We start from the raw sequence: 288,358 nt of genomic DNA on the forward strand, positions 1-288,358 counted from the left end.
CAGTCCTGAACCAGTTACCCGAGCGGGATCTATCCTTCCCCTCCAGAGGGTAGCCACCGGTTCCTGTGGTGGCTGGGCCCCAGCCTGCTCTACTGCGGGCCCTCCCTCCAACCTGCCTCTCCGGAGGCGGTAACGGTGCTGCAACAAACATATTTTATTTACAAGCCACTTAACGTTTGTGGTTGCCCTGCAAGTTCTCGGGCCTGTTCATAGAGAGTTCCCTATGCAACCTTTTGAAGGGTCCTTGCGGGGACAACAATGCCGGCAACGGCCGGTTCCAATCACGGATGACAATCAGCTGAGGCTTCGGTTGATTACTTTCATTTTATCTCAAAACTTTTCAACACTTTCAAACGCACACAGACTTCCTCCCCCCTTTTAAAGAACGGTTTCCCTGTACCTAAGTGGGGGCTTACCTAGGTTGGGACGGGTGGACCTCCGGGGTCCGGTATACGTGGGGCTAGGCAGTGGGGCAGAGGGAACAATCAGTTCCTCCTCCCTGCTATCGTGTGGGGCAGGCGGAGGCATAGGGGAGCTGGGTACAGGTTCATCCCTGGGCACTGGCGCTGACTCACGGTTGACCACCTCCGTTACTTCTTCATCCATGGGTTGTGGGAACAGTATCACTGGAAGAATCACCGCGCCGTTCTGTGTAGGCCAGTCTGCTGGGAAGTCTCCCATCGCAGTGTGGATCACCTCTTTTGCCTTCTCTGCTGGTGGGGGAACCGGTACTTCAGCCGCCGCTCTTAAGGCTGGTGGGCACCTTTTCAGATGGTCCCGGGAAACCGTGGCCAAAATGCCCCCTTGGTCACGACTGATTTGGTAGGCCTTCCCATCTTCCCATCCTGTGGGCTGTATGACGTACGGGGTTTGTTCCCATTGATCATCCAGCTTGTGGGTTCTCCTCTTCCGCTTCAGTACGACATCTCCGGGCTGAAAAGGGCCAGCAGACGCCTTTTGATTGAAGCGCTGCTCCTGCAGTTCCCGACTCCGACTCAAGTTTTTCTTAACATATTCTTGAATCTGCCGGTATTGTACCCTCCGCCGAGTTTCCCATTCAGCTGTCGAAGGGAGTGCTTCTGGGGCCTCCAATCTCATTTCCAGGTCCACCGGCAGTCGGCCGGGGCGAACCCTCATCAGATATGCTGGGGTGCACTTCGTTGAGCTGGACGGGATGTTGTTGTACATATCGACCAAGTCGGGTAGCTTCTCTGGCCACAGGTTCCGCTCTTCCAGCGGTAACGTCTTGAGGAGTCCCAGGACCAAGTGGTTCATTTTCTCACACATGCCGTTGGTCTGGGCATGGTAAGGGGTGGTCCGGATCTTCTTGCAGCCGTACAACTGGCAGAACTCATGGAACACCTCTGCTTCAAAAGCCGGGCCTTGGTCAGTAAGCACTTTCTCTGGGTATCCATGTGGTCGTCATAAATAAGCCTGGAACGCTCTAGTGGCAGTACGACCAGTTAGGTCCTTGACTGGGACAACCACCATGAACCTCGAATAGTGGTCTACTATGGTCAACGCGTAGGCGTACCCACTTCGGCTGGGGGTGAGCTTGACATGGTCCAGAGCGACCAGCTCCAGCGGCTGATGTGTAATGATCGGGTGTAGGGGCGCCTTCTGGCTTGCCTCGTCCTTCCTCCTCAGCGTGCAAGGACCGCACTCTCGACACCAGGCCTCTACAGACTCCCGCATTCCACTCCAATAGAACCGCTCTCTCAACAGCATCTCCAGCTTCTTCCATCCGAAGTGTCCGGCACCATCATGGTATGCCTGCAAAACAGTGGGCACATCAGCTTGGGGAATAACCAACTGGCGGATTTTCTCATGAGTCTTCGGGTTGATCAGCTCACGGTACAGCTTCCCTTGATGTAGATACAGCCGGTTCCGTTCCTTCCACAAACGTTGGGCTTCAGCTGGGGCGGCAGGGTCCATCCCAACAGCGCCTCGTTCCACCAGGGTCTTGACTAGGCGGACAGCAGGCGCCTGGTTTTGAGCTTCCTGCCACTTCTGACTGGGCAGTGGATCCAGGTTCACCCGTTGTTGGTGGACATATACCTTCTCAGTTGGTGGCTGGTGAAATGCAGGCAACTCGATCTCTTCGAGGTCGTCATCCTCGCACCCTTCTTCTGACAAGTGGGGCATCCGAGAGAGTGCATCAGCATTAATGTTGACACGACCAGCCCTGTATTTGATTGTGAAGTCATAGTTGGCTAGCCTGGCCACCCACCGCTGCTCCAACGCGCCCAACTTGGCCGTGTCCAGGTGAGTCAACGGATTGTTATCCGTGAAAGCGGTGAATTTTGCTGCGGCCAAGTAGTGGCGGAACCGCTCGGTGATAGCCCATACCAGTGCCAGGAGCTCGAGCTTGAAGGAGCTGTAGTTCTCAGGGTTCCTTTCAGTTGGCCGGAGCTTTCGGCTAGCATAAGCAATCACTTTTTCCTTCCCGTCCTGGACCTGGGACAGGACTGCCCCCAATCCCACATTGATGGCGTCTGTGTAGAGGATGAATGGGCAGCCGTAGTCAGGGTACGCTAGGACCTCTTCTCCGGTCAAGGCCGCTTTCAGCTGGCGGAAGGATTCCTCATGCCTTTCTTCCCACACCAGTGGGGCTCCGATGGGTCTACCACCTTTGGTCTGTCCCACGAGGAGATCTTGCATGGGGGCAGCCATCTTCGTTTACCCCTTGATAAAGCGCCGGTAGTACCCCACCAGACACAGAAACTGCCTTACTTCCCTCACTGTGGTTGGTCTTGGCCAGCCTTGGATGGCAGTGATCTTCTCAGGGTCGGGGGCGACACCTTCTGCACTCACTACATGCCCCAGGTACTGCACTCTGGGTTTCAGCAGGTGACACTTAGAGGGCTTCAACTTCATCCCGTATTTGGCAAGGGACGCGAACACCGCGGCCAGGTGCTCCAGATGGGCTTCATACGTCTGGGAGTACACAATCATATCATCCAAGTATAACAGGACGGTCTCGAAGTTTAGATGTCCCAGACAGCACTCCATCAGCCGTTGGAAGGTTCCAGGGGCGTTGCACAGACCGAACGGCATACTATTGAATTCACAGAGCCCCATTGGGGTGGTGAAGGCGGTTTTCTCCCGGTCCTCCGGTGCCACTGCCACTTGCCAGTATCCACTGGTGAGGTCAAGGTTAGAGAAGTAATTTGCAGTTCTCAGTGCGGCCAAAGACTCTTCGATACGGGGCAGTGGATAAGCATCTTTATGCGTTATCTGGTTAATCTTCCGGTAGTCCACACACATCCGCATGGTGCCATCCTTCTTTTTGACCAGCACCAACGGGGCGGCCCAGGGACTACAGCTGTCCCGAATAACCCCTGCCTCTTTCATGTTCCTCAACATATCTTTGGCGCATTGGTAATGCACAGGGGGAATAGGCCTGTACCTCTCTTTGATAGGGGGGTGCTCACCAGTGGGGATGTGGTGTTGGACCCCTTTAATCTGCCCAAAGTCTAATGGATGTTTGCTGAAAACTTGCTCATACTCCCGCACCACCTTGTACACCCCTTTTTTGTGATGTGTAGGGGTATCGTCAGTGCCCACGTGTAGCTGTTGGTGCCACTCATTTAACTACCCTTGGGGCGGGTGAGTGCTGGTAGTAGGTGGGGAGACTGGGGGAGCTGCCTCGTGGATAGTGTGGGGATCCAGGGTGAGCAGCTTGGCAAGGGTGGCATACCGGGGAAGCCTGACTTCTTCCTCCCCACAGTTCAGCACCCTCACGAGCACTCTCCCCTTCTTTACATCTACCACCCCTCGGGCGGCCATTACGGTGGGCCAGTGTTCGGAGGGCATGGGCTCTATCATGGCAGGGTAGTCACGCCCCTGAGGCCCTACTGCCACTCTACACCAAATCATCATCTCACTCCTAGGGGGTACAATCAACGGAGCAGCATCCATCACTCTCACTCCACCAATCTCTCCTCCTGTTGAGTTTACATGCTGGCGGTACATAAAGGCTCGGATCTCACGCTGCACAGCTCTCTGTCGGCTCCCCGCTGCCGTGGCGGCCAGCTGCTGCAGTAAGGCCAACACATCACCCATACAGTGCTCCATCACATTGGTTCCTAGCACTATCTTCGGGTTATGGTCACTGGGTTCATTCATGATCACAATCATACACTGGTGTTGCAGTTCAGCTCGCCCCACGGTCATAGCCACTTGTTTATACCCCACTTGGGTCAATGGGAGTCCATCAGCAGCAATCAGTGTTATACTAGTGTGACGCCCTGGGCAAGCCAGGGGTCACAGGTCATTGCACCACCACACCCTACACCCCATTTTGGTACATCAAGGCTAACCAAAAATCCTTGTTGCCTTCCTCCAGAGGCTGATGTTCATACCAGGGGGTGGGCCAGGCGGTTGGCTCCGCCCACCGAGGAGTTCACAGCTCTGGAGGCGGGAGAAACCAGAGAGTCGAGTGAGGGACATGAAGGAGTAAACAGCAGATTAGCCCAGGCAGGGCTTGAGTGAAGTTCAGATAGAGAAAGGAAGTGAAGTGGAAGTGGTAAAGGAGGAGTAGGAGAAGTGGAAGGAAGGTGAAAGGTGACAGAAAAGAAAGCCTGAAGTGAGTCCAGCTGTGTGCAGGACAGAGTCAGCAAGATCAGCAACGGCGGTGACTGTCTGGAGGGGGACCGTTTGGAAGTTCCTGGAAGGACCGCGGACGGGTAGTGGCCCGGCGGTCTGGAGCAGTGTACCAAAGGACAGTCAGCACCAGGGCAGGGGCCTCTCGGACCCCGGCAAGGCTAGGAGTCGCCATAATTTGCCAAATCCGTCAGTGAAGGGGAAGTAGATCCCCCAACAACCAAGTCCCGATTGAAGGCAACAGCCCAACCAGTGTAGCAGAAACACCGCCACCGCCAAGGCACCAGTTTCTCAGGGCCAGCGCCTGCGGGCAAAGAGTAGAGCTCCTCCGGTCCAGCTTGAAGCCGGGGAGCGGGTTACCGGTGGGAACCCATCGCTACCAACACAGAAACAAAGGTGCAAGGAAAAGGGACATCACCGTCACCTACTGGGAGAGCAAGTGCAGCCGTCCGTGGGAACCGTCTTTCCAGCCGTGTGGTTTACCGTAAAACTGTGTCAACGTCTCAGGCTGAGTGAGTACCACAGTGCCGCAAGGCACAGCGCTGCCCCCGCGTCCCTGCACCCAACAGGCCCTGCATCTCCCATCTCATCACCGGGCCCCGGGATCACCAACCCCTACCCACGGAGGGGCAACACAACACCTGGCTGCTCCGCATCACCATCCCCGGGATCCCCATATTGAGCAGCGGTGGTGAAATCACCACAACCGTGGGTGGCGTCACGGACAATAAACAATCCCCACACCCAACAACCCCCTTTCACTCACGGGCGAGGAGTGCCGCTCGAGAAACCCCCGGGATCCGGCCCACAGCTCGAGCCACCACTGAGCAGCAACCGCCGGACCCGAGCAGAAGGGGTGAGCGTAGTGTGCTGACACCCTCCTCCCCGCCCGCGACAACTTGGCGTCACGAACAGGATCTTACCGCTCTGCCGTTTGGTAGAGGTGCGCCTTGTTACCGCCGGAGGTATCCGGCTGGAAAGTTTCAGAAGTCGCCATCTTTGGCGCGAAAAGTTCCCGCTCGAGCATCTTCTCGAGTAGCCGAGGCGCGAAGGCCAAAACCCCGCCCCAAGAGAGGAGTGGCCGGAAAGAGCTAAGGGGGACGCGATGGCGGCTGGCTGCATGTAGCTGCAGCTATAAAAGCAGGGACGCCAGGACTCTGCAGACATACTGGGTTCCTGGAAGGCACGATTGCCAAGATGTACAACCCAACTCCCAATGAGGAAGCCCCCGCGCCCGGCACGGCGACGTGGTTGAGGGACCGGACCGTCCCGCTGAGTAACCGTCTGCAGGCTCATATGCAACTCCTCCTGGAGGAGTGGGAGACCGACATGGCGGACGTGGTGGCTGCTATGTGGAGACGCGAGGCTGAAGAGGAGTTGGAGGAGCGGGTAAGCGACCCACGCCCCTGTATTCCTGAGGGATCGTCCGTTAGAGCTGAGGGGCCCGGCCGGCTTCCGCTCACCCTGCCTCTCTCCCCGCTACCCGTGATAGTTGCTGCCGCCCCGCCATTAGGCCCGCTACCTGCTTAACCGGTAGCTATACCCTGCCCAGCCGCTACGGCGGACCAGCCGGCTGCAGATGTCCAAGACGGTCCTGAAGTGCACCAAGGGGAACCGCTAGAACCGCGGCCCCTTAACAGCGTGGTGCCCGAAGTCCCAGTAGAGACTGTGCCAGACCCTGAGCCCGGGACCGTGGCCTGGATGAGGGCCCGGGTGATTCAGTTCCACCAGCGTCAGCAGGAACAAATCCTCCAGATGATGGAGCAGTGGACCAGCGAAGTGGAGATGCTGACTACGACTGCCCCGAGGTACGGAGGGGGAATGGATGTAGTAGAACCAACTGGTGACCCACGTCCCTATGTCCTGCCTGGACCGGCCGCTGCGGCTGAGGGGCCCGGCCTAGTCTCGGCCTATGCATCACCCTTGCCGTTACTTATGGGGCGCCTCAGTATAAACTCGCCTACTCTGCTGCTCCGTGCTACCGCAGAAGGGGCTGAAGTGTTGGATGCTGGAGACCAGGAGGCTGCGGCAGCTGGCGGCAACCCGCCTGACGCAGGAACAAGAGATGACGACTCCTGCCCCAGCTCCGGGTCCGCTGTTGCAGTTGAAGGAGCAAGTGAGCATTCCCACTATGTAGGAGCCCCAGTGGTCGTCCATGCCCCGTGTACCGGTGGAAATGGGTACCGGGTGCCCCTGTCACCGCAGGCATGTCAGTGCATGTTGGATATGCTGGTGGAGGGGGATGGAGCTGCGTTAGCTGCATATCCGGAGTAGGGCAGCGGATGCCCGCTGCAGCAGTCCCCGTTGGGACCACCATTGTGTTTGAAAGTTTGAAAGTTTGAAAAAGAATGATAAGAAAAATGATTACCGTGTACTTCACCAGATTATCTTTGTGATTGAACCGGCCGGAGCCGGCACCGTTGTCCCTGTGGGGACCGTTTAAAAAGTTTTGCATGGGAACTATCCATGGACAAGCCCGTGAACTTGCAGGGCACCCACAAACGTTAAGTGGCTTGTAAATATGTTGTTTGCCGTTACCGTTTCCGCAATGCCGCCTCCAGAGAGGCAGGTTGGAGGGAGGGCCCTCAGCAGAGCAGGCTGGGGCCCAGCCACCAAAGGAACCGGTGGCTACCCTCTGGAGGGGAAGGACAGATCCCGCTCGGGTACCGTGTGCTGGACTGTGGGTCAAGGGGTGCTGCCTGGGCTTTAGGGGCAGCATCAGGGCCAGGTTGCTTGGGTGGGAGAGAGCGGAAACCGTAACCGTAAACCGTTTGAATCGTTAAAGTAAAAGTGCCTCCCGTTATGGGAAGATTCATTAAAAATGTAAATATGTTACCGTTTTACCATGTTATACCTTTTTATGCTTTTCAGAAAAAAAAAATAAAACCGGTGTTGGACGGGCAGCCCGCGGACGGTCTGCATTTTGCTAAGGGGGAATGTGACGCCCTGGGCAAGCCAGGGGTCACAGGTCATTGCACCACCACACCCTACACCCCATTTAGGTACATCAAGGCTAACCAAAAATCCTTGTTGCCTTCCTCCAGAGGCTGATGTTCACACCAGGGGGTGGGCCAGGCGGTTGGCTCCGCCCACCGAGGAGTTCACAGCTCTGGAGGCGGGAGAAACCAGAGAGTCGAGTGAGGGACATGAAGGAGTAAACAGCAGATTAGCCCAGGCAGGGCTTGAGTGAAGTTCAGATAGAGAAAGGAAGTGAAGTGGAAGTGGTAAAGGAGGAGTAGGAGAAGTGGAAGGAAGGTGAAAGGTGACAGAAAAGAAAGCCTGAAGTGAGTCCAGCTGAGTGCAGGACAGAGTCAGCAAGGTCAGCAACGGCGGTGACTGTCTGGAGGGGGACCGTTTGGAAGTTCCTGGAAGGACCGCGGACGGGTAGTGGCCCGGCGGTCTGGAGCAGTGTACCAAAGGACAGTCAGCACCAGGGCAGGGGCCTCTCGGACCCCGGCAAGGCTAGGAGTCGCCATAATTTGCCAAATCCGTCAGTGAAGGGGACGTAGATCCCCCAACAACCAAGTCCCGATTGAAGGCAACAGCCCAACCAGTGTAGCAGAAACACCGCCACCGCCAAGGCACCAGTTTCTCAGGGCCAGCGCCTGCGGGCAAAGAGTAGAGCTCCTCCGGTCCAGCTTGAAGCCGGGGAGCGGGTTACCGGTGGGAACCCATCGCTACCAACACAGAAACAAAGGTGCAAGGAAAAGGGACATCACCGTCACCTACTGGGAGAGCAAGTGCAGCCGTCCGTGGGAACCGTCTTTCCAGCCGTGTGGTTTACCGTAAAACTGTGTCAACGTCTCAGGCTGAGTGAGTACCACAGTGCCGCAAGGCACAGCGCTGCCCCCGCGTCCCTTTGCCCACCAGGCCCTGCATCTCCCATCTCATCACCGGGCCCCGGGATCACCAACCCCTACCCACGGAGGGGCAACACAACACCTGGCTGCTCCGCATCACCATCCCCGGGATCCCCATATTGAGCAGCGGTGGTGAAATCACCACAACCGTGGGTGGCGTCACGGACAATAAACAATCCCCACACCCAACAACCCCCTTTCACTCACGGGCGAGGAGTGCCGCTCGAGAAACCCCCGGGATCCGCCCCACAGCTTGAGCCACCACTGAGCAGCAACCGCCGGACCCGAGCAGAAGGGGTGAGCGTAGTGTGCTGACACCCTCCTCCCCGCCCGCGACACTAGTATCTGAGGGTGCCAGCTCGTCTGTCCCCCAATACCGCTGGTATAATGTGTATGGTATGGTGGTTACCTGTGATCCAGTGTCCAAGAGAGCCATCATCGGTATGCCGTCCACAGCCACGGGGATGATGGGCCGGGCCCCGATATACCGGTCCCGCCAGTCTGGGGGGCCACGAGGTTCTACTCCTGAGGATTGGCCCGTGGCCCCATGGGTTGCTCGTTTAACGGGCACTGTCGGAAGTAATGGCCAGGCTTGTTGCACTTGTAGCAGGTTGGAGGTCTGTTCCGTGAGTTGTTAGCACTTCTCCGCTGCATCCAGGGAACATCCTCAGGGCTGTCGGCGAGCTGTATCCTGGTTGGAGGCTGGGATCTGGTCAAAGGTTGGAGTGCAGCGAGAATCTTGGCGAGGTCTCCGTCCATGCGGCGGACCTGGGCTGCCAGTTCTTCCATTGTGCTGCTGGGAGCTGTAGGCATTGGAGAGGCTGGTGGGGCAGGGGCCACCACGACGGGGGCCGTCTCAATTGGCCACGGGGCTGGCTCCGAGATTTCTGAAGCTGGGGGTTGCAGTGCTTTAATGGCCCGTTCCTTTAACACAGCAAAGTCCACATCAGGGTGTTCCAGGGCCCACAGCCGGAGCTGTTTGTGATCCTCAGAGGACCTCATCCCCTGCACAAATTGCTCTACTAATATCTTGTTGCTGTCCGCCTCATTGATAGTGTCTACCCACTTAGGGTGCGAAGGGCGGTTTGCAGACGTAAAGCGTAGTCCCGAATGCTATCCACAGACCGTTGCCGGCACTGGTAAAACTGCATCCTCAGCTCAGCTTCGGTACAGGTCTCAAAGGCAGTCTGTAGCTTCTCAAAGATGGTGGCTACAGAGAGCCGGTCCCCCTCAGCCCAGGTCTCCGCTTCCTGCTCAGCCGCGCCGGTTAGCTGGCCCAGCACTACCGCTGCACGTTGCTTATCAGTCAGGGGGTACAATTCCAAAAGCAGATTAAGCTTTTTCCGGAAGACCTGTAAAGCATCAGGTTTCCCGTCATACTGCGGTAGCCAGGTAGCTCCGGGCACATAGGGCAAGGAGAACGGCATCACCTGAGCGAGAGTGGGGGCCGCGGCACCTCCCGCCAGCACGGCCGGGACCTGGGCAGGCCCATTCCCATCCACGGGTGCCACTGCGGCTGCGACCACCGCTCCTCCAGCAGCTCCGTCGGGCGCAGACATCTTGTTTCCATCCCACTTAGCCTCTTTCCGGCCCCTCCTCTATCGGGGCGGGGTTTTGGCCTTCGCGCCTCTGCTACTCGAGAAGACGCTCGAGCGGGAACTCTTCGCGCCAAAGATGGCGGCTTCTGGAATTTTCCGGCCGGACACCTCCGGCGGTCACAAGGCGCACCTCTACCCAACGGCAGAGCGGTAAGATCCTGTTCGTGACGCCAAGTTGTCGCGGGCGGAGGAGGGGACGCAGCGCTCTCCCACTGCTCGGGTCCGGCTGCCGCTGCTGCTGCGGCCTGCTGCTGCTCGGTGGCTCGATGGGCCGGGTCCCGGGGACTCGAGCGGCGCTCCTCGCCCGTGAGTGAAAGGGGTTTGGTTTTTGAAATAGTTTATTGTCCGTGACGCCACCCACGGTTGTGGTGATTGTAGGGACACCACCGCTGCTCTGTATGGGAATCCCGGGAGCGGTGAAAGGGAGCAGCAAAGTTGTTGGTTCTCCCCTCCGTGGGTAGGGGGTGGTCGTCCCGGGGCCCAGTGATGAGTTGGGGGATGAGGGATGGCGGGGCCGGTGCAGGGCTTGGTGGGGTGCAGGGACGCGGGGGCAACGCTGTGCCTCACGGCACTGTGGTACTCACTCAGCCTGAGACGGTGAGACAGTTCTCGGTAAAACACACGGCTGGAAAGACGGTTCCCACGGACGGCTGCTGTTGCTTTTCCCCGGTAGTTGACGGTGACGGTCCCTTTTCCTGCACCTAAGTCTATGTTGGTAGCGATGGGTTCCCACCGGTAACCCGCTCCCCGGCTTGGATATGTGCCGGAGGAGCCCCTCTTTGCCCGCAGGCGCTGGCCCTGAGAAACTGGTGCCTTGGCGGTGGCGGTGTCTCTCTCTAACGGTTGGACTGTTGCCTTCAATCGGGACTTGGTTGTTGGGAGACCCAGAGGTCTCCTTCACTGACGGATTTGGCAAATTCACGGCGACTCCTAGCCTTGCCGGGATCCGAAAGGCCCCTGCCAATGGTGCTGGCTTCTCTTCGTATACCGCTCCGGTACCGCCGGGCCACCACCCGTCCACGGTCCTTTCGGCAATCTCCAAGCAGCCTCTCCTGCAGACGGTCACCGCCGTCTGCTGACCTTGCTGTTCTCAGTCCGGGGCACACACCCGGACCAACTTCAGGCTTTCTCAACTGTCACTTTCTCTGTCACTACTCTCACTGTCCTCCTTCTCCTTCCTCTCTTGCTCCTCTACCACTTCACTGTTTACTCCTTCACTTCCCTAGCTGAACTGCCGGTTTTTCCCGCCTCCAGGGCTGTGAACTCCTCGGTGGGCGGAGCCAACTGCCTGGCCCACCCCCTGGTGTGGACATCAGCCCCTGGAGGAAGGCAACAAGGATTTTTGTGTAGCTTTGGTGTACCTATCCGGGGTGTAGGGTGTGGTGGTGTTTGACCTGTGACCCCTGGCTTGCCCAGGGCGTCACAACAGCACACGTATATATTTTTATGTCACATACCTGTGTAGATAGATTCCTTGGAGCTGGTTGTAGAGATGGTATCAAAAGAAGTTGTATTTGTCTTATTTATTAAAGAAAAAGGACCCATGTATCTTGTGAAAGATACGAAAGATTGATCTTCAATGATGGTGTCTGTGGTTAGGTCATACTGGATAATATTAAAGCCAGCGATGCTAACTCTGAAAACCAGAAGATCATTATAGTAGTTAGTTTGATCCAATAAAAGGGTGACAGAGTGAAGATGTTAATGTTCACATGTATATCTTGAAGTCCTTCACCTCAATGTATCAGCTATAATAACCGTTGTCAACCATTACAAGCCATGTGTGAGGTTTGTTGGCAGCAGGGCCTGGATGCAATTTTAATCTCTGCATCTCTCTAAAATGAATCTATGTATATACAGTATATATATATATATATATATATATATATACATATATATACAGTACAGACTAAAAGTTTGGACACACCTTCTTATCTCTACAACAACTGTTAAGAGGAGACTTTGTGCAGCAGCCTTCATGGTAAAATAGCTGCTAGGAAACTACTGCTAAGGACAGGCAACAAGCAGAAGAGACTTGTTTGGGCTAAAGAACACAAGGAATGGACATTAGACAAGTGGCAATCTGTGCTTTGGTCTGATGAGTCCAAATTTGAGATCTTTGGATCCAACCACCGTGTCTTTGTAGAAAAGGTGAACGGATGGACTTTACATGCCTGGTTCCCACCGTGAAGCATGGAGGAGGAGGTGTGATGGTGTGGGCGTGCTTTGCTGGTGACACTGCTGGGGATTTATTCAAAATTGAAGGCATACTGAATCAGCATGCCTACCACAGCATCTTGCAGCGGCATGCTATTCCATCCGATTTACGTTTAGTTGGACTATCATTTCTTTTTCAACAGGACAATGACTCCAAACACACCTCCAGGCTGTGTAAGGGCTATTTGACTAAGAAGGAGAGTGATGGGGTGCTACGCCAGATGACCTGGCCTCCACAGTCATCAGACCTGAACCCAATCGAGATGGTTTGGGGTGAGCTGGACCACAGGGTGAAGGAAAAAGGGCCAACAAGTGCTAAGCATCTCTGGGAACTCCTTCAAGACTGTTGGAAAACCATTTCCGGTGACTACCTCTTGAAGCTCATCAAGAGAATGCCAAGAGTGTGCAAAGTAGTAATAAAAGCAAAAGGTGGCTACTTTGAAGAACTTTTTTACTTTTTTAAGTATTTCATTCCACATGTTTTAATTCATAGTTTTGATGCCTTCAATGTGAATCTACAATTTTCAGAGTCCTGAAAATAAAGAAAACTCTTTGAATGAGAAGGTGTGTTCAAACTTTTCGTCTGTACTGTATATATATATATATATATATATATATATATATATATATTTATTTATTACTCCAAATATTATTCTTGTTTCTATACCTATAAATATATGTACAATATATTGGTACGTCAAAGAACCAAGTATCAGAATAATTAGAACATAAACAACAGTATCTCTTCCTATGAAAAGATACATTTTGTGAGGGTACCTGTACTGTAACTGGGGATCCAGTGGTCCATTAAAATAAGAATGAGTCTTTGTTCCATCACCCACACGAACACCTATTTTTTTTGCCTGCGCAAAACTCGTGATTGCTTCTTCCCCAAGTATGTAGGTGACATATGTGTTGGTAATTTTATTCTTAAAATCATCATATGTTTTCGATAAAATCCCTTGAGGTGGACGGTCCTCTAAAATGAAAAATTATGTGGTTATATTTTTTTTAAATAACTGGGAACAAAAAGGACAAGACCTCTAATAGTGCAGAAGATAGCAAACTATAATTCTGCATGCCATGTAAATTGTGCTTCATGACTTCCTGGTACATTTGCTAATACACTGCAGAGATCTTATAAAAGCTATGAACAGTTATAATGAGATGTTCCTTATGACCACTCTTCACTGTGGCTTAGATAAGAGAATCCTAAACAAGGGACCCCATTATTAATTAATTATTCCCTAATAGTGTCACAATGTGAAAGTAGGAGTCACGCCGAGTGCAAGAGGACTCCCGATAAGCAGCGCAACACAGAGGGAAAGCCATTAAAGCAATACAAAATAAGGCCGTGGTGCTAGCGAGAGAGGGGAGAGGGGTCACCTCCTAACACTTACTTAAGGCTGATCCCTTCACTTCCTAACGTCCCTAAACGGGTCCTTCCTCCCGTTGCCAATGACATGCTTAGCCCCTCACTGGCTCTGATCAACATAAGAGAAGGTCGAATTGTAGCACACACAGTTGTATAAAAGTCTTTGCTTTATTATAAATGCATAAAAGGTGTGCGAGTCCGAGACCAGATGCTGGCACTCCAGAGGACGATGACCGTTTTGCGCTGCTGCGCTTCTATGGGTCCTGAACTCACCCTGCCTAGTATGAAGGCCACTGTAATAAGACAACATGAGGAAGCTAAGCAAATAGGAAGGGAAAGACATAACAAATAGAACGTCATGGCTTCTTCAGCAGGAAACTTTTCAGCTGCAAAGGAAATGAACACCTAAGCTCTTCCAGAGACAGGCTCTTTCAGAGTGGAAAAATGTGAGACTGAGAAAGCTGCTGAAAGAAAAAGCTAAATTTATGGATGGAGTTCATGGACAAGGCTGAGAGCTGCCCAGAGGTGAACTAAGAGAGGAAAGAGTCCTGAATCAAAGTGTGATAGAAATTCTGGAGGCTGAATGTAGTCTTGATCTGTGTTTGTATACTAAAAGTTCCATTAAATGTAAATATATTAAGTATAAAGACTGCCTATTATAAAGTCAACTCTGTTCAATGACCATCTTGTGAATGCTTTCACACTGTCCGAAGAGGATAGACTCCAAATAGAGCCATACCTCAGTTCTGTTTAAACGGCAGTTATATACCACCCGGCGCTCCCCTTACATACACAGTAGAGTCATCCCTTACCATTCATCTCTGTTGTCACTACGACAGCATACGCCACTATGTCTCCATATGAAGCATGAAAAGGTGAGAACTCAACCAACATTGTGCTACGAAGTACAGATGGATTATTCTGGATATCGGGTAGACCTATGGAAAGATCTGGATAAAACATGTTCATTGCTATGAGAATCTTTAAATTAATATACTATTCATTTTTTATATTATTTGATTTACTTTATCTTTCTAAAGCCTGAGATAATTTTAGCCATATATTGGTTTAAAGTAAAAAAATAATTGATTATCTATTCACAAAATCCTATGTATTCAGTTGACATTAATCTAATAAAAAGTTGCACCTTTAACCATTATAGACAGGTGGCATGTTGTCCATGCTTCTATTGCATGACCGAATTCTCCACTTACAGATAGACTTTATTATATACAAACCAGAAAACTCTTTTAATGAGTGTACTATACAGTATATTTATAAAGTGTCTGCTTTATTAATATATTCACTGCTAAAGCAAAAAATGCCTTCTATAGTGCTGAAAACTAATAAATAACATATATATTTATATGTAACATACCTGTGAAGATTAATTCTTTGGGGCCAGTTGTGGGAATACTAGTAACAGAAGATGTATTTGTCTTAGTTGTTAAAGAGAAAGGACCCATGAATCTTGTGAATGATACCAGAGATTGATCCTCAATGATGGTGTCTGTGGTTAGGTCAAACTGGATGATATTAAAGCCAGCGATGCTAACCCTGAAAATCAGGAGATGATTATCGTAGTTAGTTTAGGGGTGACAAACTAAAAATCTTCTTCTTTACATTCCTAGGTGGAAGTCCTTCAGCTCAGTGTATTATTTGTAATATGTCCTAAACCATTACAGGTCAGATTTGAAGCTTATAGGCAGCAGGGCCTGGATGCAACTCTAATCTCCGCATCTCTCTAAAATTACTTTATTTATACATCTTTATTACATGAAAAATATTATACAAGCTATCAGTACTCACCTTCATGACCTTTGAAGTATACTTACATCAAAGGTTGTGTCTCTGTCTTTGATGCGGGCTCACACACTGAGCCCGCATCTTTCCCGGCCTATGTCGGCTGATAAAGTGCCTCTAACAGGCGCAGATGAATCTGAGATCTGCCCCCGTCTGTTAACCAGTTAAATCCTGCTTACAATCTCTGACAGCAGGATTTAACATGTGCTGGCGGGAAGTGTGTCATTCCTCGCTCCAATCGGCACACCTGTGATGGCATCATGGGGTGCCAATGGGTTGTCATGAAAGCCAGGGATAAGCGGAATGATAATCCCTGTGTCTGTCATGATGATCCTCCTGTGAACGACGGCTCTCGGCCAGAGTTCATAGGAGATCATGAATACAGGTATGCAAAGCAGAGCTGATGCTGTTCACTGCTCTGTATAGCAGAAGCGATCAGATTATCAAAGCTTCAAGTTCCCTAGGGTCTAGTAAATACTAAGTGAAAAAAAAGTTTTAAAAAACATGAGAAAAAATAAAAAAACAAAAAAGTTCAAATCATAACACTTTTACCCAATTGGAAATAAAACAATTAAAATAAAAAATACACTGCGTTCACAAATGTTCGATTTATCAAAATATAAAATGAATAACTCTGATCAGTAAACTGCGTAACAAACAATAAATAAAACCCCTAGAATTACGTTTTTTTGGCCGCCACAATATTGCAATAAAGTATGATAATAGGTGATCACAACATCGTACCTGGCCAAAAATGGTATCAGTAAAACATCAGCTTAGGGCACAAAAAAAAGTCCTCACATAGCCCCAGATCCCGAAAATAAAAATGTTACGGTTCTTGTAAAATGACGCCAGAAGTAAATTTAAAAAAAAAACCAAAAACTCTGAATTTTTTTTCACTACTTAAATTAAAAGAAAAGTTTACACATTTGGTATCTACATATTTGTACTGACCTGGAGAATTATACTGCCAGGTTAGTTTTACTATAGTATGAACCTTGGTACATAAAAAAAAACAAAAACCATTGTGAAATTGCACTTTTTTATTCAATTTCAACTCGCTTAGAATTTATTTTTCCGTTTTCTAGTTCACTATATGGTAAAATGAATAGTTTCATTCACAAATACAACTCATCCAGCAAAAAACAAGTCTTCATACTGGTATATTGATTGAAAAATAAAAAAGTTATGGCTCTTTAAAGAAGGAGATGAAAAATCAAAAATGAAAAATGGCAAGTTCATGAAGGGGTGAAAAGAACCAAGCATCAAAATAATTAGAACAAAAATATCTAGTTCTCGTCCTATGATATTTTTTAAAGCTAAAAATTTGGTTAGGTTACCTGTACTGTAACTGTGGATCCAGTGGTCCATTAAAATAAGAATGAGACTTTGTTCCATCACCCACACGAACACCGATCTTTGTTGAGTGTGCAAAACTCGCGATCTGTTCTTCCCCAAGGATGTAGGTGACATAAGTGTCGGTTAGCTTGTTCTTAAAATCTTCGTATGTTTTCGATAAAATCCCATCAGGTGGGCGCTCGGCTAAAATAAAAAATGAAGAAGTTACGTTTTGGAACATAACTGGGAACAAAAAGGACAAGAGCCCTCATAACATAGAAGGTAGCAAACCATCATAGTGCATGTGATGGTGATATCTTCTAATTTGTGCTCCCCTTCCTCCTGGTACCTTGTCTAACACACTGCAAAAATCATATAAAGGCTATGAGCGGTTATGAAGACATGCTTCTGATAACTTCTTTTCACTTGGGCCTAGAGATGAGAATCTTAAACAGGGCGCCCCAATGTTAATTTAGACTTCTCAAAGAGTCTATATATATATATATATATATATATACACAAAGTGTTTTTAAAACTATACACTTAAATTTGAGGTTCTACATAAAGATTTTGATTACAATTTGTGAGACCATTTGTCTTGATCAGATAATAGCACCGTTTACTAATGTTTTGTATTTCTCCCAGACGTAGGCCCACAAATGTACTCAGTATAGATATGAACCAACCACATTCTGGAAAAATAAATCCATAGGGTAGAGGATGGGTTGTTGCAGTAAATTTGTATGATTACCTCACCATTTTTGATATGTTTAAGAATTTTACAAAACTGATTTTTTTTTTTGGGGGGGAGGACTCAAAGGCTTTTTAATCTTTTTAATTCTGAAAAATATTTTTTATAATTTATACCATATTGAGATTTGAACCTGCAAGTATTTTAGGAGGTTTGTTCTTCCACCATAGGAAATAAAGCAAAGTTGAGTTAAAAAATTAAAACATCACCCGTCAAGGAATTTACATACTGTAGGAGTATACTGAGAATTTAACATACAATTGTGTCCTTGAATTAATATAAATTGGATGTGAAAGTGAATATTAATATTTTTTAATTTATGTTAATTTCTTTAGCTCCTAAATTTTAATCTTCATATGTGTTTTTATACCTGTGTTTTTATCAACCTGTCTAGAAAACAACTTTTTTTAATGTTGCTTCAACACAGCAGTAAATGGCTTGTTTTTTTGTGTGGAATAAGTAGATGAATTCATTGGTTTCCTTTTGTGATAGATATAAATTACATTTAGTTTCTTGTAAGGGAAGGCCAATTCAGCAGGTCTGTATAATTTTCAAATTCTTAAGGCCCCGTTACACGCAACGACATCACTAACGAGATATCGTTGGGGTTACGGAATTCGTGACGCACATCCGGCCTCGTTAGCGACGTCGTGGCGTGTGACACCTACGAGCGACCGCGAACGATCAAAAATACTCACCTAATCGTTGATCGTTGACACGTCGGTCATTTCCCAAATATCGTTGCTGGTGCTGGACGCAGGTTGTTCATCGTTCCTGAGGCAGCACACATCGCTACGTGTGACACCCCGGGAACGACGAACAACAACGTACCTGCGTCCTGCCGGTAACGATAACGGTGTGGGCGTATCATTAATGCAGCTGGTCTCCGCCCCTCTGCTTCTATTGGCGGGCCGCTGTGTGACGTCGCTGTGACGGCGCACGAACCTCCCCCTTAAAAAAGAGGTTGTTCACCGCCCACAGCGACATCTCTAGGAAGGTAAGTATGTGTGACGCACCCTCGCGATATTGTGCGCCATGGGCAGCAATTTGCCCGTGACGCACAAACGACGGGGCGGGTGCTTTCACGAGTAACATCGCTAGCGATGTCGCTGCGTGTTAAGCAGCCTTTAGTGTTTATTGCAAGGAATAAATAATTTGTTAACTGAAAGTTATGATTTGATAGTTTTCCAACAACACCAAATTTGTATAGTTTTTCCATGTTTTACTATTTTGGAACAATAAAGCTATTTTTTTTTTTTTTTGCCTTATTCTTAGAGGTATAAGATTTTTTATATTTTCACCCACAAAACTGTGTGAGGAGTGGGACTTGTTATTTTGCAGATGAGTGTTTGTTTCAATTAGTACTATTTTACATTCAAATGTATTTGGTATGATTATCCAGGTTAAGGAGGTAAGAGTCTCTCTGACTGTGGTGGGTGGAGTAAACCATGCCTGCCTATAAGGAGTGTGGGAAGAGACCACCCTTTGTGAGGAGCTGCCCCTATAGGCCAAAAATGTGAGAGTGTTAAAACTGCTGAAAGAAAAAGCCAGATGTATCATGGAGTGTATGGACAAGTGTGAGAGCCGTCCAGAGGTGATCTAACGGAGGAAAGGGTCCAACTCCTAATGCAGAGTATGCGAGTAACTCTGGAGGCTGAAATGTGGCCTGATATGTGTTTGTATATTCAATGTTCCAATAACTGAAAATATATTAAGTAAAGTTTAAAGATTGTGCCTATTATAGAGTAAAGCTACCACTGTTCAGTGACCATCTTTTGAATGATTTCACACTAGCCACAGAAGATAGTCTCCAATGGTTCTGTTTAAATGTTGGCTATACACCACCCGGCACTCCCTTTACATAGACAGTAGAGAGCCATCCCTTACCATTCATCTCTGTTGTCACTATGACAGCATACGCCACTATGTCTCCATATGAAGCATGAAAAGGTGAGAACTCAACAAACATTGCACTACGGAGTACAGATGGATTATACTGGATGTTTTCCTGTAGACCTATGGAAAGATCTGGATAAAATATGTTCATTGGACTGAGAATCTGTAAATTAACATTATTATTTGTTTTACTTTAATTTCCTTAAAACACACCTGTTTCAAAATAAAGATTGAGTGACTAACTCCTTTAATTCAAAGAGTATTGGGGATTTTTAACATTAGGGACAGGTTACGTGTTGTTCATATTTACATTGCACGACCTAATACTCCACTCACAGAGATTAGGATTTATTTATACACGAACCAGAAACCTCTTTTAATGAATCTACCTTATATATGAAAAGTGCCTGCTCTATCAATACAATATCTACTGCAATATCTCCTAAATCGCAGAAAATTAATAAATTACAGTTATATTTATATGTGATATACCTGAGGAAGAAGATTCCACAGAGCTGATTTTTGAGATTGTTTTAATAGAAGTTACATTTGTCTTAGTTGTTAAAGAGAAAGGACCCATGTATTTTGTGAAAGACACCAGAGATTGATCTTCAATGATGGTGTCTGTGGTTTGATCATACTGGATAATATTAAAGCCAGCGATGCCAACCCTGAAAATCAGATAATTAACATAGTTAGTGTTGTCTGTTAAAGGCATAATAAAATAAAAAAATTTGTGTTCATATCATCACCAGCTATAAATTCTTCACTTCAATGCCTTATCTATATTAGGAGTTCTTAACCATTACAAGACATACTGTATGTGAGACTTGTAGGCAGCAGGGCCTGAATGCAACTCTAACCTCTTCATCTCTATAAAATGACATTACTCATATTATTTATTATTCCAAATATAATTATTGTATCTATATTTATAAATATATACAAAAATATTTAGATGTTGTACTTTGATGTCTTTTTGGGGTTTTTTTAAATCATATTTTATTTGATGTCAACAAGCACATATCATCAACTAGAGAACATATTGTTACATTCAATAAAGTATCTCTGGATCTTACAATGCTTCTGCTATATCATTTTCTTTTTTCATTGTCACAACAATTTTATCTCCATAGAATTATCTTAACAATAATTTCCTTTAACTTAACAAACTATCATATTTGTTCAATTCAGTTGGTCCTTTGGATGCTCGCTATCTTCAGTGTCCCTAGTGTCCCTGCAATGTCTTCCAAACAATACCAAGCTGTGTGTTGAAATGCTTTAATTAATTGGGTGATTTTCGTCTGTGTGAAGCTTTGCTCAATAAATATTCTCCACTTTTTGAAAAATCTTTTAGTTGACTTCTCCTTATGTTTCTCCGAATCCAGTTTGTCATACATCATTATTGCTTTTAGTGTATTGACTATTTCAGTATTTCTCGGAGTCTGTCTTACCAGACAATTCCTGAGTAGGCATTTCTTAACTACAAGCAATACTTTTTGAATTATATCCACAATCAAACATCAGAAAAATTCAAACTGAAATATTTAGATGTTGTACTCTGATGTCTTTTAAAACTAAGAAATTTAGTGAGTATACCTGTATTGTAACTGTGGATCGAGTGGTCCATTAAAATAAGAACGAGTCTTTGTTCCATCTCCCACACGAACACCTATCTTTTTTGACTGCGCAAAACTAGCGATCCCTTCTTCTCCAAGGACATAAGTGACATATGTGTCAGTTAGCTTGTTCTTAAAATCATCGTATGTTTTTGATAAAATTCCTTGAGGTGGCTCGTCGGCTAAAATGAAAAATTAGGAGTTTAAATTTTTTAACATAACTAGGAACAAAAGGAACAAGAGCTCTCATAACATATAAGGTAGCGATGCTGCTCTGATCAGCAAAACTGAACAAGATTGTAAAGCAACTAGTAAAATCAATTAAAAAAAAAGTTTAAAAATATATGAAAAATTAAAATGAAACTAAAAGTTCAAATTACCCCCTTTTTGATATTTGCTATAGCCACATTAAGAAATGCCTGATCTATCAAAATATAACATCAGATAATCTGATAGTCCTAGGGGGACTAATAAAATTAATAAAAAAAGTTAAAAAAAAGTTGTAAAAAATAAAAAAACTTAAAAGTTCAAATTACGCCCCCCCCTTTCGCCCCATTGAAAATAAAATAAAAAATATACACATATTTGGTATCGCCGCATTCAGAAATGCCCGATCTATCAAAATATAAAATCAAATAATCTGATCAGCACATGGTGTGGTGAGATAAAGATTCCAAACGCCAAAATTACGTTTTTTGGTCTCCACAACATTTTTTAAAAATGCAATAACAGGTGATCAAAATGTAGTATCTGCACAAAAATGATACCATTAAAACCATCAGCTCAAGATGCAAAAAAGAAGCTACCATATCACTGAGTCCCAGATCCTGAATAATGATAACGTTTCAAGTCTTGGAAAATGGCGACAAAAGCAAAATTCTTTTTTTGGACAACCTTCTGAATTTTTTTAACCCCTTATATAAAAGTATACATGTTTAGTATCTACGAACTAATACCAACCTGAGGCATAATACTGACAGGTTAGTTTTATTATATAGTGAACAGGGTGAATAAAAGACTCCAAAAACAATCGTGCAATTGCACTCTTTTGCAATTTCACCACACTTGGTAACTTTTGCCCATTTTCCAAAACACTATTTTGTAATACTAATGGTTTTATTCAAAAGTACAACTAATCACTCAAAAAACAAGCCCTCATATGGCAATACTGACAGAAAAATTAAAAAAGTTATAGCTTTTAGAAGAAAGGTAGGAAAAAACGAAAATTAAAAAATCACCAGGGAGTGAAGAGGTTAAAGACTGGGCTTCCTAATGAGAGTCTTCCCTTACCATTCATCTCTGTTGTCACTATGACAGCATATGCCACTATGTCTCCATATGAAGCATGAAAAGGTGAGAACTCAACAAACATTGCACTATGGAGTACAGATGGATTATTCTGGATGTTATCGAGTAGACCTATGGAAAGATCTGGATAAAACATGTTCATCGGACTGAGAATCTGTAAATTAACATTATATTATTTGTTTTACTTTAATTTCCTTAAAAACACACTTGTTTCAAAATTAAGATTGAGTGACTAACCCCTTTAATTCAAAGAGTTTTGGGGCTTTTTAACATTAGGGACAGGTTACGTGTTGTTCATATTTACATTGCACGACCTAATACTTTACTCACAGAGATTAGGATTTATTTATATACGATAAGAAATCCCTTTTAATGAATCTACCTTATATATGAAAAGTGCCTGCTCTATCAATACAATATTTACTGCACAAAAGCAAAAAAAAAACCAATGTCTCCTAAATCGCAGAAAATTAATAAATTACAGTTATATTTATAGGTGATATACCTGAGGAAGAAGATTCCACAGAGCTGATTTTTGAGATTGTTTTAATAGAAGTTGTATTTGTCTTAGTTATTAAAGAGAAAGGACCCATGTATTTTGTGAAAGACACCAGAGATTGCTCCTCAATGATGGTGTCTGTGGTTAGGTCATACTGGATCATATTAAAGCCAGCGATGCCAACCCTGAAAAAAAGATGATTAACATAGTTAGTGTTGACTGTTAAAGCCATGTCAAAGTAAAAATGTTTGCCCTCATAATAAATAATAATAATAAACTCAGAATTTGTGACACACATCGGGCCGCTTTAGCGATGTCGTTGTCTGTGACACCTATGAGCGATTTTGAATCGTCGCAAAAACGTTCAAAACCGCTCATCGGTGACATCACCCCCTCTTTCTAATTATCGTTGCTGCTGCATGGACGATGTAGTTCCTCGTTCCTGCGGCAGCACACATCGCTATGTGTGACACCGCAGGAACGAGGAACCTCACCTTACCTGCAGCCACCGCCAATGAGGAAGGAAGGAGGTGGGCGGAATGTTACGTCCCGCTCATCTCCGCCCCTCCGCTTTGATTGGGCGGCCGCTTAGTGACGTTGCTGTGACGCTGAACGAACCGCCCCCTTAGAAAGGAGGCGGTTCGCCGGTCACAGCGACGTCGCTAGGCAGGTAAGTAGTGTGACGGGTCCACGCGATTTTGTGCACCACGGGCATTGATTTACCCGTGTCGCACAAACGATGGGGGCGGGTACGCACGCTAGCGAGATCGCAGCGTGTAAAGCCCACCTAACCTCTTCAGCTCTATAAAATTACTTTACTTATATTTATTTATTATTCCAAATATAATTATTGTATCTATATTTATAAATATATAGAAAAATATTTAGATGTTGTACTTTGATATCTTTTTGGGTTTTTTTTAAATCATATTTTATTTGATGTCAATAAGCACATATCATCAACAAGAGAACATATTGTTAAATTCAATAAAATATCTCTGGATATTACAATGCTTCTGCTACATCATTTTCTTTTTTCATTGTCACAACAATTTCATCTCCATAGAATTATCTTAACAATAATTTCCTTTAACTTAACAAACTATCATATTTGTTCAATTCAGTTGGTCCTTTGGATGCTCGCTATCTTCAGTGTCCCTAGTGTCCCTGCAGTGTCTTCCAAACAATACCAAGCCGTGTGTTGAAATGCTTTAATTAATTGGGTAATTTCCGTCTGTGTGAAGCTTTGCTCAATAAATATTCTCCACTTTTTGAAAAATCTTTTAGTGGACTTCTCCTTATGTTTCTCCGAATCCAGTTTGTCATACATCATTATTGCTTTTAGTGTATTGATTATTTCAGTATTTCTCGGAGTCTGTCTTACCAGACAATTCCTGAGTAGGCATTTCTTAACTACAAGCAATACTTTGTGAATTATATCGGGAATGTGAGCACTTGCTCCGTCAGTTTCTATAGGGGCTTCTATACAGTGAAACAAACAGGCCTGAGGGGTGACAGGTATAACTACTTTCCAAATTCTTAATATGTATGCCACCGCTTCCTCCCATACTCCCCTCACCTGTGGGCATTCCCATATGCAGTGAAACAGTTTTGCTTTATGGAGTCCGTACTTAGGGCAATAGTCCAAGAAATGCACTGGTGGGCTACTATGTGGTATATTGAAGTCGTATATTGCATTGTGTACTAGCTTGAATTGCATTTCTTTCCATTGTTCGTTTATCATTAATTTCTTAACAGATTCCAACCCGCTCAGAATTTTATCATAGATATCCGGATTGCCCAGAGCCGTCTCCCAGGTTTTAAATATTTGCTCTTTCCAGGGGCCCTGTACTTGGTCTCTCAATCGATGGTATATGATCGAAAGGGATTCATGTCCAGCTCCCTGACCAATCAATATATCAAAATTCCTCTTCTCAGCTTTCCTGACCTCTTTTACCACTGACGTGTAATATCTTGTTGTTTGTAAATATTGTAGGTAATGGTGATTTTCCAAATTAAATTTTCCTGATGCCTCCGCCCAGCTCAGAACTCTCCCCTCCTCTGTTTTCAGTAAATCACCCAACCTCTGTATCCCCCTCTGCCTCCATCCTTGAAATACATTGATGTCTTTTAAAGCTAAGAAATATAGTGAGTATACCTGTACTGTACGAGTGGATCCAGCGGTCCATTAAAATAAGAATGAGTCTTTGTTCCATCACCCACACGAACACCTATCTTTTTTGACTGCGCAAAACTCGCAATCCCTTCTTCCCCAAGGATATAAGTGACATATGTGTCGGTTAGCTTGCTCTTAAAATCTTCATATGTTTTTGATAAAAATCCTTGAGGTGGCTGGTCGGCTAAAATGAAAAATTAGGAATTTCCATATTTTAACATAACTAGAAACAAATGGAACAAAGCTTTAAAAATATAGAAGGTAGCAAAGCATGATGGTGCCTGGGATGGTGATGGCATATATTTTGTGCTCCCCTACCTCCTAGTATCATTTTGAATACACTGCAGACATCTTATAAAGGCTATGCGTGGTTATAAAGAGACGCTTCTTATAACCAGTCTTCCCTCTGCCTTAGAATGAGGAAACTAAGCAGAGCCCCTCCTTCCCCCATTATGAATTCAGAATTCCCAAATAATCTATATGTAAAAGTTATAGAGAGAAAGACGTTTAAATGTGAGGTTCTTAGTGAAGATTTTCATCACAATGTGTGAGCTCATCTACCATGATCAGGCAATCTCATTCAGATAGGACTCGGAGTCGAACCCTACACTGACTTTATAACTGTATAACATGATAATAATCTCTGTAAGTTTCTTTCTGACTGTGTTGGTGAAGAACAACCCTTCCCTATCCATAAGAAGTGTAAGAAAAGACTACTTTTCTAGAGAAGCCATCCCTGTATACCGAGGGTGTGAGAGTGAGAAATCTGCTGTAAGAAAAAGCCAACTGTGCCATTGAGAATATGAGCAAGAGTGAAAGCCGTCCAGAGGAAAACGAAGGGAAGAAAGGGTCCTAATGCACAGTATGAGAGTATGTCTGGAGGCTGAAATGTGGCCTAATTTTTGTGTTTGTTTTTTCCATGTTCCAAACACTGTAAAAGTAATTTTACACGGTACCACAATATTACCCTGTATTGCACATCGTAAAAGTAATTTTGAAAGACTGTTCCTCTTATTAACCCCTTAACGACCCATGACGTACTAGATACGTCATGGATCGTGTGCCGGTAAGCCCCGCCCCCTGCCGCCGGCAGGCGGCGGCGATCCGCGCACATATCAGCTGTTATCAACAGCTGATATGTGTGCCTGCTAGCCGTGGGTGGAATCGCTTCCACCCGCAGCCATTAACCCCTTACATTTCGCTGCCAAAGTCTTGGCAGCGATATGTATATGGGCGCCGCCATGACAGTGACTTACCCCGCCCCCACCGGAAGTCACGTGACATGATCACGTGACTTTCGGCGGTTGCCATGGTAGCAAAGGGTCATGTGATGACGCCTGTAGCTAACATGAGTCACTTCCTCTCAATGCCGGAATACAGCCGGCATTGAAAGTGAAGCAGCAAATCTGCAGTTCTCAGCTCTGTAGCTGAGATCTGCAGATAGTGCAGAGCGATCGGATTGCTGATCGCAATAGCCCCCTAGGGGGACTAGTAAAATAAAAAAACAAAGTAAAAAAAAAGTTTTAAAAAATTTAAAAAAAATAAAAAAAACCTAAAAGTTCAAATCACCCCCCTTTCACCCCATTGAAAATTAAAGGGTTAAAAAAATAAAAAATACACACATATTTGGTATCGCCGCGTTCAGAAATGCCCGATCTATCAAAATATAAAATCAATGAATCTGATCAGTAAACGGCGTAGCGGCAAAAAAATTCCAAACGCCAAAATTACGTTTTTTGGTCGCCGCAAATTTTGCGCAAAATGCAATAACAGGCGATCAAAACGTAGCATCTGCGCAAAAATGGTACTGTTAAGAACGTCAGGTCGAGACGCAAAAAATAAGCCATCACTGAGCCTCAGATCCTGAAAAATGAGAACGCTACGGGTTTTGGAAAATGGCGCAAAACGTGCGCCACGTTTTTTGGACAAGCTTGTGAATTTTTTTTAACCCCTTAGATACAAGTAAACCTATACATGTTTGGTGTCTACAAACTCGCACCGACCTGAGGCATCATACCCACACATTGGTTTTACCATATAGTGAACACGGTGAATAAAATATCCCAAAAACTATTGTACAATCCCACTTTTTTTGCAATTTTTCCGCACTTGGAATTTTTTTGCCGTTTTCCAGTACACTATATGGTAAAACTTATGGTTTCAATTAAAAGTACAACTCGTCCCGCAAAAAACAAGCCCTCATATGGCAAGATTGATGGAAAAATAAAAAAGTTACGCCTCTCGGAAGAAGGGGAGCAAAAAACAAAAACGCAAAAACGGAAAGTGCCCGGGGGCTGAAGGGGTTAAGTAAAGTTACCACTGTTTAATGACTGTCTTGTGAATGCTTTCAAACTGCCCAGAGAAGGTAGTATCCAACCAAGCCCATACAATGGTTCTGTTTACATGCCAGCTATACACCACCCAGCAAACATCCTTTACATAATATGTATACCTATGGAGAGTCATCCCTTACCATTCATCTCTGTTGTCACTATGACAGCATACGCCACTATGTCTCCATATGAAGCATGAAAAGGTGAGAACTCAACCAACATTGCACTATGGAGTGCAGCTGGGTTGTTCTGGATGTTATCGAGTAGACCTATGGAAAGATCTGGAGAAAACATGTTCATTGGACTGAGAATCTGAAAATTAATATTATATATTTGTTTTACTTTAATTTCCTTAAAAACGCACATTTCAAAATAAAGATCGAGTGACTAATCCCTTTAATCCAAGGAGTATTGGGGCTTTTAACATTAGGGACAGGTTACGTGTTGTTCATATATTTACATCGCACGACCTAATACTTCACTCACAGAGATTAGGATTTATTTATATACGAACCAGAAACCTCTTTTAATGAATCTACCTTATATATTAAAAGTGCCTGCTCTGTCAAAACTATATATACTGCACTAAAGCAAAAAAACAATGTCTCCTAAATCACAGAAAATTAATAAATTACAGTTATATTTATATGATATATACCTGAGGAAGGAGATTCCACAGAACCAATTTTTGAGATTGTATTGATAGAAGTTACATTTTTCTTAGTTGTTAAAGAGAAAGGACCCATGTATTTTGTGAAAGACACCAGAGATTGATCCTCAATGATGGTGTCTGTGGTTGGGTCATACTGGATAATATTAAAGCCAGCGATGCCAACCCTGAAGATCAGATGATTAACATAGTTAGTGTTGTCTGTTAAAGGCTTGACAAAATAAAAATGTTTGCATTCATATCATCACCAGCTATAAATTCTTCACTTCAATGTCTTATCATCTATATTAGAGGTTCTTAACCATTGCAAGACATGTGAGACTTGTAGGCAGTAGGGCCTGAATGCAACTCTAATCTCTTCATCTCTATAAAATTACATTACTTATTTTTATTTATTATTCCAAATATAATTATTGTATCTATATTTATACATATATCCACAATCAAACATCAGAAAAAGTCAAACAAAAGTATTTAGATGTTGTACTTTGATGTCTTATAAGGCTACGAAATTTAGTGAGTATACCTGTATTGTAACTGAGGATCCAGTGGTCCATTAAAATAAGAATGAGTCTTTGTTCCATCACCCACACGAACACCTATCTTTTTTGACTGGTCAAAACTGGCGATCGCTTCTTCCCCAAGGATGTAGGTGACATATGTATCGGTTAGCTTGTTCTTAAAATCATCGTATGTTTTTGATAAAATTCCCTGAGGTGGCTCGTCGGCTAAAATGAAAAATTAGGAGTTGACATTTTTTACCATGACAAGGAACAAGAACTCTTATAACATAGAAGGTAGCAAACTATGATGGTGCATGTGGTGGTGATATATAATTTGTGCTCCCCTACCTCCTGGTACCATTCTGAATACACTGCAGAGATCTTATAAAGGCTGTGTTGGTGCAGAACAACTCTTGCCCACTCATAATGAGTCTAAAAAAAGACTGCTCTTCTAGAGAAGCTGTCCCTGAAGGCCGAGGGTGTGAGAATGAGACATCTGCTGTAAGAAAAAGCCAGCTGTGACATGGGGTATATTGGCAAGAGTGAGAGCCGTCCATTGGAAAACAAGGGAAGAAAGAGTTCTAATGTAGAGTATGAGATCAAGTCTGGAGGCTGAAATGTGGCATGATTTTTGTTTGTTTTTTCCATATTCCAAAAACTTTAAGGAGCACTTTGCACACTACGACATTGCAAGCCGATGCTGTGATGCCGTGCGTGATAGTCCCCGCCTCCCGTCGCAGCTGCGATATCATTGTGATAGCTGCCGTAGCGAACATTATCGCTACGGCAGCTTCACATGCACTCACCTGCCCTGCGACGTCGCTCTGGCCGGCGAACCGCCTCCTTATTAAGGGGGCGGGTCATGCGGCGTCATAGTGACGTCACAGGGCAGGCGGCCAATAGAAGCGGAGGGGCGGAGATGAGCGGGACGTAAACATCCTGCCCACCTCCTTCCTTCCGCATAGCCGGCGTGAGCCTCAGGACGCAGGTAGGAGATGTTCCTCTCTCCTGCAGCTTCATACACAGCGATGTGTGCTGCCGCAGGAACGAGGAACAACATCGTAACATCGGTATTTCCCAATTCATGGAAATGACCGAGGCTACACCAATGATGCGATTACGACGCTTTTGCGCTCGTTAATCGTATCATAAAGGATTTACACACTACGATATCACCTGCGATGCCGGATGTGCGTCACTTTCAATTTGACCCCACCGACATCACACCTGTGATGTCGTAGTGTGCAAAGTGCCCCTAAAAGTAATGTTTAAAGGCTGGGCCTCTTATTGAGTAAAATTACCACTGTTCAATGACTGTCTTGTGAATGCTTTCAAACTGCCTGGAGAAGAGTCTACAACCAAGCCCATGCTATGGTTCTGTTTACACTGCAGTTATACCCACCCAGCAAACATCCTTTACATAATTTATATGCCTACAGGAGAGAGTCATCCCTTACCATTCATCTCTGTTGTCACTATGACAGCATACGCCACTATGTCTCCATATGAAGCATGAAAAGGTGAGAACTCAACATACATTGCACTGCGGAGTATGTTCTCACGTAGACCTATGGAAAGATCTGGATAAAACATGTTTATTGGACTGAGACTCTGTAAATTAACATAGTATTATATTATTTGCTTTAATTTAATCTCCTTAAAGACTGATCAAATTTTCGCTTTAGAGGGGTTTACAGTAAAAATACATTGATCATCCATCCACAGAACGCAGTGGATAGTAACATCTACCTTGGGTTCCCAAGGGTCACTAGATTGGGGTTTCTGAGTGCCCCATACGTCCTCCCTGCAGTTGTAATGAGAGAGGCTTCTAGTTGAATGGTGGTCGTACGAGCTGCTATTGCAATTTAAAGTCTATAGGGCCGATGCAAACATCCAAGTACAATGTTTGGTAGTTTATGTCAGTCCCATAGACCCGTGGGTGGTTGAATATCTGCAAATACTCTTGGGAAAAAAAATGCAAAACCTTCTTTTGTGATGCATTGTACAATCAATACAAATAATTCTTCATGAATAAGAAGTATAAATAATTCAGTAAAATGTTGCATGTAAGAATTGTTAAATTCTCACATGTAAGAAATTTGGTTACAAGCTCAAGCACCACAATAATTACCTAATGTCCTGCCATAATAAGAGTTTTGAGTTTATATTATAGGGGTTGGCCACTTTATCTTTATCTTAACAGATTTATGGGAGACATCATTTTTTTGTAAATTTGCTATTATAGACATGTAACAGGTTTGCACTTTTTACTGGAGCTTCCCTCACAAATTGCATAGCCCTCCTGTCCATACAATAGTTGCTGGTGGAGGAGTGTGTTACCAGAACAGTCCAACAGCCTCCTGAAAATGAAATGAAATTTTCCATTGTAAGTGTTCTGCTATAGAACTGGGCTAATGGATTGATCTGGTCACACATTCCTCTATTGTATGGACAGGTGTAATGAAAGCTGCACTAGCAAGTGGAAGAGACAAACCTGCCATACCTACATAATAGTAAATTTAAAACAAAGATAAAGTGGCCAACCCTTTTAATCCAATTAGTAATGGGGTCTTAAAACATTAGGTATAGATTATCAAAGGCTTAGATCGCATGACCCACCTAATACTCTTAACACAGATATTAGAACTTATTTATACATGAACCAGAAAACTCTTTTAATGAGTGTACATTAAATATTAAAAGTGCCTGCTCTATCAATACAATATCTACTGCAGTAAAGCAAAAAAACAATGCATCCTAAATCACAGAAAATGAACAAATTACAGTTATATTCATATGTGATATACCTGAGGAAGAAGATTCCACAGAGCCAATTTTTGAGATTGTATTGATAGAAGTTACATTTGTCTTAGTTGTTAAAGAGAAAGGACCCATGTATTTTGTGAAAGACACTAGAGATTGATCTTCAATGATGATGTCTGTGGTTGGGTCAAACTGGATAATATTAAAACCAGCGATGCCAACCCTGAAAATCGGAAGATAATTATTGTAGTTAATGTGGTCCGCTAAAGGTCTTACAAACTAAAAATGCTCTTCACATTCATAGCTAGAGGTCCTTCACCCCAATGCATCATCTGCAATAGCGGTTATCAAATATTACAAGCCAAGTGTTGCCGTCTTCTAGATCCCCAGGCAGCAGGGCCTGAACTGAACATATGAATCGCTCTACAATTATTATACCTATTTTTTGGTGGGCAATGTAAGGTGTAGTGAAAGTTCCCCAGACTGTGTGGTGCCTATCTCCCCTCTGTTTCCCACCCTCCTCCCTTGCCTGGTATACTATAAGTTCCTGGTCCTGGGTCCCGGTGGCTTGTGGGGGGAAGGGGGCGTCCCTTTTGAGCCTCCTCCCTGGCCCTGTAGCCAATTGGGTGCTGGTTTAGCACCATATACAGTATATAACCTCTTATCCCCTGGGACATCCTCTTCCCCCCATGGTTTTGGGAACCAGTGGCATGATCTACCACCCTCTCCCCCTTGTAAATGTTGGTAAATATATGTGATATGTTATTTAGACTTATTTCTTGTTTGTTATCAGTTACTGCAAGTAAGGAGTTCAAGTCACAGCAGCATTTAAAAAAATGGAAAATGGTGAGAGAGTGGAGATCCATGCCGTCCTCTTGAGCGTTGTAATCCCTTCTTATGATAGTGATCTAGTTTTGTTCACAAGTGTGTTGTTTCAATAAGTTTGAGTAAAGCTGTGACCAATATTGTCACGCTCCCCGGGTCCCCTGCCCTGCTCCCCGGCTCACCTGCCACGCTCCTCGGCTCCCCTGCCTCGCTCCCCGGTTCTTCGGTCCGGTCTCCGCCGCTCCCCGCTCTCCAGCCTCCATTGCCTGCGCTTCCCAGGCGTCCTGGTCCCCGCTCCCGGCGCCCGTCGGCTTCTCAGCCCCAGCCCGGCTCTGCTGCTTCCTCCTCACAGCTTCCTGCTCTGGCTTCTGGCACGCGGGCCGCGCGCATGCGCATTAGGGCGCGCGCGCGGTCATTGACCCTTTCTTAAAGGGCCAGCGTCCACTGACAGGAAATGATGCACACAGGTACAGGGTATAAAGGGGTTTAGTGTCCAAGTGGGCGGGGCCTGTTCTTCGTGTTTCCCAAGCTAGGAGTCAGGTCTCCTTGTGTTCCTGTGAGATACTCACCTCTCTCTCTTCTAGAGCCGATCCTGCCTTGCCATCCGGTCCTGCCGAATCCCGCACCCCGAACGCTGCCTATCTGCCATCCTGACAGTCCGTACCATCTCTGATCCCTGTGGTGACCCGTCATCTCGCTCCAACGGTTCCGGACTCCGCCTGACATCATCTCGGCTTCCGAACCTGAGCTCCGTCACCCGGACTACCATCAGTGACTCCGTGGTCCCAGGGACTTCTCCATTATACTCTTGTGCACGGACTCTCCTGCTACCTGTAGTGCTCCAGCTACCGGACCCCTTACCATCATCAAGGAGTTCGGCCCAGTGGATCCACCTCCTGGGTCTGCCCGTCCACCTGGCCCTAACAGTAAGAACAGGCCATGGATCCCGCTGAAGCACTAGCGGCCTTGCAGGAGGAACTCCAACGCCAGCGTGAGACCCAGACCCGCATGCTGAACTTCATGACTTCGGTGGACGCCCGCCTGAACACGCTACAAGCGTCAATTACATCTTCAGCATCTCGGGCTTCCACTAGCCAATCCACGGCTCCAGCCCCCGTGGCAGCCTCTTCGGATGCTTCCAGACTTCGTTTGGCCTCACCACCCCGGTACGCCGGAGATCCCAAGACCTGCAGGGGTTTCATAAACCAATGCTCCCTCCATTTCACGCAGCTGCCGCATTTGTTTGCCTCCGACCAAGCCAAGGTCGCGTTCATCATGTCCCATCTGGAGGGTGAGGCACTGGCGTGGATGAACCCCTTGTGGGAAAAGGAGGATCCTGTGACCACAAACATCCAGGAGTTCCTGCAGGCATTTCGTGGCACCTTTGACGAGCCCGGACGCGCCTCCGCGTCTGCCTCATCTCTTCTCCGGTTACGTCAGGGGACTCTGACGGTGGGTCAATACGCCATCCGTTTTCGCACCTTGGCTTCGGAACTCGGGTGGAACAACGAGGCTCTAACCGCCGCCTTCTGGGAAGGACTCTCGGGTCGAATTAAAGATGAGCTGGCTGGCCGTGACGTACCGTCCACCCTGGATGCCCTGATTACCCTAGCGACTCGAGTGGACATTCGCTTTCAGGAGCGATCCAAAGAAGTGTCCCGTGAGAGACGTCCGGTACGGCATTCCTCTCCTCCGCAGAAGCCCGCCGTACTTCAGTCAACGGCATCTGGTGTCTCCGTCCACGAGCCCATGCAGATCGACCGTGTGCGGCAGTCTGAACAACGCCGAGCAGAGCGGCTCGCCAAGGGCCTCTGCTTCTACTGCGGAGAGGGCACACACCTGCTACGCTCCTGTCCAGAAAGGCCGGGAAACTCCAAAGCCTAGGGTTGGTAGGAGAGGCCACCCTAGGTGCTGGGACTCTCTCAGACCCGGTTATGTGGACTGTACAAGTGACAACGGGAGAGACGCGGTTCACGGCTGAGGCGTACCTCGATTCTGGGGCAGCAGGCAATTTCATCCAGCAAGCCACGGTGGACAAGTACCAGGTGCCTGTTACTCCACTCGACAAACCCCTCGTGATTGCCTCTGTGGATGGGAGACCCCTCTCTGACACCATCTCATGGATCACCAAGCCGGTCGAACTGCGTATCGGTGCCCTGCACACCGAGACCATCGCTCTCTACGTCCTTCCACACATGTCCCATCAAATCCTGCTGGGACTTCCCTGGTTACGGACACACGAGCCATCAGTCAGCTGGGGCACTGGTGAAATCACCCGATGGGGCTCTTCTTGCCATGAAAACTGTCTGAAGACCATACAACCCATCCGACGACCTCCGGTTCCAGAGTCCCTACCGGGACTGCCCTCGGCCTATTGGTCCTTCGCGGATGTCTTCGATAAAAAGGAATCAGAGGTACTTCCGCCACATCATCCATACGATTGTGCCATTGACCTGCTCCCGGGAACTACACCTCCTCGAGGACGGATATATCCGCTGTCTCCAGCCGAGACAAGGGCCATGTCTACCTACATCACAGAGAGCCTGGCAAGGGGATTCATTCGGAGATCCTCCTCTCCTGCTGGAGCAGGCTTCTTCTTCGTTAAGAAGAAAGAAGGCGACTTACGCCCATGCATAGACTACCGGGGATTGAACCAAATCACCGTGAAAAACAAGTATCCCCTGCCGCTCATCCCCGAATTGTTTGATCGGCTTAGAGGAGCTCGTGTGTTCACCAAGTTGGATCTTCGGGGTGCCTACAACCTGGTCCGCATCCGCTCTGGGGACGAATGGAAGACCGCGTTCAATACTCGCGATGGGCACTATGAATACTGCGTGATGCCCTTCGGCCTGTGTAACGCACCAGCAGTCTTTCAAGAATTGGTGAACGACGTTTTCCGGGACCTTCTCTACGTCTGTGTGGTGGTGTATCTGGATGATATCCTTGTCTTCTCTCCGGACCTCCAGACCCACAGAGAGAACGTGCAGCTGGTTCTACAAAGACTGAGAGAGAATCGTCTGTACGCCAAGTACGAGAAGTGTGTCTTTGAGCAGTCTTCTCTCCCCTTCCTGGGTTACATCATCTCCGATACCGGACTGCAGATGGATCCAAAGAAGGTCTCTTCCATTCTCAACTGGCCTCCTCCTTCTGGACTGAAGGCAATCCAACGTTTTCTGGGATTCGCCAACTACTACCGCCAGTTCATCCCTCACTTCTCTGCTCTGTCTGCTCCTCTCTCCGCCTTGACCAAGAAGGGGGCTAATCCAAAGGACTGGTCACCTGCGGCCGACGCCGCGTTTGGCTCTCTGAAGCGGGCATTTGCCTCCTCTCCTGTACTCCACCGTCCGGAGTTAAACCGCCAGTTCACCTTGGAGGTGGATGCCTCCTCCTCGGGAGCCGGAGCAGTGCTCATGCAGAAGTCTTCCTCCGGGAAGATGGTGACTTGCGGTTTTTTCTCCAAGAGCTTCTCAGCGCCTGAACGCAACTACACCATCGGTGACCGAGAACTATTGGCAGTCAAACTGGCTCTGGAGGAATGGCGCTACCTTCTGGAAGGAGCAGTGTACCCCGTTATTATTTACACGGACCACAAGAACCTGGAATACCTGCGGTCTGCTCAGCGACTGAACCCACGGCAAGCCAAGTGGTCCTTGTTCTTTGCCAGATTCGATTTCCAGCTCCATTTCCGACCCGCGGACAAGAATGTATGCGCTGATGCCTTGTCCAGGTCTTTCATGCCCATGGAGCAGGAGGAGGAGACATCTCAACCCATCATCTGTCCTAGTAAAATCATTCCGGTGGCTCCTGTCACCCTGGCCCAGATACCGCCCGGGAAGACCTATGTCTCTGAGACTGACAGGAAAAAAGTGTTACACTGGGGCCATGCCTCGAAAACAGCCGGTCATGCTGGTCAGAAGAGAACATGGAGTGCGATTGTACGTCATTACTGGTGGCCATCCCTTCGCACGGACGTCGCTTCTTTTGTCTCTGCCTGCTCCTCTTGTGCCAGGAACAAGACGCCCAAACACCTGCCATATGGCCGTCTTCTGCCTCTGCCTATACCCTCAGTTCCGTGGCAACACATTGCGATGGACTTTATTACGGACTTGCCATTGTCCTCCGGACACACAGTCATATGGGTCGTGGTGGATCGATTCTCTAAAATGGCTCATTTCGTCCCTATGACTGGACTGCCCTCTGCCCAAGAACTCGCGGACGCCTATATACAACACATCTTCCGCTTGCATGGCTTTCCATCACACATTGTGTCCGACAGAGGAACTCAGTTCACCTCCCGCTTCTGGAGGGCTCTCTGCAAACATCTGGGAGTGACTCTGGACTTTTCTTCAGCTTACCATCCTCAGTCGAACGGCCAAGTGGAACGGGTCAATCAGATCTTGACCTCCTTCTTACGTCACTACGTCAACGCCCATCATGACGACTGGTCCACGCTTCTTCCTTGGGCTGAATTCTCCCATAACCACCACGTCAGTGAGTCCTCCTCCAGCTCTCCCTTCCATGTCGTTTACGGACTTCAGCCTTCCGTCCCTTTACCTGTATCCTCTTCCTCGGATGTTCCTGCTGCTGATGCTGTAGTCCGTGACTTTTCTACGATTTGGGACTCTGTCAAGACGTCCCTTGAACGTGCTTCCCTGCGGATGAAGAGACACGCGGACAAGAGACGTCTGGACCCTCCGTGTTTCTCTCCTGGAGATCTCATCTGGCTTGCCTCCAAGTACGTCCGATTGAAGCTACCATCCTACAAGCTGGGTCCTCGCTACATCGGGCCGTATAAAGTCCTCAGCAAGATCAATGAGGTCTCCTACAAGCTACAGCTCCCGGCCACGATGAGGATACCCAACTCCTTCCACGTCTCCCTGCTCAAGCCGGTTGGCCTTGGTCCCTTCTCCGCTGCTGCCAGTTCGGCTCCTCCTCCTATTGCCGATGACGACATCTATGCGGTAAGGGATATCGTGGCCATGAAGACCGTACGGGGTCGACAGTTCTTCCTGGTGGACTGGGCAGGGTATGGTCCTGAGGATAGGTCCTGGGAGCCTCGGGAGAATGTGGGCACTCCTCTGATCCGTGCCTTCCTGTCCCGGTTGCGGGGAGGGGGGCGTGGGGGGGGGGTACTGTCACGCTCCACGGGTCCCCTGCCCTGCTCCCCGGCTCACCTGCCACGCTCCTCGGCTCCCCTGCCTCGCTCCCCGGTTCTTCGGTCCGGTCTCCGCCGCTCCCCGCTCTCCAGCCTCCATTGCCTGCGCTTCCCAGGCGTCCTGGTCCCCGCTCCCGGCGCCCGTCGGCTTCTCAGCCCCAGCCCGGCTCTGCTGCTTCCTCCTCACAGCTTCCTGCTCTGGCTTCTGGCACCCGGGCCGCGCGCATGCGCATTAGGGCGCGCGCGCGGTCATTGACCCTTTCTTAAAGGGCCAGCGTCCACTGACAGGAAATGATGCACACAGGTACAGGGTATAAAGGGGTTTAGTGTCCAAGTGGGCGGGGCCTGTTCTTCGTGTTTCCCAAGCTAGGAGTCAGGTCTCCTTGTGTTCCTGTGAGATACTCACCTCTCTCTCTTCTAGAGCCGATCCTGCCTTGCCATCCGGTCCTGCCGAATCCCGCACCCCGAACGCTGCCTATCTGCCATCCTGACAGTCCGTACCATCTCTGATCCCTGTGGTGACCCGTCATCTCGCTCCAACGGTTCCGGACTCCGCCTGACATCATCTCGGCTTCCGAACCTGAGCTCCGTCACCCGGACTACCATCAGTGACTCCGTGGTCCCAGGGACTTCTCCATTATACTCTTGTGCACGGACTCTCCTGCTACCTGTAGTGCTCCAGCTACCGGACCCCTTACCATCATCAAGGAGTTCGGCCCAGTGGATCCACCTCCTGGGTCTGCCCGTCCACCTGGCCCTAACAAATATCCATCCAAGCTATGGTGCGTTTGTCTTGTTTTTGCGTTGTGTGGCAAGGGGTTGGTTGGTGGTCATGTGCGCAGTCTTTTATATATACAGAACTTCATAAAAACCGGTCAACAGAACACTATAGATAAAAATATCTACATCTCATTCCCTGTTATCCTTAATGTTAAATAGTCAGCGTACCTGTACTGTAACTGGGGATCCAGTGGTCCATTTAAATAAGAATGAGTCTTTGTTCCATCACCCACACGAACACCTATCTTTGCTGACTGCACAAAATTCGCGATCTGTTCTTCTCCAAGGATGTAGGTGACATATGTGTTAGTTAACTTGTTCTTAAAATCATCATACGTTTTTGATAAAATTCCCTGAGGTGGCTCGTCAGCTAAAATGAAAAATTAGAAGTTTACAATTTTTAATATAACTAGGAACAAAAGGAACAAGAGCTGTTATAACATAGAAGGTAGCAAACCATGATGGCGCACGTGATAGTTCATGTGACCGGTTATCTTAAAAGATAAATTAATTTTTTATTTTTTTTTAACATTGTGTGTGCTTTATTAATTGTGTTATTTATTGTGTTTCCTTACCATTTTTAATACCTAGCCTACAGAGATCTCTAGAGATGCACTTTACAATTTGTTAAACAATTTCTCATGTATGACTGTACGCCATATGTCAATGTAAACGGATGTTTGCACACAACGTAAGTAAAGTAGGAGGAATTTTGACTCCACCTTGTTTTTCTGAAATGATTGTGCAAAGAAAAAAAAATACATTTTTCAAATACATATCCAATTTTAGTAGCAAATATGCTATACTCAGGTTTTATAACTGGAAAATCAGCTCCTCAATTTTTATGTTTGCTTGTTTTAAAAAGGCGATACATGTAGCTCCTATCAATCTAAAATACTTCTATGGTCAAACCAAGGATAATTGTCTGAGTGTTACAGTGTACGGCTCTGACGAGCAATACTTTTGAATACAAATTTGGAGATGGAAGGATCAAAACTTTTAGCATACACGGCATAATAATGTTTAGTGGTAGGGTTCACTGAAATAATAGCAATTCTGTCATTGATGATTGGTTTCTGTTCTTACCTATATATAGGTATATATATATATATATATATGTATATATATATACAGTTAGGTCCAGAAATATTTGGACAGTGACACAATTTTGGCGAGTTGGGCTCTGCATGCCACCACATTGGATTTGAAATGAAATCTCTACAACAGAATTCAAGTGCAGATTGTAACGTTTAATTTGAAGGTTTGAACAAAAATATCTGATAGAAATTGTAGGAATTGTCACATTTCTTTACAAACACTCCACATTTTAGGAGGTCAAAAGTAATTGGACAAATAAACCAAACCCAAAAAAAAAATTTTTATTTTCAATATTTTGTTGCGAATCATTTGGAGGCAATCACTGCCTTAAGTCTGGAACCCATGGACATCACCAAACGCTGGGTTTCCTCCTTCTTAATGCTTTGCCAGGCCTTTACAGCCGCAGCCTTCAGGTCTTGCTTGTTTGTGGGTCTTTCCGTCTTAAGTCTGGATTTGAGCAAGTGAAATGCATGCTCAATTGGGTTAAGATCTGGTGATTGACTTGGCCATTGCAGAATGTTCCACTTTTTTGCACTCATGAACTCCTGGGTAGCTTTGGCTGTATGCTTGGGGTCATTGTCTATCTGTACTATGAAGCGCCGTCCGATCAACTTTGCGGCATTTGGCTGAATCTGGGCTGAAAGTATATCCCGGTACACTTCAGAATTCATCCGGCTACTCTTGTCTGCTGTTATGTCATCAATAAACACAAGTGACTCAGTGCGATTGAAAGCCATGCATGCCCATGCCATCACGTTGCCTCCACCATGTTTTACAGAGGATGTGGTGTGCCTTGGATCATGTGCCGTTCCCTTTCTTCTCCAAACTTTTTTCTTCCCATCATTCTGGTACAGGTTGATCTTGGTCTCATCTGTCCATAGAATACTTTTCCAGAACTGAGCTGGCTTCATGAGGTGTTTTTCAGCAAATTTAACTCTGGCCTGTCTATTTTTGGAATAGATGAATGGTTTGCATCTAGATGTGAACCCTTTGTATTTAGTTTCATGGCGTCTTCTCTTTACTGTTGACTTAGAGACAGATACACCTACTTCACTGAGAGTGTTCTGGACTTCAGTTGATGTTGTGAATGGGTTCTTCTTCACCAAAGAAAGTATGCGGCGATCATCCACCACTGTTGTCATCCGTGGACGCCCAGGCCTTTTTGAGTTCCCAAGCTCACCAGTCAATTCCTTTTTTCTCAGAATGTACCCGACTGTTGATTTTGCTACTCCAAGCATGTCTGCTATCTCTCTGATGGATTTTTTCTTTTTTTTCAGCCTCAGGATGTTCTGCTTCACCTCAATTGAGAGTTCCTTAGACCGCATGTTGTCTGGTCACAGCAACAGCTTCCAAATGCAAAACCACACACCTGTAATCAACCCCAGACCTTTTAACTACTTCATTGATTACAGGTTAACGGGGGAGACGCCTTCAGAGTTAATTGCAGCCCTTAGAGTCCCTTGTCCAATTACTTTTGGTCCCTTGAAAAAGAGGAGGCTATGCATTACAGAGCTATGATTCCTAAACCCTTTCTCCGATTTGGATGTGAAAAATCTCATATTGCAGCTGGGAGTGTGCACTTTCAGCCCATATTATATATATAATTGTATTTCTGAACATGTTTTTCTAAACAGCTAAAATAACAAAACTTGTGTCACTGTCCAAATATTTCTGGACCTAACTGTATGTAGATACATATATATAGATAGATGTAGATATATAGATATATATATATACATATAGTATATATATATATATATATATATATATATAGTGATTATATTCTTTGAGCTATTACAATTCTGATCACGTTTTAATAAACATATATCAAGTTGTTATAAGGACTTTTTTTGGACAGGATGAGCTGACATTTTCATTCATATCTTTATGGTGTAATAATTAATTTTTGATTGCTTTTATTTGTATTCTTGCTGTTTTGGGAGGGGTGAGCGAAAAGGGTTGTTTTATGCTGGGACAGGCATTAATTCTTAATGGTACCATTTTCACATACGTTTGAATTTGATGTTTATATTCACGTTAACGAGAGAATAGTTCATGTGTGACTATTCTGGGTAGTGGAAGCCATGACCACCCATAAGGGGTGGAGGAAAAGAATTTCCTAGGGAATAAGATGCCCTCTAGTGGGTTAGATCTTGGGAAATGACTAAAGACTTGCTGAGGCTTCTCAGTGAGAGGGAGACAGAGCCGGTTTGAGGGCAAAGAGAGCCATGACCGCAAATGGAGAATGAAGTGGGCGGCACGGTGGCTCAGTGGTTAGCACTGCAGTCTTGTGGCGGCTCAGTGGTTAGCACTGCAGTCTTGCAGCGCTGGGGTCCTGGGATCAAATCCTACCAAGGACACCATCTGCAAGGAGTTTGTATGTTCTCCCCGTGTTTGCGTGGGTTTTCTCTGGTTTCCTCCCACACTCCTAAGACATACAGATAGTGACTCTAGATTGTGAGCCCCAATGGGGACAGTGTTGCCAATGTATGTAAAGCGCTGTGGAATTAATAGCGCTATATAAATGAATAAAATTATTATTATTAAGTGTGTTTCCAAAAATGGGGTTTCATGCTGCCATTGGAGGTGCTGATATAATAAAATTACTGATGTACAGTATATACTACACAGGAGGTCTAAGACTGAGGAAGAATTTCTTTGAGTTAGCGATACTGCCACTGTGACAGCTTAGCCTGGGGGTATGACGGTAAGAAAACTGCTTATAGAAAAAAAGAGCATTTTTTTGAGTACGTGGACAAGGGTAAGAGCCATCTGGAGGTGGACTGAAGGAGGATGGAGTCCTGACACAGCGCTTGAGAGAAATTATGGAGGACAGAATTGTGAGTTTGTATATTGCAGGTTGCACAAACTATAAATATGTCAAGTACCGTTTAAAAGACCGTGCCTCCTATTAAGTAAAATTACAAAAATCTATATTGTAAAATACCCTGGGAACAGGGAAAGATAGAAAGAGACAAACATGGCGCTGAGTGTAGTGAGTTTTTTATATCGAGGTGTTGAAATAGTAGGAACTATAAATCTATATTGTGCATGCTTCCTTTCTGCCTGAAGAGTGGAGTCACCAGCCAGAGCCAAGTTATATGTCTGTGTAAATGGCCACTATTCATCATCCGGTGCACCATTGACGCTAAAGATTCATCTCTTACCATTCATCTCTGTTGTCACTATGACCGCATACGCCACTATGTCTCCATATGAAGCGTGAAAAGGTGAGAACTCGACGTACAGTGTACTACGAAGTACAGATGGACTTTTCTGGATGTTGCTAATGGGCAAACCTATATGTTATGAGCAAAACATGTTAATTAGACTGAGAATCTGAAAATTAACATAGCATTATATTTTTAGATAATTTATTTTATGCAAATTCCTTAACGACAGAGCTACAGTAATTTTGCCCTAAAATAGTTTAGCACCTATCCACAAATGTGCCTTGAGACTGCCATGATCAGTAGATTGAGGGTTCTGAGTGTACTGTGCTCACTCACTGCAATCATCGTATTGAAGGGGGTTTCAAATGGACAGGTGGTTGGTTAAGAACATAGTCACGTAATTCAATTTGATGCTGATGAAACCTCAAACAAGTAGATTGTTTAACTGTTCATTATAATCGGGCACAAAGTTTTACAACCAGGATAACAACCAATCATTTCATAGTTGAATAAAAAAAAAACACAATGTTAGAAAAAATACCGTGAAATCACCCGCAAGGATGGGCATGTAGTCAATTAAATTACTCCTGCATGGATAGAATTGTCTGCCTTGACATTAAGGGCGGCTTTGCACGTTGCGACATCGCACGTGCGATGTCGGTGGGGTCAAATCGAAAGTGACGCATATCCGGCGTCACTTTCGACATCGTACTGTGTAAATGCTAGATGATACGATGAACGAGCGCAAAAACGTCGTTATCGTATCATCGTTGCATTCACCGACATTTCCATAATGCCGGTGCCGCGACAGGTACGATGTTGTTCCTCGTTCCTGCGTCAGCACACATCGCTGTGTATGAAGCCGCAGGAGCGAGGAACATCTCCTTACCTGCCACCGGCGACTATGCGGAAGGACGGAGGTGGGCGGGATGTTTACATCCTGCTCATCTCCGCCCCTCCGCCGCTATTGGCCGCCTGCCGTGTGACGTCGCTATGACGCCGCACGACCCGCCCCCTTAGGAAGGAGGCGGGTCGCCGGCCAGAACGACGGTCGCAGGGCAGGTGAGTGCATGTGAAGCTGGCGTAGCGATAATTTTCGATACGCCAGCTATCACACGATATCGTACCTGCGACGGGGGCGTGGACTATCACGTGCGACATCGCAGCATCGGCTTGCGATGTCGCAACGTTCAAAGCCCGCCTAAGAGAAAGTAAACAAGATATCAGCTAAGGAAGAGAGGGGATGAGAGCAATCCATGCAAGGAAGGTCGGATACTTTAAGCCAAGACATACAGTATATACTCCATTACCGTGCCACTCTCAAATCCAGTTAAAAAGGGGGTTCCTACTAGTATTTAATTTCCCAAACCACTTAAGCCCATGTTAAAAGAATTACATTAAATGGAATTTATCTATGGGTCATCTACAGTCCTTGTCGATCTTATATATTTGCCCGCAGTTCTACTAATTTGTTCCTGTCAGCCCAATAAACAGGTGAGTGGTTGACTATTTGGAAATGCACTAGAAAAACACTAAAACCTCTTTGTACGATGCACATTGTATAGCTTATGATTATAAGTCAGGCTGCTTGTTTGTCTATAAATATAATTCTCAATGATTATGAGAATGAGGAGCTGAAAGCATACAAATGTATAAAAAAACATTATATTTTCTAAGTTTTCTATTAAATCTTTTTAGGTACTAAATCTTTCACCCTAATATACTATTTTTTGTTTGTTTATTTCATCTAGGTGGCTTCATCCTCACCATATTTCACCAGGTATGTGTAATGATATTGAAGTTAGAAGTGATATTGATCTTTTTTGATTTTTCTCTAAATAATTAAAATAATTCAATTAAACGCTCCTTCTCCGCGGATGAGTAGTCTTTCACATTCCAAACTAGGGCTGCACGGTGGCTCAGTGGTTAGCACTGCAGTTTTGCAGCGCTGGGGTCCTGGGTTCAAATCCCACCAAGGACAACATCTACAAAGAGTTTGTATGTTCTCCTCGTATTTGCGTGGGTTTCCTCCTGAGTACTCCGGTTTCCCCCCACACTCCAAAGACATACTGATGGCGAATTTAGATTGTGAGCCCCAATGGGGACAGTGATGCCAATGTATGTAAAGCACTGTGGAACTAATGGCGCTATAAAAATGAATAAATATTATTTTATTATTATTATAAACTAGTAAGAAAACCTCTCACTGTATTGGTCATTTAGAGGTGTCGAGAAAACTCCCTTACAGGTGGTACTTTACCCCATATAAAATCAATTAAATATCCCCCCAAAGCTCCCCCTTGTGCTGGTGATGCTACAGAAAAGTGAGCACACTACTTCATATCTGGTGGACATGCTCGCGTATTCAGGCATACTGGGCTCAGATCCACTCTCTGTTCCAAGTCCTCATACACATAGATGCCCCTTCTTGGCCAGTGACAGCCCTCTTATCTTTGAAGTTGGATAAAATCCCCTTGGATGATGCTCTGATTACCTCTCATGTCCTCTCAATAGCTATATCGGGGATTGCTTCTAATTGGCAGTCCGCCAAGCTGTTTTCTATTAAAAAAAATTTTGGTAACCTTCACAACAATTGTGTTATGGAACACATGATTGCTAGTCGCATGCGTAGACTGGATTCCTTTAAATCTCAGTGTCCCAAATGGTTCCAATATTCTAACTATTTGTGTGATTAGTCTTGATGGGTTAGGTCTTGTAGGATAGAAGTGTAGTACTTTACTTTGCGAACAAATCTTGATGAGGTGATGAAAACAAGTGTATTTTCTTAAGATAAGTTCTTTTAACCTGGTACCTCCTTCTGCCCCTTTTTCTATCCCGTCCCTTTTTATCTCCATGTCTTCCCCATATTCCTACCCCAGTTATTGACATGTTAACGAGTTTCACTTCGTGTATGCTTTGTTTTTGGCTGTATCATTGCTCAGGAACTCATTTATTTCTTTGTATTACTGTTGTCATACTTGGTTTAAAATTCAACTAAATATATATTAAAAAAACTAAATTAAATGAAACTGAAAAATAACTTACTGGTGGTGACTTTGTGGCAGCAGTTGGTTGATTCATCCCCAAAGTGTATTACATACTGATTACCAGATGAAAAGCTCATGAGTGATGTGTTATTCAAGCTGTTATCAGATGCCTGAATGGCATTTCCATCTATATCCGTTATCTTCTTCAGGAAGAATCCCGCCCACAATCCACTAACTGTTATCTGTGAGTTGGAAATCCTGATGCTGATTGATTTGCATTGAAGTTTTTCTGTAATAAATAAGGTGAAAACTAAGCAGATCGCCAACCACAAAAGGAATCTCTAGAGTTTCTAAAATGGGGCTGGTGCAGTTCCCTGTAGCCTAAACTAGCAGGTCCCCAAACAAATGAATTTTACACCTGAACATATGCCTCTATTATTATTATTATTATTATTATATTTATTATTACTATCATTATTATTTTAAGACCCCATTTAAAGGGGTTGGTCATTACTGATCATCTCCTTCTTAACTGCTAAATTGCCCCACAAAAAACTACTGTCGCGGGTCGGGAGGACGCCGCCGCTGCGCGCTCGCTAACGCTTGGGTCCGGCACTGCTGCGGCTGCTGCTCGGTGGCTCGAGCGGTGGGCTGGATCCGGCGACTCGAGCGGCGCTCCTTGTCCGTGAGTGAAAAGGGTGGTTGGTTTGGGGGATTTAGTCCGTGACGCCACCCACGGGTCGTGGTGAAGATGGGCACCACTGCTGCTGGTGACGGGGATGCCGGGAGCGATGGTAGAGAGCAGCTGGGATGTTATTTTCCCCCTCCGTGGGTAGGGGTCGGTGGTCCCGGGGCCCAGTTACGTGACGGGGAGGCTGGGTTGGTGTGGTGCAGGGTTGCAGGGACAGCGCGGCGCGGTGCCGGATGGCACGGGTGTACTCACTCAGTAAGAGATGCACAAAGTCCTCGGTAAACCAAACGGCTGGATGGACGGGTCCCGCAGCCGGCTGCAGTGTCCCTCCCCGGACAGGTGATGGCGGCTGTCTTTCCCTGCACCTTGATGTACTTGATTGACTACTATGGATCCCCAATGGTAGTCTGCTCCCCGGTGTATGGATGCCGGAGGAGTCCGTTTGCCCGCAGGCGCTGACCCTTGCGTCTCTACCCTTAGGCGGTAGCTGTATACCCTCACGGTGTGGGCGGTTGCCTTCTATCAGGTCTTTGGCTGTTAGGAAACCCCTGGGGTTCCGGTCACACTCGGATTTGACTATTGTCGGCGGCTCCAAGCCTGGTCAGGGTCCGATGGCCCTGCCTGTGTATGCTGGCTTCACTTCGCTCCCCGGTCGGTACCGGCGGGCCAATGACCCCGGTCCTACGGTTCCACGTTGCTTCACCACTCCTGCAGACGGCCACCACCGTCTGCCAACCTTGCTGTCAGTGCCTGGGCCACAACCCCGACACCCAAGTGCTTGCTCCTCTCACTTCAACCTCCTAAACTAATCTGCCACTTTTCCCGCCTCCAGGCCTGTGAACTCCTCGGTGGGTGGGGCCAACCGCTTGGCTCTGCCCCACCTGGTGTGGACATCAGACACTGGAGGGAGGCAACAAGGGTTTTGTGTTTGGCTGGTGTCACTGTCTAATGGGGGTGGGGGTGTGTGAGTGTTATCTGTGACGACCTGGCTAGTCCAGGGTGCCACACTACTATACTTACCTTTATGTCACATGACCACTACAGCTAATTGGCCTTGTCATAGGCAGATGGGCTTACACAGTTTTATCGATCTGTGTGTATCTCAATATAATATGTATAGTCTATATAGTGCAGTTTAAAATTCATGTGCTGGACGTTCACATATAGCATAGTGCAGTTGTATTTATTCACACTTTTAGGGTAGCCCAAAAATATACTTGCACATTTTTTTAAGCAAACCAGCATCAAGAAATGGACTCAACATTTAAAATATGTTAAACCAAGATAATTGTACATCGGCTGATACAGTATAATATTAAGATATGTCAAAGCAAGGAAACAGAGATTGTAGTTACAGATGAAAGGACAACAGGTGATGATAAAATTCTCAAACACATTAGAGAATAGTTGACTGAACCTGTGGATGGGTTGTTCCCGATGTCGGGTCTTGCGCTGGTGTTGGGAGAAGCCTGTTTTCAGGTGCCTCGTTCTGGGTGATGGCTCTGCTTCATTAGGGAACCATCTCATCCAGAACACCGCCAGTTGTAGTTCCTGCTCTGCAGTGAGTGTTCTGGCTCCCGTAAGTGCTTCGTTCTGATCTTGTCTTGCTACCCCGGACATTTGTGACCCTTCTCCACCCGGTGCCCTGACTCTGATGTTTTTTCCTGGCTTCTGACCCCCGGCTCTTACCCTGATCTTGGCTCTGCTTTCTTTCCTGTGACTTTCTGGCTCTGGCTCTGACCTCCGGCTTGTTTGACTACACCTCCACTAGTTGCATCTAGTGACACCTAGTGGTTGATCATCACAGAACCTATTAGTTTTGGCGGGACCATCTAAATTTGAATGTTATATCCTTTCATTCAGAAAGGAGATACATTGCCATGAGAGGATTCTGGAGGATTAAAGCATAGCTAGCTGCGGGCTCAATGAGTGTTTGCCCAACGGTTATCTATGGGTATGTACACACTCAGTCTTTTTGTTGAGTTTTTGGAGCAGAAGCTAAGCAGAAACTCCAAATTATGAGAATTTGTAAAGTTTCTGCCCCCAAAACTCCTCAAAAAACTCAGTGCACACATGCTCTTATGAGCAGGGGCTACTTTATTAGTTAAGAGATTTGGAGACAGTGTGAATGAAATGTGAATTGTGTGTCCTAATGGCCGGGGCCACACGGGGACTACTGCGATCCTTGCATGACACTCGGCTCACGCTGGCAGCACAGCGGGAGCCGAGTGTCATGCGAGTTTCACTGCAAAAGAGGTCCGATCCTGCAATCGGACATCAGCTGTGGGGGACGGGCCGGCTCTGAGGAGGAGTGGACCAGCTCTGAGGAGGGTCGGGCTGGCGCTGCGGAGGGGAGGGATTTATCTCCCTCTCTCCTCTGTTGCCGGCTATTGCCATTCCCTGCCGGCTATTGCCATTCTCGCGGTACATCGGTACACGTACACAGCGTACACCGATGTACCGCGAGTGCAGTGAGAATTTTTTCTCGCCCCTTAAGCCAGCTTTACACCTTACAATTAGGTATGCGATCTCGTATGCGATGTGACACGCCCAGGTTGCATATGCGATTGAATGAGATTGCACGTAGGTCGTTCATTTGCTGTCACACGAGCGTTAGTAGTCTATGTTAAATTGATCAATTTTGTGTGCGATCCTTTAGATCATGTGTTCTGTGACGTATGCATTGGGCACCCTTTTTTTTTTTATTTATTGACTTGCCAAGCGTGTGTAATGTGTAGAGATGCGTTTTTACTATGTCATCTGCCATTCAGCTCTGCTACATGGCCGCTGACAGCAGACACAGACAGCCATGTAGCAGAGCTGAATGGCAGATGACAGCAGACACAGACAGAGCTGCACTGTCAGAATGAACTCGGGTGAACCTCACCCGACTTCATTGTCATGCTGCGGCTCTGTCTGTGTCGCGTCCTGATTAGCGGTCACCTGTGAAGGACTCACCGGTGACCGCTAAACTCCTGAGTAAGTGAATTGAGCAGCCCTCTCTCATACTCACCGATCCCCGATCCCCGGCGCTGCACGGCATTCACAGTGCTCCGGTGGCTTTTACTGTTTTGAAAAAGCCGGCCGCCCATTAAACAATCTCGTATTCCCTGCTTTCCCCGCCCACCGGCGCCTATGATTGGTTACAGTGAGACAAGCCCCCACGCTGAGTGACAGGTGTCACACTGCACCCAATCACAGCAGCCGGTGGGCGTGTCTATACTGTGTAGTGAAATAAATAATTAAATAATTTAAAAAAACGGCGTGCGGTCCCCCCCAATTTTAATACCAGCCAGATAAAGCCATACGGCTGAAGGCTGGTATTCTCAGGATGGGGAGCTCCACGTTATGGGGAGCCCCCCAGCCTAACAATATCAGCCAACAGCCGCCCAGAATTGCCGCATACATTAGATGCGACAGTTCTGGGACTGTACCCGGCTCTTCCCGATTTGCCCTGGTGCGTTGGCAAATCGGGGTAATAAGGAGTTATTGGCAGCCCATAGCTGCCAATAAGTCCTAGATTAATCATGTCAGGCGTCTATGAGACACCTTCCATGATTAATCTGTAAATTACAGTAAATAAACACACACGCCCGAAAAAATCCTTTATTATAAATAAAAAACACAAACATATACCCTGGTTAACCACTTTAATCAGCCCCAAAAAGCCCTCCTTGTCCAGCGTACTCCAGGATGATGCAGCGTCGCATCCAGCGCTGCTGCATGGAGGTGACCGGAGCAGCAGAATACACCGCCGCTCCGGTCACCTCCACACAGCAAATGAAGACAGCCGGCGATCAGCTGAGCTGTCACTGAGGTTACCCGCTGTCACTGGATCCAGCGATGGATGCAGCGGTGGCCGCGGGTAACCTCAGTGACAGCTCAGCTGATCGCGCTACTCACCGCCGCTCCTCTCACCTCCACGCAGCAACTGAGGTGAGTAGCGCGATCAGCTGAGCTGTCACTGAGGTTACCAGCGGCCACCGCTGCATCCACCGCTGGATCCAGTGACAGCGGGTAACCTCAGTGACAGCTCAGCTGATCGCACGGCTGTCTTCATTAGCTGTGTGGAGGTGACCGGAGCGGCTGTGTATTCTGCAGCTCCGGTCACCTCCATGCAGCAGCGCTGGAAGCGACGCTGGACCATCCTGGAGTACGCCGGACATGGAGGGCTTTTTGGGGCTGATTAAAGTGGTTAACCAGGGTATATGTTTGTGTTTTTTATTTATAATAAAGGATTTTTTCGGGCGTGTGTGTTTATTTACTGTAATTTACAGATTAATCATGGAAGGTGTCTCATAGACGCCTGACATGATTAATCTAGGACTTATTGGCAGCTATGGGCTGCCAATAACTCCTTATTACCCCGATTTGCCAACGCACCAGGGCAAATCGGGAAGAGCCGGGTACAGTCCCAGAACTGTCGCATCTAATGTATGCGGCAATTCTGGGCGGCTGTTGGCTGATATTGTTAGGCTGGGGGGCTCCCCATAACGTGGAGCTCCCCATCCTGAGAATACCAGCCTTCAGCCGTATGGCTTTATCTGGCTGGTTTTAAAATTGGGGGGGGACCGCACGCCGTTTTTTTTAATTATTTAATTATTTATTTCACTGCACAGTATAGACACGCCCACCGGCTGCTGTGATTGGGTGCAGTGTGACACCTGTCACTCAGCGTGGGGGCGTGTCTCACTGTAACCAATCATAGGCGCCGGTGGGCGGGGAAAGCAGGGAATACGAGATTGTTTAATGGGCGGCCGGCTTTTTCAAAACAGTAAAAGTCGCCGGAGCAGTGTGAATGCCGTGCAGCGCCGCGCCGGGGATCGGGGAACGGTGAGTATGAGAGAGGGGGTAAGAGGGATAGACTGACATGGACAGAGAGAGAGGGACAGAGATAGTGACGGACTGACAGAGATTAGTGAATGACAGACATTGTGAGGCGCTTCAGAACGCAGCTTTTCAGCTGCGCTCTGAAGCAGACCTTTTGTAAGCTGCGGTGCAGAGCGCACACCTGCGCACATAGCCTCAGACATCAAAATCGTATGAGGGATGTCACACGTTACAATTGACTAGGTTCATACAACAAAACGTCCAATGTATGAGGAATAAACGACGTGTATGCGATCACCGTATTTTCGTTCAATCTTGATTGCACGTAGGTGTCACACGCAAATACGTCACGAACGATGCAGGATGTGCGTCACTTACAACTTGACCCCGACGACGGATTGAAAGATTTATTGAAGCGTGTAAAGCAGGCATTAGACTTCAATGGGTGCGAGAGAAACAAGACTCGCATTACAGTCGCAGCATGCTGCGATTGTTTTCTCGGTCTGATTATGGCTGAGCAAATAATCGCTGATGGGTGCTGGCACATAGGATAATATTGGTCTCAGTGGAATGCGATGTTTTATCGCATTCCACTCGCTCCGATTTTCATGCCGTGTGGCTTAGGCCTATCACTTTGGATTGCAGATTTATTTTCTAGCACCCCATTGGCACCAAAATGGCTGCAGTGGCAGCAGGTTGCTGCCATTTTTTTACTCCCTTGAAATCCAGCCATTGGCTGGGATTCATTGGAGAGTGATGTTTCCTCTGTATACCGTACTACAAAGAAAACGATCACAACAATGCTTCTAAGGGCACTAAGAAAGTACTAAAAAAAGAGGAAAATCTAAAAAAAAATATTTTAAAAATATAAACATATTAATCACTTTTTTTTCTGAGTTGGAAAATTTAGAAATAAAAAGAACAAATAGACAATTGTATTGTCATTTCTGTAAAAATCTGATATATGAAAAAATAAAAGTAATTATCCCATGTGATGAAGGATATATAAAATTGATATTGCAGTTTATTGGCCCCTGCACTTCCCTCCAGAAAAGTAATAAAAGGCAATTCAAATGTTATATGTAACTCAAAATGGTATCTATAAAAAGTCAGTTTGTCACACAAAAAAAACAGGACCATGAATTAAAAAAAGAAATTACAATTTATTTTGTAAAGTTTTGAATATTTTATTAAAAGTTTGCATAATTTGTACCGGCCTGAAGAATTATGCTAGCTTGCCAGGCCATTTTTACCACACATGATCACATACAAATATGTTGAAAAAAGAATTTTTCAACAATATGTGTTTTGGGAAGTTGGCAAAGGAAAAATTGAAGCACAAATATAAAAAAAAAATGCCTGGTTAAATCAGTTGTCCTGTAATCTGATTCTGAGAAATGTTTTCCAAAGGGTGTATCCATGTACAGTATAGACTTATAATAGTAGTTTCTATTTAACTTTTCCAATATAGGATCTCTGAGGGGAACTTTGACTTATCTTGTTGTTTTATCAACCAATATACAAATTCCTTGGTGTGACCGTGCCCATATGCCTCAAGCCAGCTTTACACGGTACGATCTATCGTGCAATTTCACGATCGATCGTATCCGCCCCTGTCGTTTGTGCGTCATGGGCAATTAGTTGCCAGTAGCGCACAAACTCGGTAACCTCCGTCACACGTACTTACCTGCTGTGCGATGTCGCTGTGGGCGGCGAACATCCTCTTCCTGAAGGGGGAGGGACGTTTGGGGTCACAGCGACGTCACACAGCGGCCGGCCAATAGAAGCGGAGGGGCGGAGAAGAACGGGACGTAAACATCCCGCCCACATCCTTCCTTCCGCATAGCCGGCGGGTGCTGTGCGATGGAGGTAAGCTGTGTTTATCGTTCCCGGGGTGTCACACGGAGCAGCGTGTGCTACCCCGGGAACGATGAGCAACAAGCGCCATATTAATTAAACGAGATTATGAAACCGAGCGATGAGTACACGACTCATGATTTGTGAGCGATACAGCGTTGCTCAGAGGTGTCACACAGCCCGACGTCGCAAGCGATGCCAGATGTGCGTCACAAAAAACGTGACCCCGACGATCTATCGCACGATAGATCGTCTCGTGTAAAGCACCCTTCAGATAATGCTCATTCAGATAAGCATGCTCAATTTGGCTCAGTGTGCATATTTTTTCAATGGGCAAAGTAGAGAAAGCCGCTGTCAGACATCTTCAGAGTTGGCTAGTCTTCTGTAGAAACAGATTAAGGCTACGTACACACGTGGCTTTTTTTCCCCATTTTTTCATGCATTTTTCCTTGATTATTTTAATCAATAAAAGCAAGGAAAAAGCCTCCCAGCAAAGTCTATCAGAATCCTGACTTGCTGTGCACACGGTGCTTCTTTTTCCTTGCAGATTTTGTTGCTGAAAAATAGAAGAAGCGTGTGAATTGTTTCTGTATTTTTATTTCCTGCATTTCTATAATCCTCTGCAATGCTTTATCACTATAGTGGATTATATCGCAGCACCGCCTCATACACTGTGCATACAGCATGGTGTGTGAGGCTCTCCATAGCTCGGTGACCTGAGCAGTGAGAGCGGGGTCCTGGCTGTTATATCAGCTGGAGACACGGCGGCGATCGCAGGGGTACAGTGCCTGAGCCCCCGCGATCACCATGACTAAAAAAAAAGCACAACAAGAAGCATGAAAAAATGTTCAAATGCAATAAAAAAATGCATGTTTTTTCTGCTACTTTTTTCCTGCCAAAACATGCTTTTTATGTCCAAAATAGAAAGACATGAAAAAGCAACGTGGGCACATAGCCTAAAGGCCCTGTCACACACAGAGATAAATCTGTGGCAGATCTTTGACAGATCTGTGGCAGATCTGTGGTTGCAGTGAAATTGTGGACAATCAGTGCCAGGTTTGTGGCTGTTTACAAATGGAACAATATGTTCATGATTTCACTGCAACCACAGATCTGCCACAGATCTGCCACAGATCTGCCACAGATCTGCCACAGATCTGCCACAGATCTGCCACAGATTTATCTCTGTGTGTGACAGGGCCTTAAAGGCTGCTTTACACCAGACAATCTATCGTGCGATAGATCGTCGGGGTCACGGTTTTTGTGACGCACATCCGGCATCGCTGGCGATGCCGGCCTGTGTGACACCTCCTAGCGACGCAGTATCGCTCACAAATCGTGAGTCGGGTACTGCTCGCTAGGTTCCATAATATCGTTTAATTTAGTTGACCATCGTTTCCGTGGTAGCACACGCCGCTCCGTGTGACACCACGGGAACGATGAGCAGCTCACCTGCCTCCCGCGGCCGCCGCCGGCTCTATGTGGAAGGAAGGAGGTGGGCGGGATGTTTACGTCCCGCTCATCTCCGCCCCTCCGCTTCTATTGGCCGGCGGCCGTGTGACGTCGCTGTGACACCGAACGTCCCTCCCACTCCAGGAAGTGGACGTTCGCCGCCCACAGCGAGGTCGCACGAGAGGTAAGTATGTGTGACGGGGGTTACTGACTTTGTGCGACACGGGCAGCGATTTGCCCGTGACGCAAAAAGGACGGGGGCGGGTACGATCGATTGTGAAATCGCACAATCGGTCGTACCATGTAAAGCAGGCTTAAGTTTTGTAGTTACATAGGGCTGATCATTCTCTACTTTTAATAATCTTGTAGGAAAGAGTCGGGTGCCCCAATACTGTACATATTAGATGGTTGACTGACCCCCTTCAACATTGATGGTATAAATCAACATTAATGTATTTCTAAATCAGTCATTTATTTATTTTTTAAATGGCAATGTCTTTAGCTAATTGGAGGCCACCGGTGATCGGAGCTATGGAAATAGCAACAACATTTTTTAATATAGCTTGTTCTAGATGGCACCGAAGATTATAAACTGCTAAATTATCTCCAAAAGGATACATTATTTTGTAATTAATTTTTGCAATACCATAATGCTCTCGGCTTTCGATAAAAGTTAATAAATACAGGACTTACCATCACAGCTTTGGAGCTGAAACCAAAAAGAAACAGCAGTCAAACATAATGAAAAGATTGTAGTAGTAAACTAACAAGTAAGCAGCAAATCCAACTAAATATAAGCAGGAGAGTCCACCACCACAAAATCTAAAGTTGTGCTAAATTTGTTGTGGACTTTCTGTGAAGGATTTTAAAAAATGATCTGGGAAAAAACAAAACAATGTACCACACAACACTTTATTCAAAGAGGAAAAATTTAGTAAACCAGGTCTTGTGGGGGGATCGGGAAGCCTCACCACAGGGTTGGCAGAAGATGAAAAATGAGAGTGTGAGTGTTTTTATTTTTTACAATTTTCTGTGTCTATGGAGGCAAAGTCCAACTAGCAACTCAAACATTTGATTGCAGATTTTTCCCTACAAACAAGTTAATAGGGAAAAGCCACCAAAAATCGTTGCTCTAATTGACATGCTACTAATTAAAAAAAATGCAGGAAGGAAAACTCCTGCAACATATCTATGAATTTTTTTACATCTCATCCAATTTGCTGCTTCTGTATTCCACTGGGGATGTTCAATCTGCAGATTTGAACCTTACAGAAACCAAATTATTTTAGGGAGTTGTAACAGCTCAAAGGGGTTCTTAGAGAAATGTTTTAAAATAAATGAAATGTGTTTAAATATTAAACATTTTTCTAAATACTTTATTTAGCTAAAAGGTATGCGGCCTCTTTCACACGTCAGTGATTCTGGTACGTATGTGCTAGTTTTTATACGTACCAGAATCACGGTCATACACAGACCCATTAAAATCAATGGGTCTGCTCACACATCAGTGATTTCTCACTGACCTTGTCTCCGTGCGGCGTACATGCGTGTCTGGGTTCTCCACATGGAGACATGTCCATTTTTTTCTGGCATCACTGATGTCCCACGGACCACACTATGGTGTGATCCATGAAACACATACCAGAAAAACACAGACATTGAAAATAAAATGATTTTTATACTCATCTTCTCCAGCGACGCTGTCTTTGGCCGCTGCGCTCTGCTGCTTCCTGGCCAGCTAATTACTGTCATGAATATTCATTTATGCACGGCACAGTCGACCTGAAAGTAGATGCAGAGGGGAAACAGCGGCTGCCGGAGAGATCAGCACCATGGACAGCAGGAGCGAGGACAGATGAGTTTATCTCCATGTGCAATCACTGATTACATAGCACGGATCATGGATTGCACATGGATAACCCACGTGTACCGTGAACCGAGGGACATATGTGTTTTTAACACGTCAGTGAAAAATGTCTGTGTTTTTCACTGATGTGTGAAACAGGCCTTAGCTAGTGCACTCTGTCTGGACTTTAAAGATGGCACTTTCCATAAGGAAGAATACAGCATATCCTAGGACAGGCTCTGCAAGCCAGAGTTACTCCCTACAGTGCACTAAAACTGTCAGGCTGACACTGCACTAAATAAAGAATACCTTTTTGCTAAATTAAGGTATTTAGAAAAAAAATGTAATATTTAAATGTGCATTATTTTAACTATTTATTTTAGAATAATTCTCGAGGAACACCTTTAAAGGGTTCAACAAAAGTGATCACATGTATCTCTGATATATTATATTATATATTAGAAATGTATTTTGAATTGTCGCATTTCATTTACCTGTTGGGGTTTTTTTAGCAGAAATGAAAACTTTCCCTACAATAATTGACACATACCCAACTAAATAATTCGATTGGTGCATTTTACACCCTCACTACTACATTACTTAAGAAGGACAATTGCCAGCCTCCAGGTACTTACGTCTCCAAAATGCAAATAAAGAAAGAGCAGCAGACAAATCCAGAGCATCTTCCTGGGATCCATTCTCAGTGAAGCAATACAGATTATCTGCTGATCTCCTGATCTCTTCTTTACTGGAGATATTTAGCATCCACCACCATTAACAGCATAGAAACTATCCATGTAAACGAAACAGCACCGGACACTTCTTCACTTCAACTAAACCAAAAATCAATAGATATTGGTGCTTTTGTGTCAAACTTCCTCATTCTATTGTATAAGGTATTTATAAGTGTCAATTTTCAGCTACGTACAATTCTTGCCCTGCAGTTATCATTTTGATTTTTTTTCACCATTGGTAGCCAATATATATTCTAGGTTTTCATCACAGATAAAGAATTGAAGTTGAAAAAAAAAATAATCTTGTAGATAAGACAGGACCTTCAGAAGGGAGTGGAGAAAAACAGAAACAGTAGCAGTTAGATAACATAAATATAGAGGTTATAGCCATGTTCTTACCTTTAAGATACTCTAAAAAAAACGACAAAAATGTCATAAAATATAATTAATTTTAAATGATAAAAAAGAAAATATGGCAAAAAATAGTCTCACAAAATGTATAATAAAAATAGTATTTTCTCTTTGTTTGTTTTTAAAAATTCAATAAAATATTCAGTTATAAAAAAAAAATGGGCGGTTATGTGCTCAATATTAGTTTGCACCATAATTTACAACAAAATCCAATTACAAAAAATACAAAATAAATTACAAAAAAATTGCAAAAAAATACATATGTTCTCTCATTAAATAATATACATAGTCATGTAGCAATTTGTCCAGCTGACAACAATAAATAAATTTAAGACAGCGAAAAAAAGTGGTACAATTCCATAATTCAATAAAAATATTCTTTATTAAATGTCATTAATTCATTAAAATTCAAGAAGGAGTCCGATTTAGGAGACCTCAACCACATACAGTAGTGTAACAAGAAACCACATGTACAATAATAGACTGATATAGCCTGATGTAAATTTTTTATATGCTTAGTAATAACAATTGTGGGCACAATTACATACTATTTATCCAATTAGGATCATAGAAAAAAGTTTTTTAAGCAATACGTTTTTTGGCACCAATACTGTTATAAAATAGGTTAGATTAGAGAAGCTGTCATAATGATGACCACATACATACAATAAATCAGTATGGCCAGATATAGATACTTTTGTGCACAATAATATTCCTTATAGGTATTATTAAACAGTGTTCACCCCAATTCAGTCATAGAAAAAAGTTTTTTTGCACCACAATTAATGTATATTGCATAGGCTAAACTATCTCTATATTATATATAGATACGTGGTAACTGATTCACATCGGCAGTAGAGGGGGACGGGGACAGGGCTGAGACCCGTTGCTCAGATGACAATAAGGCAATAACAGTAACTCTGGTAATTATAAGTTAATTTATATATGTCCAAAGATAAATCCCTTACAAAAGTCATGGGATATAATGGTTAACCGGAGTGACCTGTGCCCCTCAATTGTTCAAAGTATAAGTACTAACCCGTGATTGTAGTGGCATCTGTCTCCCAGCAATCCCTACGCGCGTTTCACCTCTTCATCAGGGGACGTATAATGTACAATCCCAGATATATGACTGAGCAGCCACAGGTGGACCTTTAGCAAATTGGGGGCCTTGTATTAAGCATGGGATTTGTTGGTATATACAACAGTTGAAGGACTTTGTGCTGATCTAACAGTAGATGGCGATGTTGTTTCCTTAATCACTGTACTGTAAAAAGTATTTTGTTTTCTTCTTGGTTTCACTTTCCTTTCTGATACAATGCTGTATGACTGTATATATTTTTATCTTATGTTCCAGAAGTAAAGAGTTTGTTATCCCATCTAATCTGCTCTGTGAACTTTCTTCTGCAACTGAGAAGCTAGAAGCTGTGCTGTGCAACAGGATTAATAAAACAAAAGTACAAGCATTACAGCCTACTCCATTACTGGAGCACAGATGTGTTAATATCACACCCAATATTATACCAGGACAAGTTTTGTATAACATAGATTTTTTTCTTATTTTGACAGTGCATAGTGCCCACCCCAATATGACGCCAGTTATAACCACTTGTAGAAAATTAGACCATGTCAGTGCCAACGCATACATCTTCAAAAAGCACATACCCAAAGATAGGCTATTTTTAAGGAAAGTAATGGTACCTTCCCAGTGCCTGCCAAAAAGGGGGCAAGGTATGGCATTAAAATGTTTAAGCTGTGATAGAGGACTTCAGGGTTTACCAACAGGTTTAGGACATATAAAGGGAAAGACAACAGTTTTCACCCCATAGAATGCCTTCCCTTTGTGGGAGTTACTGGAAAAATAGTGTGAGATTTGGTACATACTGAACCATGGCTATTAATTGGATAATTTTTACAGCAGCATACCCCTAATCAAGTGTTTCGGTTCCTGACATAATGTGTCATGCGGCACCAGGAAAAAATAAAATAGATAAACCTCCGTAGATCAATTCTTGGGGAAACATTCAGTAGTGGTGTGAGCAGGGCATTAATCAGCAGCAACATGTTATGTCTTAGGTTTACAGATAACAAGTATATCCTTATATTGACCACAATACATGGCCATAATGTGGCGCCCGTGACCTGGTCAGGCACCACTGAGTACTGCACACATGCTGGGACAGTACTTCCAGGTAATCCTAAAGGCTGGAATAGGGTGTGTACACACAGACACATAGCAACCAGGTCTCCCACACCTTGAGAGGGGACCCTTGGGCAGACCCAAGAGGGGGCTTGCCTCCACATCTCAGCAAGGGGTGTAGGGGAGGGGCTGGAAGCTAGGTTGCAGCGGCTGTCAGGAAAGTAGGAGGAGAGCCAGTCTGGGAGCGAAGCGCAGCAGTTGCCTAGAGAGGGATGCGCGTTGACACTCGAGTCAGACCCTGCACGTGAAGTAGCCATTAGCAGGGGAGAAATGTCACCAGCAAGTCAGTTAGGAAGACGCTGAGGGAGTCAGGCGGTTGAGTACGGGGGCTCCTGGTGACTAGGCACGCACGGGGAACAGGTCCCTAGAGTAGACGTCCATTTATTTGATCTGCTAAACCTGTTGGTGAGGGGAACTACAAGTCCCTCACCAACCATCTAGAGTCCGAGCCTCAGCAGAAACGAGGGGGCCCATAGGGAGGATCAAGCCTGGAGCCATCTTCCTTGGTCCACGCTGCTGGCAAACGGGCCAAAAAGGGGAGAAAAGGCAGTAGCGACTTCCCTGGATGAATCCCACGGTACTTCAAGTCAGGGGTTATCCGAAACAAGAAGTGCTAGGAAGGCGAGTTAACAGTTACTCTTAGACCGGCCTAAAGGATACTTGGTTTCTCCTGGTTTAATCTCAGTATCGCCCGGGTACCTCACAAAACATCCAAAAGTGAGTAAAAACAAGTTGAAAGACTTTCCAGAGTGAGACTGAGTTATTCTGGGACCTGTTGTTCTACACACATACACCCGAGCATCTGGGGCCAGCCTCACTCACGGGAGGCCACACCATCCGACTGCAGACTCCATCAGCCCCAGACGCTCGTTAAACCTGTAGTGGCGGTCACCCATAACCCCGACCGCAAACCGTGAGTGGCGTCACGACTCCTATATAAATAAACCTGACATACCTGTGGCCAGAGATACCATAGTGAAGACCCTGTGGCATCCCCGAAGGTTGAGTGATGTCCCTGGGGCGACCGCTACAGGTGGGCAACACATCGGCAGCACTCCCAACCAATATTAACTATGAGTACAGATATTTCCAAGCTAGACTCCATACTAGTCTGCAATAGTTACATAGAAAGGTTCGACTTATCAGATCATGTACCGAGGCTGTAGACCACCTAATGGAAATGGAGGTAAAAATAAAAATGTCTGTGGACATCATCCAAATGGTATTGTACTATAAAAGAAATATGATGTCTACGTATTTACATACAGCATGTATGTTATTGCCTGCATAAAGGGAAATATATAATTTATTCATGGAACAAACCATCATTTTGCTCATTAATTAGCAAATCAGCAGCATAATTCATGTGCCAATGATCAGAAACAAGTGTTTTTTTTATTGTTTAAAGTGTTATTCCCATTTCCAAGATCCTATACCAATATATAGTAGGTGTAGTAATAATAATATTAGCAAATACCTCCAATAAGAAATGTAGTACAGTTCTCCTGATATAGCCATGTCTCTAACCTCATGTGCAGGGCATTGCAGCTTAGGTATCCATGGTTACGACCATGAGCAACTAACTAACTGTCACTATATGACTGGACAGCTCAGGAGTTCAGTGCATGTAACCGCGGCCAGGCCTGGTATTACTGGAGATTCCTCCATTAGCCAGTCTGACGCGGTATGCAAGTGTCAAGGATCCGTGTGACATGCGTATGCCATCTGTATGACATGCGCATGCCACCCGGATTCTGATTTTTTTCTCGCTCCCATACGATTGCATGGAGGTGCGAGAGCTGAGACTCGGCGAAATCGCAGCATGCTGCGATTTCAGCGAGAGCACGAGACGTGCCGTAAAACATTTAGCAAGAGGACACGGCCTCATTGATTAACATTGGTGCGAGTGCGATTCGATTTTCTATCAGATCGTACTCGCACATAGAAATCGCAAGTGGAGAAGAGCCCATATCAGGAGAATTATACTACTGTTGTCAAAGTTGGGGAAACCACATATGGGGTCTCTCAGGGTCACAGAGGCAGATTTCAAATTGATCTGCGCAGATGTATGTATGAGGAAAAATGACCACACGGAGACATGTCTCAATCCGGGAGAAGCTCAATGCTCTTCTAACCCGTAGATTGTAAAACAATCACAGTTATACAATTCAACATTGTCCTTGATTAGTTAGAGATAAACGACAAGGCCTATATAGTACATCATCAGCCTGCTACTGGCTTTCTAATACCAATTTGAACCAGCTACTGAATACTTGTGTGGCGCCCTGGGCAAGCCAGGTCGTCACAGAACTCCACCAACACACCCCACACCCCGGTTAGGCACACCTAAGTCAAACACAAAATTCTTGTTGCCTTCCTCCAGGGGCTGATGTCCACACCAGGGGGTGGGCCAGGCGGTTGGTCCCGCACACCGAGGAGTTCACAGTCCTGGAGGCGGGAAAAAGAGCAGATTAGTTTTGGAGTTGGAGAAGTGAGGAGTGAAGTGGTAGCGGAGCAACTGACTGACCGTGTCCGGGTGTGTGGCCCGGACGGTACAGCAAGGTTGGCAGACGGTGGTGACCGTCTGCAGGAGAGGCTAATTGGAGCGAACCGTAAGGACCGTGGACGGGCGGTGGCCCGACGGTACCGGACCGGCGAGCAAAGAGAAGCCAGCACCATCCGGCAGGGCTTACGGACCCCGACAAGGCTAGGAGTCGCCGTCAAAGTTGTCAAATCCGTTAGCAAAGGGAACCTCCGGGGTTTCCCAGCAGTCAAGTCCCGATTGAAGGCAACAGCTCAAACCGTGAAGGGAAACAGTCACCGCCAAGGCTACAGTTCCCAGGGCCAGAGCCTGCGGGCAAAAGGGGCTCCCTCAGCATCCATCTAAGCTGGGGAGCGGGTTACCGGTGGGAAGCCATCAGTACCAAATGTTCTACAGGTGCAGGGAAAGGCAGTCACCATCAACCTACCGGGAGCAGAAACCACGCAGCCGTCAGTGGGCCCCATCCATCCAGCCGTGTGTTTTACCAAGGACTTTGCATTCGTCATTGGCTGAGTGAGTACCACCGTGCCGTGCGGCACCGCGCTGCCCCCGCGACCCTGCACCTCACCAGGCCCTGTAACCTGCCTGCCATCCCTAACCCTCACCGGTCCCCGGGACAACCAAACCCCCTACCCACGGAGGGAAGAACCAACATCCAAGCTGCTCCCAGTCATCGCTCCCGGGATCCCCTTCCAGAGCAGCGGTGGTGTCACAACCTCACCACAACCGTGGGTGGCGTCACGGACAATCAAACCCCCAAAACCAACCATTCCCCTTTTTCACTCATGGGCGAGGAGCGCCGCTCGAGGCCCCGGATCCGGCCCGCCACTCGAGCCACTGAGCAGCGAACAAGGAGGCCGCAGCAGAGCCGGACCTGAGCAGTGGGTGAGCACTGCGCCCTCCCCGCCTGCGACAACTTGGCGTCACGAACAAGATCTTACCGCTCTGCCGTCTGGTGGAGGTGCGCCTTGTGACCGCCGGAGGTGTCCGGCCAGAAATTTTGAGAAGCCGCCATTTTAAGCGCGAAAAGTTCCCGCTCGAGCGTCTTCCCGAGTAGCGGAGGCGCGAAACCCTAAACCCTGCCCCTGTAGAGGAGGAGCCGGAAAGAGACTAAGGGGGACGGATGGCGGCCGGCCGCATGTAGCTGAGGCTGCGGAGGAACGGGATGGAAGATGTCGGCTCCCGAGCGTGGTGCTAACCCCAAACCGCCTGATGGAGCGGCGGCGCCCGCGGGAGCAGAGGATGATGAGATGGCTGCAGCCCCTGCTCCGGTTGCAGGAGCAGCGGGCCCAGAGAATGTGGCAGTAATTCCCCGCGCGACAGCTGACAGCGGCCTGCCTGCCGCGGGGAGGATGTCTGCCCTGGCAATCCGCCCGACTGTGACAGGAATGGCGGGCGGCGCAGAAGACCCAGGGGGAGCCAGCTCGGGACAGGAGACGACAGATGGAAGTAGCTCAGGGGAAGATATGGAGTACCTGTCGGAAGATGAGGCCCCGCTCGTCATTCGCGCCTTCGGAGACACGTGGATGGTGCGCTGCAGGTACTGCCGGCAGTGGGGGCATTTTGCAGGTCAGTGCCCTGCAAATGGACGGCCTTGAAGTAAGAAAAGTTAAAGCATGGTAGCAGTTCCCGGTTACCTTGCTGTCGGTCCCCATTGGGACTCTACTGACGTTGCAGACAGCCCTCAAGGCTAAGGAGTCCGGTTGGAGAAGCAGTCATACCCGCATCATCGGCAGCTGAAAATGGAGTCCTGTGGGACAGTGTCACCCCTGTGTGAGGGTGGCGTTGGGGGCTCGTGCTGTTCGGTGGTGGACTGTGGGAAAGCTGCAGGAGGAAGCTGTACCGGAGCCAAGTGTTGTGGGTGGCCCCTGGGACCCAGCTGACAGTCCCCGTCGGGACCCTACGGCAAGTCTCCGTTGGGACCCTACAGTTTTGTTTGTGGTAGCCTGTTGGCTACGAAGCACTGTTGTCCCCGGAGGGACCTCTTGTAAGCATTGCGTAGAAACTGCTACGGACAAGCCCGAGAACTAGCAGGGCAACCACAAACTTGTGGTATGTAAATAAATATTTGTTGGCCAAAACTGTGACCGCCTCCGGAGAGGCAGATTGGAGGAAGGGCCCGCAGTGGAGTAGGCTGGGGCCCAGCCACCACCGGAACCGGTGACGATCCTCCGGGGGGTTCAGGGGTCCCCAAGGACGCGGGTCCCCTGAAAGAGACAGAACCCGCCTGGGCAATCTGGTGCTGGACTGGGGTCAAGGGGTGCTGCCCATTTGCTTAGGGGCAGCATCAGGGCCAGGTTGTTTGGGTGGGAGAGAGCGGAAGCCATACTGTTTTAATAAAAGTGTACCGTTTTGCAACGTTTAAGAGATGCACCTCCCGATGTGGGAAGATTTGAAAATGCTTATGTTTACCGTTTTATCTTTTGCAGTTAACAAAAAAATAAAACCAGTGATGGACGGGCAGCCCGCGGACGGTCTGCATTTTACTAAGGGGGAATGTGGCGCCCTGGGCAAGCCAGGTCATCACAGAACTCCACCAACACACCCCACACCCCGGTTAGGCACACCTAAGTCAAACACAAAATCCTTGTTGCCTTCCTCCAGGGGCTGATGTCCACACCAGGGGGTGGGCCAGGCAGTTGGTCCCGCCCACCGAGGAGTTCACAGTCCTGGAGGCGGGAAAAAGAGCAGATTAGTTTTGGAGTTGGAGAAGTGAGGAGTGAAGTGGTAGCGGAGCAACTGACTGACCGTGTCCGGGTGTGTGGCCCGGACGGTACAGCAAGGTTGGCAGACGGTGATGACCGTCTGCAGGAGAGGCTAAAAGGAGCGAACCGTAAGGACCTTGAACGACGGTGGCCCGACGGTACCGGACCGGCGAGCAAAGAGAAGCCAGCACCATCCAGCAGGGCTTACGGACCCCGACAAGGCTAGGAGTCGCCGTCAAATCCGTTAGCGAAGGGAACCTCCGGGGTTTCCCAGCAGTCAAGTCCCGATTGAAGGCGACAGCTCAAACCGTGAAGGGAAACACAGTCACCGCCAAGGCTACAGTTCCCAGGGCCAGAGCCTGCGGGCAAAAGGGGCTCCCTCAGCATCCATCTAAGCTGGGGAGCGGGTTACCGGTGGGAAGCCATCAGTACCAAACGTTCTACAGGTGCAGGGAAAGGCAGTCACCATCAACCTACCGGGAGCAGAAACCACCGCAGCCGTCAGTGGGCCCCGTCCATCCAGCCGTGTGTTTTACCAAGGACTTTGCATTCGTCATTGGCTGAGTGAGTACCACCGTGCCGTGCGGCACCGCGCTGCCCCCACGACCCTGCACCTCACCAGGCCCCGTAACCCGCCTGCCATCCCTAACCCTCACCGGGCCCTGGGACAACCAAACCCCCTACCCATGGAGGGGAGAACCAACATCCAAGCTGCTCCCAGTCATCGCTCCCGGAATCCCCGTCCAGAGCAGCGGTGGTGTCACAACCTCACCACAACCGTGGGTGGCGTCACGGACAATCAAACCCCCAAAACCAACCATTCCCCTTTTTCAGAGAAAATACCATAGCAAAAAAACACGATCACTTACTTTAGGCAGCTTATAATGCTTCAAATGGCATCAACACCTTATGCAGGCAAAATTTGGATCCCTGGGAAATGTAGTAATTCTTAAGCATTAAGAACTAATTAATACTCATTAAAGGTATAGTGGCATGAGCACCTTCTGAAAAAAGTGAAATAAGTTGGCCGAACCCACCAATATCACCGAGACCCACTGGCTTTACTACAGTGTATATAGGGCCTCTCGACTAGCCCAGCATATGTTGAGGGAGAGCAGGATTCGGCTTGCTAAATTTCAGCGGCTGATTTAATTAATTAATTCTCCCTTTTGTAAATTGCTCCCACTGAAGTCTAGCAACTGCACTTTGAGAACACAGGAGCATTTTGCCAAACATTCGGCCAACAGGTATCTAAAGCACTCTAGTTTGTATGAGGGCCTTTAGACTTTAGATATGGAAGCAGATTGATCAGTGTTCCCCAACTCCAGTCCTCAAGAGCCACCAACAATGCATGTTTTCAGGATTTCCTTAGTATTGCAAAGGTGATAATTTATTCACCTGCACAGATAATTATTCCAACACCAGTCCACGCTAAGAAAATCCAAAAAACATGCACTGTTGGTGGGCCTTGGGGAGTGGACTTGGGGAACACTCACGTAGATAATAGAAATGCCATTGGGGAAGTCTGAACCTTTTTTTCTTTTCAAATGAAAAAAGCTGTCCTCACTCGATTGCCTATCAAGCCAAATAGATTTAAAAAAGTGTGCTGTCTATGTTTATTTCAATTTACGAGAAATGAATATTGTGAGAGACTGAAATAAAGCAATTGTTGCATTACATACAGTACATACATATTTAAAAAAAAAAACAACAACATTTTTAAGACATACATTTTTAAGCGTTTGTTAGGGCATAAAACAAATGCAGTGTACGTGATTTTACATTTTAAGAATCTATATCTTATAGCTGTAATTTGTGGTTAAGGGGGTTGTCTACTTCTTGGACAACCCCTTCTCATTGCTTTTGATCCCCCTTTGGTGAGGCCGCGGTTCCAGCAATGTCTGAATTTGCGTTCCCAGGGCCCAAGTGACATTGTTATGACACGCGGGCCCCACAACTAAGCAGCACCGGCCTCCTTCTCTTTGTCTTCAAAAATTTGAGCAGGAAGTCAGCGCATCCTGCTCAAATGTCCGAAGGCGGGGAGACAGACGCTGGGCGCTGTTTGGACTCTGGGCCCTGGGAATGCAGCTTCAGACATCATTGGAACCGCGGCCACATCGGAGGTGAGTATAGGTTATTTATTTTTATGGGGTGAACAACGGAAGTGAGTAGGGGTTGTCCAAGTAGTGAACAACCCCTTTAAGTTCAAAACATTTGAAAAAAATCCCCACCCCTATCTCTTCCCTCATCCCTTTCTTCCTCTTTCAGGATGTCTCATAAAAATTGTGATAAGACCATAGACCCCTCCTATTCGATTATCACCAATCTTGGTTCAGAGCTATGTACTGTAACTAGATACTATAGAATTTATTCGGTGAATAAGCAATGAAATATAAAAGCCCTTCCATTTTTTTAAGAACGCCTTTGCCTTTTTGCTTTTCCCTTTTTGGTTCTTTGATCCATGTACAAAATAAATTGAGGATGTTACCTGCTCTCTGAATCAGGCAAACCTTTGATTCCCTTTGTTGCCCACTCGATACTGCCTTACACACTTGCCAGTATTGCCTCAGGAATATCTTCACCAATAAATACCCCAGCACATTCTCTACATAGTCAGCTTCTCCGTGTCTTACGTCATACATCTCTCAGGGAAATATAAATTTGTGACAAAGACAATCTTCTTGGTTCATTGCCAATTATGTCAGCCATGTGATTACTCTTTGATTTACACTACCACTTGGAAAGTCTCATTACACAAAAATGTTTGAATTGAATGTATTGAAGGAATTGGGATCGTGGAAGCTCAAGTTTGTAACAAAATTTATCAGAAGTTAATAGTTATAACGAAAATGAAACAATTGAATTGTTTGGTGGCAACCAACCCCAAAGACCTTGGTATTCTACAACCTGCATGTTCGAACTATACACCAGTCAAACCCTATCTAACATTCTAAGATTGAGTCAATCCTGTCCCATCCCCTTGTGGGCTAGTCCCACGCGTAACTCTCTCTGCCCCTGCAGTCACTTTGTTGCCATGCAAATCCTATCCTATAAACAGCCTACAAAACATTTCTACATCCTACACATGAATTCCATACTTAACAGTCCTAATCTAATTACAGTTAGGTCCAGAAATATTTGGACAGTGACACAATTTTCGCGAGTTGGGCTCTGCATGCCACCACATTGGATTTGAAATGAAACCTCTACAACAGAATTCAAGTGCAGATTGTAACGTTTAATTTGAGGGTTTGAACAAAAATATCTGATAGAAATTGTAGGAATTGTACACATTTCTTTACAAACACTCCACATTTTAGGAGGTCAAAAGTAATTGGACAAATAAACCAAACCCAAACAAAATATTTTTATTTTCAATATTTTGTTGCGAATCCTTTGGAGGCAATCACTGCCTTAAGTCTGGAACCCATGGACATCACCAAACGCTGGGTTTCCTCCTTCTTAATGCTTTGCCAGGCCTTTACAGCCGCAGCCTTCAGGCCTTGCTTGTTTGTGGGTCTTTCCGTCTTAAGTCTGGATTTGAGCAAGTGAAATGCATGCTCAATTGGGTTAAGATCTGGTGATTGACTTGGCCATTGCAGAATGTTCCACTTTTTTGCACTCATGAACTCCTGGGTAGCTTTGGCTGTATGCTTGGGGTCATTGTCCATCTGTACTATGAAGCGCCATCCGATCAACTTTGCGGCATTTGGCTGAATCTGGGCTGAAAGTATATCCCGGTACACTTCAGAATTCATCCGGCTACTCTTGTCTGCTGTTATGTCATCAATAAACACAAGTGACCCAGTGCCATTGAAAGCCATGCATGCCCATGCCATCACGTTGCCTCCACCATGTTTTACAGAGGATGTGGTGTGCCTTGGATCATGTGCCGTTCCATTTCTTCTCCAAACTTTTTTCTTCCCATCATTCTGGTACAGGTTGATCTTTGTCTCATCTGTCCATAGAATACTTTTCCAGAACTGAGCTGGCTTCATGAGGTGTTTTTCAGCAAATTTAACTCTGGCCTGTCTATTTTTGGAATTGATGAATGGTTTGCATCTAGATGTGAACCCTTTGTATTTACTTTCATGGAGTCTTCTCTTTACTGTTGACTTAGAGACAGATACACCTACTTCACTGAGAGTGTTCTGGACTGCAGTTGATGTTGTGAACGGGTTCTTCTTCACCAAAGAAAGTATGTGGTGATCATCCACCACTGTTGTCATCCGTGGACGCCCAGGCCTTTTTGAGTTCCCAAGCTCACCAGTCAATTCCTTTTTTCTCAGAATGTACCCGACTGTTGATTTTGCTACTCCAAGCATGTCTGCTATCTCTCTGATGGATTTTTTCTTTTATTTCAGCCTCAGGATGTTCTGTTTCACCTCAATTGAGAGTTCCTTAGACCGCATGTTGTCTGGTCACAGCAACAGCTTCCAAATGCAAAACCCCACACCTGTAATCAACCCCAGACCTTTTAACTACTTCATTGATTACAGGTTAAGGAGGGAGACGCCTTCAGAGTTAATTGCAACCCTTAGAGTCCCTTGTCCAATTACTTTTGGTCCCTTGAAAAAGAGGAGGCTATGCATTACAGAGCTATGATTCCTAAACCCTTTCTCCGATTTGGATGTGAAAACTCTCATATTGCAGCTGGGAGTGTGCACTTTCAGCCCATATTATATATATAATTGTATTTCTGAATATGTTTTTGTAAACAGCTAAAATAACAAAACTTGTGTCACTGTCCAAATATTTCTGGACCTAACTGTACTTATCACGCTATACATTCTTATGTGTCTTCAGGGGTTGAAATCTGAACTCCACCTCACACCTTTGCAGTCCCAAAGCTCATCATAATGCATTATTCCACATGCATTGGAGGTAGGAAAGGGGCCTTTACCTCTTCGGTCCCTGTGCGGCTGCCCATTTTGCACCAATGATATGTCCTCTCTGTCATTAATATAAATTTATGACAAAGGCAACTTTAAGTATAAGTTTAATATAGGCTATATTATATTTCCTGGACAATACTTGACCTTGTACAAAATAACCTCATAATCTCATTCCCTTGAATAGCCATCTGGTTCTGGTGCCTATTTGATCTTAAGATTTTTATGGCCCTGGCAACTTCTTCTGTAGTAATTGGGTTGTATGTGTAACCATAAGCTTTTCTAAGTGTCTTGGCAGTGAAGTTTTATTTAAAATTTCCTATTGGTTCTTAGAAGTAGGATTGATTTGGGAGTATAGTGCCTGATAATATTCATGTAGGACTCCTATATCATGTTCTGAGAAGAATGTGTCACCAAAACTGAATCTGTAAGATTCAACACATGAAAGATCGGAAAATTTTACTGTGAAAGTCTTGCCAACAGCCTACCGACTTTGTTGCTAAATTAAGGTAATAAATAAAATAAAAGATGTTTAGAATTGGGAGCGTCAGAGTCACTCATTCCTATCATACCAGAGTTCATATTGCCTTTTTGCCTGGACCCATTTAGCTTTCTCTTGTTCTTTCATGGTTGTTTGAAAGGTCATAGCTGTGTGTTAGTCTCAGCAAACTTTAAGATGGACTTAAAACCTTTAAGGACTGCTTTCACTGTGTCCCAATATAAAGATGGCATTTTTAATATGTTCACAGTTGTAAGAAGCTGTAAAAGGAAAATCCTTGCATCTCTTAAAGGGAATCTGTCACCAGGTTTTTGCTACCCCATCTGACAGCAGCATAACATAGAAAAAGAGACCCTGATTCCAACGATGTGTCATTTAGGTGAAGCAAATGTGACACAAGATGTAATGTGAAACTGAAGCAGAGCTGAGAATGATAACCCCACCCACACCATAGCTCTCAATGTACATAGTCTATTGACACCTGCTTATCAAAGAAGTTGGCATAGTTGGTCTAGCAAGCATGTTCCATGTAGTCGGGTACTGATAAGCTCCTGGTGCTAAAACCATCTTTGCAAGTAAACAACACCATGCATGTTGATAAAAGATAATGATGGAATTCTGTGTTTTAACCCCTACAGCTTGCTGTTTTCAGATTATATACCAAAAGCCTGTTGACAGATTCCCTCTAAAGGGGTTTTCCACTACTATAACAAACCCTTCTGATGATGTGAAGCCCCGCAGGTGTCGTTGATGCAGTGTCGGTGCAATACCTTCAGGGACTCCACGGTTAGTCTGGATCTGGTCACAGGTAGGGAATCTTCGGTTTTGATCGTGACGCCACTCTCAGTATTGCGGTCAGTGGGGACCGCCACTGCAGGTTAGAGGACGCCTGGGGCTGATGGTGGGTGCAGTCGGGTGTAGTAGCCTCCTGAGAGTGAGGCAAGCCCCAGGGCCCTTTGTAAAGCTGTAGTACCACAAGTCGCAGAATGACCACACACAGGCAGAGTGTCTTTCAGGGTTTTTACTCACTTCAGGTGGCAGGGTGAGTAACCCGGGCGTAACTGGGATGAACCAGGTGGGAACCAGGTATCCTTCCGGCTGACTGTATGAGGGTGACTACAAACTCGCCTTCCTTAGCCCTTGGTGGTTTGGGGTAACCCCGACTTTGAGTCCCTATGGGGGTCACCCAGGGAAGATGCTCCAAGCCTCTCTCCCCTTCTTGTTTTGCCGTGTGCTTGTTCCCCGGGCCAGGCCACTCCAGCCTCTTGCCTCCTGTGACCTATGGGCCCTACTTGCGGTTACGTGGCTGCGGCTTTTGGTTGTTGTGGTGTGGGCTGTAAGAGCCCCACACCGGCAGGTTTAGCAGGGAAAGGTGAATCTATCCTCGCTTCGGGATCTGCCGCCCGGTTGGGCCTGGTGCTCTCTAGAAGTCTCCTTACTTCCCACTCCGTGCACTCTCTAGCTGAAGCTGGCTTTCAGGCAGCACTCCTAGTTGACCGTTCTCCCCCGTCTGTAGTCACTGCGCGGGCGCTGTTAGACAGCATCAGCCCCACAGGTCTGCTCCTCACTGAGCCCTCTGGAGTTCTGCCCTAACTGACTCACTGCTCCTCCTCTCCTGTTCTTGCCTACGCCACCTAGCAACCAGATTCTCTTACCACACCCCTGTCAGCCTTCTGGATTACCTGTATTGTACTGTCCCCAGCATGGGTGCAGTACTCAGTGGTGCCTGACTAGGTCAGGGGCGCCACATTCCCCCTTAGTTATCACCAGCACGTCCTCGGGCTGCAAGACAACATTTTAAAATGCATAAAACATTAAAACATGGTAAAACATTTTTAAGATCACCAGGTATCATACATCACCACCCTCCACCCACAAGTCCGTTAACCCACCCAAAACCCTTTCAGGAGGCAGGTCACCGGTCCTGTTGGTAACCAGGTCTGGGCCATCCGTTTCCCCAGACCTTTCCTCCAATCTTCCTCTCCCGTTGGCCGCAGCTTCAGCCACTTCTGGCAGGATGTAGAGGCGGCTTTCATGGGCTGGTGGTTTTCAGGGTATACCTGGCCTGGTGGATCCGCGCCTTCAGCCTCTTCTGGCAGGATGCAGAGGCGGCCTCCACAGTTGGTGCTGACCAGGTACCCTCTTTGTGGTGGTGAGCCAAGGCCCCATAAACAGGCGTGCTCTCTGGTCGCAGGTGAGCCAAGGCCCTTTTCTACGGACGGGCCCCCCTGGTTGCAGACGAGCCAAGCCCCTAAACAGGCTGGCCCTGTTGGTGGTGCCACTGGTGTAACTATTTACACTGCGAGAGTTTGTGGCTATAGCAAGTTCATAGCCTTAAGGTTTATGGTTTTCTCACAATAGTTTTTGTGGGCACATTACTTAAACTTGAGAACGTTGCAAACTGGTCAAAACTTTAACTGGTAACTTCTTTCTTTACTTTACTTTACTTTACTCCTCCATTTCACTAGGGCGAGGGCACGTTGGGCACTGGCACCTGTGACTTTCTTGCTCTTTGTCTCTTTCTTCATCTGTGGTTACCTCATCTGTAGGTTCTGTGTCTTTCCTTTCTTGGTCTGCATCTGATTCCTTTTCTGTATCTGTTTCTTTATCTCTGTCTTGTCTTTCTTGTCTTTCTTGTCTTTCTTGTCTTTCTTGTCTTTCTTGTCTTTCTTGTCTTTCTTGTCTTTCTTGTCTTTCTTGTGGCATGGGATGGCTGTAGGGTTTGCTGGGGCATAATGCTACATCAAGTGCGTACAATCCCCTTTCACCTTGGTGCATGGTAAACTGTACCGAATCTCCCATTTTCAGATTTCTGCCAGGGTGTCCTCTAGGCAGGTGAGCGTTCACATCTCTGCGGTTTACAAATATCCCTTCTTTTATTCCTGGTGCCACAATGAAGCCATAACCACTTCGCAGATTAAAGTCTTCCACTATGCCATAACACAGGGGTCCTCTAGCCTGGGCTTTGGACCTTCTTAGGCTCCTTTTCTCCTGCAGGTCTCTGGCGGTGACTGCTCTCTGTTCAGGAGACTGTGGTGCTGGAGCTAACTGTGTTCTTCTGCGCCGTGTCTTGCGGGCTGGATCCATGCCTGTGGGCTCCCAGGTGAAGCTCTTAGGCAGCTCTTCTTCTGCAGAGGGGGTCAGGTCCTCCTCGTCCCAGCGGGAATAGGGCAGCATCTCCGGGTCCGAGTATATATCTACTGCTGGTGGCACTGGAGTCGGAGTCAACCCTTCTGCTTCCTGGCCTCCTCTCCCCCTTAGTTCTTCCTGGCACTCCAGCTGTGGCAGTGCCGGGGATGGATGCTCTTCAGCCGGCCCAGGTGAGGGACTCCTTGGTGTAGCTGCTGCAGGAGTTAGCAGGAGACTCTTTGGGGTATGCGGAGGGGGTATGTACTGGCTCACCAACCATTGTGGAAATTTTTCCTCCAGGTCAGCCCTCATCTGCCAATATGCAGGGTCTTCACCCACCGTGGGCTGCCTATCAGGAACCTCTGTGGACCGGGGAGCGGTGTCTGCTCTGGCCTTACAGGCCGGGGTAAATGCTGAGGTAGCCTTTTCTTGGCGGGCCGCGCCTGGCATGGCGGCGGCCTGGTCTTGGCGGGCCGCGCCCGGCATGGCGGCGGCCTGGTCTTGGCGGGCCGCGCCCTGTTTGGCGGCGGCCTGGTCTTGGCGGGCCGCGCCCGGCATGGCGGCGGCCTGGTCTTGGCGGGCCGCGCCCGGCATGGCGGCGGCCTGGTCTTGGCGGGCCGCGCCCGGGATGGCGGCGGCCTGGATCAGTGTCGCTGTTGCAGGAGGCTCTGTGCAGGCTGGGCTGGACGTCGCTGCAGCAGTCTGGGCTTGGCGGGCCGCACCTGGCGTGGCTGCGGCCTGGTTCAGCACCTCACTTGCGGCGCGGACGAGCGTCGCTGCTGCGGTGGAGTCTTGGCGGGCCGGGCAGGGCATCGCTGCAGGGACTGGGTCTTGGTGGGCCGAGCAGGGCATCGCTGCAGCCGCTGGGGCTTGGAGGGCCGCACCTGGCGTGGCTGCGGCCTGCTTCAGCGTCGCCGCACCGGACGCCTCTTCAGGGACCGCGGACGTGGCAGCAGGGGTCGGGGCACTTGCGCTGGCCGGGGCATCATTCGACTCACCCATTGTTGGTAGCACTGGGGTCTGCGTCGTCGCCGTCCTGCCTGACACTCGGCGCGCAGCTCTCCCTTCATAGGCCCGAACCGCCGCGGTCATCTCCTGCAGTTCCATCCGCTCCTCCCGAATCTGCTCCACGACCCGGGTCTCCAGCCGGTTGCAAAACTGGGCCAGCTCTCGGTACCACCAGGCAGCGGAGCCTGGTTCTGGGTTCCTGCGGTCAGACGCCATTTCTTCTGCGCCGTCTTCTGCACGGTCTCCCAGCAGTGGACTCGTCGCTGCCTCCTGTAGCAAGCTGTCCAGTTTCTGCTCTGCCTCTTTCAGCAGCTCCTCTCCCAGCAGCAGGCTTGTGGCTCCCTTTCTGTTCCGCCGTTTCTCGACGCTTCCACTCTCATAGCTGGCAAGGTCAGAACTCTGCAGGGGATCTCTGGGTAGCCACACCTCTTCGTGGGCGGTAACTTCTTCCAGCGCGGGCTGCTGTTGTTTTTCAGCGCGCTTTTCATGGTGGCAATATGGCGGCGCTTCCAATTTTTCAAGCGGACCGCCCAGGCACATGGTCACCTGTCTGAACAGGTCTAGTCCTTATCCTGTTCGTGACGCCAGATGTGAAGCCCCGCAGGTGTCGTTGATGCAGTGTCGGTGCAATACCTTCAGGGACTCCACGGTTAGTCTGGATCTGGTCACAGGTAGGGAATCTTCGGTTTTGATCGTGACGCCACTCTCAGTATTGCGGTCAGTGGGGACCGCCACTGCAGGTTAGAGGACGCCTGGGGCTGATGGTGGGTGCAGTCGGGTGTAGTAGCCTCCTGAGAGTGAGGCAAGCCCCAGGGCCCTTTGTAAAGCTGTAGTACCACAAGTCGCAGAATGACCACACACAGGCAGAGTGTCTTTCAGGGTTTTTACTCACTTCAGGTGGCAGGGTGAGTAACCCGGGCGTAACTGGGATGAACCAGGTGGGAACCAGGTATCCTTCCGGCTGACTGTATGAGGGTGACTACAAACTCGCCTTCCTTAGCCCTTGGTGGTTTGGGGTAACCCCGACTTTGAGTCCCTATGGGGGTCACCCAGGGAAGATGCTCCAAGCCTCTCTCCCCTTCTTGTTTTGCCGTGTGCTTGTTCCCCGGGCCAGGCCACTCCAGCCTCTTGCCTCCTGTGACCTATGGGCCCTACTTGCGGTTACGTGGCTGCGGCTTTTGGTTGTTGTGGTGTGGGCTGTAAGAGCCCCACACCGGCAGGTTTAGCAGGGAAAGGTGAATCTATCCTCGCTTCGGGATCTGCCGCCCGGTTGGGCCTGGTGCTCTCTAGAAGTCTCCTTACTTCCCACTCCGTGCACTCTCTAGCTGAAGCTGGCTTTCAGGCAGCACTCCTAGTTGACCGTTCTCCCCCGTCTGTAGTCACTGCGCGGGCGCTGTTAGACAGCATCAGCCCCACAGGTCTGCTCCTCACTGAGCCCTCTGGAGTTCTGCCCTAACTGACTCACTGCTCCTCCTCTCCTGTTCTTGCCTACGCCACCTAGCAACCAGATTCTCTTACCACACCCCTGTCAGCCTTCTGGATTACCTGTATTGTACTGTCCCCAGCATGGGTGCAGTACTCAGTGGTGCCTGACTAGGTCAGGGGCGCCACAATTACACTTGTTTCCCCCAGGTAAAAAACAAAAAACCCAGTACTCACCTCGTGTTCTAGCGTCATTCCAGCATCATCAGTAATTGTGGCTCGGGGCTAATGTGACATTATGACATCAAGCAAGCCCTGCATCTAATTAATGTCAACGTCTCTCTCCCCACCTTCGGACCAAATTAATCAACAGGATTAACAGGAGCTGCCGCTCACTTCCAGTTGATTGGTCATTTAGTCCTAAGGCTTGATGAGAGAAGTCGGCAGTGATTGGACATGGGGCTCCTGTGACGTCACAATGTCACGTGAGCCCCAAACCGCTATTAATGACAGCTCTTGAACAGCACCAAAAAGGGAGGCGAGTATTGGGTCTTATATTTTAACTGGGTAAACAAGTGGAATCGGAAGGGGTTGTCCTAGCAGTGGACCATTCCTGTAATAGTGCTTCCATAAATTGACTTTTCACAGGACTCTCTGCTTAGCAGATTCCAGAGAAACCCTGGCCTTCACCCTGGCCTTCAACCTTTAATCCCTAAACAGTGACCTGGACTTACAACAGAGACCCATGGGTTGTGTCCTTGCAGTAGTCACCAGCCAGTGGTGTCAGCCATCAGAGTAGGGTTGACTGACCAGGTGAGAACCAGAGAGGCCAGATACAAGACAAAATCTGTAGTCACAAATTAAATCAGGAGGTAGCCAAAGCCAGAGCTTAGAGGAAAGAGCTAGAGGATAACATAAAGACAGCAGGGTTAAGCCAGTCCAGGGTTAGCAACAGGTATCTAATAGCATAGTAACAAAGGAATACAGACCATGGTAAGTATAAACCTTTAACCCTGAACTGTTACTACAAAAGGGAAGGCATCTCATTATCTCAAGCTCTTATCATCATTGGGTCCCACTTAGATTCTCTCCTATCTTCCTCTCCTTTGAGAACAGAGGTAACATCTTCCATGACTACGTTAAAGCGAACATAATTTGAACTTATATGGTTCTCCGGATCTTGGAAAATTAATTTATTTGGGCTATATATGTTCTAAATTCTCATTTGACCAATGGGGAATTAAATAGGCCCCTTTGCAGAAATCCCTTTCCTCCATCCTTGTAGTAGAACTATGGAAAATCATAACTTTAGGTTTGTTTCCAACTGCTGAGGACTCATACACTTGTCTCACTCACATCTTTTACATCCTCCAAACATCCTGTTCTGTGAAATATGCCTCCTGAAGTAAAGTGACATCAATCTTCAGATATTGCAAGTGATTTAGTACCATATTACGTTTATGTGGGGAATGAAGGCCCTTCGCATTCTAGGTCACAACTCTCATAACAAGGTGTTACAAAGCGATATCATTTCCTGATGATACCTTTTCACTTGAAACATCAAGAATTCACCCATATTCCCTTCAGCCTCCCCCAAAATCCAAAATCTATAGTTCACAGTAAAGATAAGAAATGGTATTAACAGTAGTAAACAGTGAGTTGAATGGGTCATCGTGAAAGCATCTTGTCAGTTGGATCTATCTTCTTTTCACCAAATTCCTCTTTTTTCTATCATTTAGAGACCTGGATAACCTAATATTTTTCTTAACCATCATCATCATATCAGACTGTCAAATTGTAATTCAAGCTCATATAAAGATGAATATATTGTATGGAAAGATAAAGTTGAGACTCCACTGAGTGTTTGGAACTTCTCTCCATGTCATCATATGGTCAGTTTTCAGTGTATTGGTTTTCATACTTGCTGTTCTTTCTGAGCTGGCACTGGTTTTCTGAAATGAGGGACCTAAATTTGTCTTTTGTAGATCAATTGAAATACTATGTCCCAAGAATGACAAAAGTATTTTAGGAGGGATACCTTTATAGGCTAACCAGAAAAATCATATTAGCAAGCTTTCAGAGCACACAGGCTCCTTCTTCAGGCAAATTACAAATGAATGTATTGTCCCTCAGGTGTTTTCATTCCGTCAGATGAGATCTCAAGTTCTAGTTTCCGAAATGGCTCTACAGGAAAAGAAAAGGTCATATTGCCACCATCTCTCCGGAAATGTTCAGAGTGGGAGAAAGCAGGAGTGTGAAGTGCGTAGGATAGCCATCTTGTCTGTGAAGTCTAAATACTCTATAACTAATAATTTACTTGGGTCTTAGCAATTTGTTCCCACCAATTTGGATTTCCCCGCTCATTAGTTCTTACACGATTTCCTCACTCCATCTTGGCTATGTAAGAGATGCCTAGGACATTAGGCAATTGTTTTGCATAAATAGATTGGCTAAACTCTATCCCACAGCTTTTGTTTTCCTGTACAGTTGTGTTCAGCTCGGTACCCCCTCAATTGTGATTGTCTTCCAACAATTGAGATGCTGCTCCAGATCCTCCAGTCTGTCCTCATGCTGAGCTACAATATCGCAGACTGTATATGTTGGCACGAAGTTGAAACAATTGACATGAATGTTTCTTGAATTCTTTTGAAATTCTCTTTGCTACGTCCATTGTAAGCTGTTTGTTGTCCATGTGCAGTTCAGGTGGTTTTTTTCACCTGTAACAATAATGGTTAATCTACAGGAATATTTTGCTGTTTGTCAAATGCCATATCTGAAGGCGGGAGTTCCTTCTGTGTTAGAAATGGCTAAGTCTTAATTTTAGTTTTCTTACCCATGCTGTATCCATTTGGGTCCTTGACCAAATACACTGGTTCTTAAGTGTCAAAGAGAATATAGGACTCCTACAGGGAACAGAGGAGCTGTTCGTATTTGCTGGGTGCAGGAGTGCTTTTTCCATGTGTGTCTATATTCCATCCATAACAAGTACATGTAATACCAGAGACAAGAGTTAAGCGGGCTTTACACACTTCAATAGATCATACAATGTGTCGGGGGGGTCACATCGTAAGTGACGCACATCCGGCATCGTTAGTGACGTAGTTGCGTGTGACACCTACGTGCGATCAAGATTGAACGCAAAAACGTTGATCGCATACACGTCGTTCATTTCCTAAATATTGTACGTTTTGTTGTACGCAACGAGTCTATTGTAACGTGTGGCACCCTTCTAACGATCTATCAAATCTAAATTATCAACGTCATATGCTATGGAGGAGTGTCATGACATGACATGCTTCACGCCCCCCCAAAGCTAATTATTCGCACATGCGTTATGGCTTGTTCTGTCTTAAAAAAAGGCTTCCGCTACTGCGGTCAAATACTGCATTTATGTATGTTTCTGGTCCTGGTGGAGACTCTGTTGCGTGCGCTTCTGTGTCCTTTTTGCGTTTTCTTGGTGTTTACACATTGTGATTTCATTTTGCTATATTTTTGACAGTAAGTTTAAAATTTGTTATATGTGTCTTTTGGATTCTGGTTTGTTTGGGCTTAAGTTTGTTTCACTTGTTTTGGATTTTATCAATATTTTGTTTTATTTTTTTATTTTTATTTTTTCCCAAGAACAATTTTTTTCCAAAAAAAAAAAAGGTGTAACCAAGAGGAAAAAAAAGTCTCTTCCATTCCGGAAAAAAGGGGTGGGCTATGCTGACGTCAGAGTGCACATGATCTAAAAGATCGTACAACATATTGATCAATTTTGCATAGATTCCATAACGCACGTGTGACGACAAATACACGACCTATGTACGATCTCGGCAGATCGTATATGTGACCTGGGCGTGGCACATTGCATACGAGATCACACACCTAATTGTAAGGTGTAAAGCAGGCTTTAGCACTGGTCATATTACCAATGCTGATAAGAGAGTTACCATAGATCTTAGCATGGGCCTAAGGATTCCTATAGAAGGCAAGGATATTGGCCATCATAGCTGAGTTGAGAGCCATGTGTGCAAGTGCTACCACTAAAGGCCCCGTCACACTAAGCAACATTGCTAGCAACATCGCTGCTAACGAACAACTTTTGTGACGTTGCTAGCGATGTTGCTGTGTGTGACATCCAGCAACAACCTGGCCCCTGCTGTGAGGTCGTTGGTTGTTGCTGAATGTCCTGGGCCATTTTTTAGTTGTTGCTGTCCCGCTGTGAAACACAGATCGCTGTGTGTGACAGCGAGACAGCAACAACTAAATGTGCAGGCAGCAGGAGCCGGCTTCTGCGGAGGCTGGTAACCAATGTAAACATCGGGTAACCAAGAAGCCCTGTCCTTGGTTACCCGATATTTACCTTTGTTACCAGCCTCCGCCGCTCTCACTGTCAGTGCCGGCTCCTGCTCTGTGCACATGTAGCTGCAGCACACATCGGGTTAATTAACCCGATGTGTGCTGTAACTAGGAGAGCAAGGAGCCAGCGCTAAGCATTGTGCGCTGCTCCCTGCTCTGTGCACATGTAGCTGCAGCACACATCGGGTTAATTAACCCGATGTGTGCTGTAACTAGGAGAGCAAGGAGCCAGCGCTAAGCATTGTGCGCTGCTCCCTGCTTTGTGCACATGTAGCTGCAGCACACATCGGGTTAATTAACCTGATGTGTGCTGTAACTAGGAGAGCAAGGAGCCAGCGCTAAGCATTGTGCGCTGCTCCCTGCTCTGTGCACATGTAGCTGCAGCACACATCGGGTTAATTAACCCGATGTGTGCTGTAACTAGGAGAGCAAGGAGCCAGCGCTAAGCATTGTGCGCTGCTCCCTGCTCTGTGCACATTTAGCTGCAGCACACATCGGGTAATTAACCCGATGTGTGCTGTAACTAGGAGAGCAGGGAGCCAGCGCTCAGTGTGCGCTGCTCCCTGCTCTCTGCACGTGTAGCTCCGTGCGGTGGTAACCAAGGTAAATATCGGGTTGGTTACCCGATATTTACCTTAGTTACCAAGCGCAGCATCTTCCACGCGGCGCTGGGGGCTTGTCACTGGTTGCTGGTGAGCTCACCAGCAACTCGTGTAGCGACGCTCCAGCGATCCCTGCCAGGTCAGGTTGCTGGTGGGATCGCTGGAGCGTCGCAGTGTGACATCTCACCAGCAACCTTCTAGCAACTTACCAGCGATCCCTATCGTTGTTGGGATCGCTGGTAAGTTGCTTAGTGTGACTGGACCTTAAGAAGTGCCAGTCCAATCAACCAAAAGTTTTTTGGAATCAAGTAATAGAAGCCTGTGATTTAATGCATATTATATAATAGATACAATATTCAGGGTATTATCTCTGGTCTCCCGGAGGGATAAGACGAAAAGAGAGGGCACTCAGCTCACCAGTCCATCAAGTGTTTGAATGGATAATGCAGCCAAGGGTGCAGTGCACGGAGGAGGTTCCTAAGCCGGTACACAGGTGAAGTATTCAAGAAGAGAAGAAAAATAATCCATCTCTCGCAGTAATAATATATAATGGCGTTCCGGACTTGTTATATTAAAAACATCTTTTAATTTCAACCATTGAAAAAACTGCTTACGCATTTCGAGCAGTTTGCTATTACTCATAGCTCTTACTCATTGCTCTTACTCATAGCTATGAGTAAGCACAAACTGCTCGAAACGCGTAGGTCAGCGATTCTTATGTTTTTTTTCAATGGTTGAAATTAAAAGATGTTTTTAATTAAGAAGAAAATACTTCCAAAGATAATTTTGGAAGAGATGTATTTTCAACATATTAACTTAAAGAATGGTAATTAACTCTGTTGAGACTTTGGAAGGTTTTAAGGCGACAAATTAAGTGAGAGAAAGTCCTTAATATGTCTGATGTTAGATGGAATGTGAATCCTGATTACCTGATCATAGCAATGTAAACTCAGGTTCAAAGCTCTAACTAAATATCGAAAACTTTTATCGACATTTTTATTGTCTAGAGTCAGTACTTTGAATACGTTAAATGTTTGACCTCATTAAATGTTGTTTAACCTCATGCTTGACTTGAGTCACATCACGTAAAGCAGCCTCCAGAAGGGATTGTTTATTTTTTCTTTCCAAAGCCTGGAGGTGAGTTAACATAGTTTGAAGTTTCTTGGAAATGTGTGAGTAGAGATACGCAAGGCAAGCTAAACGTGGCTCAAATATGTTCTTATGTAGGAAGCTGTGGGAGATACCCAGATCTCCAAACACCAAAAATGCAAATCATTGTATATATTTCATAGCTCAAAGTGTGGCCCATTTTAAATCATATATTATCCTAAAACTGTTAGAGGCCAATAAGTATTGAAATAGTTACATGATTTTTTTTTATCTGGCAATCTGATGGATTTGGGAGTTTGGGATTGGCAGAGGTTAGGAGAATCTTACCTGCCTGACTACATTGTGCCAAGCGTAGAGTTTTGGGCTTGTTTTTCATGGGTTGCCTTGCCCCTTTGCTTCAGCATACCAACACATTTTGGACAACTGCATGCCTCCAACTGTGTGAGAACAGTTTTGGGAAAGTAATTTATGGTCCAGAATGACCATGCCACATGGTACAAAGCACACATCGAAACAGAATGGTTGGGGGAGTTTGGCTTCCCCAGCATATTTTCATAAGGGCCACCTCCATAGTAATGTCTATGGATGTAGAATGAGAGATCAGTAAAGCTTGAGGTGTAATGTGTAAGTGTGTCAATACTTTTGTCCATAAAACGTATCATCAGACGATATTTTCCCATGTTATTTAAGGATGAACAATTAGCTAACTGTGACATTGGTATCTGCCTTCTTTTTCTGCGATATATGATTTGTACTGAGGCTTTGAAACGCGTAGACAAATAAAATCAAAAGGCTTTGAAACGCATAGACAAATAAAATCATTCCTTCTACATGGATCCTCTTTTCTACGGCAGCGCGGTTTATTAACCCTTTTCTCTTCATATTTGAGCTGCACCTCCACGGTTCTGCTGCAGCCGTACTTACACCATTACAGTGGTTGTGACTCTCACAACCATACCAGGTGAGTCTACCCTTACAGCAGCTTTGCTGACAGTGTTTTAGGATAAGACCCTATTTGCTCTTACTGTCTCTTCCAGCACTTTTAATTATTCAGACCCTGTCAGACTTGCCTGAATTCTTTAAATTTTTTATATTTTTTTCAGTTGTTTCCTAATTGGGAAGATATACTTTGGTCAAATTTCTGATCTACCTTGCCCCACTAATGGATCACCGAAAACTGTTATCCGAGACTTCGTCTCCAGATAGAGAAGCCAAAGAAGAATGCTTTACTCCTGGACTGACCAGAGATATTTCTGCAGACATGTCGGAAATATCCTCTTGTGCCTTTTCCTCAGCCTTGTTCCCGATCCGTCATTCCACCTAACACGTTTCCAAAGTCCATTAGTGGCAGATTTACACCACTCCATCCAACGCTTGGCTTGGTGATTGAATGTTGCATGGAGTGCCTCAGACATGGAAACCTATTTGTTGACGTTCCCGGCCCATAGTTTTTGCACTAATGCTATTGGAGAAAGTTTGGAACTCTGCAGTTGCTGAGCTAACACCGTATGGATGAGAGAATATTTAGGAGGTAAGACATTTTGTGAACTGACTTGTACCACCGGTGGCTCCTATAATAGTACCATGGTAAAATTAAGTGAGCTCTGTAGAATAAGCCATTCTGGGAAAAATTTTAGTAAAGGCAGACTGCCTGGCGAGGGACTAAATTTTATACAATTGTGTCAATGGGACTGAATGAAAAATCTGAATTCATTGATTAAGTTGGCTATAAAGCTTATTGTATCCAATACTTAAGCCTGCTTTACACGTTGCAATTTCGCATACGATTTCGTATGTGATTTGCAACACCCCCATCGTATGTGCGGCACGTTCAATTTGTTGAACGTGCCGCACAAACGATTAACCCCCGTCACATGTACTTACCCGTCCATACGACCTCGCTGTGGGCGGCGAACGTCCACTTCCTGGAGTGGGAGGGACGTTCGGCGTCACATCGACGTCACACGGCAGCCGGCCAATAGAAGCGGAGGGGCAGAGCTGAGCGGGACGTAAACATCCCGCCCACCTTCTTCCTTCCGCATTGTCAGCCGGGAGCTCCAGGACGCAGGTATGATCTGTTCATCGTTCTCGGGGTGTCACACACTGCGATGTGCGCTACCTCGGGAACATTGAACAACCTGCCGTTCAATTTTAGAGAAAGGTAAGATGTGTATGCGATGAACAGATTTTCGTTCAATCGCAATCGCACGTACCTGTCACACCCTGCAATGTACCTTACTATGCCGGATGTGCGTCACTTACGACGTGACCCCGCCGACACATTGTAAGATATATTGCAGCGTGTAAAGCGGGTTTTAGTTGTGCACCTTTTTGCAGATATCCATTGATTTGTTCGTCCACACTGTTGGCAAAAATCTTTCTCGGTACTGCAAATTCTTTTAGCTTGAATATATTCTCCCATTGGCAAGTTATGTCCTAATTGATATGGATGACAACTATACGTACGAGGAATGGAATTACCACTAACTAGTTTTATATATACAGTGCCTACAAGTAGTATTCAACCCCCTGCAGATTTAGCAGGTTTGATAAGATGCAAATAAGTTAGAGCCTGCAAACTTCAAACAAGAGCAGGATTTATGAACAGATGCATAAATCTTACAAACCAAAAAGTTATGTTGCTCAGTTAAATTTTAATAAATTTTCAACATAAAAGTGTGGGTCAATTATTATTCAACCCCTAGGTTTAATATTTTGTGGAATAACCCTTGTTTGCAATTACAGCTAATAATCGTCTTTTATAAGACCTGATCAGGCCGGCACAGGTCTCTGGAGTTATCTTGGCCCACTCCTCCATGCAGATCTTCTCCAAGTTATATAGGTTCTTTGGGTGTCTCATGTGGACTTTAATCTTGAGCTCCTTCCACAAGTTTTCAATTGGGTTAAGGTCAGGAGACTGACTAGGCCACTGCAACACCTTGATTTTTTCCCTCTTGAACCAGGCCTTGGTTTTCTTGGCTGTGTGCTTTGGGTCGTTGTCTTGTTGGAAGATGAAATGACGACCCATCTTAAGATCCTTGATGGAGGAGCAGAGGTTCTTTGCCAAAATCTCCAGGTAGGCCGTGCTATCCATCTTCCCATGGATGCGGACCAGATGGCCAGGCCCCTTGGCTGAGAAACAGCCCCACAGCATGATGCTGACACCACCATGCTTGACTGTAGGGATGGTATTCTTGGGGTCATATGCAGTGCCATCCAGTCTCCAAACGTCACGTGTGTGGTTGGCACCAAAGATCTCGATCTTGGTCTCATCAGACCAGAGAACCTTGAACCAGTCTGTCTCAGAGTCCTCCAAGTGATCATGAGCAAACTGTAGACGAGCCTTGACATGATGCTTTGAAAGTAAAGGTACCTTACGGGCTCGTCTGGAACGGAGACCATTGCGGTGGAGTACGTTACTTATGGTATTGACTGAAACCAATGTCCCCACTGCCATGAGATCTTCCCGGAGCTCCTTCCTTGTTGTCCTTGGGTTAGCCTTGACTCTTCGTACAAGCCTTGCCTCAGCACGGATGGAAACATTCAAAGGCTGTCCAGGCCATGGAAGGCTAACAGTAGTTCCATAAGCCTTCCACTTACGGATGATGCTCCCAACAGTGGAGACAGGTAGGCCCAACTCCTTGGAAAGGGTTTTGTACCCCTTGCCAGCCTTGTGACCCTCCACGATCTTGTCTCTGATGGCCTTGGAATGCTCTTTTGTCTTTCCCATGTTGACCATGTATGAGTGCTGTTCACAAGTTTGGGGAGGGTCTTAATTAGTCAGAAAAGGCTGGAAAAAGAGATAATTAATCCAAACATGTGAAGCTCATTGTTCTTTGTGCCTGAAATACTTCTTAATACTTTAGGGGAACCAAACAGAATTCTGGTGGTTTGAGGGGTTGAATAATAAATGACCCTCTGAATAAACTTTTCACAATTTAAAAAAAAAAAAAAAAAAGAAATAACATTCTTTTTTGCTGCATTTCACACTTCCAGGCTGATCTACAGTCCAAATGTCACAATGCCAAGTTAATTCCGAATGTGTAAACCTGCTAAATCTGCAGGGGGTTGAATACTACTTGTAGGCACTGTACATTATATAAATTAATCTTAGATTCTTTCTTAACACTCACCTTTAAGATAATTTTTTACACACTTCTGAGTTTTACAGCTCCAACCCTTTCCTTCATGTGTAGGTAGATGGATTCCTAGAATATATCTTTCTCTATTACTAGGAATTTCAGGGGCGCAGAAGCTGCTCTCACTGCTGTCCCCCCTGGCTTTCTGAATGTGGAATGACTGCTGATCCGATGCCATATACTATCAAGCAATCTCCAGGTCACAGCAACAGTTTAATACCTTCTATTTTCTTTCTTTATTTCTTTTTTTTTTCCTTTTCTCATTCCTGGAGAACACTTTTAAGTTACATTATGGGTCTATTTTATCATTTTTTTGAAATCACTTTCCCTTTTTTATCTTCGTTGACATTTTCATGTTAAATTTGTCATTATGGAGCACACGGTTCATAAATTCATAAAAATGCATTTTTTTTAAAAAAAATATTTTGTGAGTATTTATGTTGCAGGTTCTGTTAAATTACATAAAAATACAAGGTGCTCCTATGTGTGCTCCTGAGCGAGGAAAAGGATCAGGAACAAAGCGTGGTGTTGCTCACCTGGATGAGTTGCACTAATCAGGCACAATTCTGGTAACACCAGATTCACACTTGTGAGTAACTCGGCGAGTCTCACATCGGCATCACCCGGCACGGCCGCACACTCTCCTGAGAGGAGTGGGTTGACTGCATGTATTTCCATGCAGCTCAGACGCTCCTGTCCAGAGAGTGTGCGGCCATGCCAGGTAATGCCGAGACGAGGCTCGCCGAGTCACTCGCAACTGTGACTCCAGCCTAGTTGAATGGCTGGAGGGACTGCTGCACCACATTGGGTAGATGTAGAAACTTGACACTCAAGATAAATGTGAATAGTGGTCTTTTATTGAGAAAAACTTGTAGGATCAGCACAAGCACAGACGTTTCGGTCAAAGACCTTCATCAGTGTGCGTGCAGAGGGTCCTCAGATGGTATAGCAACTTGGCAACTGGCAAAGTCAGGTATGACGCGGTGTCTACAACATTGCCACATAGACAGTGGTGAACACCGCATCATACCTGACTACGCCAGTTGCCAAGTTGCTATACCATCTGAGGACCCTCTGCATGCACACTGATGAAAGTCTTTGACCGAAACGTCTGTGCTTGTGCTGGTCCTACAAATTCTACTCAATAAAAGACCACTATTCACATTTATCTTGAGTGCAAAGTTTCTACATCTATTTGAGATGGTTTTGGACCCCACTTTAGCACCACCCTAGAAGTGCCATGTGCAGCAACATGCTGCACCACATCGACTTCCCCGCAGAGGGACATAAATGGAGCCAAGAAAATGAGAAATAACGATGATAACGGGCACTGTCACATGTTAAGTGGTTCAGACTCCTTCTGGCAATGTTAACCGACACCGAAATGGCGACAAAAGTCCAGCTCTTCGCCCCCCACCACTCTCTCCTATTGATTCCTTACCGTGTACACAGTAAGGAATCGAGGGAAGCGCATGTGTCGCGGGCGGAGGAGGGGACGCTGCGCTCTCCCACTGCTCGGGTCCGGCCGCTGCTGCTGCAGCTGCCGCTGCTCGGTGGTGGCTCGAGCGGTGGGCCGGATCCCGGGGACTCGAGCAGCGCTCCTCACCCGTGAGTGAAAAGGGTGGGGATTGATTGTGGGGATTTGGTTATTGTCCGTGACGCCACCCACAGTTGTGGTGATATTGGTGACACCACCGCTGCTCTGGACGGGGATCCCGGGAGCGGTGACAGGGAGCAGCTTTGTTGTTAGTTCTCCCCTCCGTGGGTAGGGGGTTGGTTGTCCCGGGGCCCGGTGATGGGGTAGGGATGGATGACAGGCGGGTTACGGGGCCTGGTGAGGTGCAGGGTCGCGGGGGCAGCGCTGTGCCGCACGGCACGGTGGTACTCACTCAGCCATTGATGAGGACACAGTTCTCGGTAAAACACACGGCTGGATGGACGGGTCCCACAGACGGCTGCGGTGTTGTTTCTCCCGGCAGGTTGATGGTGACTGCCTTTCCCTGCACCTATGTACTGTAAACGGTTCCAATGAGTTCCCACCGGTAACCCGCTCCCCAGCTTGGATATGGGCTGGAGGAGCCCCCTTTGCCCGCAGGCTCTGGCCCTGGGAACTTTAGCCTTGGCGGTGACTGTGTTTCCCTCTCTCAGTTGGACTGTTGCCTTCTGTCGGGACTTGGCTGCTGGGAAACCCAGGAGGTTCCCTTCGCTAACGAATTTGGCAAATTCACGGCGACTCCTAGCCTTGCCGGGGTCCGTAAGCCCCTGCCAGATGGTGCTGACTTCTCTTTGCGTACCGGTCCGGTACCGCCAGGCCACCGCCCGTCCACGGTCCTTACGGTAGACTCCGATAGGCCACTCCTGCAGACGGTCACCACCGTCTGCCAACCTTGCTGATCCGTCCGGGCCACACACCCGGACCAACTTCAGGCTGCTCTTCTACCACTTTCCTCCTTCCACTTCAAACTCCACAACTAATCTGCCTGGTTTTCCCGCCTCCAGGACTGTGAACACCTCGGTGGGCGGGACCAACCGCCTGGCCCACCCCCTGGTGTGGACATCAGCCCCTGGAGGGAGGCAACAAGGGTTTTGTCTGACTTAGGTGTGCCTGACCAGGAGTGTGGGGTGTGTTGGTGTTGTTCTCTGTGGCCCCTGGCTTGTCCAGGGCGCCACACATGATGAGCAAAGGGCTGAAGTTTTGTCACAATTCTCGGTGTCAGTTAACGTTGCAAGATGGGGTCTGAACCACTTAACTTGTGACAGCACCCGTTATCCTTATTTTTCATTTTCTTGGTTACGTACTGCTAAATAGCTCTTAATGGCCTACTTCAAGGTGGGTGCGGGGGATAGTGGAGTACATATGTGCAAAAAGTTTGGAGCAAATGCAATAATAAATTGGTCCTATATATTTAGAAAATTGTTTTATTTTCTCCCTAGCATGTATCTGATGTTTCTCCAAGAATAACCTCTACCCCAAGGAATTCCACAGGCCTCAAGTGCTGTTGAATTTTTCCGGGCACCCCCTGTTGTAATACACTACCCGTTCATAGGGTTTGGTTGAATTAACTAATTTAACCCCGGACCGTACAGTCGGATCCGAACCTCCCATCCACCTTAGGGCTATAAACTTCCTGGTCATGAATAAGGTTTCCCTAAGAAATATTTTCATGTAGTGATCCCATGACTCCGCTTCTATTACCCCAAACAGACTGAATTGTGGGTCGCATGAGACAGGAATCGACACAACAGACGTTAACAGGGAAGTCGCCCCCTGCCAGAAGGAGGATATAATTGGGCAGTTCCATATCATGTGCGTAAAATTTGCCCCTGAAAGGTGACACCGTGGGCATTTTGCACTTCATTCTCGCGATTGACAGGCGTAATAGCTGTAGGATCCACATCCATCAGACTTTGATAGCATCACCTAGCAATTTGTCTTTAAGGGATTGTTTTACTAAGAATGAGGTTGGAAAGAATTTTTTGTCATGAGATAGACCTTTCAAAGAAAGCCACCCTTTGTTCTTTGCATAAATCAATTTTTTTTCTATTTTTCCTGCAGTTCTCAATGTAACTATTTGCCTATAGTAAATACATTTCTTTCAACTTTTTAAAATTTGTCATAAGGAAGGCAATATTCTAGATTAAAAAATAATGCGGTTGTCCGGACAGAAAATTCTGATCACCTGTCTGTGGGATTAGATCATTTTTAATATAAATTTGGCATTGGCTGACACCGGTGACCCCCGCAATCAGCTGAATACAGTTCCAGTCGTTAGTGGATTTAAACACATTGAACAAAAGGGGGCTTTACACGTTGCAACATCCATAACGATATATCATCAGGGTCACGTTGTTAGTGAGGCACATCCAGCTCCGTTACCGACATCGCAGCGTGTAAACCCTAGGAGCGACGATCACCGATCGCAAAAACGTCAAAAATCGTTGATCGGTGACACTTCGCTCATTTCCATAACATCGTTGCTGCTGCAAGTACAATGTTGTTTGTTGTTCCTCCAGCACCACACATTGCTATGTGTGAAACCGCGGGAACGACAAACATCTCCTTACCTGCGTCCACCGGCAATGCGAAAGGAAGGAGGTGGGCGGGATGTTATGTCCACCTCATCTCCGCCCCTCCGCTTTTATTGGCCGGCCGCTTAGTGACGTCGCGGTGACATCGCTGTGACACAGAACGCACCTCTCCCTTGAAGGAGGGATTGTTCGGTAGTCACAGCGACGTCGCCGACCAGGTATGTGCGTGTGACGCTGCCGTAGCGATAATGTTCACTACGGTAGCGATCACCAGATATCGCATGTACGACGGGGGCGGGTGCTATCGTGCTCGACATCGCTAGCAATTGCTAGCGATGTCGCAGCGTGTAAAGCCCGCTTAAGATACAGATCAGAGCTACATACAATGTGTAGCAGCCAATGCCGACTATAGCAGAAAATGTTCATGTTCTGTTGAATAAGAGATGAAAAACCTGTCAGCAGCTGATACACAGAATGGAGCGGCGCTCATCAGCTCCGTTCAACATGTTTACATTGGCCGCCATCAGAGCAGTTTTTAGCTGATCGAATGGGGACTGGGTGTTGAACTGCCACAATCTTACATTAATTATATTCCACAGATAGCTCAATACTTTTTGCCATGCCAAACCCTTTAAGCAATGTCACCAATCAATTTCCCAGCTAATCCAGAAGCCACCTTTCAATGTGCCCCGTCAGTATCAGAAGCGCGGCCCTGAACACTGCAGCCAATCTCTGGCCTCAGCAGGGATGTGCTGTACACTGTGTGACAGCGGTGGCCAGTGAGTGATTGCTGCGTTCAGTGATGGATAAGACATCTTTACATCTGGTACCGATGTTGACCACTGTAGAGGCGGCACTAGAATGGAAGGGGATTCAGTTGGTGAGTAATGCATTTTTCTTTACTTTAGACAATTCCTACTCTGCGCAAGTTTGACAAAGTGAAGAAAATCCTTTAGACCTTCAATTCCTTTCAACAGTAACTTGAATATTTCATAATTAAGGAAATGTGTTTTGTTAGTGATGTCCAATTTCGATCCAAACTTCACCTCCCTCTAACAGAAAAAAAAAACTATGGCCCCTGCTGCATTTACATTCATACTATAGTGGTGCCAGAGAGCACTGAACCCCTGACATTTGGAATACAGGATAACAATGCTAACACTTGGGGTACAGGATAATGACGCTGACACTGGGGGTACAGGATAATGACGCTGACGCTTGGGGTACAGGATAATGACACTGGGGGTACAGGATAATGACGCTGACACTGGGGGTACAGGATAATGACGCTGACACTGGGGGTACAGGATAATGACGCTGACACTTGGGGTACAGGGTAATGACACTGACACTGGGAGTACAGGATAATGACACTCACACTCGGGGTACAGGATAATGACACTGACACTCGGGGTACAGGATAATGACGCTGACACTCGGGGTACAGGATAATGACGCTGACATTCAGGGTACAGGATAATAACACTGACACTGGGGGTACAGGATAATGACACTGACACTCGGGGTACAGGATAATGACGCTGACACTTGGGGTACTGGATAACAATGCTAACACTGGGGGTACAGGATAATGACGCTGACACTTGGGGTACAGGATAATGACGCTGACACTGGGGTACAGGATAATGACATTGACACTGGGGGTACAGCATAATGACATTGACACTGGGGGTACAGGATAATGACACTGGGGGTACAGTATGACACTGGGGGTACAGTATAATAACACTCGGGGTACAGGATAATGACACTAACACTCGAGGTACAGGATAATGACATTAACACTTGGGGTACAGGATAATGACACTGACACTCTGGGTACAGGATAATGACGCTGACACTTGGGGTACAGGATAATGACATTGACACTGGGGGTACAGGATAATGACACTGACAGTGGGGGTACAGGATAATGACGCTGACACTTGGGGTACAGGATAATGACATTAACACTTAGGGTACAGGATAATGACACTGAGACTGGGGGTACAGGATAATGGCACTGACACTTGGGGTACAGGATAATGACACTAACACTCGAGGTACAGGATAATGACATTAACACTTGGGGTACAGGATAATGACACTGACACTCTGGGTACAGGATAATGACGCTGACACTTGGGGTACAGGATAATGACATTGACACTGGGGGTACAGGATAATGACACTGACAGTGGGGGTACAGGATAATGACGCTGACACTTGGGGTACAGGATAATGACATTAACACTTAGGGTACAGGATAATGACGCTGACACTTGGGGTAACTCGGGGTATAGGGTAATGATATTAACAATTGGGGTCCAGGATAATGACACTGACACTCGGAGTACAGGATAATATTAACACTCGGGGTACAGGATGATGATACTGACACTTGGGGTGTGGCGCCCCAGGACCTGGTCGCCACAACAGCATTGACCTTCCAAAGGGTTAATGCTGAGCCTGGAGGTAATTGGGAGATCCATTGGCCAGCAAGTTTAACACCCAACGCGGTTCTCCCTCCGGCCAGCAGGGGGAGCTCTGAACCTGGGATTCCAGGGAGCATCCCTCAAGTCTGGCCTGGGGGAGGAAGTAGTGTTCAGTCTGTAGAGAGCAGTAGAAGTGAACAGACGCAGAGTGAGCTGTCCTGTGGATCTGGGGCCTAGAGCTAGAGTAGCTTGGTCCAGAGAAGCAGGAGTAGCTGAGAGGCAGCGGAGAGACTCGGACATCGGAGTCTGTGGCCACCAGGGCTTAAACATATTCCCTGGTAGCCGAATCCGAAGGGCAGGAGAGCTGCAAGCCCCTGGCCCAAAACATCCCAAAAGTACAGCTGCAGCATCGAGGCCCGGTGTGGACTCCAGCAGAGAAGCACCAGAGAGAGGGCCTGCGCAGCCTGCTACAGAGGGAAAGGGACGTACCATCAGTCCCAGCAGCAAAGAGGGCCATTGCTGGATTCAGAGAAGCAGGGTCCTATCATAACAAAGAGAAGTACAGGAGTAGGCCTCATACTCAGCTGGCCAGAAAGATCACCCCAAGTACTTCCAGGCCGTCCGGATCCCCATCACCACCTGTGACGGTCTCCCAGGGCTGGACTGTTTTCGAAGTAAAAGAGGAAAAGGTAAAGAGACTGTTGTTTATGCCTGATTCTTTCATTACCTGTCGGCCCTGCACCGTGTTAGCCGCACAACCCCATAGACTCTCACAAGCACCAACAGCGCCCCGGGCATTGCTCCACCTGTGGGGAGCAGTACCACCATTGCTGCCACATCATCACCCCGGAGGCCTTACACAGCAGCGGCGGCTTCATAGCCGCAGACCACAGGTGGCGTCACGAACACAAACTTTATTACTTCAAGCCACATATTTTACTGACACCCACCAGGGCCACGGAGCCGGGCTCAGCCACCACTGACTATCACTGGACCAGTTCTGCCCGGCACCGGGTGTCCCATAGCCCTGGGGTGGGCGAGTCAACTTTTGGCGTCACGAACAGGATTTCGTGCCCGGTCCCACCGGGTACTGTGCGCCTGCAGAAACTGTGCTTAAAAGACTGTATTACTGTTTGCAAGCTGCCGCCGCCATTAGCCCCGCCGAGCGCAGGAAGAAGGGGGGCGTGCCTGACAAAGAGCGCGAAGGGAGCGCGCCATCAGAGCAGAGCGCTGTTAACCCCGCGCGACCCAGAAGGAAGTTTGAAAAGTGAACGGAGCCTGGTAAGGTTCACTAAGGGGGAGGAAGATGTCCGACTCAGAGGGAGAGCAGGTGGCTGCCATAGCCCGAGGCGCCGCAGCACCGGCCGAAGCAATCCCAGTCGCCGTCGCCCCAGCCCCCGCTGTAGCGTCGGTAATGCCGATCACCATGCCGTACATCCCGGGAGTGGAGTGGCTGCCGCAGTACTCCGGGGAGTCACATACCTTGAGCGACTTCAGAGAAAGTCTGCACAGCTTGTTCCGGGTGTATCCTCTGACTGAGAGCCAGAAGGTGGGCATACTAATGGGGCAGCTAGCCGGCGCAGCCCAGCGTGAAGCGAAGTCCTGGCCTGATACAGATAAAGGGACAGTAACCCAGATACTTGCCAAGCTAAAGAGTACTTTTGACACCCGCATCGCAGCAGAAATAAAGATGAGATTCTTTGGGTGCAAACAACGGGCCACAGACAGCATAAGGGACTATGCCTTAAACCTGCAGGAGGCCCTGAAAGCAGTTAAACAGGTGGATCCAGAGAGTGTGCGTGAAGGAGACAAACTCCTAACCGAGCAGTTCATAGAGGGGCTCCTGTCAGATGCCCACAGGACCCAGCTGCGTATCATGGTCCTGCAGAACCCTGCTCTGGACTTTGCAAAGTTTAAGGACCAGGCCATCCGGGTACTGAGAGAATCTACACCGAATGACCCAGTACCCCTCCGGCCTCTTGCTATCACGTACCCCGGGGTGGTGCCTGCAACACAAGCTGCTGCAGGGGCCGAGGCGCAGTCCCTGGAACAGGATCCCACTGCAGAGCTCAGACAGCAGGTCCGGGAGCTGACCAAGACTGTAGCTGCCCTTGCCAAGACCGTGCAGTCTCTACAAGTGACCCCATCACCTGCCAGAATCGAGTTGGCCTCCAGCCCAGATGACGTCCCATGGATGCGACAGAGGAGGATTCCGCCAACCCGAGGCAGAGACACAGACCGGTATGATTCAATGGGACAACCGATCTGCCGCCGCTGCAGTCAGGCGGGCCACATTGCACGACACTGTCCTTTAAATGGGCCACTGGACTATGGGTGGCCAACACCTAAATTGTTCATAGTTAGCACCAGTGTGCTCAACACCCCTGAAGAAAAACCCGTCCGGCGTGCATAGAGTGGGGTCATCAATTGTTACGGGGGGCTGTCTGATAATAACCGAAAGGAGTATCAGACAGTCAGGGTCCACCGTGCAAAGACTTTGCTGCAGACTATGGCAGAGTGCAATACCTCTGTTAACTCACAGAAGGATATAATAAGAAAGTAAAGCAATTCCTCCCTTACTTGGAGGGTGTGTGGAATGATCTCTGTTAATAATCACAGAGACAAAGGCAATGTGTGCGAAATGGCACCTACCTAGGTCCGCTCTTCTAGTGGTGCAAAAGAGACGAACAGCAGCGTAAGCCGCACAAAGCTCCTACCTGCGTTCGCTCCACTAGTGTGCGAGGACACGAACCACTAGATATGGCACCTGCCTAGGTCCGCTCTTCTAGTGGTGCAAAAGAGACGAACAGCAGCGTAAGCCGCACAAAGCTCCTACCTCTGTTCGCTCCCCTAGTGTGCGAGGATACGAACAACTGCCAGACGCAGTATAAGGAACGTTACCCTAGCGGCAACGTCCACCTACGAGTACAATCACAAGGCCCAGCCAGACCATGTGCCTCAGGCACCTGCCTATGTCCGCTCCCCTAAGAGGTAAGGATACGGACAGCAGCCGAAGCTGTAAGGTATAAGAACGCTACCCTGCCGGTAGCGCTCACCTAGCATAGACAGAGGAATGCCTAGAGGAACGCGCACAGAGCGTCTACTCATATGCATGAACCAAGAGGACTGAGCACCATGCGGCGTGTGTCAGGGTCTTATATAGACTCTGTGCCTCATCCAAGATGGAGGACACCAGAGCCAATCCGCTTCCAGAACGACAGGAGTGACGTCATGCTGGCCTATCACCGAGCAAGACGTCACAAGCACATGACCAGCGACCAATCGGCATAGAAGGTGTCAGAGACATGTGACCTCGTGTCAGCGATGATGTCACCCGCACATGTGCAATGGCTCCAAGATTGGACTTAGTCTCCGGCGCTCGCACATGTGCAGTAGCAAGAAATCTGGACTTAGTCTCCAGCGCTCGCACATGTGCAGTAGCAAGAAATCTGGACTTAGTCTCCAGCGCTCGCACATGTGCAGTAGCAAGAAATGTGGACTTAGTCTCCAGTGCTCGCAGCAACCGTAACAGTACCTCCCCCTCAAGGACCCCCCTCCCGGCGACGCAGATAATCGGCAACTAAGTCGGGAGCATGGACAGCCTCCTCAGGCTCCCAAGAGCGATGTTCCGGGCCATAGCCCTCCCAATCTATCAAGAAGAACCTGCGCCCTCTAACCATCTTAGAACCAACTATGGCTCGTACCTCATAGCTAGAGCGAGAGGAATCAGAGGCAGGAGAGTGCACTTCACGAGCGTGAGGTAAAATAGCCGGCTTTAGCAGTGAGACATGGAATTTGTCATGAATCCTAAGATGGACAGGTAACTTCAATTGATAGACTACAGGATTTACCTGTCGAAGAACCTCATAAGGGCCCAGGAAGCGAGGAGCAAATTTGACAGAGCTCACTCTAAGTCTCACGTGTTTTGCAGAGAGCCACACAAAGTCCCCTGGAGAAAAGACAGGAGCCGGGCGACGAAACCGATCGGACACCGTCTTCATACGGTCCTTAGCTGCTTGGATCGACTCTTGAGTCCGATCCCAAACCTCTCTGGCATTAGTTGCCCAGTCGGCCACAAGAGGAGGAGGTGCAGCAGCGGGAAACGGTACCGGTACCCTAGGGTGTTGCCCATTATTGAGTACGAACGGTGTCTGCCCAGTGGCCTCAGCCAGCGAATTGTTAAGGGCAAATTCTGCCCAGGGTAGGAGGGAGGACCAGTTATCGTGGTTCTCAGCAACAAAGTGTCGAAGGTATATAATCATAGATTGATTGGTACGTTCAACCAAACCATTAGTCTCCGGATGGTATGCCGAAGAGAGATTCAACTCAATTTGCAGAAGGCTACAAAGATCTCGCCAGAAACGGGAAGTAAATTGCGGACCTCTATCACAAATGATACGATCTGGCATCCCGTGAAGCCTAAAGACATGCTTGAGGAATAGTTTGGCTAGTACCCTGGAAGATGGGATTCTCGATAACGGTACGAGATGAACCATCCGGGAGAAATGGTCCGTAATGACCCACACAAATCTATGTCCCTGTGAACATGGAAGATCACCCACAAAGTCCATGCCTACCACCTCCCATGGTCTATCTGGCACTGGTAAAGGATGCAAGAGCCCAGCCGGTCTCTGCCGTAATGGACGGTTGCGAGCACACGAGTAGCAGGAACCGACATATCTCTTGACGTGGCTGGCTAAGTGTGGCCACCAATACCACCTCTCCAGTAACTCTCGTGTCCGCCTAATACCAAAATGCCCACCCACCTTTGAGGTGTGGGCCCATGACAGTATATCATTCTGTCGATCAGGCGGAACAAATGTCTTGCCTGGTGGGATTTGGTCTAACGTCACAGGAGAGAGCGTATGAAAAACCCTGGAGGGAAGGATAAGACGAGATTCGTTAATCTCTTCCTGGGTAGAAAGCATAGAGCGAGACAGGGCGTCTGCCTTGTTATTCTTACTCCCAGACAAATAGTTGATGGAGAAGTGAAAGCGGGAGAAAAACAAGGACCAGCGGGCTTGGCGAGGATTCAGACGCTGAGCAGTTTGTAAGTACGTCAGATTCTTATGGTCTGTATAGACCTGGAAAGGATGTTTCGCTCCTTCCAGCAAGTGACGCCACTCCTCCAAGGCTAATCTCAAGGCGAGCAGTTCCCTATCCCCAATGGTATAGTTTCTCTCTGCCGGTGAAAAGGTTTTAGCAAAGAAGAAACACGGCCTTTTTCTACCTGCACCGTTCTTTTGATACAAGACCGCACCAGCACCCACTGAAGAGGCATCAACCTCTAAGAGGAAGGGCTTACTCTCATCGGGTCTTTGAAGAACGGGAGCAGTTGAAAAGTGTCTTTTTACTGCCTCAAAAGCCTGAGATGTCTCAGTAGACCAGGCTTTGGGATTAGCACCTTTCTTAGTCAAGGCCACCAAAGGGGCCACCAAAGTAGAAAAATGGGGTATGAACTGCCTGTAATAATTTATAAATCCTAAGAAGCGTTGCACCGCCTTCAAGGAATGAGGTTCGGACCATTGCAGGACAGCAGAGAGCTTCGCAGGATCCATAGCCAGACCCTCTTGTGAGATAATGTAACCCAAAAAAGGCAATGAGGACTGCTCGAATACACATTTCTCGAGTTTAGCAAACAATGAGTGCTCCCTTAAACGGGAAAGGACACGAACGACATCCTGACGATGAGTCTCCAGATCAGGAGAAAAAATCAGGATGTCGTCCAGATACACCACTACTGAGGATAACAGTAAATCCCTGAACACATCATTTACGAAGTCCTGAAATACTGCGGGTGCATTACATAACCCAAAAGGCATGACGAGGTATTCATAGTGACCGTCTCGGGTGTTAAAAGCGGTCTTCCATTCGTCACCCTTTCGAATTCGTACCAAGTTATACGCACCCCGCAGATCCAACTTCGTAAAAACTTGAGCTCCTCTCAGTCTGTCAAAGAGCTCCGAAATTAAAGGTAATGGGTATTTGTTCTTTATTGTGATTGCGTTGAGACCCCTGTAATCTATGCAGGGACGCAAATCACCCTCTTTCTTCCGAACAAAGAAAAACCCAGCTCCCGCGGGAGAGACAGACTTACGAATGAACCCCTTCTCTAAGCTCTCTCTTATATAGGTCGACATGGCCTCCGACTCAGGTATCGACAGGGGGTAAACCCTGCCTTTAGGTGGAACCGAACCTGGGATAAGGTCTATGGCACAGTCATACGGCCTATGGGGTGGAAGAACCTCAGCACCCTGTTTGGAGAACACGTCAGCGAAATCCAAATAGGGTGTAGGTATGGGAGAGAGATCAGTTGATGCAACCGCAACGACCTTAGGTGGTAAGGGAAGACATCGGGACTGACATTTCGAACCCCAACTAATAATGCTGTCAGACTCCCAGTCAATGTGAGGAGCATGAGTCCGAAGCCATGGAAGACCCAGAAGGACGTCGTCTATACCCTCAGGCAAAACAAGAAAAGAAATCTCCTCTATGTGACCCTGAGACAGGGAAAGGCGCAAGGGAACTGTCCTCAATGTAATGGAGTCAGACAACATAGTTCCATTAACAACACGGACAGGAATAGGCGCCTCTAACATGATAGAGGGAATATTGTGTCCCTTTACAAATCCTGAGGACACAAAAATCCCGTCAGCTCCGGAATCCACAAAAGCCATAATAGGCCATGTATTCTCAGATAACGAGAGCTGACCTGGGATACAACACTTAGAGGGTGCAGAAGACGTCTCTAGTAATCCCCCTCTAATGGTTACTAGGCCAGGGAGTTTCCCTGACGACTAGGACACTTGTTGGCATAGTGCCCAGCCTGACGACATACGTAACATATAGGAGGACCAGACTTGCGTAGTCTGGAGAACGTATGACCTAACTCCATAGGAGTGGGAGATGTTTCAGATTCTGAGGAAGATGGTAGTGGACCCTCAACAACTGGAATAGCCCGATGCTTAGGGCGTGAGGAAGAGACCTCGAGTCTACGTTCCTTATGGCGTACATCGATCCTCGTTGCTACTGTGATCAAGTCCTCCAGAGAAGCAGGGACTTCACGAGTAGCAAGGGCATCCTTGACATAGCCAGCCAACCCTCTCCAGAAGATAGGAATCAACACCTTCTCTGGCCAATCTAGTTCTGCCACCAGAGTTCTAAAAGCAATGGCATAAGAACTAGTGGATAACGAACCCTGAGATAGATCTAACAGTCTCAGGGCCGCATCATGGGTAACCTGCGGACCTATGAATACCGCCTTAAGAGCATCAAGAAAGTCTTGATGTCTCAGAGTAACCACATCAGAGCGCTCCCATAGGGGAGTCGCCCATTCTAAGGCTTTGTCCTGAAGTAAGGAGATGATAAAGCCTACTCTGGACCTCTCCGTAGAGAAGCGAGAAGAGTTAACCTCTTGGTGTATCTGACACTGACTAATGAAACCACGACATGATCTGGCATCGCCAGAATATCTGTTTGGTAGAGCAAGTCGAGGATCATGTGCAGATGTCACCATGGTCTGAGGTTTATCCTCTATACTCTTGAGCCGTGACTCAAGTACTTGTATGTAACGGTGTAACTGCTGATATTCTGCCATAACTGCCAGACCCTTGTCTCAGTCCTAATGTTACGGGGGGCTGTCTGATAATAACCGAAAGGAGTATCAGACAGTCAGGGTCCACCGTGCAAAGACTTTGCTGCAGACTATGGCAGAGTGCAATACCTCTGTTAACTCACAGAAGGATATAATAAGAAAGTAAAGCAATTCCTCCCTTACTTGGAGGGTGTGTGGAATGATCTCTGTTAATAATCACAGAGACAAAGGCAATGTGTGCGAAATGGCACCTACCTAGGTCCGCTCTTCTAGTGGTGCAAAAGAGACGAACAGCAGCGTAAGCCGCACAAAGCTCCTACCTGCGTTCGCTCCACTAGTGTGCGAGGACACGAACCACTAGATATGGCACCTGCCTAGGTCCGCTCTTCTAGTGGTGCAAAAGAGACGAACAGCAGCGTAAGCCGCACAAAGCTCCTACCTCTGTTCGCTCCCCTAGTGTGCGAGGATACGAACAACTGCCAGACGCAGTATAAGGAACGTTACCCTAGCGGCAACGTCCACCTACGAGTACAATCACAAGGCCCAGCCAGACCATGTGCCTCAGGCACCTGCCTATGTCCGCTCCCCTAAGAGGTAAGGATACGGACAGCAGCCGAAGCTGTAAGGTATAAGAACGCTACCCTGCCGGTAGCGCTCACCTAGCATAGACAGAGGAATGCCTAGAGGAACGCGCACAGAGCGTCTACTCATATGCATGAACCAAGAGGACTGAGCACCATGCGGCGTGTGTCAGGGTCTTATATAGACTCTGTGCCTCATCCAAGATGGAGGACACCAGAGCCAATCCGCTTCCAGAACGACAGGAGTGACGTCATGCTGGCCTATCACCGAGCAAGACGTCACAAGCACATGACCAGCGACCAATCGGCATAGAAGGTGTCAGAGACATGTGACCTCGTGTCAGCGATGATGTCACCCGCACATGTGCAATGGCTCCAAGATTGGACTTAGTCTCCGGCGCTCGCACATGTGCAGTAGCAAGAAATCTGGACTTAGTCTCCAGCGCTCGCACATGTGCAGTAGCAAGAAATCTGGACTTAGTCTCCAGCGCTCGCACATGTGCAGTAGCAAGAAATGTGGACTTAGTCTCCAGTGCTCGCAGCAACCGTAACATCAATGCTCTGACACACGCCCAGAGCCTACGTTGGGGGTTTGATCGCGGCGGGTCCCCGATGGAGCAGTGTAATGGACACCCTGCAGGGAGCCACACTAGACTCTTATAGTGGTGTTTAAGTTGTAACGTTTAAGTAATGCGCCTCCCATAATGGGATGAAATGTTGTAACATGTTATGTTTGTTTTCACAGTCCGGGAGTACTGAATTTAACTAAGGGGGAGTGTGGCGCCCCAGGACCTGGTCGCCACAACAGCATTGACCTTCCAAAGGGTTAATGCTGAGCCTGGAGGTAATGGGGGGTCCATTGGCCAGCAAGTTTAACACCCAACGCGGTTCTCCCTCCGGCCAGCAGGGGGAGCTCTGACCCTGGGATTCCAGGGAGCATCCCTCAAGTCTGGCCTGGGGGAGGAAGTAGTGTTCAGTCTGGAGAGAGCAGTAGAAGTGAACAGACGCAGAGTGAGCTGTCCTGTGAATCTGGGGCCTGGAGCTAGAGTAGCTTGGTCCAGAGAAGCAGGAGTAGCTGAGAGGTAGCGGAGAGACTCGGACATCGGAGTCTGTGGCCACCAGGGCTTAAACATATTCCCTGGTAGCCGAATCCGAAGGGCAGGAGAGCTGCAAGCCCCTGGCCCAAAACATCCCAAAGGTACAGCTGCAGCATCGAGGCCCGGTGTGGACTCCAGCAGAGAAGCACCAGAGAGAGGGCCTGCGCAGCCTGCTACAGAGGGAAAGGGACGTACCATCAGTCCCAGCAGCAAAGAGGGCCATTGCTGGATTCAGAGAAGCAGGGTCCTATCATAACAAAGAGAAGTACAGGAGTAGGCCTCATACTCAGCTGGCCAGAAAGATCACCCCAAGTACTTCCAGGCCGTCCGGATCCCCATCACCACCTGTGACGGTCTCCCAGGGCTGGACTGTTTTCGAAGTAAAAGAGGAAAAGGTAAAGAGACTGTTGTTTATGCCTGATTCTTTCATTACCTGTCGGCCCTGCACCGTGTTAGCCGCACAACCCCATAGACTCTCACAAGCACCAACAGCGCCCCGGGCATTGCTCCACCTGTGGGGAGCAGTACCAACATTGCTGCCACATCATCACCCCGGAGGCCTTACACAGCAGCGGCGGCTTCATAGCCGCAGACCACAGGTGGCGTCACGAACACAAACTTTATTACTTCAAGCCACATATTTTACTGACACCCACCAGGGCCACGGAGCCGGGCCCAGCCACCACTGACTATCACCGGACCAGTTCTGCCCGGCACCGGGTGTCCCATAGCCCTGGGGTGGGCGAGTCAGGGGTACAGGACAATACCCTTGGAGTGGATGGTAGATATAGCCTCACTTGTGTCGGCTTGTGGTCTTTGTATTCCGTGGATTCTGGGTGTTTGTCCTGGGTAGATGAGGCAGTGTCCAGCTGATATTTTGACCTCATTTATTTTGTAGAATGTATATTTCACCTCTATCTGAACCCATGCTCACACCTCCAGCTGGTTTTTCTTGTTTTATTTTCCCTATGATGCTATATATGAGTGTTTTGTCACATAGTCAGTGATGTTAGAACAACTTTCAGACCAAGCGTTCCAGCTATAGATGCCCATTCCCAGAACTAAAGTGTTTGGCTGATCCCGTGTGTGTATTAGTGAGCTTCCGTCTGTTCCCCAACTGGCTTGTAGGATTTCAATCTGCCATTGTTTTCCGATAAGTGGCTTGTAGATATATACAGAGGCAACAAAAGCGGCATATTCTCCTCTTTTTAGTGAAATAATTCTGCACAGTCACCCCCCAAGCATATACTGAATATTTATGGAGGACATTTGAGAGTTCGCTGCATTTTATGTACAGGAGGCTATGCTTTACATTGTTTTCTACGATATCTTCAAAGTAACATATATTATCCAGTCATCACCGCGCACAGTTGTTCGTCACTGTTCGAGCAGGTGGTTATGGATGAGTTATTTTTCTGTTGCAATCACCTGAGGCAGGGCAAAGCAAATAAACTCAGATACTCTGAGGGTCACACATGACAAGCAATTGCCTATATCCAACCTTTAGGGTTTATTTACAAAAATATGCAGGGTGAATAAACTCTTGAAACGGTGTCATCACTTCAGATGACAATCCATTAGACAAGTTCCCTAAGGGGCCCTTCAGGATCAGCAGCTATCGTTGCAGGAAATGCACATTGCACTGCTTTATGCATTTATCTGAAAGAGCGACATCTAGTGGTAGAAAAAGATTATAGCAGGTCATCCAATATTCTCTTTTTAAAGGGAACCTGTCACCAGATTTTGGCCTTCTAAACTAAAACTAGCACTTTAAGCAGCGCCTGTGCTGCATTCAATAAAGATGCATGTTACCCCCTGACCCCCTCCCCCTGTATCCCTCCAAAATACCTTTATAAAACCTCCCACCCTGTATGTAAATTGCCCAGTCTGGTTGAATGTGCACCCCCTGTCCCTCCCTTCATCCTCCTCTTGTGCAGATTGACGTGGCTAATGCCTCGGATGTCATCTATGTAGGCGGACAAAATCTCGAACCTACGCAAACATATTCCCAGCCTGAGATATTGCTTTTTTGGACATACTAACAGATATTTGACCTTTGATTACATACAGCTATGCGTACAACAAAACTATATAGTATAAGAAAGTCTGCAACTGTGACCAGAAATTGATTTTTAAAGTAATCAAGCAAATTATATATACTGCCCAGCAAAAGGATAATAATGTTTTGCACTTGTGACTTTCAGGCTCCATATCTCACCATCCCCTACAGCGTTGAGCGTGAGACGACCTTCATTTTATAGACAATCATCTTGGCTATCTCATCCATAAATGGTACTTGCAGCTATTTAACATATGATTAGTTATGCAGATTCTCATCAAGTCACTGCATTGTTACTGTTTTGCTCCTGGTGGTGGAATGCAGGTTGGCAATTTTCTTGGCTGAGAGACCACTATTGATGAGCTGGATGGTGTGGTTTATCTTTTCTTGGGAAATCTTCTTCATGGCTGCTCCTTGATTCGAACCAGTGACCTTTCACTTGGGAATCAACCTAATAACACACTGAGCTATTAGGTAATGTGAGAACAGGTTGTAATTTGTAGTGTACAGAAAGAAAACGTTTTCCACGATCAGGAGCAAAACAGTAACAATGCAGTGACATGACAAGAATCTGCATAAATAATTATATGCTAAATAGTTGTGTCATCAGGGTAACACAATGGAGAGTGGTCTCTTCTATTTATGGTGTCAGGAGATCACAGCGCAGGGCTTCATACACACTGGCTTAGTTTAATACTGCTGGCTGTGTAGATTCTCCTTCATCCAGCACGGCTAGGGTTAAGTAGAATCTCTGGTCTCCTGAATAGGCAGCTGTTCTCTATTGCTAATCACCTCTGTTATAAAGGCCTCTCTCCTAGTCCAGGTAACAGCTGGTGATAGTTTCTGCTATACTTTCTTCTAGAGGGAACCTGTGAGCTGTGGACTAGGAAGCCATTCAGAGAACATTTGCTGAGCGAATGCTGTGTTATTTTCCCTCTTTGGATTTTGCCCTCTGGTCTGTTCATCATTATTACCTCTTGTTGTTTGGAGTGCTTTGAATGATTGCTGTTTATTTTACCCCTGTCTGTCTTATCCTCTCTGTGTCTTTAGCCTAGAGAGGGACTAGCGCTTCCGTTACCCTACGTACTATATAAGTCTGAGTCCAGGGAAAGACAAGGATAGGCACGTGATCGGCGATGGGGTGAAAGAACCTGTATAGGGACCTTAGGGAGTGCAGGGATCAGTCTCAGGTGAGTTTAGGAGGTGACACTGCTCCCCTTTCACTAACACAATGGCCCACCGTTGTAACGTGTACAATGTATGTTGCAGAGCTCGTTGGTGACTGCTGTGTACCTGGCGGAACCCCGGCAGTCACTGCGTGACAAGTCGCAAGTCAAATTTATGTATGAGATGGCCAAGATGATTGTCTATAAAATGAAGGTCATCTCACACTCAAAGCTGTAGTGCATGGTGAAATATGGAGCCTGAAAGTCAAAAGTTCAAAACATTGTTACTCTTTTGCTCATCAGTGTAAAATAATTAATAATAAAATACAATAAACACCTTTTTTATATTTACAATTTTATTTATTAAAATGTGCAGAAAACATATGTATATATTAGGTAATACTGCAATCATTATAACCATTATAATAAATAAATGTCGTCACATCTATTAAAACAAAACTGTCACCAGATTTCATAGTACAATGTAATGGATCTGTGGAAAATGCTCGACATACGGATGGTGGTAACATGTATGTGACTCGTTTTGTGCTCACCCACTCACTTATAATGGACAAGTCTGATCTGAAATACGGATCAAAATAACGCATACTGAGATTTTTTACACACAGACCTTGTGTAAACTACCACATTGACTTGCATTTGTCAGTGTGCTGTCCGTATACTACACATTTTAAAAACGGACTTCACATGGGCCAACTATAGGTTCATCTGAATGAGCTTTGTGTATGAGTAGAAGGAGACACCTGTCAGTCTAGGGGAGTAGAGCAGGAAGAAACCGCTGAGGCTCAGCCTCTTGGACTAGTCATCCAAGACGTATAGTCCCTGGTCAGTTTTTTAAAGTATGTTTTCTCTGAAACACTAGAGCATTTCAGTGTAAATCATTAATGGCTGCAGTAATGCAGTTTATGTCTGATTCATGCTGACCTTGGTTTGGGCAGCATGACTCCTCAACCCACCTGTTCACACTAAACCTTCAAATAGAATTAAAAGGCCCTTCTGACTGATTTTCATGGTAAGAACACCAGCATCATCAGGTCTAAGGGGTACTTTGCACACTATGACATCGCAAGCTGATGGTAGCGATACAGAGCGCGATAGTCCCCGCCCCCGTCATAGCTGCGATATCTTGTGATAGCTGCCATAGCGAACATTATCGCTACTGCTGCTTCACACGCACTTACCTGCTCTGCGACGTCGCTCTGGCTGGCGAACGGGTCATAGGGGGTCACAGCGACATCACATGGCAGGTGGCCGATAGAAGCAGAGGGGCGGAGATGAGTGTGATGTAAACATCCTGCCCACCTTCCGCATAGCCGTCGTGAGCTGCAGGACGCAGGTAAGGAGATGTTCCTCGCTCATGCGGCTTCTCACATAGCGATGTGTGCTGCCGCAGGAACGAGGAACAACATCGTACCTGTCGCTTCCGCGACATTATGGAAATGACCGACGCTACACCGCTGATAAGATTTCGACGCTTTTGCGCTCGTTAATCGTATAAAAAACGATTTACACACGCCGATATCGACAGCGACACCGGATGTGCGTCACTTTCGATTTGACCCCACCGACATCGCAGCTGCGATGTCGTAGTGTGCAAAGTGCCCCTAAGAGATCTATTTACTAAAATACACAGTTATATTATGAAAACTTGTGATGACAATGAAAAATTGAAATGCTAACATATATTTACTAAGAAATGGTAGTTTTCAAAATAAAATCTATAACTTGTTCCATAATATGACAAGGTGTCTAATAACTATAGATATAAAAATAAAGTTATAGCCTGCAGAATATGTCAAAGGAAAAACAAAAGGAAATTCTCTCAGTGCAGTAAATAATTATTAAGTGTTAATAAATATTCTAAAATCAAATTTAGGTTAGAAAACTGAACAACGACCACTGTTTTACATTAGGAAATTAATACAAATTTTGGACCTAAAAATGCTGCGTTGTTAAAAGGCAAAATTCACTTTGAAGGCGTGTTCCAGGGTATTTCAATAAATGTCAAAAGGTAGGAAATGTTGTAATATAAATAACTATTTCTTACCTATTAAGTCCACCACTGGTACTGAACCACCATTATTAAGTCCTTGGGGTTTCCATCATTCATATGACGGCTGCAGTCAATCACGGACCTCAGTGAGGATGTCTTCATGTACGCCATGTGATCTTTGAGGTCAGTAATTAACTGCTGCAGTCACAAAAATGATTGATCACAGCAGAACCGGTTGGAATAATGAACCGGTGGGGGGATTATGGGTTAAATAATGTATGTTTATTTTATTCCTTCTACCTGACAAACTTATAAAAAATAAAAATTTTGCCATTTACAATAGAAAAAGTAAGGGGTACTTCTCACATAGCGAGATTGCTGCTGAGTGCCGGTTTTTGTGACGCACCAGTGGCCTCATCAGCGATCTCGCTGTATGTGACACTGAGCAGCGATCTGGCCCCTGGTGTGAAATCGCTGCTCGTTACACCCAGTGCTGGTTCATTTTTTGGACGTTGCTCTCCCGCTGTGACGCACACATCGCTGTGTTTGACAGCGAGAGAGCAACGATCTGAATGTGCAGGGAGCAGGGAGCCAGATTCTGACAGCCTGCGGTAAGCTGTAACCAAGGTAAATATCGGGTAACCAAGCGAAGTGCTTTGCTTGGTTACTTGATATTTACCTTGGTTACTAGCGTCCGCCGCTCTCAGGCTGCCAGTGCCAGCTCCCTGCTCCCTGCACACGTAGCCAGAGTACACATCGGGTAAATAAGCAAAGCGGTTTGCTTATTAACCCGATATGTACTCTGGCTAGGAGTGCAGGGAGCCAGCGCTAAGCAGTGTGCGCTGGTAACCAAGGTAAATATCGGGTAACCAAGCGAAGTGCTTTGCTTGGTTATCCGATATTTACCTTAGTTACCAAGCACAGCGTCACTTCCACACGTTGTTGGTGGCTGGGCTGGTCACTGGTCGCTGGTGAGATCTGCTTGATTGACAGCTCACCAGTGACCATGTTGCGACGCACCAGCGATCCTAACCAGGTCAGATCGCTGGTGGGATCGCTGGAGCGTCGCTAAAATGTGACGGTACCCTAAATGTGTGATTCTTGGAGACTGCTGAGACCCCCACCAATACCAAGAACAAGCGGCCCGAATTCCCATGTGTGAACTAATGTGTGCGCCCACCACTCCTATAGACAGTGAATGGAGCATTATGACTACCACTCCATTCAAAGAAAATTGGGCAGCCCTGTACACATGATCAGTGGGCGTCCCAGTGGTCAGATCCTTGGCAATCATACATTTATCACCCATTCGGCAGATAGATTCTGTAAATCGTAGAGATAATCCAATAGATTTGCCTGACGTTGATCCAGGGCACACGTCAGTAGTCTCTGGACCAGAGCCATGCGATCTACCTCTTAGTGCCTCTTTGCGACCCTATGAATGAGGAGAGATGCAGAGCATTCAGGCAAGAAGGAGGCATAGCATAGCCTTTGTCTGGCGACCATGGACTACCATTGTGGCCGCTGGACCAGAATCCTGTGTTGTTTATGGAACAATCTATAAGCCCATAAATAAAAGTACATAAATAAGGCAATAGCATAACAGGTAATAATATAATATAATATTTATTCATTTATATAGCACTATTAACTCCACAGCGCTTTACATACATTGGCAACACTGTCCGTCCCCATTGGGACTCACAATCTAGAGTCTCTATCTGTATGTCTTTGTGGAGTAATAATAGAGACATATATAAACAGATAATAACAGGGATTTATTCTACATTTTTAAGCACAGTAAATTACAATATGATTGTCTATAAAGACTTTGTATTGTGCATTATCATTGTCCGTAAGAAAATATATTTAATATCCAATATGATTATCACGTGACACGTCTGGCAGCGATTCTCAGAGGTATCGGATGTTCATAGATCGGCTCATTCCGGGTTTGTAAACTACGTGTGTTGGGTGTAAAGTCCTCACTTTGTTCCAAAGTCATGTTCTGACCTCGAGTGTTCACGTTGTTTTCACCTCTGACTATATCTAGCGCACAGCGATGCAGGAAAATGTACTGAGCCTAAAATAAGGGAGACATTTATATGCAAATCATCAGAACAAAACATCTCTGGGTTTATGTAAATAAAGCTTATTCACTATATAAATTAAAAGTTTTACAATTTCCTGACACTTTATGTAACAAAACACACCTTTACTATGTTCAAGATATCAGTTTACAGTCAGTGAATGAGAACATTCTTATTTACATTGAGGCTATGTGCCCACGTGAGTTTTTTTGCGTTTTTTTTTCATGCATATTTTTTTGCTTTTTTTAATCAATAAAAGCAAGGCAAAAAGCCTCCCAGCAAAGTCTATGAGAATCCTGACTTGCTGTACATATGCTGCTTCTTTTTTCGTTTCAGATTTTGCTGCTGAAACAAGAAGCAGCGTGTGAATTGTTTCTGCATTTATTTCCTGGGTTTCTATAATCCCCTGCAATGCTTTATCATTGCAGTGGATTATAGTGCAGCACTTTGCCTCACACATTGTGCATATAGCATGGTGTGTGAGGCTCTCCGTAGCTCAATAACCCGGGGTCATCATGGTGACGACCAAGGGTCACTATGGCAGCGGTCGGGTCCCTGTGATCGCATTACAGGGACCCAATCGCCAGGGAAAGGTAAGCGATTCCTCTCCCTGGCCTCTAAATGCTGCGATCACACTGATCACAGTATCTAGGGGTTTCACAGCGGGCACCGCTTCGGGCAGTGAAGGCCAGGTCCTGGCTGTAACATGTTACAGCCGGAGATCCAGTGGCGATTGTGGGGGTACAGCGCCTGAACCCCCGCGATCACCATGACTAAAAAAAGCACAAAAAGAAGCAGGAAAAACGCATATGAAAAAATGCACAAATGCAATTAAAAAGTGTTTTTTTTCTGCCAAAAATATGCTTTTTTATGTGCAGAAAAGAAGCAAAAGAAAAAAGCATCATGGGCATATAGCCTTAGTGGCTAAATGTGTCCATAAGAATACCTTCACCAGTTAGAGAGCTGAACATCCTGGACTCCAGACGGATACATTGTAGCAAACTACCAGACAGATTTGTGCAGTTGCTGGTGAAGTATTTTGCTCCCAGATAATTGTCTATACTGGATACAAGTGTATCCAGTCCTCAGCTGAGACCAGCACCAGCAATGTATGAGGTTTGCAGCTTCTAGATGAGAATGCCAGCAAAATTACATTAAATTACAGTAAACACGGCAAAAACATGGGGGCAAAATCAACTGATTAGAATCAGATCCCCGCCAGTTGATGGCCTATCATTAGGGCAAGCTGTCTGTTTTAAAGGGTATCTGTCCGCAGATTTTTGCTTTCTGATCTGAGAGCACCATATTGCAGGCAAAGAGACCCTGAATCCAATAATGTATCACTTAGATCACTGGGCGCAGTGGTTCTGACACAGAGCTTTTAGATTTAGCCATGCAGCAGAGCTGAAAAAGCTGCCCCTGGCCACACTAGGCTCTCTATATACAATATCGATAGAAATTGAGCTGCTACTCACAGCAGGTGGCATGTGGAACTTGAGCTCACATGCTTCTTTATTGGAGCAATGATAATCTACTGGTGCTAAAACAAACAAAGCAGGTAAACAAATGCAGTGCAATAAAAGACGCATGTCTGAAAACCGTATGCTGACTCTTACAGCATGTTGTCTTCAGATTACATAGCAAAAACCTGCTGACAGATTCCCTTTAAAATCGTATTTAACCCATTTAAAAGGGACCAGTACTTTCAAGAAACTGCATAAATCTGCTGAGTTCTGATATATAATGTCGTCCACGTTGCTCCATATTCTGTTTGTGAGCTAAAAAGTCAATGAAGAGCAGGACACCTCTCTCTCTTTGCTGAGCTGCCTATGTGAGAAATCACTGCACATTGTCTCCCCCTGATTTCCAAACTTCCAGTCACATTCTGACTAGTCTTGAGTGGCCTTTCTCAATACAAGATCATTGAGCAAAGCCTTGCACAGCTAGTTGTAATGTGGCCAGGAGTATTCATATGGCATATTTGCGGTCACACAACAACTGGCGCTGGCATTGAAGATTCCTCACAGTGCAGTGCGTGCAATGTGAGGATTCACAAGTCTGCAGTCACGTAGAGCTACTGGAGACCTTCAGGATAAATCTATACAACCCCTTTAATCAGACTTTGATGGGAACTCAGATCTTATGCTTCACATCAGGACACAGAAACACAGACATATCGGTGAACAGATGAGCACTGTCCATATCGATGCTTTGCATTAGTCCCGCTGTAAGGGGGGGGGTCAAGGCTACGCCACCCCTACAGAAGTGGCCAGCACGCAGGAAGGTTTGTCAAATGTATTAGTCTGTACTGTGTAATCTGGTAAATGACCACTAGGTGGCAAAGTGAGCCAGCTACTGCTTTCCTGACACCTCTAGGAAGTAAGGGGATAAGTAAAAGGAGGGGGTCAGAGATAAATAGGGCAGGATGTAGAAGGAAGGTAGGAGAGTCCCCAGTAGGAGAAAGAGACAAGTAGCCCAAAACATTATTCATAGAAGACCCTAAGGGTCAACCCTTTGACAATGGACATGTGGGGTCCTGGTCTTTAGAGGACTGTTTGTAACTGTGTCACCAGAAGGTGATATCTTAGCACAGAACTAAGATAAACAGTTTCTGATTCATTCACAATAGAGCATTTGTTGTAGAACATGAAATAGGACATATAACACTAAAACTTACCACTGTTTGTACCATTAAGGGCCGATGTAAATGCATTTTTTGCACAGTTCCATAGACATCGACCTTTTTATCAACTTCCAGCTGATTAATAATACTAACAAGAGCTATGAAGATCCCAGATCTCCCAGAGCCGGTCCTAGAGGGAAGTTATATATAATATTACACAATGACAATGCAAATATATATAATTGGAATACATCTTATCTCAGGGATTATTTATGCAAATCTTTCCTATTGCTATTTTCTGTGTTAGCTAATTATAATTTATTGCAGCTGGGGTTTGGAAGTAGCCAACTTACAATTGTAGCAGCTATGGAGCTATCATTTAGTCCCAGGGTCACCAAGGCTTTATAGCTACACATTGCACCTGCTCGCTCCTCCTGCCTCTCTCTGTGGCCCTACTGTTTTACAATGGATTGTCTCATCTATGGAGGCCGGAGATAGAAAAACTTTGAGAGAGAAAGCAGTCATATTTTTTATTCCTCCTACCTGCAATGGACCAAAATGGGGCAATTAGAAGAATTTTCTTCCTTATATTGTCGGACCTCACGGACAAACTGTATTAATATTTCTCTGTTATCAATATTACAATCCTCAGGCCATTCAGTGAGATGGAACTGTCGTACCTGATGACTCTTGTTGTTCCTAAGCTGAGATAGAAAAACAGTATATTTTGTATTACAGAGTATATATACAATCACAATCACTGCCTGAAGATCTTGTGCACTTACATTGGTCACCATAAAGTCTCTGATAGTCCAACCATTATGGATGTTTTCAGAAATGAAAGTTGATAGAATGTTACCAAATGTCTTGGCTTCTGTTTTAGGCCAGTATTCCTCACCGTGTCCCTAGAATATAGACAAAGAAGAGCACACCTTGGTAATTATTTATTGTTGCAAAGGGAACCTGTCACCAGATTTGGTGACTATCAGCTGCGGCAACCAGCTATATACAGCATTCTAGAATACTGTATATAAGAGCCCAGGCCACTGCGTAGAGCGTAAAAATGACTTTATAATACTCACCTAAATGGTCGGTGTGTTGCAGACTGGTCGAATGGGTGTCTGATACCGGTGCCTCCGCTTTCGGCCATCTTTGTCCTCCTTCTTCTGAAGCCTGGGTCCATGACGCCTCCTATGTCATCCACACTAGCAGACATGGAGGTCCCGCTCATGTGCACTACAATATTTTGATCTGCCCTACTCAGGGCAGATCAAAGTGCGCCTGCGCAGTACCTCAATGCCGGCTAGTGTGGATAACGTAGGATGTGTCATGCACCCAGGCTTCAGAAGAAGGAGGACAAGAATGGCCGAAAGAGAAGGCGCCGGACCCGGAGAACGGAGCCACCCATCTGCACCGTACCGACCGTTTCAGTAAGTATTGTTAAGTCATTTTTATGTTCTACACAGCGGCCTGGGCTCTTGTATACAGTATGTTATAATGCTGTATATAAGAGCCCACTGGTTGTGGCCGGAGCTTTTAGTCACCAAATCTGGTGACCGGTTCCCTTTAATGCATCATGCACCATGGAGTTCAATTGCCATTAGACAAAGAGCACCAGAATTGTCAGGTCAACAAATGACACCCTGTTCCTTTCACAGATGAGAGCAGGTTTGCACTGAGTGCATGTGACGAACGTGAAAGTCTGGAGATGTGAATGCTATGCTGCCTACATCATCATCCGGCATGACCGGCTTGGTGGTGGATCAGCCTGGGAAGCCATATCCATGCAGACTCAGACAAACCAATGCACAGTCAACAACATAAAAACAATGGTGAAAATGGTTTTATTAGAATTAGGACTTCTCCTGCAATTAACAAGCATTTAATGAGGGTAAATAATAAAGTCATTGTGCAAAAGTATTTGACGTCGCCATAATTGTACTGGCCAAAGCAATCAAAGTGGGGGTTTTTTGCAGTTTTTTTACTGCAAGGTGGATGGAGAAAATTTAATAGTCAAACATTGCAGAATTGCATTTTTTTTCATTACTTGTCCACAAAATGTTACAGAGGATATCCATGATTTGTTTTTTTTTACTATGTACCTGAAAACTAACAGGCAGGTAGTTGCTACAGGAGGCAACTACCTGCCTGGTCTACCCGGTGCCAGATCAGAGGGGTCACACACAAAATGTCAGAAGCTGTGTATATTACAGTACCTGGTAATCTTCTCGCCTACTAGACAGCATTACAATAGTGGTAATGCGGTTCTCCCAAATCATGTACCAGAAGTCTTTCATGGTCCCGGGCAATGGGTGCTGAGCAGCAATAAATTCTTTCTTAGACGTGTACCCCTGAAGGAGGAGAAATTAAAAGTGAGTGATAATTGTATGCAGGAACTAAACATTATGTGCAGTGTTACATATCTGACAGCACACAGTCAACTAAGCCATGGGGTGCAGCAGGGGGTGCAGAGGTAGCAGGAGGTCGGTTTGGACTCTGATACAGATTTTGCACTGGGAACCATTGATTTATCTTTGATTATTTTTTTTATCAGCCAACATATGCCATACATTAGTTAAAAATTGTAATATATATAGAAATCTGACTATTATTTATCAAAGATAGATATTAAATGCATCGTCATCATCCATATTCAGTCATGATCAGCACCTCCATCATCAATTCCCATTAGATTGGGCAAAATAATTCGTTCAAAATACAGGTCCAACAGAGTTTTCAGTGTCATTCCAACACAGCGCCCTCATGTCATGAGCCCACTAATTAGAAGAGGCACAATTTTTCTCAATTCTAATTCCTTCTCATTATCAGCACCTCCATCATCCATTCTCAGTCATTATCAGCACCTCCATCATCCATGCTCAGTCATTATCAGCACCTCCATCATCCATGCTCAGTCATTATCAGCACCTCCATCATCCATTTTCAGTTATTATCAGCATCTCCATCATCCATGCTCAGTCATTATTAGCACCTCCATCATCCATTCTCAGTCATTATCAGCACCTCCATCATCCATTCTCAGTCATTATCAGCACCTCCATCATCCATTCTCAGTCATTATCAGCACCTCCATCATCCATTCTCAGTCATTATCAGCACCTCCATCATCCATTCTCAGTCATTATCAGCACCTCCATCATCCATTCTCAGTCATTATCAGCACCTCCATCATCCATTCTCAGTCATTATCAGCACCTCCATCATCCATTCTCAGTCATTATCAGCACCTCCATCATCCATTCTCAGTCATTATCAGCACCTCCATCATCCATGCTCAGTCATTATCAGCACCTCCATCATCCATGCCCAGTCATTATCAGCACCTCCATCATCCATTCTCAGTCATTATCAGCATCTCCATTATCCATTCTCAGTCATTATCAGCATCTCCATCATCCATTTTCAGTCATTATCAGCACCTCCATCATCCATTTTCAGTCATTATCAGCACCTCCATCATCCATTTTCAGTCATTATCAGCATCTCCATCATCCATTCTCAGTCATTATCAGTATCTCCATCATCCATTCTCAGTCATTATCAGCATCTCCATCATCCATTCTCAGTCATTATCAGCATCTCCATCATCCATTCTCAGTCATTATCAGCACCTCCATCATCCATTTTCAGTCATTATCACCACCTCCATCATCCATGCTCAGTCATTATCAGCACCTCCATCATCCATGCTCAGTCATTATCAGCACCTCCATCATCCATTCTCAGTTATTATCAGCGCCTCCATCATCCATTCTCAGTTATTATCAGCGCCTCCATCATCCATGCTGTCATTATCAGCATCTCCATCATCCATTCTCAGTCATTATCAGCATCTCCATGATCTATTTTCAGTCATTATCAGCATCTCCATCATCCATGCTCAGTTATTATCAGCGCCTCCATCATCCATGCTCAGTTATCAGCGCCTCCATCATCCATGCTGTCATTATCAGCATCTCCATCATCCATTCTCAGTCATTATCAGCATCTCCATCATCCATGCTCAGTCATTATCAGCATCTCCATCATCCATTCTCAGTCATTATCAGCATCTCCATCATCCATGCTCAGTCATTATCAGCATCTCCATCATCTATTTTCAGTCATTATCAGCATCTCCATCATCCATGCTCAGTTATTATCAGCGCCTCCATCATCCATGCTCAGTTATTATCAGCGCCTCCATCAACCATGCTGTCATTATCAGCATCTCCATCATCCATTCTCAGTCATTATCAGCATCTCCATCATCCATGCTCAGTCATTATCAGCATCTCCATCATCCATTCTCAGTCATTATCAGCATCTCCATCATCTATTCTCAGTCATTATCAGCATCTCCATCATCCATGCTCAGTCATTATCAGCATCTCCATCATCCATTCTCAGTCATTATCAGCATCTCCATCATCTATTCTCAGTCATTATCAGCATCTCCATCATCCATGCTCAGTCATTATCAGCACCTCCATCATCCATTCTCAGTCATTATCAGCACCTCCATCATCCATTCTCAGTCATTATCAGCACCTCCATCATCCATGCTCAGTCATTATCAGCATCTCCATCATCAATTCTAAGTCATTATCAGCATCTCCATCATCCATTCTCAGTCATTATCAGCATCTCCATCATCCATGCTCAGTCATTATCAGCATCTCCATCATCCATTCTCAGTCATTATCAGCATCTCCATCATCCATTCTCAGTCATTATCAGCATCTCCATCATCCATTCTAAGTCATTATCAGCATCTCCATCATCCATTCTAAGTCATTATCAGCATCTCCATCATCCATTCTCAGTCATTATCAGCATCTCCATCATCCATTCTCAGTCATTATCAGCATCTCCATCATCCATGCTCAGTCATTATCAACATCTCCATCATCCATTCTAAGTCATTATCAGCACCTCCATCATCCATGCTCAGTCATTATCAGCACCTCCATCATCCATGCTCAGTCATTATCAGCACCTCCATCATCCATTCTCAGTCATTATCAGCATCTCCATTATCCATTCTCAGTCATTATCAGCATCTCCATCATCCATTTTCAGTCATTATCAGCACCTCCATCATCCATTTTCAGTCATTATCAGCACCTCCATCATCCATTTTCAGTCTTTATCAGCATCTCCATCATCCATTCTCAGTCATTATCAGTATCTCCATCATCCATTCTCAGTCATTATCAGCATCTCCATCATCCATTCTCAGTCATTATCAGCATCTCCATCATCCATTCTCAGTCATTATCAGCACCTCCATCATCCATTTTCAGTCATTATCACCACCTCCATCATCCATGCTCAGTCATTATCAGCACCTCCATCATCCATGCTCAGTCATTATCAGCATCTCCATCATCCATGCTCAGTCATTATCAGCACCTCCATCATCCATTCTCAGTTATTATCAGCGCCTCCATCATCCATTCTCAGTTATTATCAGCGCCTCCATCATCCATGCTGTCATTATCAGCATCTCCATCATCCATTCTCAGTCATTATCAGCATCTCCATGATCTATTTTCAGTCATTATCAGCATCTCCATCATCCATGCTCAGTTATTATCAGCGCCTCCATCATCCATGCTCAGTTATTATCAGCGCCTCCATCATCCATGCTGTCATTATCAGCATCTCCATCATCCATTCTCAGTCATTATCAGCATCTCCATCATCCATGCTCAGTCATTATCAGCATCTCCATCATCCATTCTCAGTCATTATCAGCATCTCCATCATCCATGCTCAGTCATTATCAGCATCTCCATCATCTATTTTCAGTCATTATCAGCATCTCCATCATCCATGCTCAGTTATTATCAGCGCCTCCATCATCCATGCTCAGTTATTATCAGCGCCTCCATCAACCATGCTGTCATTATCAGCATCTCCATCATCCATTCTCAGTCATTATCAGCATCTCCATCATCCATGCTCAGTCATTATCAGCATCTCCATCATCCATTCTCAGTCATTATCAGCATCTCCATCATCCATGCTCAGTCATTATCAGCATCTCCATCATCCATTCTCAGTCATTATCAGCATCTCCATCATCCATGCTCAGTCATTATCAGCATCTCCATCATCCATTCTCAGTCATTATCAGCATCTCCATCATCTATTTTCAGTCATTATCAGCATCTCCATCATCCATGCTCAGTCATTATCAGCATCTCCATCATCCATTCTCAGTCATTATCAGCGCCTCCATCTTCCATTCTCAGTCATTATCAGCACCTCCATCATCCATGCTCAGTCATTATCAGCACCTCCATCATCCATTCTCAGTCATTATCAGCACCTCCATCTTCCATTCTCAGTCATTATCAGCACCTCCATCATCCATGCTCAGTCATTATCAGCATCTCCATCATCAATTCTAAGTCATTATCAGCATCTCCATCATCCATTCTCAGTCATTATCAGCATCTCCATCATCCATGCTCAGTCATTATCAGCATCTCCATTATCCATTCTCAGTCATTATCAGCATCTCCATCATCCATGCTCAGTCATTATCAGCATCTCCATCATCCATTCTAAGTCATTATCAGCATCTCCATCATCCATTCTAAGTCATTATCAGCATCTCCATCATCCATTCTCAGTCATTATCAGCATCTCCATCATCCATTCTCAGTCATTATCAGCATCTCCATCATCCATTTTGCCATTATCAGCATTTCCATCATTCATTCTCAGTTATCAGCATCGCCATCATCCATTCTGTTATTAGCAGCTTCTCCATCATCAATTTTCAGTCATTATCAGTACCTCTATTATCCATTTTGTTATTATGGGCACCTCCATCATCTATTCTCAGTCCTTATCAGCATCTCCATCATCCATTATGTCATTATCAGTGCCTCCATCATCCATTCTGTTATTATCAGCGCCTCCATCATATATTCTATTATCAGCGCCTCCATCATCCATTCTGTCATTATCAGCATCTACATCATCCATTCTATCAACACCTCCATCATCTATTCTGTCATTATCAGCGCCCCATCATATATTCTATTATCAGCGCCTCCATCATACACTCTCTGTCATTATCAGCGCCTCCATCATATTTTCTTTTATCAGCGCCCCCATCATCCATTCTCAGTCATTATCAGCATCTCCATCATCCATTGTGTCATTCTCAGCGCCTTCATTGTTCATTCTGTTATCAGCGCCTCCATCATTTATTTTCAGTCATTATCAGTACTTCCATCTCTCATTCTGTTATCAGCGATGCCATCATCCATTCTCAGTCATTATCAGCAATGCCATCATCCATTCTCGGTCATTATCGGCGCCTCCATCATTTACTTTCAGTCAGTATCAGTACCTCCATCACCCATTGTTATTATCAGCGATGCCACCATCCATTCTATCATTATCAGCACCTCCATCATCCATTCTCAGTCATTATTGGCACCTCCATCATCTAGTCTCAGTCATTATCAGCGCCTCCATCATCCATTCTATTATCAGCGCAGCGCTTCCATCATCCATTCTCAATCATTATCAGCGCCTCCATCATCCATTCTCAGTGATTTTCAGTGCCTCCATCATCCATGCTCAATCATTATCAGCGCCTCCATCATTCATTTTCAGTCATTATCAGCGCCTCCATCATTCATTTTCAGTCATTATCAGCGCCTCCATCATTCATTTTCAGTCATTATCAGCGCCTCCATCATTCATTTTCAGTCATTATCAGCGCCTCCATCATTCATTTTCAGTCATTATCAGCGCCTCCATCATTCATTTTCAGTCATTATCAGCGCCTCCATCATTCATTTTCAGTCATTATCAGCGCCTCCATCATTCATTTTCAGTCATTATCAGCACCTCCATCATCCATTATCAGTGATTATCAGCGCCTCCATCATCCATTCTCAATCATTAACAGTACCTCCATCATCCATGCTCAGCCATTATCAGCGCCTCCATCATTCATTTTCAGTCATTATCAGCGCCTCCATCATTCATTTTCAGTCATTATCAGCGCCTCCATCATTCATTTTCAGTCATTATCAGCGCCTCCATCATTCATTTTCAGTCATTATCAGCGCCTCCATCATTCATTTTCAGTCATTATCAGCGCCTCCATCATTCATTTTCAGTCATTATCAGCGCCTCCATCATCCATTCTCAATCATTAACAGTACCTCCATCATCCATGCTCAGCCATTATCAGCATCTCCATCATTCATTCTCAGTCATTATCAGCGCCTCCATCATTCATTTTCAGTCATTATCAGCACCTCCATCATCCATGCTCAGCCATTATCAGCGCCTCCATCATTCATTCTCAGTCATTATCAGCGCCTCCATCATTCATTTTCAGTCATTATCAGCGCCTCCATCATCCATTCTCAGTCATTATCAGCGCCTCCATCATTCATTTTCAGTCATTATCAGCGCCTCCATCATTCATTTTCAGTCATTATCAGCGCCTCCATCATTCATTTTCAGTCATTATCAGCGCCTCCATCATTCATTTTCAGTCATTATCAGCGCCTCCATCATCCATTCTCAGTCATTATCAGCGCCTCCATCATCCATTCTCAGTCATTATCAGCGCCTCCATCATTCATTTTCAGTCATTATCAGCGCCTCCATCATTCATTTTCAGTCATTATCAGCGCCTCCATCATTCATTTTCAGTCATTATCAGCGCCTCCATCAACCATTCTGTTATTATCAGCGCCTCCATCAACCATTCTGTTATTATCGGCGCCTCCATCAACCATTCTGTTATTATCGGCGCCTCCATCAACCATTCTGTTATTATCGGCGCCTCCATCAACCATTCTGTTATTATCGGCGCCTCCATCAACCATTCTGTTATTATCGGCGCCTCCATCAACCATTCTGTTATTATCGGCGCCTCCATCATCCATTTTCAGGAATGAAAAGTAAACAACCTACAGGAATATAACTGGCATTAATATAACCATCGGAGGAGTTTTCAAGGGTCGACAACTTTACTCGAGATTTATCATCTAAAAAAGAAAAAAGTATACAGAAAAAGACGGATAATAATAATAATAAAAAAAATAATAAATAAAAATACAAAAATATTTAACTTATGACAACAATTAGAACAATAATAACAGTAGCTGGATACGACTACCAATAATTTAAGTGGGAATACTAATAAGAATAGTCATACATTTAACTACTATTAATATTCTAAAATAGTGAAAACTTTCCAAGGTTTTTGTTATTTTGGGGGGAGAGGGATTGTTTTGGCTTTCAGTTCTCCTGACATGGATGTTTTGGTAAATAATTGTATTTTCATTTTTGCTGCCAATTGTGCCGTTCCCATGTTACTCTTCCTAGAAATTAATGAATAAATTGCTAGCAGGGTGTTATCGGTGCGGGCGTCCTTACGTATTCTGACATTATCATTAATTACAGTGTATACTGTCCAGTGACACACCCTTTTAAAACGAATAATGACAACACCAAGTTGCTAATTACAATTTTTTTTTTAATATTTATTTTTGTAAATTTCAAGGAGGAGTAACAGGGAAATGATGCAGTGGAGAATTCTACAGAAAGACTCTGCAGACTTTAACCTCCAGCCCGGATGACCCTTTAAGCAAATGAGAAACTTCCTGATGGTAGAAATGGACACAATGACCAATCATGGGTGAAAATCTGGTAAGACTTACTTTTATTAGTGCGCTCTTTTTTATGTACATGACAAAACAGATGTCTGAATGATGCTTTGTATGGACTAGTTGGGCCTCTGTGTACATAATGGCGAACTCAGCAGTGGTGATGACTTACATGGGTAGGTTGCATCTGCACGGTTCTTCTCTTCATTAGCAGTATGAACGGCCACAGACCTTTGTTGTAATATACCTACAGACTGCAGTCTCTAATCAAGAAAAATATAATAAGTCACACATTAATAAGTTACACATTATATGTTATAATCAAATCTAACATGGATATCTGCAATTAGAAATAAGGCTCTGCACATTGACATCATGGCTTCTGTTCATAAAGCTTCCATGGATATCTATTTAAATGATATTAATAAATCCTTAAGGTCTCCATAGAACTGTTTTAAGGCCACTATGCACATTGATGCTCAGTGATGCTTACAGTGAAACATGGTGGGAGGTTGGTGATGCCTACAGTGAAGAATGGTTGGAGTTCGGTAATGCCTACAGTGAAGCATAGTGGGAGCTCGGTGATGTCTACAGTGAAGAATAGTTGGGGCTCGATGATGCCTACAGTGAAGCATGGTAGGGGCTTGGTAATGCCTACAGTGAAGCATAGTGAGAGATCGGTGATGCCTACTTGGAAGCATGGTCGGCGCTCAGTGATGCTTACAGTGAAGCATAGTGAGAGATCGGTGATGCCTACTTGGAAGCATGGTGGGTGCTCGATGATGCCTACAGTGAAGAATGGTGGGAGCTCGGTGATGTTTACGGTGAAGCATAGTGTGGCCTCGGAGATGCCTACATTCAAGCATGGTGCGGCCTCGATGATATCTACGGTGAAGCATGGCGGGGCCTCGGTGATGTCTACATTCAAGCATGGTGGGAGCTCGGTGATGCCTACAGTAAAGCATGGTGGGGCCTCGGTGATGTCTACAGTGAAGCATGGCGGGACTGCGGTGATGTCTACAGTAAAGCATGGTGGGGCCTCGGTGATGTCTACAGTGAAACATGGCATGCCTACTGTGAAGTAAATCCGGAGATATGACGATAAATCATGACATTCAAGTCATGTCAGGAAGCCCTCTCCTGGTGTCACCCCCCCCCCCCCCTTCCCTTTACACAACTGGTTTAGCAACAAATCCCATGGCCATCTGTGAAGGTGTCCTGTGATATGGAAATGAGATGATGTGAGGACAATGGATCCAGGATGACTCCCTGCCGTCACCCTGTGTCCAGAGTTGTATCTCATTAGCAAGGCTTGGAAGTAGCCAGACAGAACGACTCCAGTAAAAAATGGTTCATATCTCGCAAGCCATATCTCCGATAAATATGGCAACCATAAAAATGGTGTCTCCGCATGTGGACGATGCCGGCACCCCCTTTTTATGGGAGCGGGACATTGGGAAATGCCCCAGGCGTGATATCAGCCAATGGGGAACTGGCAGACAGGTCATGAGTCCCCTCGTTCTGTAGCTAAATTCATAACTGTCACAATGAGAGCATTGGCGTCCGCCTACGACGCTCCCAGGCAAAGTTATGGCCAATATCCCCTTGGCTGGATAATTCTGATCCATGCAGGGGGAGTGGCAGTGCTTCCCTGTGAGGTCACTAAGGTAGGAGGGGACCTGGATTGCCCAGGTTGATAACCCTACTTCGGCCATTTTCCAGTGTTCTTCTGCTCGGGGGCTTGGTTGGGAAAGACCTGTGAGAGAGTTCCTGGAAACCTGGTCTACAGCGCCCCCCTGTGGCCAGACGCAACAAGGTAACTGCTGGAACTGTGTATGCCTGTTTGTAACCCATGCTTTGATTGTAACTGTACTCTGACATATGTATATTCTGTAGATTCCCTATTGTATATATTGTAGTTTCTAGTGTGCTTTAGGCTGATTAAATTATATAATTAATCTTGGGCTGTTCTGTTATCTCGATCTTGAATCCCACGTCTGTGTGTTCGGCTAATAGTTACCGTGAAGCGGTTGGTGGCAGCGAGTTGTGCCAAGGATTATTGTGGGGAGGCCAGTGAGATTCGGGAAGATATTATATATTCCGCCCGCGGAGGTCGGGGGAATATATACCCTACTCTCACCGGGGACCCTTCAATAATCGGCATAAGTAGTATAGCGGCCTCCTTGCTTATTGTCGGGCAATTCCATAATTGGCCTGACTATAAGAGGGGCGCTAGAGAGCGCGTCACGTGCTCTGTCTGTCGGTCGGGAGGTATAAAGGAGGGGTGACTCCTGCTTGTTACCCCCCGATCGTGACGTACTGGTAGCCAGCGCGGGGGATTTCTGAGTGACCCCCCCGGTGGTTTGTGACATATTGGTGGCAAGCGGTGGGATCGAGATAATAGTGTGTGTGAGTGTGAGACCCATACTCCCAGACACTAAAGACTGCCTGCAGCAGCTGTGGCTGCTGGGGTCTTCAGACCAGCTCAACACTAGAGTGTCAGAGTGCAGATACTGTAAGGTGTGTGGAGGCATCAGGTGTCAGTTCTGTGTCAGTGACCAAAGTCTGCAACAATGGCTGATAGCACCAGGAGCAAAGCCAAAGGAATGGCCGATGCTCAGGCCAGAGACGATGAGGAGGTTGTCCACGAGCCCTCCAGGAGCTCGACGCCAGAAAGCCGTTCTGCCGAGGACATCGCACCACCTGGGACTGCTGGACAAGATGAGGAGGAGCTCGCCCAAGGTTCCTCAACGAGCCAGAAGCCAGCCCTCCGCTCTGCAATGGACAGTGAATCACCAGGCTCCGCAGCGGGCCGCAGAGCACCACGTGCCATTCCACCGAGCCTGGGAGGCTCGGATAGCCTTCTTCAAATGGCTATGGCCCTACTCCAGGCTGGAGACCGGGAGGGCTACCAGGCACTCCTGGCAGAGCGCAGGGCAGCGTGTGAGGCTGAGGCTGCGGAGCGGCAGGCAGAGCGGCAAGCAGCGCGTGAGGCTGAGGCTGCGGAGCGGCAGGCAGCGCGTGAAGAGCGCCAGGCAGAGCGTGACTACCAGCTGCAGCTAGCTCAGCTCCGGCCCTCATCAGCCGCACGTGACCTTCAAGACACCAAACTTCCAAAGGTCCGTGTTGAGGACTTCCCAGTGCTGGAGAAGGATGGAGACTTGGACTCTTTCTTGACTGCTTTTGAACGGACTTGCTTGCAGCACCATCTGAACAAGGACCAGTGGGCCAAATACCTGACCCCCCGTTTAAGGGGTAAGGCCCTGGATATCCTTGGGGACTTGCCTGCTGAGGCAGATCAGGGCTACGACACCATCAAGCGGGCCCTGATCCAACAGTACAACCTCACCCCGGAGTCCTACCGCAAGAAGTTCCGGAGCCTACAGAAGGGACCAAAGGACTCCTGGGCTGACCACAGGCGGGCACTTGCCCGAGCTGCCGACCACTGGACCCAAGGCCTGCAGCTTTCCACCGGACCGGAGATCCTGGACTTGTTCATCACGGAGCAACTCTTGTGGAACTGCCCTGAGGATCTCCGCCAGTTCATCCGAGACCAGAAGCCAAAGGGGTCCACGGCTACAGCTGCCCTGGCCGATGACTACACCAACAATCGGGCTCCTGAAGCCAGGAGAGCAGCCACCAGCAGCACCTGGAGAGGGGGTAAGATGAACTCTGCGACTGCCCCACCTGCCCCTAGACTGCAGGGGGTGTCCCCCTCAACTCCCCTCTCCAGGCCCGTGGCAGAACCAAGACGGTGCCACCAGTGCAACCTACCTGGACACTTCAAGGCCATGTGCCCTCAGCGTCCCAAGGCCCCGGCTCCGTCCCCGTCCCAAGGGCCGCCCAAGGTGTATTGTGTGGGTGGGGGTGGTGGTAGGTCCCTGGACAGCTTCCAACCTGTCACCGTCGGCCGGTCTGTGACCATAGGACTGCGAGACAGCGCCTCGGAGGTGACTCTGGTGCGGCCTGAGATGGTGTCCCCCCAAGACTTGATCCCTGGAAAAACCCTCGCTGTCTCCGGGATTGGAGGCATTGACCCGGCGCTGCCTGTTGCTGACATTTATGTGGACTGGGGCGCAGGGCGAGGGGTGAGGGAGGTGGGGGTAACTGATCGGATCCCTGCAAACGTGCTACTTGGGACAGATTTGGGGCAAATAACCTCCCAGTTTGGCCCCGCCCCAAGGGCTGAACCTTCAGCCAGTGCTGACATGACTCCTGACAATGTTAATGTGTTATCTATGAATGATGTAAGGGAGGAGGGAGTGAACTCTGATATTTCTGCTTGCACAGACACCATAGACACACACGCAGCTGCAGCTGTGACAGGAGGGGAGGGGGTCAGAGAAAGGTGTGACAATGCCTCTACAAGTAACCAGCCTGTGAGCTGGGATCTGTTGCCCTCTGCAGGGATAAGCAGAGAGCAGGGTGCTGCAGGGGGAGGACCAGTGTGTGGGGTGGGGGCTACCACAGCAAATGTGGGGTCCCCAGAGATTTCACAGCGGGGTTCTGTTGCTGCAGGAGGGGAACAGGCAGGTGAGATTGGGGCCGGTCCAGGAGCGGAAGTGCTCCCAGGTAAGATCTCGGTGCATGGTTCCCCCACAACCGGGGTGTCAGGAAGCCAGGTAGGTCTGCCTGAACCGGCGACTTGGTCAGGAACGGAGGAGGAGCAGGCACGACCCACGGTCGCAGCGGCTGTGGCCGCTGTCACCCGCAGTGGGAGTGCTGGAAGCCAAGGGGCCTCCCGGAGGTCCGATAGCTCTTCCCCTTCTGACCAAGTGGCAGCCGAGTCCGGTGGAGGCCAGGACACAGGTCCCGGGGTACTGACTGAAGATGTGACAGTCTCGTCGATTCTGGCCACATCTAGTCAGGAGTTTCAGGCAGCGTTAGAAGCTGACGACAGCCTGAAAGCTCTAAAGGAGCAGGCGGCACAGCCTCCCTCGGACTCGGACCCGGAGCGAGTGGTCTGGGACCAAGGACGGCTGTACCGGGCCACGGTCCAGCAGGGTTCACCGGAGGCGTGGCCCAGGGACCGACAGTTGGTGGTACCCTATCCGTTCCGGACGGAGTTGTTGCGGATCGCACATGAGATTCCGATGGCCGGACACCTAGGGATCGCTAAGACCAAGGCCAGGTTAAACCAGCATTTCTACTGGCCAAAAATGGGGGCCGATGTGGCTGCCTACTGCCGTTCGTGTGAAACCTGTCAGAGAGTGGGGAAGGCGGGGCCACGCCCCAAAGCCCCACTGGTATCTCTGCCAATCATCGATGAGCCTTTCAGGAGGGTGGCTGTGGATCTGGTCGGCCCGCTGGCCATCCCCAGCAGCTCCGGGAAACGCTTCATACTGACGGTAGTGGACTATGCCACCCGGTACCCAGAAGCAGTGGCCTTGTCGTCCATTCGGGCTGACAAGGTGGCCACCGCATTGCTGGAGATTTTCTCCCGAGTGGGTTTTCCCCAGGAAATGCTCACTGACCGGGGGACCCAATTCATGTCCCAGCTGATGGAGGCCCTCTGTAAGCAAGTCCAGGTGCGACATCTGGTGGCCAGCCCGTACCATCCACAGACTAATGGCCTGTGCGAGCGGTTCAATGGCACCTTAAAGCAGATGCTTAAGATGTTGGTCGACTCCCATGGGCGTGACTGGGAGCGGTATCTCCCACACCTGTTATTTGCTTACCGGGAGGTTCCACAGGCCTCAACAGGATTCTCACCGTTTGAGCTCCTGTACGGGCGACGTGTGCGGGGCCCCCTGGCTCTGGTGAAAGAGGCTTGGGAAGGGGATTTGGCCACCCCTGGAGTGTCGGTTATCGAGTATGTCATGCGCTTCCGGGACAAAATGCAGGCCTTGACGCAACTGGTACACGACAATATGGCTCAAGCCCAGGCCGATCAGAAGCGTTGGTACGACCAGAACGCTTGTGAGAGGACCTACCAAGTGGGTCAAGAGGTGTGGGTACTGGTCCCCGTACCACAGGACAAGCTTCAGGCAGCCTGGGAAGGCCCATACCTCGTGTACCAGCAGCTCAACCCTGTAACGTACCTGGTCACCCTGGACCCTGCCCGTGGAAGGCGGAAGCCCTTCCATGTGAACATGATGAAGGCACATCATGAGCGGGAGGCATGTGCGCTCCCCGTGTGCAACCTGCCCGAGGAGGGAGAAGCGGAAACCCTCTTGGATATGCTAGCCCAGGTTAGGGCAGGCGGATCCATTGAGGATGTGGAGGTTGGCCACCAGCTCTTGGAGGACCAACGGTCCCAGCTGTGGGCCACCCTACACCCCTTCCGGGGGTTGTTTACCAACCAGCCCGGAAGGACTGACTTGGCTGTCCATCACGTGGACACTGGGGATCATCCCCCGATCCGGCGTTCAGCATATCGGGTCTCCCTGGAGGTGCAGCAACACATGCGCCAGGAGATTGACGAGATGCTGAAGCTGGGGGTGATCCAGGCATCCAACAGCGCTTGGGCCTCGCCTGTAGTCCTCGTCCCTAAGAAGGACCGAACCACTCGGTTCTGCGTGGACTACAGGGGGCTCAATGCTGTCACGGTCGCCGATGCGTACCCAATGCCACGCATCGATGACCTGCTCGATCAGTTGGCCGGGGCTCAGTACCTGACCATCATGGACCTGAGCCGGGGATATTGGCAGATCCCCCTGACTCGCAAGGCCAGGGAACGCTCTGCCTTTATTACCCCATTTGGACTGTACGAGTCCACGGTGATGCCATTCGGGATGAGGAATGCCCCTGCCACTTTCCAGCGGATGGTCAACACCCTGCTCAAGGGACTTGAAGGGTACGCGGCCGCGTACCTGGATGACATTGCCGTCTTCAGTCCCACCTGGGAGGACCACCTAGAGCATCTAGCACAGGTGCTCAGGCGGATCCACCGGGCAGGTCTGACCATCAAGCCGGGAAAGTGTCAGCTGGCCATGAGCGAGGTCCAGTACCTCGGTCACCGGGTAGGTGGGAGAACACTGAAGCCCGAGCCTGAGAAAGTGGAAGCCATCGCATCCTGGCCCACCCCCAGGACCAAGAAGCAGGTGATGTCCTTCTTGGGGACCGCTGGGTACTATAGGAGGTTTGTTCCACGCTATAGTAGCCTGGCAAAGCCCTTGACGGACCTCACCAAGAAGAAGCTGCCCTCTGCAGTCGATTGGACAATGGACTGCGAGACAGCCTTCCGGGCCCTAAAGGACGCCCTGTCCAGCCCGCCCGTGCTACAGGCAGCCGACTTCACGCGGCCGTTTGTAGTACAGACCGACGCCAGTGACTTCGGCCTCGGTGCGGTGCTCAGCCAGGTGGACTCTGCGAGCCAAGAGCACCCAGTCTTGTACCTGAGCAGGAAGCTGTTACCAAGGGAAGTGGCCTATTCTACAATGGAGAAGGAGTGCCTGGCCATAGTGTGGGCCCTGCAGCGTCTGCAACCCTATCTATACGGGCGCCACTTCATCGTGGAGACGGACCACAATCCCCTCAGCTGGTTGCACACCGTCTCTGGGACGAATGGGCGATTGTTGCGATGGAGCCTTGCGCTCCAGCAATACAACTTCACCATTCGCCACAAAAGGGGCCGTGACCACGGTAACGCAGACGGGCTGTCCCGACAAGGAGAGGTCGCGGACGGGCGCACGGGGGAACACCGGAGTGTGCTGCCCCCTAGCGCCCTCAAAAGGGGGGAGGTGTGAAGTAAATCCGGAGATATGACGATAAATCATGACATTCAAGTCATGTCAGGAAGCCCTCTCCTGGTGTCACCCCCCCCCCCCCTTCCCTTTACACAACTGGTTTAGCAACAAATCCCATGGCCATCTGTGAAGGTGTCCTGTGATATGGAAATGAGATGATGTGAGGACAATGGATCCAGGATGACTCCCTGCCGTCACCCTGTGTCCAGAGTTGTATCTCATTAGCAAGGCTTGGAAGTAGCCAGACAGAACGACTCCAGTAAAAAATGGTTCATATCTCGCAAGCCATATCTCCGATAAATATGGCAACCATAAAAATGGTGTCTCCGCATGTGGACGATGCCGGCACCCCCTTTTTATGGGAGCGGGACATTGGGAAATGCCCCAGGCGTGATATCAGCCAATGGGGAACTGGCAGACAGGTCATGAGTCCCCTCGTTCTGTAGCTAAATTCATAACTGTCACAATGAGAGCATTGGCGTCCGCCTACGACGCTCCCAGGCAAAGTTATGGCCAATATCCCCTTGGCTGGATAATTCTGATCCATGCAGGGGGAGTGGCAGTGCTTCCCTGTGAGGTCACTAAGGTAGGAGGGGACCTGGATTGCCCAGGTTGATAACCCTACTTCGGCCATTTTCCAGTGTTCTTCTGCTCGGGGGCTTGGTTGGGAAAGACCTGTGAGAGAGTTCCTGGAAACCTGGTCTACAGCGCCCCCCTGTGGCCAGACGCAACAAGGTAACTGCTGGAACTGTGTATGCCTGTTTGTAACCCATGCTTTGATTGTAACTGTACTCTGACATATGTATATTCTGTAGATTCCCTATTGTATATATTGTAGTTTCTAGTGTGCTTTAGGCTGATTAAATTATATAATTAATCTTGGGCTGTTCTGTTATCTCGATCTTGAATCCCACGTCTGTGTGTTCGGCTAATAGTTACCGTGAAGCGGTTGGTGGCAGCGAGTTGTGCCAAGGATTATTGTGGGGAGGCCAGTGAGATTCGGGAAGATATTATATATTCCGCCCGCGGAGGTCGGGGGAATATATACCCTACTCTCACCGGGGACCCTTCAATAATCGGCATAAGTAGTATAGCGGCCTCCTTGCTTATTGTCGGGCAATTCCATAATTGGCCTGACTATAAGAGGGGCGCTAGAGAGCGCGTCACGTGCTCTGTCTGTCGGTCGGGAGGTATAAAGGAGGGGTGACTCCTGCTTGTTACCCCCCGATCGTGACGTACTGGTAGCCAGCGCGGGGGATTTCTGAGTGACCCCCCCGGTGGTTTGTGACACCTACCGTGATATTTTGTGTTGAATTTGGAAAAAACACTTGTTCTACTAGTTCTGTTGAGCTACTTAAGGGGAACCTGACAGCTGATGCATGTTGCCCAATCCATAGGCAGCTTGAATCAGAAACTGGATGTATGATTTCAGCCAGGTATGTTTATCTCTGAAGCAGAGACCAAATTGTGCAAAAGACTAGTCGAACAAGATGATCCCTAGAGGCTTCATCTTGGCTGCTGCCATTGACTCATTTGTCTATTCTTATATAAGCAGGGAGAGACTTGTAACTCAAGGAGAGCAGGTGGGAAAAAGTCCCTGGGGACCTGCCTTCCTGACTGCTGTTCTGAGTGACTTGGTCCCTAGCTGCTTTTAAAGTACATGTCCGTCCACATCGCCCATGAAGATGGACATTATAAAGATTGCCCTGCACTTTATAAATTATCTTTAGGAGTCAGAATAGAGCTCTCACTACTTGGTTGTATTGGAAGATTAATAACCAAAATTTGTACTATATTTTCCCTGCAGCCATTTTTCGAGGGTGCCAGGTGCCTGACCGTGATGTGACAAGTGCAAAACTGCAAAGCAAATAGATGAGCGTTGAGTTTCTGTGACCTGTAATATTCACAGTATGTAAAAATAGAGAAATATTTACTCTATAGAGATCAGGGCTGTATTTTGCCTTCATGCTGCCCTAGGCACTTTAAGTGGTCGCGCCCCTTAGTGACAACGTAAAACTGAGTTTTCGCACTCGACATCTGTTTAAGGCAGATCTACTCTGTAAAACACTTTAAAAAGTATAAATGAGAAATGAGGGGCACTAACCCCCCCCCCCCCCCAATGGGGATCACCTCAGGCACATCAAAACATAGCATGAGTATAAAATATTCCCACCACACCGTCCCCACTTATATACTGTGACTGTCACACTACCCCTAATAAACTACACACTGCCCTCCCTTATAAATTATACCCACCACACCTTCCTCGATTGAAATATGATCTGCACTGTCCTCACATCATGCTGCCCCCTCCTCACAATGTCCCATGCATGCTGCCCCCTCCTCACAGGGTCCCATGCATGCTGCCCCCTCCTCACAGGGTTCCATGCATGCTGCCCCCTCCTCACAGTGTCCCATGCATGCTGCCTCCTCCTCACAGTGTCCCATGCATGCTGCCCCCTCCTCACAGTGTCCCATGCATGCTGCCCCCTCCTCACAATGTCCCATGCATGCTGCCCCCTCCTCACAATGTCCCATGCATGCTGCCCCCTCCTCACAGTGTCCCATGCATGCTGCCCCCTCCTCACAGTGTCCCATGCATGCTGCCCCCTCCTCACAGGGTCCCATGCATGCTGCCCCCTCCTCACAGGGTCCCATGCATGCTGCCCCCTCCTCACAGTGTCCCATGCATGCTGCCTCCTCCTCACAGTGTCCCATGCATACTGCCCCCTCCTCACAGGGTCCCATGCATGCTACCCCCTCCTCACAGTGTCCCATGCATGCTGCCCCCTCCTCACAATGTCCCATGCATGCTGCCCCCTCCTCACAGTGTCCCATGCATGCTGCCCCCTCCTCACAGTGTCCCATGCATGCTGCCCCCTCCTCACAGTGTCCCATGCATGCTGCCCCCTCCTCACAGGGTCCCATGCATGCTGCCCCCTCCTCACAGGGTCCCATGCATGCTGCCCCCTCCTCACAGTGTCCCATGCATGCTGCTCCCTCCTCACAATGTCCCATGCATGCTGCTCCATCCTCACAGTGTCCCATGCATGCTGCTCCATCCTCACAGTGTCCCATGCATGCTGATCCCTCCTCAGTGTCCCATGCATGCTGATCCCTCCTCACAGTGTCCCATGCATGCTGCTCCCTCCTCACAGTGTCCCATGCGTGCTGCCCCCTCCTCACACTGTCCCATGCATGCTGCTCCCTCCTCACAGTGTCCCATGCATGCTGCTCCATCCTCACAGTGTCCCATGCATGCTGCTCCATCCTCACAGTGTCCCATGCATGCTGCTCCATCCTCACAGTGTCCCATGCATGCTGATCCCTCCTCACAGTGTCCCATGCATGCTTATCCCTCCTCACAGTGTCCCATGCATGCTGATCCCTCCTCACAATGTCCCATGCATGCTGCTCCATCCTCACAGTGTCCCATGCATGTTGCTCCATCCTCACAGTGTCCCATGCATGCTGCTCCATCCTCACAGTGTCCCATGCATGCTGATCCCTCCTCACAGTGTCCCATGCATGCTGATCCCTCCTCACAGTGTCCCATGCATGCTGATCCCTCCTCACAATGTCCCATGCATGCTGCTCCATCCTCACAGTGTCCCATGCATGCTGCCCCCTCCTCACAATGTCCCATGCATGCTGCCCCCTCCTCACAGTGTCCCATGCATGCTGCCCCCTCCTCACAGGGTCCCATGCATGCTGCCCCCTCCTCACAGTGTCCCATGCATGCTGCTCCCTCCTCACAATGTCCCATGCATGCTGCTCCATCCTCACAGTGTCCCATGCATGCTGCTCCATCCTCACAGTGTCCCATGCATGCTGCCCCCTCATCACAGTGTCCCATGCATGCTGCCCCCTCCTCACAGGGTCCCATGCATGCTGCCCCCTCCTCACAGTGTCCCATGCATGCTGCCCCCTCCTCACAGTGTCCCATGCATGCTGCCCCCTCCTCACAGTGTCCCATGCATGCTGCCCCCTCCTCACAGTGTCCCATGCATGCTGATCCCTCCTCACAGTGTCCCATGCATGCTGCTCCATCCTCACAGTGTCCCATGCATGCTGCTCCATCCTCACAGTGTCCCATGCATGCTGATCCCTCCTCACAGTGTCCCATGCATGCCTATCCCTCCTCACAGTGTCCCATGCATGCTGATCCCTCCTCACAATGTCCCATGCATGCTGCACCATCCTCACAGTGTCCCATGCATGCTGCTCCCTCCTCACAGTGTCCCATGCATGCTGCCCCCTCCTCACAGGGTCCCATGCATGCTGCCCCCTCCTCACAGGGTCCCATGCATGCTGCCCCCTCCTCACAGGGTCCCATGCATGCTGCCCCCTCCTCACAGTGTCCCATGCATGCTGCTCCCTCCTCACAATGTCCCATGCATGCTGCTCCATCCTCACAGTGTCCCATGCATGCTGCTCCATCCTCACAGTGTCCCATGCATGCTGCTCCATCCTCACAGTGTCCCATGCATACTGATCCCTCCTCAGTGTCCCATGCATGCTGCTCCCTCCTCACAGTGTCCCATGCATGCTGCTCCATCCTCACAGTGTCCCATGCATGCTGCTCCATCCTCACAATGTCCCATGCATGCTGATCCCTCCTCACAGTGTCCCATGCATGCTGCTCCCTCCTCACAATATCCCATGCATGCTGCTCCATCCTCACAGTGTCCCATGCATGCTGCTCCATCCTCACAGTGTCCCATGCATGCTGCCCCCTCCTCACAGTGTCCCATGCATGCTGCCCCCTCCTCACAGTGTCCCATGCATGCTGCCCCCTCCTCACAGGGTCCCATGCATGCTGCCCCCTCCTCACAGTGTCCCATGCATGCTGCCCCCTCCTCACAGTGTCCCATGCATGCTGTCCCCTCCTCACAGTGTCCCATGCATGCTGCCTCCTCCTCACAGTGTCCCATGCATGCTGCCCCCTCCTCACAATGTCCCATGCATGCTGCCCCCTCCTCACAATGTCCCATGCATGCTGCCCCCTCCTCACAATGTCCCATGCATGCTGCCCCCTCCTCACAGTGTCCCATGCATGCTGCCCCCTCCTCACAATGTTCCATGCATGCTGATCCCTCCTCAGTGTCCCATGCATGCTGCCCCCTCCTCACAGTGTCCCATGCATGCTGCCTCATCCTCACAGTGTCCCATGCATGCTGCCCCCTCCTCACAATGTCCCATGCATGCTGCCCCCTCCTCACAATGTCCCATGTATGCTGCCCCCTCCTCACAATGTCCCATGCATGCTGCCCCCTCCTCACAGTGTCCCATGCATGCTGCCCCCTCCTCACAGTGTCCCATGCATGCTGCCCCCTCCTCACAATGTTCCATGCATGCTGATCCCTCCTCAGTGTCCCATGCATGCTGCCCCTCCTCACAATGTCCCATGCATGCTGCCCCTCTCCATGAGCTCCTAATGCTGCCTTACTCTTTTCCATAATGACACCTCCATGTTGCTCCATTCATCATAGTAAGACCACCACACTAACGCTTATGCTGAGACACCCCCCCCACACACACACACACTACACCACTCTTGATATTGACTCCCCTACATTGCTCCACTCCATACTGAGCCCACACATGCTGCCCCTTCTCCATAATGAGCTCCCAATGCTGCCCCCCTCTTATTCTGAGTCCTTACACTCCCCCCATCGATTTTGTCATTGCACTATCCCTCAACCATTGTCCTCTGTCTCTAGCATTGGCCCCTCTCTCCCATTCCCCCAGCAGCAGCCGCTCTCCCCCAGCCTCAGCCTCTCTCTCCCCCCAGCCTCCCCCCCAGCCTCAGCCTCTCTCTCCCCCCAGCCTCCCCCCCAGCCTCAGCCTCTCTCTCCCCCCAGCCTCCCCCCAAGCCTCAGCCTCTCTCTCCCCCCAGCCTCCCCCCCAGCCTCAGCCTCTCTCTCCCCCCAGCCTCCCCCCCACCTCAGCCTCTCTCTCCCCCCAGCCTCCCCCCCAGCCTCAGCCTCTCTCTCCCCCCAGCCTCCCCCCAAGCCTCAGCCTCTCTCCCCCCAGCCTCCCCCCCAGCCTCAGCCTCTCTCTCCCCCCAGCCTCCCCCCCAGCCTCTCTCTCCCCCCAGCCTCAGCCTCTCTCTCCCCCCAGCCTCCCCCCCAGCCTCAGCCTCTCTCTCCCCCCAGCCTCCCCCCCAGCCTCAGCCTCTCTCCCCCCAGCCTCAGCCTCTCTCTCCCCCCAGCCTCCCCCCCAGCCTCAGCCTCTCTCTCCCCCCAGCCTCCCCCCCAGCCTCAGCCTCTCTCTCCCCCCAGCCTCCCCCCCAGCCTCAGCCTCTCTCTCCCCCCAGCCTCCCCCCCAGCCTCAGCCTCTCTCTCCCCCCAGCCTCCCCCCCAGCCTCAGCCTCTCTCCCCCCAGCCTCTCCCCAGCCTCAGCCTCTCTCTCCCCCCAGCCTCCCCCCCAGCCTCAGCCTCTCTCTCCCCCCAGCCTCCCCCCCAGCCTCAGCCTCTCTCTCCCCCCAGCCTCCCCCCCAGCCTCAGCCTCTCTCTCCCCCCAGCCTCCCCCCAGCCTCAGCCTCTCTCTCCCCCCAGCCTCCCCCCCAGCCTCAGCCTCTCTCTCCCCCCAGCCTCCCCCCCAGCCTCAGCCTCTCTCCCCCCAGCCTCTCCCCAGCCTCAGCCTCTCTCTCCCCCCAGCCTCCCCCCCAGCCTCAGCCTCTCTCTCCCCCCAGCCTCCCCCCCAGCCTCAGCCTCTCTCTCCCCCCAGCCTCCCCCCCAGCCTCAGCCTCTCTCTCCCCCCAGCCTCCCCCCAGCCTCAGCCTCTCTCTCCCCCCAGCCTCAGCCTCTCTCTCCCCCCAGCCTCCCCCCCAGCCTCTCTCTTCTCCCCCCAGCCTCTCTCTTTTCCCAGCCTCCCCCCAGCCTCTCTCTTTTCCCAGCCTCCCCCCAGCCTCTCTCTTTTCCCAGCCTCCCCCCAGCCTCTCTCTTTTCCCAGCCTCCCCCCAGCCTCTCTCTTTTCCCAGCCTCCCCCCCAGCCTCTCTCTTTTCCCAGCCTCCCCCCAGCCTATCTCTTTTACCAGCCTCCCCCCAGCCAAAAAGAGGCATCGCAACGATCATCAACTAACCTGTAAGGTGCCCATACATTCTAGGCTCTGCCTTACGCATACCTGCTCCGGTGCCTGCTGCCCTGCTCTGCTGATTACCCTCTTCTGGCTGGCTCCAGCTCCAGTCGCGTCCTCCTCCGCGGCGTGTGTCGTCTGCAGCATTGGACGCTGCAGCACGGGGCAGTGAGCTGATTGGCGCGCCCGCGCGTTTCTGACCCGGAAGTGCAGGCGCTGGAACTTCCGGGGTTAATCAGCTCACTATGCCTGGCGCCCTCCGTGTATGTAAAGAGATAGAAGTGCGCCTTTCCTCTCCCTCTCACCCCCCCCCCCCCCCGAGAGCACAGCGAAGTGCAACGGAGGGAGGGGCGGGGGGCGGGGATGTAAAAAAAAAAAAATTATATTTTTTTTTTTTTTTTTTTTTGCTGCCAGAAAGTGCCGCCCCCCCGCAACGTGCCGCCCTAGGCACGGGACCACGGGTGCCTAGTGGCAAATACGGCCCTGATAGAGATCACAGTGTACGATTTAGGAGATGTTCACATATTGTAAAACAGTGCAGTATCTGCAACCCCAGTTCACACCAGCATATAAAAGGTCATCCGAGATTCATCCTGAAACAATTGTCATCCATATGGAATTCGTGTGCCATCTGTGTTGTACATTTTTTATATCCATGTGGCATGTTTTTATACATCAACATTTTAAAATATACAAGATTAAATACAGTTTTCTAGGTTAATAATGGCAATAAATCTGTAAGAAACAAATGTTATAAAGTTTATCCGCATGGGATCCGATTTTTCTGGTGCAGCCATAGACTTGAACAGGTGGGTCTCATACAACGAAAGGGAGGAAACTAGAGCATGCATCTTACTCCCGTGAAGATCTGGAAAAATCGCTCATCTGAACAAACTAATGGTATAACATTGGTCCTAGTGCTGTCCGTGTGATGACAGTATTTTCATAGACAGCACTTGGACCAAAAATAAGGTTGTGTCAACCTAGACAAAAGTTCCTTTAGATGAGCGCTTTATACGGACGTGTACTGTCCAAGTAGATATTGGACAGTACCAATGTAATTAAATAGGGCTGTTCAGATAATTTTTTTTTTCACAAGATCAGTTTTTCACATGCTCGCCTGAACCCAGACTTATGCCTATTGTCTTCTGATAATATTCAATACATACATCATAATCAATAACGAAGCCTAATTCATTATTTGCTTGAAGTTTCTTGAACAAAGCTTCAAAGTTTTCACTCTTCGTAGACCAACGTCTAAAGAAAAATGTAATAAAGAACTGACTAAGCTTACTATATTTTCACAAATTAATAACACAAGTGAACTTAAGAAATTCCTTAACCCCTTAACGAGCCATTGCGTGCTATGTACATTATGGGTCGTCTCCCTGCCTTTGATGCGCTCTCGTACACCAAGTCCGCATCTTTCCCTGCACGTTGGCTGATTTCATCAGCCGACATGTGCCTCTAACAAGTGTGGGTGGAGCGGTGCGCCACTCGCAACTGTTATCCTGATAAATGCCGCTGTCAATCTCCAACCGTGGGGGGCACGCTGTTCAATCCCCACATCAGCAAGTGTTAGTGCATCTAAATAATTACAATGAGTAACTCCAGTCTTTTGCAGTTTCAGAAAACCTTTAGTTTGTAAAAAAAAAAAAAAGAAAAACAAATTGACCGTGAAAGGTTGCATTTTTTTTTTTATCATGCACTGATTACATACAGTCTTCATTGTACTTACATGCTGTATTCTGAGTTTGCACACAAAACATGCATTTTGCACTACACTGTCAGGGCTGTAACAACAGTGGCGGCCTGGGGGTGTAGGGGGCCCGCCGACTCCAGCACCTGTTTCAGCTGGATGTGTGTCTGACGGTGTGCATCCAGCTGAAAAAAAATCACAGCGTAGAGACCTATCGGTTCCCTGCACTGCGATGTGCCGGCCGCCGATTAAAGCTGTGAATATTCACTGCTCCCAACGACCATAATCTTGGGCATGGGGATCACAGAATATGCCAGCACAGCTGACAGCGCTGTAAGTGGGCGCGCATGACAGTGATGTCATGCGCTGTGCCAATTACATGCTGGTCAGTTGCCAGCATGCCAGCGCTGTTTGAGGACACTGGGGGAACAGCGGGAAGTTGAGTGTAATTGTTTAGGTTGTTTATTTTTACTGTGTGCGGCGCTCTCGAGGTTCATAGTTACCAGGATATGGCTATATACCAGTATAGGGACATGATGTGGCCATATATACCAGGATGGGGCTATATACTAGGATGGGGCTATATACCAGGATGGGGACATGATGGGGCTATATACCAGTATGGGGCTATATACCATTATAGGGACATGATGTGGCCATATATATACGAGGATGGGGCTATATACCAGAATGGGGCTATATACCGGGATAGGGACATGATGGGGCTATATACCAGGATGGGGACATGATGTGGCCATATATACCAGGATGGAAACATAATAACGCTATATACCAGGATGGGGACATGATTGGCACATATATCAAGATGGTGCTAAATACCAAGATGGAAACATGTTGGGACATATTCCAGAATGGGGCTATATACCAGGATGTGGCCAGGATGGGGACATATACTAGGATGGAGCTATATGCCAGGATGAGACATGATGAGGCCATATATACCAAAATGAGGACATGATGAAGCTATACAGTGCCTACAAGTAGTATTCAACCCCCTGCAGATTTAGCAGGTTTGATAAGATGCAAATAAGTTAGAGCCTGCAAACTTCAAATAAGAGCAGGAATTATTAACAGATGCATAAATCTTACAAACCAACAAGTTATGTTGCTCAGTTAAATTTTAATAAATTTTCAACATAAAAGTGTGGGTCAATTATTATTCAACCCCTAGGTTTAATATTTTGTGGAATAACCCTTGTTTGCAATTACAGCTAATAATCGTCTTTTATAAGACCTGATCAGGCTGGCACAGGTCTCTGGAGTTATCTTGGCCCACTCCTCCATGCAGATCTTCTCCAAGTTATCTAGGTTCTTTGGGTGTCTCATGTGGACTTTAATCTTGAGCTCCTTCCACAAGTTTTCAATTGGAGACTGACTAGGCCACTGCAACACCTTGATTTTTTCCCTCTTGGACCAGGCCTTGGTTTTCTTGGCTGTGTGCTTTGGGTCGTTGTCTTGTTGGAAGATGAAATGACGACCCATCTTAAGATCCTTGATGGAGGAGCGGAGGTTCTTGGCCAAAATCTCCAGGTAGGCCGTGCTATCCATCTTCCCATGGATGCGGACCAGATGGCCAGGCCCCTTGGCTGGAAACAGCCCCACAGCATGATGCTGCCACCACCATGCTTGACTGTAGGGATGGTATTCTTGGGGTCGTATGCAGTGCCATCCAGTCTCCAAACGTCACGTGTGTGGTTGGCACCAAAAATCTCGATCTTGGTCTCATCAGACCAGAGAACCTTGAACCAGTCTGTCTCAGAGTCCTCCAAGTGATCATGAGCAAACTGTAGACGAGCCTTGACATGACGCTTTGAAAGTAAAGGTACCTTACGGGCTCGTCTGGAACGGAGACCATTACGGTGGAGTACGTTACTTATGGTATTGACTGAAACCAATGTCCCCACTGCCATGAGATCTTCCCGGAGCTCCTTCCTTGTTGTCCTTGGGTTAGCCTTGACTCTTCGGACAAGCCTGGCCTCGGCAAGGGAGGAAACTTTCAAAGGCTGTCCAGGCCGTGGAAGGCTAACAGTAGTTCCATAAGCCTTCCACTTCCGGATGATGCTCCCAACAGTGGAGACAGGTAGGCCCAACTCCTTGGAAAGGGTTTTGTACCCCTTGCCAGCCTTGTGACCCTCCACGATCTTGTCTCTGATGGCCTTGGAATGCTCCTTTGTCTTTCCCATGTTGACCATGTATGTGGGCTGTTCACAAGTTTGGGGAGGGTCTTAATTAGTCAGAAAAGGCTGGAAAAAGAGATAATTAATCCAAACATGTGAAGCTCATTGTTCTTTGTGCCTGAAATACTTCTTAATACTTTAGGGGAACCAAACAGAATTCTGGTGGTTTGAGGGGTTGAATAATAAATGACCCTCTGAATAAACTTTTCTCAATTTAAAAAAAAAATAAAAAAAGAAATAACATTCTTTTTTGCTGCATTTCACACTTCTAGGCTGATCTACAGTCCAAATGTCACAATGCCAAGTTAATTCCGAATGTGTAAACCTGCTAAATCTGCAGGGGGTTGAATACTACTTGTAGGCACTGTATATACCAGGATGTGGATATGATGGGGCTTTATATACCATGATGGGGCCATATATACCAGAATTGGGACATATACCAGGGTGGGACAATGATGGGGACATATATACCAGGATGAGGACACGATGGGGCCATATATACCAGGATGGAGAGATGATAGGGCCATATATACCAGGATGGGCCATGAAGGGGGCATACACCACACTGGGACCATGATCGGGACATATATACAAGGATGGAGCCATGAAGAGGACACATATAGCAGCATATAGTCATAATGAGGTCATAAACCAGGATGGGGGACATATTTACCAGGAAGTGGTCCAGGATGGAGGGAAATTTGTACAGGATGGGGTGGAGTCAATACACATTTAAGGGGATAGGGGGTAACTTGTACACCTTTATAGGATTTTGAATGCTGCAATGGCCCAAATGGGGAGGCCTGGATCAAACTTTGCACCAGGTCCTATCGGACTCTAGTTACGCCACTTTACACTATGTAAAAATCCTTGCTATGTGCACACATTTGGTAGCAGAATTTCTGCTCCAAATCTTGATCTTCTGGCAGGACAAAAAAGCTGCAGCAAAAATGCATATTTTTGACGCTTTTTTATGCATTTTAATCAATTTTTTCCTTTGCTTTCAATGGTGAACACACAGCCAAAAACACAGAGCGAATTGACTTGCTGCAGCTTTTTTTGTGCAAGGAAAAAATCCTGAACATGTGCACAGCACTTCAGAATTCTCAATGACTTTTCTGGCATAAGGTTATGTGCCCACGGGACTCTGTATCTGCGGATTTTTCTGCAGCTAAATCCGCAGCATTCCCCCGGAATCCGCACCTTTTCATAGGTGCTGATTTTGTGCGGATTTGTTGCGGATTTGACGCGGATTTCGTTGCAGATTTTGCGATTTATTTTTTTTTTTTTTTTTTTTATTCAATTGAATAGGCAAAATCCGCACGAAAATCCGCAACAATAATTGACATGCTGCAGCATGGGCACAGCATTTCCCAAATGCCATAGAAATGGCTGGGGAGTAGTTGTGCTGCGGATTTCTGAAAAATCTGCGGCATTTCCGTGAGAAATCTGCGGCAAAATCCGCACATTTTCCGCAGCGTGGGCACATAGCCTAAGGATTTCCTTGCAGATTTGTGACAAGACTTCACCTAAAAAAACTCCAAAAAGTGAGAAAAAAGCATTGTGAGCACACGTTTAGAATTTGGCAGGAAAAACACAGGGGAAAAATGCACATTTTTACCATATTTTCAATGTGTTTTCGGTCCGTTTTTGCTGTGCATTTTTGGTGCAGATTTTTCCCATTCATTGCATGGGTGAAATCTGCAGCAAAAATGTTGAAATAATTGACATGTTAGGGCTCATGCGCACGTTGCGTAATTACATGCATTTACGCTGCGTGTTGCACTGCACCGTAAATGCATGCGTCCTGCGTCCCCAGCACAATCTATGTGAATTGTGCATAATCCTTGCGCACTTTGCTTTTCTGAACGCAGCGATTTGGATGCTAAATATTTGACCCAAATCCGTGCGTTCATAAAAGCAGCGTGTCAATTATTCCGTGCGCTATGGATGCAGCTCCCACTCTGTCTATGGTGGGGGTAGCAGCCATAGCGCATGAAATCGGCTTTTTTTCTTCTGAAAAACTGCATCCATTGGGCCTAAAACACACTTCCGCTTAAAAAACGTACGTGTCTCACGGTCCGTTTTTCGGGTCCGTGTTTCGTTTTTTATGAGCGTTTCTCCGGTACGTATGACATCCGTGTGATGGCGTATGCTAGCCGTGTGTGCGTGTGGAATGGCTGTGTATGCGTACGTGTAATGTCCGTGTGAAATGTTTCGTGTGTGATGCTCAATGTTGTTGATACATGTCGGCTGACAGTAGACAGAGTTGCGCGATGAAAATGAACTCGGGTGAACTTCACCCGACTTCATCCTGATACCACGGCTCTGTCTATGTCGCGTACTGATTAGCGGTCACCCGTGAAGGACTCACGGGTGACCGCTAATCCCCTGAGTGACTGAAGTGAGCAGCGCGATTTGCGCTGCCGTCACTCAGGTTACCCGCGGCCAGCTGGAGTCCTCCCCCCGAGACCGCAACTCTCCTGTGACTTCATCGCTGTCACTCGGGCGACTTGCAGTCACAGTTGGAGGATCCAGCGGTGGCCGCGAGTAACCTGAGTGACATCATCGCTGATCGTGCTACTCACCTCAGTTGCTGCGTGGAGCTGACAGGAGCCGCGGTGTTCTTCTGCAGCTCCTGTCACCTTCATGTGGCAGAGCTGGAAGCGACGCGGGACCTCCGTGGGTTACGCCGGACATGGATGGGTTTTTGGGGCTTAATAAAGTGGTGAACGAGGGTATTTGTTAGTGTTTTTTATTGCAAATAAAGGATTTTTCGTTGTGTGTGTGTTTATTAACTTTAAATTACAGGTTAATCATTGGGGGTGTCTCATAGACGCCTGCAATGATTAATCTAGGACTTAGTGGCAGCTATGGGTTGCTGCCATTAACTCCTTATTACCCCGATTGCCAACGCACCAGGGAAAATCGGGAAGAGCCGGGTAGAGTTCCAGAACTATTGCATCTAATGGATGCGGCAATTCTGGGCGGCTGCTGGCTGATATTTTTAGGCTGTGGGGCTCCCCATAACGTGGAGCTCCCCATCCTGAGAATACCAGCCTTCAGACGTATGGCTTTATCTTGGCTGGTATCAAAATTGGGGGGACCGCACGTCGTTTTTTTTAATTAATTAATTAATTAATTATTTATTTTACTGCACAGTATAGACACGCCCACCAGCGGCTGTGATTGGTTGCAGTGAGACAGCTGTCACTCAGCGTGTGGACATGTCTCACTGCAACCAATCATAGGCACCTGTGGGCGGGGGAAGCAGGGAATAGTAGATTGATTAATGAACGGCCGCCTTTTTCAAATGAATTGAAGCCGCGTATCTTTGGCACAGCTGTTCTTCGCCGCGCTGATGATCGGGGATCGGTAAGTATGCGACAGGGGAAGATACAGACCGAGCGCAAAAGGGATCATGGCTGAGAACAGCAGAAAAAAAGGTAAGTAGACTGACATTTAACAAAAAAAAAAACCACATTGTTCGTTTAAAAACGCACACGGACGGTACGTGCTGAACACAGACATGCTACGTGTGCCGTCCGTGCAGGCACGGACCCATTGACTTAGCGGGTCAGTGCCTCCGTGCTGACCGCCAAAAACGGACATGTCGGCCATATGGGAAAACGCACACACGTACTAACCACACGGACACACGTTCCGTGTGATTTTACGTGTGTGTGCCTTCTCCCATAGGGTAACATTAGTCAACGTGTCTCCGGTACGTGAAAAAACATACCAAACACGTTCCGGAGGCACGGATGTGTGTTGCAGGCCTTATGCAGTGTTTCTGCAGCGATTTGAAGCGCACATGAGCTTTCAAATCGCTGCAGATTATTCAGCAGGTACGTGCGAACAAGGCCTCTCACATTTAAAGATGTACCAAATCTGCAAGGAGAAAATTCTCAACATGTGCATTACACGTCAGGATTCTCATTGGCTTTTCAGGCATCAGGATTCCCTTCAAGATTTGTGACAAATCTTCAGTCGCAAATGCATAAAAAAACCTAAACTGCAATGTCTACACACCGCCTTACTCACCTCTCCTCCTGTCCCACATTGCTTCTGATGTCGGTCACAGCTGCATGGTCCCGGACTGTGTCTCCCCCCTCGCTCCTCACTGCTGATGGCGTCTGATTGCGTTGGCGATCACTTTCATATTCACTGTGCAGTAAGAATGACACGAAAACCTTATTGTACAAGTCATTGCACTAACAGATAGCTAATATATATATTTTATTTTTTTTATTTTGTACTACTTTAAGGCTGTGTGCGCACTTTGCGTTCTTCATGCGTTTCCGCAGCGTTTTGAACTGCAGTGTTTTAATGCCAAAATGCATGCGTTTTCATTTTCAAGCAAAGTCTATGGGAAATAGAGCTTTCTTGTGCGCACAATGCTGTTTAAAACGCAACGTTTCAGTTGCAGAAAATTTGGCAAAAACTTAGCATTTAAAGAAGCAGCATGTCAATTGTTTTTGCCATTTTGGTATTTGGTAGCGTTTTGCTAACATTAGAGTCAATGAGAAATGTCAAAACGCAACCTAAATCAAAATCCCAGCGTTTAACATGCTTTTTTGATGCAGAATACATGCTTTTTTTGACAAAATAAACACATGCGTTTTTGACTTTATAATAAGGGCATGATATGTCCCTTTACACACACACACATAGTCCGACAATTAGATTATTAAAAATCCATAATTTAACTTTATTTTATGCATAAATATTAAAACACAGTAATATTTTTAATTAAATTAGCTATTTTGTGCATGATTTTAATTATGATATTTGTTATCAATTTTCCCGTTTTTTTCATAGTTTTTGAATGTTTTAAACTTTATTTAGTAGTGTATTTGTATTCAAAACGCATCTGACTTTAAGCAATGAAAAAGCATGTAAATCGCGGTAAAAACGTGGCTAAAACGCAAGCGTATGTTTAGCGTTTTTGTGGTCAAAAACAAATTTGACAAAGACAATTTCTGCCAGAGGATGCGTTTAGAGCTGCAAGAAACTCAACGCAAAGTGCGCACATAGCCTTAAAAAGTAAAAAAAGTTCCATTTGCATTATTTTTTTTATTTACTAATTTTTTGCAGCTTCTTTTATGCATCTTTTTATTGCGTTTTTTTGTTCTTGGCTTTCACTGGTGACAATGCAGCCAAAAATGCAGAAAGAATTGACATGCTGCAGATTATTTATGCAACCAAATCTGCAAGCAAAAAGTCCTGAATGTGTGCACAATGCTTCAGGAGTCTCATTGACTTTGCTGGCATAAGGGTATGACCGCACTTTGCGTTTCAGCTGCTTTTTATGTCCGTTTTGAACTGCAGCATTTTCATGCCAAAAGGCATGCGTTTTGCTTTTCCATGATAGTCTATGGAAAATGTAGATTTCCTGTCCGCACTTTGCGTTTTAAAACACTGCGTTTAATTTGCATAATTTGTGACAAAAACCATGCGTTCAAAGAAGCAGCATGTCAATTGTTTTTGCCATTTTGGGTGCGTTTTGCTAACATTGAAGTCAATGAGAAGTATCAAAAAGCAACAAACATCAAAATTCCAGCATTTTACATGCTTTTTAGGTGCAGAAACACTGCGCTTTTTACTTCAAAAACGCATGCTTTTCTGACATTAAAATAATGGAATAATATGTCCCTTTACACACACACAGAGTCTGACAATTAAATTATTGAAAATTATGATTTTATTGCTATTTTAGCAATAAATATTATAAAACCGCTATAATTTCATTAAATATAACTATTTTCATAAATAATTCAAAAATTATATATGTTTTGCTTTTTTTTCTCTTTTTTCATTCTGTTTGACTATTTAATCTTTATTTAGCAGTGTATTGATGTTCAAAACACATCTGTCAAAACGCAAGGGAAAAAGCATGTAAATAGCGTTTTTAGCGCTAAAATTCTGAAAAAGGCAACTTTGGTTAAATCAATTAATTAAAAAACGTGCGTTTAGAAATGCACCTAGAATGACGCAAAGTGCGGTCATACCCGAAGAATTTCCTTGCAGATTTGTGACAAAACTGCACCTAAAAAAAATGCATTAAAAAAACGGAATAAAAATTCGCTGTGTGCACACAGCCTTAGGCTATGTGCGCACAGTGCGTTTTTCGTGGCGTTTTTGCGCGTTTCTCGGGTGCGTTTTTGGCCTCAAAACTGCAGGACTTTGCTTCCCCAGCAAAGTCTATGGGTTTTCATTTTTGCTGTCCGCACACATCTGTTTTTTTTACCTGCATTTTTGGGTAAAAAAAAAAAATGGACATGTCAGTTCTTTCCTGCGTTTTTCTGCGTTTTCTCCCCATGCAATGTATTGGAAAAACGCAGCAAAACGCAGAGATCAAAAACGCAGCAAAATGCAGCCAAAAACGCACCAAATCGCGGCAAAAACGCATGCGTTTTTTGATGCGTTTATTCGACGCAGGTGCGTTTTTGTGCGTTTTTAGTGGCCAAACACGCACAAAAACGCAGCGTCAAAAAGACGCAGTGTGCGAACCTAGCCTTAGGGTACGGGCACATGTTTAGAATCTGGCAGGAAAAAGGCAAAAATGTTTTCACACGTTTTCAGTGCATTTTTGTTTTGTTTTTGATGTGCATTTTTTGTGCAGATTTTTCCCATTCATTGCATGGGTGAAATCTGCACAAAAATGCTGAGATAATTGACATGTTACAGATTTAGGGCATGTGCGCACAGACCACTGAGGAAGGATTTCCGGTCGTGATGGTTACTATACCCCCTTAAAACTTAACCTAAAAATAATACACCGACTGCATGCGACTTGGTTAAACAAATTGGCCACAGCAGCCTTTATTACCTATTATTAACATACTACCACAAAGGGGGCGCCGTCCAACGGGCGACCCCAAACACACAATAATAGGTAACACATAATAATAAACGGTACATGAAACCCTATGTAGGCCCGGTCCAGAAACCCTTTCCTACACCAATATCCCTGGCCGCAACACTCCGACCCAGAGATGAGGTATTAATCACCCCACGGATTAATACCCCCCAAACTTTGCAGAACCCCGTGCCTGCAATTTCCCGGAACCCAGAGACACCATACCAAGACAGTGCCTCTCGGTCCAGCTACAAATCCCTTCCAACCGCTTCTGGACCAGACCTACCCCCGCTGCTGCGACAAAACATACATCCCTTTTATAACAATTCCTTGTTGTCTTCTTGTTTTTGTTTTTTTTTTTTGAACATAGTTAAACAAACTCACAAACACAAAAAGGGGAGGGTGGGCGGGAATCTGTCGCCGTCCGGAGTCCAAAAGGGGAGGTAAGACCCTCCCTCATCGCTTTTATACTCCCCCCCCTCCTCTACAGGGATCCTTTCCACCAATCCCCTATACCTTCCCATAATGCCCCTCATTATAACTTTATTAACCCCTCACTCCCTCCCTTCCCTCTGGTCATGTCGCCCCTCCCCCCTATGGGGTCCATGGCTTTCTTGACCACTGAGGAAGGATTTCCGGTCGTGATGGTTACTATACCCCCTTAAAACTTAACCTAAAAATAATACACCGACTGCATGCGACTTGGTTAAACAAATTGGCCACAGCAGCCTTTATTACCTATTATTAACATACTACCACAAAGGGGGCGCCGTCCTACGGGCGACCCCAAACACACAATAATAGGTAACACATAATAATAAACGGTACATGAAACCCTATGTAGGCCCGGTCCAGAAACCCTTTCCTACACCAATATCCCTGGCCGCAACACTCCGACCCAGAGATGAGGTATTAATCACCCCACAGATTAATACCCCCCAAACTTTGCAGAACCCCGTGCCTGCAATTTCCCGGAACCCAGAGACACCATACCAAGACAGTGCCTCTCGGTCCAGCTACAAATCCCTTCCAACCGCTTCTGGACCAGACCTACCCCCGCCACAGGACAGGACACGTGACACCTTACGTGGCCTAGACCCGCCACACGCCCAAGGCTTGCTCCACACCATCCCGCAAACCCAGGGCCCATAAATCAGAACCAATGTCATTAAGATGAACCCCATCACCTCTCCGAAACTGCCACTTCGCCGATTCCAGGTCCACATGCCTCACCACCACGCCGCCGTTTCTCCGCACGAAACGCGCAACCACCCTGTTCACTTGTGCCCGGGCGCGATTAATCTTCTCAACCGACCGGGCCCCCCTCCACCATAATCTGGCCACAATATCCGACCACACCACTATCAGGCCCGGATACCTTGCCCATAACCGCAGTAGGTCGATCTTAATGTCCCGAATCAGATCGCGGGATGCCCGCGAACCCAGGTCATTACCCCCCACGTGCAAAACCAACACGTTTTGGGGTCTGTCCATCCTGCAATAGTACTCGAATTCCGGCACGACCCTGCTCCATTCCATGCCCCGCACTCCAATCCACTTGACCGATGCCAGCGACCTGTCCAGACCCAACTGCCGACCATTCGGGCGAGCGTCGGCCCGACGGGCCCCCCAAAAAACGAACGAGTGCCCCAGGATCCAGATCAGACACACTCCTACAATAAAGGAAACAATTTTAACAACAACACCAGCATTCCAGATTGCCACAAAGAACAACAAAAACCTAACGGCAGAACAAACAACTCCCCACCAGAGCCCTCAACGAGATAATAACTGCGGGCGCACATAACCACGAAAACGAGAGGACTCCCACCGACCAATCCGTCTCACCATGTCATCTCCAAGACCCCAACGAGAAGCCTCGGTAGCCGCCCCAATCCTGAACGAATGGGACCCGTAATCCTCTGGGCGCTCACCCGCCCAGCGCAAACAACTCCTCAGCACTGCCACAAACTGATAACGAGACAACCAAGCCCCGTCCTCGTGACGTAGCAGCGGGCCCGGAAGACCGCCCCGCAGACCACAAAACTGACTCACCACCTGCACCGGGCACAAGCCATCCCCTTGCACCGCATACAACACTACCAACCTGCCCCGACCCATCTGGTCCGTCTTGGACCGCCGAAGCCGACACTCCACTCTCCGTCCCACTACCGACACATCCTCGAATAGCAAACCACCCCCAATCACCCTTGACGGGCTCACCAATTCTCCTATCCGAAAAGCCCCGAAAAAAGCCAACACGAAAGCAGTTTTAAACAACACCGTCTCATACGCTGAGACACAAATGCCCTGCAAACCATCCACCAAACGCCGTAACAAGTCCAACGAAATGGGCCGCCTAGTGTCCCGCACCTTCACCCCTTTCCGAAAACCTTTCAAGGCTTGCCGTACCCGAAAGTCCCTTGAAACGTCCTGCTCACCCCTAACCTTTAACCAGAAGGCCACGGCCGCCACCCTAATCGCCACCGCCGACGCTGACCTCCCAGCCCTAAAATCCTCACTCACCAATGCCAAGAGCGCCAGTAAATAATCCGCTCGCCCGTTACCAAACATCTCACCCAGTACTGCCTGCCACTCAACCCACACCTTAGCATAACGGCACCAAGTCACCTCAGTCACCGAATTCCTAATCAAACCCGCAATCACTGCCTCACCAGGCTCCACAATTCCTCTGGGCACACCGCTCCGACCTCGTCCGCCCCCGGCAGTAACTCCCGAAACCTGTGGAACTGAAAACGAGATAAAGCGTCACCACCCCGTTATCCACCCCCGGCACATGTTTTGCAACCACATGAATATGCCACAACAAACACTTGAGCACCAAATGCCGCAAATATGCCACTACAGGTCCAGATTTCGCTGACAAGCTGTTGATTGCATGTACAACTGCCTGATTATCGCAATGGAAGCACACCTTACGTCCCGAAAATTGCGACCCGCACAACTCCACCGCCACCACTATTGGAAACAACTCGAGCAAGGCCAGATTTTTTGACAAGGCCACCCTGTCGCCAATCCTCAGGCCACCTTCCCACACACCAATGACCCTGAAAAATGGCGCCGAAGCCCGCCGACCCGGCCGCATCCGTATATAGTTCCAGAGCATCATTGGGCACCACCTTCTTCAACCACAAAGTGCGGCCGTTAAAATGTCGCAAGAAGACGTCCCAAACCAACAAGTCTGCCTTGATCTCCCGCGTGACCCGCATGAAATGCGCCGATGACCGTACGCCTGCCGTAGCTGCCGCCAACCTCCTGGCGAAAACACGCCCCATCGGCATAATCCTGCATGCAAAATTCAGCTTTCCAAGCAAAGACTGTACCACCTTAAGCCGCACTTTTTTTGCTGCCAGCATTGCTGCAACCGCACTCCGCAAATCCACAATCTTGTCCTCTGGCAACCTACATTCCATGGCCAGCGAGTCGATTTCAATCCCCAGGAACCGCATAACCGGCGACGGCCCCTCCGTTTTTTCCTGCGCCAAAGGGATCCCGAACCGATCCGCCACTCTCTGCAAGGCGAACAACAAACCAGCGCAAACCATGGAACCCGCCGGACCAACACACAGAAAATCATCCAAATAATGAATAATGGACGACAAGCCGGACACGTCCCGCACCACCCACTCAACAAAGGAGCTAAAAGCCTCAAAATATGAACAAGAAATCGAGCAGCCCATGGGCAAACAACGATCAACATAAAACTTCCCGTTCCACCAGCAACCCAGAAGGTGCTGACTCTCCGGATGCACCGGCAACAAACGAAACGCCGATTCTACATCCGCCTTTGCCATCAATGCACCGCGTCCTGCCGCCCGTACCAAGTCCAACGCTTTGTCGAACGAGACGTAGTACACCGCCGACAATTCCGGCGCAATGCCGTCATTCACAGACGACCCCTCCGGAAATGAAAGATGATGAATGAGCCGAAATTTATTCGGCTCCTTCTTTGGCACCACCCCCAGCGGGGACACCACCAAATTACTGCACGGAGGGCTCTCAAATGGGCCCCCCATCCTGCCCAGCTCAACCTCTTTACCCAACTTCTCACCCACAACCATAGGGTGGTCCCTTGCCGACCGTAAGTTGCGACAAACCGGAGGCAATGCCTCAACCGCCGACGGAATCCGAAAACCGTACAAAAAACCAAACCGCAAAAGCGACGCCGCTGCCCCGTCCGGGTACCTACTTAAAAACGGCGCCATCGCCTCTATTTTCACCGGCGTCCTCCCTTTTTCCAGACCCGTCCCCAGCCTTGCCTCTCCCTTTCTTAAAGCATTTGGACAAACTATGTCCCCCCCCGCAGCCGGAGCACTCATGCTTGAACCTACACGCTGCGCCAAATTTGCACTGGCCTTCGTTAAATTGCCAGCACAATCCCTTTTTCTGGATCCCCGAGGGCCCGGCTCCCGTGCCCCCGGCACCGCCACGAAAGGGCTGGGTCGGGGCCGCCATCAAGCGCATCCATAAGGAAATGTCCTTATGGTCCCACCGCATGCCTGGCCGCAACGCCTTCCGCTGCCTAAACTGCTCATCATACCGCAGCCATGCCAAACCCCCGTACGTACGATACGCCTCCCCGATTGCATCCATATAGCCGAATAGAGCCGAGCAGTGCTCCGGCTCCTTTTCCCCTACCACGCTAGCCAAAATTGCGAACGCCTGCAACCAATTGGAAAAGGAACGAGGAATGAGCCTATAACGGCGTTTTTCTTCCTCCTCCTTTTCCTTCTTGGAATCGCTCGGCTTCACCTTGTCTAGGTTAAATTTTTCCAGGGGCAGCAGGGAAAATATCTCCACATACTCCCCTTTCCAAATTTTTTCCCTCACCTCTTTTTTGAGGTGCGCCCCTAGCGGTCCCTCAAAGCACACATACACCTCGCTCTTAGCCCTATCATCCAGCCTCACCACCTCATCTTCCTTCTCCTTCTCCTTCTCTCCCGCTTTATCGCCTGCAGGCTCCACTACTCCGCTACCTACACCCGCCCCCACCGGCACCTGCTCGCCGCTCGCCGCCGCCGCGCCATCCACCGCCGACCCTGTCCAGGCCGCCGCCGCCGCCGGCGCTCGCGCTAAACCCTGCAAAAACCCCAGCAACTGACTAAGCAAAACTGACCCCTCTGGCGCTGCCGTGCCCGCAGCCACCTCCCCAGCACCCGCACCCCGCGCCGCAAGCAATGCCGAATCCACGGCTAGCTCACCCGACCGTGACGCGGAGACGGAATTCGATACTGCGATGTCGTCCGCCATCGGCTCCTCTAATTCGTCCCCCGACCTGAGGGCTCCTTCTTCCTCTTCGCTGTAGCCGTCCTCCACCGTCCCAGCTCCAGAGGATGCAGCCGATGCGCCTCCTCCACCACAGCCACCCTCCTGGGCAGCCGCGTGGGCACTGGTGGTGGGCGTCCGCTGCTTTCTTTGCGGCGACAGCCCACAAGACCGTCCTGTCCCCTGGGCCGCCGCCGACCGAGTCCTCTTCCTGGAGGAGCCTCTCCCCGAGCTCAGGGGGCTCCCCACCGCCGGTTCTCCCCCCCCCGGGCCTCCGACCGAGACCTCCCGCTGGGTCCTCCCCCCCCCGAGGGAGACCGCGTCCGCCGGGCGCAGAGCTGATGATCTGAGGGACCTGGCGCGCCCTGCGGGGGTCCCACCGTCCCTCCTCTCCTCCGCAGCCGTGCAGGTATCCGGGTGGCGCCTGCCCACACCGGTCCCCCTGCTGGCTGCCTGCGCCCGGCCCCCCCAACGTCCCCGGGGGGTACTGCTGGCCTCCATCACAAGCCGGGCCCGCTCCTGGTCAGAAGCAGCCGCCGGGACGTGCCCCGCCGCCGGGGGCCCGGCGTCCAGAGCAGGCCCCAGGCTGGACACGCCCCCTCTCCGTGCCTCCAGTTCATGCTGGGCACGGCCCGGTCCCCGGGCTGCCGCCGGCCTGTTCACTCGAGCCCGCGGCCTGGGACCGGAAGTAGGCCCCAGGCCGGGCCCGCCTCCATCCAGGCCACCGCTGGCCTCATTCCATCGCCGGGCTCGCTCCCGGCCGGGAGACGCCGCTGGGCTCTGCACTCCAGCCCGAGGCCTGAGACAGGAAGAAGGCCCCGGGCTGGCCACGCCCCCTTCTCGGCCGTTGCGCCCGCCTCGGAGATTCCTCCCGGCGGCCGGGGCAGACGCTGGAAGCTGCTGCCGCCCGCCCCGCCGCGGAGGGTCCCGAGGGGGGCTCTCACTGGGCCTCCTCGCCCCCCCTGCACCCGGAGAGTACCTGAGCGGGGGCCTCGAACGCCGCCCGCGTCTAGAGGGGGAGCGAGGGGCAGGTGCCGACGGGGACACATAGGCAGCCCTGACGTGGGATTGCACTGCCTGGGCCCCGTGCACCGCCATCGCCGCTCTAATCAGCCGATCCAGCTCCTGGAGGTCCGCCATGCTGGTCCTTGTGGTCCTGGTCCTGGGTCTCTCAATCTGTCGCCGTCCGGAGTCCAAAAGGGGAGGTAAGACCCTCCCTCATCGCTTTTATACTCCCCCCCCCCCCTCCTCTACAGGGATCCTTTCCACCAATCCCCTATACCTTCCCATAATGCCCCTCATTATAACTTTATTAACCCCTCACTCCCTCCCTTCCCTCTGGTCATGTCGCCCCTCCCCCCTATGGGGTCCATGGCTTTCTTTGCGTTCTGTACCTTGCAGAAATGAACGCATCCTCTGGCAGAATTTGTCAATCTCAAATTTGGTTTTGACCACAAAAATGCAGGAAATACGCATGCGTTTTTCTAGCGTTTTTTGCCGCGTTTTGACCGTGTTTTACATGCTTTTTCTGTGCTTAAAGTCAAAGGTGTTTTCAATACAAATACACTACTAAATAAAGTTTAAACATGCAAACACTATGAAAAAAATGGAAAAAAAAATAAATAAATGTCATGCTTTAAATCAAACACAAAATAACTAATTTAAATAAATAGATTATTGTGATTTAATATTTATGTATAAAATAATGTTAAATTATTGTTTGACTTTTTTTTTTTATAGTCGGGCTGGATGTGAGGGCAAAATGAAATGTCACGACCTCACTATCATTTTGACAAAAAAACATGCGTTTTGCATCAAAAAAGCATGAAAAACGCTAGGAATTTGATTTAGGATGCGTTTTGAAAATTCTCATTGACTTCAATGTTAGCAAAACGCAGCCAAAATGGCAAAAACAATTGACATGTTGCTTCTTCAAACGCAGAGATTTTCACAAATTTTTTACACCAAAAACGCAGCTTTTTTTTTAAGCATTGTGCGCACAAGAAAGCTCTATTTCCCATAGACTTTGCCTGGAAATCAAAACGCATGCATTTTTGCATTAAAACGCTGCAGTTCAAAACGCTGTGGAAACGCATGAAAAACGCAACGTGCACACACACATTTTTCACGGACATGTCAAAGGTGCATTTTGCCCTCCGTGAGCCGTGTTTATAGTACACGTGTGATAACACACGGAGAACGGGAACTTTTCTCCTCACCTGTCCCTGGCGTTGCTGTCCGGGGTGCTGATCTTCGGTCTCCGGTCCTGCCGACTTCCCGCTGCTGCTGCTTCCGGCCCGCAGTGAAGTGAATATGCAATGAGCATAATGAGCAGCGGTCAGAAGCAAGTGACAGCAGCGGCAGAGACAGCAGGGCTGGAGCAGGTGAGTAAAATTGTTATTTTTTTCTCAGACACGTGTTTTCTTCGGTGCGTGTCACAAGGAACACCTCCGTGTGGTCCGTTTGCGTTCCGTGTGACACCCGTGATGCCGGAGAAAAACGGACATGTCTACGTGTGGAGCACACGGACATACGTATGCTCCACACGGACACACGGTCCATGGCAGAACACGCACGTGAGCGCAGACCCATTGATTTTAATGGGTCTACGTGTGCCCGTGTCTCCGGTACGTGAGGAAACGGACCAAACATGTACCGGAGGCACGGACGTGTGAAAGAGGCCTAAAGCGGTACCATATATGCAAGGAGACAGTTCTCAACATGTGCATTACACTTCAGGATTCTCATTGACTTTTCTGGCATCAGGATTCTCTTCAAGTTTTTAACTAATCTGTACTCACAAAAAGCAATAAAAATGCAATGTCTACAGTAGAACCTTAGGCTATGTGTGCATGTTGCTTTTTTTTTTTACGCTGCATTTTTGGATGCGTTTTGCTGCGTTTTAGATCACTGCGTTTTGCTGCATTTTTCCAATAAATTGGATGGGTGGAAAAATGCAGGAAAACGCAGAAAAGAATTGACATGCTCATTTTTTTTTTTTTTAGCTCAAAAACGCAGCCAAACAAAACTGCACTGTGCGGACAACAAAAATGAAATCTCATAGGCTTTGCTGGGGAAGCAAAGTCATCCAGTTTTGAGCCCAAAAACGCACCACAAAAACGCTGTAAAAAACGCAACGTGCCCACACAGCCTTACTCACCTCTCCTGCTCTCCCACATTGCCTCTGCTGTCAGTCACAATTGCATGATCCCGGACTGTGTCTCCCCCCTCATTCCTCAGTGATGATGGAATCCGATTGCGTTGGCGATCACTTTCGCATTTACGGCGTTTACTGTGCAGTAAGAATGACATGACAACCTTACTCTACAAGTCAGTGCAATTACAGATACTAAATGTATATACCGTACATTCATTTTTTATTTCTTACTACTTTGAAACAGTTAAACATTAAAAAAAGTTACATTTGTAGTTTTTTTTTCTTTTTTCAATATTGTTATTATTAGATTTCATTTTTTAGCACGCAAGGTGTTGAAAATAATAACATAATACAGTAGAACCTTGGATTACGAGCATAATTGGTTCCAGGAGTGTGCTCTTAAACCAAGTTACTCTTATATCAAATTTTCCCATAGGAAATCATTGAAACGGAGACAATTCATTCCACAACCCAAAAATATTTACTGTATTTATACAAACTTATTACAGTAATACAAAATAATGTACTATATTCATATAAAATGATTACAGTACACTGATACAAAATACTGTACAGTGCAGAAAAATGCAAAAAATAAATTTAACTGCATGTTAGCTTACAGTGGAATTGTTGGTGTGCGGGAGGTACTATAGAGAGAAAAAATGATGTATTAATATGACAATCTTTATTGTAGTACCGCACACACAAAAATAAACAACACATCACAAGTCTATTCTCCCCAAAATAAGGGCAGAACTAAGCCAAATGTGAGGTAGGAATACTGCACAGGCAGATTACAGTACAAGCAATAGCAAGAAGAAAGTACAATACTGTATCCACAAATGCAAATTGATAGACATGTTATATAGTATATACTGTACAATGGTATACTGTATACAGTACATATGGACAGAAAGTTACCTCCAGAGCGGGTCAGAGCGCGGTGAAAGGACAGAACCGTGCACGGTGAGTATTTGCTCTTATTGCAATTCATTGCTCTTAAACCAAGTTACACATTTGTAAAAAGCTTTGCTTGTCTTGTAAAACGCTCTCAAACCAAGTTACTCTTAATCCAAGGTTCCACTGTATTTACGTATTTGGGACTTTTATGGACATCAAAATATCAGTTGTGTCATTTTTCTGTAGATTTTTACTTGAGAAATGGAAAAATTGGGTTGATTTAATACTTTTTTATATTTCTCAAAAATTGTGCAACTTTTCTTTTGACATTTTTATAAGTCCTTCTATTGGGTCTTGAACCAGCAACTTGCTTGACTAATATGATACACTGCAATACCTTTGTAGTACTAACATAGCAAGAAGGAGAGCCTTCATTAGGCCTCCGCCTACCATCAAAACCCATCAGTGCCCTGTGATCACACCCTTAGGTGGGGAGGGCACGGGTTGACAGAGAAGGCTATCCCACTCTATCTAACTGTAAGGAAGTGGCTGGAGCACCAAGGAGTGAAGAATTCCTCTCCCTGAAGACTTTGACCAAAATATTCTTACATGCTGTAATTTGTGTCTTAGGCTAGTTTCACACTTGCGTTGAATGGCATCCGTTGCATTGCGTTGTGTAACGGATGCAACGGATGCGTTGCATATAGTGGCAAAACGGATGCAACGGATCGTACAAAACAACGGAATCTGCTTATTTTTTTCTTTTCTTTACAGTTTTACCGGCAGCAGACTATTGAGAACGATCAGCTGATCACCCGGCTGCCGGATGATCAGCTGATCGTTCACAGCAGCTGGCCGCCGGGTGATCAGCCGATCGCTCATAGCAGCTGGCCGCCAGGTGATCAGCTGATTGCTCACAGCAGTCGGCCGCCAGGTTATCAGCTGATCATTCAGCTGCCGAGAATGTGTGCGGGGGGTGGAGTGCGGGGTGGGTGGAGCCGAGCGGGGCCATGGCGCTGAGGACGTCAGTGCCGGGGACTGCATGGCTGGGGACAGGTGAGTGTGTGTGTGTGTGTGTGTGTGTGTGCGCGTGTGCATCTGTGTGTGTGTGTGCATGTGTCTGTGTGTGTGCGTGTGTACATGCGGAGTGGAGTTCGGGAGGGCGTAGCCGAGTGGGGAAGTGTCGGGCTCCCTGCACACGTAGCCAGGGTAAATATCGGGTAATTAAGCAAAGCACTTTGCTTGGTTACCCGATATTTACCTTGGTTACCAGCGTACACCGCTTAGCACTGGCTCCTTGCACACGTAGCCAGGGTAAATATCAGGTAAGTAAGCAAAGCGCTTTGCTTAGCAACCCGATGTGTACCCTGGTTACGTGTGCAGGGAGCCAGAGAGAGCATGCGCAGCGAAATCCTAAGGCTTCCGATGCTCAAAAAACGTTACATGCTGCATTCCTTCTGCCCGGCGGAAGCAACGCAGTGTCGGCCAGCGGAAGCAACGCAGGTCCATCAGTCGCAATCCGTTGTCCATACAAGTCTATGGGAAGCAGTGAAATCCGTTAACGGATTCCGTTGTTTTCCAAAACGGCAGATTGCGACTGAAGGAAAAAAACGCAAGTGTGAAAGTAGCCTTAGAAGGTTATTCTGTTATATTATATGAGTATGTAGTGGGTGCGCCGAAGTCATCCAGTGGCCATAAGAGAGCATAGCATTGTATTGTATTGGATGTAATATACAGTCATATGTTTTAAGTGTAATGTTAGATGCAGGATTGCAGAGTGGTTCACAGATGTAGCAGAGCTGGAGAAATTACTAGATAGACAGGGCTGGTGAAATGCAGAATGGCCAGGTAGCTCGGCCACATTCTCATAGCAGGTACACTGGAGGTTAAATATAGGTTTCACCCTGGGGAGGAGTTTTGGGCACTAGATCCCTGGGAGGAGGGAAGTGTTCAGGGAGAGAAGTGATGTCTGCTGTGGGGCAGGTTGTGTGGTGTCGTGGATGGACCGATTCCCCCCTACAAGCACGCATGTTGTTGGCGGCCTGCTGGGCGACGTAGGGGGTTCAGCAGGTTCCATCGAGCACCAGGAAGAGAGAAAGCAAGACGGCTGGTAACAAAGGGCAGCCATAAGGAGTGCAGAATAGTGCTAGAGGGCACTGGAAGAGAGATAGAGAGATACGAAACCGAAAATAATAGTGAAGGAGAAACAAGACTGAAAGTAACCATTTAAAGGGAACCAATCAGCAGGAGTTTTGTGTATAAGCTAAACCCAGTGCTATACTGGCACTATCAGGCTAATTCTATACATACCTTTAGTGGTCATCTCGGATGTTTAGGTTTTTAAATCCAAGAAAGTAAAATTTATAAAATCGGCAGCTTCTTGAGTGACAGCAGCTGAGGATCAGATAATATCTGGGGGGAATTCAGAGTTATCCCCTCCCCCTGTTAGAATTAGCATAAGTATTATACAAGCGATTCATTTTTCACTTGCAGGACCTGTGTGACGTCATACCCATGTGACCAGAAGGGGTGGGGCCTCAACCAACAAAGTTGATAGCATGAGGTAACATTTTTCTGTTGGCTGAGGCCCTGCCCCTTCTGGTCACATGGGTATGACCTCACACATGTCCTGCAAGGGAAAAAGTGAATTGTTTGTATAATGCTTATGTTATTTCTATCAGGTGGAGTGGATAACTATGAATACCCCCCCAGATATTATCTGATCCACAGCTGCTGTCACTCAAGAAGCTGCCGATTTTATAAACTTTACTTTCTTGGGTTTAAAAACCTAAACATCTGAGCTGACAACTACAGGTATGTATAGACTCAGCCTGATAGTGCCAGTATAGCACTGGCTTTAGGTTATATACGAAAATCCTGATGATTGGTGCGCTTTAAGAGGAACAATTCCATCAGAGATTGTATATGGAATGTGAACTCTGCCTTCCACGAACATTCCAGTAAAAGTTGTATTGACGAAAAGGAGAACCTGCCTGTGTTGTCTCCTGATTGTGACTATAGTACTTGAAGTAGAGGCACAGTTAACCCCGAAACAGCATGTAAGTGAACGAAGCCCAAACGTTCACAGGCCGGATCATTTGTCTGTAGCAGGGGCCGGGGGAGTCACCCGACACCCTGACCACCACTACAGCGCCCCCTGTGCCACCAGTTTACTTAACCCCTTACATGCCAATAGTTATTTTTAAACTTCCAGAGCTTGCTTTTTAGAAAAACTCTGTTTCTGTTGGCCCAGTTCCATATGCTATGCAACTCTTAGGGGTACTTTGCACACTACAACATTATCGATACGGCAGCTTCACATGGACTTACCTGCCCTGCGACGTCGCTCTGCCTGACGACGAACCTCTTCCTAAGGGGGTGGGTCGTGCGGCGTCACAGCGACATCACACGGCAGGCGGCCAATAGAAGCAGAGGGGCGGAGATGAGCGGGACGTAAACATCCCGCCCACCTCCGTCCTTCCACATAGCCGGCGTGAGCCACGGTGACTCAGGTAAGCTGATGTTCCTCACTCCTGCAGCTTCTCACACAGCGATGTGTGCTGCCGCAGGAACGAGGAACAACATCGTACTGTCGCTGCAGCGAAATTATGAAAATGTCGGATACTACACGATTGATACGATTACGACGCTTTTGCACTCGTTAATCGTATCAAAAAGGATTTACACACTACGATATCGACAGCGAGGCCGGATGTGCGTCACTTTCGATTTGACCTCACCGACATCGCAGCTGCGATGTCGTAGTGTGCAAAGTACCCCTTAGGCTGGTCATGCGCATGAGCTAGCTGTCATCTCAATTTTTCTGGCTCCCACAACAGTTAAAAGTTCAGTTTTTGCAACAATGAGAGGGGAGAAAGCCATTGCATGACCTGTTTGACAGAAGTGTGGTTCCCGTGAAATAAAAAGGATGGGAAATTGAATAATGAAGATGCCCAATCTGTCAGTGGAGAGTTCGGGTGACCCAATACAATTCAGATGCTCATCTAGGTTTACCAGAATTAGCTGGCTTTCATCTAATTTGTATTGGGGCCTTTCATCTGTAACATTTCACTTGTCAATATTCCCCTCCTTAATTTACGACCATCCATGTCCACGGGTCACTGCCCCCCCCACAAGATCAGCCCACTCCTCTCCTACTGTTGTCAGTATTTTAATGACCTTAAATATGTTGCGTATTATATTTGTTTTCTCAACTGATCACAGAAAAACATGAATTACAAATAGATTATAAAAATATCAATCTAATTTTACCATTTTCGCCACATGAGAAAGCCACCGATGAGTGCAAAAATGCCAAAAAGGCTTCCTATTACAGCTCCTACTATGGCACCTAAAATATGTATGAGAAATAACCAAGAGTGAACATGTATTAATACTGTAGTAAGACTTTTTAGAAATATCAAGTGATCTAATAAATATATCAAGTCCCCATAAAAATATTCCACTCTTTCAAAAGGCTACAAACGGAAAATATACTCTCAATTTTTTGAGCTGTTGAGTTCAGTGATTAGCTGTAGAGGTTTGAAACTGTGCACCCCAAAGAGGTGGTGTCGCTAGTGTCAGCACATGACCCACACTTCTGGCCGGGTGACCCAGATCTGTGGGAGAGCACCACTCTGAACTGTATCGGCATCAAAAGGATACTGATACAATTAGATTGTGCTGTTGCTCCTTCTCCCAGTGCTCCTTATCCTACCAGTGTCCCAACGCAGGCAGCATAATGCCATCATTACATTGTGCCACCCATCCTCTCCTGCTCGGTCTGCAGAGGAGATGATGATTCAGTCCCTTGGAGGTCACTCCCTGGAGAAGATTTGAAATTCTTTTGTATTTGTTTCCCTGTTTTTCTCACATCCCTTGTGTTGTCTTTGTGTTAGTACTAAGATTAGTGTCTTGATGTCCCACTCACTAGTCAGGGCTAGTCCAGGGTCATTCAGGGCCTAGGCACATGATCGCACACGGGGGGAAGGACCCGTCTAGGAACATTCAGGGTGGAGAACCCTCTCCTTATCACCAGGGCCTTCCTTTTCATCTTCCCTGCTGTACCCCTCCTGTTGTCCTGCACGCCAGGTGTTCCCTCGCCCCAGTGTGACAGCATTAATAAGGTGCACCCAGGGGGGTAATATTTGTTTTATTCTGACATCCAAAAATAATTATAACTTGGCAAGGGTGAGTTAGTTTCTAGCTATGTAAAAATAAAGTGCCTGCTCCATAAATACAAGAAATGCTAGAATCACAGTAATAGATGTAGTACCTGGCGTTGCCCGGGATAGTAACTAAGTGTCTCTCTCCCTCTCCCTCCCTGTATGTCTGTCTCCTTCGCTATCTGTCTCCATCTGTCAGTATTTCTCCCTCTCTGTCTGTCTCCCTCTTTCTTTGCCTACCTATCTCTCTCTCTCTCTGTATGTCTGTGTGTGTGTGTGTGTGTGTCTCTCTCTGTGTGTGTGTCTCTGTTTCTGTCCCTTTCTCTGTCTCTGTGTGTTTCTGTGTCTGTCTTTGTGTCTCTCTCTATCTGTCCATCTGTTTCTGTGTTTATATGTGTCTCTCTGTCTCTGCCTCTGTGTGTCTGTCACTATGTGTCTCTGTGTCTGTATCTACCTCTGTGTGCCTGTGTATCTGTGTGTGTCCCTGTCTCTGTGTGTGCCTGTCTCTGTGTGTCCCTGTGTGTGCCTGTCTCTGTGTGTCTGTATGTCTGTGTGTGTCTCTCTCTGTGCCAGTTTCTGTGTGTCTCTGTCACCGTATCTGTGTGTTTCTGTGTCTGTCTCCATGTGTCTCTGTCGCTGTCCTTGTATCTGTCCGTCTGTTATTGTGTTTGTGTGTGTTTGTCTGTGTGTCTCTGTCTCTGTGTGTCTCTGTCTGTGTCTCTGTCTCTGTGTGTGCCGATCTCTGTGTGTCTGTCTGTCTGTGTGTGTGTGTCTGTGTGTGTGTGTCTGTGTGTGTGTGTGTATGTCTGTCTCTATATGTCTCTGTCTCTGTGTGTCTCTGTCTCCACTGATATATTAACTTAAATTGTCATACTAAGAATGTACTTCTTTGCCTATAGCATCCAATCAGAGCTAGCTCCCAGCTCCATTGACTTTAATGTAAGCAGGATTTTTGGCAAATAACTGTAAAGCGCAGTATTAAATTTGCCCTTCAAAACAGTCTATGACGTTCCCTGAGTCAAATGAAGTGTCTGTGCAAAATTTTGTGATTGTAAATGTGACGGTGCGGATTCCTTTAGCGAACATACACAAACACACACACACACACACACACACACATACATTCACACATACTGTACATACATACTGTACACACATACACTCAGCTTTATATATTAGATATCACTCACATACCTGTGTAAGACTGGCCTGGTCCCACCGTGGTTTTTGTTGTGATTGTATTAGGAGTTATAGTTGTTGTAGTTGCTATCGCAGGTAGGGCGAAAGCACTCGTGTACCTTGTGAAAGATACCACAGATTGATCTTCATTGATGGTGTCTGTGTTTGGTTCATATTGGATAACTTTAAAACCAGCGATGCTAACCCTGAAAATCAGAGGATAATGTTAGTAGACTAAAGGGGTGACACAATAAAAATGCTCACATTCATAGCCATGGCTAGAAGTCCTGCAACTCAATGCATTAGCTGTAATAGAGGCATCCAAACTTCGCTATATACTATATATGTGTACTGTACACATATGCACATATATAAACTATATATATATATATATATATATATATATATATATCGTTTTCCATTGCCAATATCTAAAGTAATATCTTTGCATATAACCTTACAGTAACCCGTAAGGAAATTTGAAACATCCATGTCTATGTCATGACTATTGCTTGGCTCTGATAGGGTAGGTGGGAGGGGTTCATTCTGTTGTGCTTTATTATGGTGTGGACTCCTCCGGGACGCCACCAGTAATAGTTCCTGCTCTGCAGTGTGTGCAGTGGTTCCTGTGAGTTAGCTCTGAAGTGTCCCGCTACCCAGCTTACCTCTCCCTGACCTCCGTTCCCCCCATACTGTCTGTCCACCTTGTCTACCTGAGCTTGGTCCCGTCCCGTGTCTCTTTCTCCACCCCCAAGTTTGTACTTATGTGCTCTCCCGGCCTCTGACCTCGGTAATGTCACCTCACTACAGCTCTGCTTCTCAGCTTCTGACACCCTTGCTTCCATCTGATTTCGGCTTCCTCACTCCCCTGTATTGACATGACATCCTGGTTTGACTTTGGCTTGTCTGACTACTCTTAGGGGTACTTTGCACACTACGACATCGCAAGCCGATGCTTGCGATGCCGAGCGCGTTAGTCCCCGCCCCCGTCGCAGCTGCGATATCTTGTGATAGCTGCCGTAGTGAACATTATCGCTATGGCAGTTTCACATGCACTTACCTGCCCTGCGACGTCGCTCTGGCCGGTGACCCGCCTCCTTCCTAAGAGGGCGGGTCTTGCAGCGTCACAGCGACGTCACACGGCAGGCGGCCAATAGAAGCGGAGGGGCAGAGATGAGCGAGACATAAACATCCCGCCCACCTCCTTCCTTCCGCATAGCCGGCGTGAGCCGCAGGACGCAGGTAGGAGATGTTCCTCGCTCCTGCGGCTTCACACACAGCGATGTGTGCTGCCGCAGGAACGAGGAACAACATCGTAACATCGGTCCTTCCGAAATTATGGAAATGACCGACGCTACACCGATGATACGATTCCGCCGCTTTTGCGCTCGATAATCGTATCAAAAACGATTTACACACTACGATATCGACTGCGACGCCGGATGTGCGTCACTTTCAATTTGACCCCACCGATATCGCAGCTGCGATGTCGTAGTGTGCAAAGTACCCTTTACTCTTGTGCTAGCGACCTTGGGTGGGCTTTTGTATTACTGAGCTTTGAAGTTCAATCTCCACTGAGTCCCTGCGCCCTCTAGTGGAAGCTTGACAGTCTAGAGTTCATCCTCCATTTACTAAAAAAAATATAGTAAGGGTACCTGTACTGTAACTGGGGGTTCAATGGTCCATTAATATAAGAATGAAACTTTGTTCCATCACCCACATGAGCCCCAATCTCATACGTTCGGGCAGATCTCAGTGTTACATTTTGCTCGGTAATATAGGTGACATAAGTGTCAGTAAGTTTGTTCTTAAAATGATCGTATGTCTTAGATAAAATCCCTCGAGGTGGGCGCTCGGCTGAAAAGAAAAATGATGAGTTTAGATTTTTCAGATAAAAAGCACAGGAACCATCATAACATAGAAGCTAGCAAACCACCATTGGGCTTCCCTTATGAAATGTGCTTCCTACCATCTTCTACATTTCCTACTTATAAAGTTTAATTTGCATTTATACTAATTAAATATGTGGGATTCACTGGCATCATTTAGGAGTGGAGGGCTGATACCTTTTTTTTTTCATTTTAAATGTTTTTATTGAGTTTTAACAACGTTAGTAAGAATGCAGAAGATTCCAATTATAGTCAATAATAACAGTACAAAAAGGTTGATTATTAAAATTAAATTATCGCTAAAAATTGGCTAATACATTAAGGCCTTGTGCACACGCTGTGGTTTTTGATGCATTTTGTGACTTTTTTCTTCAAAATCTGCATGAATTTCCTAAAGTCTATAAGATTTCTGAAGTGTGGTGTTTTTTTTTTTCCCTTGGAGATTTGGTGCAGAAAAAAAATCAATTGTTGGGGCTTTTTTTGGTGCATTGACTTCACACAATAAAACGCTCGGAAAAAAACGCAGCAAAACCAGACAAAAATCAGGAGCGTTTTTGGCGCACTTTTCTGCCAGAAGTTGAAGATTTGATGCAGAAAATTTCTGCATCCAATATACAACAGGAAACCACTTGTTGAAAAAAAATAAATGGATGGAGAACTGCAATTCTCATACGTCTTAGTATTGAATGCCCATTGATGGAACATTTTTATACCCCATCACTTCAAGAATGCCCACTTTGTGGAGTCTAACTTTTTGAGGTTTGATTTTGCTTCTTTTTGTTCTTGCTCTCTCTTCTCTGGGGCATCCTTTTATTTCCAATTACCTAATTTGCATAGTTGGTAAATGGGGTTTCAGATGTTTGGGAATAGCTTATATAGTAAAATGGATTTTCTCTAGAGAGACTAGCTCTTACCATTCATCTCTGTTGTTAATATGACAGCATACGCCACTATGGGTCCATTGGAACTATCAAAAGGTGGGAGAATAATGTCTATTGAGCCGTTGGATATAGAAATATTAATCGTAATGTTTTTAGCTTGATCTGGCAAACCTGTGAAAAGATCATGGATAAACCGCGTTACTATGATTGAGAATCTGTAAAGCAGTATTTTATAATAGCTTTCTATTATTTATAGGTCATGTTTAACGCCTTAAGGTCTGAGATAATTCAGGCCTTAAAGGAATTAAAAATAACAATGAATCACATATCGAAAAATGTATGACTAGTGATGGGCAGACTCACAGATAACTGGGACCGGCGGACCTAACTGGATTAGAAAAAAATTTGGTTCCGTCCTGGGATTAATCCTGGTTATCTGGCCGGTCGCCGGTTCCCGGTCCCCATATAAGTCTATGGGGACCAGAATCCAGTGGTTAAAAATGGTGGTAGAAGGGATAGGGAGATAACAACAAGCTATACTTACAGAGGCTCCGGTGTGGCTGTAACTGATTCCGCGGCTGCTCATTCAGCTGAGGGCTGAATATATTTTCAGGTGGAAATCACTTCAGCAAATGTTACTTTTAGGATTTTTTTGAAGGAGCTTTTTGTTTCCTGAAGCAGTTTTGAGCAGTTTACGCTTTTCGGAATATTTCCTTAAGCACTTTTTGCAGCCTTCTGATTTTATAGTGTCTAGTTTGGAGTAGATTTCATCAGTGCTGACTTCAAAGAAGTGACAGACTTTTTCCCACCTGGAAGAGACTATTAAATGTATTTAAAGAAAATTTTCAGATGCTTTTTGGAGAAGAGCAACTAAAAAAAAAGCAAAACTGTGTGCAGATAGGGTGACCACATAGTGCAGCTGGCCACACAACTGAAACTCTGCCTGGCTGCAGGAATATGAAGCAAAATTATGCAGGCATAGGTCACTGTGGGTGATGTTTGGGCTAACCACGGGTTTGTTTATTTCCACACTTTCCATCACACAGCATTTTGCATAGCATGCTCAGTGTGTTAACTCTTTATGCTCAAACTGTGTGAGGCCTCCAACACACATCCGTTAAAAACACACACGTGCCGCGAGACACGTATTTTCCCTGTGTTTTGCGTGTGGTAAGTACGTATCTCGGGTACGTGCGGTGCGGTCCACGTGTGTTCTCTGTGTGCTATCCGCGATAGCACACGGAGAACCGGTAATTTGCATACTCACGTGGTCTGCGCTGCTGTCCAGGGTTCTAATCTTCGGCTCCAGCCTCGCCCACTCCCCGCTGATGCGGCTTCCGGCAGAGCGGAGGGGCGGAGATTAGCGCCCGTGACAGCACACCAACTCCTTTACATGCTCATAACGAGCGGCGGCCGGCAGGAACATTTTGCAGCGGAAGAATCTGCGGGGCTGGTGGAGGTTAGTATGTGTTTTTTTTATTTTTAAATTAATGACACGTGTTCTCTGGCGCGTGTCACACGGAACTACATCCACACTACATCCGTGTGGTATGGGTGCGGGCCGTGTAACACCTGTGCTGCCGGAGAATACGTGGACATGTCAGCGAGAGAAAATTACAGACGCACGTAAGCACGGAACGGACATACGTTCCGTTCCAAAATACTTACGTGTGTCCAAACAATAATGAAAACATAGGTCCACGTGTCTCCGTGCCGCCGATATGTGAAAAAACTGCCAAACACGTACCGGCAGCACGGATGTGTGTCTTAGGCCTAAATGGGAGAATAAGAGGGCGATACACTCACCTGATGGAGTTTTGAGAGGCACAACTCCTGTAGAACCATGAAATAAGTGGCTGTTGTGGCACCACAGTATGCAGAGATTAAAGGATAGGAGATAATGGATGTAGTCGGCTCTCCCGGTAGGGTTTTTTTATTGATGGAGAAACCACTGGGTTTCAAAATGCGTTGATTCTAATAAACTGTATATTCTTTACTCCCTGGCCTGAACGGCATTGAATTGCCGGCAGCGCAGACTACATCCATTGTCTATCGTTTAAACTCTTTATGCTCTGCACTCATCATTTCAAACTTCAGTACTGCTACTCATTGATACCCCAGCATTAAGACCTCAGAAGGCTCTACAACAAAATATATTGATCCACTCTAGTCCAATTGGGGGTTATCATTCTGCAATAATATTAGTTAACACTTGTACTATGGAAACGTTCCCTACTTGTGTAGGCAGATCCGCTCACAGGTGAACTCAGATACTGTCGGATTCCGACTGTTGCCACAGTTATGGAGTAATTAGTCCCAGATGTCAGGTTTTGAAGGGTGACAATTGTTGTGGGACTTGTCACAGTCCAAGTGCCTAAAGAATTTTCATAACTGATGTTATATGTCTTCATCACATCAGTCATATTTATTGGCTCCATCCACGATAATGACAAGATGTTCATGCCGATTGTGGTAAACGTTAAGTTTCTTGGAGGAGTTGGATCTGTGTAAAGATGATAATACAGAAAAGTAAAGACAATTGTTTGGAAACAGCACAAGACCTAAGTACAATAACATAAAATAGTCTTATGACTTGACAAATTGCCATACAATTTTCTTTCTTGCTGAATACTTTATTTATTAATTATAATAATTATTTTTTACTTAACACATTCTTGATAAGATCAACTAACCCCATAATCTCAACAGATCAAAATTGAGTACTCTTTTGCTTTTATCTTCTATTTATTTTTTCCAGTGTTTGTTGTTATACAGCAATAACCAGGATCAGGGGCATTCTCTGGTTATTTGAATTGTGGTTAAGTATTATCTTTACACAGCTTAAAATTGAGGCTTATTTGGGTAGTAGTGTGTTCTTCTTCAGGAATGTGGCTTCTGCAGGTATTGATATATTAGAAAATAAGAAAGTATACTTAAAGGATTGGCCTTTAAGGGAACCTATCACCAGATTTGGTGACTATAAACTGCGGCCACCACCAGTGGGCGCTTATACACAGCATTCTAACATCCTGTATATAAGAGCCCAGGCAGCTGTGTAGAACGTAAATCACGTTATAATACTCACCTACCAGTGCGGTGCAGACTGGATGGATTGGTTTCTCCGTTCTCCGGTACCGGTGCCTCCTCATTCAGCCATCTTTGTCCTCCTTCCTCTGAAGTTTGGGTGCATGAAGCATCCTATGTCATGAACACAGGCCAGCATTGAGGTCCCGCTCACGCGCACTACAATACTTTGATCTGCCCTGCTCAGGGCAGATCAAAGTGTGCCTGCGCAGGACCTCAATGCTGGCTAGTGTTCATGACATAGGACGCATCATGCACCCAGGCTTCAGAAGAAGAAGGACAAAGATGGCCGAAATAAGAGGTGCCGAACCCGGAGAACAGAGACACCCATCCGACCAGTCTGCACCGCACCGCCCGTTAGGTGAGTATTATAAAGTGTTTTTTACATTCTACACAGCGGCCTGGGCTCTTATATACAGGATGCTTGAATGCTGTGTATAAGAGCTCACTAGTGATGGCCGCAGCTTATAGTCACCAAATCTGGTGACAGGTTCCATTTAAGACAGACATTTATGGGATATCAATAGGATATGCTCTGTCTATTGGATACTGGTCTTATCTCTGAGAACTGCATTTATCTCCAGAAGATGGGTCCCACAATTGTCTGTTCTGACAGGTGCTCAGCTCCAGTGACAAGAGAGGCAGTCACACACTTACGTCTCTCTCCATTCTTTTGTAAGCCAGTTAATGAGATGAGCGAACCCAAGGTTCGGTGTTTGTACCAAACACAGACTTTACAAAAAAAAACAGAGTTTGGGTTCGGAGTTCTGTTGCTTTACATATGCAAACCCCTCGCGCAAGCATTGCTGTGCTCAGGTACGTTTGGTGGTCAGCAGAGTGCAAGCTGCTTACAGTGTTTGATCGGCTCACACTGGGGGTAAGAACAGCATGCCTCAGCCAACAGAAAAATGTTGCTTCCTGGTATCAGCTTTGTTGGCTGAGGCCCTGCCCTTTCTGGTCACATGGGTAGATCAAAGTATTGTACTGTGCATGCGCGGGACCTCAATGCTGGCTAGTGTGCATGACGTAGGACGCATCATGCACCCAGGCTTCAGAGGAAGGAGGACAAAGATGGTCGAAAGAAGAGGCACCGGAGACACCCATCTGACTGGTCTGCATCGCCCCTTAGGTGAGTATTATAAAGTGATTTTTACGTTGTATACAGCGGCCTCGGCTCTTATATACAGCATGTTAGAATGCTGTATATAAGAGCTCACTTTTGGTGGCCGCAGCTTATAGGCCCCAAATCTGGTGACAGGTTCCCTTTCAACATCTCATGCACCTGTTACACACTGCTCTGAATACAGCCAGGTCAGGACCCACATCTTGTGGATCTGCTGAAAATATCTGCCGTAACAATCCTTTTAAGCTATAAAAATAAGATGGAGATGCCAGAACTTTCTACTCCAAGAAGTAAGAAGTGTATTGATGTCAATCAGCCCCTCAAAGGAGCCTTATTGTATCTATCTCTATATGTCTCTTATAAAAATGCACTCACATGATTGACATGATACTTACATGTGGCCTCTGTCGCTGTAGCAGAATTCCTGCCGCAGGCTGTAGCAAATATCCCTACAGTGACCTTATATTCTCTGCCTGGTAGCAATCCTGTAAGATTCACTTGTGTATCATCGCTTAGTAGTGTGATATTGACAGCTCCTCTGAGACTGAGGACATAAGTCACATTTTCTGCTGGTTTTATCCATGTGGCTCCAAGAACATCAACCGATTCATAATTGTTCACTGCGAGGGATGTTATATCAGGAACTAAGAAAGGATAAAAAAAATAAAAGCCCAATAATAATTTTCATTCGTAATTAAGCTGTTAATTACAAGTGAGGATGATTTCACTATGAACTAAAAAAAACTACATTTTCATAATTTTTAATATCCGTTTTAAACAGGGGTTCCAACTAGTAAATGTGTATTAAAATGATATAATAAAGTGCCAATATTTATGTACAGTGCCTACAAGTAGTATTCAACCCCCTGCAGATTTAGCAGGTTTACACATTCGGAATTAACTTGGCATTGTGACATTTGGACTGTAGATCAGCCTGGAAGTGTGAAATGCACTGCAGCAAAAAAGAATGTTATTTCTTTTTTTTTTTTTTTTTTTTTTTTTTAAATTGTGAAAAGTTTATTCAAAGGGTCATTTATTATTCAACCTCTCAAACCACAAGAAGTCTGTTTGGTTCCCCTAAAGTATTAAGAAGTATTTCAGGCACAAAGAACAATGAGCTTCACATGTTTGGATTAATTATCTCTTTTTCCAGCCTTTTCTGATTAACTAAGACCCTCCCCAAACTTGTGAACAGCACTCATACTTGGTCAACATGGGAAAGACGAAGGAGCATTCCAAGGCCATCAGAGACAAGATCGTGGAGGGTCACAAGGCTGGCAAGGGGTACAAAACCCTTTCCAAGGAGTTGGGCCTACCTGTCTCCACTGTTGGGAGCATCATCCGGAAGTGGAAGGCTTATGGAACTACTGTTAGCCTTCCACGGCCTGGACAGCCTTTGAAAGTTTCCACCCGTGCCAAGGCCAGGCTTGTCCGAAGAGTCAAGGCTAACCCAAGGACAACAAGGAAGGAGCTCCGGGAAGATCTCATGGCAGTGGGGACATTGGTTTCAGTCAATAACCATAAGTAACGTACTCCACCGCAATGGTCTCCGTTCCAGACGAGCCCGTAAGGTACCTTTACTTTCAAAGCGTCATGTCAAGGCTCGTCTACAGTTTGCTCATGATCACTTGGAGGACTCTGAGACAGACTGGTTCAAGGTTCTCTGGTCTGATGAGACCAAGATCGAGATCTTTGGTGCCAACCACACACGTGACGTTTGGAGACTGGATGTCACTGCATACGACCCCAAGAATACCATTCCTACAGTCAAGCATGGTGGTGGCAGCATCATGCTGTGGGGCTGTTTCTCAGCCAAGGGGCCTGGCCATCTGGTCCGCATCCATGGGAAGATGGATAGCACGGCCTACCTGGAGATTTTGGCCAAGAACCTCCGCTCCTCCATCAAGGATCTTAAGATGGGTCGTCATTTCATCTTCCAACAAGACAACGACCCAAAGCACACAGCCAAGAAAACCAAGGCCTGGTTCAAGAGGGAAAAAATCAAGGTGTTGCAGTGGCCTAGTCAGTCTCCTGACCTTAACCCAATTGAAAACTTGTGGAAGGAGCTCAAGATTAAAGTCCACATGAGACACCCAAAGAACCTAGATAACTTGGAGAAGATCTGCATGGAGGAGTGGGCCAAGATAACTCCAGAGACCTGTGCCGGCCTGATCAGGTCTTATAAAAGACGATTATTAGCTGTAATTGCAAACAAGGGTTATTCCACAAAATATTAAACCTAGGGGTTGAATAATAATTGACCCACACTTTTATGTTGAAAGTTTATTAAAATTTAACTGAGCAACATAACTTGTTGGTTTGTAAGATTTATGCATCTGTTAATAAATCCTGCTCTTGTTTGAAGTTTGCAGGCTCTAACTTATTTGCATCTTATCAAACCTGCTAAATCTGCAGGGGGTTGAATACTACTTGTAGGCACTGTACAATCTGCAGGGGGTTGAATACTACTTGTAGGCACTGTATACATAATCAATTAATTTCATATATCACCTGGGCAGGTAGGTAATGATAGTGACACCGGGTCGGATTCGGTGCTGTTATCGGCAGCTCTTGTATAGACAATGAATGTATATGTTTCTCCTGGTGTCAGATTCATTATTGTCGCTGATTCACTTGTCACTATTGTATCATTTATCATTGTGGATGATGAGTTCAGTGTCTGGATTCTGTAGCTGTAAGATGTTTGATACTCATCAGGTTTACTCCACGTCAGAGATACAAAATCTGATATCACAATACCGATCTGTAGAAATTTCACCGGCATCGGCTCTGGAATAAATAAAATTATACACTTTCAATAAGAGATATGAGATGAAAGATATATTACAATGTACAGTGTAAAGGCACAGTACCATATAAATTTCCAATGTTTATGGATTTATTAAAATACAGAAAAACCCTTAAAGGCATAGCAATCTCTCCCTTACTGTTGATGATAAATGCAAATTGCCTCCAGTATTAGCTTGTTGCTGTATAGTAACTTTCTAACTGTTCAAGCCTGAGACCTCTTAAAAAGACTCTGTAATCATTAAGCTTGTTGAATATCAATTATTAAAATCCACATGAAGTACTGGCACCTGTCTGCATTTTGCCATCCCTAAGTGAACACTGTATGCATAATATTCTAAAAGGCTGGCACCTCAACCAAGTACAACTGCAGTATGTAACGGGTGCACATAGTTTATGTGGTTTGCCTCTTTGAATAGTACTGGCACTTATTCAAAACAGTATTATCCCCATTTTGGGACAGAAAAATGAAGACAAGTACCAAAAACAGTTCATGCGAGAGACAACAAGCTTGAAGGGTTTAAAGCCTCTTTAAGATGTCAGGCTTGGTATACAGTAACAAGCTAATACTGTTGATACTTTGCTTGTACTAGTGCCAGTCTACTGGCAAACACCTCAGCAGCACTTCCTTCACTTAGTCACAGTCTCAGTGTCTTTTCCACTATGCAGCACAGTACAGATCCATAGCTGATCCATACTTTCACCTCTCTTGGTAGCAGTACTCTGCAGTAGCTATTTTTGGGCAATATGCACTTTTTTGCCTACTCAGTTACCACGTCACAGTTGGACACACATGGGCACTTCATTCTTAGTGCCTCTTCATACTCAGGCTTCAGCATTTAGACTTAACTGGTGTATTTCATCTAATCTACAACCTTTCAGTGAATATGTCGCGGGCGGCGGGGCGCTGCGCTCGCTAATGCTCGGGTCCGGCGCTGCTGCTGCTGCTCGGTGGCTCGAGCTTTGGGCCGGATCCGGGGACTCGAGCGGCGCTCCTCGCCAGTGAGTGAAAAGGGGGTGGTTTGTTTGGGGATTTAGTCCGTGACACCACCCACGGGTTGTAGTGAAGATGGGCACCACCACTGCTGGTGACGGGGATCCCGGGAGCGATGTTAGGGAGCAGCTGGGATGTTGTTTTCCCCCTCCGTGGGTAGGGGGTTGGTGGTCCTGGGGCCCGGTGGTGTGACGGGGAGGCAGGGTCGGTGAGGTGCAGGGTTGCAGGGACAGCGTGGTGCCAGATGGCACGGGTGTACTCACTCAGCAAGAGATGCACAAAGTCTCCGGTAAACCAAACGGCTGGATGGACGGGTCCCGCAGCCGGCTGCTGTGTCTCTCCCCGGACAGGTGATGGTGGCTGTCTCTCCTTGCACCTTTGTGTACTGTGTTGACTCCAATGGCTTCCCAACGGTAGTCCGCTCCCCGGTGTACAGATACCGGAGGAGCCCGTTTGGCCCTTGGATTTCTAGCCTTGGCGGTGGCTGTATATCCTCACGGTGTGAGCGGTTGCCTTCAATCGGGACTTGGTTGCTAGGGAACCCCGGGGGTTCCTGTCACATTCGGATTTGACTATTGACAGCGGCTCCAAGCCTGGTCAGGGTCCGATGGCCCTGCCTGGGTGTGCTTAGCTTCACTCCATTCCCCGGTCCGGTACTGGTGGGCCACCGCCCAGCCCCGGTCCTTACGGCTCTGCGGAGTTCGACCAACTCCTGCAGACGGCCACCACCGTCTGCCAACCTTGCTGTCAGTGCCTGGGCTCCGACCCAGACACCTCAAGTACGTGACCTCTCTCTTTCACCTCCAAGACTAATCTGTCACTTTTCCCGCCACCAGGCCTGTGAACTCCTCGGTGGGTGGAGCCAACTGCCTGGCTCCGCCCCACCTGGCGTGGACATCAGACCCTGGAGGGAGGCAACAAGGGTTTTTGTGTCTGACTAATATAACTGTCCGGGGGTGGGGGTATGTGAGTGTTTTGTCTGTGGCTACCTGGCTAGTCCAGGGCGCCACAAATACAATCTTCAATGACAGAAATAAACATCTGCGCCCTCCTCTATGGTGACAATTCTCGACCTCTGTGTATTGGCTGCTCTCTCATCCAAGAGGTCTAATCTCTTCCATCTAAAACAAACTAAATGGACTGCTTAGCAGAATGAATCTTCTTACATGGTCCTCTATGGCTTAGGCCGGGGCCACATGGGGCACTAGTGCGATCCTCACATGACACTCAGCTCCCGCTGGCAGCACGGCGGAAGACGAGTGTCATGCGAGTGTCTCTGTGACAGAGGTCCAACTGTGCGAGCGGACCTCAGCTGCGGGGGCGGGCCGGCTCTGCGCAAGGGCGGCCCAGCACTGAGGAGGGGAGGGAGGGATTTCTCTCCTCCGTAGCCGGCTATTGCGATTCTTGCTCTGCACGCGTGGTACACCGATGTATCGCGAGTGCAGTGCGATTTTTCTCTCCCCATACACTTAAATGGGTGCGAGAGAAAGAGTCTCGCATTACACCCACAGAATGCCGCGATTATTTTCTCGGTCCGATTAGGGCTGAGAAAATAATCGCTCATGTGCGCTGACACACAGGCTAAAATTGGTCCGAGTGGAATGCGATGTTTTATCGCACTCCACTCGCATCGTTTTTCTCGCCGTGTGGCTTAGGCCTTAATAGTTCAGTAGGGTGTGATATGTTCCCCAGCCCTTACTTGGTAGCTTTCTACATTGCAGAGAGCTTCTGCTCAGCTCTTATTCTTCTGCCTGGCTGCGGCTCTGCATATCTCAGTTCTTTTTAGGAAGTAACATAAGAGTTCCATTGAATATCCAGGGGGCATTGTGATGCATGCTAATCCTGATAGTGCGTTCTAACAGTGGGAATGGCTGAGTCCAAAACTCCACCTGACTACAAGATTATGAAAAAACAATCATTCAGCAATGGCCATGGACCGTTGCTTCCATTTGCAAGTGTGATTTCATCCTAACTCGGCACTCCCTATTACTCAGCATGTCACAAAACAAGCTCAGTGTATTAACTCTTTATTCTCAACATTCATCACTTCAGACTTCAGGACTGCTACTCAGTGGCATACTGTCTAAGGCTCCCTTCACACGTCAGTGATCCTGGTATGTATGTTGCAGCTTTTATACGTACCAGAATCATTGACACACACACAGACCCATTAAAATCAAAGGGTCTGCGTACAGATCAGTGATTTTTCACTGACACGTTTCCGTGCGGCGTACACACGTGTAAGTGTGTTCCGCACGGAGAAAAGTCTGTTTTTCTTTTCTGGCATCACCGATGTCCCACAGACCACACAGTGGTGTGGTCCATGAAACACGTCCCCTGAAAACCACATACATTTAAAATAAAAAGCTTTTTAAACTCACCTTCTCCAGTGATGCTGTCTTCAGCCACTGCTGTCTGCTGCTTCCAGGCCGGATAATTATGCTCATGCATATATGCACTGCACAACCGACAAGGAAGTAGCTGCAGAGGGGAGACAGCAGCGGCCGGACACAGCATCGCGGGAGACTTCAGCACCACGGACAGCAGGAGCGTGGAGAGGTGAGTTTAGTGCCTGATTTCCATGTATTATCACGGGTAGCACACAGAGTTCACACGTGTGCCAAAATCACGGCACACGGAGAGACATACATACTTTTAACACGTCAGTGAAAAACATGGGTGTTTTTCACTGATGTGTGAAAGAGGCCTTAGGCGGGCTTTGCACGTTGCGACATCGCAAGCCGATGCTGCAATGTCACACGCGATAGTCCCTGCCCTCGTCGCAGCAGCGATATCTTGTGATTCCTGGTGTAGCGAACATTATTGCTACGCCAGCTTCACATGCACTCACCTGTCCTGCGACATCGCTCTGGCCGGCGACCCGCCTCCTTCCTAAGGGGGCGAGTCGTACAACGTCAGAGCGACGTCACACGGCAGGCGGCCTATCAAAGCGGAGGGGCGGAGATGAGCAGGATGTAATCATCCCGCCCACCTTCTTCCTTCCGTATAGCCGGCCGGGACGCAGGTAAGGTGATGTTCCTCGCTCCTGCGGCTTCATACACAGCGATGTGTGCTGCTACAGGAGCGAGGAACAACATCGTACCTGTCGCGGCAGCGTACTTTTGAAAAAGTCGGAGCCTGCACCGATGATACGATAATGACGCTTTTGTGCTAGTTAATCGTATCATCTAGGATTTACAGACTACGATATCGAAAGTGACGCCGGATGTGCGTCACTTTCGATTTGATCACACCGACATCGCACGTGCGATGTTGCAACTTAGCATGTTAGCTGTTAGGCATTTTTCCTAAAAAAAAAAAATGATTAATTCACACTTGTCCATGCTATCACATCACACATTCAGCACTTGACTGGATCTGCAGCACATTTGTCACATTATCACTATAAACATAAAAACATGTATATTATAAAAGATTGAATATAATGTTTGTAATCTTATAAGTAATATTATATAGATTCTGTATGGCGTGCACTCAGTCAGGATGGAGGTGCTGGTAGAGAGGATGAGAATACCATGTAGTCAATAATTCTAATCACTGCACACTCAAGTAATTTGCAAAAAGTGTTCAAAGTTTATTCACATACAGTATGTGGTACAGGGCAGTAGGTGGTGTCGGGAAATGAGCGACTAAAACAATGTTTCGACCCTGCATGGGTCTTGTTCACATTGTCCCTTTAAGATGAATATGGTTGATCTGACGCCCCAGAGCCTTGTAGTGGCAGCAGGGCCGGTCAAATGCCGGGGCCCTGGGCTGCCGGGGGGGGCCTACTCGCGGTGGCAGGGGGGCCCGGTGGCCGTGCTGTCACCGCCCCCCGCCGAGGATCGCGCTTTCAATTGCATCGGCATCGCATGTGCCGATACAATTTGAGAGCAATGATGAGAGAGTGAGCGGCGCGCTCCCTCTCTTATTCTCCCCGCTGTGACTGTCGGCGTTCTTCTGACAGCTCTGCAGAGGACCGCGGTGACGTCATCACTGCGCGCCTGCTGAGAGGTCAGAGCGAGCGACAGCAATGGACGACGCGCCGAGGAGACCGGATCAGCGGGGGAACGAGGAGACGTGAGCCGCCCCTCTACTGACACTGGGCTCCCCTGACTCACAGGCCGGCCACTACACAGCGGCACTAGTACACATAGGGGCCCGGCAGCCGCTCTGCAGAGCCGGCTGCCGGGCCCCTATGTGTAGTGCCGCTGTGTAGTGGCCGACCTGTGAGTCAGGGGAGCCCAGTGTCAGTAGAGGGGCCCCTGACCTGGAGAGGCCCACCAGCCGTGTCTGTCTGAGCTGCAGCAGAGCAGGAGTGACCTGGACAGCAGACGGAATAAGCCATCCTGCAGGACCTGCGATAATGTCACGCCCATGTGACTGTGTGGGAGGAGACACAGGATGCCGGCAGAAAGCAAGAGATACTGAATCCTGACGGAGATTTGGACACATGATGACTGGTAATAAGAAAAGAGGGGACATGAGGGGAAGGGGGCTGCAGGGTGAGTGGCATATGAGGGCTGCAGACTGTGACAGAAGGATGTGAAGGGGTGCAGAGTGTTTGAGAGGGGTAAGTTGGGGTACAGGCAGGGTGAGATGTGTGGGCAGGGTGTGTGAGATATGGGGGTGTAGTGTGTGTGATCTGGGGGGTGCAGGCTGTGTGAGATGTGGGGGTGCAGGCTGTATGGGGAGCAGGGTGTGTGAGATATGGGGGCAGGGGAGTAACTACCGCGGTCGCAGGGGTCGGGAGGAGAAGAGAGGTACTTGTTTTTTTTATTTTGCTGGCTGCATGACACATGGAGGCCTGAGGGTCCTGGCTGCATGATACATGGAGGTCTATGGGGCTGCATGATACATGGAGGTCTATGGGGCTGCATGATACATGGAGGTCTATGGGGCTGCATGATACATGGAGGTCTATGGGACTACATAATAAACATGAAGGACACCTTATACATGGACTAGGGGTGCATTATACATGGAGGAGTATGGGGCTGCATAATACAATATGATGATTTATGGCGCTACATTATAATACATATAGGACTATGGGGGCTACATTATAATATATGGAGGAATATGGAGGCTACCTTATACATTTACTATGGGTGTGCGTTATAAAACTGGAGGCCTATGTGGTACAGTATAATATATGGAGAACTATGGGGTGAATTATAATACATGGAGGACTTTGGGAAATGCATTATAATACATGGAGGACTATGGGGTGCATTATAATATATGAAGGATTATGTGGGACCCTTTATACTATAAGGAAGGCTATGTGGGGGCCATTATAGTATTTGGAAAACTATATACAAGGGGGGACAAAGATACAAGTATGGGATGGAAATGTTTTGTCCTGAGGGAAAAAGGCTCTTTTCCTCAGCACCCAGCTTTCCCATGCTCTGCTGTACATCTCTCAGCACCCAGCTTTCCCATGCTCTGATATGGGAAAGCTGGGTGCTGAGGGAAAGATGTATAGCAGAGCATGGGGAAGCTGGGTGCTGAGGACAAGATGGATATCAGAACATGGGAAAGCAGGGTACTGATAGAGGGATTTCAGATCATGGGAAACCTGGGTGCTAAGGGTAAGAGCCAAGTGTCAGCATCATTATCCTGTACCCAGAGTGTCAGTGTCATTATTCCGTACCCCAAGTGTCGGTGTACGTGGAGGGGGGCCCCGGTCCAAATTTTGCACCAGGGCCCATCAAACTCTAGTTACGCCACTGAGTATTAATCACTGTATTCTACATGAGGGTGCCTACTGCTATCTGGCTCTGCACTGTGCTATATACAGGCTGTGCTATATACAAGCTGTATGCTACATGAGGGTGCCTAATGCTATCTGGCTCTGCACTGTGCTGTCTGGGTCTGCACTGTACTATATAGGTCTGTGTACTACATGAGGATACCTAATGCTATCTGGCTCTGCACTGTGCTATATAGGTGCTGTGTACTACATTAGGGTGCCTAATGCTATCTGACTCTGCAATGTACTATATAGGGGCTCTGCACTACATGAGGGTGCTTAATGCTATCTGGCTCTGCACTGTGGTATTTAGGGGCTGTATACTACATGAGGGTGTTTAATGCTATATGTGTCTGCATTGTGCTATATGTGGGCTGTATACTACATGAAGGTGCCTAATGCTATCTAGGTCTGCATTGTGCTATATGGGGGCTGCTTAATGTTATATGGGGGCTGCATAGTGCATATGGGGGCAACATAATACTATATGGAGGACAATGGGGGCTTCATAACACAATATGGGGGCTGCAAACTACTATACCCCCAGAGTTGTATGTCCCCTCCACCCAGGTGCTGTATACCCCCTCAGAGCTGTATGTTCCCTCCACCCAGGTGCTGTATACCCCCTCAGAGCTGTATGTCCCCCCCCACCCCAGAGCTGTATACCCCCAGAGCTCCATGTCACCCCCCACCTCACAGCTGTTTGTCCCCCCCACCTCAGTCACTGCCCTCCTCTAGAGCTGTATGCCCCCCATTGCTGTATACCCCTTTCCTCAGTAATATATATTCCCCCAGTAATGTGTTTGTCCCCAGCCTCTCTTGTGATGTATATACAGCAGTGTTAGTGTGCTCTATGTGCGGCCATGTCTGTTAGACAAGCCGGGAGGTGAGTGAGGCTGTTGCCGGCTTCCCAATATTAGAAATATATATACAGGATAAATATATAAAAATAATGTGTGTGTGTGTGTGCGTGTATGATGTGTATCTATGCATGTCAGTGTATATGACTGTGTCTAGATTTATGTCTATTTATGTGTTTTTGTGAATTTCTCTTTAAATAAGTATGCGTATGTATGCCTGTATGTGTATGTATCTGTGCATGTCTATGTGTAGATGGGGCCCACTGAGACTCTTTCGCCCAGGGCCCACAAAAACCTGGAGCCGGCCCTGAGTGGCAGGGTACTGCCTTGAAAATCTGCACTCCTGAATCCTGGTAGCTGTGTTGCTGTGGTAGTATCATTCTATCTAGGTCCACTATCAGACCATCATTAATTAGCAATATAAGGGTGCGTGCCCACGATCAGTGTTTGCAGTGTTTTGGATGCTGTGGGTTTTCACTGCGTCCAAAACGCTGCATTGTACAGTACAAGCATAGTGGATGGGATTTCTAGAAATCTCATGCCCATTGTGCTTGTTTTTCCCGAATCGAAAACTGACATGCGGTGCAGCTTCCTGAGACACAGCATGTCAATTCCTTGCTGCGGAGACGCACACGTTCTCCTCAGAGAGAACACAGGGAGAGACCGCAACTGCCTGAGCTCGGATAGTGGGCACAAGCAGCTGCGGTCTCCTCGCAGGACCCGCTCCACCCAGGAAGCAGCGGGTCCTGATCGTGTGCACATACCCTGATACACAGGAGAACAAAGAGTAGTAATGCTCAAAACTAATTTCAATATATTTATTTGTGACAAAAAAGGTTGCAAATATTTTTTATCTTTTAGAAAAAGGCTTGAATATATACAGCACAAACAGGGGGGTAGATGTAAAAATGGCAACAAAATAGGCCTGTCATACATATTACAAAGTCAATTGTTTACATAGATTTGTAAAATAGCACATATTCAATGTATTCAACACAATTTCCTGGAGCATAATATAAGTATATCCCCAACAATAGGTTTAAAAAGATCAGGAATAGATGATACTGGAATGAATCACATATAACATATCCCTATGGATCTGATACACAGACCTTTAACATCAATAAAGACAAAAAGTGCAGCTGCAGATATCATACCAGGATGGTTAGAAAAGTGCTACAGGAGTGTAGGCAGGCCAACGAAGATGGAGAGGCAGGATCCCCCTCCAGAGACCCCAACGTACGTTTCACAGTTATGGGATTTGTTGCTTCATCAGGGGGAATGAAAGGGGAAACAGATCTAGGATTGTGCTGAAGCCTGTAGTCTGTTGAATAAGGTGGGTGAGTACAACTAATTGTGCCTCCCACCAATGTCTGCTGAATGACTTTATTTTGAAGCCATGAGGCAGGTGTGGAGCTTAAAAGGAACATAATAGATGTGCGTTTTGCATTTTATTCTTTTAATCCCTGCCAAGATCTTAACATCCTGTATTATTATGCTCATTAAATCTTGTACTATGGAAAAATCACCTACTTGTATAGACGGATGTGGTGACCGGAGAGCTCTGATACCCCCGGACTCCGACTGTTACCACAGATATGGAGTAATTAGTCCCAGATATCAGGCTCTGGAGGGTGACATTTGTTGTGGGACTTGTCACAGATAAGGTAGTTGATGGAGACATCCCATAGCTTATATTATAGGACTTAGTCACACCGGCCATATTTACTGGCTCCATCCAAGATAATGACAAGATATTTATCCCGATTGTGTTAAATGTCAAGTTCCTTGGTGGAGCTGGATCTGTGTAAAGACAGAAATACAGACAAGTAAGGAACATTGTTTGGATACAATGCAAATTGAAAGAAAAAAAGCTGGAAAAAAAGATTCACGGCATGACAAATTGCAAAATCATAATTTTGGGGGAAAAAAACGTGATCTTTTTCTCTGAATTTATATGTTTGTTTACTTTTTAGTTTAAGGTGGTTTCTACTGATACATGAAAATGACATATGGATACACGTGAGCAGATAAATCAAAGTGTTTACTACCGTTTTCTGGCGTAATATACTTTAGAAAGTCGCAATATCTCTGGTGAGGTGCACGGAGCAGAAAGTAACTTGTGGGTTGCTCCTGATTCATTAAATGTTGACGATCTCTTAAAAGGAATCGGTCACCAGGTTTTTGCCACCTAATCTGAGAGCAGCATAAGGAGGAGCAGAGATCCTGATTCCAGCGATGTCACTTACTCTGCTGCTCAGTCTAGTCAGTTGAGGAAGCCATAGCGAAATGCGTGTAGGGGCGCCTACACACCCTTCTATGCTATTACAACCTTATTATGGGAAAGTCTGGGTCAGGCTCATTCTGATTGTTTTCATTGCTGTTTGAGAGACAATTTGTCTCATGATGCCATCTTGTGGCCTTTAATGATATTGCAGCTGGCTTTCTTGTATGTACCACATATCCATACCACATGCTATTTATTTAATTGGAAAAAAACTTTCAGAGATATGTATACTTTTTCTGTAGTGTTGTGGTGTGTACCTAGCCATTTTTATTCTGTGTCTCACTCACCTGGATGTCCCTTTACTTTTTGTAATAATTTTTTATATTTCCCCTGTCTGAATATATTTAATAAAGATTTTGCTATTTTTTCAGCTAGGTTTACTTCTATCTTTTTTTTTTTGGCGTCTTTAAAACGCCTATGTTTCTTTTGTGGTTCTAAATTATGCTTGTGCAGGAGTTGCCACATTATCTATCATGATTAGTCCTGGTGTCCTTCTCTGTTCCAGGTATTGTGGTGTAGTGAAGTCATGTCAATCAGCTGCTGAAAGGGGATGTCATTTTATCAATACTATGGTGCTCTTGTGTCATCCAGAGAATGGGGTACGCGGCTTACTACTGGGGAATGTCACTTTGGTGGCCATTGCCCAGTCCCGTGCCCTGGGTGCTTTTTAATGGGGAGTATTTACAGGGGAGATTAAAGTCATTTGTGTGAAGTCACCTGCGGGTTGCGGTTAGTATGGTGGAACCGCCACTGCTGAGTTGGTTACCCCTAGGGCTGGTGGTGATGGCAGCTATGATGGTAGGCCCTCCGCAGGTAGGGCTGAGCCTGGGGATTTGTATGATGGAGACTTTCGCCGTTATTAAGGGACGCCACACACCGTGGTTGTAGATAACAGTCTTTACTCACTCTTGACCCTCGGGTGGCTGGTTCAGGTCCCTGTATTTCCAATGCCAGTTTGATGACTCGGTTGCTCTGTCCCCGGCACCCTCAGTGTGGTTGGGTCTCCGTAGCGTGGATCAATTTGGGGCCCGACTGTCCCTTGTTTTGTGTCAGTCTCCTCATCTGTACGGCGGGCAGTGTGGACCCTGTAGGGGTGGTCTGTGTCCCGAACCCTGATCCTTGCTTTACTGCTGGTGCCCCCGGATCTGTGGGTCAGTGAGGTCCGTGAAGGTCCCCTCACTGTGCAGGTATTTACCAGGCCATATGAAACTGATGCCTGACCTAGGGCCCTGTGCCCAGTGTGTGCTCTGGTCCCAGCGATACTCAGGTGTACCTGCCCTTGCGACCACTCTCCTGTGCCCCCCCAGGTCACCGTTACACGACCCAGCTCTCAGGCACCTCTCCTCTCTACCACTTCCACTAACTAACTGCCTGACTGTCCCCTCCCACTAGGCTGTCTAGTCCCCTGGTCTGGCTCTGCCCTCTAGGTGGCCATCCCCTTGTCTCTGACTAGCCAATGACCCCTGGTGTGGAGTGGAAACTGGGATTTTGGTGTTGCTGGCACTGGTGTTCCGGGTCCCGGGGGGTAGGCCCTGCATCCTGGTGAGGATGCAGTACCTAGTAGTGCCCTGAGTGGCTCAGGGGCACTACACTCTCTGTGGCACCCTGGACAAGCCAGGACGTCACAGAACAACACCAACACACCCCACACTCCCGGTCAGGCACACCGAAGTCAGACACAAACCCTTGTTGCCTTCCTCCAGGGGCTGATGTTCACACCAGGGGGTGGGCCAGGCGGTTGGCCCCGCCCACCGAGGAGTACACAGTCCTGGAGGCAGGAAAAGTAAGGCAGAGAGAGATAGAGGTTTGGAAGTGGAAGTGGAAGGAGGAAAGTGGCAGTTAAGCAGTCTGAAGTTGGTCCGGGTGTGTGGCCCGGACGGATCAGCAAGGTTGGCAGACGGTGGTGACCGTCTGCAGGAGAGGCCTATTGAAGCCAGCCGTAAGGACCGTGGACGGGCGGTGGCCCGGTGGTACCGGACCGGTACGCAAAGAGAAGCCAGCACCATCCGGCAGGGGCTTACGGACCCCGGCAAGGCTAGGAGTCGCCGTGAATTTGCCAAATTCGTTAGCGAAGGGAACCTCCTGGGTTTCCCAGCAGCCAAGTCCCATCAGAAGGCAACCGTCCAACCGAGAGAGGGAAACATAGTCACTGCCAAGGCTAAAGTTCCCAGGGCCAGAGCCTGCGGGCAAAAGGGGCTCCTTCAGCACTTATCCAAGCTGGGGAGCGGGTTACCGGTGGGAACCCATTGGAACCGTACACGTTACACAGGTGCAGGGAAAGGCAGTCACCATCAACCTGCCGGGAGGAGAAACACCGCAGCCGTCTGTGGGACCCGTCCATCCAGCCGTGTGTTTTACCGAGAACTTTGTCCTCATCATTGGCTGAGTGAGTACCACCGTGCCGTGTGGCACAGCGCTGCCCCCGCGACCCTGCACCTCGCCAGGCCCCGTAACCCGCCTGCCATCCATCCCTACCCCCTCACCGGGCCCCGGGACAACCAAACCCCCTACCCACGGAGGGGAGAACTAACATCCAGGCTGCTCCCTGTCATCGCTCCCGGGATCCCCGTCCAGAGCAGCGGTGGTGTCACCAATATCACCACAACCGTGGGTGGCGTCACAGACAATATCCAATCCCCACAATCAATCCCCACCCTTTTCACTCACGGGCGAGGAACGCCGCTCGAGTCCCCGGGATCCGGCCCACCGCTCGAGCCACCACCGAGCAGCAGCAGCAGACGGACCCGAGCAGTGGGAGAGCGCAGCGTCCCCTCCTCCGCTCCGCGACAACTTGGCATCACGAACAGGATCTTACCGCTCTGCCGTCTGGTAGAGGTGCGCCTTGTTACCGCCAGAGGTGTCCGGCCGAAAAATTGGAGAAGCCGCCATCTTGGGCGTGAAAAATTCCCTCTCGAGCGTCTCCTCGAGTAGTGGAGGCGCAAAGGCCGAAGCCCCGCCCCTGTAGAGGAGGAGCCGGAAAGAGACTAAGGGGGACTGATGGCGGCCGGCCGCATGTAGCACGCGGCTATGGAAGCAGGGACGCCAGGACCCTGCGGCCATTTACTGGTTCCTGGAAGAGACCGCTGCTAAAGATGCTGAGTCTGACCGACAACACCGTGGTCCCCGCGCCTGGCACTGCAGCGTGGGTGGAAGTCCGGACCGTCCAGCTAAGCAGCCGTCTGCAGGTCCGCATGCAGCTCCTCCTGGAGGAGTGGGAGGCCGACATGGTGGAAGTGGTGGCGGCCATACGGAGACGCGAGGTGGAGGGAGTCTTGGAAGGGAGGGTAGGTGACCCACGCCCCTGTACCCCTAGTGGGTCGATCATCGCGGCCGAGGGACCCGGTCCATACCCGCTCGCCCTGCTACCTCCCCCGCTACCCGTGTTGGCTGCTGCTGCCCCGCCACTAGGCCCGCTACCACCACCACCGGTTACGGTACCCTGCCAATCTGCCCCGGCGGACCGACCTGTAGCAGAAGCTCGTGACCGCCCTGATCCGCTTCCATGGGAGAAGCCGAAGGCTGAGCCCGTCAGCAAAGATGCACCGGAGGCACGGCGGGGATGCAGCTGCCAGGAGGCAGAGCAGGCCATGTCACAGCAGGGTCCCTCATTACCGAAGGTACCGGTCGTAGCCGGCACGGAGGGACTCTGGCTGGGCCCATCCCCCACCCCGCCTGAACCGGAGCAAGCAGAAAGTGCTCCGCACCGGGAGCGGCAGCAAAGGCAGCTGCGCCGCGGGATTTCTGATTGAGAAAGAAAAGTTAGAGCATGGTAGCGGTTCACGGTTACCTTGCTGTCGGTCCCCATTGGGACTCTTCTGACGTTCCAGACGGCCCTCAAGGCTAAGGAGTCCGGTTGGAGGAGCAGTCGTACCCGCATCATCGACAGCTGAAAATGGAGTCCTGTGGGACAGTGTCACCCCTGTGTGAGGGTGGCGTTGGGGGCTCGTGCTGTTCGATGGTGGACTGTGGGAAAGCTGCAGGAGGAAGCTGTACCGAAGCCAGGTATTGTGGATGGCCCCTGTGACCCAGCTGACAGTCTCCGTTGGGACCCTACGGCAAGTCTCCGTTGGGACCCTACAGTTTTGTTTGTGGTAGCCCGTTGGCTACGAAGCACTGTTGTCCCCGTGGGGACTGTTTGCAAATTATGCGTCGAAACTACTACGGACAAGCCCGAGAACTGGCAGGGCAACCACGAACTTGTGGTTTGTAAATAAAAATGTTGTTTTATGGCTTAACCGTAACCGCCTCCGGAGAGGCTGATTTGGAGGATGGGCCTGGAGGGAAGTGATGGCCCAGGCCCGCCACTACCGCAACCGGTGGCGATCCTCCGGGGGTTTCAGGGGTTCCCCATGGACGTGGGTCCCCTGAAAAGGACAGAACCCGCTCGGGTAACTTGTGCTGGACTGGGGTCAAGGGGTGCTGCCTGTTTGCTTAGGGGCAGCATCAGGGCCAGGTTACTTGGGTGGGAGAGAGCGGAAGCCGTTACCGTTTAGCAACGTTTAAGTAAAGTACCTCCCGATGTGGGAAGATGTTATTATAATTGTAACCTGTTTTACCGTTTATCTTTTCAGTTTGTGAAAATAAAACCGGTGATGGACGGGCAGCCCGCGGACGGTCTGCATTTTACTAAGGGGGAATGTGGCGCCCTGGACAAGCCAGGACGTCACAGAACAACACCAACACACCCCACACTCCCGGTCAGGCACACCGAATAAGACACAAACCCTTGTTGCCTTCCTCCAGGGGCTGATGTTCACACCAGGGGGTGGGCCAGGCGGTTGGCCCCGCCCACCAAGGAGTACACAGTCCTGGAGGCAGGAAAAGTAAGGCAGAGAGAGATAGAGGTTTGGAAGTGGAAGTGGAAGGAGGAAAGTGTCAGTTAAGCAGCCTGAAGTTGGTCCGGGTGTGTGGCCTGGACGGATCAGCAAGGTTGGCAGATGGTGGTGACCGTCTGCAGGAGAGGCCTATTGGAGCCAGCCATAAGGACTGTGGACGGGCGGTGGCCCGGCGGTACCGGACCGGTACGCAAAGAGAAGCCAGCACCATCTGGCAGGGGCTTACGGACCCCGGCAAGGCTAGGAGTCGCCGTGAATTTGCCAAATTCGTTAGCGAAGGGAACCTCCTGGGTTTCCCAGCAGCCATGTCCCTTCAGAAGGCAACCGTCCAACCGAGAGAGGGAAACACAGTCACCGCCAAGGCTAAAGTTCCCAGGGCCAGAGCCTGTGGGCAAAAGGGGCTCCTTCAGCACCCATCCAAGCTGGGGAGCGGGTTACCGGTGGGAACCCATTGGAACCGTACACGTTACACAGGTGCAGGGAAAGGCAGTCACCATCAACCTGCCGGGAGGAGAAACACCGCAGCCGTCTGTGGGACCCGTCCATCCAGCCGTGTGTTTTACCGAGAACTGTGTCCTCATCATTGGCTGAGAGAGTACCACCGTGCCGTGCGTGCACAGTGCTGCCCTCGCGACCCTGCACCTCGCCAAGCCCCGTAACCCGCCTGCCATCCATCCCTACCCCCTCACCGGGCCCCGGGACAACCAAACCCCCTACCCACAGAGGGGAGAACTAACACGCAGGCTGCTCCCTGTCATCGCTCCCGGGATCCCCGTCCAGAACAGCGGTGGTGTCACCAATATCACCACAACCGTGGGTAGCGTCACGGACAATATCCAATCCCCACAATCAATCCCCACCCTTTTCACTCACGGGCGAGGAATGCCGCTCGAGTCCCCGGGATCCGGCCCATCGCTCGAGCCACCACCGAGCAGCAGCAGCAGCCGGACCCGAGCAGTGGGAGAGCGCAGCGTCCCCTCCTCCGCCCGCGACAACTCCACTAATAATATAATCACATTATATCACTAATGATAATGCAGTTACATGATTACAATATTACTCACAAGTGGCGCCTTGTCCTCGAGGAGATGCGTGGCCGCAGGCTTTACTGAATGACTCTACAGTGATGAAATATTCTCTGCCGGGCAGCAATCCTGTGAAATTCACTTGTGTATTATTCGTTTCCTTAATAATGTACATGGCTCCTGATAGAATGATTACATAAAACATATTTTCTGCTGGTTTTATCCATGTGGCTCCAAGAACATCAACCGACTCATAATTGTTGACTGCGAGGGAGGATATATCAGGAACTAAGGATAAAAATGATAAAAGATCAATGGTAATAGTTAATTACAACTTGTTAATTACAACTACATAAAGTACTGTCAGTTCTTATACACATAGTTTACGTCATGTTACATTCATCCAGTCCTTACTTCTGCAGATAGAAAATGTCACCGGCTCGGATTCAGTGATGTTATCATCAGCTCTTGTATATAGCATGAATGTATACAGCTCTAACGGCAAGAGGTTCAATAATGTAGCGGAGTTATTGGTCGTTACAATATCATTTATCGCTGGTGCAGATGAGGGGACAACGGTGTGGAGTCTGAAGATGTAAGTCCTCTCACGCCAATCAATGTGACCCCACCATAGAGATGCAGTATATAAAGTCTCATTGGAGAGGAAAAATGATGCTACTGGCGTTGGTTCTGAAACAAGAGAAATACAGTCAGTGTGGATACCGGATGGGAATGCATTTGACCAAATCGTAAAATATGATGAATTATTGTTTTAGCCAGGAGACGCGGATATCAAACCTATGGCTCCTTATACACAGTCGTGTTTATTATCTATTACATAGGTATCTTTAGCATTATAATATGGAGACATTTTTTGTTAATCAATTTAAATGGATGAATATGTACAGTATATCACTTGTAAAGCGCCATGGAATAAATGGCGCTATAATAATAAATAATAATAATAATATCACAAACACAAAAGTGAATACACTCCTCATTTTTTTCGTTAATATTTTATTACATTTTTCATGGGACAACACTGAAGATCTGACAGTTTGATACAATGATTAACATCAAGTCCTGAATTAATCATACATCACAGACCGCGCTAGGATAAACTTTTATAACCCATAATCATCAACCACAATGCTGGTTGAAACAAATGACACAAGGTCTAAAGGGGGCTTTACACGCAGCGACATAGCTAGTGATGTCGCTCGTGAAAGCACCCGCCCCCGTCGTTTGTGCGTCACGGGCAAATCGTTGCCCGTGACACACAATATCGCTAGTACCCGTTACACGGACTTACCCGCCTAGCAACATCACTGTGGCCGGCGAACCGCCTCCTTTCTAAGGGGGCAGTTCGTGTGGCGTCACAGTGACGTCACATGGCAGCCGTCCAATAGAAGCGGAGGGGCGGAGAGCAGCCAAAAGAAAGTGACGCCCACCTCGTTGCCGGAGGACGCAGGTACGGTGTTGTTCGTCGTTCCTGGGGTGTCACACGTAGCGATGTGTGTTGCCTCAGGAACGACCAACAACCTGCATCCAGCACCATCAATGATATTTGGGATTAGAACGACGTGTCAACGATCAACGATAAGGTGAGTATTTTTGATCATTAGCGGTCGTTCTTACGTGTCACACGCAACGACGTCGCTAACGAGGCCGGATGTGCGTCACGAATTCCGCGACCCCAGCGACATCTCGTTAGCGATATCGTTGCGTGTAATGGGGCCTTAAATGTATAAATAAATTTATTCAATTAACAAAATGATCTCAAGAATTAGATACAACAAAGGTGCTTCAGAGTATATTATGTATAATACTAGGGACTAGTATACATGTACAAGGGGCAAAATACACTTATTGTGACAACGTTACATTCCAATAAATTACAAGTAACTATGCAGATCCTGTATTTAATACATATTGAAACATAGACCAATACATGTATATGAAAAATGTAAAACAATTGGTATCAGTCTAGGATTGAAAACCCACAAAGGGGGGGCGTGCCCTTGATATAAGTCAACCTTATAAATAATGAACACCAGTAATGGAGAGAATAATTAACTGTCTGAGAACAAACAAGGCGACTATATCATCATTAATGTAAACACTATCAGAATATCAACCCACAGTATATCACAAATGCCAATGCAGAATTTCAAACCCAGACTGAATACAGGGTGCATATATAGCAATAAGAAAATTAATGTAACTAAAAGTAATAGTACAAAGATATAATATATGATTTTAGTATGAGCCAAATTTGGAAATTATAATAGCCTTGATGTATAGATGCAATGACCAAAAAGAGAGTGGTAGACCACAAAATAATTAATAGACTGCCACAAGGCAGGCCATAAATATCACGAATACCCACTATGAAAACTGATAGTCAGTAGATGGCAGTATTATAAGTGTAAAATAACCATGGGCTCTATACTAAAATGTACGGCCTTAAAACCTAGAGATCAACACCTGGCAGTACTATTAAATAAGACACATGTAGATGGCTATATACAATGTACCTGAAAGAAGTGTATAGTCTAATGCCACCCACGTCCCAGAACCCCGACACGTGTTTCGCCCTTAAGCGTCCTCAGGGGGCTATCTATCTAATTCTTGAGATCATTTTATAAATTTATTTATACATTTAGACCTTGTGTCAACCTGTTTCAACCAGCATTGTGGTTGATGATTATGGGTTCTAAAAGTTTAATACAATGTACAGTAGTCAGTGTACAGCTTATATAAAGGCTAGGACACACGGTGAGTAAAACGGACAAAATCGCATTCCACCCGGACACATGTTACTCTATGGGGCCATTTCCATCTGCGAGTATTTTCTCAGCCTTAATCGGACCAAGAAAACAGTCGCCGTATGCTGTGGTTGGAATCCGATCCGTATTCACTTACACCCATAGAAGTCTATGGGTGTGAGTGAAACATCACACTGCACTCCGATGACACCGGAGTGCAGTACAATAATAGTATCAGCTGGCAATGGAGGAGATAGGAAGATTAATCTCTCCCTTTCCTCCACAACTGGGATGCGATCGCAGGATCGGATCACAGTGGCATTGCACCCGGCTTTCACTCGCAGCACAGCGGGACCTAGCATATCGCATCCGATGCACTCGCATCAGATGCCTTACGCTCGTGTGGCCCCAGCCTTGCAGTGTAAATTTGGTGTCCTTAAAATAACTCAATACACAGCCATTGATGTCTAAAGCGCTGGCAACAAAAGTGAGTACATCCCTAAGTGTCTCATCTTCAGTTTTGTGCCCTATGAAAACATATAATAAAATATTTACAAAAATCTGAGGGGTGTATTCACTTTTGTATTTTAAAAATGCTGCATGCAAAAATGTTATCTAGTTTGCAGATTACAGTCCATAGTGAGTGTGCAAAATATGGATTTTTTTTTATTTAGGAGGCAGTCATACGTTTTATTGGTTAAAATATGTTAAGAGTAGACAAATTTGCCACCGGGTGAGGGGAGGACCCACGGCAAGCAACGCAACACACAGAGTACGCCAAGAAACAATACAATGGTGGACTCTCTTGCTAGGGAGAGGAAAGCGAGGTCACCTGCTAACTAGTGATGAGCCACCCCCGTAGTGTTTGAGTTCGGTTCGTCGAACGGCAGGTGTGTTCGTCGAACGTTCGACAAACACCTTTGAACGCCAGTGAAAACAATGGCAGGCAAACACAAACAAATACAAACACATTATACATATACACATACAGTTAATAATAAACATTGCCTTTATACTTACAGGTTCTGCGACACGTCCTGCACTCTGTCTCCCGCCGCTTCTACTTCCGATCATCGCTGCGTCCTCCCGGTAACCAGCACTGATGATAGGACCTTTCCGTGATGTCATAGCCATATGACCAGTCTCGTGTGTATTATCTGATTGGCTACAGACTGGTCACATGGCTATGACGTCATGCTAGGTCCTGTCAGTGCATCTCACCAGTATGTGGTGCTCGCCCGAGCATCTCTGTAGTCAGTATACTCGGTGAGTACCGGCGAGATACTCGGGCACATGCTTGGCTCCCCGTTCCTGCATGTCGGCGCTCTTTACAGAGTAAGCCCACATGCAGGGACTGGATGCCACAGCCGGTGAATAGCGGCCCCGGGAATCAGGTGATCGGAGATCACCGTTGCTATAGTAACCCGCCTGTCAGGTTACTATTGCAACGGTGGCAGCGGTGACGTCACCGCTTACAAACCCGCAGCCTCTGCTCACTCATTGAGTGATTAGACTGCACGGGGAGCAGGAGCGTCTTCCTCCCATGCAGCGCTGTCTGATGTAGCAGAGTTGCATGGGTTGAAGGAGAAAGAAGACAGAAGACCAGGAACGTGGAGGGGTGAGAGGGAGTAATAAACATGGAGTCTCTAAGTGTCTCTGTGTATTTATTTCTATTAAAGTATTTTTTCTCTGTGTGATGTCTTTTTTTTAACCTTTTTTGGGAGATTCTTAATGGCTGAGTCAAACTTGCCTGACATTAAGAATCTATGGCTTAATACTAGCTAGTAAAACAAAGGTAGTATTAACCCCTTATTACCCAGCGAGCCACCCGGCATCAGGGCAGCTGGACGAGTTGGATATAGCGCCAAAAGATGCCGCTTCTATGACAGCGCCATTTTCTGGGGCGGCTGCGGACTGCAATTTTCAGCGGAGGGGCCCAGAAAGCTCAGGCCAACCTGTGCTGCGGATTCCAATCCCCAGCTGCCTAGTTGTATCTGGCTGGACACAAAAATGGGGCAAAGCCCATGTCATTTTTTTCTTTTTTATTATTTCATGAAATTCATGAAATAATTAAAAAAAGGGCTTCCCTATATTTTTAGTTCATAGCCGGGTACAAATAGGCAGCTGGGGGTTGGGTGTAGCCGTACCTGCCTGCTGTACCTGGCTAGCATACAAAAATATGGCGAAACCCACGTCATTTTTTTTTTTAGTTGTTTGGCAAAAAAATAAAAAAATAAAAAATGCTTCCCTGGATTTTCCATTGCCAGTGAAGGTAACACCAAGCACTGGGGATTAGCAGCCAGTAGCTGCTTGCATTACCCTTAGCTACCAATACAAAAAATGCAGTGGGAGCCCACGTATTTTTTTTTTAAATTATCTATTTAAATAACTTTCTTTGTCTGCGTTTTGCTCACTGCGTTTTTATGCATTTTTAAGGATTGTTGAAAAAAAAAAAAAAAAGGTCACAACACAATTTATTGAAATAAAGAACCCCCCTCCGCAGTAATTTTGGGTCAAGGGTCCCGCGTCATCCAATCCGGATCCAATATCATCTGATCGGTTTGCTGGAAGGAAAAGTGATCAGATGATGTGTCAGGTGAGAGAGGAGAGAGAGAGAGGAGAGAGAAAGAGAAAAGAGGGAGAGAGAGAAGAGAGAGGAGAGAGAAGAGAGAGAAGAGAGAGAGAGGAGAGAGAAGAGAGAGAGGAGAAAGAAGAGAGAGAGAGAAGAGCGAGAGAGGAGAGAGAGACCCGCCCACTGGCAGCTGTGATTGGTTGGGCAGGGAAAGCAGGGAAAACCAGATTGAATAATGAGCGGCAGCCATTTTCAAAAGAGGAAAAGCCGCCCGAGCTTTGTGACTGTCGTGCAGCTGATCGGTGAGTAGGAAAGAGAGAGGGATTGTCCTGGGGATGCAGGACGCATGCAAATACACAACGTGCGCACATAGCCTAAAGGCCGCTTTACACGCTAAAGCGATGTCGTTGGGGTCACGGAATTTGTGACGCACATCCGGCTGCGTTAGCGATGTCATTGCGTGTGACACCTATGAGCGATATCGTCGCAAAAACGTTCAAAATCGCTTATTGGTGACCTCCCCCCTATTCTCAATTATCGTTGCTGCTGCAGGTACGATGTTGTTCCTCGTTCCTGCGGCAGCACACATCGCTACGTGTGACACCGCAGAAACGAGGAACCTCACCATACCTGCGGCCGCCAGCAATGAGGAAGGAGGTGGGCGGGATGTTACGTCTCCCTCATCTCCGCCCCTCCGCTTCTATTGGGCGGCCGCTTAGTGACGTCGCTGTGACGCCGAACGAACCAGCCCCTTAGAAAGGAGGCGGTTCGCCGGTCACAGCGACGTCGCTATGCTGGTAAGTAGTGTGACGGGTCCGCGCGATTTTGTGCCACGCTTTTGGTGATCGCACAGTTATCGAACTCTAACTCGAACTGTCGAACATGAAGCAAATCGTTTGAATTCGTCGAACGACTCGAACACCGCCCAAAACAACTCGAATATGAAATTGGTAAACGGTTTGCTTCGAACATCGCTCATCTCTACTGCTAACACTCACCTGCGGCTGAACACTTCACTCCCTAATGCCCTTAGATGGGTCCTTTTCCCCATGCGCTGATCACATGCCTAGGTCTTCGCTGACCCTGGCCTTCAGCCAAGAAAGTGAAGGCTAGCGGAATGCTTGTCTCGCCACTATAATAAGGCAAATGAGTGGGGAAATACACAACAACAAGAACTCCTAGGTTTCTTAAGTAAGGAACTTTGCAGCTGCAATACAAACAACACTACAGCTATGCAGCGACAAGCTCCTTCAACGTGGTCAGCATAGGGATGAGCTGTAGCCGGCATAGGGAGGAGGGTGGAGCAGATATTTATAGTAGAAGCCAGTGGTTGTGTGTCGCCCTGGGCAAGCCAGGGGACACAGGTCACAACACCACCACACCCCACACTCCAGGTAGGCACATCTGCTAACCAGAAATCCTTGTTGCCTTCCTCCAGGAGTCTGATGATGCACACCAGGGGGTGGGCCAGGCGGTTGGCTCCGCCCACCGAGGAGCTCACAACTCTGGAGGCGGGGGAAACCAGGCAGTCAGCTCAGGGACGAGCTTGAGTAAACAGTGAGATAGCCCCGGGCAGGGGAAGAGTGAAGTCCAGTGAAGGGCTAGAGTAAACAACCAAGAAGTGAAAGTGGAGGAAAGAAAAGGAGTAAAGGAGGAAAGCAAGAAGAGGTGACAGAGCAGAGAGTGTGCAACGCCTGAGAGCCCAGCTTTGTGTAGGGCCAGAACAGCAAGGTCAGCGACGGCGGTGACTGTCCGGAGTGGGACAGTTCGGAAGTTCCTGGAAGGACCCCGTTGGCTGTGTGCCCGGTGGTCCGGAGCAGTGTTCCGAAGGACAGTCAGCACCAGGGCAGGGGCCTCTCGGACCCCGGCAAGGCTAGGAGTCGCCAAATTTGCCGAATCCGTCAGTGAAGGGGACGTAGATCCCCCAGCAACCAAGTCCCGATTGACGGCAACAGCCCGACCATTACAGGGGAGACACCGCCACCGCCAGGGCACCAGTTTCCCCAGGGCCAGCGCCTGCGGGCAAAGTGTAGTGCTCCTCCGGCCCAGATTGCAGTCGGGGAGCGGGTTACCGGTGGGGACCCATCGCAACCATCCGTACATACAGGTGCAAGGAAGAGGGACATCACCGTCACCTACCGGGAAAGCAAAGCAGCCGTCTGTGGGACCGTCCTACCAGCCGTTTGGTTTACCGTACAAACTGTGTCCAAGTCTCAGGCTGAGTGAGTACCACAGTGCCGCAAGGCACAGCGCTGCCCCCGCGTCCCTGCGCCCACCAGGCCCTGCACCTCCCAAGCCATCACCGGGCCCCGGGATCACCAACCCCTACCCACGGAGGGGCAACACAACACCTGGCTGCTCCCCATCACCATCCCCGGGATCCCCGCATTGAGCAGCGGTGGTGCTACACATCACCACAACCGTGGGTGGCGTCACGGACATTATCTCAACACCCCAAACAACCCCCTTTCACTCACGGGCGAGGAGTGCCGCTCGAGGAAACCCCCGGGATCCGGCCCACGGCTCGAGCCACCACTGAGCAGCCGGACCCGAGCAGAAGGGGTGAGCGCGGTGTGCTGACACCCTCCTCCCCGCCCGCGACAGTTGCAGCTTAGATTACAATCATCTGTTAGCTCACTGCAGGATAGAAAGGGACTTTAACCTTTTCAGTGCCGGATGGAATTAAATATGCTCCAAATCAGGGTAAATGGCAAGCGGACACAAAAGCGAATATGTGATCCACAATGCACTGTGACCTTCTGATCCCAGAACACCCCCCGAGATCATATCACGCCGTGACACACACGTGATACCTAGCCACTGTGAATGGAGCAGTAGCTGATTTTGAGAGCTCTGAGCTCCCTACACTATTTACATAGCTCCAAAAGATGTTTATGTAAGTTATGGAAAAGCACCGCACAGCGCATAACATTTAGCAGTTTCCAGAATAATGGACTTTTACAAGACAGAACACTTTGGACCATTGGTCTCTGGCTGTCCCCAAAAATAATGCCTCCATGGGAACCAGCGTTTTCTGCCATCTCAGCAGTTGTGACAGGAGAGGGGCTGTGTATTAAAACAGTGATTACGAGGAATAAAGTTGGTGTTTTTGACCTACAGTAGGCTTAATATTATGTCAAGGTACGGGAACGGTTTAACATACAAAGCAGGGAGAAGACATTTACAGGACACAGCTGAGAAGGGCTGGGGAGATTCTGAGAAAAGAAGTTTAGCAACTTTCTTGTAATAATGAGACAGAGAAAGAAACTAAGAAAACAAAAAACGTGAAGAACTCCTTGACTGATGACAAGCAAGGTAAGGTTCCTGGTATGCTTAAGTATTGATTGTACGACAGCCGGTCTCACTGGATACATTATGCAAATATAGGTAAGAATCCATTGTACAAAATATCAACAAATCCTGAAAACAACTCAAACCAAAAATAGCAAATTGCACAAGCTGAGACTTCAGAATAAACTTCAACTACTTGGAAAAACCTACAGGTTGTTTGACTAGGGGACAAATAAACTCTGAATGGAGTTTCCTATGTCCCGTTTATATCCATAATTGGCGGAATAAGATTTGTCAATTTTATGCACTCTATCCGAAGACTATTTTATAGATTAATTACTGATATCTTAAGCAAATTGAACAGGAGTGTGATCCATTGCACAATATAATTTGCTGTTGCTTGGATTGTTAATAAAATGAAAATTAAAAAATACATATGTGCCACCCCGGCGCAGACCGGGATTCTCGGATCCGGTGTGGTCGTGACTCGAGGGGTCCGGACCCGAACTCGGCGGACACTCCAAACCCATAGAAGGGGGTATTTACAAGGGAAGAGTTCGTGATGCCACCTGCGGGTTGCGGTAATGGGAGTACCGCCGCTGCCGGAGGGAGTATCGGGGCAAATGGTGTGAGGCAGCAAGGTGTCAGTCCCTCCGCAGGTAGGGAAGGCCCTGGACTCTGGGGGTTTTGGTAGCTTTGGGGAGAGCAGGGTGCAGGGGCCAGGGTATTCACTGCGGGTAGTCATGGTGCAGGATGAGGTTTAGAAAGTAGACACTCACACCGAAGGTAAACCAAAGTCTCTGAGTACCATTGCCGCTGCGGGGAGCCCGTCCAGGTATCCGCTCCCAACGGTGTCACTTAGTGATCCGGAGCCTGCCTCCGTGCACAATTTAGTTGTCTGTTGTTGGCCCCGTGGCTTGAAGCTGTTTGGACCTCGCCCACTATGTGTAGTGTAGCTGTGCTCTTGAGAGCTTCCACTTGGGACCTCAGTTGGCTGCTTTTGGCTGGAAAACCCTGTCCCCCTCGTTGACCTGATGCCCTCAATCTCTGAGCTCTTAGGGAAGTTCATGAAGATAATCTCCCTCCCAGGTTAATTATCAGGACGTTGAATGGGTTCCTGACCTAGGGTCCTGTACCCCGTCGTGCTCCAGCTCCTCTCACTTTGAGAGCTGTCACTGTTCTGTTTTGGTCCCCTCCCACCAGTCTGCCTGACCCCTAGGTGGATGGCCCTTTTCCAGCTAGACTAACCCACTGGTGTGTCTGACAGGTCATGGTGTGGAGTATTAGTTGGGATTTGTGGTGCTGATTGGAGTGACACCATTTGTTGGGAACCTGGAACCATGGGGGGTAGGCCCTGCACCCTGGGGGACAGGGTGCAGTTCCCTGCAATACCCTGATATAGTCAGAGGCGCTACACATATATAGATTACAGACGTAAGTACAGTTTAGAAAAAATATATTATTGCTCCCTCTGCAGTTAAAATTAAAAATTCAAAATTAAATTCAATTTAAAATTTGAATGAAAATTATGGCTTCTATACAAACTTGTTTGTCTACATTGTTAAATACTTCAGACCCTCTGCCCCTTATATTGTCTGTTGGTTGACAGGAGGTAGGGTTAAAGGGGTGTATTTCGAAGTACACACAGCCTACCCTAAGGACAAAGGAGCTGTACATGTCAGGAGGCAGTGGTAAAGGGGTGCATTTTGTAGGGTAAGTAGACACAACCTACCCTAAGGATAAAGGAGCTGTGGATGTCAGGACATAGGGTAGGCTATGTATACTTCCCCTATGAAATGCACCTCTTTACCCCTAAGGACAAAGGAGCTGTGGATGTCAGGACATAGGGGTAAAGAGGTGTATTTCATAGGGGAAGTATACATAGCCTACCCTAAGGACAAAGGAGCTGTAGATGTCAGAAGGTAGGGGTGAAGGGGTGCATTTTGTAGAGGAAGTAGACACAGCCTACCCTAAGGACAAAGGAGCTGTGGATGTCAGGAGGTAGAGGTGAAGGGGTGCATTTTGTAGAGTAAGTAGACACAGCCTACCCTAAGTACAAAGGAGCTGTGGATGTCAGGAGGTAGAGGTGAAGGGGTGCATTTTGTAGGGGAAGTAGACACAGCCTACCCTAAGGACAAAGGAGCTGTAGATGTCAGAAGGTAGGGGTAAAGGGGTGCATTTTGTAGAGGAAGTAGACACAGCCTACCCTAAGGATAAAGGAGCTGTGGATGTCAGGAGGTAGGGGTGAAGGGGTGCATTTTGTAGAGGAAGTAGACACAGCCTACCCTAAGGATAAAGGAGCTGTGGATGTCAGGAGGTAGAGGTGAAGGGGTGCATTTTGTAGGGGAAGTAGACACAGCCTACCCTAAGGATAAAGGAGCTGTGGATGTCAGGAGGTAGGGGTGAAGGGGTGCATTTTGTAGGGGAAGTAGACACAGCCTACCCTAAGGATAAAGGAGCTGTGGATGTCAAGAGGTAGGGGTAAAGGGGTGCATTGTGTAGGGTAAGTAGACACAGCCTACCCTAAGGATAAAGGAGCTGTGGATGTCAGGACATAGGGGTAAAGAGGTGCATTTCATAGGGGAAGTATACACAGTCTACCCTAAGGATAAAGGAGCTGTGGATGTCAGGAGGTAGAGGTGAAGGGGTGCATTGTGTAGGGTAAGTAGACACAGCCTACCCTAAGGATAAAGGAGCTGTGGATGTCAGGACATAGGGGTAAAGAGGTGCATTTCATAGGGGAAGTATACACAGTCTACCCTAAGGACAAAGGAGCTGTGGATGTCAGGAGGTAGAGGTGAAGGGGTGCATTTTGTAAAGGAAGTAGACACAGCCTACCCTAAGGACAAAGGAGCTGTGGATGTCAGGAGGTAGGGGTAAAGGGGTGCATTTTGTAGGGGAAGTAGACAAAGCCTACCCTAAGAACAAAGGAGCTGTGGATGTCAGGAGGTAGAGGGGAAGGGGTGCATTTTGTAGGGTAAGTAGACACAGCCTAACCTAAGGACAAAGGAGCTGTGGATGTCAGGAGGTAGGGGTGAAGGGGTGCATTTTGTAGGGGAAGAAGACACAGCCTACCCCAAGAACAAAGGAGCTGTGGATGTCAGGACATAGGAGTAAAGAGGTGCATTTCGTAGGGGAAGTAGACACAGCCTACCCTAAGGACAAAGGAGCTGTTCATGTCAGGGGGTAGGGGTAAAGGGGTGCATTTCATACTGAAAGTAGACATAGCCTACTCTAAGGACAAATGAGCTGTGGCTGGCACCTGGTGTACGGACAGGGTAATTATTATAGAGTACAAGAATTATAGAGTATAAGAATTAGAGGAATTCCCTGCTCCTATACAATTCCTTTCTGCCAATGAATTATATTAAGAGGGAACAGATGGCATAAACCTTTGACATCAAAAAGGTCACATCAGATTTCTAGCAATTTACGTTATTAATATAGATTGTCCATTGGAATCAGAATGTCAGGGTGTTTTTAGTGCATAAAATAAAGCCACAAATTTAAAGAGGTCGGTCTTGGAAAGCAACAAAAAAATCATCTGACTTTGCACAGAAACGTCACAAGATCAGTGAAGTGCGATCATTTGGTGAACAAAAGCAATCTACTGAGCAAAGCATTGAATTCAATGACATGTAGAATGCTTTGCCGTAAATTTCCAAAGTAACTAAAGCGGTTCACATACTTTGGCAGCCTTCAGATCGCCTATCGTATTCTTTGGGGGGGGAGTGTGGTAACCAAAAAAATTGCAATTTTAGCATTCAGATTTATGTTTTCTTTTAAGCTTTTAATATATGGTGTGTAATATAGTTATATAATGTTTTTCAGCCAATGATCTGCACTGGTTGTATCAAACCATTGTTCGATGCAGCTAGAGCAGATCATCAGCCGATGTAATCTGAAGTGGTTGTTTCTATCACTGAATGGATGATTGATCGCTCAATCGATCGGGACAGTGGAAATATGTACAGTATGCTAGAATTAACAATGTGAAGTCTGATACTATTAGATCCCTTTTATTTAACTATTTGGAGGTTTTATATATTACCAAGGTTACTAATTGTTTGAAAATAAACCATTAAGCATCATAGACTAAAGGGAGCTTTACACGCTATGGTATCGTTAATGTTTTATCGTCGGGGTCACGTTGTTAGTGACGCACATCCGGCGTCATTAACGATATCGCAGCGTGTGATACTTACCAGCGACCTCAAAAATGGTGAAAATCGTTCACCATGGAGAGGTTGTCCCAAACCCAAAAATCGGTAATGGTTGATTATCGATGTTGTTCGTCGCTCCTGCGGCAGCACACATCGCTATGTGTGACACCACAGGAGTGAGGAACGTCTCCTTACCTGCCGCCGGCCGCAATGCGGAAGGAAGGAGGTGGGCGGGATGTTACGTCCCTCTCATTTCCGCCCCTCCGCTTTGATTGGCCGGCCGCTTAGTGACGTCGCGGTGACGTCGCTGTGATGCCGAACATCCCTCCCCCTTGAAGGAGGGATTGTTCGGCAGTCACAGTGACGCCGCCGACCAGGTAAGTGCGTGGGACGCTGCCGTAGCAATAATGTTCGCTACGGCAGCGAACACACGATTTCGCACACACGACGGGAGCGGGTGCTTACACTCTCGATATCGCTAGCAATTGCTAGCGATGTCGTAGCGTGTAAAGCCCACTTAAGTTATCTTTACTAATTTATTTTATGAATGTACAGGACGAACATATCATTGGTGCAACAGGGGCCCAATAGTTTTTTTTGGGGGGGGGGCATTTCTCCTTCCAAAATAGGTGGAATTGTGAATTTTGATGAGTTATTCGACTTAAAAGGGCCCATATAGTGTATAGAGCCCTTTTCTGTCTGTGTCCGCCAGTAACGTACATGTAAGTATTCAGAAACAGTTCATAGTTTTCTCCTCAATCCTCAGCCCAAGACCTATTTATTGCACATTGGGTGGGTGGTAAGGGCTTCAGTTTTACCATTTTTGGGGCACAAGGATGTGCACTAATAATAGATTTTTTTTTCTATTTTTTTTTCTATTTTTCAATTAATTGTAAAAAGAATGAACTATGGAAAAAAACTTACTGGTGGTGACGTTGCGGCAGCAGCTGATTGAGTCGTTCCCGTAGTAGATCACATACTGTGTACCAGACACAAAGCTCATGAGGGACGTGTTATTCCAGCTGCCATCAGATGCCTGGATCATGGAGCCATTTATATACGTTACATTCTGCAGGAAGAATCCCCCAGCCAGCCCAGTGATGGTGATCTGAGAGGTGGTCGCCTGGATGACGATTGTTTGGCATTCAGGTATTACTGTAATAAACAACACATATAAAATTAGCTGAGCACCTGCCAATTGCCATACACAGGAGATGTGATTTCAATTTAATAATAATATTTATTCACTTATATAGCACCAGTAATTCCACAGGGCTTTACATACATTTGCAACACTGTCCCCATTGGGGCTCAAAATCAAAATTCCCTATCAGTATGTCTTTAAAGTGTGGGAGGAAAACGAGGAACCCGGAGAAAACCCACGCAAATACGGGGAGAACATACAGACTCCTTTCAGATGTTGTTCTTAGTAGGAAGTAAGAAGAGGCTGCTCACATTGCTGTCCAGCCTGTCTAGCTGATCTAATACTGAAGATACCAGGTGTACTGAGGTAAGAAGAGACTGCTCACACTGCTCTCTAGCTGATATAATATTGAAGATACAAGGTGTACTGAGGTAAGACGAGTCTGCTCACACTTCTCTCTAGGTGATCTAATACTGAAGATACAAGGTGTACTGAGGTAAGAAGAGACTGCTCACACTGCTCTCTAGCTGATCTAATATTGAAAATACCAGGTGTACTGAGGTAAGAAGAGACTGCTCACACTGCTCTCTAGCTGATCTAATACTGAAGATACAAGGTGTACTGAGGTAAGAAGAGGCTGCTCACCCTGCTGTCCACTGTCTTTTTGATTGTGTAGCAACTGCTCTGACCTTTAGATTAATTGCCAGTACATCAGGCTACAGCAGTGGAGCTACCTACTACACATACTTACAGGAACATGCTGTACTAATAGTCTTTAATTAATTTTTTGTTACAGCCAATCACTGAACTCAGTGGCTCCACTGATGTAGATGTCAAAAGCTGCTGAATTCGGTGATTGGTTGCAGCGCTGTAGATGTAACATCTTCGCTGCAGCCTGTCCACAATCACTCGGTAGCCCTGGATCCAAGGAGAGTGAATATCAGCTGATTTTGTTATCATTATCACAGCAAGAATACACATGTAGAAGCGTTGAAAGGGGAAATCCCAATTAAAGGTCCAATGCAATGTGGGTCATATATCCAAGTGGTAAGTTAATGATCATTAACATGGAATCTGATTTTTTTCCATTAATCATTCTTAAAAATGACCTTTTTGCCATTAGACCAGTTAAATCCGTCATCTCATCGTCTGGCCCAGAGTTGTGGTTTTCCATGGTAGATCCAGCTTTATATTTATTGCATGTCTTTGTATATTCATTCTAGTATGTAGTTTATTTAGTTTCACCACTATACAGTAGGTTTCTTTACGTCACGTGAATTTTTACTGTTTTGCGGGAAATTTCCAGTCTCTGATGGTGATAAGAAGGCAATTCTGAGAAGGAAATTATTTAACGGGGTTTTCCAGGAAATACATTTTTTTTATTCTTGTCCTGGTTAACAAAGGCTATGATTAAGAGCCCTAATGCTCGAAACGTATGTAGGCATAGTGTTCAATTTTAGTTTTTTTCCATTTGATATTTTAATAGTTACCAATAAATAATGTTTTTATAGTCCGTTCCATTGCGGTTGCTGGATGGCTTTTTGACTTCTATGAAATAAAAAAAAGTATGTTGGAAGACCCTTTAACGCTAAGTTCCCACAATGAGCTTTTAGTGAGTTTTCGATGTTGCAGAATTTCTCCACCTATTATGATATGCAATACAATATTATATTCTGGTACCGTGCTAGCCAGAAAAATTGATGTATATATTTATGCCTCAAAAAATACAAAATACCTATGAGTGATACCATTTATTTATGAACCAGAAAAATTATACGTGTAAGCTTTCAGGGCACAATGGCTCCATCACAGGCAGGTTTACAAATCCATTTTGTCTTTAACACTAGAACTACTGAACTCGTGACACCTATATAGAAATACATGGTGCAAAGTAGTCAAAATGACTACCTCAGTAGTTCTAGTGTTAAAATACTTAAAAAAAAAAAAAAAAGTTAATATTTTTCACAACCTTGCAATTTTCACACTGGCACTGGGTTCTTTTTTAGGACGTTTGAAAGTTTTCTAGAATAAAACACCTTCAAATATCGCCACATTTTTGCACAACTTAGAGGAGCACAATAATTTGGTGACTTTTGGTGTGTTTACACCAGTCCCAACCAGCTTCCCCAAAGTGAATGGAGCTTGAGTGGGGCGAGGCGTGGTGGGACCCACCCAAAAAATTAATCAAAACTTATTCCACTGTAATGGTGTAAATTAGCGCAGAAGTGTAATTCGAGTCCCTGATTGAAGTAACATTTCTGGCGCTGACACACTCCATTCTTAAAGGGAACCTAAAAAAACTTCACTATACGGAGAGAGAAGGTATGCACACCAGTGACTATGTAAGGGGAATACATGTAATAGCAGTAACTGCTGTGTGAATACTGGCCTGAAAAATACAATAGCTACATGTGAAAATGAAAAAATGACAATGGAATCTGCATTACTGCCACAAAATTTGAAGAAAAAGAAATTTAGCTATTGAATTGATCAATGCAACAGAGCCCCAAACCTCTTCACGGTATTCTCTTATTTTTTGCAGATTCCATTGTCATTTTTTCATTTTTACATATAGCTATTGTCTTTTTCAGGCCAGTATTCACACAGCAGTTTCTGCTATTACATGTATTCCCCTTGCATAGTCACTGGTGTGCATACCTTCTCTCCATATAGTGAAGTTTTTTTAGGTTTTTGCACCCAGGTAAGACTTAAAATGGTGTTCCAAACGTTATTTCTTTATTTGTTAGTAGTCTTTCGTTTGTGAACCCGACCCCACCCATACCTATTACCGGTCCACATTATACATAAATAGCCTGGGTCTCAGCTTCCCATGCACGGTAAGTTTTTTATCTACATGAGTGGACACACATTAGCTAGGGATCCCAAAAATAAGAAAATACCGTGAAGAGGTTTTGGGGCTCTGTTGCATTGATCAATTCAATAGCTAAATTTCTCTTTATTCATATTTCATGGCAGTTATGCAGATACCATTGTCATTTTTTCATTTTTACATATAGCTATTGTATTTTTCATGCCAGTATTCACACAGCAGTTTCTGCTATTACATGTATTCCCCTTGCATAGTTACTGGTGTGCAGCCCTTATCTTCATTTATCTCTCTCCCTCTCTCTTCCGTAGCCGGCTATTGCGATTCTCGCTCTGCACTCGCGATACACCGGTGTACCGCGAGTGCAGTGCGATTTTTCTCTCGCCCTATACACTTGAGAAAGAGTCTCGCATTACATTCGTAGCATGCTGTGATTGTTTTCTGGGCCCGATTAGGGCTGAGAAAATAATCGCTCATGTGCGCTGACACACAGGCTAGAATTGGTCCGAGTGGAATGTGATGTTTTATCGCACTCCACTCGCACCGTTTTTCTCGCCCTGTGGCTTAGGCCTTAACAGCATAGCGACCTCTGCCTTACTGTTGATGGTTAGCTTGTTGCTGTATAGTAACTGTCTAACTCTGTTCACGCCTGAGACCTCTTAAAAAGACTCTGTAATCATCAAGCTTGTTGAATACCAATTATTAAAATCCACATGAAGTACTGGCACCCGTCTGCATTTTGCCATCCCTGAGCATCCCGCAGCATGTCAATTCCTTGCTGCGGAGACGCACACGTTCTCCTCAGAGAGAACACAAAGAGAGACTGCAACTGCCTGAGCCCGGATAGTGGGCACAAGCAGCTGCGGTCTCCTGCGGAGGAGACTTGTGGCTTCGCAGGTCAGGACCCGCCGCATCCAGGAAGCAGCGGGTCCTGATCGTGTGCACATACCCTGATACACAGGAGAACAAAGAGTAGTAATGCTCAAAATTAATTTCAATATATTTATTGGTGACAAAAAAAGCTGCAAATATTTTTTTTATCTTTTATAAAAAGGCTTGAGTATATACAGAACAAACAGGGGGGTAGATGTAAAAATGACAACAAAATAGGCCTGCCATACATATTACAAAGTCAATTGTTTACATAGATTTGTAAAATAGCACATATTCAATGTATTCAACTCAATTTCCTGAAGCGTAATATAAGTATATCTCCAACAATAGGTTTAAAGAGATCAGGAATAGATGATACTGGAATGAATCACATATAACATATCCCTATGGATCTGATACACAGACCTTTAACATCAATAAAGACAAAAAGTGCAGCTGCAGATATCAAACCAGGATGGTTAGAAAAGTGCTACAGGAGTGCAGGCAGGCCAACGAAGATGGAGAGGCAGGATCCCCCTCCAGAGACCTTAACGTACGTTTCACAGTTATGTGATTTGTTGCTTCATCAGGGGAAATAAAAGGGGAAACAGATCTAGGATTGTGCTGAAGCCTGTAGTCTATTGAATATGGTGGGTGAGTACAACTTAGGCTGCTTTCACACATCCGGTTTTAGCAGAGCCGGCCAATCCGGCTCTAAAACCTATGCAACGGATGCGGCGACAATACCGCATCCTTTGCATAAGTTTTTTACATGCGGCCCGTTCGGTTTTTGCCGCTTGTGGCAGGCTACTGAGCATGCGCAGTGGAAAAAAACGCATGTGGTGGCCGGATGCGGTTTTTGCCGCAGGATGCCGCATGCGGCGTCCATAGGCATGCATTGCAAATGCAAGGTTTTTTGCCAGACAAAAAACGTGCCAGGCAACGTTCCATCCGGCCGCCGCATCGGCTAAATCTGCCGCATGCGGCAAAAAACGGACGGAATGCAAGCCCATGCGGCACAATATGGCACCAATGTAAGTCTATGCAAAAAAAACCCGCAACCGGCGGCAAAAAAAACGGTTGCATTTTTTCTGCAAAGCACCGGATTGTGCACCACAGGAAAAACCGGATGTGTGAAAGCAGCCTAATTGTGCCTCTCACCAATTTCTGCTGAATTACTTTATTTTGAAGCCATGAGAAGGGCGTGGCTCTTTAAAGGAACATAATAGATGTGAGTATTGCATTTTATTCTTTTTATCCCTGCCAACATCTTATTCTGTATTATTTTTTTCATTAAATCTTGTACTATGGGAAAATCACCTACTTGTATAGACGGATGTGGTGACCGGAGAGCTCTGATACCCCCGGACTCCGACTGTTACCACAGATATGGAGTAATTAGTCCCAGATATCAGACTCTGGAGGGTGACATTTGTTGTGGTGCTTGTCACAGATAAGGTAGTTGATGGAGACATCCCATAGCTTATATTATAGGACTTAGTCACACCGGCCATATTTACTGGCTCCATCCAAGATAATGACAAGATATTTATCCCGATTGTGTTAAATGTCAAGTTCCTTGGTGGAGCTGGATCTGTGTAAAGACAGAAATACAGACAAGTAAGGAACATTGTTTGGATGCAATGCAAATTCAAAGAAAAAAAAAATGAAAAAAACAGATTCACGGCATGACAAATTGCAAAATCATAATTTTGAGGGAAAAAAAATCTGATCTTTTTCTCTGAATTTATATTTTTGTTTACTTTTTAGTTTAAGGTGGTTTCTACTGATACATGAAAATTACATATGGATACACGTGGGCCGATAAATCAAAGTGTTTACTACAGTTTTCTGGCGTAATACACTTTAGAAAGTCGCAATATCCCTGACAAGGCACATGGAGTAGCAAGCAACTTGTAGGTTACTCCTGATTCATTAAATGTTGAGGATCTCTTAAAAGGAATCTGTCACCAGGTTTTCGCCACCTAATCTGAGAGCAGCATAATGAGGAGCAGAGATCCTGATTCCAGCGATGTGTCACTTACTGTGCTGCTCAGTCTAGTCAGTTGAGGAAGCCATAGCGAAACGCGCATTGGGGCATCTACACACCCTTCTGTGCTATTACAACCTTATTATGGGTAAGTCTAGGTCAGATAGACACATTCTGATTTCCATCACACTCCATATATTTTACTGATTGTTTCAATTGCTGTTTGCGAGACAATTTTCTCTCATGATGCCATCTTGTGGCCTTTAATCATATTGCAGCTGGTTTCTTGTATGTACCACATATCCATACCACATGCTATTTATTTAATTAAAAAAAACTTTCACAGATATGTATATTTTTTCTGAAGTGTGGTGGTGTGTACCTAGCCATTTTTATTCTGTGTCTCACTTACCTGGATGTCCCTTTATTTTTTGTAATAATTTTTGATATTTCCCCTGAATATCTATATATATATAATTGCCTTATTCTGTCTGTCTGTCTGTCTTGCCCAAAATTGTGTCACCGTGACATTGTGTCACCGTGACAGTGTCCTTACAGTGACAACCGTCGGATTGGCTGCTGGGCTCGGCCTGGCCCCGTCCCCCCACACGGATTGGCTGCTCGGCTCGGCCTGGCCCCGCCCCCCGCATGGATTAACCGTTTGGCCAGGCCCGCCCCCCACACGCGATGCCCGCTAGGCCACGCCCCCGCATGTGATGCCCACTAGGCCACGCCCCCCGCACGGGATGCCTGCTAGGCCACGCCCCCGATGCCCGCTAGGCCACGCCGACTCGCACTATGCCTGCTCGGCCACGCCCCCTCACACTATGCCCGCTCGGCCACGCCCCCTGACACTATGCCCGCTAGGCCACGCCCCCCACACTATGTCCGCTAGGCCACGCCCCCTCACACTATGCCCGCTAGGCCACGCCCCCCGCACACGTTGCACACCTGTACACCTCCCCCCAGGACTACTCCTCCTATTATACTCCTCCCATTATACTCCTCCTATTATAATCCTCCTATTATACTCCTCTCTGAGGGGTTCGCAGCATGGGGGATGGAGCATGATGGGGGGTACAGCATGGGGGGTGGACCATGATGGGGGGTGCCCAGAATGGGGGGGTGAAACACGTTGGGGGGTGTGCAGCATGAGGGATGGAGCACGATGGGGGGTGCGCAGCATGGGGGATGGAGCACGATGTGGGGTGCGCAGCATGGGGGATGGAGCATGATGGGGGGTGCGCAGCATGGGGGATGGAGCACGATGCGGAGTGCAGCATGGGGGATGGAGCACGATGCGGAGTGCAGCATGGGGGATGGAGCACAATGCGGGGTGCAGCATGGGGGATGGAGCACGATGGGGGGTGCACACCTCCCCCCAAAACACACACACACCGCAACACATGCACTGCACAACACACCACACACACTGGGAACCACAAACACCGCCCTACACAGACACCCACACACACACAGACAATGCTGCACACACACCCAACACACAAACACCGCGGCACGCACAAATATATTCACATACTGCGTAACACACACATTGCACCAAACATACCTCCCACCCCACACCCACACAAACCGCGCAACACACACAGTACCACACACACACAACGCTACAGACACATAGTGCTCCACAAACAATGCAACACACAAACAACACCACTCTCACACACACCCACACCCAGAACAATTACAGCGCCCTACACAAACACTGGCTACTACACACAACAACATCTATATATATATATATATATATATATATAACAAAAAACATACATTTACTACACAATACGTAAATTCTAGAATACCCGATGCGTTAAAATCGGGCCACCTTCTAGTATTTAATAAAGATGTAGCTATTTTTTCAGCTGGGTTTACTTCTATCATTCTTTATTGGTGTCCTTAAAACTCCTATATTTCTCTTTTGGTTCTAAATTATGCTTGTGCAGGAGTTGCCACATTATCTATCATGATTAGTCCTGGTGTCCTTCTCTGTTCCAGATATTGTGGTGTAGTGAAGTGATGTCAATCAGCTGCTGAAAGGGGATGTAATTTTATCTATACTATAGTGTTCTCCACTAATAATATCATTATTTTATTGTGCCGCCCTGGCAAAACCAGGGTGTCACAGAGGTCTGCATACATCTTTATGGTGCAGAGCTCACTCTCCCTTGGGGAGTTTCCCACACCAATACACACCAGCCAATCAGGCCCCACTCGCCCCCTCCTCAGGAAAATGGGAGGGGGAGAGTGGAGCTTGGGGAGAGCAGAGTGTAGTTTCAGTCAGTCTGCAGGAGAGAGGTCTGGAAGCAGCCCCTGTGTGGGGCTAGGAGAAGTGGCAGTGAGGACCTCAGGAATAGGCCAGCCGCTTGTGGGACCCGAAGTGGACCGGGAGAGGGTAGTGGCCCCCCCCGGTGCCGACTGTCGGGGCCCAGTCTGGACCCGTGTACGGAGCAGACACAGACACCAGGCAGGAGAAAAACACCCGAATTACACACACGGTGTGGGACCCGTCCTCACAGCAGCCGTGGGCACCGGCTACCAACAACTTGGTTAATTCTTGGACTTGTGTCAGTTATTGCCTTATACTGTGAGTACTCCTGCACCACCCGGTCCAAGCTGTGGACTGCACCCGTTACTCCCCAATCTATCACACCGGGGTCCCGGGACATCAACACCCTATCCGTGGAGGGAAAATCACCACTTTGCTGCCCATTACCATCCCCGGCATCCTGTGACCGGCAGCGGCGGTGCTCCATTACCTCACCGCACACCACGGGTGGCGTCACGGAACATAGACTACCAAATCTCCCCTGTATATAATCACCCTTTTGTTGTGGTGCCTGGGATCACAGACCGGTTGGAGCCGCGGAGGTCGCCATCAGGGGTCGGAGCCCCTGGTGGAGGATGGCAGGGAGGTAAAGGAGTGAGGACAGTTTCCGTTATAGAGCCCGGTTTACTGTACCCGCACTGCAGGCAGTGGAAGACGGGGTCTTTCTGGACAGTGCCACCGTCAGTGAATGTGGCATTGGGGACCCGTGCTGCCCTTTTGTGGACTGAGGGAAAGTTACCGAGGAAGCTGCGTTGGCAGCAGAGTTAACACTTTACAGTTTGAGCAAACATATCTCCCGATGTGGGAAGATGCATGTTTGCAATGTTTAACTTTTCTTTTTTTTTCCCGTTTAATAAATGCAAGTAGCTGGACAGCCCGCGGACGGTCTGTATTTTACTAAGGGGGAGTGTGCCGCCCTGGCAAATCCAGGGTGTCACAGAGGTCTGCACACATCTTTATGGTGCAGAGCTCACTCTCCCTTGGGGAGTTTCCCACACCAATACACACCAGCCAATTAGGCCCCACTTGCCCCCTCCTCAGGAAAACGGGGGAGAGTGGAGCTTGGGGAGAGCAGAGTGTAGTTTCAGTCAGTCTGCAGGAGGAGAGAGGTCTGGAAGCAGCCCCTGTGTGGGGCTAGGAGAAGTGGCAGTGAGGGCCTCAGGAATAGGCCAGCTGCTTGTGGGACCCGAAGTGGACCGGGAGAGGGTAGTGCCCCCCCCCCCGATGCCGACTGTCGGGACCCAGTCCGGACCCGTGTACGGAGCAGACACAGACACCAGGCAGGAGAAAAACACCCGAATTACACACACGGGTGTGGGACACACGGGTGTGGGACCCATCCTCACAGCAGCCGTGGGCACCGGCTACCAGCAACTTGGTTAAGTCTTGGACTCGTGTCAGTTATTGCCTTATACTGTGAGTACTCCCACCCGGTCCAAGCTGTGGACTGCACCCGTTACTCCCCAATCCATCACACCGGGGTCCCAGGACATCAACACCCTACCCGTGGAGGGAAAATCACCACCTTGCTGCCCATTACCATCCCCGGGATCCTGTGACCGGCAGCGGCGGTGCTCCATTACCTCACTGCACACCACGGGTGGCGTTACGGAACATAGGCTACCAAATCTCCCCTGTATATAATCACCCTTTTGTTGTGGTGCCTGGCATCACAGACCGGGTCACGCCACCTTACACCCACAAAAGTGACCCCTTTGCCCGGATCTGAGTACCCCCTATCCCTGGGCACATTATTAGTGGAGAACACCATAGTATAGATCAAATTATATCACTTTAACATTATATCACTAATGATAAATATTACTCACAAGTGGCGCCTTGTCCTCGAGGAGATGTGTGGCCACAGGCTCTACTGAATGTCTCTACAGTGATGAAATATTCTCTGCCGGGCAGCAATCCTGTGAAATTCACTTGTGTATTATTCGTTTCCTTTACGCTGTACATGGCTCCTGATAGAATGATTAAATACGACGTATTTTCTGCAGGTTTTATCCATGTGGCTCCAAGAACATCAACCGACTCATAATTGTTGACTGCGAGGGAGGATATATCAGGAACTAAGGATACAAATGATAAAAGATCAATGGTAATGGTTAATTACAACTTGTTAATTACAATTACATAAAGAACTGTCAGTTCTTATACACATAGTTTACGTCATGTTACATTCAGCCAGTCCTTACTTCTGCAGATAGAAAATGTCACCGGCTCGGATTCAGTGATGTTATCATCAGCTCTTGTATACAGCATGAATGTATACAGCTCTAACGGCAAGAGGTTCAATAATGTAGCGGAGTTATTGGTTGTTATTATATCATTTATCGCTGGTGCAGATGAGGGGACAACGGTGTGGAGTCTGAAGATGTAAGTCCTCTCACGCCAATCAATGTGGCCCCACCATAGAGATTCAGTATATAAAGTCCGATTGGAGATGAAAAATGATGCTACTGGCGTTGGTTCTGAAATAAGAGAAATACAGTCAGTGTGGATACCGGATGGGAATGCATTTGACCAAATCCTGAAATATCTTGAATTGTGGTTTTAAGCCGGGAGACTCTGATATCAAACCTATGGCTCTTTGTACACAGTCATTCTTATCATCTACTACATAGGTATTTTTAATATTGGAATATGGAGACTTTTTTTGTTAAGCAATTTAAATGGACGAATGTACACTATATCACAAACGTAAATACACCCCTCACATTTTTCGTTATTTTATTATTTTTTTTCATGGGACAACACTGAAGATCTGGCACTGTGATACAATGTACAGTAGTCAGTGCACAGCTTATATAAGGTCTAGGAAAGAAGTGCAATGCCACGTCCACGTCCCAGAACCCCGACACGTGTTTCGCCCTTAAGCGTCCTCAGGGGGCTATCTATCTAATTCTTGAAATCATTTTATAAATTTATTTATACATTTAGACCTTGTGTCACCTGTTTCAACAAGCATTGTGGTTGATGATTATAGGTTCTAAAAGTTTAATACAATGTACAGTAGTCAGTGTACAGCTTATATAAAGGCTAGGACACACGGCGAGTAAAACAGACAATATCACATTCCACCCTGACTCATGTTACTCTATGGGGCCATTCCCATCTGCGATTATTTTCTCAGGCATAATCGGACCAAGAAAACAGTTGCAGTATGCTGCGGTTGGAATCCGATCTGTATTCACTCGCACCCATAGAAGTCTATGGGTGCGAGTGAAGCATCACACTGCACTCGGATGACACCGGAGTGCAGTGCAATAATCGCATCAGCAATGGAGGAGATGGGGAGATTAATCCCTCCCTCTCCTCCGCAACTGTAATCCGATCGCAGCACAGTGGCATTGCTCTCAGCTTTCACTCGCAGCATAGCAGGAGCTAGCAATTTGCATCCGATGCACTCATATCGGATGCCTTACGCTTGTGTGGCCCCAGCCTTACAGTGTATATTTGGTGCCCTTTAAATAACTGAATACACAGCCATTAATGTCTAAAGTGCTGGTAACAAAAGTGAGTACACCCCTAAGTGTCTTATGTTCAGTGTTGTGTCCTATGAAAACATATAATAAAATATTTACAAAAATCTGAGAGGTGTATTCACTTTTGTATTTTAAAATATGCTGCATGCAAAAAAGTTATCTAATTTACAGAATCAAAATGCCTATTACAGTCTATAGTAAGTGTGCAAAATATGATTTATTTTATTTATTTAGGAGGCAGCCATACGTTTTAATGGTTAAAATAAGTTAAGACAAATTTGCCACCAGGGTAGTGTCACGCCGGGGAAGGGGAGGACCCACGGCAAGCAACGCAACACACAGGGTACAACAGGAAAAAATACAACGGTGGACTCTCTTGCTAGGGAGAGGAAAGCGAGGTCACCTGCTGGCACTCACCTGAGGCTGAACACTTCACTCCCTAACATCCCTAGACGGATCCTTTTTCCCCGTGCGCCAATCACGTGTCTAGGCCTTCGCTGACCCTGGCCTTCACCCAAGCATGTGAAGTCCAGCGTGATGCTAGTCTCGCCACTACAATAAGGCAATTGAGTGGGGAAATACACAACAACAAGCACTCCTAGGTTTCTTAAGTAAGGAACTTCGCAGCTGCAATACAAACAACACCACAGCTATGCAGCGACAAGCTTCTTCAGTATGGTCAGCATAGGAATGAGCTATAGCTGGCATAGGGAGGAGTGTGTAGTGATATTTATAGTGAGATTACAATCACCCATTAGATCACTGCAAGATAGAAATGAACCTTAACCACTTCAGTGCCGGATGGAATTAAATATGCTCCAACTCAGGGTAAATGGCAAGCAGGCACTGAAGCGAATATGCGATCCACAATGCATTGTGACGTTCCGATCCCAGAACCCCCTGAGATCATATCACGCCGTGACACACACGTGATACCCAGCCACTGTGAATGGAGCAGTAGCTAATGTTGAGAGCTCTGAGCTCACTACGCTATTTACATGACTCCAAAAGATGTTTATGTAAGTTATGGAAAAGCACCGCACAGCGCAAAACATTTAGCAGTTTCCATAATCATGGACTTTACAAGAGACAACACTTTGGTCCATTGGTCTCTGGCTGTCCCCAATAATAATGCCTCCCTCATGTCATTGGGAAGCAGCGTTTTCTGCCATCCCAGCAGTTGTGACAGGAGAGGAGCTGTGTATTAAAACAGTGATTATGTGACATAAAGTCGGTGTCTTTAACCCACAGTTGATTTAATATTATGTCAAGGTACGGGAAGGGGTTAAAATACAAAACAGGGAGAATTCCTGCTATAAGACATTTACAGGACACAGCTGAGAAGGGCTGCGGAGATTCTGAGAAAAGAAGTTTTGTAACTTTCTTATAATAATGAGACAAACAAAGAAACTAAGAAAATAAAAAATTGGAAGAACTCCTTGACAGATGACAAGGAAGGTAAGGTTCCTGGTATGCTTGAGTATTGATTGTACGACAGCCGGTCTCACTGGATACATTATGCAAATATAGGTAAGAATCCATTGTACAAAATATCAACAAATCCTGAAAACAACTCAAACCAAAAATAGCAAATTGCACAAGCTGAGACTTCAGAATAAACTTCAACTACTTGAAAAACCTACAGGTTGTTTGACTAGGGGACAAATAAACTCTGAATGGAGTTTCCATTGTTTGGTTTATATCCACAATTAACGGAATAAGATTTGTCAATTTTATGCACTCTATCTCTAATAAGACTACTTTATAGATTATTTAAACCAAATTATCCCAATAAAGCTATAGATCATTAAAAAGTTCCTTTATTGATGGCATATTAAAAAACATGGACACAAACATTAATTAAAAATCAAGGCAAGGGGAGCACGTACTAAACCCACAATAACCAAGCATATACAATGAATTTACTAAATCTTTAGCAGGCCAAATAACACGCTCAAAGTATAGAGCATTACAAAAGCAGTTTACAGCATCCCTATATTGGTAAAATACCAGCAAAAATCTGCATTAGTATGCACTAATAGCTGCCCATTATCACACTTAGCTCATATGAATACCAGACCTGCTGTCATATTAATGGTAAAATACTGCTCCCCTGCCAGCCACTCCAACACGTGTTTCACACCGCTTCCTCAGGGAGTGATTTTATAGATTAATTACTGATATCTTAAGCAAATTGGATCAGGAGAGTGATCCATTGCACAATATAATTTGCCGTTGCTTGGATTGTTAATGAAATTAAAATAAAAAAAATACATATATAGATTACAAACGTAAGTACAGTTTAGAAAAAATATATTATTGCTTCCTCTGCAGTTAAAATTAAAAATTCAAAATTAAATTCAATTTAAAATTTAAATGAAAATCATGGCTTCTATACAGACTTGTTTGTCTATATTGTTAAATACTTCAGACCCTCTGCTCTCTCTAGGTAGGGGTAAGGGCCGTTTCACATTTGCGCTATTTTAACGGATTCGGGCTCCGTTACAAATACAGTACAGATCATTTATTTACAGTGGAAGCGCGACATCATGTGGACACAAGGGGGTACTGCATGACACACACACGCGCCATAGTAACGGGCTTCCAATGTAAATAAATGAACTGTACTACATTAGTGACGGATTCCGTTTGTGTCAAAACAACGCAAGTGTGAAACTAGCCTAAAGCGTGCATTTCGTAGGGTAAGTGGACATAGTCTAGCCTAAGGACAAAGGAGCTGTGGATGTCAGGACATAGGGGTAAAGAGGTGCATTTCATAGGGGAAGTATACATAGCCTACCCTAAGGACAAAGGAGCAGTGGATGTCAGGACATAGGGGTAAAGAGGTGCATTTCATAGGGGAAGTATACACAGCCTACCCTAAGGACAAAGGAGCTGTGGATGTCAGGAGGTAGAGGTGGAGGGGTGCATTTTGTAGGGTAAGTAGACACAGCCTAACCTAAGGACAAAGGAGCAGTGGATGTCAGGAAGTAGAGGTAAAGGGGTGCATTTCGTAGGGGAAGTAGACACAGCCTAACCTAAGGACAAAGGAGCTCTGGATGTCAGGAGGAAGAGGCAAAGGGGTGCATTTCGTAGGGGAAGTAGACACAGCCTACCCTAAGGACAAAGGAGCTGTGGATGTCAGGAAGTGGAGGTAAAGGGGTGCATTTCGTAGGGGAAGTAGACACAGCCTACCCTAAGGACAAAGGAGCTGTGGATGTCAGGAGGTAGAGGTGGAGGGGTGCATTTTGTAGGGTAAGTAGACACAGCCTAACCTAAGGACAAAGGAGCAGTGGATGTCAGGAAGTAGAGGTAAAGGGGTGCATTTCGTAGGGGAAGTAGACACAGCCTAACCTAAGGACAAAGGAGCTCTGGATGTCAGGAGGAAGAGGCAAAGGGGTGCATTTCGTAGGGGAAGTAGACACAGCCTACCCTAAGGACAAAGGAGCTGTGGATGTCAGGAAGTGGAGGTAAAGGGGTGCATTTCGTAGGGGAAGTAGACACAGCCTACTCTAAGGACAAAGGAGCTGTGGATGTCAGGAGGTAGAGGTGGAGGGGTGCATTTTGTAGGGTAAGTAGACACAGCCTAACCTAAGGACAAAGGAGCAGTGGATGTCAGGAAGTAGAGGTAAAGGGGTGCATTTCGTAGGGGAAGTAGACACAGCCTAACCTAAGGACAAAGGAGCTCTGGATGTCAGGAGGAAGAGGCAAAGGGGTGCATTTCGTAGGGGAAGTAGACACAGCCTACCCTAAGGACAAAGGAGCTGTGGATGTCAGGAAGTGGAGGTAAAGGGGTGCATTTCGTAGGGGAAGTAGACACAGCCTACTCTAAGGACAAAGGAGCTGTGGATGTCAGTAGGTAGGGGTAAAGGGGTGCATTTCGTAGGGTAAGTGGACATAGCCTAACCTAAGGAGAGAGGAGCTGTGGATGTCAGGAGGTAGAGGTAAAGGGGTGCATTTCGTAGGGTAAGTAGACACAGCCTAACCTAAGGACAAAGGAGCTGTGGATGGCACCTGGTGTACGGACAGGGTAATACATAGGCGGGTTTTGCACGTTGCGACATCGCAAGCCGATGCTGCGATGTCGCACGCGATAGTCCCCGCCCCCGTCGCTGGTACAATATCTTGTGAAAGCTGGCGTAGCGAAAATTATCGCTACGCCATCTTCACATGCACTCACCTGCCCTGCGACCGTCGCTCTGGTCGGCAACCCGCCTCCTTCCTAAGGGGGCGGGTCGTGCGGCGTCATAGCGACGTCACACGGCAGGCAGCCAATAGCGGCGGAGGGGCAGAGATGAGCGGGATGTAAACATCCCGCCCACCTCCTTCCTTCCGCATAGCCGCCGGCGGCAGGTAGGAGATGTTCCTTGCTCCTGCGGCTTCATACACAGCGATGTGTGCTGCCGCAGGAACGAGGAACAACATAGTACCTGTCGCGGCACTGGCATTATGGAAATGTCGGTGAATGCAACGATGATACGATAACGACGTTTTTGCGCTCGTTCATCGTATCATCTAGCATTTACACAGTACGATGTCGAAAGTGACGCCGGATGTGCGTCACTTTCGATTTGACCCCACCGACATCGCACGTGCGATGTCGCAACGTGCAAAGCCGCCCATAGAGTATAAGAATTAGAGGGATTCCCTGCTCCTATACAATTCCTTTCTGACAATGAATTATATTAAGAGGGAACAGTTGGCAGAAACCTTTGACGTCAAAAGGTCACATCAGATTTCTAGCACTTTACATTATTAATATAAATTGTCCTTTGGAATCAGAATGTCAGGGTCTTTTTAGTGCATAAAATAAAGCCACAAATTTAAAGAGGTCGGTCTTGGAAAGTCAACAAAAAAATCATCTGACTTTGCACAGAAACGTCACAAAATCAGTGAAGTGCGATCATTTGCTGAACAAAAGCAATCCACTGAGCGAAGCATTGAATTCAATGACGTTTTGTGTAGAATGCTTTGCCGTAAATTTCCAAAGTAACTAAAGTGGTTTACATACTTTGGCAGCCTTCAGATCGCCTATCGTATTTTGTGTGGGGGGAGGGGGTGTGGCAACCAAAAAAATTGCAATTTTAGCATTCAGATTTATATATTTTTTTCTCTTCTTTTTGCCATCTTCATCCTCCTTCACGTCTACGTCATACACACTCGGTGGTGCTGGTCAGGCGCACTACAGTACAATACTTTGATCTGCCCTGCTCAGGACCTGAATGCCGGCGAGTGTGTATGACGTCGGACGCGTCATGCACCGCAGCTTCAGAAAATGGAGGACAAAGATGGCCGAAAGAGGCGGCGCCGGCAACAGAGAACGTAGACGCCCATCTGAGCCACATCCACCGCAACGAGTATTATAAAGTGTTTGTTTTTGTTTAAAACAGCGGCCTGGGCTCTTATATACAGCATGTTAGAATGCTGTATATAAGAGCCCACTGGTGGTGGTTGCAGCTTATAGGCCCCAAAACTGGTGACAGGTTCCCTTTAAATATTTGGAGGTTTTATATCAATATCATATAGAAGGGTGATGGGGGCAGTTACAATTTTAGGTTACTAATTGTTTGAAAATAAACCATTAACCATCATAGACTAAGTTATCTTTACTAATTAATTTTTATGAATGTACAGCACGGACATATCATTGGTGCAACTTGGGCAGCCGCAAGAGTTTGGGGGTGGGCATTTATATTTCCAAAACAGGTGGAATTGTGAATTTTGATGAGTTATTGGACTTAAAAGGGCCCATATAGTGTATAGAGCCCTTTTCTGGCTGTGTCCGCCAGTAACATACATGTAAGTATTCAGAAACAGTGCATAGTTTTCTCCTCAATCCTCAGCCCAGGACCTATTTATTGCACATTGGGTGGGTGGTGAGGACTTCAGTTTTACCATTTTTGGGCCACAAGGATGTGTACTAATAATAGATTTTATTTTGTATTTTTTTATATTTTTCTATTAATTGTAAAAAGAATGAACTATGGAAAACAACTTACTGGTGGTGACGTTGCGGCAGCAGCTGATTGAGTCGTTCCCGTAGTAGATCACATACTGTTTACCGGGCACAAAGCTCATGAGGGACGTGTTATTCCAGCTGCCATCAGATGCCCGAATCATAGAGCCATTTATATACGTTATATTCTGCAGGAAGAATCCCCCAGCCAGCCCAGTGATGGTGATCTGGGAGGTGGTCGCCTGGATGATGATTGTTTGGCATTCAGGTATTTCTGTAATAAACAACACATATAAAATTAAAACTAGCTGAGCACTTGCCGATTGCCATACACAGGAGATGGGATTTCAATTTAATAAAAATAGTTATTCACTTATATAGCACCATTAATTAATTTCATAGCGCTTTACATACATTAGCAACACCGCTGCAGCCTGTACATAATCAATGGAGCAGCAGCGGAGAAACAGCCTTGGATCCAAGGAGGGTGAATATCAGCTGATTTTGTTATCATAATCATAGCAAGAATACATGTGTAGAAGGGTTAAATGGGAAATCCCATTTAAACGTCTGTTACGGTTCGGGGTTCTGTTGTGCCTCGAACCGGTCCAGTCCCGTCATTGACTCCCACATTGGGGTTGGTCAACTCCACAGCGCCACCTGGCCGTCGCTTGAGGCATCATGTGGCTAGAGTTTTGTATACTGTCTTTATTTATAACGGGGAAAGTGGTAACATAAAATGAGGTGTAGCAAGCATTGGAATTACTTATTTTACAATTTTGACATTTTTTAACAAACAATAGGCTTTAGATATAATTTGAAAGGTAAAATTAAAAAAAAAAAAATATACAACTCCAGGATTCCTAGCAACTATTACTATGCCAAAGAAACATACTGCAACTATAAGACAAATTTTGCAAACGGTAAGAAAATTCAAACAACTAATATATGTAGAAAAAAACAAAACAAAAAAACAAGAGAATAACATCAAAGGTCGTATATCTTAAGGGTTGGGTTAAATTTAAGAGACCACAGATATCACCTCTCAGCATATCTAGAAAACTTACCTTCCTTCAGGGCTATGTTGTACTCATAGATGTTGTGTAAGGAAACCCTATCTATAACTTCTTGTATTGAGGGGACATCTGTTTCCTTCCATTTGGACGCTAGTAAAGATTTAATGACCAAAAGAATATGGCAAGTAATTTGTCTACACCGCTTTTTCAACTCCTCCAAACCAATAGATAGTAGAACTAGCTCAGAGGTCAAATGAATTCTAACCGAGGTCACCGTATATATAAGATGTTCTGTGTCTTTCCATACGGTACCCAACAAAGGACAACTCCAAAAAATATGGAAAAAAGAGCCAGTACAGCCACAACCCCTCCAACAAAGACTTGAATTAGAGGATGAGATGACATTCAATCTCTGAGGCATATAATACCATTTACTAAGTAATTTATAGTGTGTTTCCTGCAAATTAGCACAAACACAATTCGTATATGTGTGTTTCAAGGAAGTTTGCCATCGTTTAAGCGAGAATGAGCAATCCAGATCTCTTTCCCAAGATTTCATATACTGTAATTTAGTCAATTGGAGATCATCATTGAATATTCTGTAAATGTTACTAGTTTTCCAGAAGATCTCATTAGTTGGATTGTGCAAAAGAAAATTCAGTAATCTCGGAATCTTGAAGGCAGAAGTTGTTGTATCTGCCAAGAATTCACTTATCCTAACCCAATTAATCTTTTCTGTATCAGGCAGATGGTATACCTCAGCAAGAGCCTCAAATCATAAAAGAGAATTATTTCTTAATGTTTAAAATTCCCTTCTTTTTCCAACCATCTAGTTTAATGTGTGGGATTAATAATTCTAATAAATCTAACTAGACCTCTCTAATCTTGCTGAGGGGTTCACCCTGGCATAATAAAATATCTTGCAGTAGTCTCCACGTTCTTATTTCTGCCTTGGTAGTCGGATTATCCACTAAACGTTTGTTTCTTTTTATTAAATATGACAAGATCACATCCCGTTTATGACGATTATGGCACAGGCCTTTCTCAATGTACATCCAACTATTGTTGAAATGATCCAGTAATGTGTTTTGGGTTTGCTTGACCAAATTCGTCAAATAATAGGCTTGGATATTAGGCAAGCCAATACCTCCATTTTTCTTATGCTTAAATAAGGTAAGTTTAGAGATTCTGGGAACCTTCCCCTGCCAAACAAAAGATGAGATCTGTGCTTCTATTTTAATCAATATTTGTTTTGGAATAGTCAAGGGCAGACAACGCATTGTATACAAACTTTTTGGTAGAATAAGAGCTTTATAAGAGACCATTTTCCCTACCCAGGACGTTTCAGTGATTTTTAAGGTATTTAAAGTGGCTTGAATAATATCTAAGGCGCGCCTGACATTAACCGAAATTATTTTCTGTAAATTAGAAGGGATAATTATACCTAAATGTAGAAGATCATTGGACGACAAGTCGAACGTAAATTCTAACTGCAAAAAATGATGTAAATGTGGATCTAAATTATGCTCCAACATTTTCGATTTGGCATGATTAGATTGATAATAGGAAATATTAGAAAAATATGTATTAATGGAACTAACACGCCGCAAAGACTCCAACGGATTGGTTAGCGTCAAAAGAATGTCATCCGCATATAATGAGATCTTGTATTGTCTTTTATTATAATAGATGCCCCTAATATTTTCATCTAATCTAATGGATTCAGCAAGCGGTTCTATCGTGGCTAGACTTTGTACCATCCTGAGCCTAAGGGGTAATTTGCATGCTGCGACATCGCTAGCCGATGCTAGCGATGCCGAGTGCGATAGTACCCACCCCCGTCGCACATGCGATATCTTGTGATAGCTGCCGTAGCGAACATTATCGCTACAGCAGCTTCACACGCACTTACCTGCCCTGCGACGTCGCTCTGGCCGGCGACCCACCTCCTTCCTAAGGGGGCGGGTCGTGTGGCGTCACAGCGACGTCACACGGCAGGCGGCCAATAGAAGCGGAGGGGCGGAGATGAGTGGGACGTAAACATCCCACCCATCTCCTTCCTTCCGCATTGGAGGTAGGTAAGGAGATGTACCTCGCTCCTGCGGCTTCACACACAGCGATGTGTACTGCCGCAGGAACGAGGAACAACATCGTATCACCTATCGGTGCGACATTATGAAAATGTCCGACACTACACAGATCGCCGATTTACGACGCTTTTGCGATCGTTTATCGGCGCATCTAGGCTTTACACGTTGCAACATCGTTACCGGCGCCGGATGTGCGTCACTTTCGATTTGACCCCGACGATATCGCAGTAGCGATGTCGCAACGTACAAAGTACCCCTTAGTGCTCATGAAATCATACTGAACATGTGCGTGACGTCATCAATGACAAGGCGGCCACTGATTGGTCATCAGTGACATCAGCGATGAAGTGGCAGCCGCTGATTGGTCATCATGACATCAGCAATGACGTAGCAGCCTCTGCATGGCTGCAGCCGACGCCATTACCACATGCCATGTGGTCTGGGCCATGAAGGCGGCTATAAAAGGTCTGTAGCTCCGCCCATTGGGGCGTGAGTGTCATACTGCATGCTGACAGCTAAGGCTGCTATCCTGGCTGTTAGAGTGATTGGGTTCCAGTGCCATTTTCCTGCAGTGCTTGTGGCAGGTTTGTGTATGGATAAGGACAGTGACTACATCAGGGCTAGGCATTGGTGCCGAGTATTCGTATCTGTGAACACCTGTACTTCGGTACGGTGAGGGTCAACCATTGTCCTATCATTCCTCGGGTACCCGGTAACGCTAACCAGGTGACCCACGTGGTCAGACGTGCCCCTTTCCCATGTGACCAGTAGTCCGCAGTGCCAGTGGCAGACTTGTGTATATGTGCCAGCCCTAGGTACCCAGTGACGCTATCTGGGTAGCCTACTCGGTCTGACGTGCCCTCTACGCACGAGACTGATTCCTTTGTACCTGTACACGGTCTGACGTGCTGTATACGCACGTGACCGGATCAGCGGTAACGCCCTAGATTTCTCAGTGACGCTAACTGAGTTATCTCTCGGTCTGATGGGTTCTTACACACGTGACCGATACCTGTCGCGATTCCTTTTGGTTTTGACGTGTCCCTACACACGAGACCATTACCCATGTACCTGTGAGGTTAACAGGGACACACTACACATTGAGGTGTGCCCTTAAACATCCCCTTCATTTCCTTTGGGTTCTCCTGAGTTGCTGTATTTCGTTCTCCTGTCCCTTAGTGGCTTTAATACCTGCCCGGCAGACTTCGGGTGACGATTGATATCATACTATTTCATATCCAATCGTCCCCTCCGAAACAAGGTCCAATGCTAGGATTACTTTTCTTCAATAAGGAAAGCATGAACTTGGATGTCAGAACACAACATAGACAACAAGCCATGTTAAATACTGTTATATAAAAAGAGAGTATTATAGTGGTCATTGTAATTGAGGTGTGAAGTGTCCATGTTGTGGGTCATATATCCAAGTGGTAAGTTGATGATCATTAACAAGGAATCTGATTTTTTTTCCATTTATCATTCTTAAAATGACCTTTTTGCCATTAGACCAGTTAAATCCGTCATCTCATCGTCTGGCCCAGAGTTGTGGTTTTCCATGGTAGATCCAGCTTTATATTTTTTGTATGTCTTTGTATATTTATTCTAGTATGTAGTTTTTGTTTCACCAGTATACAGTAGGTTTCTTTACGTTACCTTGTGAATCATATTTCTTGCATTTTTACTGTTTTCAGGGAAATTACCAGTCTTTGATGGAGATAAGAAAGCAATTCTGAGAAGGAAATTATTTATGGGGTTTTCCAGGAAATACATTTTTTTCATTCTTGACCAGGTTAACAAAGGCTATGATTAAAGGGTACTTTGCACACTACGACATCGCAGGTGCGATGTCGGTGGGGTCATGTCGAAAGTGACGCACTTCCTGCGTCGCTCTCGACATCATAGTGTGTAAATCCTAGATGATACGATTAACAAGCACAAAAGCGTCGTAATCGTATCATCGGTGCAGCGTCGGCGAAAACCATAATTATGCCGACGCGACGGTCCGATGTTGTTCCTCGCTCCTGCGGCAGCACACATCGCTGTGTGTGAAGTCACAGGAGCGAGGAACATCTCCTACCGGCCTCACCGCAGCTCCCGTTGGATATGCGGAAGGAAGGAGTTGGGCGGGATGTTTACATCCCGCTCATCTCCGCCCCTCCGCTCCTATTGGCCACCTGCCGTGTGACATCGCTATGACGCCGCACGGCCCGCCCCCTTAATAAGGAGGCGGGTCGCCGGCCAGAGCGACGTCGCAGGGCAAGGTGAGTGCATGTGAAGCTGGCGTAGCGATAATTTTCGCTACGCCAGCTATCACCACATATCGCTGCTGCGACAGGGGCGGGTACTATCGCGCTCGGCATCGCAGCATCGGCTTGCAATGTCATAGTGTGCAAAGTACCCCTAAGAGCCCCAATGCTCGTGTAGGCATAGTGGTCAATTTTATTTTTTGTCATTTGATATTTTAATAGTTACTAATAAATAATGTTTTATAGTCCTTTCCATTGCGGTTGCTGGATGGCTTTTTGACTTCTATGAAATAAACAAAGTATGTTGGGAGACTATTTAATGCTAAGTTCCCACAGTGAGCTTTTAGTGAGTTTTCGATGTTGCAGAATTTATCCACCTATTATGACATACAATACACAATTATATTCTGGTACCGTGCTAGCCAGAAGAATCGATGTATATATTTATGCCTCAAAAAATACAAAAGTATCAGTGAGTGATACCTTTATTGTGAACCAGAAAAATGATACAGTGTGTCCACCTATATCCTGTCCACCCCCATTAAATTGAGAACGGCGGCAGCTATAGTCATAGAAGTGGTGTCTAGTTATAGTAAAGTAGCCATGCGCTACGCAAGGAAACCACCTATAGCCCCACCTGGTGGAAAACAACGGAGTTAGCATTTTTATCCCGAAAACAGAACGAGATAGAGAAAAAAAGTGAATTAAAAAATATGAATCGACACCTTGCATACAGAAATGCTATGATATGAAACCCATGACCTCCCCCCAAAACATTGAATGCTGGTCACGCATATGGCGCTCATTAGTGGCCCCCGTCAGCTGCAATGCACATCTGGACTCTGGACAGCATACTGCATCTTGCTGCACGTTGTGCAATATGGTAGGAGACACGTTTGCACAAGCATCTGTGATACATCGTCGTAGCTCCTGCAATGTTGGTGGAGGGGTCGCATACACCTGCTGTTTGATGTGACCTCACAGAAAGAAGTCCAATGGGGTCAGGTCAGGTGAGCATTGAGGCCACTCCACACAGCTCCATACCCAATGACTTGTAGGAAGGTCTCCATGAGGTATCGCTTCACGTCCGCAGCCTTGTAAGTTTTACACGTTCTAATCATAGCATTTCTGTATGGAAGGTGTCGATTCGTATTGAATTGATGATGCCCTACAACTTTGTAACTCACTTTTTTCTCTATCTCGTTCCGTTTTCGAGATAAAAATGCTAACTCCGTTGTTTTCCACCAGGTGGCGCTATAGGTGGTTTCATTGCGTAGCGCATGGCTACTTTTTTATACCTAGACACCACTTCTATGCGTATATCGCTGCCGCCGTTCTCAGGTTAATGGCGGTGGATAGGATATGGGTGGACACACTGTATGTGTAAGCTTTCAGAGCACAATGTCTCCATCACAGGCAGGTTTACAAATTTAATTTTGTGTTTAAAATACTTTCATTAAAAAAAAGGTAATATTTTTCACAATCTTGCAATTTTCACAATGGCACTGGGGCTGTTTTAGGATATTTGAAAGTTTTCTAGTGTAAAACACCTTCAAATATCGCAACATTTTTGCACAACTTAGAGGAGCACAATAATTTGGTGACTTTTGGTGTGTTTACACCAGTCCCAACCAGCTTCCCCAAAGTGAATGGAGCTTGAGTGGGGCGAGGCGTGGCGGGACCCACTCAGAAAATTAATCAAAACTTATTCTAATGTAGTGGTGTAAATTACCCCAGAAGTGTAATTCCAGTCCCTGACTGAAGTAACATTTCTGGCGCTGACACACTCCATTCTTAAGGGGAACCTATCAGATCCTGTATGGACCTAGAACCAAAAGCAGTTCTGGGTGCATATTGCTAATCCCTGCCTAACTCTACCAGCCTATAGTAGCATAGATAATGGGATCTTTAGAAAAAGTATTTCTAAACATCCTTTATGATATGCTAATAAGGCCACCGACTAGTCGCAAGTGCGTTAGTCCCCTAGGCTAGTCGGCCCCCTTAGCATGTCGGCACGCCCCTGTGGGAGTGCTAGCATGCTAATGAATGTGCAGTGTTAGAGGCATGGTCACTCTCACCTCAGCTGCCACCGCTGGTTTTCAGCTCAGTACACAAGATTAAAACATCCCTGGACTTCTGGTCATGCGCACTACATCAGTTTGAAGCCAGGATGCATACACCCAACTTCATAGTGTCACGCTCCCCGTGTCCCAGCACCACTCCTTACCCACTGATCCAGTCCACGTGTCCACCGGTCATGGCTGCCGCTCCCGCTCTTGCTCCCCAGAGTCCTGTTCCTTGTCTCAGGAGTCTGATTCTGACTAATGTTCTGTATAGGACCGGGCCGCGCCCGCTCACCTGGTCTTATAGCCCCAGCACTGCTGCAACAGGAAATGACCTGAGGCTGTGCTGAGTATATAAGACTGGCCTCTCCATGTGGGCGGGGCCTGATCATCGCTTGTGTTTCTATGCCTTGTCTTGTGAGCTAAGTGCTCAGGTCTTTGTTCCTGTTTCCTATTACTGCCTTAAAGTACGCTGTGACCTTAGTGACCTGGTCCTGTCTTTGCTTCCTGATACCTGCACCCGTTCCTGCCACGTTAGTGCTCCAGCTACCGTGTACCCTGCCCTCCAGGTGGGGTGCTCGGTCCAGTGGATCCACCTCCTGGGCCTACCAGTCCTCCCTGGCCCTCACACATAGTGCACATGACCAGAAGTCCAGTACTTCTGATCATGTGCACTGAGTCGAAATCCAGCATCGAGCGTGGTGGCAGTAGAGCAATGAGATTGACCATACCTCTAATGCTGCGCATTCATTAGCATGTCAGTATGTGGCGCCCCTGACCTGGTCAGGCACCACTGAGTACTGCACCCATGCTGGGGACAGTACAATACAGGTAATCCAGAAGGCTGACCGGGGTGTGGTACACAGGCGCATAGTGATCAGGTCTCACACATGTACCTTTGAGAGGACCCCTGGGGATCCCAGGAGGGGGAAAAGCCTTGACCTCCACTGGAATAGTGGAGGGGGCCAAAAGCCTCCATCTCCTCTCAAGGGGTGTGGTGGAGAGTCTGGTTGCTAGGTGGCGTAGGCAAGAACAGGAGAGGAGGGGCAGTGAGCCAGTTCAGTGCAGAGTCCAGGGAGCTCGAGTGAGGAGCAGATCCCGTGGGCTGCTGTAGTCTGACAGCGTCCGCGCAGTGGCTACCGACGGGGGAGAACGGTCAACTAGGAGTGCTACCCGAAACCCATCTCAGCTAGAGAGAGAGCACGGAGTGGGAAGTAAGGAGACTGCTAGGGAGTACCAGGCCCAAACGGGCGGCAGATCCCGGAGTGGGGATAGATCCACCTTTCCCTGCTAAACCTGCCGGTGTGGGGCCCTCAAAGCCCACACCACAACATCCAAAAGCCGCAGCCACGTAGCCACAGTTAGGGCCCACAGGTCACAGGAGGCAAGCAGCTGGAGTGATCTGGCCCAGGCAACAAGCACACGGCAAACGAAGGGGAGTGAGGCTTCAGCAACTTCCCTGGGTGACCTCCATAGGGACTAAAAGTCGGGGTTACCCCAAACCACCAAGGGCTAAGGAAGGCGAGTTGGTAGTCACCATCAGAAGTCAGCCTGAAGGATACCTGGTTCCCAATTGGTTCATCCCAGCTACGCCCGGGTCACTCACCCTGCCATCAACTGTGAGTAAAAACCCTGAAAGACATCCTGCTTGTGTGGAGTCATTCTGCGCCTTGTAGTTCTACACATCCTACACAGGCCCTGGGGCTTGCCTCACTCTCAGGAGGCTATTCCAACTAACTGCACTCACCATCAGCCCCAGGCGTCCCTCAACCTGCAGTGGCGGTCCCCACTGACCGCAATACTGAGAGTGGCGTCACGATCAACAGAAGATTTCCTACCTGTGACCAGATCCAGCTGCGTGGAGTCCCTGAAGGTAATGCACCGACACAGCGTTAGCGGGGCTTTACAAGTACACCCACACTGATGTGTTTACATTCTAAGGGGCCCGACTAGCCAAGGGAACTAACGCCCTTGCGACTAGTCCCTGGCCTCATTAGCATATTATATGGGATCATGCTTTTTCTAAAGGTCTCTTTATCTATGCTACTATAGGAATGGATTAGCAATATTCACAAGGACCTGCTCTTGGCTCTGGGTGCATACAGGACCTGACAGGTTCCCTTTAATTGATTAGTAGCATATTACTCCTGAGGTGTCTAAATTAAGACAAGAATGCAAAATGCTGGTTTTAATCAATCAGACCTTAAGTTCCTGTTTCAGGAATTAACACATATATTAGCCACAATTAACTATTCTGTGATCCTTTCCATTGTGAAAGACGGAAGGGAGAGCAGGGTCAGCTGTGACATTGCCCAATGGTGGATCTGTGTTATTAGCTGTGTATAAAGGTGTTATGTCGTTGTTTTCCTGCTCTGATTATAAGACGCCTGCTGTAAACTCTTCCCGAAAGAGCAGGACATGTGATTCAAAAAAGCTCCAGCAGTGGCCACTGGGAATATAGCAAGAGTACTAAGTTTGTGTTTCAATAAAAATCATAGTAAGTGATTTTCTGATTTTAGTTCCCCTTTAAGTACAATGTAACTGTAAAAACATGGTTCACATGCCAAATACCCAACAAAACTATAAAATCAGTAACATGACACCTTAATCAATTTGGCATCTTACTCTGGCAGATTCTGGATCAACACTAATGTGTAAATCACCAGTCTTGATAAATTCCATCAAGTGTTATTATTATTATTTTAATTGATCTCTACCATACCACGAGCAGTTTTGGGTGCATATTGCTAATCCCTGCCTAACTGTACCTGTATACACTAGTATAGATAAAGAGATCTTTAGAAAATTATTTCTAAATATCTTTTATCTTATGCTAATGAGCGCGAGGACTAGTCTCAAGGGTGTTATATCCCCCGACTAGTCCACCCTCTTAGCATGATAGCCCACCCACGGAGGAGTACAAACATGCTATTCAATGCAGCATCACGAGCAGTATCTCGTGTACCTTTGTTCGCTGTGACCACGCTTCAGAATCCCCGGCTCTTCTAGTGATACACAGTAGACCTCTCTCAAGCCGGGAAGCATACACCCGGTTTCATACAGCGCATGACCGGAGGTTGACGGCATTCAGAAGGGCGGTCACAGCAAACAAAGGTGCGCACGGCACTGCTCAGGACGCTGCATTGAATGGCATGTTATTATGCCCTTGTGGGTTTGCTAACATGCTAAGAGGGCGGACTAGTCGGGGGATATAACACCCTTGGGCTAGTCCCTGCACTCATTAGCATAACATAAAAAAAACTTTAGAAATACTTTTTCTAAAGATCTCTTTATCTATGCTAGTGTATACAGGGACAGTTAGGCAGGGAGTAGCATTATGCACCCAGAACTGCTCATGGTTCTGGGTGCATATTGCACCTGACAGGTTCCCTTTAAGTATCCATGTATTTTCAATCAGTAGAGGGGAGTAAGCCTCTGCCAGATATCTCTTTGGCCTGTTTCACACGTCAGTGACTCGCCCACCCCAGGGCTATGGGACACCCGGTGCCGGGCCGGACTAGTCCGGAGGTAGTCAGTGGTGGCGGGGCCCGGCTCCGTGGCCCTGGTGGGTGTCAGTAGAAGATGTGGCTTGATGAATAAAGTTTGTGTTCGTGACGCCACCTGTGGTATGCGGCTATTAAGCCGCCGCTGCTGTGTAGGGCCTCCGGGGTGATGAAGTGGCAGCAATGATGGTACTGCTCCCCACAGGTGGAGCAATGCCCCGGGGCACTGTTGGTGCTCGTGAGAGTCTATGGTGTAGTGGAAGTCAAAGCAGCTAAAATAACAGAGACCACTCCAAGGGTGCAGTTCAAGTTCTTTACTCACAATTCTTGTCAAGGCCGGCAGGAACCCTTGGACTGCTGGGACCACTGTCAGGGACCTCCGCCGTTTCTGGGTGATTCTTGGAGCAAAACCCGGTGCCCTTCTCTTAAGTGTCTCTGTCTTCCGCTGTTTTCCTAAGCCTTGCCTTTTGTAGGGTAAACCTGGCTTGGCCTCCACAACAGCCTCCAGGCTGGGGGGTCACCTGTCGGATGATTGTCCCCTTTCTAGAGGTTCTGCTGTGGGCTGTGGCCCGGGGAGTTTACAACTTTCCCTGGGCCTCGGTTTTTACTGTTTGGAGATGATTTTGCACTCCTCCGGTTTCTAGGGACCGTCCCCTGTTGCAGCTTGATCCCTCCACAGATGTTCCTGTGGAACAGGCCACCGCAGCTCTACAGCTACCCGTGGCCCTGGGACCCCTTCTGTTCCCTGCTTGGTGGCACCTGGACCCTCTGAGTCCCAGGATCTTCACCAGGAAGCGTCTCTTTCTTTCTCTTCAGCTCCTGACTGACTTGGAGCTCTCTTTCCTTTCACTTCTCCTCCTTGCCTGCCTCCTGCAGACCTCCTCCTCCTTCCCCACTCTCTCTATCTTCGACTGACTAAACTTGACCTTCCTTTCTTTGTCTGCACTCTTGTGGCTCCTCCCACCTCCCCAGTTGCTCTGTCCTACCCTATAGGAGCAGGGATGGGTCTTACGGCCCCTCCCAGCATGCAGCATGGGAGGGTAACTGCCACTATCCCTGGTCCCAGTGTGTTCCTAGCAATGGGTGTAGTGTAGATTTACCAGGGGACCGGTGTTCACTCCCTTCCTCACCCAGAATGGGGTATCACACCGCTGGATGAGGTGCAATGACCTGTGGCGACGGAAGCCTCAGGGGCGCCACATCAGTGAAAACAGACGTTTTCCACCGACATGTTAAAAATGCATATGTCCCTCCGTATGACCGTGATTCATGGCACACGTGGGTTGTCCATGTGCAATCCGTACTCTGTGATACGTGATTGCACACGGAGACACGGTCAGTGAAAAATCACTGATTTGTGCGCAAACCCATTTATTATAATGGGTCTGCATAGGTCAGTGATTCTGGTACATATAAAAACTAGCACATACGTACCAGAATCACTGACGTGTGAAAGAAGTGTAAGGCTGGATTCACATGAACGTATAGCAGCCGATGCGACTGCATCAGATGCGATATGCTAATGACCCTTGGCTTCCACTGTGCTGCCAGCATGAGCCATGTCATGCGACTGAGACCCGATCCTATAGCTGCGGAGAAGGAGGGATTAATCTACCAATTTCCTCCATTGTTAGATGATGCGATTATCACACTGCACTCAGATATCATCCGAGTGCAGTCCGAAGTTTCACTCACACCCATAGACTTGTATGGGTGGCGGTGACATAGCTCTCGCAAACAATCGCAGCATGTTGTGACTTTTCACTCATCCAGAATCTGGATGAGAAAAAGCTGACCAACTGCTCTGCCTCATTGACTAACATTGGTCCGAGTGCAATGCGAGATTTTCTTGCATTGCACTCGTCCGATTCATACGCTCGTGTGAGTGCACCCATAGGGTACAGTTCCACTTGCGTTTTGCACGGATGAGTGCAATCCTATAAAACATTAGACTGCACTTGTACCAGTGCAAAACTAAGGGGCAGTGTCCATCTGCGATTGATTTCTCATGCCATATCGGCCTGAGAAATGAATTGCAGCATGCTGCATTTTGCAGCGAGTCTCAGCTCACATACCCCCATAACAGTCTATGGGAGCATGTGAGACATCGCACTACACTCGCAAGTCGTCTGACTGCAGTGCGATATACGCAGAGACAGACAGCGGAGGAGATGGGAGAAAGTGCTCCCTCCCTCTTCTCCGAGGCTGTGATACGATTGCAAGGTCGCATCACAGTCGCATGAATCTCAGCTGATGCTCGCAGCAGAGGGTCATTATCATATCGCTTCCGATGCTCTCGCATCACAAGCTGTACACAAGTGGAACCGAGGCCTTATGGATAAACAATATGTTGTTATTCTACAGTTGTATATCTTGTTCTACTCTTCACAAAAGATATCAAACAGCTAAATCATATGCAAAGTGATACAATATTGTGCAAAGCTTTTTCCAATACTTTATTGCTCTTGGCTTAGATAAAAGTAACTACAGTACTTACCATCACAGCTTTTGACCTGAAACAAAAAAAAGAAAAGTCAGTTAACAATAGAAAGGTAGTAATCTTGCAAGTACGTGCAAATTAGATGAGAGAATATTCCCCAGAAAATCCATAACAAATTTGATTTTATTTTTTTTTTTCCATCAGATGTGGAAAATATCAGCATCCTTGCCCTCTACCACTCCAATGCTGATGCTTCCTTCACACCTATGCCATCCTTGTGCTTTTAGATATAGTGACGACATATTGACATATGAACCTTTCTTCAGTAGAAATTACCATGCTGCCGGTTATAAAACTTGCAAGGTGGGTCACTTTTTATAGAGGACATTTTTGCTCCGTGTAAATATGATTGTTGGGAGCTCGTTCTCATTGAGAAAGAAGCTGGGAATTGTTTTTTTGCACGCAATGACATGTGGCATTGACCAAAAAGTAGACGACAATCAGATTCAGCAGACCAAAAAAACAATCCGATTTTTCTCGAATGTAAAACAAAACCCAACAACATCTGAATGAGGCCTCGGGTTAAGCGCATACAGTGAGTTTTTTGGACTTTTTAACGTTGCGTATTTTTGCTGCGCAGAACAAACCCAGCATCATACGGTTCTAGCAATGTGGGTGTGATTTGTAGAAATCTCCTCCCCACTGTGGACTTTTATTTTCCTCATCATAAGCTGAGCTGCAGTGTGTTCTTGAAATCCACAACAAGTCTGTTTCTTTTGCTTTATATGTGGGGAAAAACTGAAGGCGTAAAACACCTGCGTTTTTAATGCATTTGCACTGCAGAAACGCACTAAAAATGTAAGTAATCCTCACATGACTGCTAATAAAATGGGTTGCCCACTAATTTGACATTGATGGCCTATCCTTAGGCGGGCTTTACACGTTGCGACATCGTTACAGATATATCGTCGGGGTCACGTCATTAGTGACACACATCCGGCGCCGGTAGCGACATCGCAATATGTAAATCCTAGGTGCGACGATGAACGAGCGCAAAAGCGTAAAAAATCGCTGATCTGTGTCACGTCGTTCATTTCCATAATGTTGTTACTGCTGCAGATACAATGTTGTTTGTCGTTCCTGCAGCACCACACATCGCTGTGTGTAAACCCGCAGGAACGACAAAGATCGCCTTACCTGCGTCCACCAGCAATGAGGAAGGAAGAAGGTGGGCGGGATGTTATGTCCTGCTCATCTCCGCCCCTCCGCTTCTATTGGCTGGCCGCTTAGTGACGACGCCGAACACACCTCCCCCTTGAAGGAGGGATTGTTCGGCGGTCATAGCGACGTCGCCGACCAGGTATGTGCGTGTGAAGCTGCCGTAGCGATTATGTTCGCTACGGCAGCAAGCACCAGATATCGCATGTACGACGGGAGCGGGTGCTATCGCTCTTGACATCGCTAGCAATTGCTAGCGATGTCGCAGCGTGTAAAGCCCGCCTTTGGATAGATCATCAATGTCTGATTGGCCGGGGTCTGACACTCTGTACCACTGCCAATCAGCTGTTCTCAGTCCCGGCGTCAGCAGCAGGCAGCCGCAAATGCTCACTTCCCGCGTTGCTCCATCTTCTGATAATGGCAGCGGCCGTGTACTGCACATCCATCTTTCATTCTAATCAATAGGAGGTGGATGTGTAGTACCTGGCTGCAGCCGCTATCAGAAGACGGAGCAGCTTCGGAATGGAGTATTTTTTGGCCGCATGCTACCGCCGCCGCCGGGCCCGAGAACAGCTGATCGGCGGAGGTGCAGAGTGTTGGATCCTGGCCAATCTTAAAAGGTAGGCCATCAATGTCAAAGTAGAGGACAACCCCTTTAATAAAGTATTGTGAAATACCAGGAAGTATCAAAAACAAAGCAGCTTTGTTAAACATAACACCAAAAAAAAAAAATACAGTAAACGCAAGTAAAAAACACAATTAGAAAAAAAGCCGTAAAACTCATCTAATACTCATTGTGAGAATATATCCTTACAGTAACAGCACTCTCTGGGGGACCTATAGGAGCCTATAGGCTTCTTTTATTCTTGATTCTCAAGTGTGTCTGAGTTAGAAAAACTTTGTGAGTTACTTTTCCATTTTGGCTTTTCCCTGGTGTTTGAAGCTGAAAGAAAAACCTTTCCTGAAAGGCTTTAAAGAAGTTATGTTACGAGATTCCACAGTATAAACACAATATACAACAGATATACAGTGGAACCTTGGATTAAGAGTAACTTGGTTTGAGAGCGTTTTGCAAGACAAGACAAGCTTTCTAAAACTTTGTTACTTGGTTTAAGAGCAATGCTTTGCAATAAGAGCAAATACTCACCGTGCACACTTCTGATTCCGTCCTTTCACCACCCTCTGACCCGCTCTGGAGGTAACTTTTTCTACATATGTACTGTATATTGTATACTGTATACCATTGTACAGTACAGTATATATTATATAGCATGTCTATCAATTTGCATTTGTAGATACAGTATTGTACTTTCTTATTAATAACCAGTGCAGCACATTACTTATACTGTACCTCTTGCACACCAACAATTCTATTGTAAGCTATCGTGCAGTTTAATTTGTTTTATATGCTTTTACTTATTTTAATAATTTAAATTTTTAACTTTTAATAATTTCATATGAATATAGTACATTATTTTGTATTACTGTAATAAGTTTGTATAAATTCAGTAAATATGTTTGGGTTGTGGAACGAATTGTCTGCGTTTCAATTATTTCCTATGGGAAAATTTGCTTTGATATAAGAGTAACTTGGTTTAAGAGCACACTCCCAGAACCAATTATGCTCGTAATCTAAGGTTACACTGTATATTAAATAGCTATATTAGGCTTTGGATTTACTGTGAATATTCATGTCGGGATGTCTGACTAGAAATAGCACAACACATGCGGCACCACCCGGCTGCCGTGGGTTTCACTCACTGCGATCCTGACTGCTCTGCAAGACTTGCTGGATGAGACTGGAGGTGCTCTGCTTGTCAAAACCCAGTGATGAGTGAAGCGGTGATCCAAGAACACAGAAGAACAGCGGCACACTTCAATTGTGAAAGTTTTCTTCTTATAATAATCCAGATATGTGAAACAACAGCAACCACAGTAATCGTGGAAACAGGGGGAGAGGGTACAAACAGGAGCACTGAGTCGGACGACGGCTGTTTCGTGGACCCGTAGAAGCACTGATTGGCGTGAAACAGACGTCGTCCGGCTCAGTGCTCCTGTTTGCGCCCTCTCCACTGTTTCCACAATTACTGTGGTTGCTGTTTTTTCACATACCTGGATTATTAAAAGAAGAAAACTTTCACGACTGAAGTGTGCCACTGCCCCATGTTCTTGATTCATGTCAGGATGGTTGGGATAATAAAATGAGCTGGATTCAGAAAATTCTTATTTTGACCTCGGCCAGTAAAATATTCAAAAAGGTTTATACTGCCTGTCTGTTATAAAATTTAAAAGTACATCAGTACCATCAGGTCTAAGACATCTATTTAATATTGCATACAATTTATATTTTGTAACCTGGAGACACATACATAAAGGCCCCTACACATGTCCGTGTTTCCTCAGTTGGTCATGCATCTGACACAACACAGTCACAACAATCACATAATAGATAAAAATAATAAAACCATCATATACTATAAATTTAGCCTCCTTCATAAGTTTGTGTTTCCGGTATATGTGGTGCATTTTTCACGGATACCACACATACCGATTATAACCTATATGGGGGAGCTCACATGCTTGTATTTTCATATGGGCCATGTGTCCATGTGAACCACACAGAGATATGTCCGTGTTTCTCCGGCAGCATAGATGACAAGGGCCAATATAAGTCATTGCTCAGTGAGGATACTGTCCAGCGTCTGTGTACTTACCGCTCCAAAATACAAACAAAGAAAGAGCAGCAAACAAATCCAGCGCATCTTCCTAGGACACGTCCTCACTGAAGTAAAGCAGATCATCTGCGGATTCCTGATCTCTTTACTGCAGATACGCAGTATCCATCGTCACTGACCAGTAAGATACTTTCCATGCAAACTGAACATTAAGAGAATCAAACAGTGCTTCACTCCAACTAAACTAAAACCAATTACACAAACTCTTGTTTTTGAGTCAAACTTCCTCATTCTATAGCATCAGGTATTTCTACCTGTGTCACTTTTCAGCCAGATATAACTCTTGCCATGCCGATATCTGGAATTTTTTCATCACTGGTAGCAGACACTTTTCTTCTTACTTTCATTACATAAAGAGTTAGGGTACCTTCACATTGTGTTCCTCTCCCCGTTTAGTGGTCCCATCAAGGCTTCCGTACAAACACCCCACAAAATGGTTTCGGATGTATATACCTATCGGGCCATTGACTATAATGGTGGAGACAGAGTCATCGTGTGCTCTGCCGTGCACCATTTTCAGGAGTATAGGCTTACTGGAGGTGGACACCTAGACGCAGTCTACTACGTCTAGGTGTCCACCTCCAGAAAGTGTAGTCTCCCGACAATGGTGCACAACAGAGCACAGTGACTCCGTCTCCGCCATTATAGGCAATGGCCCCGTCCGAAACCCATTTTGGGGGGGGGTTCGGATGGAAATGACCTATGGAGCCTTGTCCGCAGAATAAAGCTCCATAGGAATCGATGGGCACCATAGGACATTATACCATTGCATTCAGGGATGATCGAATACCCTAATATTCGCTTCGCTGAATATCTGGCGAATACGTCACCGCTATTCGACCATTCGCGAATATTCGACGCCCAATGTAAGTCTATGGAAAACCAGAATAATTTCACGTTCGACCTAACGGCAAGCTGTGGTGACTGGGGAAAAGGCAGAAAAAGTACGGGCTCAGCCTGTAGAAGGTCTCTCTGTCAGTGTTCCGAGATTTCCAGTTTGCTTCTGAAGGATCTTGCCCTTTGTTGACATGGAGTTTTCTGTTCTGTTGCCCTACTTCCTGTGTTATGGACAAGATTATGAACTATTAGGAGTATATATAAGAGTTATATGAAGATATCCAAAAACAAGGATTTAAGATGGTGTTTGAACTGTACCACACCTATATCTGCATTTAGACATCACAAGACTCAGACAGTCTGGACTTTCATGTGACAAGTGAATCATGCTGACATAGCTTAATATAAATGAGGAAGCAAGCACATTACAGTATATTGTATATCACAGAATAAGCTCTATTTTACTTTTTTCCAATAGGAGACGTGTTACGTGTTCTTGGCACCTAGCCAATACTTCCTTTTACATGTTTGTCCAACTTCCGTATTAAACTAGTCTTATTTTCTATGCATATCCAAGTACGTCTCTGGTGTGTATGAAAGAATGGTATGCATGCTACCACAATTGACTCATGGTTTGGACTGCAGACAGAGTTAAGGTAGATGCACAATTAGATTACATCACTGTAAATTTATGGCCTGCCTTGACACCTGTTCATCTGTTTAAAAGCCTGCCCCTAAGCTTAGTCTAGTTGCTTGAGTATACTGCTTCCTGTCTACTCCTGCTCCGCTGCTCTCATTTCCTGGTTGTTATTTGGATCCTGGTGAATCACCCGACACCGGCCCTGGACTCCACCTGGTCTCATCGAGCTGTGCCCTCGCTGGTCCCGGACTCCGTCTGCCGTCTCTGGTAGGCGCTTGTGCCCGGTCCCTTCCGATCCATATCCACCCTAGGACCCGCGTTCCACATCCCGTACGGACATTTTTGGACAATAACCTGTTGCCCTTTTGTGTCCCGGCTGCTGCGCATCTAGGCCTTCTGGGGTGATCGCCAGACAGCCCCTGTACAGGGGTTCACTCCTGGTGGCCTCCCTGGGGGAGTCCGGTGCGCGGTCCTGGGAATTCCCCCTTCCTCCAAACCTGGCAGGTATATACTGTGTTTATGTTCTTTTCTGTGTACATATTGTTGGTTGCATATTATAAAACTTCTTTGCACCAAGAACCCGTCTCTGGTTGTCATTGCCCTAACGCGATCGAAATCCTCAGTTCATACAATAGTATTACACTCACTCTCTCTCTCTCTCTCTCTCTTTCTCTCTCTCTCCGGACCTGGACATGTGTTCACTGGCTGTAGAACAGGCGCCAAGAAGTCAGAAATGAAACTGAAAGTATCGGAGTGGCTGCAGTTTTATTCATCAGATACCGAATGGTGCGAATAGCCTGTTATCCGTCGGATACCGAAGAGTGGCGAATACATTCACTCATCCCTAATTGTATTACGGTGGAACTTCCAGGGTATCTTTTTAATTAATAAATCGGTGAACAAGGGCATGTTGGGAAGTGTTTATTCAAATAAACGTTTTTTTCTGTGAGTGTGAGTTTTCTTCAACTCTATACTTTAGATTGATAATGGGTAAGTCTGATACACTCCTTTCCATTACTAACCCCTGGGTTTGAAGCCATCTGTGAATTCACAGCTGACATGAACCCCAAACGTATTACCCCAATTTCTGCAGCCCCAAGGCAATCAGGAAGAGGATAGCATTATAATAGGGACATCTGATGCTAAGGGCTGCTATTTTTAGGCTGGGAGGGGCAAAATAACCATGGTCTTTCCCATCCTGATAATGCCAGCCCTCAGCTCTCGGCTTTACCTTGGCTGGTCATCAAAAATAGGACCCCACACCATTTTTATTATTATTTATTCAAGCAATTTATAAAAATGGTGTGGGATCCCGTTTCTTTCTGATAACTAGCCAAGGTAAAGCTGACAGCTGAGGGTTGAAACCTGTAGTTGTCTGCTTTATCTGTGTTAGTTATTAAAAATAGGCTGGAGCCCATGTCATTTTTTTTTCTTTATTATTCACAGCATGATCCAGGCAGCTTCCGCAAACAATAAAGGTTGTTGATATGAAACACTGCAGTCTTTCAACATACTTAACATGTGAAAAGTACCTGAACTCTCACAGACTTCTTTTTTTTTTTTTTTTTTTAAAGTCTGTGTTCTAGTCCGGGACCCGGATACCCAGTGTCCAGGACGAACCCCGAACTTTACATTTCAGGTTCGCTCATCCCTATTGGTCAGTATCATGTTGCCAGCAAGTAGAAATGGAAATCCATAGATATCCTAAACTGAAAATATATTGCAAAATGCTTGACTTGTAGATGTTATTACATACAGATGAATGGAATAGGAAAACTCCTGTAATTAGAACATAAAAATGGCCACAATACATGAAAAAAAAAGTTGATCTTTTAATTTCAGGTCCTGTGATGGACATAGCAGTAAGAGCACACCTGAAAATAAAGCAATAGTCCAGTTGTTATTGGACAGCTGCTTCTCTTGAAATTTAAGGAACAGCCACCTGTATCTTTTCAGGAACCTTGAAGAATTTCTCCGCTCTACAAGATACAACCCAGAAAGGTTTGTCAAAAAAGCGTTTTACCTATTAATAAATTCGGTGCAGCTGTAAAGTGCGGACAACTGGGTCACAGATAGACCTCAGAAAAAAATGGAGTCAAAATCCATATTGATCATGTATAGTTTTATTTAGCAAATATAAAAATATACATATAAAAACATCAATTAGTATGTATATATGTATAACAAAATGGGTGAGTATGAAGTGCAGAAAGGAATTGTGAACAAAACCTTGAGGACACAGTACGGATGGGGTATAAAGTATGGATCAAAAATAATTTTCATAAATATATAAAAAAAACTGTTGTTCTAGGACTGATTAAATTACCGACCCCAACGCGCGTTTCGCGTTGGGCGTCCTCGGGGGGCCATCCGCGTCGGGGCTGGTAATTATTTACATTCCTGAGGCAGGATAATATGGGTACGTTGGATCTCTATACCTATTTATTCTATTCATATATTTTTGGTACTGGACTGCCCCCTAATGGTCGTGGGTAGGTACTACAGGCCCTATCACTATTAATTGTGTCCTATTGGGTTGTGTGCAATACTAATATTTATTATAATTACTCTGTTTTTGCACATTTAATCAGTCCTAGTACAACAGTTTTTTTATATATTTATGAAAATTATTTATGATCCATACTTTATACCCCATCCATACCGTGTCCTCAAGGTTTTGTTCACAATTCCTTTCTGCACTTCATACTCCCCCATTTTGTTATACATACTAATCGATGTTTTTATATGTATATTTTTATATTTGCTAAATAAAACTATTCATGATCAATATGGATTTTGACTCCATTTTTTTCTGAGGTCTATTCATATAGGAGTTTTCCATTATTTTGTTAAATATGGTTTTTCGGATGATTCTGATTAAACTAGGTTACAGATGTAGAATTTTCAGCCTAGTAGGCACTGCATCCTGACACACAGTATAATTAAAGGGAAGCTCTCACCAGATTTGTCTACTATAAACTGCGGCCACGACCACTGAGCTTTTATATACAGCATTCCAGAATACTGTATATAAGAGCCCAGGCTGCTGTGTACACTGTGTGCAGAATTATTAGGCAAATGAGTATTTTGCTCACATGATACTTTTTATACATGTTGTCCTGCTCCAAGCTGTATAGGCTTGAGAGTCAACTACCAATTAAGTAAATCATGTGATGTGCATCTCTGTAATGAGGAGGGGTGTAGTATAATGACATCAACACCCTATATAAGGTGTGCATACTTATTAGGCAACTTCCTTTCCTTTGGCAAAATGGGTCAGAAGAGAGATTTGACAGGCTCTGAAAAGTCCAAAATTGTGAGATGTCTTGCAGAGGGATGCAGCAGTCTTGAAATTGCCAAACTTTTGAAGCGTGATCACCGAACAATCAAGCGTTTCATGGCAAATAGCCAACAGGGTCGCAAGAAGCGTGCTGGGCAAAAAAGGCGCAAAATAACTGCCCATGAATTGAGGAAAATCAAGTGTGACACTGCCAAGATGCCATTTGCCTCCAGTTTGGCCATATTTCAGAGCTGCAACGCTACTGGAGTATCAAAAAGCACAAGCTGTGCCATACTCAGGGACATGGCCAAGGTAAGGAAGGCTGAAAAACCACCACCTCTGACCAAGAAACAGAAGATAAAACATCAAGACTTGGCCAAGAAACATCTTAAGACTGATTTATCACAGGTTTTATGGACTGATGAAATGAGAGTGACTCTTGATGGGCAGATGGATGGGCCAGAGGCTGGATCAGTAAAGGGCAGAGAGCTCCACTCCGACTCAGATGCCAGCAAGGTGGAGGTGGGCACTGGTATGGGCTGGGATCATCAAAGATTAACCTACGATACGATACGATAAACTTTATTGATCCCGTGGGAAATTATGGTATCACAGCAGCACAACTTAAATCATAACATGAATTACATAATTGACAAGACAGTAGAGTTGACAGAAGAACATTATACATTAGATTAGGACATACACAGCGGGTGACCTGAAAGTAGAAGAAATAAAGAAGACATTTACCTTGATGATTTAACACTAATGTTATTGTTGTACATTCCCATAGCAGTTACCACAAATGATTTCCTATATTTTTCCTTCTTACACCTCAGAAGGATTAGCCGGTTACTGAAGGTGCTCTTCTGTCTCATAAATAGCTCATATAATGGATGTGGGACCTTTTCAGGTTGAGGATGGAGTGAAGCTCCACTCCCAGACCTACTGTAAGTTTCTGGAAGATAACTTCTTCAAGCAGTAGTACAGGAAGAAGTCGGTATCGTTCAAGAAAAACATGATTTTCATGCAGGACAATGCTCCATCACATGCATCCAACTACTCCACAGTGTGGCTGGCCAGAAAAGGTCTAAAAGATGAAAAAATAATGACATGGCCCCCTTGTTCACCTGATCTGAACCCCATAGAGAACCTGTGGTCTCTCATAAAATGTGAGATCTACAGGGAGGAAACACAGTACACCTCTCGGAACAGTGTCTGGAGGCTGTGGTGGCTGCTGCACGCAATGTAAACAGATCAAGCACTGACAGAATCTATGGATGGTCGGCTGCTGAGTGTCATTGTGGCACCCTGGCCTAGCCAGGTCGTCACAAATAACATACAAACACCCCCCCACCCCCACTGGACAGGGACACCAGCCAAACAAAAATCCTTGTTGCCTCCCTCCAGTGTCTGATGTCCACACCAGGTGGGGCGGAGCTAAGCGGTTGGCTCCACCCACCGAGGAGTTCACAGGCCTGGAGGCAGGAAAAGTGACAGTTTAGTCCAGGAGGTGGAAGAGAGAGGAGTAAACACTTGGGTGTCTGGGTTTGTGGCCCAGGCACTGACAGCAAGGTTGGCAGGCGGTGGTGGCCGTCTGCAAGAGTGGTGGAGCAACGCGGAACTGTAGGACCGGGGTCGGGCGACGGCCCGCCGGTACCGACCGGGGAGCGAAGTGAAGCCAGCACACACAGGCAGGGCCATCGGACCCCGACCAGGCTTGGAGCCGCCGACAATAGGCAGATCCGAATGTGACTGGAACCCCAGGGGTTTCACAACAGCAAAAGTCCTGATTGAAGGCAACCGCCCACACCGTGAGGGTATACAGCTACCGCCTAAGGCTAGAGACCCAAGGGCCAGCGCTTGCGGGCAAACGGGCTCCCATACACCAGGGGGCGGACTACCGTTGGGAATCCATAGTAGTCAGAAGGAGAACATCAAGGTGCAGGGAAAGACAGCCGCCATCACCTGTCCAGGAAGAAGCACTGCAGCCGGCTGCGGGACCCGTTCATCCAGCCGTTTGGTTTACCGAGGACTTTGTACCTTTCTTGCTGAGTGAGTACACCCGTGCCATCCGGCACCGCGCCGCGCTGTCCCTGCAACCCTCCACCTCGCCAACCCTGCCTCCCCGTCACATCATCGGGCCCCGGGACCCCCGACCCCTACCCACGGAGGGGGAAAACAACATCCCAGCTGCTCCCTACCATCGCTCCCGGGATCCCCGTCACCAGCAGCGGTGGTGCCTATCTTCACCACAACCCGTGGGTGGCGTCACAAACTAAATCCCCCAAACCAACCACCCCTTTCACTCACGGGCGAGGAGCGCCGCTCGAGTCCCCGGATCCGGCCCACCGCTCGAGCCACCGAGCAGCCGCAGCAGCGCTGGACCCGAGCGTTAACGAGAGCGCAGCAGCGACGGCGTCCTCCCCGCCCGCGACATCATCATAAAGAAAGGTGGCTATATTGGTCACTAATTTTTTGGGGTTTTGTTTTTGCATGTCAGAAATGTTTCTTTCTAAATTTTGTGCAGTTATATTGGTTTACCTGGTGAAAATAAACAAGTGAGATGGGAATAGATTTGGTTTTTATTAAGTTGCCTAATAATTCTGCACAGTAATAGTTACCTGCACAGATATCCTCCTAAGAAAGCCAAATGTAAAAAAAAACAACACTCCAACTTCCAAAAATATTAAGCTTTGATATTTAGTCTTTTGGGTTGATTGAGAACATAGTTGTTGATCAATAATAACAAAATAAAATACAACTTGCCTAATAATTCTGCACACAGTGTAGAAGGTAAAAAAAACACTTTTATGATACTCACCTAAGGGGCAGTCCGGTCCGATGGGTGTCGCTGAATTCCGGTCTGGTGCCTCCTCTCTCCAGTCTGGCGTTCTCTCAGTGGTGATCACCATCCTCCTTGTGATGCCTGTGTGCATGACGCTTTCTACCTCATGCACACTAGCCAGCATTGAGGTCCTGAACAGGCGCACTTTGATCTGTCCTGCTGAGGGCGCCTGCACAGGACCACAATGCCGGTCTGGGGTGATGACATATATGCGTCATCCATACTGGGCTAGGTAGGAGGACAGAGATCGCAGCAGAGAGGAGGCGCTGGACCAGAGAGAGGAGGCATCAGACCGGAGAACAGTGATGCTCATAGGACCGGACCGCCCCCTAGGTGAGCATTATAAAAGTGTTTTTTTACATTATACAACGCGTCCTGGGCTCTTATATATAGTATTCTGGAATGCTGTATATAAGAGCTCAGTGGTTGTGGCGGCAGCTTATAGTCGCCAAATCTGGTGGTAGGTTCCCTTTAAATGCTCGTGATGCTGCAAATTAGAGTTGCCGAAAAATTCTGTGATTTCTGGTGAAATTGCTCAGATAGTGCAATTCATCAAGCAGCATGTACCCATTACAATTTATAGTGCGTCTTGATTCATACGTCCTTCACAAAGTTCAGTCTGCCTGATTCCAGCCTTGCTGAAGCATCCCCAGATCATCACCGATTCTCCACCAAATTTCGCAGTAGGTGCAAAACACTGTAGCTTGTACGCCTCTCCAGGTCTCCATCTAACCATTAGACGACCAGGTGTTGGGCAAAGCAGAAAATTAGACTCATCAGAGAAGATTACCTTACTCTAGAAATTGGGCGGGAATTGGACAGATTAAACTTTGCGAAGGACAATCAAGCCGCATACAAGGTTATTCTGGAAAAACAGTTGCTTCCTTCTGCTCAGGCAATGTTCCCCAACTCTGAGGACTGTTTTTTCCAGCAGGACAATTCACCATGCCACACAGCTAGATCAATCATGTATGAATGAAGGACCACCACATCAAAACCCTGTCATGGCCAGCCCAGTCTCCAGACCTGAACCACATTGAAAACCTCTGGAATGTAATCAGGAGGAAGATGGATAGTCACAAGTCATTAAACAAAGAAGAACTGCTTACATTTTTGCACCAGGAGTGGCATAAAGTCACCCAAAAGCAGTGTGAAGACTGATGGAAAGCAGCCAAGACACATGAAAGCTGGGATTAATAATCATGGTTATTCCATAAAATATTGATTTCTGAATCTTCCTGAGGTAAAACATTATTAGTATTGTTGTTTCTAAATGATTATTACCTTGTTTTCTTTGCATTATTTGAGGTGTGAAAGCGCTGTGCATTCTGTGCATTCTGTGCATTGTTTTGTTATTTTGACCATTTCTCATTTACAGAAAATAAATAGAACATTCATTGCTTGGAAATTCGGAGACGTTGTCAGTAATTTATAGAATAAAAAAACAATTTACATTTTACTAAAAAATATAAAGAGAAAAATCAGAAAAACTGACAATTTTCTAGTGGTCTCTTAATTGTTGCCAGAGCTGTGTATGTAATATGTATAAACTATGTAGACAGGGACTGAATAGTTGTCATATAAGCTGGATGGGCAGGAATTGATTAGTTGTCAGGCTGTGGGTGCAGGGATTGAATAGTTGTCAGATAGCCTGGATGGGCAGGGATTGAATAGTTTTCAGATAGGCTGGATGGGCAGGGATTGAATAGTTTTCAGATAGACTTGATGGGCAGGGATTGAATACTTGTCAGGCTGGATGGGCAGGGATTGAATAGTTTTCAGATAGGCTGGATGGGCAGGGATTGAATAGTTTTCAGATAGACTTGATGGGCAGGGATTGAATACTTGTCAGGCTGGATGGGCAGGGATTGAATAGTTGTCAGATATCCTGGATGGGCAGGGATTGAATAGTTGTCAGATAGGCTGGATGGGCAGGGATTGAATAGTTGTCAGATAGGCTGGATGGGCAGGGATTGAATAGTTGTCAGATATCCTGGATGGGCAGGGATTGAATAGTTGTCAGATAGGCTGGATGGGCAGGGATTGAATAGTTGTCAGATAGGCTGGATGGGCAGGGATTGAATAGTTGTCAGATATCCTGGATGGGCAGGGATTGAATAGTTGTCAGATAGGCTGGATGGGCAGGGATTGAATAGTTGTCAGATAGGCTGGATGGGCAGGGATTGAATAGTTGTCAGATAGGCTGGATGGGCAGGGATTGAATAGTTGTCAGGCTGGATGGGCAGCGACTAAATAATTGTCAGATAGGCTGGATGGGCAGGGATTAAATAGTTTTCAGATAAACTGGATGGGTAGGGATTGAATAGTTGTCAGATAGGCTGGATGGGCAGCGACTAAATAATTGTCAGATAAGCTGGATGGGCAGGGATTGAATAGTTGTCAGGCTGGATGGGCAGGGATTGAATAGTTGTCAGATAGGCTGGATGGGCAGGGATTGAATAGTTGTCAGATAGGCTGGATGGGCAGGGATTGAATAGTTGTCAGGCTGGATGGGCAGCGACTACATAATTATCAGATAAACTGGATGGGCAGGGATTGAATAGTTGTCAGGCTGGATGCGCAGGGTTAGAATAGTTGTCAGGCTGGATGGGCAGGAATTGAATAGTTGTCAGGCTGGATGGGAAGGTACTGAATACTTGTCAGATACGATGAATGGGCAGGGATTGAATAGTTGTCAGATAGGCTGGATGGGCAGGGATTGAATAGTTGTCAGATAGGCTGGATGGGCAGGGATTGAATACTTGTCAGGCTGGATGGGCAGGGATTGAATACTTGTAAGATAGGCTGGATGGGCAGGGATTGAATACTTGTAAAATAGGCTGGATGGGCAGGGATTGAATACTTGTCAGGTTGGATGGGCAGGGATTGAATACTTGTAAGATAGGCTGGATGGGCAGGAATTGAATAGTTGTCAGGCTGGATGGGAAGGTACTGAATACTTGTCAGATACGATGAATGGGCAGGGATTGAATACTTGTCAGGCTGGATGGGCAGGGATTGAATACTTGTAAGATAGGCTGGATGGGCAGGGATTGAATACTTGTAAAATAGGCTGGATGGGCAGGGATTGAATACTTGTCAGGTTGGATGGGCAGGGATTGAATACTTGTAAGATAGGCTGGATGGGCAGGGATTGAATACTTGACAGGCTGCATGGGCAGGAATTGAATACTTGTCAGGCTGGATGGGAAGGGACTGAATACTTGTAAGATAGGCTGGATGGGCAGGGATTGAATACTTGTCAGGCTGGATGGGAAGGGACTGAATACTTGTCAGATACGATGGATGTTCAAGATAAATAACATTATCACTTTGGTTTGGGGGTCTATATGAGTAAATTTAGGGTTATAATATTGTGCTTGTTCAGATCTCTTTAGGAATTTGTCTTTCAGATTAAATGGCATCTTTTTAATGTATAACGGCCAGAAAACTGGAGATCAAATATTGATGGGATTTACAAAAAAACCATTCCTATAGTACAAGCACAGTGGGGTCCACCAATCACCAGTTTTTAACAACTTGTTACTGCAATATAAATACTGCTATAAAATGCCAAATAATACCTGAGCACAAAGCTCACAGAATACTTTTAACTAAAACTGGTTTGTTGAGTTTTTCCAGGATTAGCCCCTTAGGCCGCATTCACATGTGTTGTAGGCAGAAGCCAGAGGTGGATTATAGAGAAGTCATTTCAGTCTTTTCTTTACCGGTGTCTTCCTTCTAAAAAACATTCCAGGCTTTGACTTAAAAAAAAAAAGCTGCATAAAAAACCCCTAAAATTGGTAGAATACCCTTAATTGGAGGCTTAATTTAGACCTCAAGGATCAGACATTTTTTTTTTCATCATCACTTTCTAAGGCCGGCGTCACACTTGCGATTGGAAAATCGGACTGATTCTCATGCTGCGTGATCAGCAGTGCCATCACTGAGATTACCCGTGGCCACAGCTGAAGTCCTCCACCTGAGATCTGTGGCCGCGGGTAACCTGAGTGACGTCATCGCTGATAGCGCGACTCATTTCAGTTGCTGCGGGGAGCTCAAGAGAGCGGTCTGGTCTGTGCCGCTCTTTGTCAGCTTCCGATGTAGCAGAGCTGAAAGCGTCGTGGGACCTCTGTGGATTACGTCGGGTCTGGAGGGGAATTTGGGGACTTTAATAAAGTGGTTGTTTTCTTATGTCATTTATTTCAAATAATGGAATTTGGGTGTATGTGTTTATTTTCTTTAACTTACAGGTTAATCATGGAAGATATCTCGGGGAGACGCCTGCCATGATTAACCAAGGACTTAGTGACAGCTATGGGCTGCTGCCATTAACTCCTTATGACCTCGATTGCCACCGCACCAGAGCAATTCGGGATCAAAACCCTCCAGCAGGACTGAGTCACTGATGTCTGTGGCATCTAAGGGGTTAAATGCTAATTGAAGCATTTGGCTGATATTGGATGAATTTATCAAATCTAGCACAATATTTTGATACATTTAACAGAAATAAAGACAACAAGTAAAACTGATTGTAACAATTCCCCTCTTGACATAATACACCCCCTCCCTTCCCCCCCCCCGTGTTTTTTCAGCCTCCAATTCCTGTATGTATCCTTTTGGCTTTCATGTTACTGCAAAACTACAACTCCCAGCATCCTCTGCAAAAATCAGGAAAGAGTCAAGTTTCAAGGTATAATCTTAAAAATTGCTAACACCTGTGTTCTGGCTCTGGGACTGGGACTTGTCTGAATCAGAAGAAAAAGTCATTTGTAATAGACATAACATTCCTAGGAGGGACAAGATTATAGTAGCTCACGTAAAAGGAAATGCAAAATTCATTTAATTTGACCACTGGCGGACATAGACAGAAAAGGGCAAGAAGAATATAAGGGCCCCTGTGCAAGAAGAAAATAAGGGCCCCTGTGCAAGAAGAAGATAAGGGCCCCTGTGCAAGAAGAAGATAAGGGCCCCTGTGCAAGAAGAATATAAGGGCCCCTGTGCAAGAAGAATATAAGGGCCCCTGCGCAAGAAGAATATAAGGGCCCCATGTGCTAGAAGAAGATAAGGGCCCCTGTGCAAGAAGAAAATAAGGGCCCCTGTGCAAGAGAAGATAAGGACCCCTGTGCAAGAAGAATATAAGGGCCCCTGTGCAGCCTAGGAAGTCATATAAATGCACAATTCCTCCTGCTTTGGAGGCGGATGCGGCCCCCTTACTTCTTGGACCCCTGTGCGGCTGCACCAACAATATGTCCTCCCCTGAATCTGACATTTGATGTAGACACAAATCTGCTACCAAAATCTTACAAAGGGAGAAGCCTGCACCTCCAAAGACAATGGTGAGGCTCCTAGTGATAGCAGCAGGTTAGTACTTTACCTTTTACTTTGTGTAAGGCCTTATTCACACATATTTAGCATCAGTGTTTTATGCCAAAGCCAGAAGTGGAATATACAGAGAAAAACTATCATTGAACTCTTCACCTGTTCTGTGTTTAGGAGACGCTCTTGGTTTTGGCATACAAATGTGTGAATAATCCCTGAGGTTTTTGGTGGGGGTTTTTTCCAGCAGTTTATCGGCAGAAAAACATGTAGCTTCTGCAACAGATTTGATTGTAGTTTTGGCTCAGATGTCAGGCTAAAGCTATGTTCACACAGGGCAATTTTGGTGCGTTTTTTAGGATGGTTTTTTTGCCTTGGTTTTATGCAAATCCATGCTAAGAAAACTCTGCCTTCACAGTCCCAGCAAAGCCTAAGAGATTCCAGAAATCAATCACACACACACACACACACACACACACACACACACACACATATATATATATATATATATATATATATATATATATATATATATATATATATATATATATATATATATATATATATATATATATATATATATATACATACACACACACACACACACACACACACACACACACACACACACCCCTACCTCTGCATTTTTTGTACTGACTGTTTTGTCAACCTCCTTGGTTTTGGAAAGCTTGAGTATGTCAATTCTTTTCAGCATTTTTGCTGCAGTTTTTCACCCTACAAGTCATCGAGGAAGTGCAAAAAAAAGCCATAAAAACCGCACCAAAAATGCAGAAAACCACCAGGAGACTTCCTGCTACAAGATGAGGTTTTGCTGTAGAAACAAAACCACCAAAAATGCCCTGTGTGAACATCATCTGAGGCCCCTTTCACACATCAGTTTTTTGCCTTCAGGCACAATGCGTTGGAAAAACTGACGTCGACGAAACGGATCAGTCGAATCAGTTTTTTTCCATCCATTTTTTCTGTGTTACGATGGATCCGTTGTGATACTGAGCATGCTCAGTTTAAAAAAATGTATTCCGTCGCTGGATTCTGTCATATGACGGATCCTGCGCCCATAGGCTTCCATTCTACAAAACGATCCGTCACTGTCCATTTTTTTGACGCACACAAAAAATGTTACTATAGACGTCGAATCCTTCCAACGGACAAGGAATGTTCGTCTGATCAGTCGTACAATGGATGAAACGTGAGGCCAATCGTCACAATCCGTTGCTAATACAAATCAATGAGAAAAAACTGGATCCGTTTTTTTTTTTCAAAATTTGACGGATTGTGACTGATGCCAAAAAACTGATGTGTGAAACGGGCCTTAGGCTGGACTGACATGTTACTTATTCTGTGTAGATTTTATGCAAGTAAACACAGAAGCATATACAGTACCGGCAAAGCGGATGAGTTTCAATTTATTCTCATCCATCTGTTGTGTTGTTTGTTTTTTGGATGTGGAATCTGCCACAAAATTGTCTCTTGTCATGTTTTTAAATTTGCAGTGTGTCAATTTCTGTTGAGGATTTGTTCTTTTTAGTTGTTCAGGTTTTAACCATTTAAATTCTGCCGCACTATTCAGTTCACGTTGTTTTGCTGCATTTTTGGGTATGTTTCTGACAACAGAACACATATAAATACATGAGTTCAAATAAAATTGCATATTTTCATGAACGCTGCCTGAGGCCTCTTTCACACGTTCTTGAAAAACCACACACGTTTTTCACGGATGTGTCAAAGGTGCATTTTGCCCTCGGTGTGCTGTGTTTATGGGCTACGTGTGTTCTCCATGTGTTATCCGTGATAACACACGGAGAACGGGAACTTTCGACTCACCTGTCCGTGGTGCTGATCTACAGTCTCTGGTCCCGCCGACTTCCCGCTGCTGCTGCTGCTTCCGGCCACAGTGAAGTGAATATTCAATGAGCATAATGAGCGGCGGGCGGCAGCAAGTGACAGCAGCGGCACAGACTGCAGGGCTGGAGAAGGTGAGTAAAGTTTTGTTTTTTTTTCTCACAGACACAAGTCTTTTCTCCGATGCGTGTCACACGGAACACATCCGTGTGATCCGTTTGCATTACGTGTGACACGTTTGTGTTCCGTGTGATACCCGTGATGCCGGAGAGAAAACGAACATGTTGCCGTGAGAAAAACACATAAGTACGGAACGGACACACGTTCCGTGCGAAAATACTTACTTGTGTCCAAAACCATAGGAATGCATAGGTCTACGTGTGTACATGTCTCCGGTACGTGAGAAAACTGCCAAACACGTGCCGGAGGCACGCACATGTGAAAGAGGCCTGAAGCAAGGTTCACACATCACGTATTTGGTGAGGATTGCATGTAAAAAATTACAGCATTTCCTAGTAGCATAAACCACATCTGAAAACCTGTAGAGAATACCCCAGTGAGAATGTATGATGTCAGGGGACTAGGATCAATATATCCACAATATAGTCACACTGTGACAAGCTCCCCTACATAGGTTAAAATTATTTTAACCCCCGAGGAAGCTCATGCGAAACGTGCGTAGGGATTTGCTGGTGCCATACATTAACTAGGCTAGAATGGGTGAGCGTTCCGGATGACTTTGTATATGCCTCTTTAACCTTATGCTACTAGGAATCATGCTATTTTTGTAGGCCAAGTATTGTCTATGTTCCCAACCTAATGGAGACTTGTCTCTCCTCCTATGTACCATGATACTTACCTTGTTGGCACTTTAGTTATTCTGTGAGTCCTGCACTATGCACTTTTTAATTGTAGCATAATAAGTTTTTTTGTCTATATTTATGTCTAATAAAATTTGTATTGATTTACTATCATTTTGGTGATATCTGTGGCTCCATATTTTTGTAGGTTAAAAGCATTTCATAGTAGCAGTAAAGTAGATGATTTGTAACTTAATCACATTCTGCGCAGGGGCGGAATAGTCGTAGGGGTCGCGATTGGGCCTAAGGATTCAGGGGGCCCGCGGACCTCAGCCACCGCTTCAGCTGGATGTGCATCCGAGTGCACACACCCAGCAAATGTATTGCAGCACTTAGATCCATCTGGTCCCTGCCCTGCAAGTTGCACCAGGGCCCATCGAACTCTAGTTACACCACTGTTTGTGTTTTATTATGTTAATGTGGAAATTGTTTTTTTGTTTGTTTTTTTAAATCCACAGTATGTCACTTCTTTAAAAAAATAAAATCTGCGGTTTTCACCATTTGCTACAGAAATCTGCACCAAATCCTCAACAACAATCTTATGCTGAAGAAAAATTGCAGTGGAACAATCCACGCCAGATACATAATGTGTGAAACCAGGTACTGTGTTAGGCCCTCTTCACACGTCCGTATCTCCAGTACATGTGACGTCTGTTTCCACACATAACGGACACACGTAGATACATTGAATTCAATGGGTTTTGTTCACACATCCGTGCTTTGAAATGGTCCGTGTGCTCTACACGACGACCTATCTGTTTTTTGTCCAGCAACACGGATGCCACACGGACCGCACACTGATGTGATCCATGTGACATGTACCGAGGACACCTATTCACTGAAATTAAATGGCTTTTTATACTTACCTGTCTCCGGCGCTGCTGTTGCTTCCGTGTCCCGCTCATTATGCCTCATGAATATTCACTGTACTGACTACAGACCCAGAAGCAAGTGTGACAGCAGCATTGGATATAGGTAAGTATACAAGTTCATGCAGTCCGTGTGCTATCTGGATGTCACAAGTACAGCACACTGATGACGCGCACACACACAGATGACCCACGAAACTCCACAACAGACATGTGAAGGGGGGGCCTTACACTGGCCATATTCCACACTAAAATCTGTACAGAATATCTGTATCATATACGCAATGTGTGAACATAACCTAACGTTTTTGCCCTTTCAGTGATTTATTTATTTTTTTAATGACTATGTGATAATCTGGAAAATGTAACAAAGCTGAAATCTTTCATGCTTGATGGAAAAAGGAGAATATAGAAAAGAAACAACCACAGCGACTGGTTTATTTTAGATATATTTTATTGTTGAAATAGCCCTAAAGAAACACAATATGACAAAAACATACACAGTAAGAAAATGGGCTGTGAAAATAACACTCAATATGTAGGCACCGTGTGAATAATCAGATTATTGATTTTAAATCCGGATTTAAAAAAGAAAATAGTATCTTTTGTCACCTGGAAAGTCAAAAAGACCAAAGTGTGCAAATATATATATTTATAGTGCCCCCAGCTTTTACTTTGTGCTTCCCACATCCCTGGACAAACCACTCCCCAACTTCATGTCCTTTCCTTTCCCGTCCTTTCCTTTCCCGTCCTTTCCTTTCCCGTCCTTTCCTTTCCCGTCCTTTCCTTTCCCGTCCTTTCCTTTCCCCTCCTTTCCTTTCCCCTCCTTTCCTTTCCTTTCCCGTCCTTTCCTGTCCTTTCCTTTCCCGTCCTTTCCTTTCCCGTCCTTTCCTTCCTTTTCCTGTCCTTTCCTGTCCTGTCCTTTCCCATCCTTTCCTTTCCCGTCCTTTCCTTCCTTTTCCTGTCCTTTCCTTTCTTTTCCCGTCCTTTCCTTTCCTTTCCCATCCTTTCCTTTCCCGTCCTTTCCTTTCCTGTCCTTTCCTTTCCTTTCCCGTCCTTTCCTTTCCTTTCCCGTCCTTTCCTTTCCTTTCCCGTCCTTTCTTTTCCCATCCTTTCCTTTCCTTTCCCATCCTTTCCTTTCCTTTCCCGTCCTTTCCTTTCCCGTCCTTTCCTTTCCCGTCCTTTCTTTTCCCATCCTTTCCTTTCTTTTCCCATCCTTTCCTTTCCTTTCCCATCCTTTCCTTTCCTTTCCCGTCCTTTCCTTTCCCGTCCTTTCCTTTCCCGTCCTTTCTTTTCCCATCCTTTCCTTTCCTTTCCCATCCTTTCCTTTCCTTTCCCGTCCTTTCCTTTCCTTTGCCACCCTGCTCTTTTATCTTTTTTTTCTTTTCCCTCCATGGGCCCTCTAATGGCTTCATGAGCAGCTTCTTTTGTCCACATATTAGTAAAATTAGCTTTTTAATCGCAATTCAATTGATTCAATACAACCATGATGGTACAATACAGGAATAAAGACATGAGTCATTACATGAACGTGACCGCTAACCGGCTTACTGTCGTGAGTTGGATCTTTGTCATTAATCCGTTCAGCCGATTTAACAGGATTAGGTCATGAGATCCGAGTCGTCCATTGCGTCGCAGCCACAATGTATAATAAGTAGAACACGGGCAGCGCTGCCCTATAGCTTGTGCCATAGACCTAAGAATAGTCCCAGTAATCTGTGCTTTGGGATTTCACCCCTCCACCAGGAAACCATATATTTCTGAGCGACCTACATAGACCTTGGTATCTCTGTAATGTGACAGTGAGGAAACACATTGCAAGACCTAACATATGATATACAGAGCAGACATATTTTCAATCATTAAAGTATTGTACTGATCACGCCTGATTAAAGGCGCTTTGAGCCTCGTCACCACAGCACACCATGTGGCCAGGCTTGGTATTGCAAGTTTTATCATTTCTGAAGAGAAGGTGCACTTTAGGATAATACATGTTGGTACGTTTAAAGGGGTTGTCTCCCTTCGGAAATATTGCTTTAGATATACATTTTCCAATAAATGTTAGCTATCCTGATCTTCTTGGGTCCTGGCAAACCCAAATCCAGCTTGTGCTTGATACAGGAATGTGTTTCCCATGCCATCACATCATCAGTGGTTGTCAGGGGTCGTTTTCTATAACTAAGCCAGCCCCCTTCACTGCTTTTGCATATCACAATGATAGAGAAGGAGGCTGGCTTAGATATTGAAATCAGACCCCTTTTTAGAGAGCATGGATGACCGGCCAACACAGGATGCTCGTTGGTGAAAGCGCCGAGTCCACCAACAACACTGATATCTTAAGATCTACCCTTTTTGGAAAATAAAAGTATATTAGTAAACAAAACGAATCAATAGTTAACTTTTAAAAGTGAACAACCCCTTTAAAGGACCCCCGAGTGAAGACACTTTTTTTGCTTTCTATATATGTACACATAGCAGAAGATCCGCACCTACGTAGGAGGAGATACGTTCTGGATTTTATAAAGTCATTTATATCACTTGCAACCATAAACATCTATATTATTAGAGCAGGTCACATGCACAATCTTCTCAGCTACAGATCATTGTGCTATATCATTCATTTACAAAAATAAATCTCTGGACCATTCAAGTGCTAGGACAGAATTTCATACACAGACAATATCCTGATACAAGCGTATTATCACAAAATCACAGATGGTGCAGCTCGTCAGACCTTCACCTCCCCGATCATCTGATTAAACACCGAGCTGCTTATTCATCTTATTCAGAGCGTCGCTGACGATATCTAGTTCATGGCGTAAGTCGCTCACCAAAATGGTGATGCTCTGGGTGTCTTTAAGGACCTCCACGCTTTGGGTGTATGGATTGTACTTCAGTCCAAATGGTCGCTTGATGGTCTTTGCAAACTCCCTATTGGTAGAAATAACAGGTATATTAACATATTCTTACTAGTGATGAGCGGGCACTACCATGCTCAGGAAGTCGGTACTGGTAACTAGTGATGAGCGGGCACTACCATGCTCAGGAAGTCGGTACTGGTAACTAGTGATGATCGGGAACTACCATGCTCGGGTGCTCAGTACTCCTAACTAGTGATGAGCGGGCACTACCATGCTCAGGTGCTCTGTACTGGTAACTAGTGATGAGCGGGCACTACCATGCTCGGGTGCTCAGTACTCGTAACCAGTGATAAGCGGGCACTACCATGCTCGGGTGCTCTGTACTTGTAACTAGTGATGAGCGGGCACTACCATGCTCGGGTGCTCTGTACTGGTAACTAGTGATGAGCGGGCACTACCATGCTCGGGTGCTCAGTACTCGTAACCAGTGATAAGCGGGCACTACCATGCTCGGGTGCTCTGTACTTGTAACTAGTGATGAGCGGGCACTACCATGCTCGGGTGCTCTGTACTCGTAACTAGTGATGAGCGGGCACTACCATGCTCGGGTGCTCGTAACTAGTGATGAGTGGGCACTACCATGCTTGGGTGCTCAGTACTTGTAACTAGTGATGAGCAGGCACTACCATGCTCGGGTCCTCGTAACTAGTGATGAGTGGGCACTACCATGTTCGGGTGCTCGGTACTGGTAACTGGTGATGAGTGGGCACTACCATGCTCGGGTGCTCTGTACTCGTAACTAGTGATGAGCGGGCACTACCATGCTCGGGTGCTCGTAACTAGTGATGAGTGGGCACTACCATGCTTGGGTGCTCGGTACTTGTAACTAGTGATGAGCAGGCACTACCATGCTCGGGTGCTCGTAACTAGTGATGAGTGGGCACTACCATGCTCGGGTGCTCAGTACTGGTAACTGGTGATGAGTGGGCACTACCATGCTCGGGTGCTCTGTACTCGTAACTAGTGATGAGCGGGCACTACCATGCTCGGGTGCTCGTAACTAGTGATGAGCGGGCACTACCATGCTCGGGTGCTCGGTACTTGTAACTAGTGATGAGCAGGCACTACCATGCTCGGGTGCTCAGTACTGGTAACTAGTGATGAGCGGGCACTACCATGCTCGGGTGCTCAGTACTGGTAACTAGTGATGAGCGGGCACTACCATGCTCGGGTGCTCAGTACTGGTAACTAGTGATGAGCGGGCACTACCATGCTCGGGTGCTCAGTACTGGTAACTAGTGATGAGCGGGCACTACCATGCTCGGGTGCTCGGTACTTGTAACTAGTGATGAGCAGGCACTACCATGCTCGGGTGCTCGTAACTAGTGATGAGCGGGCACTACCATGCTCGGGTGCTCGGTACTGGTAACTGGTGATGAGCGGGCACTACCATGCTCGGGTGCTCGGTACTGGTAACTGGTGATGAGTGGGCACTACCATGCTCGGGTGCTCGGTACTGGTAACTGGTGATGAGCGGGCACTACCATGCTCGGGTGCTCGGTACTGGTAACTAGTGATGAGCGGGCACTACCATGCTCGGGTGCTCGGTACTGGTAACTAGTGATGAGCGGGCACTACCATGCTCGGGTGCTCTGTACTGGTAACTAGTGATGAGCAGGCACTACCATGCTCGGGTGCTCGGTACTGGTAACTAGTGATGAGTGGGCACTACCATGCTCGGGTGCTCGGTACTGGTAACTAGTGATGAGCGGGCACTACCATGCTCGGGTGCTCAGTACTGGTAACTAGTGATGAGCGGGCACTACCATGCTCAGGTGCTCAGTACTGGTAACTAGTGATGAGTGGGCACTACCATGCTCAGGTGCTCAGTACTCGTAACTAGTGATGAGCGGGCACTACCATGCTCGGGTGCTCGGTACTGGTAACTGGTGATGAGCGGGCACTACCATGCTCGGGTGCTCGGTACTTGTAACTAGAGATCCCACCCAGGAATCCCTGAAAGTGTGAGGAGCCATCCACTTGTGGGGGAAGTTTGTATAATGTTGCTCCTTTTTGGCTCTGGATAATGCTGAAAACACCTGCACAGTTCCGGAAAATCTACCTGCAGCTTGTGCCTCACATAAACTATTGTATCGAGGGCATATTTTAGTCATATATTTTGGTTTGTTTTTCCGCTTACCTCATTTTTTCTTTGGCTTCTTCAAAACTCTCGGAGTAGAAGTAGACGTCCTGGAAGGTGGTGATGATGCACTCCTGAGTGCAGGTCACCATGGGGTCAAAAGGCTTTACTTTGGCATTCCCTGAGAGTGAGTGCTACAAAAGAAACAAATGTTCCATATATCTGGTTCTCATCTAACACTGAAGACTCTAGCTATTCTGTGACAATAAGAAAATGTCTTATTTGCAATTTTAATTTATTGAATATAAATGACTGCAGTTAATATTTCTACCACTAGGAGGAGCTGGTGCCTAATAACGCTTTGCTCCCCGTGCGGTTTATGGACTTGCTGCCTCTTGCACTCCGTGTGGTCAGAGATGGTATTGCAAGTACAAACTTGTGATTAATTATACTACATTATTCTACAATTATACGAATAGAAAACGTGCCGGATAAAATTTTTCATTACTATCCAATCCCCCGGCTGCATTTATAGAATATGGTAATTCAGTTTCCATCTATTTTAAACACTTTGAAAACTTACTTTGAGTTCACTAATGGAAGAGAGCAGTCCGGCCCCGTACACTTTTAACTTCCCCTCCTGTTTGCACAATCCAAATTCCACTGTAAAAAAGTAGCACTGCAAAATAATAAAAAAACATTAAACATAAATGACATTTGCTGAAAATCACAGTAATTCCTCCCCCAATATTGTCTTGTATTGCAATTATGATGCCTTTGTGTGATGTATGTATGTAAAAAAAAAAAATTGTATAGATAAAAAATAAAAATATATAAATATATATATAATTATGACACACACGTTTCTCAAAGGACCAGACTATTCTCCCATGATGGCTGACTGTAAAGCAACCGTCTGCAGCAACCCCCCCCCCCCCCCTCCTCTGTCTGTCTCTTTAAGAAGAGACCACAAATGCTGCGATCCACCCAGAGTGATCTGTCGGCCAATAATGGAGGAGTTCAGTACAGGAAAGGCAGGAAAGGAAACTGGTCACATTGTATATTGCGCCCAATCTGTGGACTGTATGGTATAGAAAGGAACTGAGCAAAAAAAAAAAAAAAATAATAATAAAAAAAATATATATGCATGTATATGTATGTGTGTGTATGTAAATATATAAATGAGCATAAAAAAAAAAAGTAGGTTATGATTTTTGTCGCTTACAAGAAGTGCATAATATATTTTTATATATATATATTTATATATATATATATATATATATATGTGTGTGTGTGTGTGTGTAATATATATATATATATATATATATATATATATATATATATATATATATATATATATATACACATATACACATATACATGCATATATATATATATATATATAATATGCATGTATATGTATGTGTGTGTGTGTATATACATATATATATTATGCACTTCTTGTAAGCGACAAAAATCATAACCTACTTTTTTTTTTTTTTTTATGCTCATTTGTTATCCCTGGTGACTGTATGCATGAGTCCAGTGGGCGGTGCTATCAGTGATTGACAGCTATGTCTGCATGCACAGTCATGCAGAAAAGACTGTCAATCCCTGAATAGCGCTGCCCACTGGATTGTATCCATACAAGCACCACAATCAATAACATACAAGTCTTACTGAAATTTTACTTATAGAGCAGGAGGATCTGATCAGATTGATATAACATTCTGCAGATCAGAGACCATTTTCAGGCCCATGTTTTATGCAAGATTCTTACAAAAACTGTTTGGCAGCAGCAAAAAAAAAATTAAAAAAAAATCCATCATGATTAGAGGATGAGAGATTGTATCCATTTTACTGTTCTCATTCATTTCTAGTGTGCGGCACTTTTAATTTATAACATCATTTTGAGAATATACAAGATATTTTCCTTTTTTAGTGCAGTAATTTTACTACTACTGATTATGTGCTAATAATAATGTCTCCTCCTTATTACAGATATACGTACAGTGGCCAGCTTCTGGACAGCCTCATCTGATGCCCCTAAAGACGCCAGTCCAATTTCCTGGGAAAACTGCGCAAAACTGGGTTCAGCCAGAAGAGGAACGTGTCCAAGGATCTCATGGCAAGTGTCACTACACATGAAGGGAAAATAGTGTTAGTGCGATATAGATATTCTGTACATAACTGTGGTGTTAAAATGCTGGAAATAGAGAATACCTCTAAATGGAATCAGAGTGAGAGAAACTTTAGGGAAAAGTCATCGTCATGTATCATTGTATCATTGTATACCTCTGAATACATCATGTATCATTATATACATCTGAAATATGTGTGTGTAATAGATAGATATATATATATATATATATATATATATATATTTATATCATTTTTTTTATATAATATATATATATATATATATATATATATATATATATATATATATATATATTATATACTAGCTGTACTACCCGGCCTCGCCCGGGTTAATAACTGTTGTTAACAAAATAGAATGTATAAATAGAATGTATTAACGCCCGGGATAGTAACTGTCTCTCTGTTTCTCTCCCATTCTCTGTCTGTCTCCCCCTCTGTATATATCTCTCTGTCTCTCTCTCTATCTCTTTGTCTGTCTGTCTCTTTCCCTGTCTGTCTCAATCTCTTTCCCTGTATGTCTCTTTCCCTCTCTTTCAGTGTCTGTCTCTTTCCCTCTCTTTCCCTGTCTGTCTCTTTCCCTCTTTCCCTCTGGCTCTTTCCCTGTGTCTGTCTCTTTGTCTGTCTCTTTACCTGTCTTTGTCTGCCTCTTACCCTGTCTGTCTCTTTCCCTTTCTTTCCCTGTCTGTCTGTTTCCCTGTGTCTCTCTGTCTCTTTGTCTGTGTCTGTCTCTTTCCCTGTCAGTCTGTCTCTTTGCCTGTGTCTGTCTCTTTGTGTCTGTCTCTTACCCTGTCTGTGTCTGCCTCTCTCCCTGTCTGTGTCTGTCTCTTTCCCTGGCTGCATTGTGACACACAACATTCCATATAAGGGCGTGGCTGCGCATTCTTCTGAAGTTCTGGCTGCACTGTGGCTCCCAGCTCCATTCGCTTTAATGGAGGCAGGTTTTTTGGCGACTAACTGTAAAGCGCGGGGTTAAAATTTTCCCTCAAAACATAGCCTATGATGCTTTCGGGGTCCAGACGTGTGAGTGTGTAAAATTTTGTGGCTGTAGCTGCGACGGTGCAGATGCCAATCCCGGACATACACACATACACACACACACACACACACACATTCAGCTTTATATATTAGATATATACACACACACACACGTGGGTGTAAAAATAATCATAACATATGTATGGGTTTATATATATATATATATATATATATATATATATATATATGATAATAAATATATATAATATGTGTGTATAGATAGATAGATGTTACGCTTTTTTTCTTTTTTTTTCCCAGAAAATTTGCTTCTTTTGTATATTGGGTGTTGCTTGCATCAAAGGATATGAACATCTTCAGGATGATTTAATTTTTATTTTTATCTTTTTTATTTTATAATGTAGTGTATTTGGGGGTTTAAAATAATGTTTTGCTATTGGGTTGCAATAAAACTTTGTACTGCCTTGTATAGCCTCTGTGTTGCAAAGTCTATTGCTGGCTGCAAAATGAGTTAACGAAGAATCTGCCAGTGAGCTCGTTCTGACAGAGTATAACTTTTTATCTTTCTTATTCTGAGCTCTTCTTTGCTGATTTTATAACTACATGAAAAGTCAGCTTAACTTTGATGTGGTCATAATCAACTGAGCTCATTAAAAAAAAAAGAGTACAAAAAAGCTTCAAACTTTCAGAAGGAGCTAATTGATATATTCCCAGTTAACTCATTCCGCAGCCAACAATGAACAAAGAAACAAACAGCCTCAAAAGTCAGCATTTGCAATATTTGAAGGAAAGACGCAAAAATAATTTCCCGAAAGGTGTATGAGTTGCTATATGTGACATAGCTGGTCCCAAAGTAATGTATACAATGTGCATAAATAGTTTTTTCAGCCGACCTAGGGCTACAAAAGGGGGAACGTAATGATATTTTGAATTACAAGGTATAGCTCTGTTTTCTGCAAGTGAATGGAAATCTTTCTGTTTAAATCCCACCATCGACCTGATACCTCTCACAACTCTGATTTTATGTTTCTTTTTGATCAGTGCTGATGAGTGGAATAAGTGCAGGACAAGAGTCAATTCGCATTTTCCGTATACATTTTTCCATTGTGGATTTGGATGCATGGCGCACAGTTTTTGCACTGAGTTTGTTCCCAATTTCCAAATTTCCCCCCTGTAGATTTCCTACTGATCTATGGCATTTAATTAAAATAATAATATAGGTCTATCAACAAAGTTACGTTTTTATCCACTTCACTTCAGCAATCGGAGATCTTGTGACAATTTACAGAAAAGGTTAAACCTCCTCAGTATTAGAAGCTGCATTTGCTTTACTTACGGTTCAGGGGTGTACAGGGGGTCTGAACTGTGTCTCACATATTGGGTGCAATGGAAAACCCGAAATGCTAAACCAGCCAAGAAGTCTCTGGGAGATAAGTAGCCGGCGACAGGTCGGATTGTAAATCCTGTGCGCTCTGTAAAAAAAAATAAATCAAAATGTGAATGTGGCCAAGAGAACTGGAACTCTATTAGTTGTTACACCTTCTGTACACTAGGGGGGAGTATATAATTTACACCTACAGGTCCTGGCTATCAGCTACAGTCTCAAACCTTCCCATGAGGACCAGAGGGTCGGTCACCAGCCCTAATACACTGAAATCCTAATCAATATTTTACCTTTAAGAAATCTGGAAACGTCTTCTAGTTGGGGAATATTATCTTCCCGGTATCCGCAGTGTTTGGTCAGTAGGGGCAGGTTCTTCAGATACTCCCGGCAGGCGTGGGTTGGGTATAATTTATTCAGCTCTCGAAAAACTGTGCCCCAAGTCTTCACCTCCTCTTCTGTAAACTCAATACGAGGTATTGGATCCCCACTGTGAAAGATTGATTGACAATTACTAAAGAAGATACTGCAATACAAGAGTTAATATTGATACATGATCCATATAAATAAAATGTGTGTGTGTGTGTGTATATATATATATATATATATATATATATATATATATATATATATATATATATATATATATATATATATATATATATATCTGTATATCCTGTAAAATTATAAAGCTGTAATTGCTGTTAGTGTATCTAGTTGAACTAGATGGACCTAGGACTTTTTTCAAGTCTATGTAACTATATGTATCAGCCATATTACATATTACACTTCATTCCTGTATTGTCTGCATGGACAGTGCAGCTAAAATAAATGGATGTTAATTAATAGTTGAGCAAAAAGATTTGTAGGACCCATTGATAAAAATTCAGTCTGCTGATCTGTACTGGTGTCATCGGACCACCACCGATCAGTAAGTTATTACCTATCCTGTGGATAAATAATAACTTTTCTTTACTGGAGAACCTCTTTACACCCCATCTTCTAATGATAATGAGAAGACTCTGCTTATTCTGTCAAAGTCTGTACAACAAAGCTGTCAAGCGAAATGCTAAAAAAAAACAGTAGGTGTGAGTCTATCTATAGTGTGTGCGCTCTAGTGGCCAATGTGGAAGCTCGATTATTTTAGGATTTTTTTTATTTTTTTTTCAGTAAATATTTAGTTATATAATAAACCCATTTAGCAATATTCATTTTCATGAGGAGGTAAATATTAACTTGTATGAATACAGTGGATATCCCCATTACTATACATTCAATTATAAGACTATATATACGTACTATCTGTAGTTCATCGCCACATCTGCAAAGTACTTCCTTCTCTTGCGATACACGTTGTCCTTGAAACCCTAAGGGGAAAAAATGTAAAGAATGAATGGTAGAAATAAGTATTACCAAAAAACGATGAGAAGCCTAGCAATGACCCTTAGATCAGGAGATCTGGTCCGTACTTGGGCCGCAAAACACATATATTAATTGACCCTTTTAAAAGTTTTAAGGAGCAAAGTGTATAAGCTGTAAAACTATTTATTTTGTATTATATTTGTATACTGCGCTATAATCAGCTAACTTTAGGCTTAGGGTCTCTTTAAGAATATAAACATTGCTGCAGCGCTTGTACTCACAGGGTGATCTGCATCCAGGTCTGAGCCGTACATCAGAACTCTGTTTGCACATTTATCCAGTTCAGAGATTTTTGAAGGAAACCAAGGAACACTTTCCATATCTGGTACAAAAAAATACATTTTTCTTATAGTATTTTTACAATAATAATAATAAATGTGATTCATTTTTCTAAAATATATACTTTTATTTAAAAAATATACGGTATATTTTAAAAATATATATTTTTTTAATTAAAAAATATATTTAATTAAAATTCTGTATTTTTTTATTTTAACTATACGGTATATAATTTTAGAATAAAATTATATATATATATATATATATATATATATATATATATATATATTATATAAAATATATATTTTAAATAAAATGTAACATTGTGTATGTATGTGTGTGTGTGTGTATATATATATATATTATACATTTTTATAAATATATTTATATTATATATACAATTTTACAAATATATATTTAATATATAATATAAAGATATAAATGTAATTTTATTTTTCTAACAATATATACTGTATTTAAAGAAAAAAATTTATTTTAAAAAATATATAATATATAATTTTGTTAATTAAAAAAATAGAATTAAAATTATAGGTTTTTAAGTATATGGTACATATTTTTTAGAAAAATAAAATATAAATTAAAATATATGTATGTGTGTGTGTATATGTGTGTGTGTGTGTGTGTGTGTGTGTGTGTGTGTGTGTGTATATGTATATATATATATATATATATATATATATATATATATATATATATATAATACACATATATATATATATATTATACATATAGAAAATAAAAAATATGCATTAATCTTTTTTTTGTTCGTTTTATGGCCATTTCATTAATATAATTTTATTTTTCTAAAAAATATGTACTATATACTTAAAAATCTATAATTTTAATTCTATTTTTTTAATTAACAAAATTATATATTATATATATATATATGTTTTAAAATATATTTTTTGCTTTGAATACAGTATATATTTTTAGAAAAATAAAATTACATTTATATCTTTATATTATATATTAAATATTTATTTTAAATAAAATATAAAATTGTATATATAATATACATTTTTATAAATATATTTATATTATATATACAATGTTATATTTTATTTAAAATATATATATATATATATATATATATATATATATATATATATATATATATATATATATATATATATATATATATATATATATATATAATATTATGTAATATATATAATATGCATATGCATTCATTTTTTTTTTTTTGTTTTCTGGGGGGTTACTGAATGTTTTCATTTTTCACCCAGGAAAGCCATGGAGGTCTTGCATGGGGACCATTTCAAAATAAGTTGCCACTGTCCCATTTTGAATGCCACCTCCATCTCCCACTTTTATAACTATGGAGTCACAATGGAGAAGTGCCAGGACTGCAGAATTTAAAGAAAAGCAGCACCGGTGAATCCTATGTCTATGCTTTAGACATGGAGGGGAGTAGTATGTCATCCTCCTCCCTGGACCTTTTATTAGGTGTACAAAACTATTTTGCCCAGAGTGCTCCTTTTAAAAAAGAAAGTAGGGATCATGTAAATGCAGGACATCCAAATTTAAAGAAAATTGCAAATTAAGGAGATATCCACACAAATGTTATAATCCCAGGTCACTGGTGGAGACAGACAGAAAAGGGCCCCTGTGCAAAAACAGTAAATGGGCCCTGTGCAGCTCATCATAATGCACCATTCCACCAATTTTGAAGGTACAAATGGACCCCTTAGCTCTTGGGCTCCAATGATATGACCGCCCCTGACAACCCGCTATGGCCTCGCTCTTACCGTCCTCCTCTACGCTGAAGTTTTCGGGGGGATTCATGGTGATCAGATTGACGTGTGGTCTGAGAAGCTGGAAGATCTCATTCAGCTGCTCTCTGTTACTGTCACAGTCCAGGAAGATCTCAAACTCCGAATTTCTTCTTTTCGACTTTCGGGATTCAATATGAATGAGATTCACATGCTTCTCCTAAAGTAAACACGGATCATTTACACTACAGATGACATCAAATGATTGTTTGCGCTGCCCTAGTGATATTTCTTTTAACCCTGTATGAAATGTGTGTAAGAAATCTACACAATAACCCGGCGTCCTTTCTCTAAATAATTTCAATGAGAAGTTTGGAATCCTCCAAATTTTCCAGCTACAAATTACATTTACATCAATATTTCTGTATCTTACTTTTTTTTTTTTTAAATTTATTTCTGTAATTTGTCAATATTTATTGCCTAAATAAATCATATTAATACATAAAGGAAAGGTAAAATACAAAAAATCAGTCCTAATCTACCTGAAAAAGTCTGAGAGCCTTCACCAATCCTCCAACTTCATTCTTCAGGGAAAATATCACGGCTGCTCGGCTCTTTTCAGCCACACTTTCATTATTTTCTTTGTTGTCTTCGCTTTTCATATAATTTGATTTATTAAACTGAAAGATACACAGAAGATAGATCATGGGTAAATACACACAAACAAAGCACACAATATGCTAAGATATATACAAACACTGAATATGTGTCACAGGTGTATCACGGGTGACACAGTCATGAGGTTTCTGGCAATAGAAAGTCAGTGTTTGGCTGCACAGAATGCTCCCTGACTTTCCATTGCTCCTGCTGTCAGTATTCATTGGTATAGGCTTTCCTGCTGAATTCATCTCTCCCCCTTTTGGACCCAACAGGAGTTCACCTTCCACCCGGCTGCTGATTATCAGTATTCCCTTGTTGCTTACAAACCCCTTCCTTCCTTGCACTGGTCCTGGTGATATTATTAAGTTCATTCAAACTCTGGTTGCAAGCAGGTGGCTTGTACTCCTCTGTGGTATCATTTCTGAAAACTCTGCTGAACCTCTACCTGTGTCATCTGTAGATAAGTAGTTCATGCATATCTCCCCCTGTGTGTCCTCCTTGTGTCTGCTATAGTGTTTAGTGGGGTTGATGAAGAGCTCATTCCACCCGTTCCCTATTTAGGGCCCAGCACTAGGGATACCTAGGGTCAGGTATCCAGCTTGTTGCATAGGCTCCTCGCCTATTTGGAGTGGTGAAGGACCCCAGTGGAAGGTTTAGACAGGGGTCACAATCTTCCCTTTCCCTAGACACAGGGTTTCCCTTCCCTTTCGCCATTAGCTTGGTACTTCCCCATATTTAGCATGACATTATATAAAATGTAAACTGCATCGCTGCCATATAGGATATATCTATCAAATGAAGGTCCATGGTGCACAAATTGTCCAATTCATGAGAGCCCACCAACCACGAAAACACCCTCCCCGATAGGACTACAGCTATTCCTATCAGACACAGCTCTCTCAGGCTATAAAAGTTAAAGGTTAGGGTTATGTACATTTATGTACTGTACATATCTATACAGGGTCGGTCTGGCCCGCCGGGGCACCGGGGAATCTCCCGGTAGGCCTCGGGCCCTCAGTGGGCCCCTGTGCCTTAATTAGTGCGGAGCTGTGTACAGCGCCGCGTGGCCGCCGGGTTTTCAGGGCCGGCGTTATGTGCGGTAGACTGGGCAGGGCCCCCACGCTCTGATGCCCCCCTATGCTCTGAGGGCCCCCCAGCCTTTCAATCACAAACTGCAGCGATAGCACAAGTTCTGTACTATCGCTGCAGTTTTTGCGGGTGCAGAACGACCTGCGGTGGCATCACAGACAGTCATGTGACTCACCATAGGTCCTGTACTGCGGAAGTCCCAGGCCAGTACATCTCCGGTGTACAGGCCTGGAGACCGCGCGCTATTCAAATGTACGTGCATCCTTCAGAAGCGTGTACATGTGAACAGTGCGGCCGGTGTCAGGGCTGAGCCCCGCACCGACACAGCGGCCATCATCACACTGCCGCCAGAGCAGCAGAGGAGAGGACGCGCAGGGCTGCAGGTAAGCACTCAGAAGGAGCCGAAGAAAAAAAAAATCATTGTCACCTGTTCTCCTCTGTTCCCGCGGTTCTCCAGACCTCAAGACACAGACCCCCTCAGTGACCCTTCCGCTGCACGGAGCCGCCGCTGTAGGCTGACTTCATTGCTTTACTGCAGTTAAATGCTTTACGGCGCCCCAAAGCATTTAACTGCAGTAAGGCCATGATGGCATCCTGCGGCAGCAGCTCCGTGCCCCGGACGAGATCATGGAGGTGTCCATGAGCCTGCGGACTGGTAAGGTAAGGACAGGGCAGGAACGGAGGACAGGTGAGAATAACGTGTGTATGTGTAAACAACGACATAGTAGGGGACAAGAAGGGAGGCCCATTGCTACAGTACACAAGGCTGGGGGGCCCATTGCTACAGTACACAAGGCTGGGGGGCCCATTGCTACAGTACACAAGGCTGGGGGGGCCCATTGCTACAGTACACAAGGCTGGGGGGCCCATTGCTACAGTACACAAGGCTGGGGGGCCCATTGCTACAGTACACAAGGCTGGGGGGCCCATTGCTACAGTACACAAGGCTGGGGGGCCCATTGCTACAGTACACAAGGCTGGGGGGCGGGGCCCATTGCTACAGTACACAAGGCTGGGGGGCCCATTGCTACAGTACACAAGGCTGGGGGGCCCATTGCTACAGTACACAAGGCTGGGGGGCCCATTGCTACAGTACACAAGGCTGGGGGGCCCATTGCTACAGTACACAAGGCTGGGGGGCCAATTGCTACAGTACACAAGGCTGGGGGGCGGGGCCCATTGCTACAGTACACAAGGCTGGGGGGCCCATTGCTACAGTACGCAAGGCTGGGGGGCCCATTGCTACAGTACACAAGGCTGGGGGGCCCATTGCTACAGTACACAAGGCTGGGGGGCCCATTGCTACAGTACACAAGGCTGGGTGGCCCATTGCTACAGTACACAAGGCTGGGGGGCCCATTGCTATCCCCAGTGTCAGTGTCATTATCCTGTATCCCCAGTGTCAGTGTCATTATCCTGTATCCCCAGTGTCAGTGTCATTATCCTGTACCCCCAGTGTCAGTGTCATTTATCCTGTACCCCCAGTGTCATTATCCTGTACCCCCAGTGTCAGTGTCATTATCCTGTACCCCCAGTGTCAGTGTCATTACCCTGTACCCCGAGTGTCAGTGTCATTATCCTGTACCCCCAGTGTCTGTGTCATTATCCTGTACCCCCAGTGTCAGTGTCATTATCCTGTACCCCCAGTGTCATTATCCTGTACCCCGAGTGTCAGTGTCATTATCCTGTACCCCGAGTGTCAGTGTCATTATCCTGTACCCCAGTGTCAGTGTCATTATCCTGTACCACGAGTGTCAGTGTCATTATCCTGTTCCACCAGTGTCAGTGTCATTATCCTGTTCCCCCAGTGTCAGTGTCATTATCCTGTACCCCCAGTGTCAGTGTGATTATCCTGTACCCCCAGTGTCAGTGTCATTATCCTGTACCCCCAGTGTGATTATCCTGTACCCCCAGTGTCAGTGTGATTATCCTGTACCCCCAGTGTCAGCGTCATTATCCTGTACCCCCAGTGTCAGCGTCATTATCCTGTACCCCCAGTGTCAGTGTCATTATCCTGTAGCCCCAGTGTCAGTGTCATTATCCTGCACCCCCAGTGTCAGCGTCATTATCCTGTACCCCCAGTGTCAGTGTCATTATCCTGTACCCCCAGTGTCAGTGTCATTATCCTGTACCCCCAGTGTCAGTGTCATTATCCTGTACCCCCAGTGTCAGTGTCATTATCCTGTACCCCCAGTGTCAGTGTCATTATCCTGTACCCCCAGTGCCAGTGTCATTATTGTGTATCCCCAGTGTCAGTGTCATTATCCTGTACCCCCAGTGTCAGTGTCATTATCCTGTACCCCCAGTGTCAGTGTCATTATTGTGTATCCCCAGTGTCAGTGTCATTATCCTGTACCCCCAGTGTCAGTGTCATTATCCTGTACCCCCAGTGTCAGTGTCATTATCCTGTACCCCCAGTGTCAGTGTCATTACCCTGTACCCCGAGTGTCAGTGTCATTATCCTGTACCCCCAGTGTCAGTGTCATTATCCTGTACCCCCAGTGTCATTATCCTGTACCCCCAGTGTCAGTGTCATTATCCTGTACCCCCAGTGTCAGTGTCATTATCCTGTACCCCCAGTGTCAGTGTCATTACCCTGTACCCCGAGTGTCAGTGTCATTATCCTGTACCCCCAGTGTCAGTGTCATTATCCTGTACCCCCAGTGTCATTATCCTGTACCCCGAGTGTCAGTGTCATTATCCTGTACCCCGAGTGTCAGTGTCATTATCCTGTACCCCAGTGTCAGTGTCATTATCCTGTACCCCCAGTGTCAGTGTCATTATCCTGTACCCCCAGTGTCAGTGTCATTATCCTGTACCCCCAGTGTCAGTGTCATTATCCTGTACCCCCAGTGTCAGTGTCATTATCCTGTACCCCCAGTGTCAGTGTCATTATCCTGTTCCACCAGTGTCAGTGTCATTATCCTGTTCCCCCAGTGTCAGTGTGATTATCCTGTACCCCCAGTGTCAGTGTCATTATCCTGTACCCCCAGTGTGATTATCCTGTACCCCCAGTGTCAGTGTGATTATCCTGTACCCCCAGTGTCAGCGTCATTATCCTGTAGCCCCAGTGTCAGTGTCATTATCCTGCACCCCCAGTGTCAGTGTCATTATCCTGTACCCCCAGTGTCAGTGTCATTATCCTGTACCCCCAGTGTCAGTGTCATTATCCTGTACCCCCAGTGTCAGTGTCATTATCCTGTACCCCCAGTGTCAGTGTCATTATCCTGCACCCCCAGTGTCAGTGTTATTATCTTAGGCTATATGTAATTACTCTTCAGGGGGCCTCTATATGTGATGATCGTACAGGAGGGGCTTCAGTAGAAATACTGTATATGTAAAAAAAAAAAAAGCCTGATCTGTCTATAAAGCAGTGTTGTCAGAATACACAGGACTAGTGAAGGGTTTATTCAACATGTAACACTAATGTGGAGACTATAGTGAAGACAAATATTCACCAGAGTCTCAAAATGGAAAACTGTATTGGGCGGTAATGCTTCACACCTCCACATACTGACTCTTAGGGGCACTTTGCACACTACGACATCGCAGGTGCGATGTCGGAGGGGTCATGTCGAAAGTGATGCACTTCCGGCATCGCACTCGACATCGTAGTGTGTAAATCCTAGATGATACGATTAACGAGCGCAAAATCGTCGTAATCGTATCATCGGTGTAGTGCCTGGGAATTCCATAATTACGCGACTGCGACAGGTACGATGTTGTTCCTCGTTCCTGCGGCAGACATCACTGTGTGTGAAGCCGCAGGAGCGAGGAACATCTCCTACCTGCGTCCTGCAGCTCACACCGGCTATGCGGAAGGAAGGAGGTGGGCGGGATGTTTACGTCCCGCTCATCTCCGTCCCTCCGCTTCTATTGGCCGCCTGCCATGTGACGTCGCTATGACGCCGCACGACCCGCCCCCTTAATAAGGAGGCGGGTCGCCGGCCAGATTGACGTCGCAAGGCAGGTGAGTCCATGTGAAGCTGCCGTAGCGATAATGTTCGCTACAGCTGCTATCGCAAGATATCGCTGCTGCGACGGGGGCGGGGACTATCGTGCTCGGCATCGCTAGCAGCGGCTTGCGATGTCGTTGTGTGCAAAGTGCCCCTTAGGGTATGTGCCCACGATCAGGACTCCCCGCAACGGGTCCTGACCTGCGGGGCCGCGCGTCTCCTCTGCAGGAGACCGCAGCTGTCAGTACCCACAATTAGGCTTCAGTGCGCTGCGGTTTTTCACTTGTGTTCTCCCTACGGAGGAGCATGCGATTACGCAGCAAATATTTGACATGCTGTGGTCTAGAAAGAAGATCCGCAGGTCAGTGTTTGCTGCGGAAAAAGAATCACATTGGGCACGGGATTTCTAGAAATCCATCCACTGTGCTTGTACTTACAACGCAGCGTTTTGGATGCAGCTGAACCATGCTACAGCCAACATGCTGCAACCACTGATCGTGGACGGCTGGGCACGCAGCCTTACAGGGGATTTCCCTATATGGGGGATAGATGGCGGCAGAGGGGGATTAATATTAGTAATCTTTCCATATGAAGATGCTGGATAACATTTTACTTCTTTTTGAATATTATTTGGCTGATGGATTTGGTGTTTTCCGAGGACAAGGAATGTCCGAGTGTAAGAAAAACTGCGACTGACTGTAAAAAACAGATTCCATTATTATCTACAATAAATAAGAGGCTACAGGAAATCCTGCGCTATCTGCAGGCACAGGACAGGGCTCTTCTGCGCTATCTGCAGGCACAGGACAGGGCTCTTCTGCGCTATCTGCAGGCACAGGACAGGGCTCTTCTGCGCTATCTGCAGGCACAGGACAGGGCTCTTCTGTGCTATCTGCAGGCACAGGACAGGGCTCTTCTGCGCTATCTGCAGGCACAGGACAGGGCTCTTCTGCGCTATCTGCAGGCACAGGACAGGGCTCTTCTGCGCTATCTGCAGGCACAGGACAGGGCTCTTCTGCGCTATCTGCAGGCACAGGACAGGGCTCTTCTGCGCTATCTGCAGGAACAGGACAGGGCTCTTCTGCACTATCTGCAGGCACAGGACAGGGCTCTTCTGCGCTATCTGCAGGCACAGGACAGGGCTCTTCTGCGCTATCTGCAGGCACAGGACAGGGCTCTTCTGCGCTATCTGCAGGCACAGGACAGGGCTCTTCTGCGCTATCTGCAGGCACAGGACAGGGCTCTTCTGCGCTATCTGCAGGCACAGGACAGGGCTCTTCTGCGCTATCTGCAGGCACAGGACAGGGCTCTTCTGCGCTATCTGCAGGCACAGGACAGGGCTCTTCTGCGCTATCTGCAGGCACAGAACAGGGCTCTTCTGCGCTATCTGCAGGCACAGGACAGGGCTCTTCTGCGCTATCTGCAGGCACAGGACAGGTCTCTTCTGCGCTATCTGCAGGCACAGGACAGGGCTCTTCTGTGCTATCTGCAGGCACAGGACAGGTCTCTTCTGCGCTATCTGCAGGCACAGGACAGGGCTCTTCTGCGCTATCTGCAGGCACAGGACAGGGCTCTTCTGCGCTATCTGCAGGCACAGGACAGGGCTCTTCTGCGCTATCTGCAGGCACAGGACAGGGCTCTTCTGCGCTATCTGCAGGCACAGGACAGGGCTCTTCTGCGCTATCTGCAGGCACAGGACAGGGCTCTTCTGCGCTATCTGCAGGCACAGGACAGGGCTCTTCTGCGCTATCTGCAGGCACAGGACAGGGCTCTTCTGCGCTATCTGCAGGCACAGGACAGGGCTCTTCTGCGCTATCTGCAGGCACAGGACAGGGCTCTTCTGCGCTATCTGCAGGCACAGGACAGGGCTCTTCTGCGCTATCTGCAGGCACAGGACAGGGCTCTTCTGCGCTATCTGCAGGCACAGGACAGGGCTCTTCTGCGCTATCTGCAGGCACAGGACAGGGCTCTTCTGCGCTATCTGCAGGCACAGGACAGGGCTCTTCTGCGCTATCTGCAGGCACAGGACAGGGCTCTTCTGCGCTATCTGCAGGCACAGGACAGGGCTCTTCTGCGCTATCTGCAGGCACAGGACAGGGCTCTTCTGCGCTATCTGCAGGCACAGGACAGGGCTCTTCTGCGCACTGTAGAGTTTGCTAAAAGGCGCACGTTATACTGAGAGAAGCCGGAATGTACAAGTAATAAAAACGTTTATGGTAGCCATAGTGCGGGCCCCTAGAGGCAATTTCCCTGGTAGCCCCTCACACCCCAGTCCGACCCTGCATCTATATATACATTTGACTCTACATAGGTACTTTTAATGCAAAATCTATGCTGGGTCTCCCACGCACGGTCACATGTTGACTACTATGGTGAATACAAATATATTGTGTATTATTCATTTTCATGAGATATCTTTGTTACACCTCAGTGCTGTCCATTTCTGTTATTGCATTAGAGGGGAGCACTTTACACTCTTAGTACCCCATATAATAGTGTTGGACAGTTGGGAATCAGTTTGAGCACAAGGTGGTATTAGTTTTTAATGAGCAGTCAATACAGATTAATTCTCACAGTGCAGTTATTATGAAATCACATACATTTTGCTAAATTTGCAAAAATCTGGCAGTAACAGTTGGTCTTCAATGTGTGAATAATCCCTTAGAACTTCTTCCTTAGATATCAATAGAAAATAATCCTATATCTCCTGGGATTAGTGGTGATGGCTGCCCCGCTGTCTATTCCCTGTATCTCTTGTAATCCAGGGCAGGACCCTTCGGTGGTCACTTTGCACACGTGTGACTAGACTTGGAGCTTTACACATCAGACACACATTCTCCTCCTGTGCCCTTCTTAAGATGTCTGCAGATGAGATTTCACTTAATCCCTGGCTTTCTAAACCATCCACATTCACGTAATGGAAAGGTTCAGACACGGCTTTACCTAGTGTGGAAAGCTTCTCCTTCAGTCATGGAAACAGGACTGCATTTACCACTAGTGCTGGAGGTCCAGTGCCTGGGGCGGCACCTTGTAGGTGGCGGCACCTTGATAATAGTAAAAGCTACAAATTTTTCTTGTTTTTTTTTTTTCCAATCTGCGCCCTGGTTTCCCACCAGCATTAGTAATAAATCTAGACACGTTTTGGATGTGGGTTGTGAAAAGAGTTATGAGATGAGCTGCAGTTGAGACCGAGAGGGAGCTGCTCCTGTTTGGTGGCGACAATCCGAAAAAAAGAGAGAAGCTTCCTTGGAGGTGCTGCTACGTGTGCAGGCTGAGGCTATGCCCATTAGTCCTTCTTAGGCTGGGGTCAGAGAGGCGTATAAAAAAATCCATCTGGTTTATGCATCCACCTGCAGCACGCCGCGAGTTTCTTTTCTCATTCTGAAAATAGCTGAAGAAAAATGGCAGATCAGCACTGACTCAATGAATAACATTGGTCCAAGTACAATGCGATTTTTGTATCTCACGTTGCATTCGTCCGATTCCGATTTATACACTCATGTGAGTGAAGCCTTTATCCCCTCACTTCTACCCCAATTGGGAGAGCTCTGCTGCAGAACAAGTATAGACGGCTAAATATTGCAATATGTTTTCTGCTGACAATGTCAGAGCAGGTAGTTGTTGTGCAGGGTACACGGCCCACTCCAACGTCCCACCGCTCAGTGGTCAGTCCGTAAAGGCTGCACATGTTGGGTCAATCAGTCATCAGAGAACCCAAGATGGCCCCTGATGATGTCATAGACCTGCCCATCAGCATCATCGCAGAGGACGTCATAACCTGCCCATCAGCATCATCGCAGAGGACATCATTGACCTGCCCATCAGCATCATCGCAGAGGACGTCATAACCTGCCAATCAGCATCATCGCAGAGGACATCATTGACCTGCCCATCAGCATCATCGCAGAGGACGTCATAACCTGCCAATCAGCATCATCGCAGAGGACATCATTGACCTGCCCATCAGCATCATCGCAGAGGACGTCATAGACCTGCCCATCAGCATCATCGCAGAGGACGTCATAACCTGCCAATCAGCATCATCGCAGAGGACATCATTGACCTGCCTATCAGCATCATCGCAGAGGACGTCATAGACCTGCCCATCAGCATCATCGCAGAGGACGTCATAACCTGCCAATCAGCATCATCGCAGAGGACATCATTGACCTGCCCATCAGCATCATCGCAGAGGACGTCATTGACCTGCCCATCAGCATCATCGCAGAGGACGTCATAACCTGCCAATCAGCATCATCGCACAGGACATCATTGACCTGCCCATCAGCATCATCGCACAGGACATCATTGACCTGCCCATCAGCATCATCGCACAGGACATCATTGACCTGCCCATCAGCATCATCGCACAGGACATCATTGACCTGCCCATCAGCATCATCGCACAGGACATCATTGACCTGCCCATCAGCATCATCGCACAGGACATCATTGACCTGCCCATCAGCATCATCGCACAGGACATCATTGACCTGCCCATCAGCATCATCGCACAGGACATCATTGACCTGCCCATCAGCATCATCGCACAGGACATCATTGACCTGCCCATCAGCATCATCGCACAGGACATCATTGACCTGCCCATCAGCATCATCGCACAGGACATCATTGACCTGCCCATCACCATCATCGCAGAGGACGTCATAGACCTGCCAAACAGCATCATCGCAGATCCACTCAGATGACGTCGTAGACCTGCCCATCAACATCACAGATCCACCCATTGATTAACCCATGGACTGTCCCACTGACCAGTGGACATGTCTGAACATGCCTATGCCCTTAGTCTATATAAGATGCCGCATGTCTAATAAAATCTCTCTTCAGCGCCATCTTTGCTCTGATTAAGAAGGGAGTTGACAAGTAGGCAACACGAGTGAACCCTGGTTAAGTGTTCACCCTAACAAAGCCTCTGCCTATTCCTGCTTTTCCACAATCCACGTTTTCTCAGTAAACTTGAACTTCATCAGGATACGTTCTGTATTTCTTTGGGGTTTTATGGGAGATATCCACACTCCTGTCTAAATGCAGTCATTATATAACGAGTAGATGGATAAGAGGTTACTGGTACCAATAAGGGTGTAGCAGTGAGGGATCGATCAGGCACTAGGTATCTGCAGGTTCTGCCTTTTTCCTCTTCTGTATGTGCTGTGAAAGTTATAACAGCTGGAGGATCTTATGAGCTGTTGTTCTTTGATTCAAGCAGTAAAATACGTTCTGTTCTCTGCTCAAAATCAAACTGTTTTGAGTGTTTGGTTGTTTTTAAAAAAAAAAGTTGATGTTTGGCCAAATACCGAACCTCTGGTTTGCTAATCTCTCATCAAGACTAAAGTTGGGTTTACACCAACCTTTTTAACTGATGGCTGGTCGGCTGCTTGTTTGCTGACTGCTGTTCATTTCACAGCCTGTAAAGTGTGCAGTGTAACAGCAAATCGGGAACAAGGGTGATCCTTTACATTTGTAATTACTGGTAATCGTACTGCATAAACTGGCCGCTGATCACCCAACAAATGAGCTTTTGTGAAGTGGTCTTAAGGCAGACAACATTTCATAACCAGAATAGGTGATACTGAGTACATAGGCTGCCATTGCTCTCTATAGCACGTTCCATGGTAGTTAAACAGGACGATGTGCTGCCGAGAACGATGATCTATTAGGCAAATCAAACGTTCAATTCCTCCAACAAATGAGACTTTTGCTTAAAGTCTGTTAACTGCTAAATTATCGTTAAACAGCCTTTCCTATAGAAATGTACTGCATGTGTGACTTCTACTTCTCTGTGTACATTATCCTGGGGAGATGTCTAAGGGCGGCTTTGCACGTTGCGACATTGCACGTGCGATGTCGATGGGGTCAAATAGAAAGTGACGCACATCCGGCGTCGCAGTCGATATCGCAACGTGCAAATCCTTTTTGATACGATGAACGAGCGCAAAAGCGTCGTTATCGTATCATTGCTGCAGCCTCCGACATTTCCATAATGCCGGTGCAGCGACAGGTACGATGTTGTTCCTCGATCCTGCGGCAGCAGACATCGCTGTGTGTGAAGCCGCAGGAGCGAGGAACTTCACCTTACCTGCCGCCGGCTGCAATGAGAAGGACGGAGGTGGGCGGGATGTTTACATCCTGCTCATCTCCGCCCCTCCACTTCAATTGGCCGCCTGCCGTGTGACGTCACTGTGACGCCGCACGACCCGCCCCCTTAGGAAGGAGGCGGGTCGCCGGCCAGAGGGACGTCGCACGGCAGGTATGTGCGTGTGAAACTGCAGCTTTCACTAGATATTGCACGTGCGACGGGGGCGGGACTATCGCTGCAGCATTGGTAACACATTGTTACTGATGTCGCAGCATGCAAAGCCCGCCTTATTGTGTAATGATGGGGGTAACGTTCTGGGCCAACTTTGCAGGATGTTATCAGTTATACGGTTGCTTTCACACATCCGTTTTTTCCTGTGCGGCACAATCTGGCGCTTTGCAGAAAAACCGCAACCGTTTTTTTTTTTTTTTTTGCCGCCGGTTGCGTTTTTTTTTTGCATAGACTTACATTAGTGCCGTATTGTGCCGCATGGCCTTGCGTTCGATCCGTTTTTTTTGCCGCATGCGGCAGATTTAGCTGATGCGGCGGCCGGATGGAATGTTGCCTGGCACGTTTTTTCGTCCGGCAAAAAAAAACCGCATTGCATTTGCAATGCATGCCTATGGACGCCGCATGCGGCGTCCTGCGGCGAACACCGTATCCGGCCGCCACATGCGGTTTCTTCCACTGCGCATGCTCAGTAGCCTGCCGCAAGCGGCAAAAAACGGACGGGCCGCATGTCAAAAACATATGCAGGCGATGCGGTATTGTCGCCGCATCCGTTGCATAGGTTTTCGAGCCGGATTGGCCGGCTCTGCTAAAACCAGATGTGTGAAAGCAGCGTACCTCTGGTTGTAAGCACGTTCCCCCTTATATCCCTCCTGTTGGGTTATTACTATGTTTTAATTTATGATAAGTGGGTGAATGTAACTATTACTGATTTCTTTATAGTTAGATTCTGTATGAATATAAAAGTACATTATTTTATAAATAATGTGCCAGTATCAAATTTACGCATTAGCTATGTATACAATTTGTCCTTTCTCCTATCTTTACTGGGTTTTATCACTGTTATGTATAGCCCTGCCATTGTAGAATATGTGCAACTTGCTTGATGGCAGCTATGGTGTATCAATATTCATTACCCAGATCAAGATTAATACTATAGCTAGATGGATAATAAGTTAGATATCAGATACATAGATTGTGATACATGGATAATCACTAGATATTACATAGACAGAGTATCTATATGTATTAAATTAGATATTAGTTAATAAGAGTTGATAGATATTAAATCTATATTGAGATGGATAAATTGCTATTCGATACATATAGATGCTGTGGATAAACAGAAAGATGGACACATTGGATACATAGATATTACATATATAGTATACTATAACACACATAGTAGATGAATAGATATCTATCCATATATCTCAATGTATCTCATATTAGTTACATGAAGATAAATTCTATGGCAAGAATGGTTGTTCGATAAATAGTTATTAAAGGGAATCTATTAGCAGTTTTATTCTATGTAATCTGATAGCAGGATGATGTAGGCTTTAAAACACTGATTTCAGAAATGTGTCACTTATTAGGCTGTGTGCTGTTGTTTCCACATAGTTAATGTTTTATCACTAAAATTTTGTTTAAAAGAACTGAAGTCCTCAGTGGTTGATACCTTTTAATGGCTAACTGAAAAGATGCTAATAATTGCAAGCTTTCGAGACTACTCAGGTCTCTTCATCAGGCATGGTATAACACAAAATCTGAAGAGTCACATATTTATACACAACAGGACATAGAATGGGGCAGTAAAATGGTTGTTTTTTTTTTGTTTTTTTTTTACTGCCCCATTCTATGTCCTGTTGTGTATAAATATGTGACTCTTCAGATTTTGTGTTATACCATGCCTGATAAAGAGACCTGAGTAGTCTCGAAAGCTTGCAATTATTAGCATCTTTTCAGTTAGCCATTAAAAGGTATCAACCACTGAGGACTTCAGTTCTTTTAAACAAATTTTTTTTTATCTTTACTGGCTAACACGGTACAAAGATATATTTTACTTGTTTTATCACTAGAAGATTCACTACAAGGACTAAACTAGATCCACCATGTCCCCCATTGTGATAAGCAGCTCACAGTCTATAGCCAATGTTCATAGGGAGCCTGGTATGGGCGGGGACAGCTTTCGGAGCTCTGCTACACCTAATAACTGATTTCGTCACACCTGCTTCACTCAGTAAACTAAGTGACACATCACTGGAATCTGGGTCTCTTTCCCTACATTATGGTGCTCTCAGATGAGATGGCAAAAACCTGATCATAGATTCCCTTTTAAATGTACTAAGTGTTTTGTGAGTGAAACTATCACTGAATAAAATTCTAAAACTTTCTAATATACTTTCATTCATCATTTCTATTAATTTTTACTTTCCGATGAAGCAAACCTGAATGTACAGTATCTTATATACAGAGTATCTTATATACAGAGTATCTTCTATACAGAGTATCTTATATGCAGAGTATCTTATATGCAGAGTATCTTCTATACAGAGTATCTTCTATACAGAGTATCTTATATGCAGAGTATCTTATATACAGAGAATCTTCTATACAGAGTATCGTAGTCCTGCTCTGAGCTGAGAAGTGATACAATTGTATCCAGTCCGCACAATGCTTTTGTGAACTAAACCCATTAGCAGCAGCTGCACACGTCTGCTCGGACTCATTCAGACGTCAGTGGGTTGTTTTGTTTTTCTTTTTTTTTCGTGTATGAAAGAAAAAAAACAGTCCGAGTTTCATTAGCGTTTTTGATCTGGGTTTGACCAATGGCAGTTTTTAAAGGGAACCTGTCAGGAGCAGTTCTGGGTGTATATTGCTGATCCCTGCCTAACTGTCCCTGTATACACTAGCATAGATGAAGGGATCTTTAGAAAAAGGATTTCTAAAGATTTTTACCGTATGCTAATGAGGCCAGGGACTAGTCCCCTGGACGTTAGTTCCCCTGGCTAGTCGGCCCCATTAGCACGCTCACAGGGGTGTACTAACATGCCTCTACGCTACCATCGCCGCTCGACGGGGGATTTCGGCTGAGTGCGGAGTTTGGGTCATGCGCACTATGAAGCCGGGTGTACTCATCCCGGCTTCAAACAGAAGTAGTGCGCACTGAGCCGAAATCCAGTGTTGGGCACGATGGCGGCGGAGGGGTGAGTGAGATCATCCTCTGACATTGCACATTCATTAGCATGTTAGTACACCCACATGGGCGTGCTAACATGCTAATGGAGCCGACTAGCCAAGGGAACTAATGCCCAGGGGACTAGTCCCCAAGCTCTTTAGCATATCAAAGGATTTTTATAAATATTTTTTCTACAGATCTCTATATCTATGCTAGTGTATACAGGGATGGTTAGGCAGGGATTAGCAATATACACCCAGAACTGGTCATGGTCCTGGGTTCATATTGGACCTGACAGGTTCTATTTAACCTTTCAGCCAAGTTTCATAAAAACAAACTGCTAGGGATTTCTCTACCTCTTATCAAACCGTGTGAAAAATGGAAAGCGCACAGAGTGAGGTCTTTATATTATTTTTTATTTCTCAGTTCCATAGATTTGTGTTGGTTTGAACAGATACTAGGATTAATATTGGACAAGTCTCCGAGCCTTTGTGCGGACCACTCAGTCCGAAGAAAGTTATCAGTTATCAGACTATCGTAGATACAAGTGCGATCCGTGTAAAAACACAAATGGCATTTATACGAGACAACTGCTATATGAAGGAAGAAGTCCTCATCATTAGTCCAGGCGAGCATTGCTTAGACTGGATACATTTGTATCTAATAAAGGAGCAGGACCAGGTGTATAGAGGGAATTCACAAAACATTATTAGAAATGTAATATCTGGATAACGAAAAGTTACTAAAAGCCAAATAATTTTCAATAAATTGCAGTCTTATATTTCAGAAATTAGGCAAAATAATCTGTGGCTGTTTATGAAATGATTGTATAAATATTGGAGCATTTGTGTAATCTGAGTCCGACTCTCGCCCTGTGTCTACATTTACAAGGTCATTAGTTTCTTCTGATAACCGCTCACAGTTTGCTTTATCGCTGCTGATATGAAAATTGTCTGCATAGATTTATTTATTTTTTTTTTTTTATATATATCGATCCCCAGAAATTCATAAAAAGTATGTGTACACAGGAATATAACCATCCGAATTATCCAGTGCCATCAGCGATCTGCTGGAAAAGACTCCACTGTGCCAAGTGGTTGGTCATATACGAAAATGAAATATGTGCAAATGTAGCAGAACTGAATTTGTCATTTAAACATCTAACTCTTTAGGACTGGATGTTTAAACTTTTCTGATAACTACACAATAAAATGGGTTTAGCTGCAGTCCTATTCCAAGCAATAAAGTAATATATAGATTTTATATATATATATATATATATAGACAGATATATAGATATATACATACACACATATATAGATATAATCTATGTATGTGTGTAGATGTAATATATATGTGTAGATATAATTAATATATATATATATATATATATATAATATATATATGTGTGTGTAGATATAATATGTGTGTGTGTGTATATGTGTATATATATATATAATATATATGTATATGTATGTATGTATGTATGTATGTATGTATGTGTATGGTGACAAAAGACAAACTGAGCTCGTACTGCAGCTCTGTTACATCTAACAAATGGAGTGTGTGGAAAGACAATCATTGTGCTCATGGTGAGCAGGTTTTCCAGCTGGAATCTCAAAAAATGCAACTACTTTGTTTTATGAAATTCCAAGCTTTGCACAAAATGCAATCATTCTAGATTTATTTTTTTTTTTTTTTTTTTTAAAGGGTTGAATGAAGTACTGGAACCTGAAAAAGTGGTTCTGAGCCCTGTCTGAGCAGAGGTGTATATGTACAACCATCATTTCATTCATTGTCTATAGTACTTCTGGTGTGCAGAAGCTTATTTAGAGTTCAATTATCCACACCTCTGCTCCGAAGTATCCCTACTCTCCAATCAAAACTGGGCTCTTTAGAGTATTTGCAGCCCCTTTTCTTGGGATTGTGGGGTCCCAGCAGTCAGCTCTCAAGCTATCGTCTATTATCACCCATCCCATGATTAGGGGATAACTTACTATCTTAGAAATAACCCTTTCAAACAGTTTTGCTTTGTTTTACCAAATTTCAAACTCATCCCTGCTACATTTACATGTGGTATTCGAGAACATTGTAAGAAATGGAGCAGACCTTCTGAGCTATGCTTAAGGATTTGAAATTTGGGGCCACGGGGTCCCAGATGTCAAATCGCCACCATACCACCAAAGATCTATACAGCTGGCCTATTATAAGGGGGAGGGGAAAGTTTATTTATATACAGTGTGTGTGTGTGTGTATCTATCTATCTCTATATATATATATATATCTATATATATCTATATATATAGATATATATATATATATATATATATCTATATATATCTCTCTGTCTCTCTCTCTCTCTCTCTCTCTCTCTCTCTCTCTCTCTCTCTCTATATATATATATATATATATATATATATATATATATATATATATATATATGTATATATATATACATATATATATATATATATATGTAATATTAGTGTATATTATTTTTTTTTCTTTTTCATTTTTACAGTCCTAATTCAAGCGTTTTCTCCACTAAATTAATAAACAGTACTAAAATTGCAATAATTATAGCAATTAATGAAGATTATATTTGCCAGTAGGTTTAGAAGACTAAATTATACATTTTATAGTATCATTAGAATTAAATAGTTAACATTTATAGATTTCTAAATCTACAAGGCATTTGGCCACTATTCCGTTCTTACCTCATTATTTATCTGGTTATCATCAAAACTTATGTTCATGGAGTCAAAGGACTTGACTCTGCGGGGTCTGTCGGCTCGGCGGCTGTACATGGCTGTGTGGATGCAGCAGGGGGCGCTGTGCTCTGGGGTGCTGTGTGTAGTGCACGGTCTGGATGACACTAGATCTTCTCATCTCCCTGAGCCTGACACAGGTATATATACTCAGGAGGGGGGTGATTGTCATAATCCCTTCCAGAAGCAAATGAGGGGAAAAAATATGGGAGCGATCAACGTCAAAGGCGACATTAAAAACAGCTCATTAGTATTCAATAAGAAAAGCAAATAAGATGACGTGTCCTCGCTCCCAAAATAAGGAGGAACATCCATGACCTGTAAGAAATAATATCATGAAGGACATGGGACATTTCATATTAGACTGGTGACACAATGCGCCAAAGATAAATATGGACACCTTTTTAGTTCTAGTTTTACACAAGTAAAGTGTTTTTTGTGATTAGAATAATGAGATCTTAAAAACAGGATAGATTTCAGATAGATAAAAATGAGAACCAGTTATGGGATAAATAGACTTCAGATTGATAGATATAAGATATATCAGATAATTAGAAATCTGTTAGATTTCAGATAGATTAAAGCAATAGATATGAGAGAGATTTCAGATAGATCTGAAATATGGGATAGCTGTGATAGAAGAGAGAATTAGATTTTGGAGTGCTCCGTTTTTTAAACTATAGATATCTACTTGAGAATTAAAGGGCACTGTGCAGTCAACAGAGCTGTGTGCAGCTCCACAACTGATCACATCCGTCCACAGCTAGACACAGCTGATGGGCGGGGGCCGGCGCACAAGAAGCTGCTGATGGGCAGGGGCCGGCGCACGACAGGCATCTGATGGGCGGAGGCTGGCGCACCACAGGTATCTGATGGGCGGGGGCTGGCGCACTAGGGGCAGCTGATGGGTGGGGGGCCAGCACACTAGAGACGGCTGAGCGGAGGGGGCCGGCGCATGGGGGATGGTTGATGGGCGGGGGCCGGCGGACGAGGAACGGCTGAGGGCCGGCACATTAGGAGTGGCTGATGGGCTGGGGGCAGGCACACTAGGGACAGCTGCTTAGCGGGGGGGCCAGCGCACGAAGGATGGCTGATGGGCGAGGGCCAGCGCACGAGGGACGGATGATGGGCGGGGGGCTGATGCACGAGGAGTGGCTGATGGGCGGGGAGCCAGTGCACGAGGAATGGCTGATGGGCGGGGAGCCAGTGCAAGAGGAGTGGTTGATGGGTGGGGGGGGGCGGCACACGAGGGATGGCTACTGGGTGGGGGGCCGGCGAATTAGGGACGGCTGCTGGGCGAGGGGTCGGCACACTAGGGACGGCTGCTGGGCGGGGGTCGGCGCACTAGGGATGGCTGCTGGGCGGGGGGCGGCGCACTAGGGATGGCTGCTGGGCGGGGAGCTGGCGCACTAGGGATGGCTGCTGGGCGGGGGGCTGGCGCACTAGGGATGGCTGATCGGCGGGGGCTGGCACTGAGAGCAGCTGAAAGGTGGAGGCCTGGTGTCTAAGGATAGGATATCAATATTAAAGTACCTGACAACGACTTAAATCAGCACTGATATAAAATGATGTGGGTGTAAAGACAAATGCCCAGTTGCCCAGAAAATTCTAGAACACTATGGGCAAATAAACACAAGTCCTTTTCAATTTTTTAAAGATGGAGTGCTGCTTCTTTTCCCCCTTGGAATAGATCGACATTTGGTAAATGAATATAAAGAAGTTATGGATTGGAACGTAGATAAATATCAGGATAGAGTCAGGTAGGATGGATGGAAGAACTGACAGCAGAGTTTAGATTGTTGAAAGGGCGGCTATAGGTAGATGAATATGACATGGATAGGATATATTCTTCCTGGTATATTACAGGCAGCAAACTGATCCATAGCTAGTCCCGCTGTCTGTATAGACTAGATACTACTGTACACACTTCTCCACTGATAAGAGAGCATAGATACAAGAAAAAAGTGCGCTGACACGCCCCCTCGGTGCACTGAGACGCCCGCCCCCGGTGCACTGAGACGCCCGCCCCCGGTGCACTGAGACGCCCGCCCCCGGTGCACTGAGACGCCCGCCCCCGGTGCACTGAGACGCCCGCCCCCGGTGCACTGAGACGCCCGCCCCCGGTGCACTGAGACGCCCGCCCCCGGTGCACTGAGACGCCCGCCCCCGGTGCACTGAGACGCCCGCCCCCGGTGCACTGAGACGCCCGCCCCCGGTGCACTGACACGCCCACCCCCGGTGCACTGACACGCCCCTTGCACTTCCTGTCGGATTTAAATATGACTTCCCTCACATGCACAAATTTTATTATTTTATTTTTCTTTTTACAGGACCAAGCTGGCACAGCCATAACACTTCTTCTATATGTGAAAATGTGTTGACTGTTTCCTTTTATTTTAACATGATTTAGAGGCAGTTTAAAGAATTAAAAAAAAAAAAGTCAAAATCTCCAGAAATAGATATAACCCAGAAGTATATAATAAATCATTCTACTTGGGGTGCAGTGTTGTTCTATATTCCTAGTGTTATAGCGCCCCCTCCTGTCAGCGGCTGATGGAAGGTGCATTTCCCAGTAGACGATGACTCTTAGCAAATATTATTTGTTACCTCGAGGACGTGTTTTGCGTTCTGTGCGGAGACCTGATAATCAGTTGTGATTCTTTTATTTCAGAGAGAATCATTTCCTCTTTTTTTCTGCCCTTGACTGTTATTGTAGGGACATAACATGGAGATGGTGACACATTGTAGATCATATGAATAATAGACAATCCGTAGTTTCCGATCCTCTGAGTGATGGGCAGCGTCCGCTCAGCACCTTGTCACGCAGCTTTTCCATGATTGTCAGCCATAGATGTGGGTTTCTGGAGTCGGCTGTAAGAACCTGAATGGCAGCAGCTGCTCAGATGACATATACTGGGAATGCCGGGAGCTGTCCATCCAGGGAGGTGCTGAAACCTCTACTGGGGAACATAAGAAGCTGGAACATTTTTCCAAAAAATGTCCTATATTCAAACACATAAGGAAAAATGCTGAATACCTTTGACATAAGTTCATCAGAGCTTTTTTTTTAAAGGTCCTTTTGTACAGGTCCACCATAACTGTATAGGGACAAATCTTATTACGGTGTATCAGTGGTTAGTATGGTTTGCCCTGGGGTCCTGGGTGATAAGGTCTGTAAAGCACTGTAGTATATGTTGGTGCTTTTATAAGTTAGCATAATGAATAATAGTCCGATCCCTATACAGTTTGCATATTGGCAGCCACACATCCACCACTAGAGGGAGCTCAGGAGCTTACTGCATACAGTGTTATCATTCAGTTTAATATATGCAGGTTTGGAGCTCTGTATTACAAGCCCTTTAGATGCAGGTCACCTATTTTTTGCTGTTTACATGTTAGAATCTGGAAGACAGTATGAAGTGTCTAACCATCACGTATCCTGTTGTATCAATGTACGGCACTATCTGGTCAAACAGACGTCAGCGCTCATTGTCCCAACAAGGAAATATGTCCGAGCAGGAAGAGAAAGTGTTTACACTCGGAGATGAATGAACTGTCACTGTGTGATGAGAGGACGGCATTGTATACTCAGAGCTCATTTCTAAAGGAGGTTTATATGATAGTTGGACAATCGCAGAGAGATGGTAATGATGGCACAGATAAGGGGCTCACCCAGGAGGAGTTTATATTTTTGTGTATTCATTTCCATCAACCTCCGTTCTCTAATGTTCTTCTCTATGTACAGAAAAGAAGACATCAACTGTCAGACATTCTACAACTGTCTGGTACAGGTTGTTTCCATTCCTCTTCATTTGCAGATATTAGCTGGCTGCCAGTGAACTAAAACCCTCTACTTTACATTCTGGGGCAGCAAATCTGTATATCCCTTCTTCTGATTTTATTTAAAGGGAACCAACCAGCAGGATTGTCATATATAAAGTAAAGCTGGTGCTATACTGGCGCTAGGATGCTCAATCTAAGCATACCTTCAGTTCTGAGATTGGAGGTTTTATTTCAGAAATATATGCAGGTAAAGTTCCAGCAATGCACTGATATTTGATTGACAGGTGCAACAGGAAGGGAATATGTAGGTTGGGTCTGGTTATCTATTCCCGTCCCTGTGTGTCTGCCTGGCTTTCCTCCCCCTGACGTCGTCATACATGTTAATTCCGACGCGTGCGCGGTAGCATTGTAGGTATTACAGAAAACTCTTCACTAAGGCTGCTTTCACACATCCGGCTTGAGCTCTGCGGCTCAATACGGCTGTGCAAGCTATGCAACGGATGCGGTGAAAACACCGCATCCTTTGCATAAGTTTTTCCCATGCGGCCCGTCCGGTTTTTGCCGCTTGCGGCATGCTACTGAGCATGCGCAGTGGCAAAAACCACATGCGGCGGCCGGATGCGTTTTTTGCCGCATCCGGCCGCCATAGGAATGCATTGAAAAATGCACCGCATCGGACGAATGCGGCGCGATGCGGGTTTTTTTGCCGCACGAAAAAACGTGCCAGG

General features: G+C 46.4%; 2 protein-coding genes across 2 annotated transcripts; both read right to left on the minus strand.

The window, feature by feature from the left end:
• Nucleotides 1-108,605: 108,605 nt before the first annotated feature.
• On the minus strand, nt 108,606-240,773 carry LOC142254310 (receptor-type tyrosine-protein phosphatase eta-like). The gene is made up of 25 exons (XM_075325358.1): nt 240,721-240,773; nt 232,686-232,701; nt 224,849-224,999; nt 219,314-219,544; nt 211,650-211,898; nt 206,808-207,077; nt 201,564-201,794; nt 187,885-188,133; nt 181,232-181,501; nt 171,787-172,071; nt 169,677-169,922; nt 167,311-167,577; nt 165,108-165,245; nt 163,960-164,161; nt 162,320-162,510; nt 160,233-160,311; nt 155,064-155,195; nt 137,025-137,112; nt 121,259-121,349; nt 120,392-120,465; nt 113,647-113,781; nt 112,216-112,335; nt 111,974-112,134; nt 111,485-111,620; nt 108,606-108,800 (listed from the first exon to the last, which is right to left on the minus strand). Exons 1-25 carry the CDS (start codon nt 240,771-240,773, stop codon nt 108,606-108,608), a joined length of 4,260 nt encoding a protein of 1,419 aa, XP_075181473.1.
• Nucleotides 240,774-253,552: 12,779 nt separating this feature from the next.
• TPH1 (tryptophan hydroxylase 1) lies at nt 253,553-283,952 on the minus strand. Its single transcript, XM_075326909.1, has 11 exons — nt 283,797-283,952; nt 266,627-266,764; nt 266,121-266,304; nt 264,273-264,373; nt 263,929-263,996; nt 262,923-263,119; nt 262,585-262,720; nt 260,107-260,233; nt 258,679-258,774; nt 258,156-258,289; nt 253,553-256,025 (listed from the first exon to the last, which is right to left on the minus strand). The coding sequence occupies exons 1-11, from the start codon at nt 283,884-283,886 to the stop codon at nt 255,851-255,853; spliced, it is 1,446 nt and encodes a 481-aa protein (XP_075183024.1). The 5' UTR covers nt 283,887-283,952; the 3' UTR covers nt 253,553-255,850.
• Nucleotides 283,953-288,358: the final 4,406 nt, after the last annotated feature.

The sequence above is a fragment of the Anomaloglossus baeobatrachus genome, chromosome 10, assembly GCF_048569485.1.
Source record: "Anomaloglossus baeobatrachus isolate aAnoBae1 chromosome 10, aAnoBae1.hap1, whole genome shotgun sequence".
Lineage (NCBI taxonomy): Eukaryota > Metazoa > Chordata > Amphibia > Anura > Aromobatidae > Anomaloglossus > Anomaloglossus baeobatrachus.

Coding starts and splice junctions, on each gene's coding strand:
- TPH1 (XM_075326909.1), bottom strand. CDS start 283,886: ATGTACAGCCGCCGAGCCGACAGACCCCGCAGAGTCAAGTCCTTTGAC. Junction 264,374..266,120: donor CTTCAGCGTAGAGGAGGACG/GTAAGAGCGAGG, acceptor TTTTTGTACCAG/ATATGGAAAGTGTTCCTTGG. Junction 258,290..258,678: donor CTTCCATTAGTGAACTCAAA/GTAAGTTTTCAA, acceptor TTTCTTTTGTAG/CACTCACTCTCAGGGAATGC.
- LOC142254310 (XM_075325358.1), bottom strand. CDS start 240,773: ATGGGGGAGTATGAAGTGCAGAAAGGAATTGTGAACAAAACCTTGAGG. Junction 211,899..219,313: donor CTGCCGCAACGTCACCACCA/GTAAGTTGTTTT, acceptor TTGTATCCTTAG/TTCCTGATATATCCTCCCTC. Junction 181,502..187,884: donor TCGAGGACAAGGCGCCACTT/GTGAGTAATATT, acceptor GTCTTTACACAG/ATCCAGCTCCACCAAGGAAC.